A 288,358-nucleotide genomic window follows, 5' to 3' on the forward strand; every position below is an offset into this window, starting at 1 on the left:
CCAATCAGTGCCAGTATGGGGTTGGTTTTGTGATCCATGGGACAGAGGACTGGGACGGCCATTTTTTCTCCTCACTTCAGCTGCCAAATGCCATTGGTTCCCAGCCACCATCTTCAGTGCTGCTTTCTCTTTAGTTGTCTCTGGGCCCTTCAAATTCAGCCTTTTGTTTGGGTTCCCAGATAAGCCCTGTCCCCTTCTTGGGGTTTATGCCACGCTACCTGCGGCCAGTCAGGGAACCTAGCTCACCCACTGCTCCAGGTTCCAGCCCAGGGACCCTACCCACAGCAGCCACATACTGCTCACTCCAGTCCTCTGCTGCTATTTCCCTGGGCTCATTGACAGCCAGTGAGACAGATTCCCAAGGGCCAGATTTACAAAGGCATTTAGGCACCTAAAGATGCAGAGAGGTGCCTAGTGGGATTTTTAGAAGTGTCTAGGCACCTACCTCCCATTGGCTAGCAGAGCTGGGCTGTAGTCAGACCTGTGACCTAGAAGTGAAAAGCTCTTTGGTTTCAGAGGGTGAAGTTCTGCAGGTGTGCAAGGTTCAGAATGCAGAAGAAATATTGTGTATTCACCATGCTGTGCTGAGACCAGTCCAGGCGACACATCGCAGAGCCCATCTCTCTCTGCAAGAGTTGTGGAACTAAGGACTTTCCACTTCTGAGGATATGGCCTCATCCAGCTAACTGAGCAATCACTGCAAGGCGGCTTTGCAAAGGGTGAAATTCAGTCAGTCCACTTCCACCTCCACCACATGAATTCCATTGGAAGCACTACTTTGAGGTCTTCGGTGGGATTAAGCGATGCATAGATGTCGTGCCCCTCTGCATGCAGGGCGAGGAGGGGAAATGTCACCCATACGGGATATAAGTAAAGTCTCTTGCATTAAGTTTTTATACTGCACTCATCTTGCTGTACACAGTGTGGGTACATCAGCACTGGAGCTGGAGGTGTAACTTCCAGCTCAGGTGAACACACCCATGCTAACTCTGAGCAAGCCAAAGCATTAAAAATAGAACTATAACTGCAGTGGTGCAAGTGGCAGGACAGGCTAGCTGCCTTGAGTATGTACTTACTGTCTCAGATGGGATTGTATTTGAACGAGTAGCCTGTCCCACTGTCTGTGCCACCACAGCCACACTGCTTTTTTAGCACACTAGCTGGATCAGAGCTAGCTCAGGAATGTCTGCCTGAGCTGGAGATGACATCTGCAGCTCCAGTGTAGACATACCCTGTTACTGAAAAAACATGGCTCTCCTTAAAGTCTCTTCCACTCAAACAAGCAGAGTCAGATCAACAGCTGGGGTAAATTTGCATAGGTCCATTGGCTTCATGGAGCTAGATTCTCAGCTGGTGTAAATAAGTGTAGCTCTTAGATTTGAATGTCCCTTTTCACCTCTTTCTCTAGGCCACGCTGGAGCTCCATGTCTTCTGAGATTACTACCACTCTTGCTTAAGGCAGCTCATCACCTTTCACATTTATGTTTCTCTCTGTAGCTAAATAGTGTCTAACACAAGAAAGACAATTGCTTGTTAGCTTTTATTAGCTGATATTTCCATAGCACGTATCTTGGAGCAACATTCTCTCTTGCCCTTTGAAGCAACCTCCATAGATACAATGTCAGTTCTTTTCTGCATTGAATGATCAAAGCTGGGATTATCCTGAACCTTGAACATCTACAATGCCAAAAATCCTGTGGCAGCAACTCTGAGCCTGGGTTGCGCGCTGGGCTTGTGCTACAGGGCTAAACATAGCAGTGTACACATTGCGGCTTGGACTCCAGGACCCACCCCCTCACCGGGCTTCAGAGCTCAGGCTCCAGTTGGAGTGGGAATGTCTTCACTATGATATTTAGCCCCTACCATGAGCCCAAGTCAATTTACCCGGGCTCGTTGCCACGGGAGGGGATGAGGGAGAAGGGGTTTGGCTGCGTGTGGATGTACAAGACAGCTATTGAGGGACTGTGGTCAATAGGCACAGGCAAGAAGTTGCCTAGAAAGGAGACCCAGCTTCTGGCTTTAGTATTATTATTTACTGTTTGTATTGCTGTATCACCAAGGGGCCTCCGTTAGTTCTCAGAGAGGGACTCCCTTGTGGCAGACTGTACACACTCAGCAAAATGTTGGTCAGGGCCTCAAGGACCTTCCCTTTTACATATTTAATGGAATACAACAAAGATGACAGACGGGAAGCATAAGGTAACATGGAGTCGGTTCTGATTAGCATAATAAGCAGATGAGCACTCTAGGCAGATTTCAAAGTGGTAGCCATGTTAGTCTGTATCAGCCATAGGTGCCGACTCCAAGGGTGCTCTGGAGCCTGGGGCTGGATCACACACAAGGAAAAATTAATGGGTGCTCTGTACCCACCAGCAGCCAAGCTCCCCACCTCAGCCCCCTCGCCTCACCTCACCCCCTCGTCCCCTGAGTGTGCTGTGTCTCCGCTCCTCCCTCCCTCCCAGTGCTTGCCTCGGCCAAACAGCTGTAGCAAGCTCTGGGAGGGAGGAGGTAGGAGTGGGAACATGGTGCACTCAGAGGAGAAGGCAGGACTGGGGCAGGGATTTGGGGAAGGAGTCGGAAATGGGGCACGGAGGGAGCAGAGTTGGGGCGAGGACTTTGGGGAAGGGGTTGGAATAGGGGCAGGAGAGGGCAGGACAGGGGTGGAATCAGGGCAGGGCCGGGGGCAGAGAGGCGTCAAACACCCACCAGTGCCAGAAGAAGTCGGCGCCTATGGTATCGGGAAAAACAACGAGGAGTCCTTGTGGCACCTTAGAGACTAACAAATTTATTTGGGCATAAGCGTTCATGGGCTAAAACCCACTTCATCAGATGCATGGAGTGAAAAATACAGTATGCAGTATATATTACAGAACATGAAAAGATGGGAGTTGCCTTACCAAGTAGGGGGTCAGTGCTAACGAGGCCAATTCAATTAAGGTGAAAGTGTCCTATTCTTAACAGTTGACAGAAGGGATGAAATATCAAGGGAGAGGAAATTACATTTGTAGTGCTAATGAGGCCAATACAATCAAGGTGGACACTGGCCATTTCCAACAGTTGACAAGAAGGTGTGAGTATCAGCAGAGGGAAAATTACTTTTTGTAGTGACCTATCCACTCTCAGTCTTTATTCAGGCCTAATTTGATGGTGTCTAATTTGCAAATTAATTCCAGTTCTGCAGGTTTTCACTGAAGTCTGTTTTTGAAGTTTTTTGTTGAAGAATGGCCACTGTCAAGTCTGTTATTGAGTGTCCATGGAGAAGGGACCAATTCTGGCAACTGCAATAGCCGTAGAGTGAAAGACACTACAAAAGCTCTTATGGCCTGTGCTTCATAGCTCATTACCACTCCTCTGAGTTATCCAGGCCCCACAGGTTAAAACTGCTTACAGAAAGGAAGTAGGAAAAGGAATCATATTCTGGAGGCCACATGTGAGGAACAGTAGAGGATTTCCATACAGACTCTGAGAAGTTCTTTCAAACCACACATTTTTCCATACTAGTAGGTTGACATTGAGTGCTGTGATTCAATTACTACAGTGACATTTCTGGTGGAAATTCTTAATTAAAGGCAGCATCTAGTCACACAGTCTGCTCACTAATTATTCCTGACATTTGTCCCTTCTTTGAGGACATCTTAAAAGAAAAGAAAAACCTCTTGACTGCAATACATATTCCTAAGGGTCTATAAATAACAACAAGGCCGGAGTCAGGAAATCATGGAAGCATGTGCTTAACTCTAAGCGTGTTAGTACTCACATCCCTATTCAGTACAATACTTAAATGTGTGCTTAACTTTATGCACATATTTAAATCCAATTGAAGTAAATGGGAACGGAACATCTCACATACTTAAAGTTAAGCACCTGCTTACGTGCTTTTGCTGAATCAGGGCCTCATACTTTGGAAGTCATAGGTATCAGGAACAGAATCTCCACTAACATTCACAGCTAAACCCCCAGAGCTAAATCCTGGTTTGGGAAGTACATTGTTTCCCCTTTGAGTTGGGAAACACCAATTCTAGGCGTTGCATTACCCTGCTTTCTTGCATTACTTCTGTTCTTTTTGCGGATACAGACTAACACAGCTGCTACTCTGAAACCTGCTCTCTTGGGTGTCAGTAGCTCCTCTGAATCCTGCGGACAGACTGGGGTCATTGCTATCAGTGATAACGCCAATTTAGGGTAGAGTTTGTTTTCAAGGAGGATTCACAAATCAGTTACTGAACCACAAAATATATTGTAAGAGTCTAGTGTAACAGGGTATGCTACTCACTGATACTGCGCCTCTCTGTGGCTCACCTGGGGATTATTCTTCACTGGTCTCACACCCCCTCCTTGGGTTGTTTGACCTGTTGTATGTGTATGTGTGTCTCTCTCTCTGGACTCAGGTTATCCCCTCCTCATGGCTTGGCCTTCTGCCCAGGTCTCTATAGTTTCCGCCTTCCTGGGTATCAAAGTCAGAATCATAGATTAGGGTTGGAAGAGACCTCAGGAAGTCATTTAGTCCAACCCCTGCTCAAAGCAGGACCAACACCAACTAAATTATCCCAACCAGGGCTTTGTCAAGCCGGGCCTTAAACACCTCTAAGAATGGAGATTCAACGACCTCCTAAGTAACCCATTCCAGTGCTTCACCACCCTCCTAGTGAAATAGTGTTTTCTAATATCCAACCTAGACCTCCCCCACTGTAATTTGAGACCATTGCTCCTTGTTCAGTCATCTGCCACCACTGAGAACAGCCGAGCTCCATCCTCTTTGGAACCCCCCTTCAAATAGTTGAAGGCTGCTATTAAATCCCCCCTCACTCTTCTCTTCTGCAGACTAAACAAGCCTGTGCCCCAGCCCCCTTATCATTTTCGTTGCCCTCCACTGGACTTTCTCCAATTTGTCCACATCCTTTCTCTTGTGGGGGGTGTGTTTGTGCAAAACTGGCACAGTACTCCAGATGTGGCCTCACCAGTGCTGAATAGAGTGGAATGAGATTCTTCCTTCCTAAGTGCACTTGTTTATTTTGCCCTAATTGACCTCCAGGATGAGTCCCACAATGCCCATCATGACCACTCTGATCAGCAGTTTGAACTCCACTGCCCTGCGGTACACAAGCATTTGCCCCTCCCCATTTTAAAGGCCTGCAAAGTTTTGAAATGCCTCTTTCTGTTTGCTGGTGTGGACTGTTCACACAGCATCTTCCCAGCAGACCATGCCAGCTTTCTGCAACTGATGTGCTCCTGCATGGAGTACACTGGAGCTGCTGGAGCTGCTGGGTCTGCAGGAAGAGGAGGCTGTGCAGTCACACATGGGCAGCGGGTATCAAAGGCGGGGAGGCTCAGCCTCATCCAAACTGCCTGCATGGCCCTGCCCACACTCAACCCCCAGGTCCCCTCCTGCTTTCCACTGTGCTCTGCTGCGGGCACAGATCTTCCTTCCCATGTAGCTGGGGCCCCGGGCCAGTAGCGCTGCAAGGTGGTCCAGGGGACCATAGCACTCACACTGTTTGAAAGTGGACAGGCCTGTCCCATCCACTTTTCATAGGGGCAGACCCTGCCCCCTTCCCCTCTTCTTCCTCCCAAGACCTCACCCCCCCAGCCAGGCCAATGCGGATCTGGACATGGAGCCTGAGCAGCTGTGTGGAGCCAAGGTGGACCCTCCACCTGCCCGGGGTGCAGGGGGGGCTGAGAGCAGCCCTCGGCCTGTGTCCCCATGGTCCAAGACTCCATGCCGGTTCCCTAAAGCTACCCATGTGGCTCTCCCCAACCCGGCTCTGGCCCAGCGGTAGGGCCTCAGAGCCACAACCTGGCCATGGTAAGAGCCACACGGGCAGCTGTGAGGAGGCCTGGAGTCGTGGACCCTCCACTTGCCCCAGACAGGCAGGGAGCCCAGGGGGCAGGGACAAGGGCCAGAGGCTGCTCAGGCCCCCTGCACTGCGGGTAGGTAGAGGGTCTGCCGCAGCTCCCCCCGGGCCAGATTATGGTTATGAGGGGCCTAAGACTAATGGGAGGGAAAAGCCTATGTATGAATTGCAAAAAATATTATGAAGTCATCAAACATTTCTCTACATACATATTTAAATATCATCATTTAGTTATGTAAAATTAACAAGTTTAGTCTACTCTCAGGACACTCAAATCTTCAAATAGATACTTCTGAATAAGAGGTAGCAGGAGGGATGCTACACTGTCCTTCTCTTAGTCTGCCTTCCTCCTAGGTAGTGGAGTGCTCATCTGCATGCGGGTGAACACTGCAACATTCCCCATCCTCTCACCTCTTTCAAGCTGGTGCTTCTTCCCTCAGCTCTCCCCTGGCACAGTGCAAAGTGGAGCCCTGCAGGTGTTTCCCCCAAGCTATGGCCTCTACACCACACACCCTATCTCGCTCTGACTGCAGTCTGGGAGGCAGCCAGCTTTTATTATGTAAAAGAAAACCACTCAGGTGTAAAATCCACTGAAGCAGAGGAAGTAGTAGTGGGAAAATGACATTGGGTGGCATTGTATTGTAGGCTGTCTTGCTCTGAAAACTGCCGCCCAGTGTTGCACTGGCTGAGGACAATGAATTACTGTTTTCAAATTAAACCCAAATATTATTTGTGGGATGATACGCAGTTTGTGTAGTTAAATCTCCAGTGATTGAGTCACATCAGGCCCTTCTGTCACCAAGCTCTTCCACAATTAGAATCATAGAATAGAATCATAGGACTGGAAGGGACCTCAAGTGGTCATCTAGTCCGATCCCCTGGACTTATGGCAGGACTAAGTATTATCTGTTCTAGAATGTGTGATCAGCAGCTCCGACATGAGTGTTTTTAAGCATGAGTTCTGTGTGGACCAGCCCCCTATGGATTGCATTTGTTTGTTTTAAGTTTTCTGTAAGAAAAAGGTAACAGCTAGAAGTGACACAGATCTTTAGATGAAGTTGCCCAGTCATAATATTTAGCACTTCTGTACTACATTAGCTCTTCAAAATCACTGTGCAAACATTAAACAAACTTAATCTAAATCCTTTCAGCTTTTGAATGAATAGAAGTTGACAAAACAGAGCTATTCCCTGTTGTGTTCTCTGCCCCCCTGAACAAAAAGACTTCCCTGAAAATCAGCATCTTAAAAGAACCATTAAGGATCTTTCAAAAGAACAGTCCAACCAAGGCTGCTGTAGTGACACCCTTGTTATATCAGGTCTGGTGTTTGTTTAAGGCTGGTGTAGAATGAAAGGAGAGCTTCCTGTTTCATTTGCATGTGTAAATCAAGCAGACCTTGCTTATTTTTTCCCTTTAAAGTGCTCAGAGTTTAGGGGAGGAAAGTGAATGAGATTCTGCTTATACTAGGTGTGAAAAATTAGAAGGGACCAAAATCTATTCTCCCTGAAGTCAATAAGGCTACACAGGTGTAACTGTCAGCAGGAACTGGCCTGTGTTCTCTCTCTCTTCTCGAATCACATTCCTTGCTTACCCAACATTTTCCACTTGGGAAAGAAGTTAGTTTGAGTTGGGGCAGAAAAATGAGGACTAACTTCAGGTTTATTTAGCTTTAAGTTTTTGGAATGAAACTCAAAAGAAATCAAATTTGAGGTACTTTTATGATGGATTGAAAGGCTTGAGAACCAGCAAATGGACAGGACCTGCCTTTAGCCTATTCAGCCAGTCTTTCTATCATAGCCTGCTAAGAAGTGGATTTAAAATCCTTGAGGGAGAGGGGAGGGAGAAACCTCCAACCTTGTGTGTTGAGCTTCCTCCAGTGCTTTTGCAACCCCTTAGAAGTACAAAGATGTGATGGCCTGTGGAACTAGGCTGAGCATAAGGAAAGAACTTGGTTGCCTGTGCATCCCAGTACAGAAAAATACATCAAAGAAAAAAATTGGATTTCTTTGATTTTTAGTACAGTTCAATACAGTATTGAACACAGTGCATCATACGTCTGAAGCCCCTTGAGGGAAGGTTCTGTAAAAGATAAAGTACTGGTATCCACAATGAGATGTTTTGCTTTGGTTTTCCTACAAATGTGTGGGAATTTGTTCCTTATACATGGGAGGGGCAATAGTTCTGGCTGGAGCTGGATAGAGTGTGTGCAGGTTTTGTGCAAGCTTCCCACTCTACTGCTCTGGTACTGCCTCTTCCCACGCCACTCCCACAGGCACTCACCAATTGTCCAGAAACAGGACCCAGCACACATAGAATATGATGGTAATTGGCACTAGGACCGAGGAGGTAGCATCTTGGAGCTGCCTGACAGCCTCAGCACAGGAGAGGGACAGAGGGAGCCTCCTCCTTTCCTGACAACTAAGCAGAGCTTTGGAGAAATTGGAGGTGGGGGGTAGGGTGACCAGATAGCAAATGTGAAAAATCAGGACGGAGTGGGAGATAATAGGAACCTATATAAGAAAAAGTCCCAAATATTGGGACTGTCCCTGTAAAATTGGGATATCTGGTCACCCTAGTGCATGTGTGTGTGTGTGTGTGTGGGAGACACAGATACAATACCTGCTCAGACTACACCCATGCCTGGCATGGGTTCCCGTGGTAACCTGATTTTTAGTGTCTGGTCACCAGTGTTAATTGGATCCCTGGCAGTGTGAGGTCTGGGAGATGCAGTTGTTTGCCAGATGAACTTCTTCCAACCCATAGGGGGCTGCTTTGCCTTTCCCCTCACCTGGCCCGACCGTACCCCCTGCCTGACCAGTAGAGCCTAAAAATAGGAGGGCCTATGGCTATAGCTTTATTAGCCTAATGGTTAATCCAGCCCTGGGCTCCCCACAACTTCCCGCCCAGCTCTTATCATGGCCAGGCTGTGGCTCCATGCCCCTCCGCCCCGTCAGCTGTAGCTGGGTCAGGGAGAGCCGAGTGGGCAGCTGTGGGGAGCCTGGGTCCCTCCACCTGCCCTGTGTGGTGGGCCTGGGACATGGCCAGAGGGCTGCTTTTGCCTCCACCTCCAGCAGGGGCCCCCACCCGCAAAGTTCCCTCTAATTTTTTCCATCCAAGCATGGAATAAATTTTATTATGTGCACCGAGAGATGTGTGGATGTGCACCACCAGTAGAAACAAAAAAACTAGATATAATATATATATACACATCTCTACCTCAATATAACGCTGTTCTTGGGAGCCAAAAAATCTTACTGCATTATAGGTGAAACCACATTATATCGAACTTGCTTTGATCCACCGGAGCACACAGCCCCGCCCCACTGGAGTACTGCTTTACCGTGTTATATCCGAATTCATGTTATATCAGATCGTGTTATATTGGGGTAGAGGTGTATTTAAAAGTTACCATAGGGATAATTACTCTAGCCAGGACGGGTTAGGCTTTTTAGAACTCACTACTCAAAGAATTAAATTTAAGTGTAAGAGAAATAAAAATTATGAAATGCATGGACCAGTCAAAACAGTAAAAGACACACTTAGAAAGAATAAAATTACAGAGAATATGTGTGTGCTGCAGGAAGTACCAAGAAGTAACAACAATAATACAAGTACGTGTTGGGAGGTGAATATGAAAGAGACAATGTGTGTGTGTGACCTAGAGACAATGTGCGTGTTTGTGAGAGACAGAGTGTGTGTGTGAGAGTGAAAGAGAGAGAGACACTGACAGTCTGTGCGTGTGTGTGTGTGTGTGCTGTCTGCTTGGGGAGTTTGTGAGAGATGCCTTGCGCTGTCTCTTTAAGGCACTCACTGAAAGCTCTCCTGCTCTGTCCTGACTCCTGAGCACTGTACCCCCTTCCCCACTCTGTGGAGATGGGGTACATCATGGGGGGGGCGGGGGGTGGACCAAGGATTCTGATCCAGCCCTTTTGTTGTACATCCAGTGATTTCATTATGGGTGTAAATGCAAAGCAAATATTGGGCCTAAAGAAGATAACTATGTTAAAATCCGGATAACTTATTCTTATTCCAGCCTGTGCTTCTCATATTACATTGTGTTCTATACCGTTCGTGTTAACTCCCACAAGGACGTTCCTCCTTTCTCTTTTACTGTGCCCTCACTGGACTTTCCTGATATCTCTATGGCTGTATATGTTATGCATCTGGTTGAGTATGAAATACAGTCCTTATGGAGATCTTCTCTTCTTGCCTTTTGTACCTTTTGCCTACTGCTATTGCTGAGAAATGCTGTAGTAAGATGTAAGAAAACTTGACTTCTCCACCCAAATTTGTGTTTACTTAGGCTAAAATATGACATACGATTAATTTTACCTTGAATTTTAATTTGCTCCCAAATGTACAATTAATCCTCCTGGATGACTGTCCACAGCTTTATCTTGTGCAAAGAGGTTATTTTAGAGTCCCAGTTATATACCAGCAGTCCAGGATTGCTACGCTGACTTAATTGAAGTTGGATCTCTTGAAAAAGTAATTTATAAAATACAGAATGAAAACAAGAGAACAGTGAAGGCTAGGAGAATTTTCTTGGTCCACATTAAAAGCAGCTCGAATATTAATCTTACGAATACATGACAACTTGCATCACCAAGCTGATGACAGCCCAGCTTAATAGAACATTCCACGTTATCATGTGAAAAGGATCATAGGACTCAGGTTCTCAGATTTATTTTATTTTGATGGTTTATTTGTTTGGTTTTTGCTTTTTCCTTCCTGTCTCACATCTCAGGCCATGTCTACATCTAAAATTTTGCAGCGCTGGTTGTTACAGCTGTATTAGTACAGCTGTATAGGGCCAGCGCTGCAGAGTGGCCACACTTACAGCAACCAGCGCTGCAAGTGGTGTTAGATGTGGCCACACTGCAGCGCTGTTGGGCGGCTTCAAGGGGGGTTCCGGGACCGAGAGAGCAAACCGGGAAAGGAAACCAGCTTCGCCGCGGTTTGCTCTCTCGGTCCCGGAGCCAGCCAGCAAACCGCGGGGAAGGAGACCTGCTTGCTCGGGGTTCCGGGACCGAGAGAGCAAACCGGGAACGCCGCGGTTTGCTCTCTCGGTCCCGGAGCCAGCCAGCAAACCGCGGGGAAGGAGACCTGCTTGCTCGGGGTTCCGGGACCGAGAGAGCAAACCGGGAACGCCGCGGTTTGCTCTCTCGGTCCCGGAGCCAGCCAGCAAACCGCGGGGAAGGAGACCTGCTTGCTCGGGGTTCCGGGACCGAGAGAGCAAACCGCGGCGAAGCTGGTTTCCTTTCCCGGTTTGCTCTCTCGGTCCCGGAACCCCGAGCAAGCAGGTCTCCTTCCCCGCGGTTTGCTGGCTGGCTCCGGGACCGAGAGAGCAAACCGCGGCGTTCCCGGTTTGCTCTCTCGGTCCCGGAACCCCGAGCAAGCAGGTCTCCTTCCCCGCGGTTTGCTGGCTGGCTCCGGGACCGAGAGAGCAAACCGCGGCGTTCCCGGTTTGCTCTCTCGGTCCCGGAACCCCGAGCAAGCAGGTCTCCTTCCCTGCGGTTTGCTGGCTGGCTCCGGGACCGAGAGAGCAAACCGGGAAAGGAAACCAGCTTGATTACCAGAGGCTTCCTCCTTCCACGGAGGTCAAGAAAAGCGCTGGTGAGTGTCTACATTGCATTACCAGCGCTGGATCACCAGCGCTGGATCCTCTACACCCGAGACAAAACGGGAGTACGGCCAGCGCTGCAAACAGGGAGTTGCAGCGCTGGTGATGCCCTGCAGATGTGGACACTCTCAAAGTTGCAGCGCTGTAACTCCCTCACCAGCGCTGCAACTTTCTGATGTAGACAAGCCCTCATTTAAAATAAAATAATAATAATAATAATAATAATAATAATAAAAAACCTGGGAAGATCCATAAAGCCACTACCTGATTCTGCTTCAGTTCCTTTCTTAAGACCACCTCTGCCATGATATCTACAAAGTGCTACCAGCTGACAGTGTGATGGGCTGAGATCTCATGAGGTGTGATCATAGGCTCATTTTATTGTTACCTCATTCTCCCATTCCTTCCATCCACTTTAATCATAACCTAAGCCCTTCCTGGTCCCGAAATCAGTGGCACTACACACATGCATAAAGTTACATACATTTATAAGTGTTTGCAGGATCAGGGCCCTAGAGTGTGAACTCTGGTGCAGTGACTGCATACTAGAATAATGCCAATTACAGAGAGGCTGTGTTCTTTGACAGGTTCTCCAGGCACTACTGCAATATAAATAAAGAATAATAAATCTAGTGTCTTACCATGTCTTATGTGCTGGTGAAAAATGGTCTTAATACATTTATGCCTTTGTGTATAGGTCTTATTATTGTTGGACTATTATTTGCACATTATGCGTATCAGTAATGAATACAATTTGTGAAACAAGACTGCACATTTTTTAATGCATGTTCTGTCTCTCTGGCACCATTGTGAAAAGCATATGTCTGTTCCCACTCCTGAGAATGTTTTAATGTTCATGATTAAAGAAGTCTAATATTATTTGTGTGCCTGTGTTTTTGGGTGGGGCAAGGTTGTTTTTTTTTTTTTGGGGGGGGGGATCTTTAGCTTCCTGGATTATGCAAGTTAAAAGGGATGCTAATTTCTTTGGCGTTTCCAGCAGTTAGAGAAAGAGGAGCCCGCTGCAGGAGCACCGAACAAAGACTTGCTGCCTGTTATTAGCGAGGCAGTTATTACAACAGCAGCTGACAGCTCTGTCTCTGTCTCTCTGGCATGAGAAACTGTTGTGGATTTCACCGCGTTATTTCTAGTGAATGACTCCGTTATTGTGGCTGATTAGCCTAGTGAACGGTGTTCACTGCGTTCTGATGTGTCCCCCACCCCAGCTCAATTGTTTGCCAAGCCCCGAACAGGGAACTTTTCCGTCTAAATCTTTGCTTTAAATAGCACGCGGGTTCAGGGGAGCCCTTCCCGACCCCTGCCAAACGGAAGCGGCGCGCTCTCAATGACAACTGGGTAGTGGAAGGGACGGGGAGGTCGTTGGGAGGAAAATAAAACCAGGGGCGCTTGTTGCGCACCAAGAAGGCACAGCTGGGCCGCGCCTGGCGCATTGAAAGGGGGAACTGGGGCTAGGGTGAGAGACCCTGTTAGGGCAACGTCCCAGTGCGCGCAGCAAACGCTTCCTCCGGTAGGTCTGTGCCAGGTGGGAGCGGGTGACAGGGTTGCCAACCCTCCGGGAGTGTCTCGGAGGCTCCAGGAATTAACACTTCATCTGTTAAGATGGTGTCATGTTCCTCCAGGAACGGTCCAACCCAAACTGAGGCCCCTAAGGGGGTGTGTGTGTGTGCGTGCGCTGAATGACAAAGGGCAGCCCCGCTGCACCAGCCGGCTGCAAGCTCCCTGCCAGGCACGCTCCCCTCGGCTGCAGCGTGCCCACTGGGGAAGCATTCCAGCTGGGGCTGGGGGCAGAGGGGGCTTGGGAAGTGTAGTCCCGGCTGGAGCGCGGCCGCGGGCACGGCAAGGCGGCTCCGCACTACAACTCCCAGCTGGCGTTGGGGGCCAACAGGGGCCGGCGCATGCGCAGTTCTGGCCGCCTTGTATCCTATCGGGCCGAGTGGGGATGATGTCACCTGCAGGCTGGCGAGCGCACGGGCGGCGGGGACGGGCGCTAGCGGAGCGGCTGCTCGGGTAGGCAGGGCGCCGGGGCTGGCTGCTAAGGATGCCCGGGGTCCGCAGGTAAGGGCGGGCGGCGGTGGCTCTCCCGCCGGGGAAGCGCAGGGGCGGGCTGGGCTGGGCGAGTCCCGGGCGCGGGGGGCTGCGCCGCGCCGGGCTCTCGCTCCCAGCCCGGGGAAGTGGCTCCGCGTTGAACCGGCCGCTCAGGTTGTGGGACCGCGAGAGGACAGCTCCGGCTCCGGGTCCGCGCCCGCGGGTGGCCGCCGGCGCGGAAAATGGCTAATCGCAGGCGGGTTTTGCAGGGATGCCCCTCGCCAGCGAGGCGAGCTTTAAACCTCCTGCTCCTGGGAAGCTGAGGACCGGGGGGGGGGGGTCTGCGGGAGCGACCCTCCTGCCGGGCTGGGCGAGCAGCTGGGGCCAATCAACCCCCCCCGCCTCCTCCGGGCGGCAGCTGCATCTCGCCGGGGGCCGGCTAACAAAGAGGGCAGATGCGAGGGACGTTCCCCTTGGCTCCTGCGTGGGCGCTGCCCCCGGAGCAGTGGCCTGTGGCCGGCCGGTCAAGGTGCAGTGCCGCGGCCAGCTGCACCTGGGCGTTAGGGGCGCCTGAGGCGGAGGGGCCAGGCTCGGGCGTCCGAGCTCCATGGGGGTGTGGCACCGGGGCGCCTCGGACCCCCACCGGGGGGGTGACACCCGCATGGAGGGGCAGGGGGGTGACTGCCTCTCGCTAGGATCCCACCCGCCGCCCCCACCCTGCCAAGCTCGCCGAGCCTAGGGCAGGGCTGGGGCATGGCAGCGTCTCGCTTCTGCAGCCAAGTGCCGGTGGCGGCTCCGGGGAAGCCGCTGGCTGGCTCAGGCTGGGCGGAAAAGAGGCGAATCAGGTTTCCCCAGTGGGTGACACTGAAACTGCGGCTGGGTTTCCGCTCCACGGGCGGAGGGCGAGGGCGCCGGGCTCCCGTGGGATCGAGCTCCTGGGGGCTCGCTTTGGAGCCCCGCCGGGGCAGGCGATCAGCAGTGAGCCGGGGGCGCGGAGAAGCACCTGGGCTTCTGGCTGCTCCGCATCCTGACTAGTTGTCGTCAAATCCGGAGCGAGCTGGGCTGCAGGAGAGTGTGTCTGCACGAGCAGGGGAGATCTGGGGGGTGGGGGGGCGGTATTATGAATCTGGTTGCTATGGTTACTCCTGCCACTGGAGCCTCTAGTATTTCCTCTGGTCTGTCTTTTAGACGGGGAGGGGGATTCTCTTGCTGATAGCTGGGGAGGGTGTGGCTAGTGGGTGTGCCCAGTGCTATGCTCATTAACCTGGAGTGTGTTTCCTACCGTGGGGGTTGACCCCCACTCCCAGAATAGGGGAGGAAGAACAGCAGGGCTGGAGTAGACCGCAGAGCCCTGGATCTGCCTCCCCATTGTACAGACTGTGGCTTGTGTGTAAAGCAGCCTTGGTAGCCAGCTGCCTTCTGCCCCCACTGTATCCCCATGAAACCGGCCAAACGATGGTATTGACATGGCTGCTGGCTCAAGCTCCTCACCTTGGCTTGTTTGGGCATCTGTGGTCTGGCCCCTATGGAGCCACCAATGAACCCCCTGCCCGTAGCTGGCAACCTTCTGCTGACTGGAGAGGGGAAGCCACTGAATGAGAGAATAAAAATGAACAGCCAGGAGAGGGGAGAACAGGAGCGGAGGAGGATGGGAGAGGGAAACTGAGCGTGGTTGCTGCACTTGGACAAGTCAGGAGTTGAGATGGGTTGGGGGAAGTACACAGCGTCCTCTGTCAGTGGGTTGGGAACCACTAGCCTAGCTTTTTCTCTTCCTCCCTCTACTTACTGCTCCTCCTTAGTTACTCTTGCTCCGTTGGGGGAGTGAGGATGCTGTGCCTACCTGTTTCTCTAATGGCGTCTGAACAGACATGTAGGGAACATGCATGATACCCCACAGGGTGTTTCTGTTTATCCTCCTGCTGACACAACCACTTACTGATGACTTGTGACAAGAGGAGTGTGAGTTGTAGGCTTTTAAACATGATTTTTACAGACACAAGGTCCAAAACTTGCTTTTCAAATACACTTTTCCTAAATCTCCAGTTGTCTGTCTGGTGGTTGGAACAGTCTGAGATACATACTGTTGCTAATAGAGTGCCAGCATTTATGGAGTATGAGGAAGAGTACCTGTCACCCTGCAAAATGAAAGAGATAAGGTTCCCTCCTCTGAGGACTTTACAGTCTAACTCAGCATTATGGTAGTGTGTGGTGGAGGGAATTAGTGTGCATACTAACTTGTTGTTTGTATTGCCATAACGAGGATATTGTATTGTCATAGACCAGGATCCCATTGTGGTAGGTGCTGCACAAACAGAACAAAAGAGGATCCCACCCCAAGGGACTTACAAACGAAATTATGAAACCCCAGTGTTAGAGGGAGACTGGATGTGTGGTTCATGCATAAGACTGGTGGTCTGGAATCTGCCGCAGATTTGCTCTGTGATCTAGGGTAGTCACTCAAACCATAGTTTTCAATAGTGTCCATTCATTTTGGATGCTCCCATTTTTCAGTGAATAGTTTGACATTGAGGACTTGATCTTTGTTGGCTTTTTTTAATGTTCTATTTTTTAGAGGTGCTGAGTGCCTGGACCCCCAACACCTCTGAAAAATCCTGATCCTATGGAAGTCAATGGCAAAACGCTTGCTTATTAGCCCCAATGAAGAAAAGATTTCATCCTTAGTGTCCAAAGATGAATGCCTAAAAGTAGTAACCACTTCTGAAAGTGCTGCTCGTACAGTGTTGGACATTACAGCTTATGTGATAGGGAATGTTGATAGGATGCTGGGGCATAAATAACAAAAACGTTAAAAAGTGGAACTTCTATTCCTTGCTTCCACGCTAATATTATATTAAACAACTCAGTGTACCAGAGGAAATCTCTCTCCCACTCACATCCCTCCTCAGTTTGAGCCTTGAGCATATCTCCTAGTAAAGCAAAATGCCAAAAGATCTCTGGAGGACGTTAAAGATAGAAGGTCCATTGGTTCCGACAAGTCCCACTCTCTCTTGTGTGGCTAGATACCAGACAGAGAGGAGAAAGAAGTGGTGTAGTTGTTGGGGCAATGACCCAGATGATGATAGTCAGAAGAGGGCAAAATTATAGTTGTTTCATTTTCTAACTCGAATCTCAAACCAGTCATGATCCATCCAGATGCCTCAGCTGTCCCATTCTGCCAATTTGTCCTTTAGAGGTTGGTTTTGATATTGCATGTTAAATCTCTTGATACTGATTGTTCCAGTTCTTTGTGAGCCATAAATATGTCTCCTTCCACTTTCTGTAAGTGAACCTTACAAACTACATTTCTTAATAGCAGTGAGTTTCTGTAAAGGGGATCAGTGAAACGTCTTCCTGCAAGCCCTGAGTTTATCAGTTTCATGATGATTAAATTAGTCCCATTGTGTCAGAATCTGTTACCTGAGTCAGACCAAGTTTGCTCCTCAAGCTGGCAGATTGAACTATGTATGGCATTTATTTTTAAGCCAAACAGACACATCCCATATTACTCTTGATTAATCAATTACAGAAGACTAGGAAAACTCCAAGAATAGTACAAAATATGCAGGTATTGTGTCTGCACTGAATATGTTCTGTTTGCAATTGCCTTATATTGGAACAAAACAGCAAAAGGAACTTCAGGCTTTTCAGTTCATTCTGTAACTATGGCCGTGGTCTTCCAAGGTGCGACTTCAGTGGCAGCCGAAGGCACCCAGTGCTTCATGGTTCTTTGCCCTGCTTGCTCCTGGGTTTATTTGTGGGTGGAGTCAGCCCCTTCCTCTGCTGTTGCGATAGGAAGTCCTTTAGATTCCATCAGCGAACCAGGCATGCATCCAGTTTTAGTATCTGATTTAGACCCTGTGCTGGCCCCAGTGAAGTAAACAGGATGGGTAGAGTGTAAAGTAGTGTGGAATTTGTTCCTTAATACTTTAAACCGAATAAAACCAGTCTTGATCTGAGGCTCCTTTTCCCCCCTCCTCCTTCAGTTCACTCTCTGCTAACACTTCTGTGGCACTCTAGACAGCCCTTAGATTCAGAAGATGGAAAAGAGGTGTGGACGAGACAGCAGGTCTGACTGGATTATGTTTATCTGCTATTGAAAACACTCAGAAGGTGCAAAGATATTCAGTACTCCGCTTCTTGCAAGTCTTGTTTACCTGCTGGTCGGGAGCAGAACCCCTGCAGTCTAGAGTCCTCCAAGTGCCAGGACTTCCTGGACTTTCCTCCCTTTACATGCTCTGTCTATCAGCTGCTGAAAAAACCAGTGGGAACCTGGAAGGGGAAGGAGGGCTATGGAGTGTCACAAGGACAAGTTTGGGGGGGGTTTGGGGAGAAAAGGAGCAGAATGTGTGTAGTTAAACTTATCTTATATTCCCTGATAAATCTGCAACTCTTGTTGGGCTTTTTAGTAGAAACACTTTTACCTCAAAGTTGGAAGCCTTGGAATTGAATAAAGATGCCACATTATTATATATTTTTTGTGAGGACTGACCCAGATTGATGTTGTAGACTTTTTCTGAGGTTCCAGTTATAAAGGGTTAATGCTTCAGAGCTGTTTTTAATAAACGGTTAGCATTCACTAGGTTGTTTATAACCCCTTCTGTTGATGTGCATATAATCATCTCTAACACAAGCTGAGATGTCTAACATGTTTATTATAACATCTATAAATTTACTAAGCCCATTATGTTAAGGCCCCTTTCATAAAGTGTGGTTCTTTTCCCTCCCTGGTATTCAAATATACACTCTAAATAGTTAGCATTGGTCATTCCTATTTCTCTTAAGTGTTTACAACATAAATTGTCAATCTTCATATCTTTCAAGAGAGTTCTGGGCTGACTTACAGTGTCAGAATGTCGTTTCCAGCAATGCTTCAAGTATTCATGGGTTTAATTCTTTCATTTGCTACCAGCAGATAAAGTCAAGGCTCCTAACTGTCATCTTGGGCGATTTCTGAAGCCTGCTTGACAAGATTTCTCCAGGCTTCTTTCACAAACGTGGATTTTGTTGGACACTTGGGTTCCTGGCTTGACTGTCATAATTAAATAAATGAACTTTTCCAGAAGTTGCAACTCCCATGAATCAACTCTTAGTGCCATGTTAAGCAAGGTGTGCTTCCTCTGTTGTAATTGAATATGACTTAACCAGAGCTATTAAGTATGCTGTTTAAAATGCACCCCAGATTAAAAAAAACAATACTATTGTACTTTTTAAAAAAGATCTGCATTTTATTGTTGAGCTAAAAAGCTCTAATGAATCTGTTTCCAGGTGCTGTTAATTTCATGCTTTAAAATTCAGTTCATATTGTTGCTGGATTTTTTAAAGTGTGTGTGGTTGCACTTCGTAACAAATAAACGATGGGCTATAGAAAGAGGCGTGATTTAATCCTGGGATTGGAGATGAAGCTAGGAATACTCAAAGTTTCCAGTTCTGATACTGATTCTGTCCGGGGCTTTGGGCAAGTCAATTAAACTTCTTGCTTTGGTTTCCCTATCTGTATAACTTAGATTATAGTACTTGTCTGCCACGTGGGGGGGATGTGAGGATTAATTAGTAAATGTTTGTAAAGCAGTTAAGTAGGTGAGTATTAGCTTGATTTAACAATTGCATTAGTCCCTCCTCCAGTTGCTCTATCTCTAACATTCCATTTAATGCAAGAAGTCCTACGGAGCAGATTACAAAACTGTTGGGCTTGATTTGCTCTCCTGCCCCTCCTTGGTATGTGTGGTTGCAATTTGTACAACATACTCTTTGCTAATAAGGAAGGGGGAGGGCGAAGAGAGAGGGAGGTTGCTCACCTTCAGCTGGCGACAGGTGGTATTATTTGTATTACCATACAAATATCTAAGAGCCCCAGTCATAGCATAGAATCCCCTTCTGCAAGGCACTGTATAAAGAGAACAAAAAGACAGTTCCCCACCCTGAAGAGCTTACTACTGAGGTATAAAACAAGAGACAGCAGATGGATGCAAATAGACTGACAGGAGAGTGGAAGGAAACGAGACAATATTGGTGAGCATGGTAGGCAGTCATCTTTGCACCAGCAGCCTAACAGTTGTCAAATTTTTTTTTTTTTTTTTTTGGATAGGCATCACAGCAAAGAAGAGAACAGGAGGGTTCTTGGAGGATGAGGTAGTTTTTTTGGGTGTTTATGGGGAGCTCTGCCCAAGCACAAGGGGCACCGTGGCAGAAAGATGCTTGTTTGAAAATGTCACAGAGCAGGGGATGGTGACTGGCATCATGAGACAATCCGAGGTAGGAGTTGACATCCTTGATAGTCAATGCGAGGGAAAGGCTTTGAAAGTGAAGATTAGCAGCTTGTGTTTGATGTAACTGAGAGAACCCCTGTAGCTGTGATAGGGGAGGAGGGAATGAAAGGCAAGTTGAGGGGAGGGGGAAGGTCAGGTTGTGTCCTGTCAGTTTTCACTGGGAAGAAATGGAGAACTTTTGCAGAGAGAGTGGGTGGAGGCAGGAGGAGGAGGTTGGGTGCGGGGGGGATGTGGAGGGGGGCATTTGAAGACTAAGTTGCTGCGGTGAAGAGGTATCTGGGATTCAGTTAAACTGGAGAGGCAGAGCTGTGTAGCGAGGGAGGTGACAGCACTGGGGGAGGAGAGGACGAATATGCCATGGAGGAAGTTAGCCTGGTCACAGGATTTCTGCCAGAGATGCTCTGCAGAGCATGAGCCAGAGTGAAGGAGGTGGGTGTTGAGGACAAATGAGGATTGGCAGGGTGGATCTTGTCATGGAAGAGAGGGGAAAAAGAATCAAGGATGGAGGAGGAGTGAAGCATGGACAGAATCAACAACCAGACTGGCAGAAGAAAGGGAGGAGAGGGCAGAGAGCAGACAAGAAGTCCTCAGTGTGGTGGACTGGAAGTCCCAGAATGGCCAAGGGACAGAGGGGTGTGATGTGGGGTGACGGGTGATGCAGAAAGAGGGACTGGTGATGCTCAGGGAGGGGAAATGCAGCAAGTGAGAGAGCTGTGTGTGGGGGTGACCAAGTCGAGTGAACAGTCCTGTTGGTGAGTGGGAGAGTCAAACAAAGAGGTGAGGAATGAGGGGATGTGCAGTTAAGATGGGTTATCCATATGAAAACTGAAGTCACTGAGGACGCATGTGGGAGATTCTGAGGAGAGAAAGAGAGAGCCCCAGGGATCTGAATCAGGCAGGAAGGCTGATGGGGAGGAGTTGGGTGGACAGTACGTGACCACAACATTTGCCCTGTTACCCTCCCCTAGGGATTCAGCCAGTAGAGCTGCCAACTCTCATGATTTTATTGTAGTCCAGTAATTTATTTTTTTAAGCTCCAGCTCCTGGAGTCCTGTGACTGTGAGAATTTCAGCTTTCCTTTTAAAAAAAAAATTAAACTTCTAGCCCTTATGGTTACAGAGAAAAACCTCAAGAAAGAACATAATGCCCTGTAAGCATTCTGCAACCTGAAGGTAATTGAAAAGAACTCAGATGTATTAGTGTTTTGTCTTAAAAGCCATGAGATTGTTAAAATCTCATGATTATTGGAATGCTTGAGGTTGGCAATACTGGGCTTTAAACTGCAGTCAGGCATTGATAGGTCGCTTTGCAGAAGCTGGGTTTGAGCAGGAGGGAGGGAGGAGATGCATCAAATGGACACAGCATTCCAGTGTCTTGGCCTTGCCCACTCCAAGTGCAGCACTTCCTCTTGGACTCTCCAGTGTTGCGGGGCTCTGGTGACCGTTGCACCTGGGGGCGTGGAGCTCATTTTTCTCATCTGAAAAAGAATAGCGAGAGTAACACAGTGGCGTGTGGATTTCCCTAATAACCTTTTCATACTCAGGGTTTGTGTACACTGGCATTCAAAACTTTTCACCAGCTTCCCTGGAAAACCGCTGCTGCTTTGCGCCCCCAAATCACTGCCCTGAAGGCTGTGACCGCAAGAAAACCCTGTGGCGGCTGCATGCAAGAAATGCTGCTCTAGAAGCAGTGTTTACACTCCCAGGCAGTTAATGCTTGGCAACCAGGTGTCAGGTATTGTGAACAGAAGGATGGTGCTTGGAAATGCAAGAGTCTATTTTAAACACCAAGCAGTGGAAGATTTTAGGGTATTAAAACATTCGGAGACTTTAAGACCAGAAGGGATAATTAATGATCAATTAGCCCGGCCTCCTGTATCAAACAGGCCAAACCATTTCACCCAACAATCCCTGCATCAAGCCCATATCGTGTGGTGGAGCTAGAGTGCTCTATTCAGAAAGGCATTCAGTCTTGATATAAAGACTTCAAGTGATGGCAAACCCACTACATCCCCTGGTAAGCTGTTACGTTGATTAGTTATCCAATGGCTTAAGGGGCAAATTTTTAATCTCTAGTTCAAATTTCTTCCTTTGGTTGCTAGCTGCTGGGTCTTGTTATGCCTTTGTATGCTAAATTGAGGAGTCCTCCGTTGTTGGAAATCTTCCCACTTATAGATGGTGGTCAAGTCACCTCTTAACCTTCTTGATAAGCTAAAGACATTGAACAGCTCAAGGCTCACTATAAGGCAGGTTTCCCAGACCTCAGTTCATTTTTGTAGCTCTTTTCTGAACCCTTTCCGAATATATACATATTTTTTCAATGTCTTTACAAGCCCCAGCAGGCATTACCTCTTGCTGGGTATGGGTGCTGTCATAGTGTGGCTAAAGGCCTTCGTTACAGGCCCTTCTGCATGGCCTTTTTGGAAGAAATGGCATCTTCCTCCAAGTATTTCTCAGCACACCTACTCCACTGAATGCTCTTGGAAGGAATCCTAATGGGAGAATTCCACTCCAGGGGAAACTGAGCTCCAGTGCATGAACGGGGCCTTACAAATTATTTAAGAGCAATTTGCCTTGTCAGACAAGTGGCTTCACGTCTTACTTATCAAAAGGAATGTAGATGGCAATACTTAACTATGCATATCTAGCTACTGGATGGTTAACTAAATCATGTATTCCGTGTTTGTACTGGTTAGTGAGCTTCCATTCAAGCTTGTTGATCCAAGTATTTCCTTGTCTCTCACAGGAGGTTTGAGGCTAATTAGGTAAAGTTAATTGATATCACAGACAAATCACTCTCTTTACAATGAAGTACGTTCTGTGAGGTCTAACCTCTAGCACCCATTGAAGTCAGTGACATATGTCCACCAGCATAAAGGGGCAGAAGATGGAGCCCGTTGTGTTTCGCTGATCATAGTGTGATGTGCTCCAATGAAAAATAAGGCTGTCTTTCTGCATCTATGCCCACTGAAATACCGAGACTGGCTAAATACTGCCCCTTCCCATGAAGAGAGACACTTGAGGTGAACAGGAGAAATGGGGCCACCTCTTCTAAACTCTACTGGAACCTTCTGGTATAGGGACTCTCAACCACTCCTTTCCCTGCTGCAGAGGTAGTAGTGAAAAAGACATGACTAGGACCTGGTGTCATGCTGACTTTCAGCTGAGGTTTTGTCCATTTAGAATTGTGTCTAGGAGACAATGTCATGCCCTGCCCCCAAGTCAGTGGAGTACAGAAGAGAGCTTTGATTGACCTTGTCACCATGTCCCTGTGTTCTACTCTGTGCAGATCAGCCGTGCTGCCTTCCCCTGGATCTGGCGCATATTTCCCCAGAAAGATGGTATCTAGCGTTTCCACTGAGCTCTCTGCTAAGATTGAATGGACAGGACAAAATATTACTACCCAGCATCCTCTTAAACTCAGCAGAACTTCCTAAGATATGTCAGGATTTTACATAAGGAGCTGCTGATGCTTATTAGAGAATACCACTAAAACATAATAGGGTATGTCTACACTGCACTTAGATACTTAGAGACTTGGGCTTTCAAGGCTCAGGCTAAAGGGCTATTTGTGGTGTAGACATTCAGGCTTGGGCTGCAGCCTGAGCTCTGGGACCCTCCCTACCTTATGGGGTCCTAGAGCCCAGGATCAAGCCCAAGCATCTATACCACAATTAAACAGCCTGTTAGCCTGAGCTCCGAGAGCCCACATCAGCTGGCAGGGTCCAGCCACAGATATCTAATTGCAGTGTAGACATACTCATAGCCTGCCTCTCTGCTATGCTCAGCTGGTTATTTTGCATCTCTTCCTGCTCTTCATACAAATGTTGCCTGCCATAAACGGGCTCTTCTGAGTTAATTTCCTTCTGCTGCTTATTTTTCACCTGCCATTTACGTTTGTCAGTGACAACATAATCATCTCCGTAGCAATTGAGTGGAAAGTCATAAAGCAGAGACTATGGCTTGAGATGGGGAATAAACCACAGTGGGAGGAAAGCACGTGAAAATAGGGCATATGAACTGCTTACGTTGTCGGGTGGCAGCTAAGTTTCCCGTCATGCATCAGCAGTCAGCCTTTATTATTATGCAATATTTGGACAGTGTCCCAAAGGCTGTAAAGGGCAGAGCTGCTTCAATATTATCCATAGAATTCTCTGGGCTCCTTCACTGGTCCATGCTAAAGCAACCCACAGTGGGAAGTTTCCGGACGTGGAAACATGAATTGCTATGGAAATGGAATGCATGAGAAAGTCAGGATGAAAATTACTATAGGGAAATATAAATTGCTTAGCCAACTCTCAGCCATCCTGAGGGGCATGTCGGGGGGAGGGGTGGCTGATGACAAGAGCCCAGAGCAATCTATGCTTGATGATCTTCTGATGTAATGGCATTCAGGTTTTCCATTACAAATCAGCATAGATTAGAGCAGCCTTTAGGCTGCTAGAGGCCAGTTTGGCTCCCAGTCAGTCCCAGGATTGGGAAGGCAGGTCGAAAGGCAATTTGGAGCTGCTTGCCCCCACCCGCATGGAGCTTTGCTGTGGCACAGCTGCCGACGTAGTCCTGCATTTTGAATGGATGGCTGCTTGTAATGTTGATCCTTTCTGGTCCAAACACATTTGGGTGATGCTACCTTCCATCATGGTCTCTATGCCATCTAACTTGCTGCTGTTCTCTAGCTGTCACCTATTGGCTTTTCTTTGCAAACATATAAGAACCTAAAAGAATTTAGTGCTGGTCTCAGGGGCTGTGGCGTAATCCATTTGTCTGTCTGGAAGGCTGTCTGAACAAGCATGTCTTGTTTGCCCCTCCCCACCTCCCAGTAAATGGGTGGGACTTAAAGGAGCTGTAAACTCTTGTGACCCTATGAAACATCTCTGCTAAAAGTAAGGGACATACAACTAAGGGACGTACAGCTGTTTCCTTCAAGGATGCTTGTGTGTATGTAAGTGGCTGTAAATCTGTTAATTTAAAGACATCTATTCCATGACTGGCAGGGACCCCTCATTTTAACATTCCTTCGTGTTTGCTGTTTTTGCTCTCTGGTCGGCACAGTGTTATCTCCTGATCTGGGATGAATGCAGGCTTGTGTGAGGAGCAAATGTGTCCATGAAAATTTGTGTACTTTTTTCAGGCCCACCTTGATGGAAACTCTGTGAATGCAGACACTTTAATCAGTGCAGTGCCCATGGAAGAGGGACTGTTTGAACTATACTAATTCCTGTTGTCTCCAGAACAACCTTGTTTACAAGAGATGGTATTTAAATGTGTATCCTGGTAAAATATCTTACGTAACTGATTTGCGTGCTAGACACCAGTGTGTGCAAGTGTTTGATTTTAAAACCAAACATGTTCTTGAACGCAGGAGGTTAGTCCACATACCTCTTTCCTTGTTCTGAAATATATCAAGACATTTTTTAGGAGGTTGAAGGCTCTTCTGGGCGTATTGTTCCATTTTTGAACTCCCAATTATTTTCTATGAAGATTGTCTGCCTGGCAAATTGCATGTGAAATAACTGTGGCTATGAAACCACCAAAAACTCAACTAATTGCATAGGACAAAAAAAAGGAAACATTTTTATAGCATATTAAATACTGTAATCTGTGCAGTCAACTTACTCTCTGATCCATAGATGGAAACCATTTTTTTTTAATATTCATAGTTTTCTGGAACTGACTTTTGTCGTAAATGCTATTCTTCCATTTGTGAGGCACAAACATTTCTTAACCCACAAATGGAGCAAAACTGCATGTAATTGTTTAAAATTACATGAGACACACAATATACCGAAAATCAAATTATATAATCTTTGAATTAATAAAGCATATAATTTCAGAGCAGGAAATGGGATGTCTCCTCAGATAACACATTATTCCCTTATGAGAATCCTGTAGAAAATGGTAACCTTTCTATAGTTTGAGATGGCCTATGGCTTTTTTTGGGGAAAAAAAAGCCTTCTCTAATAAATGTATAGGAATTGTATCCCAGCTATACAATTTCATAAGGTGACTGAAAAATCCCATAGAAAAGAGATCACTTTCTAAACTCTAGTTTTGTGGGTTTCCATAGAATCCTGCAAAGTTAAATCATTGTTAAATTCTATAGGACTCTTCCATATGGCTAGAGGCTCTAATAAATCATGGTACTGTTATTCTTTCTCTAATATTACATTAACTGGAGGCTAATATATTTCTTCTGTTTAAGTGATGTGCCAAGGTTGGTGCATATGTTATCCCAGTGCTTGTGAAGTGTTCTACAGAGAGCTGGTTTGGAAAATGGTGGTGGTTTTCTTTCCCTACAGAAAATGTTGACTCTCTTCCCCCACCTCCCCAGTGAAAAACTGAAATATTTCAACTGAAAACCACAAATAGTTTGATTTGGAAGTGCTTCTGCAGTGCATTATGGGAGTTGTGGTTCAGTTGTCTTATGACCCCATTCTGTATGGGCCAAGCTCCCTGGTTGGACTATGTGTCTGCCCTGTTGGTGAGGGGAAGTAGTGTGGAATGGACTCCCCAGCTGGATTGCAACCACCAACTAATAGAGGAGAATGGGGATACAAGACAACTGAACTACAACTCCCATGAGGCACCATGGTGGCATGTCTGATTCAGATATATTTCAGTTTTCATATGTTTGGCTTTTTGAGGAAAAAATAAAATTTTTTTGGCAGAAAACACACACTAACTTGTTGGCTGTGAAGAGCGTAACTCGGTTGAAATCCAATTTTCTATCTAACAGTTTCAGTAGAAAATTTTCAACAGCCCCATGTGCTATACTTAGCACTGCTAGCTTCATGTTGGGCCCTGGGAACCCTGCAAGGGGATGGGTCTCTGGGCTCGAACATCTACACAACAACTTTTAACCCACAAGCCCAAGTCAACTGACTTGGGTTTGGAGACTTGGTGCCTCATGGTGGTGGTGATAGTGGTGTAGATGTACCCAATGATTCTAGGCTATTTCACAGGGGAAAAGAAGTCATAATCCTCACCCAACACCCATTTCAACGTATTTGCATCTTCACTGCTTTTGCAACCCTGTCATTTACCTATTGTATAATTTCTAATAGGCAATTATGAGAATGGCTTTTATGTTCTTATATAAATTACTGTACAGCAATTTGTGTGGGTGTGGGTGCCGGGGGAACTGATAGTAAACCTCCCACTGTGTGTGTTTAAGACATTTTTATAACAAAACCAATACTTTTTGAATTATATAAAAACTAGGAGTATTTGCCTCCCAGGAGAGAGAGATTCCAGGGAGCTGGGGGTTTAGGTGGCATATTTGCATAGAAGCAGAGTGTTCTATCTATCTCTCTGCATTTATACTCACTCCCATCAACCATCATAGCATTTCATCACCTTACGGTCATTGATAAATGTAGCCTCTAAGCACCCCAATGTGGTAGGGAGAGAGTGCAGAGGGAACTGAGGCATGCATCGCTTAAGGGCCTGGTCCAAAGCCTATCAAAGTCAATCGGGTTCATTTCCCATTGGCTTTGAACAAGTCACGCAGGACCTGATCAAAAGGCACACAGGCTGAGAAGTGGACCCATATTTCCTGAGTGTCATTTGTTTGACATTACCAAGGGAAAACATGCATCTAGTTGAGGAAATGTCAATTTGCAGTGGAAAGTATGGGAGGCCATCTCTTATTAAAATGTAACTTTAAAGAATTCTCATTAGCTATTGTTTAAAGAAACTGAAATAGCTGTTCATTAGGTGTAGCCTTCATTAGGTATAGTGTATTTCAAATGTGAAGCAGAAGAGACCGAGCAGTTTTCTTTTCTAGCGAATCTGCTTTTTAAAACACACAGTTGTCTTGTTCCTAATTCACTATCTAGTAGCTGTTACTCGTTTTAAGGAGACACACACAAATGTGCTCCTGAAATATTACATTCCTTCTAGCATCTTTCTTCTTCAGTTGGATCTTACAGAGCACAATGGGCAGATTAACAGCTGTATGTGTGGAATAGCCCATCTTTGTGCAGATCTGGCTAAAAACCAATTAAGTTTATCCTGATCTCTAAATAAGATTTTTGTCAAATGTCTTTATCCAACTGCAGTGTCACAATCCACTAATAGTTAGAGGGATTAAAATAGCTGATGATGTAGACTGTATGCTGGATAAATATAGAAGCATTTAGTTCTGGGTGAGAGTTCCATAGGTGCATAAACTTGTGTCTCTTTAGTTGTTTTTGCAGCTTGATTTCCTAGGATTAAAATCTTTGGTTACTTACTTATGTGTGAAACCCAAGTATAGCACAGCAGATGTAGGGTCTTACCAAAAGCCTGTCGTACAAAATGAAAGTCTCCTAACTGATTTTAGTGGACTGTGGATCAGGATATTAATGCAGCCATCCACTTGAGAGATGGGGGGAATAGCTCAGTGGTTTGAGCATTGGCCTGCTAAACCCAGGGTTGTGAGCTCAATCTTTGAGGGGGCCAGTTAGGGAACTGGGGTAAAAACCTGTCTGGGGATTGGTCCTGCTTTGAGCAGCGGGTTGGACTAGGTGATCTCCTGAAGTCCCATCCAACCCTGATGTTCTATGATTTTGTGCTATCTGGTGTATGACTGTGTAATTCTATAATGCCAAATAGGAAGGCCAAGAATTTCAAAACTGACTGATTTTTTTTTTTTTAATTGCCTAACTTGAGGTACCATTTTTTAAAGGGTTTCTCTCTTTTTTCCCTAGAAAGTCCTGGAAAATCAGGTCCCATTAAGGTACTTCAAGTTGGGCAGAACCCTCGATCATTAATCACATTTGAAAATCTTTGTCTAAAAAGTGCATGTTTAAAGAGACTCAGCTTTTTATATCAGCTATGATAGAATGGTTTACCTGCGTAGTACTGATTATTGTGTGTAATAGTGCGGCATGCCTTGCATTTTGTGTCATAGCCTTGACTGGAAAGAAATCCAAACACAAACTGTCTAGATGTGAGCATTTGCTAAGAGTACACTAAATGTTTACTCCATGCACAAGAGAAACTAGTTCTGTGATCACTTTTAAAATTAAAAAAAGATGATGCATTTTATACTGTTTTCTGAAGGTACTGCTATATTTTTTCCCTTATATTTCTAGGTCATGATGTAGAATTGCAAAGTTGTATGGTTTTTAATCCAGGAAAACTGGTAAACAAGTGCCCCATCTTGGTTTGTTTTTTTTTTAAAGGTTGAAAACATTTATTTTACAAATTTAAAGTAAGAAACTAATGATATAGAGAACCACATGAAACATAATCACCTTATCTATTGCATTAATGCCCTATGTCTTATCTACCTGCCCAAGTAATAAGAGAAGGAGGGATATAAGAAACTATAATTCCCTCTTTTTAAAATGAGCAGAAGAACTGATCATCTGATCACTGTTGCATTTGGTGTCCTTTATGGTCTTATCTATAATGGGATGTGGCTCAGTCCAATGTGGACTGGACATGTACGATGCCAACACTTCACTGTGACACTCATAAAGGATCATGTCTCAAGTGTTGACATGTTTTGTACATGGTGGGTCAAATGCTAGATTTCAGATATCACTTATTTCATTGGCCACTAGGTCATACAATAATGCACCTTTATTGTAAAACACAGAGGAAAGAACCATTATTGCAATGGTTTATATTAGATCAGATATAGTAGACTTACGAGCCAATCTAACATTGCCATGTCTCTTTATTCTGCATGGGTCACTTCTCTATCAACCTGCTTCTCGAAGACTGGATCTTCTGCTCTTAAATTACTTGTGGAAATATTTGGCCTTTTTAAACATGTAAAAGCCAGGTGGGAGGTATGAAGACATGGATTTCAAGATTTGAGAGATCCCAGCTCATTAGGGCTGCTTTCAGGCCCCAATTCAGCGAAGCACTGAAGCATGTGCCGAACTTTAAGCATGTGTGTAGTCCCGTTCACTGCAATCCATACTTGTTCTCTGCAATGTGATACTTGGGTTGTACATCTGAGGGGAAAAATGAGAATAAATCTGAAGTGCTGTCAGCCCATTTCTAAAACAGACACGTTTATTTACTTGAACGCCTTCTGCTAACGAATGCAAAGTGAGTGACTGCCTTTACTGAGATCTTGTAATGTTTCATAATGCATGTGGCAGATGGCCAAACACTGTTTCGGTGATTTGTGTGGTTGTACGGGTAAGTCAACCCATGCTACTCCTGGCTCTGTTATCAACTTTGTCTTGTGAAGTCCATGACTGAAAAACCAAGATGTTTAACACTAGCAAGAGGTAAAAATGCTCAGTAGCAGACCACACCAGTGCTTATATTTATCCAGGGGGCAGGAGCTTGCGTCCTTTCCCAGACTCCTTTCTGTTGTTGTGGGTCTGAGCAAGAGCTGTGAGGTGATATGACATGGCTGTCACAGCCAGCGGAGACACTCTTTACTCAGCAGAAGAATCTAATAATACCCCAAGCGTTTGCTGTGTCTGAGTTGCCTGAGCTCAAACAAACCACATGGAAGGAATCAGATGTCACTGACGGCTTGAACATAGGAAGCATGCAGTGCAGATGTCCTCAGCCCATTGGGGGGGAAATATCCTGGCCTTTCTCTTTGTCAGAGAAGGAGAGGGTGTACAGCCCAAAAAGTGGTGAAACAGTGCTGGCTCTACTGCAGGGCGTGCGATACAGAGGGATAGACAGGATGCAGATAGCCCAGAAAAGGAAGTTCTGCTCTCTGGGTCTAGTGAAGTAGGGTAGTGGTTCTCAAACTTTTTTTTTTTTTCATGGACCATTTGAAAATTGTGAGGGTCTCGGCAGAGCACTTAATGATCTTTCCAAATGTTGTTTGCACCATTAGCTAACTATTGTAAAGTGCTTTGGATGAAAGCGCTATATTAAAAAAAAACCTTAGTAATAATTAACATGTTTTGTTCTACAAATAAAAGCACACAACTCATATTTTAATATTTGTAGTCTTACCTTTCTAATGCGATGGATGTGCCCTCTCTCCCCTGCTGCAGCAGCCCCCAAGCTGGGGCTGGGAAGGAGAAGAGGGATCTCCCTGGCAACTGCAGTCCTGGAGCAGGGGAAAGTTGCCTCTTTCTCTGGCTGCCCGCAGCCTTGCATGTCCCAAATTCTCCCCACCGCCTCTTCTCACTCCACTGCCCCCTTCCACCTACCTTCTATTCCCCAAGGCCACCACCTCACCTTACAAGTGTCTTCTCTATGGGCCAGGCACTTAATTAGTAGGGGAAAGGGTTCATTTATTAATTCCCTGAGCCACTGCAGAACCCTCTGGGCAAATCCCGGTCTTTGCTAAGTAGAGGACCTTAGCCTCTAGATGGGAGCCCTTCTAGAATAGCGTATATAAGGCAATGAGGAGCCTTCATGCCTATCCCATTGCCTAGCCAGGGTTGAACAGTCCTTTGCTATATACAAATATTTTCCCTTTAAAGCTGTCCAGGAGCAGAACTCTCCTTCTCATCTCCCACATGCTACCAGATTGTGGAGGACAAACGTGAGAGACTTGGGCAATGGGAAACGAATACCTGGGGGCAGCACGGATTAAAATGACTTTAGTGTGGTGGGTGAAAATCTCTTCAAGTTCTGTTTACTTACCACTGCCACCACCAAAAAAATAAATAAATAAAAAAGCCTGCCAGGCTGGGGCTACTTGGACTCAAACTATTGCCAGTCCAAACTGCAGTTGGTTAACTTCACAGTGACTCTGGAGGCAGAGCGCCCCATGTCGGAAAAGCACCTGATTGCTAAGAGCTGAGGTTTTTTTCTGGCTTGTCCTAACCCAGATTCAGAATGCAGTCTGTCTAGGCCGGAGGGTTTGCTCTGACAGAAGCAGACTGGTCAATCTATAACAGTGAGGAGTTATAGCTCTGGGTTTATGAGGGAAACTGACGTTTCAAAATGTGCTAATACAGATCACATTGGGCTGCAAAGGCAGTAACAGACTGTCAGGCTAGAGTAGAGGCTCTCAACCTTCTCAGACTACTGTACCTAGACTACTTGTCGTGTGTACCCTAAGTTTCACCTCACCTAAAACCTATTCACTTACAAAATCAGGCATAAAAAGACAAGTGTCACAGCACACTAGGGCTGAAAAACTGCTCACTTTCTCATTTTTTCCCATCGAATTATAAAATAAATCAATTTCAGTGCATAGTACATACAGCAGTATAAACAAGTCATTGTGTAAAATTTTAGTTTGTACTGACTTCGCTAGTGCTTTTTATGTAGCCTGTTGTAAAACTAGGCAAATATCTAGATCAGTTGGTGTACCCCCTGGAAGACCTCTGTGTCCCCCAGAGGTACAGTTTCCCTGGTTGAGAACCACTTGGCTAGAAAATCCTTCCTTTTTTCTTGCATATTTTAAAATACAGTGACCGGTGCAACCATCTAACCATAGCCAAAGATTTCATACAGGGAAACTAATTCTCTCTCTCTCTCTGGTAGATCTGCTAGAGTAGAATATATTTCCTGAATAAAAGGAAGGAAAACGTAACTACCCTGCCACCTGTTACCCAAGAACGGCCAGTCTAAGGTGAAGGACTAGGAACAGCAAACGTAGGGCCTGATCCTGCAGTTGGCTCTGTAGGAGTGAAACCTTGTGCCTGCGTAGTGCCCCATGTAAAAGCAATGGGCCTCCATGCAGATGCAAGGGTCTGCTCATACAAATCCAGCTGCAGGATTAGGGCCATGGATTAATCTCCTTGGGACAGGGAGCTGTCATGTTGGTCCATAAAGTGCAGTACGTGGCTATATTTCAAATGGTAATTTGAGCAGCTTAGTAGCCAGGCAAAGAATAGGATGTAGAAATGCACTAATGCAGTGGCAGTGCATGCACTCTGAAATGGCTTTTATATGTGTGTTTCAGGTATAATGCAGGTAGGAATGCTGGAAACGCAGGGGCAAGCAGCAGAAGCAACTATAGTTGCAGGGAGGCTGTCCAGTAGGTTGTGTGTACTTACCCAATTCCCTGCTCATTTGCAAGTCTGGGAACAGATGTGAACACTGCAGTTTTGCCAATCCCAAGCATTCAGAACTCATGAGAAAAAAACATGACATTTAAAAAAATCAATGTTAGATGCTTTTTATTTGCCATCCAGTTCTTGAGCCTACAGGTGCACTGGGTCACATTTTTCAAGAATTCCTCTGAAAACATGAGAGCTATAAATGTTTTTTTAAAACGATATCAGATATTCATCTGCAGTAACATGAATCCAGGAGCTGGGGCTTTAAGAAAAACACCAAGTATCACAAGAGTCATGGGAAAAAAATCACCAGAGTCAGCAACCCTGACAATGCCTTTTCTCTGATCACAGCCTTCAGGCCTTGTCTACGCTACAAAGTTGCAGCGCTGGTGAGGGGGTTACAGTGCTGCAACTTGGGATGTGTACACACCTGCAGGGCATTACCAGCGCTGCAACTCCCTGTTTGCAGCGCTGGCCGTACACCCGGTCGTGCCTCGGGTGTAGAGGATCCAGCGCTGGATCACCAGTGCTGGTCATCAGGTGTAGACACTCACCAGCGTTTTTGTTGACCTCTGTGGAATAAGCAGGTATCCCAGCATACCTGAGGAAGCCTCTCCGGTAATTAAGCAAACTCCACTGCCCTCCAAGCAGGTCTCCTTCCCCGCGGTGTGCTCTGGCGTTCCCCGACCCCCCCTCCAAGCAGGTCTCCTTCCCCGCGGTGTGCTCTGGCGTTCCCCGACCCCCCCTCCAAGCAGGTCTCCTTCCCCGCGGTGTGCAACAGCGCTGCAGCGTGGCCACATCTAACACCACTTGCAGCGCTGGTTGCTGCAAGTGTGGCCACTCTGCAGCGCTGGCCCTATACAGCTGTACTAATACAGCTGTAACAACCAGCGCTGCAAAATTGTAGATGTAGACATACCCATAGTGTAGAAGTTGGGATTTGCTCTTCTTTTCTAAAGCATCTTTGGTAAGGAATTCGAACCAGCAAAGACTAATCCTTCAGGATCATTTAAAGAAATGCACATTAAAATTCTCAGTGTATGCAGAATTCATGGTAAGCAAGAGTTGTGTGAATCTTATAATATTAATTGTACGTAAATGTACAGTATGTGTATAAGGGTTTCACTTGGTTACTATCTTGATTCTAATTGCTTAAGGAAAAGGCTGGATTGTACCGTGAATTGCTCGCATGCATGTCTTATTTAAAGTGCTCTTTGGTATGTGGACTCTCGTGATGTGACTTGAATTGGAATAGACAGCAGTAGAGGCTCCGCAGCCAGAGAGCTGATCTGACAGCTGGAAATCAGAGCTTGTCCTACTGGAAGTCAGTGTTTGCCCTTTTGGAAATGATTGGTTTAAAAGCCTTTTGGGAAGGAATAGTTTGGGGACAATTTAACTGTTGTTTGAGATAAAGGTTTAGAAGCACAGGAGAAGGTGGCATGAGAAACAAGTAAATATCGCACCTAGACAGTATGGTGATCTGCAGGTTTTAAACATAAGTGTGTGTGTGTGTGTGTGTGTGTGTGTGTGTGTGTGTGTGTGTGTGTGTGTAAATAAACAGCCCAGTGTGATCTCTTGCCCCTTGAATAGCCAGCTAGTCAGAGTTTTTTAGATAACTTGGTTGACTAAAATATCTGGTAAGACATTAGTATTGTTGCCTCTTTCCTATAATGCATCCAGCTATCTGAAACAGCAGCACTGAGGGATGGTACCTGATTTCAGACTATGGAAAGAAGTTGCCTGTTACTAGGTCCGGTCTTCCTGCCCTCGTGGTAGATTGCTCTGATAGCAACTATTCAAACTATGTTTGAATAAGACCAGACATGAAAATGTGTCACTTCAAAAGGTTTAAATTACAGGGCAAGATGTTAAGAATCTCTCTCTCCTTCCCCATCAACCTTTCTGAATCCTTGTTCTTCAGGGAAATTCCCGTTGGTATCTTCAGCCTCCCCCGTTCCTCCTGCTGAAATGGCTGATGCTCACTGGAAGTGCTGATGTGTTGGGAATAATCTATGCTGTATTATGTGACTTTTACATTGCTTCAAAATAAAGCCTTTAGATTGTCCTGTTAGTCTGGATGTTGATTGTGAATGGCAGCTAAATAAAATGCTCGCTGTTTAACGTCTTTAGGTTTGCACACATGCCCATAAGAAAAAATGCCGTCCAAGAGGTTCTAGCTGCCCTTGATTTAACTTTAAAATGCAGGAGTGAATGAATGCCCCAGCTTATCTAAAGGACAACAATATGATTCAATACAACCTACCCCAGAAAACCAAGCAACTCAGAAGATCAAATATGTGTCTTTCCTTATGTCTTCCTTCAGTGTGTTACACCTCTGTCTCTCTGCTTCCTCACACAACCTAAATACACAGTAATCAAGGGCAGGCATTGCATAATTTGATATCCTTCTCTCCTGGGTATATGTGACTGGGATGAGGCAAGGAATGGAAGTCTGATAGACTGAACTCCAAAAACGCACAGTATAAGGATATATAGAAAATAGAATACACGCTAACTTATGTTAATGGGGCAGAAGATCTCTAAAGGCTTTATTGGAATAGCTCATCATGCACTTGTTAACTATGTACTGTGTGGTAATATTTTGTGTGTGTGTGTGTGTGTATCTGCATGCACGCACATGTGCTGAAAGCTCTGAATTTTGACAACTCTCCACTTCAAATAGCTAGTGCCTTTCTGAAACTGGATTCGCTTCAAAATGGTCAGGCTGTGAGACTCTTACAGTCTGTGGATTGCAAACCCTCAATTGCTGTTTACAGGTATCACTGGCTGTGTATGCTAGCCAAGAAAAGTGGCTACTGTAATTATGGAATTAAATGTAAATCAATTCCCCCTTAAAGAGACACACACCCTTTTACTTGGTTTTGTCAGTAATCTCTTTTCCTTGCCTTCCTGTGGGACAGGTATGGCAATATGCTGAAGTTGGTCTGGTTACAATAACTCTTCCATGTGCAGAAAGAGAACAAATTCCTCTCTTAACTACACAGAGTGCTATGAAATTGTTGTGATAAGTCATTCTCTGTGGCCGCTGAAGGTAGGGCAAGAAGTAATTGGCTTAATCTGCAGCAAAGGAAAATTAGATTGAATATTAGCTTTCTAACTGTGATAGTTAAGCTTTGGACTAGGCTTTGAATGGACATTGTGGAATCTCCATCATGGAAAGTTCGTAAGAATTGATTAGACAAACACCTGTGAGGGATGGTCTAGGTTTACTTGGTCCTGCCTCAGTGCAGGGGGCTGGACTAGATGGCCTCTTGAGCTGCTTTCCTGCCCAACACTTCTCTGATATTGGTGCTGACTCTGACAGGATCAGCTATTTAAAGGCTAGGCACCTTGGTTTGAAAATTCTGCAGTTGGGCTCGTTAGTCCCTCTGTAGGTACCCAAGTAAAAATGGCCTGATTTTCATTTAGGTGCCTAAATAAGGACTTAAGAACCCGACTTTAGGCACCCCTGTTTGAAAACTCGATACATAATATTGTTGACTTTTTCAGAGCCAAAGAGCTCTTAACCGAAGCAATTCAGTGCCGCCTCCACATCCCCATAACCTCATGGAGGAAGTCGGTGGGCAGTGGTGAGGGAGGCCAGATCATCAGTGGTTACATGGATCCCAACTTGCTGCACAAGTGGTTCAGGTAGTTGCTGTTCTTACACTGGGCTGTAGCCAGGCTACCAGGATAAGTGGGGCGTGCACAGGAGCCTCGCCCCAGATTGGGGAGCTGGATTTTGCACACGCCCAACATCCTTCTGCATTTCACCCCCACAGAATCTGATTTGCTCACTTGGAAGCCAAATCCTGCAGCCCTTACTCAGGCTAAACTGCCTGTGACGTTCCTGAGGCTGTTTATGCACAACTTCCTTCTTAAGACTCCCCACTGTTGTTGCTATCTACACTGCAGTATTGGTGGTAGCAGTAGTGGTAGACCAGCCAGAGTAGGCCTACACAACATGGTGATCTGTCAGTGTTAACATAGCACCACTGTGACTGCTACTGGTGAGCTGCAGTGATGGGAAATAAGCCTAGTGCAGACAAGACCTTAGCCTGTCTAATCCCTGTCAGTTGTTCTCCCTATGGTGTATGTTGTTAAGCAGGTGACTGTCCCATTTTTTGCTTTCTCAGTTCTATACAAAGCAAACACATTTTATATGATGTCTATCTTGCATTCTTTCTGTACAGACCCTCTTAAAACTTCATAGCCCTGTTGAGTTATCTAATAATGGGGAAACAACTTGACTAGCATGAAGCAAAAGTAATGCAAACTGTCCCCTCATCTCAAAAAATACCTTGGTCTGTGTATATCTAGAATATAGCATGGCACATAAGCCATTACTTTCAGACACAAAGATCTGACAATGTGCTCTCTGGAGCTATGGCCGGTGGTTCCTTTTGGTAGTCAAAACTCTTCTGTAAAAAAACAAAACAGGAGCTCTAGTTACATCCACAGCGGTCAGATGTAATACCTTTATCACTGTGTAGAATTTAACTATACATTTGGAGTAGCTGGAGAAATACCTATTCTTTTTATCACAAGAGTTAACCAGAATACCAGCAGGAGGAACAATTTAACTTAAGCAGTTTCTGAGAGTTTAGGGGTAGGGAAATGTGCAAGTGAAAGGCTCTGATTAAGACAAGTCCAATGTGACTTAATCTTTAACTGTGCTGCCCTTAAAGGTGGAGGGCAGGGAATGTTGGCTCCGTCAACTGAGAACTCAAAGTTCATTGACATTTATTCTGTGAAGTTAGTTTGTGCAGAATAGCTTCTTGACCGTGGAGTAAGTGATAAAATATGACTAAGGCCATGTCTACATCTAAAATTTTGCAGCGCTGGTTGTTACAGCTGTATTAGTACAGCTGTATAGGGCCAGCGCTGCAGAGTGGCCACACTTACAGCAACCAGCGCTGCAAGTGGTGTTAGATATGGCCACACTGCAGCGCTGTTGGGCGGCTTCAAGGGGGGTTCGGGGAACGCGAGAGCAAACCGGGAAAGGAGACCAGCTTCGCCGCGGTTTGCTCTCGCGTTCCCCGAACCACCCTGCAAACCGCAGGGAAGGAGACCTGCTTGTTCGGGGAACGCGAGAGCAAACCGCGGCGAAGCTGGTCTCCTTTCCCGGTTTGCTCTCTCGTTCCCCGAACCCCCGAGCAAGCAGGTCTCCTTCCCTGCGGTTTGCAGGGTGGTTCGGGGAACGCGAGAGCAAACCGTGGCGAAGCTGGTCTCCTTTCCCGGTTTGCTCTCGCGTTCCCTGAACCACCCTGCAAACCGCAGGGAAGGAGACCTGCTTGCTCGGGGGTTCGGGGAACGAGAGAGCAAACCGGGAAAGGAGACCAGCTTCGCCGCGGTTTGCTCTCGCGTTCCCCGAACCACCCTGCAAACCGCAGGGAAGGAGACCTGCTTGCTCGGGGGTTCGGGGAACGAGAGAGCAAGCTGGGGAAGGAGACCAGCTTCGCCGCGGTTTGCTCTCGCGTTCCCCGAACCACCCTGCAAACCGTAGGGAAGGAGACCTGCTTGTTCGGGGAACGAGAGAGCAAACCGGGGAAGGAGACCAGCTTCGCCGCGGTTTGCTCTCGCGTTCCCGGAACCACCCAGCAAACCGCAGGGAAGGAGACCTGCTTGCTCGGGGTTCGGGGAACGCGAGAGCAAGCTGGGGAAGGAGACCAGTTTGATTACCAGAGGCTTCCTCAGGTATGCTGGGATACCTGCTTATTCCACAGAGGTCAAGAAAAGCGCTGGTAAGTGTCTATACTTGATTACCAGCGCTGGATCACCAGCGCTGGATCCTCTACACCCGAGACAAAACGGGAGTACGGCCAGCGCTGCAAACAGGGAGTTGCAGCGCTGGTGGTGCCCTGCAGATGTGTACACCTCCTAAGTTGCAGCGCTGTAACTCCCTCACCAGCGCTGCAACTTTCTGATGTAGACAAGCCTAAGTGTGTATGTTACTGTAAAAAATCTGTGTGCATGTAATGGGCCCATGTTAATGTGAACTAATAACGGCTGGGTGATCCCAGTACAGACGAATGAAGGATACTGCATCACTGAATGTAATCTCTTTGTTAAGAACTCGCCTAGTTTTGATATGATTGAATTAGGTGTTTCTAGTGGGGGGTCCATCGGGATTGGTACGAGGCCTATTGATTGTCATTAGTTTCATCAGTGATTTGGAAGGAAGTATAAAATCCCTGCTGATGAAATGTGTAGGTGTCCCAACGATTGGGGAAATGGTAAATAAAGTTCAGGAGAAGGCAGTCCTACAGAGTGATTTGGATCATTTGGTATGGTGGGCCGATTCCAACAAAATGAGTCTTAATACAACTAAATGCAAAGTCGTGCTTCTAGAAACCAGGAGTGTCTGCCATATCTACAAAATGGGGAGGGCTGTGACTTTAAAAGGATTTTGGGGTCATAGGGTACGTCAGCATAGAGATAAGACCTGTGGCACAGCTGCAGCTGGCTCAGGTTCAGGCTTTGGGGCTATAAAATGACATTGTAGATATTCGGCTTGAGCTGGAGCTTGGGCTCTAAGCTCTGAAAGGGGGTGGAGCTCAGAAGCCAGGCTCCAACCTGAGTACAGATGTCTGCAGCGCAGTTTTTAGCCTTGCAGCCTGAGTCAGCTGATCTGGGCTCTGAGATGCCAGGATGTTTTTTATCACAGTGCAGACATCCCTATAGTGGACAGGCAACGCCATATGAGCTCCCGGTGTGGTGCTGTGGCAAAAATGGCTAATGTGATCCTTGGATGTATAGACAGGGGACTAATGAGTAGGACTAAGGAGGTAATTTTTACCTCTGTATATGGCATAGTTGAGACTGAGACTAGAATACTGTGTACAAATCTGTTGTCCCTATTTTTAGAAGGAGGTTGGAAAAGGTGTAGAAAAGACACACACACACACACACACACACACACACACACACACACACACACACACACACACACACACACACACACACACACACACACACACACACACACACACACACACACACACACACACACACACACACACACTATTCAAGGACTGGAGAAAAATGCCTTACAGTGGACGATCTAAAGAGCTCAGTTTGTTCAGTTTATCAAACAGAAAATTCAGAGATGATTTTGTTAGTGTTTACGTTCCCTTCATGAGGAGAAAATACCAGGCTCTAACAGGCTCTTCAGTTACTGGCAAAAAGCATAACAATAACACCAGCTGGCAGCTGAAGCCAGACAAATTCAAACTGTTTAAAAAAAAAAAAAAGCCTAATTTCTAGTGAGGGTGAGTCACCATTTGAACAAATTGCAAAGGAAGTGGTTGGTTCTCCACCACTGTCTCCAGATGTCTCCAGATGAAGACTGGATACCTTTCTGGAAGATATGCTTTAGTCAAACACAAGTTACTGGGCTCAATACAGTTTAATGTCCTGTGATCTACAGGAGGGCAGACAAGATGATCTAATGGTCCCTCTGTCCTTAATCTATGAAAATGATTCTACCTAGTTTGCAAGTGATACATACATTTATCTTAGTACCTTTAGATTTCATTGCTGCTGAAGAGACTTCAGCGAGCGCTCTGCTGCTAAATCTTAATTTTAGAATTGGGGCAAGACGTTGGGGTATGTGAGAAAATGTCTGAATTAGTAGATCAGAAAGACAAAAGCTACTGGGATGATGTACATATTTTTAGTTATGCTGCAGGCCTGAAGTTTAGAAAGAGACATTTTTATTCCCAGGTTCAACTGTTTTTGGTAAGCAATGTCTTATTTGGAAAATCTGACCTTATTTTTATTGAGGTAGTACCTAGGACCCCAGTTATGGAACAGGACCTCCTCATGCTAGGTGTTGGGGATAGAAAGATGTGTTTTCACATCTGTAAGAATACCAGAAAGAGAACAATTTCAGCAGTTAGCACTGGGATGGGGATTTTCATTCTCTCAGGGGTTATCTCCTTTGACTTCTGTGGGACTGCTCGCATGCTTGAAAGCCAAGTGCTTTGCTGAATTGGGGTGTTAGTTTCCAGACTTCTCCAACTATGTGTGAGGATCACTTGACTATCCTCTCTCTAATGTGGAGGAAGGGGAAAGGGAGACTGGAAGGGCCGAATGTAAAAGAAACTTTGCTACATTATATGCACTGATGGTGTATGCATCTATTCAGTAGGCTGTTAAGCACTGAACACTTCCTGTTCTTCAGTCAGAAATGTGTTTCTTCCCGTACATGAATGCTTGCTATGTGCATCTCAAATCACCATGTAGAGTGGATCAGTTGTAGAAGATATAAGCTGAGACATTGCATACATCTACGAGAACAAAAAAACTTGGCACATAATGAACTCGCAATCCTGGACAAAGAAATAACTGCTAGCGCACTCTTCAGCAATTCTAGCTGCTGTTCAGAAATGACCGAGCCTGTGAAATAAATGGGACTAGGGCAGCGTGTGGGGCTTTGGTTTTGTTAAACAGCATTTGCAAGCATGCTGCTTTCATTATTTGTGGGACTCTGTAACTGAAAGCTTAGTTTCCCCTTGCATGGGAAGAAGGCGGTCACTTGAGAACTGCAAGTTGCCATAAGGAAACACCTGTGCCTGTTCCCACAGGCCGGCACTTCTGCACGCTTGCCACCAGCAGCACTTGTGGATTGGTTGTCTTGAAATTCTCTCACAAAATAGTCACTGTTTTAAAAAGTCTACATATGTCAACACATATGGCACAACTATCCACCCGCACTTATTTCCTGTTCCTGGCCTAAACACAGGGGAAATCTGTGGCATTGCAGATAGCCCTGTGTTGTAAAAATTGGCTGATTTCTTACTGTTTTTGCAGTGTCAAATTGCTGACTTCCGAACTGTGGCAACTGCATTTTGATACCCCATTGCATAAAAAAAATATAAGCAGATACCAGTACATGGGCACATTATTGTTTTTAGGATCTAAGCAGATTCCTGTGGGTTTTGCTGTATGGGTATGTGATCGTAGTTCTTAGGTCATCACCATTTGACCATGCATGTTCCTTGCCTTCTTGTGCACATAGATTATTGGTAAGAGGTTCTCCATGGTAACCAATGTGCTCCTAGGGATTAGGGAGTAAATGACACATTAACGGGAGGAAGTTTGCTTCAAAACTGAAATTTAAAAAGCATTCTATAAGCACAGCTGCTGGTTAAGGGGTTCCAGGGGTGTCCCCATTCTTCTCCTATTTGTGCTGAGCCCACTCAGTGGAAGCCGGCTTATGGAAAGTCTGTCTGCCTTTCAGTTGGAGGATTACTGCATTCAGATCCACAGACAGAGGAGGGAAGTATTAACCACACTGCAAGGGGAGGGGTGTATTTAGAATGAGACCTTTTATTTGTCATTTATACCTCTGCAATGCATGTGTCTCGGTTGCTCCCTGCCATGATCCACCTGATCTTGGGGATATGTCTTGATTTACTAGCGTAGCCCTGTACAGAACTTCTCCTGTAGTTTTAATAAGGCCAGGCAATGTTTTTGGCTTGGGTTGGTAGAGCATGAGAGAACTGGCTTGTCTCCTGCTTGCACCATGCAGAAGGTATTGAGGAGACAGAATAATAGAAATGTAGGTCCAGAAGGCATCTCAAGACTTCTCCTAGTCCATCCACCTGATGATGGTATAGCTCATTGTAAGCTCTCCGGCACCTGAATGCAAGAGTTCTTTTTTCTCCATTAAATTTTAAAGCAGTATTTGAATCATTGACTTGGATGCTGGAGACTCTTTTGGTACCAGAAAGACCACAGAGACTATCTGTTCTGCCACCAGAATTGGAGAGAGAGGGTTAGCCCCTATCTTGCATGGATACCCTTAATTCATTGTCCACAGGGGTAGAATAACGATTAAAACCATTCAACTCTTTGTTTGGGGTCACGCTTCCATTCTGTCTTGATTAGGCAGAGCCCCTGTCCCGGGCCATTCCCACACTTGTGGAATGGTAGAGAGAGATTTTTCCATGGGCTAATCAGGAGGAGGGCTCTGATAATCTGTGGCCTTGTCTGCCCTGAGGATTTCCACCAATGGTGGCCAGCAACAGGGTCTGCAGTATTAATGCAAAACCCCTGCATAGGCAGACAAAGCTGCTATAGGCTGCAACATGTGCTTGCACGGGTTTCAAGCTGAGATGAAAATGCACTGGTGCCAACTGGAATTTATAGAGGCTTTGCTGACCTTCGCAAGAGGTTTTCACTGATGGCACATCACCAATGGCCATAGCAGGCACAGATCCCTAGTGCAGACACAGCCTGGAGTTGACAGTCTGATTTATTCTTTGGGTAAGGCTGGGTGACTTCAAAAAGAGTGGTTTCCTTGCTCTGTCCCCAGTACAGGATGTTTCCTTGAGGCATAGCACCGTGCACCACAAAAGTGCCTCTTTCCATGGAAATGTAGGTCTGGAAGGGATCTCAAAAGGTCATCGAGGCTGGCCCCCTGCTCTGAGGTCCAAGTAAACCTAGACCATCCCTGACAGGTCTTTGTCCAGCCTGTTTTTAAAATCCTCCAATGATGGGGGTTCCACAGCCTCCCTCAGAAGCCTATTCCAGAGCTTAATTACCCTTAGAGTTAGAAAGTTTTCCCCAGTATCTAACTTAAATCTCACTTCTCCTTTCTTCATTGGTTTCCTCATGTTACATGGGGGCATTCAACTTGGAGAGAACAGAGGCAGCTGGGGTTATATAGAGAAACCCCTTGGGTCCTGTTATCACTCTTTTCTTGTTAAAGATTAAACATGGCGGCTGTGTCTGATTCCCATCTCTAGGAGGCATGGGCCATGAGCTGTGGTATGTAATTTGTGTCTGGTTATGTTCTCTTGACATTGTCAGAGGGTTCAGCTCTGCTGTTTGAAGCTTCACTTCCCTGAGGTGCTACAGAGAACATTGAGAGGTAGTTTAATCTGTTTAGTTTGTTTTCTCCAAAGCACATATGATGGGACCTCTTGTTCAGATGCTGCTGTGCCAATGGAGCCACTGAAGGTCCAGGTTTTTAGTCTTACTGATGTGGAAGCGTTTTCCACTAAGCTGAGTGAGCCAACAAAACCCATTGCAAAGGGAGTGTGATGTAAACACAAACTGTGCAGTTCTCTCTCCGCTTCCTAGCTTCTGCCTGAGTGAAAATGGAACTCTGGCTTTAGCCCATGTCCCCAGCTATGAGCTGAAAGTTGCTAAAGCTGGCAGAGAGGGTGATGGGTGGGATGGGAGAGGGTGAGGGGCAATGCTTGAGTAAGAGCCTGGGCTAACTCTGCAGGGAAGACCGACCTTTTAGTGTAGGGTTGCCAGGTGTCTGGTTTTCGACCAGAATGCCCCAGTTGAAAAGGGACCCTGGTGGTTCCGGTCAGCACCGCTGACCAGGCCGTTAAAAGTCTAGTTGGCGCCGCAGGCAGTCTCCCTACCCAGCTCCTTGCAACTCCCGGGAAGTTGGCAGCATCTCCCTCTGGCTTCTAGGTGGAGGGGCAGCCATGGGGGCTCTGTGCACTGCCCCCAGCTTCAGCTCAGCTGCTCCCATTGCCAGGAACTGTGGCCAGTGGGAGCTGCGGGGTGGGGGTGGGGGGAGTGCCTGTAGATGCGGGCAGTGCGGAGAGCCATGTGGTTGTGCCTCTGCTTAGGCGTTGGGGAGAGAGATGCTGGCAGCTTCCCGGGAGCCGTTTGATGTAAGCGCTGCCCGTAGCCTGCACCTCCTCCGGCACCCTAACCCCCTTCCCCAACCCAGAGCTCCCTCCTGCACCCCGAACACCTCATTTACAGCCCCACCTAGAGCTAGCACCTACAGTCAGAGCCCTCACCCCCATCCCCATACCCTAACCCCCTGCCCCATTCTGGATCCCCCTCCTGCAACCTGAACCCCTCATTTCTGGCCCCAGCCCACACCCTCAGTTCAGAGCCTGTATCCCCTCCCACACTCTAACTCCCTGCCCCAGCCTGGAGCCCTCTCCTGCATGAAACCTCTCATCTCAAGCCCCACCACAGAGCCCACACGCCCAGCTGGAGCTCTCATCCCCTCCTGCACCCCTGTCCCAGCCTGGAGCTCTTTCCTGCACCCCAATCCCCTCATCTGTGGCCCTACCCCAGAGCCCGTACCTGCAGCTGTAGCCCTCACCGCCACTGCCCCCCGCACCTCTGCCCCAGGCAAGTGAAAATGAACAAGTGAGCAAGCGACGGAGGGAGGGGGATGGAGTGAGTGGGACTGGGGCCTTGGAAAAGGGGCAGGGCAGGGAGCCGAACAAGGGTGTTCAGTTTTCTGCAAGTAGAAAGTTGGCATACCTACTTTAGCAGGGAGCAGTCACTCTGGGGGACAAAACGAGTAGATTAAGGCAAAAGCATGGGTTATATCTGAAAGCAACTGGGATTCTGTTTAGAACAACTGTCACAAGTGCCTCATCGTTCTTAAGAGCACTGGGAGTTGTCCTGTGTCAAGACTTGTGTAACTGCTGCTGTGAGAGGATCTCAGGGCATGGCTACACTGGAGAGTTGCAGCGCTGGTGATGGGGTTACAGCGCTGCAACTCACTCGTGTCCACACTTGCAAAGCACGGCCAGCGCTGCAACTTCCTGGTTGCAGCGCTGGCTGTACACCTGGTTTGCTTGGGGTGTAGCGATTCCAGCGCTGGTGATGCAGCGCTGGTCATCAAGTGTAGCCACCAAAAGCGCTGTTATTGGCCTCCAGGGTATTAGGAGGTATCCCAGAATTCCTGTCCACAACAAACCGGAAGAATGGCTGAACTCCAATCTTCCCGTAGCTACTTAGCTAAAAATACAAACACAGCTGCTCTTTGCTCCAGCGAGCGGAGGCAGGGGAATTGCTTTGGAATGTTCACAGCTGTTTGCTTGAGGAGAGAGGGGAGGGGTAGTGTTGAGCAGCTGCTTATATGGTCTAAAGACTATTTAGGAGTGCATAATTTGCATTTAGTGAATAAGAGAGGGGTGGGGGAAAGGTCAAAACTTTTAAAATGATTGAAGGTAGGCACTGTGTATCTTCCAGTCCTTAGAACTTGCAAGGCAGAGAGCTGAGAACAGCGTCAGCTCCAAAAATCCACTCTCATAGGGTATGTCTACATCTACAGTTTTGCAGCGCTGGTTGTTACAGCTGTATTAGTACAGCTGTATAGGGCCAGCACTGCAGAGTGGCCACACTTACAGCAGCCAGCGCTGCAAGTGGTGTTAGATGTGGCCACACTGCAGCGCTGTTGGGCGGCTTCAAGGGGGGTTCAGGGAACGCGAGAGCAAACCGGGGAAGGAGGCCTGCTTGCACGGGGGTTCGGGGAACGCGAGAGCAAACCGGGGAAGGAGACCTGCTTGCACGGGGGTTCGGGGAACGCAAGAGCAAACTGGGGAAGGAGACCTGCTTCCCCATGGTTTGCTCTCGCGTTCCCCGAACCCCCCTGCAAACCGCGGGGAAGGAGACCCGCTTGGGGGGGGGGATTCGGAGAACACCTGAGCAAACCGCGGGGAAGGAGACCTGCTTGATTACCAGAGAGGCTTCCTCAGGTATGCTGGGATACCTGCTTATTCCACGGAGGTCAAGAAAAGCGCTGGTAAGTGTCTACACTTGATTACCAGCGCTGGATCACCAGCGCTGGATCCTCTACACCCGAGACAAAACGGGAGTATGGCCAGCGCTGCAAACAGGGAGTTGCAGCGCTGGTGATGCCCTGCAGATGTGTACACCTCCTAAGTTGCAGCGCTGTAACCCCCTCACCAGCGCTGCAACTTTGTGATGTAGACAAGCCCTCTGTCTCCCCCACACTCCCTGTCACACTCCACCCCACCCCCCTCTTTTGAAAAGCACGTTGCAGCCACTTGAACGCTGGGATAGCTGCCCACAATGCACCACTCCCAACAGCGCTGCAAATGTGGCCACACTGCAGCGCTGGTAGCTGTCAGTGTGGCCACACTGCAGTGCTTTCCCTGCACAGCTGTACGAACACAGCTTTAACTCCCAGCGCTGCACATCTCCAAGTGTAGCCATACCCTCAGCAACAGGGTTGTGTAAGGTTTGCTTAGGAGCCACATGGAGTCAGTTGCCTGCAGTTACTAAACACTGCTACTTCAGCACAGGAGGGTGTCTAGCTTCATCAGAAGGGTTCTTCCTGAACTGTACATCATCCATCCCATGGTGGTTAGCTTTCTACTGTGCAGTGATTCTCTGTGCACTTTCAAATGGTTATTTGTAGCTGCAAAAGGGAAGTTGGGTGAACCAGCAAAAGGGCCACTCCTCTGTCAAGCAAACTGCTTTCCCATCCTGTTGTGGGCAAAGTCACCATCATCCTCACCTCACTCTTCCAGGTGGGGGAAAGCACTGTTGAGCTAAGGATGCAAATGGAAGTGTTTGAAGGGTCCTGTGTCTGTAAAATTGGGGAACCTTTATCCTAGATCTAGTCTGTCTACTCCTGACCTTGCTAGACATCTGTTCTTTAGCTGGGTGACTATTTCCTTAGGGAAGCAAACCCTAAACCATTTTCCCACCACCAAACGTGCTCGCTCGCTCTCTTTCTCAAAATGCAGCAGCACCACTGCTATTACAGCAACAACTACTACTAAATAAATAACATTCCTCCCAGGACAATAATTCTCTTACACTCTGGATCTCTGTCCCATTGTGCAACTCGTGTGGCAATGTGGATGGTTAGAACTGGGTCAACAGCAGAGCTCACGAGCCTCATTTTGTCTCACCCTGTTTATCTGAATGAAGTCATTTCTAATGTCATTTTCCATGAATCAATAAATCTATCCTGTTTTCATGCCTTGGAGGCTTCATTTGCTCTACATACTGCACAAAATGTCGCCCTGTCCTGTGGCATGCTGCAGAGATTCCCACATGTCCCCCAAAGGCAACATGTTCTGTAGATCTGACGTTTCTCTGTCCCTTTGGAAATTGCATTTCACAATTTGGGATAAAGGTAGGCGTGTGTGTAAAATAATCTCTCTCTCTAGGATGCATGTGGGACTTGGGGAATTTGTTAATATGCCAAACAGTTCCTGATTTTTATAGGACTGAAGAAACCGAACCCCCAAATGGGGTTGTTATGGCTTTTGAAGGATAACTCTGTTAGGAAATCTCGATTACAGGTACATATCCCTTTCATATTTCAGCATGGCATTTCCTGCTAAGTGGAATTGAAAAATTCCTCTTGCAGTGCACCACATTCTCTTCCTAACACTGCCTTTGCAAGTCAAAGAATATGCATCTTATACCAGCATGTGCATTTATTTAGGAGACTTAATACAGTAGCCTCCTATGAGAGGCACCCTCAGATACACAGCACTCAATCCACAGCTGTGGCATGCAGAGGGGACGGACAGGTGGCTTTCGGCCATCTTTGCACCACACTTGCTCCTGTGCTGACCAGAGTGAAACTGCTTCGTTAGACTTTTGTTCTCTTACTACTTCATGTCTGTCCCACCCCAGAGCTACTCTAACTCGTGCAGGCTAGAATGGTCCCTAAGGACTATTCCTCTAGCTTGGGATCTGCATGTTCCAGTTATGTACCCATTCCATCAGCTCTCCGATCTAAGTTCATTTGCCAAGAGAACCCTCAGGTACAGTTTTCAGATGACTTTGTGCTTCTCCAGGATCAGGCCCAGGGCTTGAGACTGGGATCTGGAAATATCCACAGACCCCAAATAATCAAAGGAAAGAGTGAGTTTGGTTCTGGATTCCTCTATTTCTGCTGTAAAAGCACAGAAGTTGTACACTATACTTCCAGCATTTACCTTCTCTCCTATCAAAAACCTTTCTTCCCTTTGTTTTAACACTTACCTGCTGTTAGCCCCTTTCTGCGCCATATGATGTCTAATTTTGGAGAGAGATCCCATATATCAGTGTTGATGGAATCCCTTTTCTCCTACACATGCCTTAAGCTAATTGGTGCCTGTATCTGGTCCTACATATCCAGCTCTGGCCTGGAAGAAAATAACTCTGCTGGGGCATGCTCCAAAGCCCTTTGAAATCCACTGAAAGATGGATCAGGCTCTTTGTGGCTGGCGGAGAAGCCGGGTGGTTTTCTGAAGGCTGGGTAGACCCTTTTTAAATCTGTGTTTGTATTTTAAGTGCATACACTTTTACTGTACTTCTTTATTTTTATGTGCACTCTGTGACATGCAGTTATAAAAATGATGCAGCACCCAAGCTTGTACTCTGAAGGCCGGATATAGGACTGCTTTTCGCAGGAGACAGCAGAATGGGACGAAATGCAAGGCCAAAGCACGGATGTGCTAAAGCAAATTGGAGTAGTGATATAATGATGTCATTTAAATAATCCCCAGACTGATTTAATCTCTAGTGTTCTTTCTCTGGTTTTCCTCTCTCCCCCTCCCCGGGAAGGGGCTCACCAAATTAGGATTCACACTTGGAAAGGGAGCTTGTCTATGTATCACTGGTATCTCTGGGTGTATATGGGATTGGATACTTGACGGTGGTGACTCTCTCTCATACACAAAGTCAAATTGATTACCAAGGTTGGGTTTGAGATTAAATATCCCCTGGGCCATACTGGTAGGTATCAGGGTGGGGGAGGAGCCAAGAGGGAGGAAATGGGCTGTCTTCCTCAGAGGGAGGAAAAGGAGTGTCCGTGTTTGATCAGGTGAGTGCACCCCTTGTGGTTTACTCTGTTTACAAGTCCTTAGTGTAATGTTCAGGCCCTACTCTAATACACAGAGTAAACAATGCATCTTGTTTTCTGCAGTTGCAATGTGGGGGGAGGTCGTTGATGGGCCTTCCAGGTCTCCCTGCATGGCCGTCAAGCCTTGCCTGTGCTGTACATAGCTAGGAAGCTGCAGTGCGCTTTTATCTCATGTGCTCCCCAGAGCTCTCTGTGGCCTGGTCTACACGGGGGTCGGGGGGATCGATGTAAGATATGCAACTTCAGCTACAAGAATAGCGTAGCTGAAGTTGACGTATCTTAGATCAATTTACCTCCCGTCCTCACGGCGAGGGATTGACGCCTGCGGCTCCTCCGTCAACTCCACTTCCACCTCTCACCCTGGTGGAGTTCTGGAGTCGACTGGAGCGCATTCGGGGATTGATTTATTGCATCTAGATGAGACATGATATATCGATGCCCAGTTGATTGATCGCTACCTACTGATCCAGTGAGTAGTCTAAACGTACCCTGTGTGAGTAGACTTCAGCCATTCTTGTTCTCAGTAGTTGAAGTCTGCATCAGAGGAGAGAGATTATACACCGTGCTCTCCGACACCGTGCTCTATTTCTTTTCTGTTCTTAACTTCCCTTCATGTAAAAATAGGTGGTTTTGAACCTGTCTGACAGCTCTTTGTGTTTGGAGGAAGAAACCTAGTATTTCCCATGAACACAGCTAAGAATTGGTAAGTATTGCAAGTTTAGAAATGTAGCCAGCCACTTGAGTCATGTGAATATCTGCTCAGAGCACTTGACTTTCATTGTGGTCTAATTTTAGCTAGTGTCGACAGAATCCCTTAAGGGTACGTTAGACTTTAAACCTCCCCCCCTTCCCTTTTTTTTGGGGGGGAGGGCAGGGTGTGATTCTTTTTTGGTTTCTCTTCTTTTGCAGACAGCACACACACAGATATCACCTTGGCTCCCAATTACAGTCTGGCTAGGTCAGGTTTTTGAATTCTTAGGAGATTTAATCAGGATAATTAGTTACTGTCTGTTTGTAACTTTGTTTTTGCTCCAGAGCTTCCAAAGGGCGTATTTGTCTTTCAGCGTTCTGTCAGAGCTTCACCTAATTGTTCAGGACAGCATTTCATTTCCTCAAGTTCTCTGTCACGCTTATGTAAGTTGAAAATATGGGCCAGATTCTGCTTGGCAGGTACAAAATTGGGAATCTAGATTAATGCCTATGACTTCAAAGAACCACTCCTGATTTACACTGGTGTAAATGAGAACAGGATTTGGCCCGATGTCATTATGTAGCAGTAAACACTAAAGATGAAGATTGTATTTTTGATTCATGCTTACTGACTGAACCAATATAATGTGACTGCTTTAAATCAAATTTTAATATAGCGTCCTGGACTGGATAGTCTTGATTTATATCACCTGAATGCTACTTTTTTAAACATCTTCTAAAATTCTGATAGGAAGAAAGGGATTTTGGTTGTAGTGTTTGAATTTATTTTTTGAATTTATGAATGGGAAAGGGTCACTGCCAACTTAAAAATCACTTCCGTCTGAAAACATGTTTCTCAACTGAGATCATAATAACTGAGAGGGGAGAGAGTGACCCTGTCATTGTTCAGTATATTGCACTTGATTTTCTATAGTCAGTTTCCCCTTTTTGTTTGTGTGGGGAACAGGGGGAAAGCACACTGGAAAACAGGAAAATGTGATTGTAAAACCACAGCAGGAGGCGGATGTGATACTGAAATGATTTTGGACTCATCCTAATCTAGCCAATTAGAAATTATATCTGATAATGTCCCTTCAACATTCAGAGGCCCAAAGAGCAGTTGAGTGGATCAGGTCCCGTATTATCGTACTGATGGGCGGGGAAACAATCTGAAAGGAAGTGTGACTAAATTGTGACTGGAAACTACACAGAATTCACTCATTGCCTTTGTTTTATAAATGGTGGTGAAACCACTCCTGTGATTGAGGCACCTGTAGCCTTTATGTTCTGTATCAATGACTGAAGGTTATTGTGTTGAATATCCTGTATGTAAATTTAGGGGCTGATAGTCAAAGTGCATACTATTTTTTTTCTTATGGTTTTCTGCATGTGTGAGAGAAATAATATCTTTAAGGCCAGAGGGGACCATTATGGTCATTTAGTCAGACCTCTACCATAATGCACATTTCTTCTAGTTACTCCTGTATTGCACCCAATAACTTGCATGTAATTAGCTTTCACTGTGGACTACTGCTGCGTACTGTAAAGGCTCAGTTCTCATGGGATGAAACTCACCTCTGTGTGGAGGGCCAACAGGGCCTAAATGGGACTTCAGTGATTTGCAGTCCTTGTGCTCGACCTCTGCAGCGGTGAATTTTGGCTGTAGATCCCAAGAGTGATCTCTTCTCTGCAAACTGAACAGTGCTTTGGTTATAAGTTGGAAAGCAGGCAGGGAGAGGAAGTATTGGGTGAGAACTGCATGTCAGAGCTCCCTGCTATCCTTGCACTGAAATTTGCAAATCTGATCTTAAATGTATTTGGAAGTATCTTCCTGCTTACCGATGCAGTGGTTATAATGTGAATTTTAGCAGAAAAATTGTGTCTACAAGAGGAATTTTAGGGTTTTTAAAATATTTGAATCCTAATACTGGCGCACATCATTCTTAGGATCTCTCTTGGGCTGGAATCTGACATTCAAGTATGGTACTATAGCATTTCACATAGTTTACCTTTTCCTCCTTTCTCCCATTAGAAGACATTTGTATTTTAAGCATGTTTTCTGTTATAACAGTTCCTGGCATTAAAAGTCATCCTTCTAATGCACAGTACATTCTCTTATGAGCTTGCCTTGGGTTAGGAATTGAAGTATGTAGTGCTGGTCTTGTGACTTTGCTGTAAAAGTGTGATCATTTTAGTGCATTCCTCTTTAGGAGTTTTGAAATGTGATAGCATATACTGTAACTGACTAATATCTGGAGGCAAAATGCTAGTTATCCACAGTTCTCTGAGCATACTAAACTGAAAAAATAAGAAAATAACTAGGAGGAGAGAGAATTCTAGCTTTTATTGATGTTTATCAGAGGGTAAAATGCCAGATTTACTGTGAGACTAAATTGGGAATGAGGTTGCCAGTGACTCTAATCCAGTTCTAGAGTTCACTTCCAAAACAAACTTTTTATGGTGTGTACATTTTATATTGGATTCCAGTGTTCTTGTCTGCTAGTGCTCAGAAATGTTAACTTACTATGATTAAAGTAATCTCGCTTTCCTTAGCCATCAGTCCAGCTCTTCTCATGAGCTGCTGTTGGTTTCCTTCATGTCCTATCCCCTGGTAGGGCACATGCTTACCTTTGAAATGCTTTACACTTATGTGTTCCGTGGGGTGGATGCTGTATGTTCCATTAGGAAGCTGTGGCTGGAAGGGAACTTGGAAAAAAGCTGAACTTGTTCCTTTGAGGTTTCTTGTAAATAGGCAGTTTTATCGTGTCTGGTTCACCATAGGCAATATGTATCGAATTGCTGGTGACTGATTATTGAGGAGTGACTCCCCACGACCAAGAAAAGATCAAAGGTCTAGAAACTTGCATTGCAAATTACTGCAGCCAGCAATCTTTTTTAATGAGGGGTGTATGTCTGTGTGTTGGTAAACAGATTCCTTTTTTAAGAAGTCAATTTAAGAGGCAAAACTTAAAAGGGATCCTGTCAGCGTGAATTTTTTGCAGTGTTGACGAAGTTTAAAAAGCCAGTTCCGTGACAGAGCACCTTTTAAATAATACATCCTCAAACTTTTAAAAAGAAATTTAAAGTTTCAAGGATCTTCCTGCCCTCTTGTTGATGTTCAGAATTTGGGGATTTTTCTTTGTTGATGAGCCTGACAGTGATAACAAACATGATTGGGTTTATTCTCTTCCTCCAACCCTTTCTCATCTCTGCATGTTCCTGCCTTCTGCCCTTTTGTTTGTTTCAGCTCTGCTGCGGCTACTGGGAAACTGAGAAGACTCTGTAGGGAGCTACCCCAAGAGGAATGCATCATGGTAGTACATGAAACAGGAGCTGTCCATCCGTAAAACAATGAAACTGACTAGGCCCACAACGCAAAGGCACAGAGTGACCAAAACAGATGCATCATTTTCTCTAATCTCTTCAGTTCTAATAAGCTTGGGAGTAACTGGTACCTTCTATTATTACAAGTGCTTGGGATGGAAATAGGATTTCTTTTAGTAATTGTCCTTCTTCCCCCCTGCCCCCGAAAAAAATTGATATGACTAGGCCTGATGATGGGTTATGAACAGGGCCAGCTCCAGATTTTTTGCCGCTACAAGCGGGAAAAAAAAAAGATAAATCCGCAATTGGCAGCACTTTGGCAGCAGATCTGCTGCACTACTTAATTCTTCAGTGGCAATTCGATGGCTGGTCCTTCGCTCCGAGGGGGACCGAGGGACCCACTGCCAGAGACCTGGACGTGCCGCCCCTTTCCATTGGCCGCCCCAAGCACTTGCGTCCTTTCTGGTGCCTGTAGCCAACCCTGGTTATGAAATTAATGTCAATGGACCACTTGTCCCTTGCACAGTATATTACTACTCTAGCTTCCCCTTAGAGCTTTAGAACCCGCATTAAAGCCCTGTTCAGTTAAATCAGATGTTTGTTAGGGAGTTAATGTTGGCTGGAATGTGTGCTGCCTTTTGAAATGACCTCTAACATGAATGGGGAATGATACTGAACTTAGCTTAAATTGCCACATAAGACTTGGTGCCTGGTATCTCCTACACCCCTGCTGTCCCACAGGTAGCTCTGTATTGTGAGGAGCATGAATCCCTCCCCCAAAATCTGGCGGCTGGAACCCTGTCCTCAGGCATCTGCTACAGAAACCGTTGGGTGGTCACATATTGTCGAAAACTTTGTTCCTGTCCCCATTCCAGCTCTTCTTGCTGGACCGAATTCTCTGTCCTAGGTCTTCCTACCTCTGCAGAGCCCAGATACAGGAAGTGGTGAGGGATTTCCTACCTCTGCAGAGCCTAGATGCAGGGAGTGGTGAGGGATTTCCTTCCTCTGTTCAATTCTGCTACCTGCCCTTCCAAACTGTCAAAATGTGCATATTTGCATCTGATAGCAAGCGGAGTGCATTTTCTAAGCTTGGTGTAGACATTAGCTCACTAATCCTCATAGTAGCTCTACTGCGTAGATAAGTGTCGTCCCTGATTACAGCTGGGAGATCCTTAACAGCTCTGTGCTGAAGGCTGTATCTTCGGTATGAGCTAGGGGTGCGATTTCCCCACCCCAGCTTGTGTACACATACTCGTGCTAGCTCTCATCAAGCTAATGAAAATATAAATAGATGTATAGTCATGGTAGCAGCAGTGGAGGCAGGCTGAGTACAAACCAGCCTGAAACTGGCGGGTAGGTACTCCATGCTAATAGTACCACTACCAGTGCTACTGCGGCTACGTGTACGTGAGCAGGGGACTCATGCCCCTAACTCATCGTCTAGACATGCACTCCTCACAGACACACGTGCAGGTAGAACAGAGACAGAATTGTGCCTTTTTGTGATCATCAGATGTGGGCCTCAGAAAGCAATAAATCCAGCTGACATCGTTTGGATACTGTTTGGGCTTCTCTCAGTCAAGTCTGATGTAAAGACTAAGGAACTGGTTAGCCATTGCTGACTAGAACTTTGGCCAAGTCATTTCTCAAGATGCTGAGAATAAAACTCTGGAGACCTAATTAAAAGGAGGAAATTTGTTGATGTTCGGATTCTAGTTCTGTCTCCCAGAAGGGCAGTACATTAAAGCCATGTTGGATATGAAATACCTCACTTAAAAACTAGTGGACAGTTTTTCTTGGAATATCCTGTTTTCCTCACATCATTCTTCAACATGTTAGTAAATGTTCCTTCTGAACCTCTGCTACCTACTACCTGATACAGCAAAGCCATAGCCTTAATGTTGATTAGTATATTACGAAGCATTTCCTCAGCTGAGCCATATATGCACCGCATACGGTATGTTACACTGAGTATATTGTGGACTACAAACTTAATGCTGGACTTCTGTGCAGGTCATGACTCGTGAGTAACACAGAGCTAATGGTCGGTCTCCTGATTAGACCACCCTCTGAGAGCTCACCATATAAATACGTGGACAGGCCATGGCCTGCTGTTAGAATCCAGGATAATGTACCTTTTTATGTAACGTCCTTCGGGGACTGCGTCCTCGCACGCTAGACAATCTGGCCTAAGTATGGCTTGCCAGGACTTTGTGGCTGCAGAGAAATTTGGAGTTTTGAGTCAATTTACAGGCTGTACGGTGTCACCGCCAAAGGGCCTTTTCAAGCCTTCTGGTGGGGAAGATGGTTTTCAGAGTGCAAACCGATGCACTGCTGCAGCTAGAAAGGCAAACGTGGACTGAAAACTGCAATGCCAAGGATACTGTACCTCAGCATTTGGGTCTGTTAGGTTTCTTAGCCTGTGTGAGGGGGTTCTTTAAAAAGCCCTGAAGGCCAAATTTTGCCCCCAGTTACTCCCTTTCAGCTGTTTTCATTTCCACAGGTGTAAATGAGGGGCAAAGTTTGGCCCACACATTCTAGTAGTGTAGAAGTGGCACATAGGGTTGCCAACCTTCCAGGATTGTCTTGGAGCAGTAATACTCAGACTGAGGCTCGCAAGCCATAAGTGGCTCTTTAATGTGTCTTCTGTAGATCTTTGCAGCACATGATATTACAACACAGTGTGATATAATTATTAACCAATCATGATGCTTTTACTATGTTATTAACCAGTTGTCATTGATAAAATAATAATACTTGGTCAGCCATTTTGCTGTGAGAATAACATATATAAACTAAATATTTCTCACTGTCCTGTTTAAATATGAATTTATAGTACCATTTGCAATCGTGAATTCACACAACTGTGGCTCTTTTAGGTAATGATGATTGGCTAATTTGGCTCGTGAACCACTGAGGTCAGAGTATCAGTTCTCCTGGAGTCTCCAGGAATTAGATTAATCTTTAATTAAAGACTGTCATGTGATGAAACTCCAGGAATACGTCCAACCAAAATTGGCAGTCCTAGTGGCACACAATAGTTGTAGGAGTTTCAGGGAAGTAACTTCTAATCTTATTCCTATGATGGTTCCTCCCACCCCCACTTCTTTCTGTTTGCTGATTGTTGACCAACATGTGTGTGAGCTTCCTTAAATGTATTCAATGTTATTTGCTGAACAGATATTGAAGATTAATCCTTGGCCTCTAGTAAATCCAAGTGCAGTTCGCTGCAGGCATTTGAAATTCCAGCTGCTTTGGACACACACAGTTCCCAGCGTATTTTCCAGTCACTGACTGGATGTTCTGAATTCCCAGCTGCACTCTAGAAATATTGTGCTGTATTAACTGAAAAGCTGCTGTTTACATGCACACGTCTGCTAGCAAATTCATGCTAAAATATTTGCAGAGTGGGCATCTGTGCTCTGGGAATATCTACATTAACTATCCAAACTAATACCCTGATTTTTTTTTTTCCTTCCAGCATTCACTCAGTGCTGTTGGTCTTGATTCATACCTTGTATTTACCCTGTAATCTCCTTCTGGCATGTAACATTGTAGACATTGTAACATGGTAGAGGGCCCTGTTAGTTTGGCTGATCCTGAGATGATCAGGGCATCAGAGACTCCATTGAAGTATGTGGAAGTTGCAGGCATTCAGCCCTTCTCATGATCAGGCTCACATAGAATTCAGGAAAACTGCCGCATTTTATAGACTCATAGACTCTAGGACTGGAAGGGACCTCGAGAGGTCGAGTCCAGTCCCTTGCCCTCATGGCAGGACCAAATACTGTCTTGACCATCCCTAATAGACATTTATCTAACCTACTCTTAAATATTTCCAGAGATGGAGATTCCACAACTTTAAAAATGATGGATGCAGTAATTGGCGTAGTAGCACTGGGGGAATGCCTCAATAAAAAGACTGATATTGTAATCAGTTGGGGGCTTTTAATATTTTGTAATTACTGTAGCTCCCATTTTGGGGTCTGAGCTAAACCCCATTGAAATCAGTGGGGTCTTTCCATTGACTTCGGGGTGGGACATGAATCAGCATTCACTTTGCACTCCCCATCAGTACCCAGCCGGGGCTGGGGAAGCTAATGATTCAATCAGCAGACTAAAATCAGTGGTGAATCCTGGTCACATGCCACCTGAGGCACACTGTGCGTACGCTAAGATGATTTACTTCAGTGAGCTTTAGATCAATCCCTTGGAGCGCAAACAGTGGTGGAAATGGACAGATAATGTCTCAATTCCTTGTCTGTCATAAGACTGGAAGCCATGTGATAACTTTCAGCTATTCAAGGCATGTGGTAACAACTTTGTTATATGTACCACTATCTTAGTGCTAATCCAGTGTGAATTTTTTTTAAAAGGGGTTTTAAAAAATGGAAAGCTACTCAACTGTGTTTGTCATGCAAGTCAAAAAAATGGCTAGGACATCGGAACCCCATACAACAAATGCCTTAACAGCCTTAACAACCAAACAGCCTTAAACAAATGGTGCTGCAGAGATGAAAACCATTAGGCAGCAATGCATTCTTTTTTCAGTAGCCCTTGCTTCTGTTGTTAGTTGTATTGTGGTCACACCTGGAGGCCCCAACCAGGCCAAGGTCCCATCCTCCTTACAATAGTACAAGCATTTAATAGGTGCGATAGAGATCTCCATGGGAAAGATGCCCAAACCTTGTCTAGTAGTACGGCTACTGCTGAGTGAGGAGTGTGGCCAATTAAGGGACCAATTTTTTGCCACTGTAGACATGGCCACAAAGGGAAGGTTTGAGTTCTGATGTCAGCATTAGGATTTCGAGAACCTCTAGCTTTAGGCTAAAATCCATCACTTGGCAGTCTTTCTGCCAACTCCAACCAATTTTGGATCAGGCTCATTTCTAAGAGAGTAATGGGTCAGACTAGGATTATTTGTCATGGGTTCATTCTTGTTGGTACCACACACGAACTATCCACTCAAACAGGTGAGTATCCATGAACTCTTTACATGCACAGACCTACATGGGAAGGGTGCTAAGCATCTCTTTTTTGGATCTTTATTTTGGGTTTTTTGACAATGCACATAGAACACTTGATTTGCTCATGGCAAATCCAAGATGCCAAAACATTAAAGATCCAAACCTATTTATTCAGTAAGACTCATTTTCATTCTAATGTATAACCCAATAGCAGCTTTTACAGCAGTGTCAATTACTTCTACTTTGATATAAAATTGGTTGGCGAATTGTCTGAGTCCATGTAAAATTCCAGTCTGTAACAAGTCTAAGACACGTTCGCTGTATATTTATATTTGGCTGAATGGTAGCATTTATTGGCAAGTCAACCATCTTGATTTTAACTGTATTGGTGTGCCAATCAATACTAACAACACCATTTCTTCTCAAAGCCAGCTGTGTGGGCAAAGAGTGCGTGAATAAACTGGCAAAGGAATTTTTATGCTGCAGGTAAGTAAAACAGACATAAAGGGTAAAGGGTAAAGGTCAGTGCCTATGCCTGTATGAACTCATGCCAGTGGTCGGCATTGTACGTGTGCTAGCCATGAAGCAAATGAGAATTGTTCATTTAGTCACCACTTAGGTTATGAGAGAGCTGCAAACTCTTCTTTTAAGATGGAACTTTCTTTTAATAAACATAGAACATCCATGTTTGATAGGGACATTATGCTTCATGTAGCTCGGTAATGTGCATCATTTAAAAGACCCTCAGTTGTGCAAGAGAAATGCATGGGCTCAGTGTTCCATTGACTTTCAGCTGGACTCGGAACAAATGTTTGCACTTCTGATTGGGCCCTTTGCAGAATTGGCACCTAAAATTGTATTTCTGTTCTTCGTCAAAAGCCTAACTTGCTGGTAAATTTTAAATAGCTACCATGAGAGCGTCGGTGTGGTGTTTAGTGTAGTACCAGGGAGGCAGCATGGCCTAGTAGTATGAGTAGGGAGCTGTGAGTTTTTGGGGCAAGACAGTTACCCTCTCTGTGCCTCCATGTCCCCGCCTGTGAAATGTGAAGATAGTACCTGTGCACTTCACCAGAGTGTTGAGACTTAGTCAACTTAATGCTTGTAAGGAGTTTTGCTGCCATGGCAGGGAAGTCACTGACAGAAATTCTAAGTACCGCTAGCAGTAATGTTACCCTGAGCTGTATAGCCTGTAGCTAGAGGAGTTCAAGGTTCACATTCAAGATCCCTAGCAGCCATATCCATAAGCTGATAGGAAACACGGGAGTCTCCAAATAGGTTCTAAGAACAGTACGCTAGTCTAAATCCAAGCACCCTCATACTTCCCTGGAGATGAATGTTGGGGAGAGAAGGTGGAAGATTGATTTCTCACCAGCTCACTTGGACCTCACTGGTGCGCTCCTAATTTTTTTCAGATCTACCACTTGGCTAGTAGGAGTCAGGTAAACTTTCCAAGCCCTTGTGTTCTCTCCAGTTTCTACTTGTCTCTTTATTCCTGTTAATTTTTTGCTTGTCTCTTTCGTCCTAGCCACATCTGCCTTCTGTTTTCCCTAGTAAGAACACAGCTGAAGGACTGGGAGCCACACTAATACTGTATAACATGCATTAGTTTATTAGGTACCATGGCCATGTGTGCTGAATAAACACTTAGATTAGTTTGAGAATAGCCATGCGATTGATTTGTGTAGTGTGCATTCCATTTTTTCATTATGCATCAGAAAACTACTGAAGGCCTAATTTATAAACCATATATGTATTTCAAGTGCTCCTGTCAGTCTGGTAATTTTAGATTTTTGAACACCCAGTGGAGTAAAGGTACAGGTGATTTTTTCAGAAAGTGTTCTTGTCCTGCAGCTCCCATTAAAGTTATTGGGAAGAGCAGGTGTTCAACATCTTTGAAAATCACAGCCAGGCAATATGAATGAAGGTGCCAAATTTTAGGCAAGCAACTTTGAATGTTTTGGCCTGTCTCTCTTGTCTTAAAGGATATTTTCAGATATTTTGTCCCTTGCAGCATATTCGTGGTCTTAGTGCAGTGGACCAATAGTTGGTAAGGTGAATAAATCCAGTGTTCATCTTTCCAAACAGCTATTTAAGGTGAAAATAGTTGTTGGAACTGGAATGTGCTATGAAACCATTAGAATCCAAGAGCACTTTCCTTGCTGTCCACTACAGATGATGATCACAGGACCACAAAAGAACTCAAGCTAATCCTTGTGGAGACATTTTCTTCACATCCATTTAGGGCATCCCATCCTGATTTGCAGACTTTTTCTCTAAAAGAGACAGCACTTGTGCTCATCTTTATACGCTATTCACCATAGAGAAACACTAATCTTTCATCTGTAGTGAAACTGATACACAGTGTGTTGGATTTCTTTCTAACCCTGCAATATCTCATTCTTTAGATGTAGAGTTCTCTGTGATATAGAACACCCACAATAGGAAAGTCATTCATGGAAACACTGAATAATGGCGTGGCAGTGGCTTCTGAAAAGCATCTAGTCTTTACTGCAACGATACTGCTCTAGTACGCGTATTGATCAGTGACTAGAGATCATAATTCCTGAGCAACAGTGCAGATAAAGGACCGTTCTGCACAGCTTTTTCACAACAGGCCACTGCCTTGTTTCAGTCAAAGTGAAATGCACTCTTCATGGAACATGGGCTCATTGAGTATCCCAGTCATAATAGGATTATCCCAATGTTGCAAATAGGGGATTCAGCCTCCCAAGACACAGGTTTTTGCATGTTTGCACTGGGAAATTCACAGAAAATTCATGCCTGGGTTTCTTCCTATCAGAAATTTAGTTTGTAATAAGACATTGGTCTTTTCCAGCCATTTCCTCCTTGCATGACTGAAGCTTACAAAACGCTACCTTTTGTATATTTTGAATTGTAGCATGTGATATAATTGCACCCCTTGAGCCAATAAGGAAAGCACAGCCTCTGTTTACCAGTGGGGTTTTTCCTCCTTACGGTACATGCTCATCCTGGAGAACTGAGGAAATACGCAGACTCTATCTCACTACTGATCTTCTGATTTGTGGATGTGACTAAACCATGAGTTGAAAAAGATACAAGATCAGTAAGACTGAACAAACTGTAACACACTGGCAGTATCAGAACATGGTCAGGGAACATATGATGGGCTGATAGACACAAAAAAGGCAGATAAAGACTACTCTAGGTTGCAGGCTTCCAGTGAGAAGCACAATGATGCACCTCAGCTTCTAGTACGGCTATCTGCTTCAGAGTCCATAAAGATGTTTCCAGGATTCCTTCTGCCATGTCCAGCAGTGTCCAGGAGATGCTCTCTCATTGGAGAGCAGGGCTGAATTGATGTCAGACAAATAAAACTGCTTGGAAATAAGTTAGAAACCTCTAAACAAGGACTCTAGAACCCAGAGTCAAAAGGGTGAAGGGTAGAGTCACTGCACAAATACTATGTAGAGAAATGGCAATGGTGGATGTGGGGGTGGGCAGCATTATATCAAAAACCTGGGTGATCTGAGTGTCCCTGAAAGTGCTTGTAGGTTGAGGTGAATGTACAGATTTCCAGAGCAGATACCTTGAAGGACCAGCTTCTGAACCCCTTAGCCCCAGTGAGGAGCATCTTATGCTGTAAGTAACTCTCGCTCACTTCAGTGGGAATGCGTCTCCTTGTTATAAAGGTATTGGGTTCCAGCTCCAAGTGGATCACCTAGGTCAGGCACAGTGATATTAAGAGAGGCTGGAAGCACTGAGCATTCTTACTCCTCCTGTTCTTTGTGGGTATCTCAGCTGAGGAAATTTCTTGACGGGAGGGGCTGGTATTTTCATCTTTTCACAGCATTGGTAAGAAGGAATGACTGAGTCACATGGGCAGGTACGAAGATGCTCTAAAGCTGGCCAAGTTAAAAGTCCAAACGCCTCACAGAGATGGGAAGAACACTTTTGTTCTTATCTAGTGACTCAGATCAAAATGCTGCAAATTTCCTCCAAGGTAAAATTACAGCCGCGTCTTGATTTCTCCTCTCACAGCTAGAATGTTGTTGTTGCACAAGAACTTTGTTTCTTGGCTTGGTTATTAGGAGAATCGTTAGGTTTTGTAAGCACTCTGTTTACACTAACTCTTCTGATGTATGTAACACAGTTCAATTTTGCATGTGCACTGATTTTGCATAGCAACTTTGCCAACTTAAATCTTGACATACTGGAGTTAGAGATGTACACCTTAAGCATTTGTTATTGGGGCGGCTCCAGGTCCCAGCATGCTAAGTGCGTGCTTGGTGCGGCATGCTGTGGGGGGCGCTCTGCCGATCGCCAGGAGGGAGGCAGGCAGAGTGTCTCTGGCGGCATGCCTGCGGAGGGTCCACTGGTCCTGCGGGAGGTCCACCGGAGCCACGGGACCGGCAAGTGGCAGAGTGCCCCCCGCGGCATGCCGCCGTGCTTGGGGCGGCGAAATGTCTGGAGCTGCTCCTATTTGTTATGGCAGCTTTTCCTGTATGAGCAAGCAAGCCTGTTCTCCAAGAGCCAATGAAAACATTGGATGACTGGTGGAGGAGCAGCTCCAAAGTCAGTCATGGCAGAGTACACAGGCACACCTGTAGTGTTGCAAACTCCTAATGTTCAAAAACCCCAAGTCTGGTCCTTAAAAATCATATACCAAAAAACAAACTTGGATTCTCAGACATTCGGTTGCCCTAAGGTCACCTTTTCAAGTTCTTTTCTGCAACCGTGAAGGCTAAAAACTTTTTAAAATGAAAACTGAGATTCTCATTTAATGACCTCAGGAGCAGGAAGGTTAAGTAAAACCGCAAATGTCCTAGAATTCACAAGGAAATCACAGGAGTTTGATGCCTCTGTGAAAATGTTCATGTCCATAATCAGAAACTCTAACAACGCACGTCTGTGTAAATGTGGAAAATGGCTGCTGCGAGAACTGAGGTAATGAACCTTTAGAAGGGAAGGTTTGGTACTAGAAGCAAAAACTTGTTGAATGGAGAAGGTATTCCTAAATTGTGAGCATTTCAGTGCTGGAACTTAGAGGTAGACACAGTGTCTAATGCTTGGCCTTTATTTAGAACTGCACTGGTTTATCTCTAAATTGGTTTAAAAACAGATTTAGTTAAACCGGTGTCAAAACCCGAGTGCATGGTCTTAAATTGATTTAAATTTGGTTTATATTGATTTTAGTTGAAGTCAATCCCTTACTCAGTTAAGCTAAATCTGTTTAAAAATGGCTCCAATCTGCTTGTGTGTGTCCATCTGGGGATTTATGCTGAACTAACTAAATCAGATTAAAGTCACGTATTAACTGATGCAAGTTTGAATATAGACCAGGCCCAGGCAAGATAAGGACTTCTGGGCACTGCAGTAATATACAAGGCAGAGTCTTGTGGCAAAATGGGAAGGGCCATAATTTCTCTGTGCGTTCCCATTTAAATAAGCTAAATAATCCTCAAGCAGTGTAAAGCCTTGATTAGTCTTCAGGGCAGGTAATTAAAACAATTATGGAAATTTCATGCTTTGTCTAATTTAAATTTCTCTCAGAATAATTAATATTCTCCTGTAGCTTAATGGCCATCTTTAATGATGATATTAAATAGAACACAGGCTCTTTAAAGTATTGGTTTGTGGTTAATATTATGATACTGCATTCACTTTCACTGGTCTGTGTGACTTTTTTCCCCTTTTGCCAGTTAAGTTGCCTGTTTGTTTTAAATGGGAACAGAAGTCTTTTAGTTTTATGTATTAGATCAGCGGTCCCCAACACGGTGCCCGCGGGGCATCTAAATGCGCCCACATCCTGGCTGGCGGTCGAGCATGTGGCATTTTGGCGGCGACGTTGCTTGTCGGTGGCAAGCAGTGTCGTCGAGAGGCGTTCGGCGGCATTTCGGCGGACGTTCGACCGCTGCCACGATCCTTCAGACGAAAAGGTTGAGGACTGCTGTGTTAGATTAAAATGTGCTGCTTTTACAGCCACTTTATTAACAGAATTAGCTTGGGTACATTAGGATATTTATAAAACTCTTTCTATGGAACTGTGAAAAATCAAATCTTGAGTAAAATGCAGTGTCTTTTACACCACTTTAATGCATATGTTTGATAAAGCACTGGGAAGAATTTTGTATTGCTGGGAAATGAAAATTTGCCAACAGTGCAGGTTTTGTTGTAAAATGAGCATTTTATTAAAGAATCTTGTAAGGTGAAAAAAATCACATTTAAGGAGGAAAAAAGTCCTTACTAATACATTTTAATGTAAAAGTCTAGAAATAAGTTAATTAAAAAAAATAATCTTAATGTATACTGTTAATTTATACTGATTGCTATTTGTGTTTTGCTACGTTTGGGCAAATGTACGGAATGTAGAATTAGATAGTTAGAAATGTATTAACGTTAGGTTTATTTTAAAAACCTCTTGCTTTCAAAAATGAAAATGTGGGCTGATGCTACTTGACTGTCACTTCAAAATAAAAATTGGCTGACTTAATGCCATAATATTCTGGAGTCTAAATGGTGGCCTCAGATGTGAGTTTAATTAATTGCATGTTTCTGCTTATTAATTAAAGGTAAAGGGGACACTCCAAGGGCAGTAGCCTGTATTTTAAGTGTATATAATTGCAAATCTCAATACCTGACCTCAAATTAGACAATTGGGACTAGCCTGGAAGCTGTCATTTGTTGCTATGGTGATAGGAATAGGTGGTGGTGCATTGGTGTCCCTTAAATGTTTGATAACTGAAAATTCTGTTTCTGATGCCAAATTAATTAGAGCCTTAACGGGGGTAAACTCCATTACTTACAGCTACACAGGTTGTCACACTTTGGGGATTAACAATGAAATGGGGAGCAGTGAAACGGAAATTTTAGCAACCAAGGCTTTCATTCAATCAGTCGAGGTCAGAGTACAAACGGTGACTGTCTCTCAGCAAGGAAGAAAAAGGAGAATTTAAATTAAAGCCAGGCATTTAATTAACTGTTTTAATCGTCCTGGAGGGAAAAGGTTAATTAGCAAACAACTGTAAGCGCAACTCCTGCCCAACTTGCTAGGAGAGTCAGTTGAATTGTTGCTATTTACAAAGCTTTCCATCATCAAAGTAAATACTTTTGAACCTGAATACATTTCATAAATGAAGCAGCTTGGAGTCACTTGTTAAAGCATGCAGGGGAATGCTAACAAAGGTGGTCTGTACATCTGCAGTATGGATGGCTGCCTAATTATCCAATACAGCAATTGCCATACATGGCTAATTATATGTAAAGTGAATGATACAATGGGAGGGATTAAATAGATAACATCGGCCTCCTTCAGGCTTCTTTTCTGAGGATGGCACGTGGCTGTTCTCTCTGGGGCTTGGTTAAACAAGGAATGAAACCCAGCAGAGATACCAGGCCACATCCCTAGCTGGGGCAAATTGGCATAGTTCACGCGAGCTAGGATGGCTGCTGGCACATCCTGAAAATACTGGACTTCTGGAATGGCGTGACTCGACCCTGCCGCTGTGACCTAGTGCGCATGGTGCTTGTGAGGTCACACCACATGGAGGATGCCATTTTGCAGAGCGTGCCAACCTGCCACAGCCTGACATGTGTGAGAGTTCACGCTGGCAGGGGTGGAGCAGGGCACTCTGCAAAATGGCATCCTCCCTGTGTCCACCGTGATTTCAGACAAAACCACATCCAGTTTTATATCCGTACCAGACAGGGACAAACCTTAGAAAAACAGGCCTGGCTGAGCTGTGACAGTTGTACCAGCTTCTGCCCCACTCTTCTCCTTTACTGAGTTGCACCCAAGTGGGGTGTGGCAGTCCTTTGTATATATACCGGGTTTGAAATGATGGGTAGCCCCATCCCACATGGACAAACTAATGATAATCTCCCTGCAAGCCCCTCTGCTAACCCTAGTCACCTTTCGGAAATAAGCTAGCTTAGTTAGAAACAGAAAGGGGTCTTGTGATTTCTAAGAGGTGGGGTCTTTGGTTGGCCAGTGCAGCTTTTGCTAGCCCAGCTACCCCTGTGACTCTCTTTGCTTTTTGTATATGTTTGAAATTAACAGCTGTTAGGCACATCCATCCTTATTGTCCTAGATGTTCTTAACAGATCATTTAGTAACATTTTATTGACCTGCTTTTGCTGCACTTTACTCAAAGCGTGGTGGTAGTATCTCACCAGTTTATCAGTAGCCCCCTTTTTCCTGCCTCCTGGAGGGACTCCAGCAAAATTTACTCTTCTGCTTAGATGCAGGCATGCTTGGGAAATTTCTTGAGCATCTTGTCTCCTAGCTTTCATATGTTCAGAGCACTTGTCGGCATCCAGTTTTGCTATTAATCCCTCCTTGAATGTTAACATGGTCCTGAAAAGGCTGTCTTACCCTTTGAGCTCCACTACAATGCATGTTTGTTCTCACAATAGCCTCTTCAACAGCTGCTTCCAAAAAAAAGGAGTGGGGGGGAGAGGAGGATTTAAATGGAAGGGCCCCTTGACAGGATTTTCATTGCAGAAGAATTCTTGAGTGCAAAAACTTTCTATGGCTCCTTTTGAAGCTGCTTTTTCAGCACTTTGGAGGAGACCTCCCCAGCACCTGCATACAGTGCCCTTCCTGGAGAGCAGTTTGCCTGTTTTTAAGCCTCACATCTTGACCTTCCTCTCAGATTCTTGGAGCGGATCTAGCAGTGGAGCAAAGCTGTGCATGAATGTTTAAAAGTGTAGTGACCTGATCTTGAGGAGTAAATTATGTGTGTTGTGGGAGTATAAGATTCAAAGTGGTTTTTGTGGTTTTCTTTAAAAAAAGGGAAAAAACTTTTGTTGGAAAGATGCAAGGACGAGACTTCTAATATTGGGTTGGTTAACACACCAGCACGCTCAAAAATCAGGGTTTGCCCATGATTAGGGGTTTTTCATTTTTCCTGAAGTATGTGGCAGTTATCTGCGTGGTGCTGATGGAGTGCAAGTAAGAAAAGGTGTGCAATGAATTACTGGAAACACACATTGAGCTCATAGGCAATTCAACTTCCTGTTTAAATAGGTAATTGTGGCCTCCTGGAAATCGTATATAATCTTCCGTCTGGCTGACCAGAAAACCTTTGTCAGCACAGTAAATGTAGTGCTTTCTATGCCCCAAACTCTTGATCCAGGAATGCCTTCTGCAGTTTTATATAGCCATGGCATAGGTAGTGCTGAAGTACACATTAGATATGACAAGGAGAAACTTTTCCATATCTTCATAGACTTTAAGGCCAGACAACAGCACTAAGAACGTCGTCTGGCCTCCTGTAATAATACAAGCCAAAGGACCTTACCCAATAATTCCTGCAACAAGCTCTTACTTCTGTTTTAGCAGTAAACATACTGTCCTCTGCCGCTTGGCAGCCGATGTTGAGGCTTTGCAGGTCAGATTTCTATTGGAGGAAAAATCAGTGATGTGGAGTCTGGGTGTATTCTAAGCGTGACATGTTTTGTTGTTTACATACACACCAGTCCTGGAACACAGATGCAGCAAACAGCATGCAGGCAATCTCTTTTGGGAATTTCAGCCCAGTTCCCAGGGAGCAACTCTGCCTCAAGAATTTACCTTAATTAGAGAGATGAAGGCAGAGACAACTTCCCTTGCTGCTTGCATAGCTCATCCAAAGAAGTGCATCAGAACAACAGAGCATACTTTCCACGACTAGAAAGTGTTCATGTGCCAAGAAAAAACTTGAGGCTGTAACAGCGCCACCTGGCGACCACTCCTTTCAGTAGCCAATACAACATAAATCACTGTTCTTGCTTCAGCATTTTAGCAGTGATGTGCTTAGACTATGCCTGGTTTTCATGTATTAGTAAGAAAACTGCTGATTTTTCCAGTACCAGGTATGGTGGTGTGAAATAGATTAATCTGTTAACCTTTGAGTATGAGCACTTGATTGTTTACTGGAACAGTGTATAGATTGATGAGTTCTTTGGATACCTCTGTGCATTTTTAATGACGAAATTCACAGCCTTGCTATAAACTTGTTTGGCCTTAAATGGAGTGAAATGTGTTCTTACAAGACAACAGGCCCAGATGTACATTTTAATTTTTGATGAACACTATAGTAACTTATAATAAAAATACAAGAGGTAGTAAACACTCTTAATGTGAGAGCTTTTATGGTGCTAGCAGATGGGGCTTCCAGGGCTCTAGCTGACAGCCAGGACAGAGTTAGCATACAAATTTGAGCATTTTCCAGTTTCAGCTACAGGAAATTAGTGAAACTGTGAATTTGGAATTAATTTATATTTTATCAAAAAGTATAGGGTGTAAAACCTGTTTTAGTTTGAGGCAAAGGAGACTATAAATTCAGAAAAAGAACCCCAGGATGTATGTAGGGCTTGTTTATAATCTCCCAGCTTGTAGGGCTGTGTGATTTGAAATATTCTTAGAACAGGTGCCTGGAAGAATAACCTCTAGGGATGAAGGGACAGGTCAGTCTAACTGTTAATTCAGCTGTTTCCTCTGCTGATAGTGACAGTAATGCATTGTGGAGGGTGTGGGTGGCGGAGAAAGAGAGAGAAAGATGAATACATGTTGCCAGAATGTCTGTCTGGAAAAATATTGAACTATAAACTCTACAAATGTAGTACAGCTGACATTCAGGTTTCAACATCAACCTGAACTCTGCCTCTGCATTTCTGTCCACCTTCCACATACAGGATGGGGGCTACCCCTTTTGGCACATGCAAATTAAGTCTGCCCTGATGAGTATTTATAGTTGAGTATATGGAGCACCTGCTCTTGGGATGCAGTGATATAATGATATGTCACTCTTGTAGCTTGGAGTACGTCAGTGAGGGAGGTGAACACCCACTCTACGTTGGGAGTATGAAGGATAGATGCTTATCTACAGGGGATTTTGCTACTGATGCTGGAAATATCCCTACATTTGTCATGAGCTGTGCAGCTGCTTGGTGCCAGTGCAGTGTGTAGGATCTCAGCGGGAGCTGGTGACTTTGTGATTGATCTGAGGGAAGAGGAGCAAGGGGCTGGCAGTACCCGGAGGCTCGCGTCCATGCCAGGCAATTCTCTTCTCGGGTGCATGTAGTACTGCCATATCTGTGGTGGTTTCTATTGACTGGCCAGGGTAAAAATGGATATTTGGGCTGTGACATCCCCACAAGAAAGGGGGTGGGTGCGTGTGATGGGTTTTTTTTAATGTGGGGGTTGGGGTGAAATGCTGAAGCTGAGATCAGGGATTCAAGGAGCATGCACAACGGTGAGGAGTCTCTTGGTGTAGGGGTGAGAGCTGGTGGGCATGGTAAGGGTGCTGGTCACTTAGCCTAGAGCACTGGTTTTCAGCGTCTTTACCATTGTGAGCTGCATATGCAGCTCTCTCTTATGAGCTGCATCCACACAATATATATGCTACCTGTATGGCCATGAGGATGTCACATGGGGCTGCAAGCTCTGTGCTGATTGGGCCGTGGCTGTGGGTTGAGAACCACTGGACTAGAGCAAGAACTTTAGCTAAGCTTTAGCAGAGAAGTTACCTCAAGAGCTGGTTCCAGTCCACCATGGGAGTGTATAGAATGTCTCTAAGCTATACTCTAATTGCTAATTGCTGCTACGTTTCACCTTGGTAAAAACAGCCCTGGGCGTGAGTCTCCTCTGCAAAGTGTGGAAACCATTGCAGTTTATGTATAAAGCTGTTTTATGAGTGGGTCAAGAAAACACTAATTTTCAAACAGTGAAAATTGGCTATTTCTGTCAAAGTCTCATCTCAAAAACAACTCCTCCAGTTGCACACGCATTTTAAAACCAACACAAAAATTCTCCTCCTGTGCAGTCCAGGCCCAGAGAGATTTTTATGCAAGAAAGAGTTTTTTGGGAATCTGGTGACAGTTTCCATTAATATAATAAATATCAATGTCTATCTTGCTCCCTTGAGTAAGGGCTCACAATTGTGACTCCCGACTACTCATGCAAGCTGCTATTGTTGGCTGGTGCTGGGTTTTAAGTACTCCAAGCTCCTGATCCTAAGGAGAAATGAGCTATTAGCTGTCACTTGGGCACGATCAGTTTTGCTCTAATGCTTCATCTAGTCAAAGTTTTCACTCCAAGAGGGCCCCGTTGCGCTAGGCACCATCCTCGCACAATTGGAAGACTGTCTCTGAACCAAAGAGCCTACAGTTGAAGTCTGATGAGGAGACAAGTAGGTACGGCAGACAAACACGTAGAGCCCAACGTAACTTGGAGACTAAAATGGTAAAAGGAAACGGCATACCATGAATTGCCTGACTCTTCTCCATGGATCTCATAAATCTTAGTGTGTGGTTCTATTAAAAAATCCGGAGGGAGCTTCTAGCTTGTGCCGCCATGGGAGGCTGCACTGGGGTTAGTGCTGGAGAAAAAGATCTGGAATATTAATCACCAACATAAAGCCTGCTGGAGTGATTTATTTTTATTTGTTTTGCAGTAGCACTCCCAATGTGCTAGGTATTATGCACACATAGGAAGACTGATCCCTTCTTAAAGAGTGTCCCCATTAAGACCTTAAGGGAAGACAAAACCAAAGGTTTTGGGGTAGAGTGGAGCCTGTATTCCCTTGTGGGTAGCTCATCACACCCCAACTTCAATGAACAGCTACAGTTACCATGTGACTACTAGATTATCAGCCTTGAATACGAGCCACCGTGCCAGTGATGAGTGCATAGAAATTCAAAGTGTTTCTAATATTACAGGAATGGGTTTGTGCTGTGTTTGTAGGATGGGGCTGCGTGAGAGAATACGTTTCTGGGTGCCATACATTTCTAGTGATCCATGGTCTAGTCAGTGGCATTTGTGAGAATCTCACAAGTTTTCCGTGCAGGCAGAATGCCTCCCCACCCAAATAACTGGATGAGGTCACTGATTCAGTGACCTGAGAAAAATATCAAAGAGTTTACATCAGCTTTGATAGCTAAAACTTCATAGGCTTCAATGCAACTGTGTGCGCTGAGGAAGAGTTTAAATATGGTAGGAAATATTTAACTCCTTAAGTGTTAGGCAGAGGAGCACATTGTGTGTTACTGCACTTATGGAAAACAAGCTGCCCCTCACACGTGGTTAAACAAAATGAGCGGTGGTCTCTCTCTCCCCCTCCCCCCATTGTATTCGGGAGCAGGGAACTGGAAGGATCCATGCTCGCTGAACACTTGATGACAAGACCAGTATCTGTCCTCTCAAATTTGGACCAATGCCATAGCATGTTACTGTCAGTCCAAAGGAATTTAGATGGTATTTCTGTTACAAACACCATTGGTAACAAAAGTAAAAAGCACTGTCTCTGTATTCCCCAGTCCTTCGTCTTCTCCCCCGTCTCACGCCCCATCTAATCTACATGGAGGCCATGACTTTAAAAAACAGGAGTCTCAAGTTTGCCTCCTGAAATCCATCTTGAGGCACCTAAATAGTCGGCCATGTTTTTAAAAGCGGGGTGTGTGACAGTTGCCATTTTGGCCAGTCCCAGGGATTGATGTGGGGACCTCCAGAGCAAAAAGCAGGAATTGCTTGAGCTCAAGAGCCAGGTTCTGTAGCTGGCCTGTAACAGCCTCTCATCTTCTGGCTCAGGTATGGTGTGGGTGTGCGCGAGTGGTACAACATACACTTACCCGGGGGCTACTGTAGGGTTGCCACCTTTCTAATGGCTGGTAACTGGACCTCTGAGACCCAGCCCCATCCTGCCTCTCCCCCCCACCCAAAGGCTCTGTCCTCTTGCCCCCTAAGGTCCAACCCCTGCACACCACGTACCGCCGCGAGCCGCAGGAGCAGCTGCCTCTTTCCTTCCACTTAGGGTTGCCACAAATAAAAAACCAAACCGACATGAGGCTGAAACCCGGACTGTCCAGGTGAAAACCGGGTGGGTGGCAACCCTAGGCTACCATGAGCACTCGTGGCTCCTGCTGAACTCAGCGGGAGTTGCTGTATGCTCATCGCCTCTGAAAAATCAGGCCACTTACGTAGCCACCTAAAAATGGATTGAAGAATATAACGTTAGGCTCCTATCTTGGTGAGTGTGTCTGATTTGGGTCTGTAAGTCCTTCTTTCTGTTAAAGCCTAACCCGTATCTTCTGACTGGGGGGTGGCTGGAAAAGTAACTCTGATTAACTTTGAACTAATGCTGTTTCATTTTTCATGGTTGTATTAAAAGAACTTTGCATAAAAGCAGGCCAAATAACGTGAAAGGGAGGGAAGGTGGTTTGATTAAAAAACCTCCCTGCTGCGTTGTATTTCCAGGCGGCCACAGGAGAGGAATCTGGGGGTGTAGCATTGTTGTGTAGAACAGTATGCAAGGTCATGACAGACCAGACAGAGCAAATTAGATTCTGTTGAATGAGGGGAAAAACTAGAGGAAGGACAAAGGAGTCCTACTTCTAATAGGGAGCCTGGAATACAGGTGCCTCTGTAGCTCATAACTTTCTCCTTCTCTTCCCCTGCCATTAATCTTTTTGGTTGTCTTTTGCCTGTGACATATTCTGTGCAGCGATCACCTGTTAATACTAAAATCCCTGTAAGATGAATGTATCCACTCCTTTGTCACTAGCTTTGATGGAACCTAAAATGTATGCCCCTGTCTCAGTTATCCCAGAGACTGTGCCTGTCTTATTTGCCCTATTGAAATTCTATATTGAAATTTATAGGCTTCTTATATGTTGTCACTACTTAAATTTTTGTTCAGTACACGATCTATATTAGGTACTTATCTGGCTCCCATCACCATAGTGTTTGAGCAATCCACAAACTTTCATGTATTTATCCTCACATCACCCCTGTAAAGTAGGGATGCTCTACCTCCATTTTACTGATGAGGAACTGAGGCCCTGAGAAGCTGTGACTTGCTCAAGGCCACAGAGGAAGTTTGCTGCAGAGCAGAGAATTGAATCTAGCCTAGTACCCTAACCACTGAACCATCCTTTCTCAAAGGAATCTGGATTAAATGTTGTACCACCACTTCCCATTGGTAGTGACCTCAGGTGGAGGTCAGAGCAAGGCAGGTATCTGTAAGGATATTTAATGGTCTCTTTCAAAGAAACATGGTTCTTTAGGAGTTCACTGGAGCTGTCTGTAGTTGGAGCCTTTTTCAGGTTTAAGGCGGAGATACCTCATTTTGTAGGGGAATTAATAAGCATGTGAAATGAAAGAGAAAAGTCATCTGAAAGCAAATTTATTGTTTGTAGGACAGGGTAGCACTTAGGAGAGCTGGTTAGGGACCAGGACCCTACTGTGGTAGCTGCTGTACAGACACAGAACGAAAAATGGTCCCTGCCCCAAAGAGCTTAAGAAGAATATTTCAAAATATTTTAAGTTTCTTCGAGGGAATGTTGCTTGGTCACTTAGGCCTTGTCTACACTGCCGCTTACACCGCTGAAACTTTCTTTGCTCAGGGATGTGAACCCCCCCCCCCCCCGAGCGATGCAAGTTTCAGCATGCTAAGTGTAAACAGTGCTACTGCGCTGGGAGCTGCTCCTCCTGTTGAGGGTAGGGTGTTTTGTTTTTTTACAGAGCTGCTGGAGCTGTGACTACACAGCCATGTTAAAGCGCTGCCGTGTAGACATACCCTTAGTAACTTTCCTTTTTGTCCAATATCATGGACAAATCCAGTACGGTATGTGTGCAACTGGCAACATCCTGCCAGGTCATTTAAGAGTTCATGAAATTGTATGGAAATAGCTCTTGCAAAGTTTTTACTAAAAGGGTTTTGACCCCAAAAGTGTGATGCTCCTCACGGATCATCGTTTTCTGGCCTGAAAAACTGGCTGTCTCATCCCTGTCTACAAATCCAGTAATAACTACCTTTCCTGACTCCAGTCTGTCCTTTCTAGCCTCTCTGTGGTTCCTGACTCACTCCCGTCCACTTACGCTGATTCTAGGATCGCTGTCTGAAGGTGACTCAGTGTTTTGATACCTTCACTCCCCTCCACCTTGCTATCCCCAGTCCTTGCTCTGTCTGTAATCACAGCAACTGAAGCTGCTCCACAAAGCATCTCTGGGCAAAGTCCTATTCTCATGATGTCATTTTATGCCTTAACCCTCTCTTCTCTCAGCTCCCTCTTGCTCACTGTAGTGGCTGCACTTCTCCTCCCTCACTGATGTGATTCCCTTTGGTTCCATCATTGGCCCACCACTCCTTTCCCCCCTCCCTTCTAATTTCTCTGGTTGGTGACATTCACTGCCTTTGGACTGGGAGCCTGGAACTTCTCAAGTCTAATCCCAGCCTTGATGTTTGCCTTGAGGCCTTGGACAAGCCACGCAGGGCAGAATTTTCAGAAGTATCCTCTCATTTTTGATGTCTCAGGCTTTGAATAGTCATCTTGACTCACAGGGCCTGATCTTCAGAGGTGATGAGCTCCAACTGAGTTTGGCTGGAGTTGAGTGCTCAGCACTTCTGAAAATCAGGCCTGCAGTGTCCTGGACTGGGCACCCAAAAATTAGTGGGCATGCTTGGAAATTGTTTCCCTTCAGATCTCTGCCTCTGTTTCTCCATCTATGCAGTGTGTCTAAGAATTACTCATCTACCTCACCAGAGTGTGCTGAGGGTTAAAGTTAGTAAAGCCCTCTTGGAAATGAAAAGTGCTTTGTGAATGCTGAGTGGTGGTGGTGTCATATGAGTATCCTGTAATGAGAATGAGAAAAAGCGTCTATTGCTAGTGTGTAGTGACTGAGAATTCCCTTGCATAGCTGCCTGAATGACTGGTTATCTAAGCTTGGAGAAAACAAATTCTCGTCGTCTTTCCCACTCGCCAAAAGTACATCTCTATAATTAATTATATATTCTATCATTACAGTTCCTCGTCTGACACTCCCTAGGGAATAAAACCAGACACGAATGCAGGAGGAAGGGAGACAGCCAAAAAAAACCCCCTACTGCTTCAGAATATACTTGCATACTAGTGCCTTGTGGAAAACCAGGTTTACTTGCAAGTCATAACCCCATTGCTGCCCAACACATGAGCAGTCTTGGCAAAAGCCAATATTGTGTCCACCTGACAGACAGAGTGATTCTTTTTTAATAGAGAGATTTCTGTATGTTCTCCAGGCTGTGGCGTAACAGCAAAAGGAAACGATAATGGTATTTCAGTGGCATAGCTGTTGCTTGCCCCATTCATGTGGGTTCAAGGAAGTGTGAGATCTCTGAGAAACAATTATAATTTAAGGCGAGGATCCTGCAAACAGTTGAGCAAATGAATAGCTTCACTCATGAGTAGCCTTACTGACTTCAGTGAGATTACTTGTGTGTAAGTTTGTTCAGGATCAAAGCCTAACTCTTGCCTTAGTCGTCCAGGGCTGCATAATATTCTGGTACTTCTCTGGGTATTTCTTCCTTGCCTTTCCGGCTGCATTTTCTACAGGGAATGCTAGATACAAATAATTCTTACATGACCTGCAGGATGGTGGTTGTATTGGGGGAGAGCCTAAGAGCCCTCATCATGACCCAGGATCCCATTATGCTAGATGCTGTACACAAACAGAAGAAAAAGACCGAGTCCCTGACTCAAGGAGTTTACAATCTGATCAGGTACTTTTAGATTGTATTAACTTAATCTCAACTGGGAGGGTGATTAAACCGAACAGGAGCTGAAGAATCCACCCTCTCCCTTGAAGTCTGCCAATCCAAGACTAGGTGCTTTCTGGAAAGGATGGTTGAGCTAAAAAGACAAGTTATTGTGTGGCCTGTGTTATACAGGAGGTCAGACTTGATGGCATAATAGTCCCTTCTGACCTTGAAATCCTGTGAACCTAATTAGGGTTGTACCTTATGTATGTATGTCCTGCTCACGCTTATGTCTAAAGTGTAACTTTGGGAAGTCTAAGGACTTTTGCAGAAAGCTAAGCTGAATGATTTGTTCTCAAGCTGACATTGTCCCTGCCCAATGTCTAACAAATTCTGCGTAAACGATCAAGTGGAATGAAAAGGCCTTGAACCCCAGACTTTGTACTGTAGATGCAATAGGCCTGTTTTGAAGTGTTCTGACTGAAGAACATGTCAGGAAGCAGAGTTTTGTCTTTTATCCTTCACACTAATGAATATTTAGCAGCATTTGTGCGGTTTGCCTGCTAGCTAAGGTTCTTCTCTCCTTTTCAAGTTTTTTTAGTGCTTCTTGTTAGTAACTGCAATTTGCTGGGCTTGTATCTGCCTTGCAAATGATACATAAACATAAAGACTGCAGGTGTATGATAATTATGAATCCCAATAGCTCTAGAGCTGCAGCCATCTCAAAAATACCTTGTCTGAGTGGCCACGTGTCTTTTAAATACTAAAATAGAAATAAATCTTTACCTAGTCTCATCCTTGTTCTTTCATTCAGACTTAAATCTGTTGATGTTTTGATGTAAGCTAGGCTCTTTGAAAACACCAGACATGTTCTGAGTATAGCGTGTATATATTTATAGCTCAGTTTGAATATCTGAAATGGAAGAAGAGAACTAAAGTTCTGGTCCTGTGGTGAGAGTACAAGATTTGCATAAGAGGGGAGCATCAGGAAATAGGTTTCTCTTCCTAGCTCTGCCGCTGATTCACTGCATTGCTTTAGGCCAGTGGTTCTCAAATTGTGGGTCGGGGCCCCAAAATGGGTCACAAACCCATTTTAATGGGGTCACCAGGGCTGGCATTAGACTTTCTAGGGCCGAAGCTGAAGCCTGAGCCTCCCATCCAGGGCCAAAGCCCTCAGGTAACAGTCTCCGTGCCCGGGGCTGAAACCCTTGGGCTTCGGCTTTGGTCCCCCCCAGCCTGGGGCAGCAAGGCTCAGCTAGGCTCAGGCTTGGTCCACCCTCCTGGGGTCGTGTAGTAATTTTTGTTGTCAACAGGGCGTCGCGGTGCAATGAAAGTTGAGAACCCCTGCTTTAGGCAAATTACTTCCCTTCCCCCTGCTCTATTTCCCCATCTGTAGAGTAGGGAAAAATGGTACTTGAGGCCTTTTAAAAATTTATGAATTTGCCTTTCGTATTGAGAAGACAGGTTTGTTTTTGGGAAACTTTCGGTTGAGGGGCAGCAAAACTTCCTTGCCAGGTGTGGGATACCTTTTTAAAAACTCATTGGTTCCAGCATACTGCAGATGAATTCAGCTTATTAACTCTCAGATAGCAAGTGACAATAAGAGATTTCATGGCTGTGCGAGCTCATTAAATGGTTACCTTTGTGTGAACCCTAAAGTGCGTGATGTGAAATGAGATTTCAGGCTGAGCTGTTGAGAAGGGACGCTTTTAGCTTGGATGCCGGGGAGGATTGCGCAAACCTAGGACTTGCACTTCCTTTAAAAATATTACTTAAATTTGAATTTAAAAAATGGCTTCCAACTGTCCCTTAAATATAAATAACATTTCCAGAGCTAGATCCTCAGCTGGTGTAAAATGGGCCAAGTTCTCTTGACTGCCCTGCTGTGTTACTGGCTCACAGTAGCGGAGGGTCTGCCCCTGGAATCATAAAGGTTGTCCTCTAGTGCTGAAAACTTTAGCTGACAGTGTAGAACAGACAGAACTGTTTGCAGCACCAACACACTAAGTGTCTCAAACGTTCTGTAATAATGCTGCAAGAGGTCCACACGAGCTAAAAAAGAGTGGTATAGCATGGGACTAATTGGCATCAGAGTGACTTCTGAGGAATCAGAGGGCTTGGGTCAGTTCTTGCAGCTCTCAGCGCTGGAACAAAACGGTGGTGTATCACACTGTCTTTCATCTACAGCAATTGCTCACTGGCAACTTCTTGATTCAGCTACAGCTGAGGGCGGGGGGAGGGGAAGATTATGCCCATAAGAGACCAAAGGTATTTTTTAATTAGCACAGTCGTCAAGGTTGCTGTAACTGTAAATGTCAAACTGGAACAGAAATCTTTAGCATGTAAACGTCACTTTTTTTTGCAAGTTGTGTATGTTGGGTGCCTTTGATTCTGGGTCTCTTCTCGGTAGATCTCAACACACTTGGACAAAATGGATACTCAAGCGTTTGCTGTACTCTCTCTTTCTGTAGGATTTACTAGCTAGAAGGAAGGGACACAGAGGACTTTGGCCATGGCCCCAAGAAAAAGAAGTGGACGGGGGATTTCATTCATCTTCTGCTGCTTCCGAAGCAACGACCATCCGGAGATCACCTACCGGCTTCGCAATGACAGCAACTTCGCTCTACAGACCATGGAGCCGGCCTTGCCAATGCCCCCGGTGGAAGAACTGGATGTCATGTTCAGTGAGCTTGTGGTGAGTGTTGCATGTTTCTCACTGCAGTGGGGTAGCTGTTTTTGGGCGGGCACCACAGAAAACCATTGCCCACCCCCCCCGTCCTGCTCACGATGTCCATGGCAAATCTCCCACTGATTTTAATAGGTGCGAGGTCAGGAGGAGTGATTTTTTTCAAATGAGCTTTTACCTGAAAGGAACTTCAGGGTTTGCTGCTGGCGGTGATTGTACAGTCCTCTGAGCCTTGAATTCCCATTGGATGCACTGGTGACTTCCAGCCGTTGTGGGGAATTCCACTGGTTGATACAGAGCTCCTGTAAAAGAGCATTACTCTCTCCCCACAGAACATATAGCCTTTTGAAGCTCTAGGGATTTCCATCTGCCACTCCTGGAAGAAAACTCCCTCTAGCGTCAGTCTTTTCCCCAGACCCCATTCTATTCATGGTTATTTCCTTCACGGTACATTGCTTTATTTAGGTCGGACAGTGTGCCTGAGAGGTAGATATTCCCTGCCTGTGGAGCCTGGGCTCTAGTTCAGGCACAGATAATGCCATGAGCAACCGTAGTGCTTGTGAAAGAGAGAGTCTAACAGTGCCGGAGCCAGGAGGCCATAAGCATCTAGTGTAGGCTGGCATGGCGGGTAACTTTCCATGCATGGCACTGCCAGTGCAACCTAGTCAGTCCTCACCTGTACCCCATTCTTGGACCTCTCTCAAGAGCAGGCAGGCTGCCAGCTGAGTTGAATTTACTTTGATGGGTTTAAACAGGGCTAGGGATGGGACCAATCTCCTTGTCAGTTGTGATTCCCAGGGTGGTAGGGCAGTCTGGGGTGCAGAACCACTGGTAACCTGAAAAGGGGCCAGAATGATTGGGTGGGAAGCAGCTAGGTAGATGGAGCTTAGGCATCTTGGAGATGTAGTGCTCGAAGTAGAAAGGTAGGTAGCTGGCCCAACTGAGAGTGGTTTCCCATTGCTCCATGGCTGCTGTTACATGGCATGACTGGCCAAGGGAGGACTGAGAGCATTGGCTGATCAGAAGGACAGATAGATCCATCCCAGTATTGTGGCAATGCAGGTGGCCATAAGGCCTAAGCAGTAAATATGGGCATGTCCTCTACTCTATCACTAATAGTGTTCCAGCTGCTGCAGTCTCCTCCTTCTCTGCAGCCCATGGGGATGTGGTAATCTCCCAAGTGGCATGTGGCTTCTTAAACTGTAATTTTGGGCAGCATGAGGCTGAGGGCAAAATGGTGGTATTTTGGTTCCTGTTCTGGTGTGACAGTGCCTATGCCAGGCTGCCTCTTGACAGAGCCCCACAGTATACCCAAAGCATCAATGATTCTTGTGCCCTGTACACTCTGATAGGGAAGGGGAAGGAAATAAAGTGCATGTAAAACCCAAGTGTTATTACACCTGAGTGAAATTTGGAATTTCTGTCCCACAGGCAATGCTGACCTTTCAGCATTTGATTTTTGTCCCAAATCAAAATGAAAACTCAAAATGTTGAAATTTTTCATGGAACAGAATTTTGCCCCAATTCTGACATTCCTGAAAGCAAAATGTTTTGGTTTTTCAGTTTGTTGAACTGACTCAAAACTAAGCATTTTGGGTCAGTTCAACGTTAATGGATTTTCCCATTGTGGTTTGTTGCCTCATAGGAGTTGTATTTTGGGAGCTTGATGCACCCATTCTCCCATATGGGCCAGGCTTCCTGGCTAGAATGCATCTCCTGTCTTGCAGCTTGGTCAGATGGGAAATCCACATTGCACTATGGGAGATGTAGTCTTTCAGGGAATTTGGCCCATAGGAGATACTGGGGCCTGTACAACAACTCCAATAAGGAAATACAATTTATTATTTTGTTGAACTGATTAGAAACATTTCAGGTTGGTTCAATAAAACAAAATATTTCCATTTGATTTTCCTGATGGAAAGTTGAAAAATTTCAGCTAAATCAAAATCTTCGCATGGAGCATCTTGATTTTGTGGAAAATGAGTTTTTCACTGGAAAGCCTTTCACTGGAAAATTCCTGGCCAGCTCTGGTTAGCATAGCCAAACTGAACGTAAGAGCATGCTATGAGCCAGCACCGGCATAACGCAAAGCCTACAGATCCATCTAGCGATTGGGGAGCCAACCTCGAGAACTGGGGTTTGGAGGCTTATCAGAACCCATTAAACAGCAGGCCTGGGGTTGAGACAGAATCCCTGTCTACCCAAGAGTCCCTGAGAGCTCTCCTTCCCACAAGCCCTGAAGGATATGATGGTTTCTTTTTGCAGGGAAAGACTGTGTCCATGGCCGGCTTTAGCAAGTGCGGGGCCCGATTCGTGGGGCTTGTACTTACTGGGCGGCGCTCCGAGTCTTCAGCGGTACTTTGGCTTGCTGCGCTCCGGCCGGGGGAGCGGGGCTGGCTGCGGGGCTTGCCGTGCTCTGGCTAGGCATGGGGCCCAATTCAGGGGAATCAGCCTAAAGCTGGCCCTGACTGTGTCCTGCTACCTCTTACAATGCCTTACTGGTGTATGAACCACTCTCTCCACCATGATTTTTAGGAAGGCACTTACACTCCTCCTGACTGGCCTCAGGTGATTGGGTGGTGTGACTATAAGTGACTCTTCTCCCTCTGCCCACACAAGCTACAAGGGAGCAGCCACTCCCTGCTGTAAAGTTTTTGTTTTTCCCCTAACAGGGTGGGACAATGAGCCCAAAACTCAACCACTCCCTGTGAGAGGAGTCAGCTGTGGCTCACTGCTAGCCTCCCGATTACATGAGGGCAGACTAATCTGATCGGAGGAAACAGGGCCCATACCATATAATTGTGTGTGACCAGTTGCAATACACCATCCCTGCCTGAAATTCAAAGAAACCATGTGGAAACCCAGCAGCCAAGCTCCCACTTTTTGCTACCCCTTCTCCCCATTACAAATATTAATGAGAAACTCTCAGGGATTTTCCCAGTGTTTGCAGGGTTGTTCCGATTTTTCTAACATTTTGCAAACTCTGAAATAGGCAAATTTTCACCAGGGAGAGTTTTTAAAAAATGTTGCTGCAAATCCTTTTGTCTCGGTTCGTCTTGCTACACCTAGCCCCTTCTTCTTACTGCTCACAGTAACCTGTCAGTGTTGAGTATTAGATTTCAGCATTAGTTAAATGATTTGGAAAATGTCCCACTGTTTCTGTATAAGCCCACTGTGTAACATTTGGAACTGCGACAGGAAAAACAGCTAGGGGTGTTGGGCTGATTTTCCGCTTGCTGAAGCCTGATGGGGGCTGAAAGGTGTCTCTCTAAAACCCTGGCAGCCCTGATGCTGCCACACAGTTCGCACTCGACAACTTGGAACTGCTCTGTGAGCGGCTTCTTCCCTCTCTTTATTTGAAAGACTTTTTGAATCCACTTAATTATCTTGGCAAACAGGGATGAGGTGATTTGAAATATGCGGAAGTTGAAGTTGATGTTAGGCCAGGCCTAGAGTTATAGGGTGTTTTTCTAGGTTGTACTTGTTAATGGATTTGTGCTATGTATCAGCGATGTGATACGATTTGTTTTACAGTAGCACCCAGTGTCCCCGGCTGAGATCACGGCCCTGTTGGGCTAAGCAGCGTGCAAACACTGATTCTACAAATCAGCAAACATTAGTGTGAGAGGCTAGTTTCAAATGTACATTGCTTTACAGATTAAAAGCTAAAGCACTGGCATTCTCCATGGGAGTTGGGAGAGGGTTTTTTAAGAAGATTACCCATGTTCAGCCCCCAGTTTGACTTATGGAATCCTATTGTTATTGACGAGAGTGGCACCGCGGTCCCCCGCCAAGATCAAAGCCCCAGTGAGGTTCAAGCTGCAGGTGTAAATTCCAGCTCAAGGAGCCCATCCCCATGCTAGCTCTGATCACTCTGCTTTGTGAGCTAGCTCGTAGCCATGCAGGCACAGGCAGCGGGAGTGGCTAGCGTCTCAGGTGTGCCAGTACTCAGGGCAGAGAGTCCCTCCTGCTGCGTGTACCGCTGGTGGCTAGGCTCTACTTTTAGCATGCTAGCTACAGCAGGTATGTCTACTTGAGCTGGGATCTGTGCCTCTGGCTCAAAGGGTAGAGCTGCCCACAAAGAGGTGAAGTGACTTGCCGAAGATCACACAGGAAGTTGATGGCACAGCTTTAACACAGATTTCCTGAGTCCCAGTCCACTACATCGAACCATAAGGCCATCTGTCTTTGCTGGCTCTTTCTGGCCATATTCCTCTGCTTTTTATTGTTCTAGACTTTGGGACCTCATGATGAATTGCTTCTTCCCCCCGGCTCCCCAAAAAATTAAAATAGAATTGGGATTTAAGCCATATATATCTGATATTTTCGTCTGGAGACTTGGCAGTACCATCTGGGAGCCCTGATAAGTAAATAAGACTAGCCGTTCGTTGTCGGGTGAATCATACAGCGAGCACCGGTAGTTGCAACTTCAGCAAACTCGACGTTGCAAATCCCATTTAATCTCCTCCCTAATGTGGCAAGTCCGCTTCCTTTGGGTCAGTCCTGGAAAATTTATCTGGGTTGGATGTTTTGGATGTGACTGATGTGAAAACCTGTCACATTCTTAACATGTGAGCAATCAGCGATTGTTCCAGAGCAAAGACTGAAGACCAGAGATTGTACACTGAATGCGTGATGGCGTCAGTTGCACTGGACGTTGGCCTACCCTGAACTCGGGTTTGCCAAAGACTTACCTTCTGCTACCCACTGCACTTGCGGTCTTTAGTGATCTTGGGTGCAATGCAGCTGACTTTAGCTCAATAGTTGGCAACCTTTCAGAAGTGGTGTGCTGAGTCTTCATTTATTCACTCTAATTTAAGGTTTTGTGTGCCAGTCATACATTTTAATGTTTTTTAGAAGGTTATCTTTCTATAAGTCTATAATATATAACTAAACTATTGTATGTAAAGTAAATAAGGTTTTAAAAATGTTTAAGAAGCTTCATTTAAAATTAAATTAAAATGCAGAGTCCCTTGGACCGGTGGCCAGGACCTGGGCAGTGTGAGTGCCACTGAAAATCAGCTTATGTGCCACCTTCGGCACACGTGCCATAGGTTGCCTACCCCTGTTTTAGCTGGTGCACCGAGACTTCCACAGTGATGTTTGCTTTTAATCTAGTAATAACCTGAACTGTCTCTAGACCTGTGGATATGCGGGCATTTCTCTGGAGGAACAGCAACAAAATGGGGAGCCAAATTCTTTAGGTACTTTAAGCTGATCAGGCCAGTGTCTAAACTTCTGCTCCTAATCAGGGGTGAAAGTAGAAATAGGGACTTACTTGTACAGGGCTGGGTTGGGGATGGCTCTAGCCCCTGGAAGGGGCAGGGCATCGGGTGAAAGGGGAGGTGATGAGTGGGTCAGAGCCAGCCTCGGCCCACCCTGTACTGGTAAGTGCCCTTCCCTCCCCTGCCAGGGTAGCAGTGGCAGCCGGGGGCTCCGGCAGCAGTTTAAAGTACTCAGGGCTTGGCTGCCGCTACTGTACCCGGCACTTTAAACTGCTGCTGGAGCCCCCAGCTGCCGCTGCTACTCCAGGGCTCTGGCAGCAGGTCTCTGGGGGCTATTTAAAGGACCCGGAACTCTCCTGCCTCTACCTCTCTGGGCCCTTTAAATAACCCCTGGAGCCCCGCCGTTACTCCAGGGCTCTTGGGGGCTATTTAAAGGGCCCAGGACTCCCCTGCTTCTACTGCCCCGACCCTTTAAGTAGCCCCCGGAGCCTTGGGGTAGCAGCGGCAGGGCTCCAGCAGCTATTTAAATGGCTCAGGGCAGTAGAGGCAGCGGGAACTGTGGCCCTTTAAATAACCCCCAGAGCCCCGCTGCCGCTATCCTAGGGCTCCAGCAGCAGAGCTCTGGTGGCAATTTAAAGGGCCTGGGGCTCCAACCACTGCTCTTGCCAGTACGCCGTACTGGGGCGTACCGGCTTACTTTCACCTCTGCTCCTAGTGATCCTGACAGGAAGAGGACAATTCATACTGGCTACAAAGGAAACTCTAGCAGACTGTGGCCTTCTCTGGCTTAGAGAACCTGAAAATATTGCCTTTTTTGCTGGCAGACATTCACCCTTCCCTCTCTTCCTTCCACACAGCTTCAATGAGTTTTAAGCTGGGAGTTGTGGGAATGCAGCTGCAGTGGGCACTAGGCCCCATCTGAAAGAGTTCATTGTCTCTTATTCTGTCAGGGCTTCGGCGACCCAGAGCCACCCAAGGAAGAGCAACTGTATGGACATCGGCCTCCACAAAAGCAAAGTGTTTCACTACGAGTTAGCTGCTGTGTGCTTCACAGTTCTTTGGGAATGGTTCAGGTTGCTGGGATAACCTGCAGGGCTTTCCATGAATGCAGAGCTGGGTGATGCCACCAGCTTTGACTTTCAAATTTTGCTGAAAAATTCTTTCATACTATAACCAAAACAGCCCATTGTGTTCTATGAGCTCTAAATAGGAAGAGTTCACTTTCACTTGGACCTACTGTTGAGATGTAGCCCCAGTAGGCAACATTGGTTTGTTTTATACTGTTGCCCCTTTTTCAGATGCCTGAGTCCCACTCCTTACACTAGCATTGCCCCTCTGCCAAATGGTAGCAGAATTCTCGGGCCTTCCAGGTTGGCTTCCCGTTGGAGGAGAAACCGGTGACGTGGATTCTTGGTGTATTCACAATGTAACTTTCTTTATTTCCACATATACACTAGACCTGGAAAAGAGGCAGACATCTCAGCTCACACACCAATGCATGGCTTCCAGAAGTCTCATCTTTCTCAAGAATTGCCTTCAAATTTGGCGAATAAAGCAGAGAGCAAATTCTCTGCCATCTTCCACAGCTTCTCTTAAAATACTATTGCATATTGAGGCTAACAACAATATAGCATTTCTTCAAAGACTAAAATCTTGTTTGCATGCTAAGCGAAAGAATTTTCAACTCTATGTGTAATAGCACCATCTGGTAACTGCTACCAAAACAATACTTCACATTTCATGCCTACAACTAGTCTTTCCATCGACTTGGTGAATGATTGATTCCCTCATGGCTCCTTGGTACCTCCTGTTGTGCTGAAGTTGTACAAAACGTGGAGTGTGTTGTGTTACACAACATCCCTGGGGGTTAGATAAGTATTCTGTGCACTTCACAGGTGGATAGAGGGAAGCACAGAGAAGTTAAATTCCTTGCCCAAGGAAGGTCAAAATGAGCTGGTGGCAATAGATTGGCACTCAGGAGACCTGACTCCCATTCCGCTGCCCCAATCACTAGATTAGTTCTCCAAAATATTCTCTGACGCAGAGGCATTTTATTGTGACTTGTGCTGAAGACAGTGACGAGGGCAGGGGGGATAATTTAGTGTAAATTTAATTACTGAATTTCCTTACGGCTGGATGAAGATACTTTTCCCAAGGCACGAGAGAAACAGCTACCATTTGGCTTGTGGCTGCTGCAGGATGCTGTCCTTCCTGCACACAGTTGTCTTAATAAAATCGTAAGAATGACTCCAGTCAGGCTGGGGTAGGAGGACTGGATGTCGTGGGTGTTATGTCCTTGCCCCTCATTGGGAATCGGATGATGCTGTCTGAGCTGCTGCTAAATGTGGGCTGTTAAGTTGCCTGAAGAACAACTTTTTGTTTGTTGTTTTCTTTTGGGGTTGCACCACAAAGCCTTGGCTAAGGCAGGGCCCCATTGTGCTAGGCTCTGTACGTATGGTTAGCAAGAGACTGTCCCTGCACTGATGGGCTTGCCATCAGGAAAATGTGCAAGTCTTGGTGCTGTTCTGCAGATGTCACTTTGGCTTCCCCCTCAGAGCAGCAGGGAGGTCGCTGGTGTGTGAAGAATGGTAGGCTGGGGAGGAAGCCCAGCTGATGGGACACACAGTTACCAGCACAGGTTGCCAGATACCCAGAGTGTCTGCTGATAAAGGTTTTACCCTCCCCCTTTAGATAGCAGAATTCATCCTCTGTCTTCTCCTCACTCACTGAGCTTTTTAAGTGGTGTCAGATGTGTTCGCTGCAGAATTGGTTACAGCAACACCATTGTCCCATAAATAAAATACTGTAGCAACATGCGAGAAAACTGACTCATTTTAACCACCTGAATCTTTCAAGCAAGCCGGTGATCTAGGATTGCTTTGTTTCCCAGTGGAGTACCTCATGCCTGGAGCAGGCTGTGTGAAACCAATTGTATTCGTTCAGCATCTTCTCCATCGTTTTGGTTGCCAAGGTACTTGGGCCCAGATCCTCAAGGATATGTGATACCACCTTTGAGGATCTGGGCCTCTGTCCCTTCTGCTCGCATGTCCAGTGAGCTGCCTCGTAAAGAGGTTCCAAGCAGAGATACCGTAGCTTCTGATGTAAGGCATTTTGTCCCCCACCTTTGTTAAAGGGGTATGGGGGAGAAGAGAACTTGCCTACTTCCAAGAACAGGTGATTCTAAAGGTGCAATTGTGGTGAAATGTCCCAGAGCCTCACTCCCTGCCAGGCCCTGTATCATGCTGACTCATCTTTCCAGCTGATGAAATCCAAACACTCAGAGGGATTTTCCAAAGTGCCTCAGTGACTCAGGAGGAGTCACATTTGAAGGTTGATGAGACACTTGCTTCTAAATCACTTTGATTCTTTTGAAAATCCCACTCACCGCTCCCTGTAGGGCCAGCCGCTGCCACTCCTTGGTGAACCAGAAATTCATCTAGAGCAGTGTTTTTCTTTTCTCCCGCACTTCTACAGCTCAAAAGCTGTGGAGCACTGGGCAGGGAGTCCTACCTCCCTAGCATCTCTAGCTCCAGTTGGCCTGGGTGGAACAGACCTTAAGTGCAAAGAATCGTTGATATTCCCAGCTATTTGTGACTGCATGAAGCGGGAATCTACTGGAAGGGAAGATGTGTTCTCTGAAGTGGTGCAATTTGTAGCTTCCCCCTCTGTAACACTGAGCTCTGCTACTTCATTCAGATGCGTGATGGATCAATTGGAATTAGAGATGCTTTTTATTAATAAAAAGTTGTTTGTGGTTCTAATACATATGCATTTGTTTTGATATACTTGTAACATTTCTGTTCTTCAGTGTGTAGTGTGTTAGAGATTTGATTTTCAATTATCCTACTACGTGTAGGAAAGAACATTCTCAAATCATTGAGATTAACGCTGCATTACCTTTTAAACTGCCCATCGTGTTTATATTGCGCCATTGGTACTACTTTGCTCCTACCATATGTGAGGGTCGTAAAATGTATAATCACAATTTTTAATCCTCGGATTTCATATAACCTTGCGAACACTGCATGGCTAAGCCTATGTGCCATCATTGAACAGCAGCCAACAACGAGGTGGAACACCCCATGCATTTTAATAAGCCAATCACGTAAAGGCTTCTGTTTTGTGCGACCCCATTTTAATTACTACAATTTTATGTGCATCGACGACTTTGAGCACTTTTAAAGGATTTCCACTCTCCGTGTTTCACAGCATTGTGCAATGAGGCATCTGCTGAGGCTTCACATTCTGCATGTACAGATGATTTCATAATGAGGATGAGAGAGAGAGAACAAACCCCCTGGGATAGATGTTAGTCATGTCACTTAATGAGTGACTTGAAGGCACTCAGATGCTATCACGGTGAGGGTGGTCTTATGTAGAATAGAATCGAGTCTCTGAATCCAAGGGCCTGGTTGTATGCTGGTTCATGGTATCTTTAAACTCTGATCCCAGGGCAACTAACTATTCATGGGGAAACTGTTGAAGCTTCGCTTTTTGAAGTGGTACGCTAGCTGCGACATTACTGTGTATGTAAAACTCTTTTAGCAGATTAATAGTTCATGACTTTCCTCTGTGGACTCTGAGAACAGCAGCCCTCCCTCCCTCCCAGCCATTAGCCCCTTAAGCACTTAGTTATTTGGTGTTTATCTTTTAATGTTTATTAACGTCTGTACAGCAGTGGGCATGCTAATGCTTGTAAATTAATAGTTTTTTGAAAGCTGCATTAGCAATCCATTATCTTCACTATGCGTTCAAAATGCTGTTTAGAACTCAGGATTGTTAGCAGAAGTAACATAGTAATTAGAAGAAGATGATGTATCAAACACTGTATGTGTTAATGAGAATGGCAACTGGGAAATTAATTATTACTTGAGATTGTAAGTAAAATTGATCCAGCTAGTAAATGATTTGGCTCTTTGTGGTTACTGATGTTTTTACTTTTTAGTTTCTGGTTAGAAGAGAGGGTGAATTTTTGCCCATGCAGAAGACATGGCATTCAGGCAATAGCTGATGTATTAGATGCAAGGCAAAGCTTTCGTATTTAAAGCTTACATGCAAACGAATGCTGTGGGCATAAATGCTATTCCTAGCCACGTGGTCACTGCACTGCCAGGAATTTCATGATGTTGAGATCCCCTTAGCCTGAGAAGAGCGCATGTAAAACACAATTTTATTCTAATATTATTTAAAATGTCAGTACAAAAATGGAGATGTATTTATTGCACAAATCAAATGCAGCTATGAGAAGTTTAATATTTGCCCCGTTGGACTGGATTCTGTGGACCTCATGGGCCCAACTCCCTTTTGTGTACAGTGGATCCTTGGTTGGGTCTGCTGCATACTTATTCCTGAGAAAAGTCACATGGGGGTTAGGAGACACAACAGAGGTCAGAGGATTCTGTGACGCTGCTTCTTTGCAGAACGAGAGTTCTAAATGGGAAACTGAGGCATGGAGAGAGTAAGTGATTTGCCCAGCACCACATAGAGGTTCTGTAGCAGCACCAGGAACGGAACCTAGATCTCTTGAGTCCTTAAGCAGAAGACCAGCCTTCCTTTCAAATGTAAATTCACCTCTTGTGGGGAAAAAAAAATGGTTGGGACTTGTTTTCTTAAAATCACTCCAGGAAGACACTGCAATGCAAAGACTACTTCAATGGGAGGCCCAATTCCCGCTTATTAGATACCAACCACTTGGACAGCTGGGTTTTGCTTGTTCTCCTTCCAAAACCTAGTGATTGTTCTGTATTCATGATCTATATATTTGTTTGTCTTTCTCTGCTCCTCGTGTCACTCACTAGGTAATAACCCCACACTTGTTTCTACCACCTCTATGTTTTAGTCATTCGCGAGTAATCCCTAAAACATATGTTTTGATTGGTAACTGTCGGATCTAGAAGTCACACACCTACTCATCTAGGAAATAAGAAATTTCTGCCCACACATGTTCTACAGGCTGGAATAAAATAATCCAGTGCTAAACTGTATCTCAGCTGAACGGCTTGTAAAATTGCACTATCTGTTACACCAAGGAATGCCTGCATGCTGTTTTGGTAGTTGTAAGGGCCTCACTCTTCCAAACCTGTAATTTTGTGACGTGACTGTATTATAACATGGTGTGAACACCGGTCGCAGGCAGAAGGCAAGCAAGGAAAATTTTTGCTTCAGAGGAAAACCGCTCTCAGGTGGAAAAATGACACCTTCTACCCGTGAAGAGCCTTCCATGGTGCGCACAACAGAAGAGTGCAAGCAGTGTGTGTCTGGATAGCTTGGTCACTAGTGCATCAGACTCGTAGGCTGCATGTACACAGCAGCTGGGAGGTGTGACTCCATCTTGGGGAGATGGACACGTGCTAGCTCCTCTTCAGCTAATACGGTAAAAGTAGCAGTGTGGCCTCAGTGGAACACGGGGTAACTTGGGTTTGCTGCCTGGAAACGTACCTGGGATGTCTGATGGAGTTGTAGTCACAGGGCTAGCCTGACCTATGCCGCCGCAACCATGTTGCTGCTTTCCACACGCTAGCTCAAGTTGAACTAGTGCATTTATGTCTTCCCAAGCTGGGAATTGCACCTCCCAGCTGCAGTGTAGATGTCCCTTGTTTCTTAATTAGTTCAGATCCCTCTTTGAGCACAAATGCTTCTGTGCTGGCCATTGTTGGAGACAAGAGATTAAACTGGGTGGACCCTGGGTCTGATCTAGCCTGGCTATTCCTGTTCCTACCTGCTCTGGTTTTGTACTGCGTTTCTCATGCATTAGTAAGGATTACAGGCAAGAGTGAATGGAGATAGGTATTGCTTTGCTGGTAATATGGTTAAGCAATAGCCTGAGCAGGGAGGAGTTTTGCTAGAAATCATGCTTGGTTTTCCTCCAAATTGTTTGTTTTGTTTTTTGCAGATTCATAGGAAATACCACGATGCAGTTGTGATACCAATTTCTGTCAAGGTTCCTTCCCCACTCTGAACTTTAGGGTACAGATGTGGGGACCTGCATGAATACCTCTAAGCTTAACTTCCAACTTAGATCTGGTTTTTCTGCCACAACTCCCAAATACTAACTCCCTTCTCTGGATAGTCTTGAGAGACTTCTTCACCAAGTCCCTGGTGAACACCGATCCAACTCCTTGGATCTTAACACAAAGAGAATTTAACTATCCTCCCTCCTTTCCCCCATCAATTCCTGGTAGGTCCAGATCCAATCCCCTTGGATCTTAATACAAAGAGAATTTAACTATCCTCTCTCCTTTCCCCCATCAATTCCTGGTAGGTCCAGATCCAATCCCCTTGGATCTTAATACAAAGAGAATTTAACTATCCTCTCTCCTTTCCCCCATCAATTCCTGGTAGGTCCAGATCCAATCCCCTTGGATCTTAATACAAAGAGAATTTAACTATCCTCTCTCCTTTCCCCCATCAATTCCTGGTAGGTCCAGATCCAATCCCCTTGGATCTTAACACAAGGAAAAATCAATCAGGTTCTTAAAAAGAAGGCTTTTAATTAAAGAAGAGAGGTACAAATGATCTCTGTAAAATCAGGATGGAAAATAACTTTACAGGGTAATCAGATTGAAAGAGCCCAGAGGAACCCCCTCTAGCCTTAGGTTCAAAGCTACAGCAAACAGAGGTAAATCCTCTTAGCAAAAAGGAACATTTACAAGTTGAGAAAACAAAGTTAAACCTGACACGCCTTGCCAGGTTGTTACAAGTTTGAAATATGAGACTTGTTCAGAAAGATTTGGAGAGCATGGATTGATGTCCAGTCGCTCATAGTCTCAAGAGTGAACCACCCCCAAAACAAAGAGCACAAACCAAAGCCTTCCCCCCACCAAGATTTGAACGTATCTTGTCCTCTTATTGGTCCTTTGGATCAGGTGTCAGCCAGGTTATCTGAGCTTCTTAACCCTTTACAGGTAAAAGGATTTTGGTGTCTCTGGCCAGGAAGGATTTTTATAGTATTGTACGTAGGAGGGCTGTTACCTTCCCTTTATATCAGAGGGTAGCCGTGTTAGTCTGGATCTGTAAAAGCAGCAAAGAATCCTGTGGCACCTTATAGACTAACAGACGTTATGGAGCATGAGCTTTCGTGGGTGAATACCCACTTCCTCAGATGCATGTAATGGAAATATCCAGGGGCAGGTATATATATGTGTGCTAGCAAGCAAGCTAGAGATAACGAGGTCAATTCAATCAGGGAGGATGAGGCCCTGTTCTAGCAGTTGAGGTGTGAAAACCAAGAGAGGAGAAACTGGTTCTGTAATTGGCAAGCCATTCACAGTCTTTGTTCAATCCTGAGCTGATGGTGTCAAATTTGCAGATGAACTGAAGCTCAGCAGTTTCTCTTTGAAGTCTGGTCCTGAAGTTTTTTTGCTGCAGGATGGCCACCTTAAGGTCTGCTATAGTGTGGCCAGGGAGGTTGAAGTGCTCTCCTACAAGTTTTTGTATATTGCCATTCCTAATGTCTGATTTGTGTCCATTTATCCTTTTCCGTAGAGACTGTCCAGTTTGGCCGATGTACATAGCAGAGGGGCATTGCTGGCATATGATGGCATATATTACATTGGTGGATGTACAGGTGAATGAACCAGTGATGGTGTGGCTGATCTGGTTAGGTCCTGTGATGGTGTCGCTGGTGTAGATATGTGGGCAGAGTTGGCATCGAGGTTTGTTGCATGGATTGGTTCCTGAGTTAGAGTTATTATGGTGTGGTGTGTAGTTACTGGTGAGAATATGTTTCAGGTTGGCAGGTTGTCTGTGGGCAAGGATTGGCCTGCCACCCAAGGCCTGTGAAAGTGTGGGATCATTGTCCAGGATGGGTTGTAGATCCTTGATGATGCGTTGGAGGGGTTTTAGCTGGGGGCTGTATGTGATGGCCAGTGGAGTCCTGTTGGTTTCTCTCTTGGGTTTGTCTTGTAGTAGGAGGCTTCTGGGTACACGTCTGGCTCTGTTGATCTGTTTCCTTATTTCCTCATGCGGGTATTGTAGTTTTGAGAATGCTTGGTGGAGATTTTGTAGGTGTTGGTCTCTGTCTGAGGGGTTAGAGCAGATGCGGTTGTACCTCAGTGCTTGGCTGTAGACAATGGATCGTGTGATGTGCCCGGGATGGAAGCTGGAGGCATGAAGGTAGGCATAGCGGTCGGTGGGCTTTCGATATAGGGTGGTGTTAATGTGACCATCACTTATCTGCACCGTGGTGTCAAGAAAGTGGACCTCCCGTGTAGATTGGTCCAGGCTGAGGTTGATGGTGGGGTGGAAGCTGTTGAAATCATGGTGGAATTTTTCCAGAGTCTCCTTCCCATGGGTCCAGATGATGAAGATGTCATCAATGTAGCGTAGATAGAGAAGGGGTGTGAGTGGACGAGAGCTGAGGAAGCGTTGTTCCAGGTCGGCCATGAAGATATTGGCATATTGTGGGGCCATGCGGGTGCCCATAGCAGTGCCACTGATCTGGAGATATATATTGTCATCAAATTTGAAATAGTTGTGTGTAAGTATAAAGGCACAGAGCTCAGCAGCCAGTTGTGCTGTGGCATCATCAGGGATAGTGTTCCTGACAGCTTGTATTCCATCTGTGTGTGGGATGTTCGTGTAGAGAGCCTCTACATCCATGGTGGCTAGGATGGTGTTTTCTGGGAGGTCACCAATGCATTGTAGTTTCCTCAGGAAATCAGTGGTGTCGCGGAGATAGCTGGGAGTGCTGGTGGCATAGGGTCTGAGTAGAGAGTCCATATATCCAGACAGTCCTTCAGTGAGAGTGCCAATGCCCGAGATGATGGGGCGTCCAGGATTTCCGGGTTTGTGGATCTTGGGTAGTAGATAGAATAACCCTGGTCGGGGCTCTAGGGGTATGTTGATTTCTTCTGGTGTTAGTGTAGGGAGTGTCCTGAGTAGATGCTGTAGTTTCTTAGTGTATTCCTCAGTGGGATCTGAGGGAAGTGGCCTGTAGAATTTGGTATTGGAGAGTTGTCTGGCTGCCTCCTTTTGATAGTCAGACCTGTTCATGATGACAACGGCACCTCCTTTATCAGCCTCTTTGATGATAATGTCAGGGTGGTTTCTGAGGCTGTGGATGGCATTGCGTTCTGCACAACTTAGGTTGTGAGGCAAGCGATGTTGTTGTTCCACGATTTCTGCCTGTGCACGCCTGTGCAACCTGCCAACCTGAAACATATTCTCACCAGTAACTACACACCACACCATAATAACTCTAACTCAGGAACCAATCCATGCAACAAACCTCGATGCCAACTCTGCCCACATATCTACACCAGCGACACCATCACAGGACCTAACCAGATCAGCCACACCATCACTGGTTCATTCACCTGTACATCCACCAATGTAATATACGCCATCATATGCCAGCAATGCCCCTCTGCTATGTACATCGGCCAAACTGGACAGTCTCTACGGAAAAGGATAAATGGACACAAATCAGACATTAGGAATGGCAATATACAAAAACCTGTAGGAGAGCACTTCAACCTCCCTGGCCACACTATAGCAGACCTTAAGGTGGCCATCCTGCAGCAAAAAAACTTCAGGACCAGACTTCAAAGAGAAACTGCTGAGCTTCAGTTCATCTGCAAATTTGACACCATCAGCTCAGGATTGAACAAAGACTGTAAATGGCTTGCCAATTACAGAACCAGTTTCTCCTCTCTTGGTTTTCACACCTCAACTGCTAGAACAGGGCCTCATCCTCCCTGATTGAATTGACCTCGTTATCTCTAGCTTGCTTGCTAGCACACATATATATACCTGCCCCTGGATATTTCCATTACATGCATCTGAGGAAGTGGGTATTCACCCACGAAAGCTCATGCTCCAAAACGTCTGTTAGTCTATAAGGTGCCACAGGATTCTTTGCTGCTCTTCCCTTTATAGTTATGACAACTTCATTTCCAGTTTTCTGTGTGTAAGTATATCCAATATCAGTGCCATTCCGTCCACTGTCACTGACCCCAAAGGTAGTCTTCGTCAGAGCACCATGCTAAGAAAGGGAATCATAATTCCCCTGTCCCTGAGGCCTTGTCTATGCTAGATAATTAGATTGCTTTAACTACATCTGTCAGGGGCATGAAAAATCCACACTCCTGAGTTGCGGCATTAAGCTGACCTAAGTCCCTGTGTAGACAGAGCTAGATCAACAAAAGAATTCTTCCATTGACCTAGCTACCATCTCTTGGGGAGATGGATTACCTATGCCGATGGGCGAATCCCTCCCATCTGTATAGATTGTGTCTATGCTGAAGTACTACAGTGGTGCAGCTGTGCCACAGTAGCATTTTAAGTGTGGATAGACCTTAAAGACCCCTACGCCACTGCTTTCCTCAAGATTGGAGCAAAAAACTTCCCCCTCCACAGAGCACCCCAAAATGGAATTCCCTATCTTTATTAGCTTTACAAATTGGGTTGCCTTAAAGAGAGAGAGGTTAGCTCAAGAGTATATCCTAGACATTAAGCAGAATGTGAGCACAGCTACAAAGAATATTAGTTGAGCAAGAGGGAACTTGCATATTATAATGCCAGCTGCTGCCAGCTTGTGCTAAACATCTCACTAAGGAGCTGAATCACAAGATCCAGAAATTCCATCCTCCAGGGATATCTCTTTGCTTTGTACAGTCTGAGAGTGAAAATCACACTTGTTCTACTGGGTGGGAGTGTCAAAAACAACAGAACCAGGAGCTCTGGGCTCTTTCAGTGGAAATCTCTCCATAGCAGAGGTCGACATTTAGGAGTCCAGGGCTGTAAGAAAACCAAGCTCTACTGTTCTCCCCAGAATAGGCATCTCTTGTATCCAGGGAGCCCAGTTTCACATTATATCAATGTCCAAAATCGATTAGGAGCTGCCTCTTCCTCTCGCATAGCCCCAGTAGGTGCACATAATAAGCAAAGTCCAGTCCTGCGTGCATAGCTGTTCATCTCAGTGATGTTTCAATAACACTTTTTGTATTCCCTGTTGGATCCTCCAGTGTATCTTTGGTGGTACACAGCTGGGCAATTTTTGAGCAGTTTGCTGCAAAACCAATCATTCATGAGTACAAAATCAGTTGAACATGGGTGCCTCCTATTAGGCATCTAAATCCGTATCTATATACCTAATAAACTGACCTGTTTTTTTTTTTCTTTTTAGAGGTGCGGAGTCCTTGCTGCTCTCTTGACTTCTGCAGCACTTGGGGTTCTTGGCACCTTGTAAAAACCTGGCCACTTATTAGGTATATAAATACAGACTTAGGTGCCTGAATTCAGGCACCTCTGACTGAAACCTTCAGTTAAGTGCCAACTAGAGTGACCAGATGTCCTGATTTTATAGGGACAGTCCTGATATTTGGGGCTTTTTCTTATATAGGTGCCAATTACCCCCACCCCTTGTCCCCATTTTTCACACTTGCCATCTGGTCACTCTAGTGCCAACTCTACTTATTGCAGTACAGGATAGACGCATCAGGTGCAGTCATTGCCCAGAGACACTTACGGTCTATTTGATTTATGCTTTGTATTAATCTCCAGAACTAGCTGTCTTTCACAGTAACAGATCATCAATAAGACAAGAGTGACTATTTATTTTGTTTTCAAAGTGAGCCTGTAACTGTAAATATTAGGAGGATTTAAAGTGAGGAGCTCGTGTTCCCATAATAGTGCCACAGTCCAGCTAGGATGTTTTGACTCTTGGGTGCAGTGGCTTGCAGTGAAACACTGTTTTCAGAGTGGTCGGTCCAGTAATCCGCGCTCCGCAGGTACCATGTGTTTTAATTAAACAGCAAGAAAAAAGTTTCCATTTGACATCAACAAAGAGGTCACAAGAGGCAACGCATTTTCTTAAAGGAAGGACAGGATTAGGTGGGGTCCAGAGGAAAAAATGCTGATGGCAACTTTCCTTCATACTGCAGCATACTTGAGTATATCAAATTGATTACCTCTGAGAAGAACGACTGGAAAGAAACAGAAACATGGGTGTGACCTCCAAGAAAAGAAATAGATGCGGACTTCAACCAGTGTGTTTTAAATTGCCATATTGCACCAGTTAATGTAAAATGTTTTCAAAATCGCCACCTATTTTTAAAAGTGAGGCTCAGTTTAAAGAAGAAAAGTTCTAGTTTCTGATCAGCTAGTATTCTTGACATCCTTCTAATCCATCTGCTTGCATAGGCGGTGAGTTATATGGGCTCGAGGTGCCCGGGCTCCAGGAATATTCAGGGCCGGGTGCCCTGCTCCAGCAATATTTGGAGCTGGGTCTCTCCCCCGGCCCTGCCTGGATCGGGCCCTGGCCCCCGCGGGTCTCCCCCCACCGCCCCACCCCTCTGTGGCCATGCCTGGAGCGGGTCCCGGCCTCCGCCTTCCACCCCTCCCCCTGCGTCCCCCCTCCGCCGTGTCCCTGCCTGCTTGCAGATTGGCTCCCAGCAGAACTGCTGTCTGCTGCCCCAGGGTCCTAGCGCCTGCAATCCACTAATGGCAAGGCAGGCTGCCCATACCCTGCTCTTCTGCCCTAGCCCTGAGCCTCTCCAATGCCCCAAACCCTCATCCTCAGCCCCAACCCTCATCCCCCTGCACCCTGAGCCTCTGCCCCAGCTCTGAGCCCCCCTGCATCATGAACCCCTCAGCCCCAACCCTCATTCCCCTGCAGCCTGATCCTCTGCCTCAGCGTGCACCACCTCCCCCTTCCTACATCGCCCCAGCCGAGCCTGCACCCAAACTCCGTCCCAAAGCCTGCACCCCTCACCCCCTCCTTCACACTCACTCTGTGCCCCAGCTCAGAGCCTGCACCCAGCACCCAAACTCCTTCCCAAAGCCTGCACCCCTCCTGCACCCTAATCCCCAGCCCAGGACCTGCACCGCAGACCTCTCCCCTGAAACCCCGCCCAGAGCCATAGGCAAGTGGAGGCGGAGTTTGAGGGGGTGGGTTCTGGGCATCACCAAAATTTCTACAAACTTTCCTCCCATGTCTGCTTGAGTTTCTCATCCCTGTGGACTCATCACAGTCCTTGAAATGTTTAGCGATAGCCATGTAATTACATCCTGCAATCATATGTTGACCTGCTTTTTATACTACTACTCATTCACTGGTCCGGTGGTTGCTGCTTACTGTTAAATGTGGAGGAAAAACCACAATGTAAACATCTGATTTTTAAAGACGTTTATAAAAAATACCAACAACTGAGCCCTGCTACATTTTGCATAAATTCATTTTCCCCCTCCTTATAACAGTCTCCTCAACATGCTGTGTTTGAAAACTACACAGTTACCCAAGTGTTTGTCCAGCATCATAGGACAGACTAGGCTACGGCCATGTATGCACTGCAAAATTAAGTTGACCTAACGTACATTACCATACAGCCGCCACAGTAATTACATCACTTGTGCATGTCTACACTTTGCTGCTTGTGTCGGTGGAGCTTGTCCTAACAGGAACACTTGTATTGGTTGTACAGTACTGTCAGTGTGGAGCATTGTAGGATGCCTCCTGAAAGCCAGTGACAGTTGGCATAAGCAATGCAGTGTCTTTACGACCACACAGCGTCGACCTCGGCTCTACACCACTGGTGGAATTAAGTCAGCGTAGCAGGGGAGTTGCATCTGTGGCAGCGAAATTTAAATGTAGACTCTTCCATAGGTCGACATAATCTTCCTTGCACCAACCTAACTCTGCAGTGACAAAGAGCAGTGCACGCACCATCCCAACCTGCAATTCATTTCTTTATCTCGTCAAGCTAACGGGTTTTAGTTCATTCAGAGATTCTTTCTACAAAAGCGTTTAATGTCCATTCACAAGTATTTGCCCAGCAGTCCTAAGAAAGTGGTGCTGTTGCTTGCACTTCAAAAAGCTGCTTTGCAACCATCCAACTGTTCTTAATTCCAGTTAAGACAGGCAGAGGAAGGAGCCTGAGTTTGGTTGCATAAACCTGGTAATCGTTTAATGAACGTAGGCTGTGCTCATCATTGTGTAAAAGAAATTCCGTGAGATAAATAGGCCACTTGAAACTTGACACCATATACACTGTGACAAAGTTCCTCTTCTACCTTGGTGGGTCCTGCACTTATTGGCAGATTTGCTCACTTCAGTGATCTTCCTCTACAGTCTAGATAAACTCCTCCTGTGTCTGATCGGGAGTTGGGAGGTTTGGGGGGAACCCAGGGCCGCCCTCTGCTCTGGGTTCCAGCCCAGGGCCCTGTGGATTGCAGCTGTCTATAGTGCCTCCTGTAACAGCTGCATGACAGCTACAACTCCCTGGGCTCCTTCCCCATGGCCTCCTCCAAACACCTTCTTTATCCTCACCACAGGACCTTCGTCCTTGTGTCTGATAACGCTTGTACTCCTTAGTCCTCCAGCAGCACAGCCTCTCACTCTCAGCTCCTTGTGCCTCTTGCTCCCAGCTCCTCACACGCACTTCCTCTCCTCTGGCTCCTCCCCATCTGACTGGAGAGAGCTCCTTTTTAAACCCAGGTGCCCTGATTAGCCTGCCTTGATTGGCTGCAGGTGTTCTTATCAGCTTATGTATCAGAGGGCTGGGCAGATATATATATGCAAGCAAGCTAGAGCTAATGAGGTTAGTTCAATCAGGGAGGATGAGGCCCTGTTCTAGCAGTTGAGGTGTGAAAACCAAGAGAGGAGAAACTGGTTCTGTAATTGGCAAGCCATTCACAGTCTTTGTTTAATCCTGAGCTGATGGTGTCAAATTTGCAGATGAACTGAAGCTCAGCAGTTTCTCTTTGATCAGCTTGTCTGCCTGAATTGGTTCTAGCAGGTTCCTGATTACTCTAGTGCAGCCCCTGCTCTGTTCACTCAGGGAACAGAAAACTACTCAGCCATTGACCAGTATATTTGCCCTCTACCAGACTCCTGTACCCCAATGGCCTGGGTCTGTCACAACACTGACTGGCAGATTGTTTGTTTGTATTGTAGTTGCACCTAGGAGCCCCAGTCACAGACCAGGCCCCTATAGTGCTAGGCACTGTACAAAACAGAACAGGACTGTGGTGTTGCCATGGAGATATGCACATATACTGACTCTTTATGATGCAATAACTGGAGCTGCCAGCTTTGATTAGTTTGATTTGCATGGACATAGCCCAGTTTTTTCCAGCTGACACTGTGACAGATTGGGAATAGGTCTGCGCCAAGTTATGCGTTCCATGTTGTCTTTTGAATGCTACTTTGAGGATAACCGTCACTGTTTATTCAGAGCATCTGTCTTGTAGCCGGGACTAGACATCGACTGGAGAGGCCACATTTGGGAAGCAGTGACAGAGGAATCAAAGGAAATCAACACAGAGTGGCTCTGCCCTAGTGGAACAATGGGTTTGCTGCTCGCAGGGGCTATTTAATTTGACTACATATACCCCAAAGCCAACCAGAGTTGGGGATGGGTGGGCAGGGAAGGGGAGCTGGAGCTTGGAAATTCCCCAAAGAAATGGATGAGAAAGATGACAGATTGTTTTCAAAGGAGGCTGCTTTTCTAAGCAAGAGGTCATTCCACTGCCAGAGGCATGACACGTGACCAAGAAGGTTGGAAGAACCTCCTAGCATAAGAAGTCTGGTCAGACCCAGGACTTCTGGGGGCGGTAAGGTCACACCAAGGGGAATGCAGCCAGGAGTTTGTTTTTTTCCGATCTGGCTCTAGTGCTGTTTACAGGGAAAAAGGAAACCAGAAATTCCGTTGCTAAGCCCATGTGTACTTGTTTTACTGCCATGTGGTCCCTGAATGGTGAAACTAGAAAACTAGAGTGCTCCTAGCCAGGCGGACCCTGGGGAACTTGGCTAAGCTACTGGGAGGCCTGTGGCACTTGTTCCAGGGTCCAGGCAGTCAGACTGCAAAGTCCCATTGCCCAAGAAGAGCATTGGATGTGCAGTCTGCACCCTGGGAGTGCGCTTGAGAGACCTAGAATGAGGAACCGTGATTGGTCATTCTCCAGACCCAGGAGCTTAGAAACATGATAGATTCAGGAGCTGGATCTAATGACAACAGCCTGGTGTCCATCCAAAGGATTGGTAGGATCATGTTGTGACATGTACTTTGATGCTATTAAATATCAGCGAATATAAAATAAGGGGGAGATTTTCCAAGGCACCCAACTCCCAGAAATATTCAAGACCAAATAGGCGCCTAGCTGCCCTTTTTGCCTTTGAAAATCTCCCCTTGAGTATTTGGATGCTCCTCGGTGCTGTCATTCCTGTATTCCCATGTGATAAACTTATTTTTGCCAAGTGACTTCACTTTAAAACTTCCTCTGGATGAATTGGTGATGGCTGAACTTTGTTACTGAGTTTTTTGTAAAAGCCCAGCACTTCCTCCCTTCCTGCCACTTTCACTGATTGATTGGGATTTGTTGGTTTACTGAATACACAAGCTTTCCACTGTGACATACATGACACTCAGGAAAGGGTTAAATTACTAGATTAGCAGATCTTCCCGGGACGGAAGGACACTGAGTTAGGCTAAAATAGTACAAAAGGAGGAGGGATAGTAAAGGGAAGAGGTATAGCTCAGTGGTTTGAGCATTGCCCTGCTAAACCTAGGGTTGAGTTCAATCCTTGCGGCAGCCATTTAGAGATCTGGGCAAAAATCTGTCTGGGAATTGGTCCTGCTTTGAGCAGGGGGATGGACTAGATGATCTCCTGAGGTCTCTTCCAACCCTGATATTCTGTGATTCTATGATACTCCGTGCCCTACTGCAGAGCCTTGGTGAGTGGAGTTTTACACCAACTAGTCAGGGTTGGAATTTGGATCTCTTACTGTTCGAGTTGTTGAATGTTTCTTTCATTGACGATGTCTCATTTTTCCAATGTATCCCAGCTCTGCTAAGTCCTGTGTCTTTTCCTGGAATGATACAGATAATATATTAACAAAAATAGTTAAGAATAAAAATGCTCTGAAATTCCTTGGTCATGCCCATGTCATCTCTCATCTCAACTTCTACTGTGATCACCGCTATGACTCCCCACCTCTTCTGTCCCTCTCCCCTCCAGGTTCATAAAAAACATCTCCTACCACATCAGTCATGTCTTCCCTTTTTAGGTCCCTCCAGTAGCTTATGCTCCAGTCTGCATCAAGATCAAAGTCCTTCAAACCTTTTGGTAGATTTTAAAGGACCATTGTGATTGTCTAGTCTGGCCTTCTGCATAACACAGCCCATAGGATTTCCCTGCATTAATTCCTGCTTCAGATCCAATAGTTGTGGTTGAACTAGAGCATCTTTTTTTAAGCAAAACATCCTATTTTGATTTTAAAATGTCCCGTGATGGAGAATCCACCCCAACCCTTGGTAAATTGTTCCATTGGTTAATTATCCTCACTGTTCAAAAATGCATCTTATTCCTAGTCTGAATTTGTCTAGACTGAATTTCCAGCGATTGTATCTCGTTATATCTTTGTGTGCTAGATTGAGAGGTCTCTCTTATCTAATTTCTGTTGCCCATGTAGGTTCTTGCACAACCTAACTTCTGCACAAGTCTTTCCATTCCCACCTCCTGCTTCCTAGGTCTGATTTTTGCTTGCATAGCCCAGTTTTTGTGCCTTGTTAGAACAACCTGTCATGGATGTCTGGCAAGCTCCCTTCCAAAAACACCGGTTCTGTGGAGCATTCCAGCTTGGAGCCCTCTTTCTTATGGCTGCACTTTTATACTGTAAGCACTTTCAAGGCAGGGACTCTTGTTTGTCATGGCTTACCCTCCTTGCTCACTCTAGCTCTTACATTCTCCTTTGCTTCTGAACCCTTCAATGCTATTACTCCAGACACAGCATTCACCCCACGCTTTACATTTTGCTGCTTTCTCTCCCGGAAAGGAAACTACACTAAACACACAGTAGTGCTTCCCAATGCTCTTTGCTACACAGTTCACCATTCAAAGTAATGAGCTTAAAACCCTCCTGGTTTAAAAACGAACTTTGAAAGAAAAACTGAATATTAGCAGCTGGCACTACTTGTGCTTAGGGGCGAGAGACTTCAGAGCCGCCACAGTTGCTTCCAGTGAAATGCCTTGAAATGTTAGCAAAGCAAATCGTTACGTTGCTATGTTGTATCTACCAGAAGCAACCTATAAAGCCATTTGAATTAAATCCCCAATGTGTTTTCAAACTCATCTTCAAATAGAGTTTGGACGTGCAAGTGGGTTTCCTCATCTAAAGGTTAATAGTTTAACTGTATGGGATAAATATTTGAAAGTAGCATATCAGTTTCCAGTAAAAACATTCTGGGTAGAGACTTCCTTTTAGTAGCAGATTGTGTTCATTATTTTACGTGCCTTAGTTGTAATGGAAATGGAATATTTAAAATGGCAAATCTTTCTGCGGGAGTGTGCCAAGAGTGGAGTGGCAAGGCTGGTGGAGGACAGGGCTGAAGTGCAATGGAAGGAGGTAGAGAGGTGTGTGTGTGTGTGTGTGTGTGTGTGTGTGTGTGTGTGTGTGTGTGTGTGTGTGTGTGTGTGTGTGAAGAATCCAGCCTCTACTATGCCAGACTAGCCTGTGTTCTCCTTCTATCACTGAGACGGGGACTAGATTCACCCGATTTAAGAATGAGAGCGCAAATGGGCTACAAAGTCGCTTGTTGGCGGGACTCTTCCAGTGTCTGATTAGTGCATGCTTGTTAATTGGATCTACGCAGGAATTTGAGGTTTCACACTGCAACTATGCACTTTTCTGGCTCTGCGGCAGAGTTGCAAGTGAACCTTGTAAATCGAGTGAACTGTTGGCTTCAAAAACTTGAAATAGAATTTCTCTTCCTTTCCCCAGTTTCAAAGAGATTGTGAGGTTGAAGGACAATCCGTGGCTGCTTCATTTTGAGTGTCCATGGAGAGAGAAATCCTCTGGGAGGATTTAATGGGATAGAAATCCTCTGTGATAGTACATAAAATCCCAAAAGCCAGAAATGCCTTAAACACACAGTACAGCCTAGTTTCCATGGATCTAAACTACTGTGAAGAATCAGGCCTTCACTTTTCTGTTTCTGTTTTTGCTGACAATAACACTCATTAGTCACTGATTATGGGGAATTTCATGTTCATTTGTTGCCACGTTATTGACTTAAACATGCCTCTTTCAAGTATAATGTAGGATGTCATTGCGTAGGTGTTTCTGAGTAATGCAGTGCTGTGTTCTACAGTTAAACCCTGGAAGTTGAATGCAGTGAAACATACTGTGTTAAGGATAAATAAATTTTTACAACTTGAAAATGTATAAAAAAATCTATAGTCTACGCATCTACCGTGTGTTCTACTCTCAACACCACGACCACCTTCTTTTCCTCTGGCCGTTTTGTCAGACTAATCCTCCTTTGTTTTTGTCAACATGCCTAAACTCAAAACAAATTTTTTCAAGTCAGCTCAAAATGAACAGTTTCAACCACACTTGACATTTTTTGATTACTGAAAAGTTTTGGAAAAGTTTGGTTCAGCCCCCTGAAACAAAACTTTTTATTTCCTTCAAATTTTCAGAATTGCTCAGGAGCCCAAAACATCCATTCTTCACCCAGTTCTATCTTTGCCTAGATCTCTATTTCCACTTAGGTCAATAAATCTTGACTTCTGCACAAGTTGTTTACAATGCAGTAAATATTATTGAGAGTCTAACTTTAAAATATAAAGCAATGGCAGTCTATAAATCATACCCCATGGGAGTTTGTTTTTAAAGTTACATCTCCCATGTTTAGCCATTAGACTTGTGCAACCATTTTCATAACATTTATTATCAGTGTATAGAGGCCCCATCTGAAATCAATGCCCCGTTGTGCTGGGCACTACACACACACACATAGTGAGAGACTGTCACTTTTTCCAAAGAGCTTTACAGTCTAAATAAACAAGGATGAGAGAGAGGAAGTACAGTATTAACTCCATTTTACAGATGAGGAGCTGAGGCATCAAGATTGTGACGTGACGCAGGTTATAGAGGAAGCCTGTTGTGGAGTCAAATATTGAGCCTTGATTTCTCAAGTCCTCATCCTTTCCTTAGCCATAACATCATCACAGATTTCAGTGGATGCTGGATCATGCCCTAATGCAGGGCTTGTTGATTGTGTGTGGCTGAAAAAAGATGGGAGGTTCTTTTGCCCTTTTTTGCTTGGATTTTTATTCCTTTTTCTTATCAACTTATTTTGCTTAGTAGAATTTTTTTTAACTGTAATGATTGCTGTAGTAATCGGTGCTTCGAGAAATCCAGAACTTTGTTGTAAATCTTCTTGCACGTACTAGCAAAGTCAGTTTGCGCATTGATTTGAACATATAATCAATAAATATAGGACTTAAAGCTCCTTAATTTGTGTGTAATTGAAAATGTTCCAAGATACCTGTTCCGAGCTGGGCTAATGTCTTTGGGGAAGTGAAATCAAATATGTGCAATGGGTTTTTAGATAAATTTGTATCCAGCTCACTTCTGACTATATGTTTTCCCCCTTCTACACACTAGAAATGTACTGTAAGTGAATAGCATTGTGGTGCACAATAGCTTCTACCAAAGGAGGTGTTCAATGATAAAGCATCAGTTTTTTAAACTACTTAGTTTCCTTTTTACTGTAATCAAGAAAACCCCAGGATACATGCCTCTGTACAGGGTGACTTGTACTATGAACTGGTTTGCTTTGTGCATGCATGGCCATAATTTTTAGGTTTTGTTTTACAAGACGTGGACTTACTTTCGTATATCCTGGATTATACTGAATGGAATGTGTGCCTGGATTATACCAGCTGCCAGCCCTCCAGGTTTGTCCTGGAGTCTCTAGGAATTAAAGGTTAATCTTTAATTAAAGATTGTCATGTGATGAAAGCTCCAGGAATACGTCCAACCAAAATTGGCAACCCTAGCTGCATGCCTTGTACATTTTTTGAGGCGGGGACCATTATTCTTGTTCTGTGTTTGCACTGTGCACAGGACAGTGGGGCCTCGGATCCCTGAATGGGCCCCTGGAGGCTGCCACCTTACAAAAAAAAACAAATAATTTTATTAATAAAAATTCAGCTAGACAAACTCATGTACGCTAAAAAAGCCGCAGAGCTTGTGTCTCAGATCCTGAGGTTGATGAACGCACTGGTCTGTTCCTAGGGCCATTTGTATGATGGATGGTCAAAATGTCTGTCTACAGCACCAAAACATCCATCAGACAACATGCTTTTAGGCTGGTGAAAATCCACATCCCTAGGATCAGTGTTCACTTGGAAAAACACCTTTCTCTCTGCCTAGATATGGATTTATTTAATTTCCTGATTAAAAGCCTTGATGTACGTCTAGCTGCCGGAGACCTTGATGTTGTGAGAATGTTCTAGTCTCCTGATGACTGGCATGTTTCTTAACGAGACTTGAAAGTAAAAATAGATGGTTTCTCCATACGCAAAAAATGTGGCCAACCTAATGGCTGTCTTAAACAAAACACCCTAGCACAGCGGAAACCCTAGGGCAGTGGAGCGTCTCTTCATGAATTTCTTAATTATAAAAATACAGCTTATATTTCTAGCTCTTGCCAATGGAGTTGGACATGAGGGAGGACTCTCTGTGGCACACTGAACTCAGGTACTAGTTTCAGGATGATACTGTGTTTTTTCAAGTCACAACCATGGTCTGCCTTGAGCTCCATAGGTCTTCCAGTTGCAAAGGAGAGTAGACAGAGTGTTGAGATACAGGAGACTTCTGCAGCAAATCTGGTAGATTCATAGAAGATTAGGGTTGGAAGGGACCGCAGAAGGTCATCTAGTCCATCCCCTTGCTCAAAGCAGGACCAATCCCCAATCCAGACAGATTTTTACCCTAGTTCCCTAAATGGCCCCCTCAAGGATTGAACTCACAACCCTAGGTTTAGCAGGCCAATGCTCAAACCACTGAACTATCGCTCCTTCCCTCCCTCCGTCCCTTATTGAAGTGAGTTCTTGCATCCCTTGTACAGCCATGCTCATACAAACTCTGGGCATTGGAATGAACTCCGGAGTTTTGGGTTCAATTCCTGCCCCTACCGCAGCCTTTCTGTGTGACCTTGGGTAAGTCACTTACATTTGCTGTGCATCAGTTCCCCATCTGTAAAATGAGGATATCACCAGTTCCTTTCTCCAGCAATTTGCTGGTCCTGTGTGTTAAGACTGTAAAGTCTTTGGGATTGTTGCCGGCTCTTGCTAAGTGTTTATACCACACCTAAGACAGTGGGATAGCAATCTTGGTTGCACCTTCTAGGTACTGCTGTCATACAAATAATAAGAATGTGGATGATTGGAGTAGTCTTGCTTCCATGAGGATATGCAGACTAGAACTGATTATTCCAGTTGGTTGGGAAGGTCCTAGTTATCCATTCTGCATCATGCTTGTCTTAGACATACTACTCCATATGAAGCTTTAACTCTCTGTTCTCTACAGTTACTTTCAGCCTTCTGTAATATATAAGAAGTTTGGGTCCAGCTCTTGCTTGGATGAGTGTACTTGGTAAAGTGCATGTCTTTCTAAATGTAATAAAGGGGGTTTCCAGATGGAACGGTGCAAAGAGATTTACATCCTACTTGCTCCTGGAATCCAGCTGTGATGCCAAAGTCAAACAGAAGTCATAATAATAAAGATAATTTATCATTATTGATCCTGACAAATCAATAGTCTTTTTGGGAGGGAGGTTATGTGGTGGTCATTATGCTATGGTGTATCTCTTCGTTGACTTATGTTACCTACCTGATTTTTATTTATTTGTGATTAAAATTCTGTGTGTTTGTGTTTTTCCCCCCCAGGATGAACTTGACCTCACAGACAAACACCGAGAAGCCATGTTTGCACTTCCAGCAGAAAAGAAATGGCAGATCTACTGCAGTAAGAAAAAAGTAAGAGACTTTAAGTGTGTGCATGTGTGCGTGTGAGAGAGAGAGAGAAATGGACATGGGTTTGTCTTTTTTGTATTCCTTATTTTCTGGAAAAGTTCTCTAAAATTTATTAGAAAGCAGTAACCTTTCTATAGGGCTTGGTAAATCATCCCGTAGGGTTGAATAAGAACGCATCTGTACTGTGGAGTACTAGAGAATGTCTCAGGAAAAAAAATATAGAAAGCATCTTCCTGCCTGCTAAATTCTTTAGTATTTTAAAGTAACTGCTGCAAAACTCTGATCTATTTCTGTAGGACTCTAATGGTTTTATCCCTTTTAAGTTCTAGAAGACTTCAGTGTAAAGGATGTTTGACACCCCCCCCCCGCCGTCCCTTAATTAAATATAGATCTCACTCTCCCCCCTCCCTCACTCCTCCCCCCTCCCACTGATGAGGATCAGACTGTTTCCTCCCTTCCCCAGAATACATCCCTCCAAGGCCTTGAAATTGCCACAAACATCTTTCTAGCCAGGCGGGAGTGGGGAGGAATCTCTGCAGTGCTGAAGTCTCTTGCTCCTGGCTAGAAGAGTTTCTGCTGAATTATGCACACAAAAGTTATACTCCCCACACCTCCCCCCCCCACACCCTTTGCACTGCTGTTGTGATCTGCAGCTCCACCAGCCATCAGAAGGTGGTCCCAAGAATCCAGTCTTGATTTTTCACAATGGCAGGCTCTGTTGAAATAGCTTTCTGTTTTCATTCTGAAAACCTGCAGACTTGAATATGAATTTGAGATTTAGTATTGCAAAAATGTAAGAATTCCAGACTGGATCAGACCTGAGGTTCATCTAGTCTAGTATCTGGTCTCTGGCAGTGGCCATCACTGGATGCTTTGGAGGGCAGTGTAGGAACCCCACAGTAAGCAAATGTGGTTAATCTGCCCCTGACGCTAGGTCTCTTTTGGGTTTCTTGTTAACGACTGGCTTAACTCTCAAAGTCTGAGGTTTAATATTCCTTTCAAAGTTTTGCCGTCATTGGCTATTCATATGGCTATCAAGAATAATTAAGTCTCTTTTTATAATCTTGTTCTTGGACTCCATGGCTTCCAGTGCCAGTGAGTTCCACAATCTAATTACACATTGTGTGAAAGTGTTTTTTCCATCAGTTTTGAATTTGCCATCTTTTAATTTAATTGAATGTCCCCTTGGTCTTGTGTTACGAGACAGAGAGAATGATCTCCCTTTCTCCAGAAAATGTTGAAGTAAACATTGGCTGCATTATGGAAGACCTGGACGATAGGTGGGTGGGAAGTTTTATAGGGCATAAAGGCAGAGATGGTAAAGTATAGTCCAAACAAGCTGAATATAAATTGTATACTTGGCTGCTTTCAATATGGAGTTTGTCATCTTCCAGGTGATTATTGGTGCCTACATCTCTTACACTGAAATCTTCTAGAACTAAAAAGGGATAAAGCCAGTAGTGTTCTACAGAATTAAAATCAAGTGCTTCTGATAAAAGACCAAGACTATCATTAGATCACCAATTCATTAATAAAGAAATTGGCTGAAACCATGTTAATTGGCCTGTAGGCACAATAGAATCCAGGTACGATACAGCAGTGGCTGCATTTTCCATGTCTGATGGATTGAAATCTCGATGCCCTCCTAATGGGCACACAAATGCAAAATTCAAATTTACGTACTAGGGGCATGAGCACATCTGCTAGTGCTATTAAATTTCCTGTTAGAAAATGGAGTATAAGAGAGAGACAGCCATATTTCTAACATAGCTTCTTCAGGTAACCAGTATTACATGGTAAGGGCAGTCAAAGAGCTGTTTTGTTTTAAATAATAATATTGTGTCTTCTAACAACTTATAAAACTGGGAAGGGAGGAGGCTGGCTTTGAAGTGATGTTACAAAATATAGTGCCATCACTTAAATAGCTCCTCTATTGACCTGATCACTCCCCACCAGAGGTGCCGTTAATCGTGGCATTGGGAGGGAAGGGAAAAGACAAATCTGTGTACTTGAAATGATGCCACTAAAACTATTAACATCGACTAAGACATTTAAAAAAAAACAACACCTTTTTCCCCTTCCCCATCAGCCATCTTCTCGTCCTGTTCATTTTTGTTAGCCTAATGTTCTGGTGGCCCATGATTTATTCAGTGCATTAACTCATTCCTCACACTGGTTAGATCAGAGGTGGGCAAACTACGGCCTGTGGAACCGTCCTGCCTGGCCCTTCAGCTCCTGGCTGAGGCGGCTCCCCCCCAGTCCCTCCCCTACTGTCCCCCTTTCCCCGTAGTTACACCGCCGCACAGGCAGCACTCTGGGCCGCGGGGCTGCAAGCTCCTGCAGAGCAACGCAGCAGCATGTCTGGCTCCGGCCGGGTGGTGCATCCGCCAGACAATGCTGCTCTGAGCTTCATGGTAAGTGGGCCGGGGGGTTGGATAAGGGGCGAGGGATTCCAGAAGACAGGGAGCAGGGGGTGGTTAGATGGGCGGAGGTTCTGGGGGGATGGGACAGGGTCAGGGGAGGAGGAACGGGGGTGGGGGCTGGATAAGTATGGGAGTCCCGGGGGGGCCCCGTCAGGGTGTGGGGGTGTGGATAGAAGTTGGGGCAGTCAGGGGACAAGGAGCAGGGTGGGGTCGGATGAGGGGGACAGGCTGTTTGGGGAGGCACAGCCTTCCCTACCTGGCCCTCCATACAGTTTTGCAATGCCAATGTGACCCTTGGGCCAAAAAATTTGCCCACCCCTTTGTTAGGTGGTGAATCTCTCTTCTTCTCTCCAAGCCCTCCTCCCCAGTTATCCTCTTGTACTTTGTACTGACAGGGCTTTAAAGTGCTAGCTCAGTAATGGGTGTGGCAAGTCAAATTTAGGGATGGGTTGACCCTGGGGAGTTTTGGATTCACAACAGAGCTCACTAACCTTTTCCTCTCTCCCCCCACGTACTCTCCCCTCCCTGTAATTTTAAACTGAGGAGAGCTGCCAGATTTCAGATGTGCTGAGAGAGAGACAGGTCTGATCAGATATAAGATAGTGGTCTGTCTTGCAGCTCATACCATGTGTCTGGTGTTTCTAAGGCACCTCGGATTTAAACTGTCTGGGCAGGAATTCTGCTGCACCCCTTTGTTGTGGGTGGGCTCCTCAGCAGAGGACAATCTTAGACGTTTTTGAGCCCATCTTGCTAGTGGGTTCAAAATTAGTGTTCATGCATCGCTAATAACTTTTTTGTTAGGGAGACGGATTCTTCTACTTGTTACATAAAACTCATCTCCAGGAAGGGGTGGGGTCTCGGGGAAGGGGCGAGGTAGATCCTAAATTGATCTTAAGTTCAAAAAGTGATCTTGTGGATAAAAAAGGTGGAGACCACTGTTTTGGAAGGAAGAAATTGCACGTTTTAAAATAATTCAGTAGAGACTGTATTATATCTGGCATTGAGATTTCATGGTGAGGATTGCAGGTGAACAATCTAAACAGAATTGTTGATTCTGATCAGTCACTTTTTTAGAAATCTCGCTTGTGTATTTTAAAAAAATAAATGCAAACCCTCTACGTGCTAGTCTCGAATATCTGGCTCCTCAGCAAAAAGTTGAAAGGTCTCTTTGATGTTCTCTAGCTAGAAACACATTCTATTTTTCAGCTGGGGAAGGGATACTCCGTGGATTAGGACTGGGGCTTACCTAGGTCGGCTTAAATTGCTAAGCGCAATCAGAGTGGCCAAGGTAGTCGCATGACTTTAAAAACTCAGAATATGTTGAATTTTATGATTGCCTGGCCCTGATTTAATAGCAAGTCGTTGTCTGAAACAACTAAAATGTAATTTAACACTGTCTCCTGCCTGGCCAGCCCAATGAGATTGGCTCCAGCACTGTCTGTCTGAATTAAGCTGACACCTTTCTTGGCCAGATAAGTTCATGATTGTCAACTATGGCAGCTCTTGCACCTCTCTTTGGTGCTGGCTACTGTCCGAGACCAGATACTAGACTAGATGTTTTTGGGGGCTGACCTAGCATGGCAATTCCTAAGTACGGGGTCCCCATTTCTGGGGTCCCCCATCTTCCTTTTATTCGGTGCTGCTTCTCTGCTCTGACTTGAAGTAGAGTTAGATGTTCACAGTTGCAGATCAGGACCAAAACAGGGCTTGCTCGCAATCAACCCTCCGCAGAGAGAGCAGCGAGGCAGTGCAGAGTCTCAGAGTAGCCGTCTATGACCTCTTCCCCTTTGGGGTTTACTTCCAAATTGCCTGTCTTTTCAGGGTCCAAAACCCAGAAGTCCATGCTCAAGACATGGTCACATATATTCTCAGATTGGAGATCATTCTCATGGATTTACTGTGGCGCATTCTCTTGTCCCTGGACATTGTAATTTTAAACATGCTGTCTGAGTCCTAAAGCTTAACTGGGCCGTACTTTAAGCCCTCACTCCACTCCACCTTCTAAGGGTATGTGTACGCTGCAGCAGGATCTGTAAATCCCTCTTTGGGTAGATGTACCCACACTAGCTCTGATGAAGCTAGCATTCTAAAAATATCAGTGTACCTGTGGTGGCCTGGGTGGTGCCTTTATACAACCCCTGGTGAGACTTTTGTTATCTATTCAGGTGGCTAGCCTGTGCCACCAGCTGGGCCACTGCAGCTACTCTGCTATTGTTAGCACAGTGGCGCAATCAAAGCTAGCACAGATGCATCTACCCAAGCTGGAAATCGCACTCCAGCTGCAACGTAGCAGTATCTTCAGTTGTAGCTGGAATCTGTTTTGGTCAGAAAGGCACTGGCCTGTGGAGGACTCTGCTACGCTATGGGACTCTTGATGTGGACTGTGGCAGCTGTTGAGGCGGTATTGGGTTGCACTAGAGTCACACAGGCATGTGATACCCCCTTCAAAGCCACATGTACACAAAACAATGAAGCACCAACAGATGTGCCAAGAGTTTTGTCAAAGACCACAGCATTAAAAAAAAAAAAAGTCTGGAGCATTTCAGAGCCCTGAGAACGCTGGCTTCTGTGAGAGGAATGTGACACCCATTCCCAACTTCTGGCAAACAGAGGCTCAGGACACTCAGACACTCACGACACCCTTAACTTTTTTATATTTGAAGGGTGGGGAAGGGAGAGTTAGCAGATGTAGACTGGCATTGATAGCCTAATTTTCCGAGGGGTTGTCTTCAACCTACAGACTTCGGCTTCAGATCAATCGCTGTGTAGCATATACGTGACTGGCTCATCCAAATGACATCATGTGAGACTGCGCCGCGCCCTCACTGGAAGGCTGAGATGTAACCCTTGGGGTGGGAGCAAGGCTTTGCATGATCTTATTGGTACCCACACAACCTTGCCACATGACAGTCCCAGTGCGGCAGATGCTCCTCCTGACCTGCAGCAGCTATAGCCACCATCTTGGATTCACAGGGTTTTCTGGCTCTCTCACAACTGACTGCTTTGATTCTTAAACTGATGGTACTGAAAGTATCACAAGATGGCAGCTGATGAGAAACAAAGCAACCTGACTTACAGGGATTTGAATTGATTATTTAATAGGACCATGTAGGTGAGGGGGAGGGAAACCCCATGTTATGTACAATAGCAAGTCTGTGGGCAGTGACCCAAAAAGGGAGTGGAGCATGCATTAAATAGAACAGTCGTGCAGCACTCGGATCAGGAAAGGGATTTACGGATTATTGTAGAAAGATCCTTTAAAGTTGTCAGTCCAATGTATGGCTACAATAAAGAAGGGAAAAGAAGTTACGGAGGTGCATCAACAGAAGGATAAAATACAAATTTAAAAGTAATATTATCGGACAAAGACTTGTTTTATAACTAATCTAAACCACTTTCTTCTCTGCTGTTCCCTTACTCCTAGAAAGGACATTGTTAGAAAGTGTGGGGAGGGAGGGGAGCGAGTCCAGCTTTTAAGTTTTTTGGCAAAACCTCATGGCTCATTTCAGCTGAAGTACAAACTTCAGACCATTGAAGAGCTCCCAAGTCAGATGGAGAAATGCAGGGTTCATGCAGAACCTGATCTCTCTCTCACAGCCATGTGCTATAGGATGCTAGCTAGAATCTGCTGTCACAAATACAGTAGCGCTATGACTTTTTAAAGCTAGCTCTCTGGTCACAGACAACATTTGTAAAAGCAGAGTGGGGGTTGGGAAGGAATGAAGCATAAGCTGAAGAGACAGTACAACTCAGAGCAATATTAGTAATGTGATTTTTTGAAAGTGCGAAGCCATCTTAGTGCAATTAATATCAAGTGCAAGTAAGTGAAATATTGAACAGTGTGCCTTTAAAGCCTACATTTGAAATCTATAAAAGCAGCAAAGAATCCTGTGGCACCTTATAGACTAACAGACGTTTTGGAGCATGAGCTTTCGTGGGTGAATACCCACTTCCTCAGATGCATGTAATGGAAATATCCAGGGGCAGGTATATATATGTGTGCTAGCAAGCAAGCTAGAGATAACGAGGTCAGTTCAATCAGGGAGGATGATCTCTCGTTATCTCTAGCTTGCTTGCTAGCACACATATATATACTTGCCCCTGGATATTTCCATTACATGCATCTGAGGAAGTGGGTATTCACCCACGAAAGCTCATGCTCCAAAACGTCTGTTAGTCTATAAGGTGCCACAGGATTCTTTGCTGCTTTTACAGATCCAGACTAACACGGCTACCCTCTGATATTTGAAATCTAAAATCTCAAGTCAGGATTCTACTGTAGTATAAACTGGAAACAACAAAGTGCAGAGAGGATTTTGAAGAAGAATGGGGTAAATAGAAAAGGGATGATTCTCAAATGGTTCCTCCCCCTCCCCCTTCCCCCCCCAGCCAAATGGCCTTTTTTCTGTCTCAGTGCCTTTCATCTGTATCTCTGGGGATCTTCATTCTGGTTAACAGTTGTGTTCGTATCTTTATCTGGTGGCTCATTTAGGTAGTTTGGTGAGAAATCTGTATCTCCTTCACTTGAAAACCATTTTCACTGTGGTACTAGAGACTGACAAAGATGATATTTAAAAAAAAAAAAATCACTCGGAATTTTGCCCTGTTTGGTCATCTGGGTTGAATGAAAAACATTTCACGGCCTGTTTGCATCCTGAATATGCCTACAATTGTTGTTGTTACAACAGGTTGAAATATTATGCCAGATGCAGCATTCGGCAGATGATATTTTAACTTTTCTCACTGCTAGTTACAGAAAATGGCTGTTTACATGGCTGGGGGTGTTTTACAATAGGAAATGTTTGTAGTTCTTATCTTTAAAGGTAATTCCCTTTTTAGTTCCAATCACAACACACTCTTTTGTTTAAGAGAGGTTTTCCCAGTCTCCAGCCAAAAACTGCATCTATTAGCAATCTTTTGAATTTTAAACTGAAGCTTTTTAAACAATGAACCATCTGACCATGAAGGCATCTGGTCATGCTGTATTTGCTTATTGTTAGCATAATTTTTAAACCTCTGGAAAAGCAAGGCGTGTATGTTTGGGGGGGTGTTCGCGTTAGAGAAAATAGTCTGGTGTATAACGCAATGTGCTGATCTGGATGCTGAGGTTATCAGATCAAGGAGCAATCCTATTAAATTTCAGCACTTCTCAGCACTTGTGCTAGCAGTATCATTTTAAAAGCATTTGGCATTGTAGCGGAGAACATCATTAGTTGCATGTTGATTAAATGGACACCTTCTGAAACTAAATGGCTGGGGTGAAGCTAAATATTTAGAGGGCCAATGTGGGCAAAATTCTCTGCTAGTGCAAACCTGGCACAGTTCCACGAACTTCAGTGGAGCAGTGCCAGTTTTAAACCGCTAGAGGATTTGGTCCTGTCAGTTTAAAAATCATACATGCTGCTGTCTGAACACTTTTTTCCAAATGTATTTTTGTTACAAATCTGAGTTGGCAACACTGAATGGTGATGGAGGAAAGGGGAGAATGTATCTCAATTTTAGTTTGCTTTGTGAATTTGTCAGCATTGGGTATGTAGTCAGTTTCACTCTCTGCTCTCTTGTTTTGTTTGAGTCTTTCAGAAGCAACAAGGGAGAGGGAAATTATTTGGCAAAAAAAATGTGACTGCAAAGCCAAAAGCGATTTGCAGAGAAACTCAGAGGCAGGTGATGTACCTGAAGCTACTTTTAATTCATTTTTGAAAATATTGGCTGTTTTTCTTAAACTTCAAGAAGATCTTTCAAGATTTCTGTGGCTGAATCGCTACATAGTGCTTGCATAGCACCGTGAAGGGATCCATATAAGTACACAGATATTTGACTGTATGTCGAGGGGTGCCACTGTCACAATTGAAGGGCTGGCTGCATCTCTGTCCCCTTCCTGAGCAGAGACCCAGTGTCTCGGATCTGTTGACCTCATTATTCCAACAAAGGAAATTTTCAGGTAAGGCACAGATCCATTTTCCCTTTCTGGTCTCTCCCCATGCATCTCCTCCGGCCTTTAGCTCTTCTGCGGTGGAATTTTGTAATTCCCTCATTCCTGGATCTGGCCCGGGTCTGCTGTACCAGCTGTTCTTATCCTGCAAGTCTGACTGAGTTTGTGCATGCAGTTTTTTCCTTTGGGAATCACTGTGGCCAGTGGTGTATAGTGACCAGACAGCCTTCTAAAAACAAAGCATTGTTTGTTTTAGAAGTAGGAACAAATCACTTAGAGAAGAAATGGTGTGTCTTAATTAAAGGCTTACCGTCCTCTGATGGCAACATGCACAGGCCTGACTGTCCCAGACACCCCAGCAGGTGCCTGCGTCTCAGTCTGATGCCCCCTTTCTCAGAGTCCCTTTTTAAACCCTGCTATCGTACTTTTCTTCTTCTTGTTCCTGGGCTTTGAACCCTTCCTGATCTAAGCCAGTTTGGCAGGTTGGCTGGAAAGGGAGGTGAAATCATCAAAGTTAGTAGTTCTGGCATTATCCTGTAGCATCTCTCAAGTATTTGCTCAGAGGTGGCTATATTCTTTTCCTTCCTGCCTGTTTCTCCAGACAGCTGTCTATCGAGTTAACCCAATGAATTCAGTAAATGTCCCAATAAACAGGGCAATACATGGTGTTCATAAATTATTACAGAGCAGCTCCAAATCCACCACGCCCACAATGCAGGCTGTCTGCGCTGTACTTGTCAGGCAAAGGGTATTATGGGCAGACATGGCAGTTAGTTCAGAGCAGCCCAGCTGCTTCTCCTCCCTTCTCCAGGCCTTGCTTTTGTTCATTTTTCAGAGGCTAATTTAGCACTTGCCAAAAACGAAGCCTCTTGGGTTCTCTGCTGGATGGAAGTACTGTGGCCAAAGGGCAACAAAACGCTTTTCAGTGGTGTTGAGATCTGGGTGTTGGAAGGGAGTTGTCTAAAGCTTTGATCTGAGGATGAGGGTGCTAGTTACAAAACGTAAGGGAATTTCAGGGTAGTCTTTATTCTTGCCATGATGCTGCTGGTGTAGTTGTCTAGATTCTTTGCGGGTTGGGGTGAGCTGTTTGTTGTAGAGCTGCTGCGAATGTCAGAATGAAAGACTGCTTTAGGAAGAGCCCGGACCATGGCCCAAGTTTTGCGTGTGCGCATGTCATGGCGAACGAGACTCTACAGGTTCTGACAGGGCGGTTGAACACGCTGTTTTGTGCTTGTCACTAAGCTGCTGTGGTGATGGGCGCTTTAGGAATGCCTAGAGAACTAGCAGCTAGCGAGCCGTTGATGCAGAGTGGTAAGAAAGGCCATGTCTACATCTAAAATTTTGCAGCGCTGGTTGTTACAGCTGTATTAGTACAGCTGTATAGGGCCAGCGCTGCAGAGTGGCCACACTTACAGCAACCAGCGCTGCAAGTGGTGTTAGATGTGGCCACACTGCAGCGCTGTTGGGCGGCTTCAAGGGGGGTTCGGGGAACGAGAGAGCAAACCGGGAAAGGAGACCAGCTTCGCTGCGGTTTGCTCTCGCGTTCCCCGAACCACCCTGCAAACCGCAGGGAAGGAGACCTGCTTGCTCGGGGGTTCGGGGAACGAGAGAGCAAACCGGGAAAGGAGACCAGCTTCGCCGTGGTTTGCTCTCGTGTTCCCGGAACCACCCAGCAAACCTCAGGGAAGGAGACCTGCTTGTTCGGGGAACGCGAGAGCAAGCCGGGGAAGGAGACCAGCTTGATTACCAGAGGCTTCCTCAGGTATGCTGGGATACCTGCTTATTCCCCGGAGGTCAAGAAAAGCGCCGGTAAGTGTCTATACTTGGTTACAGATCCTCTACACCCGAGACAAAACGGGAGTACGGCCAGCGCTGCAAACAGGGAGTTGCAGCGCTGCAAACAGGGAGTTGCAGCGCTGCTGGTGCCCTGCAGATGTGTACACCTCCTAAGTTGCAGCGCTGTAACTCCCTCACCAGCGCTGCAACTTTCTGATGTAGACAAGCCCAAAGTGAGCGGCGGAGACTTCCTGGAAGACAGGTTTCAGAGGGGTCGGCATGTTAGTCTGTATCAGCAAAAACAACTGGGAGTCCTTGTGACACCTTAGAGACGAACACATTTATTTGGGTATAAGCTTTCGTGGGCTAAAACCCACTTCATCAGATGCATGGAACGAAAAATACAGTAAGCAGTATATATAATTACAGCACATGAAAAGGTGGGAGTTGCCTTACCAAGTGGGGGCTGGAACGAGGCCAATTCAATTAAGGTGGAAGTGGAAATTAATTATCTCTAAGGTGCCACAAGGTCTCCTCGTTGTTTTTGCTGGGAGAGTGTTCTTCTCTCCTGCAGCAGAATGAGCAAAAAGGATACAAATGCCTCAGGAGCTAAGTAGATGGGAGATGTGAACGGGGTGTACAGAGTAGATTAAAATTCAAATCACATTTGTAGCAAAGCTTCACCTCATTTATAAGATGTGGCATATGATGAAAACAAAACTGTCACCCACTGCCCTGCCAGTGCACATCCACCGGGGCATACTATTGACTATTGACCTTCCCCTGAAAGTGGTAATGAGGCACCTCATCTCGTTGTTTCCCCTGAGGGGGTGAGATTGACTGACTACATTTGTTAATTAGGCTTGTACAGTAGCAGTTTCCAATGACTTTAGCAATGGTGTGAAACGAGCACTCACAGTATCTGTCAATTTCCCACTGCAAAGAGAAGCAAGCAGAGAGCAACCGCACTGTGCAAGAGCTCATTTGGGTCATAGTCCATTTCATCTTCATTTGCCAGATCGCTGGAAGCCTGGATGGAAAGAAATCTAACGAGATAGAGGAGATAGAGAGCAACAAGCTTGTTGACCGGATAGTTTTGGTAGAGTTTGATGCATTAAGCTGTGCCCTATCAGTGCGAGAGGACTGCATGAGCTCGGAAAACATGTCATGGCGAGTGCGAGTTTTTTTTCACCTTCTAATGTGTGATAACCTTTGGGACAGAGATGATAGGGGGAGCGTAGAAACATTCTGGGGGGACTGCATGGTGACCTGTGCTGCTGAGTTCACCACGCTAACCAAACAGGAAATGAAATTCAAAAGTTCCTGGGGCTTTTCCTTCTACCGGACTAGTGCATCAGAGTTCAAAGTGCTCCCGGAGGCCAATACCGTCTACTTGCATCCACAGTACCCCAAATTCAACCCAGCAAGGTCGATTTTAGCGTTACTCCCTTTGTCGGGGAGGAGTACAGAAGTTGATTTTAAGAGCCCTTTAGGTCAACGGAACAGGGTTGATTGTGTGGACACATTCATTTTTAAATCGACCTAACGCAGCTAAATTCAACTTAACGCCATAGTGTAGACCAGGGCTTAGTGAATTTAAAAGGACACCTACAAATATCCTTGCTCCATCCATCTAAGAAAGGGAGAGCGAAGGCATTGTCCAAAGAGGCTATTAAAGAAAATGAACACGTTGTGAGAACCTGAAGGAATTCAGGAGCTGACCAGCTGGACCCGTTTAGACAGCAGACTCATAGTATATCCTTTGCATTCACAAGAGCATATGTACAACCTACCTATTGAGATCACACAGTGAATAGAATCACTGGCAGAGTGGCTTTCTATACCCTGAATTTCTTCTGTTCCTCCATCTGTTTTTTATAATTATACGGACAATTAGCACCAGGGTGGTTCATGTCTGTTATTCTTTCCTTACGTTAATCAGCAGTGACAGAAAGGTTGTTATTGCAGCCCAGGGGAAAGACTAGGCAGCCCCTCCTTTATCAGCTGTTGCTACTTCTATCAGAGAAGATCATGGATTCCAGTTCTGGCCTCCTGCTGCTGCAGAACTTAGAGGTGCTGTACAGTGAGAAGTTTCCACATGTATCTAAACCAAAGGTCCCATGGTTCCTGTGTCCTGCCCAGCATTTCTCTTCTTAGTAAGATGGTACTGATGGGTGGAAAGCTGACCATAGCATTTTTAGGAGGCCTCCAAAAACCCCTTTTTGCCTTGTTTCTAGCCCCAGCATAATTGATTCCTCCCTCTCTGCTGTTTCTACCCTGCATTGTACAAGTGAGGCCTGAAGACTTATAAGGAGGTTAAGTTGTAGGGTACATCCAGATGCGAGGAGGGATAGCTCAGTGGTTTGAGGATTGGCCTGCTAAACCTGGGGTTGTAAGTTTAATCCTTGAGGGAGCCATTTAGGGATCTGGGGCAAAAAATCAGTACTTGGTCCTGCTAGTGAAGGCAGGAGGCTGAGCTCAATGACCTTTCAGGGTCCCTTCTAGTTCTATGAGATAGGTATATCTCCATATATTATTATGTCACTGTCTCATTTTCTATAGGGGTATGTGATGGAAGGATATATAAGTGGCCCTCAGCCATCTCTTGCAGGTGTGGCGTCCAGCTGCTGGTTATTTTCAGCAACTGGCTTTCCATTGTTCATATCCCTTCCATTTCCAAGGTGATCTTCCCAGGGAAAAGGGCTAGGAACTTATTTAATGAAAGCTGAAATGCACCTTCCGATGTCCAGTTCCTCTCAGTCTGGGTGTGGGTGGGGGATCTGTGGGCTCTGCAAAGCAGAGCTGCAAAGCTGAACACATGCTTTGCTTTCATCCGAGTCACTGCACTGTCGTTAATCTATCCCATTACTCCTGAGTAGCATTATGTGAAACCTATTGCCTGGAAACCAAACTCTGCTCCTCAGGAAGATCTCACTCGTATGCGCTCTGCTAATTTTCACACCCAACAATTCACCTGCAGTGAACACTATGCTCAATGAAGACTTATGAGCTGGCTCTGCTCTTTACTGGGGGACTTCTTCACTGTTACAGAGTACACTAAAACACAGCCACTGGAGTACTGCAGGCTTTTGCCCTGAATCATTACAGCTCAGCGACTTTCTCCAAATATCTGAAGGAAGTCCATGTTGTGCTGCATTGGCTTTGTTCTTCTACTGTACCATGCTCACCACTTGGCAGTGTTAAGTGATCTGCCATGAGTCTGCCTGGTTGTTAGCATGAATTAATGAGGTTCTGCTGCACTTAATTGAGAGGGGTCTTTAAACTGGGAGGCGGCAGAAGGGGGCCCACGGGGGAGCTGAGAAAAGGGAAATCTTTATAATTCGGCAAGTTAATTGTAAGTGAAAAGTTGTGCCTATTGTGGTGTTCAGCTTTCCTCTCTAAAGACCTTTTTGCCCCATCGCTTCCTTTCAGTCCGACACAAACAGCGCTTCCATCTCCCTTTCAGCCTGGGGTGCAGGCATGTGTCCTGTCTTGTATGCACATCAGCAGAAGACAGGAAGCTGTGCTGAGCCCTTCCGACACTTCCCACAGCTGTGAGGAGCCACAGGTGCAGAGGGGAAGTTGTAACATCTGTCCAAACAGTGGCTGGCCACTGGAAGAGGCGCTGCAGTGAGGATCACCTGCACCCTCCCCTTTTTATTTCTGCCTTTATCTCCAGCTTGCTACTGTTGCCCTGTATACGATTCCCCGTCCCTCCTGCGAGGAAGCCCAGGACGTAGTAGGGAGGGAGGAATCTAGTGGTTACATTAGGCTAGCCCATCTCAACGCTGAGGCTTGTGAGGCTAAGCAGCTCTGGCATCTTTCCTGTGGCCCTCCTCTCGGGAGTGTTGAATTAGTGCTAGGAACCAAATGATGTATCTGTAAAGGAATTTTAAGTGCTTGTTGCAAGGGGCAATGATCATGGGGGTGACAAGCCAGGTGTCAGATATCTCTGTGGGGCTGTACGATATTTCTATGCTGTACATCCTCAGGGCCAAATAATACAGCTCATGCTATGTCTTTCTAGATGTCATTGCTTTGCTACGCTACAGGACAAACCCCCTGGTTGTGTTTCAGGTTCTGGATCCTCTGAGCCTCCCAGGAAACCATCTCATTTAACTTCTGCTTTTTTTCCCTCCACGCCTAAAATGCCAGAGGGGGAATGGGATCACGTGAAGGGTAATTGCTCATTGCCATTCAGCAGGGGAGGAGCCCCATTAAAATCAAATGACTCCAGATAGAAAGTGAAATGAGGCAACCACAATGGGGATTGTGATAATATCTGAGGTCTGTATTCCCTGTCCCCAATCCCTGAGGATCCCCTGGAGTATGTGTGTGGGAATACAGATACACATGCCTGCACTGGGCTCTCTTCATGTGATCCTGAAATACAGCCATGTAAGGGGTTGGAACGTGGAGTCCAGCTGCGAGACCGGGTAGGGTGGGAAGCGAAGGAGGGTGCCAGGTCCAAGTGAAAGTTTAGTTGGCAGGATTTAGTTATGGACTCTCTTGTTGGGATGGGATTCTATCAGGATTCCAGGAGTGCTCCCCTCCTGGCATGCAGGGAGGAAGCCATGGTATCTTGAATGACTACAAGTGATCTGTACCTCAGTTAAATGCCGGGTCACCTTTGTTCTTGCTATGGGTTCCAGTAGTGTAGAAGTGCCCCCTAACACGATGCAGGGCATTGAATTTATTTTCGCTCCTAAGCTAGGAGAATGCCAAGTACTGACTTGTCGGTATCACGTCTCGAAGATTACAGTGAAAACATCCCTACGATCACTGATCAGGCCTCTGCCTTTCTTGGGTTGTGATGTCCTACGTGACTGGAACTCAAGATGATGTGGCTCTGGGTGCATCTGTGTACATCATATGGGATACTTCTAACATCACTCTCTAAATGGGAATTACTGTCGAAGCCTCTGGACTTCCATGTCCGGTGACTGTAGGAACATGACTGAAACTGCCTCTGGGATTAGCCTGAAGCATTGGTTCGCAGCCTTTGCCATACCATGATTCTATGTGGCCACAGAAAGTTTCAGGGTCCCCTGGAAAGGGATGGGTTTGACCCTCACATTGATAACCCGCGGTCTGCAGTTCCCGACCCTTCTTAACAAATCGTGCCCTCTTGTAGTGGTCTGTGCAAAGTCACACTGTGTATGACTCGGCATTTTGCTTATGTTCTGAGAGCAAGTGGAAGCACTTTAGAAAATGGCTTTTGATCGTCCTAAAAGTTACCCAATCAGTTAGTGAGATGTGAGGACTGAGCTAAAAGGACCCAACAGTAGAAATACCCTCAATTTTAGGTGTGTGTGTGTGTGTGTGTGTGTGTGTGTGTGTGTGTGTGTGTGTATCCAAATGTTAATATACAGACCAGCAGGACTTGAATTGAGACCGGGGCCATTGATTGTGACAAAGACTTGTTTTGAAGAAGAAATCATTTGTGTGTTGGTTTTATAGACACCCTTGCTTGTGAGCGTGGAGGAGATGGACTGGCCTTCAAGCAGGAGATATCAGTCGCTCCTGAATAAACATAGTGCAACTTGGCATGGAGAAACCTTTTACTTCCAGTGAAAGTGATGGTCTCTCAGAGTAGCCTGGCATCAGGCACTGCTTGAATCTCCTTGGCTTTTGTCAGCCACTTGTGATTTACTAGTATTCTACTCCTAAATTCCTCCTTCTGCCCAGTTCAGCTTCCAAACTATGGTAAGTGGGACTGCTCTAACAGCAGTGGCAAAAAGTAGCCCATGTTTCCTTCAGTAGTGTAACTTTTTTTGTAAATAATTAGGACTGTCAATCACAGTTAACTCAAGCGATTAAAAACAAATTGACTGGGTTAAAAAATTAATCATTAATTGCAGTTTTAATCGCATTGTAAAACAGTAATAGACTACTCATTTAAATTTATTATAAATATTTTTGGATATGTGTTAGATTTTCAAATATATTGATTTCAGTTACAACACAGGATACGAAGTGCACAGTGCTCACTTTATATTGTTTTTTATTAAATATTTGCTCTGTAAAGAGGATAAAGAAATAGTATTTTTCAGTTCACCTGCTACAAGTACTGTAGTGCAATCTTTGTCATGAAAGTGCAACTTACAATTTTTTTGTTACATTGTTTTGTTTTTGAGTGCGGGTGTGTAAAACTTTAGAGCCTACAAGTCCACTCAGTCCTACTTCTTGTTCAGCCATTCGCTGAGACAAACAAGTTTGTTTACATTTATGGAAGATAATGCTGCCCACTTATTTACAGTGTCACCTGAAAGTAAGAACAGGCGTTCGCATGGAACTTTTATACCTGGCATTGCAAGATACAAGGATATGCTTCTATTTTGATGATGCTTGTTAAAAACATGTGTTAATTAAATTTGACTCAACTCCTTGGGGGAGAATTGTATGTCTCATGCGCCATGGTTTTACAATTCTCCCCCAAGGAGTTAACCTAGTCCCAGATTTGGACCTTAGCGTCCAAAATATGGGGGTTAGCATGAAAACCTCCAAGCTTAGTTACCAGCTTGGACCTGATAAGGCTGCCACCACCCAAAAAATTAGAGTGCTTTGGGGCACTCTGGTCCCCCCAAAAACCTTCCCTGGGGACCCCAAGACCCAAATCCCTTGAGTCTCACAACAAAGGGAAATAAACCTTTTCCCTTCCCCCCCTCCAGGTGTTCCTGGAGAGATACACAGAAGCAAGCTCCGTGAATCTAAACAGAGGGATTCCACCCTCTCTGTTTCCAGTCCTGGAAACAGAAGTACTTCCCTCTTCACCCAGAGGGTATGCAAAGTCAGGCTAGTAAATCTAACACACACAGATTTTCCCCCCTGACTCCTTCCTCCCATCAATTCCCTGGTGAGTACAGACTCAATTCCCTGGAGTTCCCCCCCCAAAGAAAAACTCCTCCAACAGGTCTTAAAAGAAAGCTTTATGTAAAAAGAAAGAAAAATACATAAAAATGGTCTCTCTGTATTAAGGTGACAAATACAGGGTCAATTGCTTAAAAGAAATATGAATAAACAGCCTTATTCAAAAAGAATACAATTCAAAGCACTCCAGCAACTACACACATGTAAATACAAAAAAAACATATAAATCACTATCTGATCTTTTGTACTTACAACTGGGAAACAGAAGATTAAAAAGGCAGGAAACAGAGATCCTCTCATAGCCGAGAGAGAGATAGGCACAAGAGCAAGAACAAAGGATTCTCACACAAACTTCCCTCCACCCAGATTTGAAAAAGTCTTGTTTCCTGATTGGTCCTCTGGTCAGGTGTTTCAGGTTACTTCTTTTCAGGTGTAAGAGACATTAACCCTTAGCTATCTGTTTATGACACCAGTTACAACGGAGCCATGCGAATGCCTGTTCTCACTTACAGGTGACATTGTAAATAAGAAGCCAGCAGCATTCTCTCCCATAAATGTAAAGAAACTTGTTTGTCTTAGCGAATGGCTGAACAAGAAGTAGGACAGAGTGGACTTGTAGGCTCTAGTTTTACATTGTTTTTGGTTTTGAGTGCTGTTATGTAAAAAAAAAAATTCTACATTTGTAAGTTGCACTTTTACAATAAAGAGACTGCACTACAGTGCATGTATGAGGTGAATTGAAAAATACTATTTTTTTACAAATATTTGCACTGTAAAGAAGATAACAATAATATAAAGTGAGCATTGTACATTTGTATTCTGTGTTGTAATTGAAATCAATGTTTGAAAATTGTAGAAAACCTCTAAAATATTTAAATAAATGGTATTCTATTGTTTAACAGTGCAATCAAAACTGCAATTAATCACCATTATATTTTTCTCTTGGGATTAATCATGGTTAATTCTTTTGTTTGACAGCCCTACAAATAATTTTTGATTATCAGATTTAATAATCTTATGAGTGAGCAATAAAGCATTCATTCTCCTCCGTGAAAAGTTGCTGTATGTTTGGTTCTTCTTGCTTAAATTCATAAATATATATTATCCCTGATATTTGTTTTTTAGAGAAGTGATTGTTCTTGCTGATTAGCACCCAAATATTTTCTTCATGAATCACAGCAGCTACACAGCTCAAGACAGGATTACGTTTTTGCAAACAACCTGCATTTCCATCCTAAGGATGTGGGAGAGAATGGATGTGCTTATTATAGGGATTATCATTGGCATAGCAAGTATTTGTCTGTGTAAAATTCTAAACTGAAGGCATGAATGACAGTGCAACCAGATGCAGAAGCATTTAGCATATGCCGAACGGGGTGTGATTTCCTTAATATTTAAACAATGATTTTTCTCATGAACAGGACATAGCTGTGTAGCTCACTTACATTTTGCGCTCCCTTGAAATGCTAATGTCACTTAGCTTGTGCAGATAAGAGGAGGCAGCTCTTTTATTATAGCAAACATTTTATTTTTGCTCTATATTAAGCAAATTCCGGTGGCTCCCCATAGGAATGCTGTGCTTGATGTGTCATTGAAGTGAACACTGAAGCGTATTGCTCAGTGAGTCAGCAACAAGATTCTAACTTTACCTCCAAGAAATTCATGGCTTTTTGACTTTAGTTGTGAGATTCAAAAGTATCTTGGCAAGAGGCACTTGCTGTCAACTGACCTGTTAGACACATGGTCTCTGGAAGAAGAACTTTTTGTGCATAGGCCTGAACCCACTTACAAGGCATTGAGGGCGCACCCAGTCCCTCCAAAGGCAGAAGGACTTCTTGCTCCACCACACTTCGCAAAAGGCTCTGGAAGTAGCCTGTTTGTCAGCCCTCCATCCATCATGCAAAGCAGGGTCTGCGTGTATCTGAACGCCAGGGGTTGTGGTATGTCGCCAAACAAGGATGCTACAGCTAACGTGGCCTGTGCAAATACATACTAGTGATCACGTGCCCTACCGTAGGGTGGGTTTGTTTAGATATTTTTCTGTGGCCTTCATCATTGTTTTAACTGAGCGTCTCACTAACAGTTCTGAATTTAACCTCACAACATCTCTGTGAGCTTGGGAAGTACTGACCCCCTTTTACAGATGATGGAGGGCGGAGGGAGTCAGAGAGCTCAAGTGATTTGCTCAAGTCATGCAGCAAGTCTGTAGCTAATAACGGAACCCAGATCTTCTGAATTCAAGTCGTTGAACGTGAAGCCAGGGTCTCATTCTGATCTTGTCTGATGCTGATGTAAAGTAGTTGCAGCTCTACTGACTTAACTGGAATTACACCAGCATAGGGGAGAGCATCGTTCTTCATGCAGTAATGAAGCGTGCCTGGAAATTCAGAAGGTTGTGGACTAAAGGAGGCGGGGGGCATGAGGGCAAATTCCACAGTCCCAGAACCCTCACCGAGATTCCCCTGCCAGATACCACTCTCTCTTTTACAATGACAGGGGTCCAGCTTTTGGGCACCACAGCTGGCTGCAGCAGTATGGCTAGGGGAGAGAGGTCATTCCCCCAGGCAGGCCAGTCCCAGGCCATTTAGGGCATTTAAAGTGTTGGTTACAACCTATAACTCCACGTGCAGAGCAACAGGCAGCCAGTGCAGATCCCGGTGCACCAGTGTCACAAGCTCCCAGTGAGACTGCTACAGCTGCTGTCTCCAAATGATTGTGCGGAGCTGCCCCCTGTGGAGCACATTGCAGCAGTCTAATCTCGAGGTAAGACAAGCCTGGAGAACAGGCGCTCAGTCTGAGGCTGAAAGGGAAGGCTGCATCCACCTAGCCAGATGCAGATGGTAAGTTGCTGTGTGGGTCGCTGCTGTCATGTGATCGTCCAACAGCAGCCGGGCACCTGAAGTTGCGTTGCCTAGTAACTGGCAGATGTACTCCCTCAGTCAAAAGGATCGATGTTCCCTCCAGTTGCTCCCCCCAGCACAGCCGGCATCCTCTCAGTCTCATTTGGGTTGAGTTTCAGATAGCTTGGTCTTATCCATGCCCCCTATCAGCCCCCGGCGTGGCCTCAGTGCTGCACTGCTTTGTCCAAGGGTTGGATGAGCTGGAAACCTCCGACTGGGTGCCATCGGCGTGCTGAAAACCCACGACTCCTTACGAGCCCCCACCTACCCGTTAAATGGGGGGATGGTGGGGAGGGTGGCAGAATGGTGCCCTTCAGGACCCCATGCCTGACAGCTCATCAGGAAGAGGCACAGGCATCCACAACTCTCCACTGAGGTCTCTGTGAGAGGAGGACGGAGATGCCGAAGAGCAATCCTGTCCACTCCCACCAGGTAGGTAAGACCAGCCTTAGGGCAGGCGTTCAGAGTGCCAGCTTCTAGAGGGCACCAAATAGCATCCAGGGGATGCCAAGTTGGAGGGGGTGGAGCACCAAAAATATTTTCTGCCCTGGGGCAGGAAAACACCTAGGGCAGGCCCTACACACAGGGCCTTAGTTGCCCCTGACAACAGCCAATCCAGCCAGCCCTGAAGGAGTCATTTGTTTGTTTATTCCTTTCATTTTCCTTTTCTCTCTTCCCCTTGTGTCTGTTTGGGTTTGAAAGCGCCTCAGCTGACCACCATGCTGGGTGAATAACTCACACTTCTGCTTCAGCCCAGTCATATCACCAGGGATAAACTCAGGGCTAAGATTTTTCCAAAGTGACAAGCGATTCTCAATGCGTCGATCTTTTAGGGGTCCAGCTTGTGACACCTTCTGAGGATCTGGCTCCCTGAGGCTGAAGGATGAGCGCCTTCTGAAAAAACAAACTTCTTTAAAGTGTCCAGGTTGGGCCTCAAAAAATTGATGCCCCAGTTTCACTAGTTATCTGTGTTGATGTCTTGCAGTTTTCTTGCATACGTAAGTTACTGCTAATAAGTTCAGAACATTGTGTACTACAGATGAGTTAACTTCCAAACACTAACCTCTGGGTGCTGCCCAGTGCCATCTAAACAATCAGTTCTTTTCATGGATGCTAAATTTGGGGGTCTAAATAGGCCTGTTTTAGTGGACGAGCTAATTTAGTGATCCAGGGAAAGTGTGTAAACTCTGTGCTTTCAGTGAATATTAGAAGTTCTAAGTTGCCTCACTTTAAACTCTCGATAAAATGGTCAGTAAATAGCCCTCATAGCAGTACAACCTTGCTTGGATCCCACTGGGAGATGAATAACATTCCTGGGCTAAAACAGTAGGTGTTAAATTTCCTTGACAGTCGTGGAAACCTCTCCTCTGCCGTGATCATTTCAGTCGGTCAAACCAGTTTTTGGCAGCCGTCAGTTTTAATGCTTAGTCATGAATGCGGCCAAAGATGTACCGAAGACTGGCAGCTCTAAGAACCCCAGGATTATTTTGATATATTACAGCACTGCGTTTGTTTGCCAAAAGAGACGTTTTCTGTCTCTGGGGGGGTTTCCCCCACAATTTGCCGCCGTCACTCAAGATGAGTTTTTACAGTAAGTTCATTGTAAAGGCAGGAGGTAAAAGGGAGAGGGATTCAGAAAAGCTCAGTGTAAGGCAATGTGGCCTAGAGGATATGGCATTAAACTGGGACTTGCCACTGACCTGCTTGGTGACCTTTGGCAAGTCACTTCTCTTTGGGCTTCTGTTTTTTTCCCCACCTTTGGTCTATCTTGTCTGAGCTTGTAAATTCTTTGGGGACAGGGACTGTCTCTCACCATCTGTCTGTACAGCACCAAGCACAATCTTGGTTAGGACCTCTCTGTGCTACTGCAATACAAGTAAATTGTAGTAATAAATATATAAATGCTGTATTTAATGGAGAGGAAGAACAGCGAGAAAAGCTTGAATTTATCCTCTGCAATGCTTCTTGGTTAATAGCATTTTTTAACAGCAATGTGTGGTTCTCAGTAGCATTTCAAAAGATTGCACTTCTTGTATTTTGCTTACACTGCACAGACACTTGAGTTTTACAGGCCTTACTGTTGTAGCTGTGTTGTAAAGTTAGATTGTACTCTGTGTATCTGTCTTTATTTTTGTATTACATTCTGTGGCAAACGCAGCTGAGCGATTAACATTTCCTTTAAAGCCGTATTGGTATAAGACCAAATCAGTCCAGTTTTGCATGAAGGCTGATAGGTTCTTGCATGTTACAGGGGAATTTAAAAAAAAAAAAAGTTGATCTAAGCAAAGCGTTCCTGCTTTCTCTTCCTGGAATTGAACATGCATGTCCTGAATGGAGCAGTGACATGGAGCTTAGCATTTCTGAGCTTTGGCAGCCAAGGTAAGCTTATTGAGATGGCATAAATATCAGTGACTTTAGAGTATCAGAGGGGTAGCCGTGTTAGTCTGGATCTGTAAAAGCAGCAAAGAATCCTGTGGCACCTTATAGACTAACAGACGTTTTGGAGCATGAGCTTTCGTGGGTGAATACCCACTTCTTCAGATGCATGTCATTCACCCACGAAAGCTCATGCTACAAAACGTCTGTTAGTCTATAAGGTGCCACAGGATTCTTTAGTGACTTTAGAGCCATCCACATAGACGCAGGCTCTATAAAACAACACAAGTTGCTTGAGGTTCATTAGATTTTGCACTAGTCTTGCCATGACACACATTTTTCTTCTAACTTCATAAAAAGTCTCCAGTCTGTTTATTCCCTAATGGGTGTAAAATGTCAGGCGGACATGGAATAAAAAACCCCTGGTACTCATGGGTGAGGAGGTAGGAAAACACCCTAACTAAAGCAGAAGATGGGGAGGGTCCACATAAGGTTTCCTCAGTCAGAAAAGTGGCTCTTTCTCTTAAACTTCCTGATGTCTATGGGAGCTGAGGCTTGCAGACTGGTTTATATCAATGGCAGGGTTTCCCTAGGGTAGAGATTTAGTTAATGCAGCCACTGAATAGAAAAATCAACTTGACCTCGTTACCACCAAGCCAGCTCAACACTCATAGAAAGGAGTGGTGAGGGGAGATTCTCTCTGTGAGCACGTCCCCGTGAAGATCTCTCTCTCTCCAGCTGGAGATTGTGGTTTGTCTCCTTCCACCCCAAAAAAGAAAGGGCACAGGGTGTGCCTGCAAAGGTGGCAGATCCCAAAGCTCTGGCTTTTAGTGGTGTCCTCTTCTTCCACCCTTTCAGCAGGTGCAGAGTCACACTCAGCAGCATGTCCTGGCTGCGTTTGTCCCCCAAACCTTAGGTCACTGGAGAAGTAAATACAGCCACAGAGGAACAATATATACCCCAGGCCCAGCCACTCTCCCCCAGTAAAGACACTCAAGCAGATGGGGGTGCAGATTTGTGGAAGTGATTAAACTCTTTATTTGCACCTCAGTCTTGGCGGTATGAAGGTGTCTGGGCTGTTGATTCTAAATCCATCTAGTTAAATGTTTTAAACTAAGCTGTGGAAGCTAGAGGCACTGGAAATGTCCTAAGGGTTAATGACTGGGTGGGAAGAGTTGATGGCCTGTGCAGAAATTTGCCAGGACACCTTTTATAGGAAAGAAGCTGCTACAATTCTGCACAGGAAGCGATTTGTATTATTGTGGGAGCATCTCTGGTCAATGGCTTTGAAAGTGCTGAGAGTTAAATTGCCTAGAAAACCAGGGCAAGTTCTGGAACTCATTGAAAGCACTCAGCCTGGAGGCCGATCCTATCGCTTCAGGAATCAGAACTGCATTTGCTAATGTATCGTTACCTGCCATTAAATTGCTTTGTGCATGTGGATGGAGGAAAAACACATATACTCTTGTCATTAGGGGCATCTTCTCATTGGGCGTCGACTCTGGAAAGTGTAGCCAGAGGAGCTAGCCTGAAAACCACATTCCATTTCCGTCTGTAACTCTCTCATTGCAAGGAATGGGTTGGTCTCAAGTCTTTTCGTCACTGAGATCAGCTGGAAAGCTGTTGCTAATGGTCGTTGGATGTAAATCATTGGTGGGGCTGGAGAATTTGGGCTGCTGGAGGCAAAGCCTTTTTGATGGAGAACTCTTGAGTCTAGAATTTGCCCTCCTCATGGATCTGACCAGTTTTGTGTTAGCAGCATTTCAGTATGAAAACACTATGTGCCTCATGGGATTTGTAGTTTGGATGCCTTGTGCTCCCTTTCTCTTCAATGGGATGGGATCCCCAGTGGGACTACATCTCCCATGATGCACAGTCTTCCCTCACTGACCTGAGACTGTGGTTGTGTTGCTTTTTGACTTCACCCAGAAAATTTTGAGTTTTCAGAAGAGAGGGTGGGATGTGGAAATGCTCTAACGAGCTCTAATCAGAACCCTGAAGTCAGTGAGGTAGTGAAGAGATTCTTATGTCAGAACACCCAAGATGTCCTGATGCTGCCAGTCCTTTAAAAACTTGTTGGATGATTTCTTGAGAAGCTGAACCCCCAGCTCCTTGACTTCAGTGTGAATCGAGAGTACTGAGCACCTCAGGGAAAATCAGGTCATTGTTCCATAGCAAGTATGTCTGACTTATCACTAACAAAATAGGAACAACAATTGTTCTGAAGAGGCTGCTGCTACCTTAGCTGTCCAGGGCCCAACAGTTCAGAGGCTTTTAAGCCAGTGGGGTCAGATCTGGAGTGCTTGTGCTAGTTATTGGCATGCTGTGTTGTTGGCATTAGGGAATCCCATCAGAATCAGCGTGTTGACCAAGATGGCGAAATGTATCTGATGCAGATGTTACTTATTAACACATGGGAAAATTTAGGGAGTTTCTTTATAAAATGCTCAGGTCCATGGAGCAGAGAAGCCAATAGATTATTTTTCATGTTATAAAAGTCCTAAAAGAGTTGCTCTAGCTCAAACAAAGTTATAGGGTTGAAACAAGAATAACTGGATGAACTTGTATGGCCTGTGTATTATGCAGAAGGTCTCACTAGATGATCACAATGGTCTCTTCTTGCCTTAAACTCAATCAACCTATGAATACAAACTTTGGTTTTCTCTTACTTTTCAAAGCAGAACATAAACTGCAAGTCTTTTAAAAAAAAATGTACTATGGGACTTTTATCATTGTATTTAGTTGTAACTTTGTGGGGTAGGGAGGGAGGGATGGGGGTTATACAAAGTGTAATTGTTTCTCTGTGGATTCTAATACTGATTCTTGGCTGAGAGCCATTAGCGCAAGCTAACGGTTTTCTCTGGGACTGACCTAATTTTACTGTTGGATCGTTTGGTAATATACACTCCTGGCGTGAGACAGCTGGTGCTCCCTTCCCTCCCCAGGGGAGCTGGGGAACTGACCGTGAATTCACCAGCCTTGTAAGTGAGGTAAACAGGTTCGTTTACAGATTTAGCTCTCTTACAAAGTAATCTGATGTTTCTTATGCACCAGCAGCAGACTCGCTGCATGCTGGATGTTTCTACAGGGAAACGTGCAATTAAAGCTTGCATCCACCTACTCATGTCAGGAGTCACTTGAACTGGCAAGAATTTTTTCTTCTTGTCTGTGTGATCCTAGACACTAACTCTTGGACAGATAATCTCTGTGCCATCCCTGCTTTCACTCCTCCATCCTCCCAAAAAAACCTCACTCCAAACTATGTTGACAATATGACTGCCCTGCATTTCTGTTATCAGTGCAGTTCTCAAGGCTAGAATTAAAGCTGAACCAAGATTTCTGTTACAAATTCTTATATTTTTTTAGGTCCAAATAGCTCAGCTATGGGGAAAAAAGTTTGATTTTTTGTTTGGTTTGTTTTGTTTTAAAGAAACATCTAGATTTAAGCCTAGGAGCAAAAATACTAATTTTGTCCCTTTAAATCTGTCTGGCTATGTGGGAAACCGCCTATAGAATTGAACAGTAGTTCTGTCTTGGCAGGGGAAACAAAGCATTTCTGAAGCCAGCCTCAAACAAAATGTTATCTTTGCAGTCCCACATCAGTGAGCAAAACACCCTGGTATTTTCAAGGATGGATGTGTATGGGCTGGGGAAGGGTCTTGTAGGAGGACAGTATAGGTCTTTGTCCCCCTCTAGTGGCAGGCCCACATAAGAGGGTAACAAATATATTGCCCCTGCCAGGTACATGGGCTAGTGTTTTAGCACAAGGGCTAGAGCCTCGTGCTTTGAATGTGAGAGGTCTTGGGTTCAAATCCCTGCCGGCAGCCAAAGCGGGGTTGCTTATCTAGGGATTGGCCTTGTGTGTTGTAGTAACTGGTTGTACCAGGATGAGTCAACAAAACTTCAGAGAGCCACAGCTTGAATTGCTTTTGTAATTCCAAGCCACAGCCTAACGACAGCAAAACATGGGTTTTTGTGTTAGGAACGTTGCTGTAACCATTCCCAGAAATACATGCTCTGTCTAGCCTTGTCAGTCAGTCAGTCCAGCATAACCCTGTTGCTATAAGGGACTGGTTTCATGGAATCTGGTGTGTTGCAAATACTGTGATAACAGTTTGTTCTTCTAGTAGTGTCCCTGTGGCTGCACTTCAGGTGTACATGTCTCTCTCGAGCCCTTGATCGGAGATTTTCAGTTAGCAGCGTCTGTTTGGCCTGCGTGTGCATACTATGCCTCCTCATGCCGTATAACTTCTATAACGGGAGACTATCTAGATTGTTGCTTTGAGAGTCAAGAGTGAACTTTCAGATGTGTGGAGAGCGTTTTGCGGGTCTCGAAAGAGGGGAAAAAAATCTGGAAGCGTCTGTCACTGAGAAACTGTTAGCGTGAGAGCATGTTACTGAACCTGTAAATAGCTTTATTTTCCTGCCTCGCATTCTTCCTTGCTATGCCATGTCACCAGTGTAAATTTGATCTCTTCAGGTCACTCATGTACAAGGACACCGGAGAGCCTGAAAAGCTATCTGGTGTATTCCACCCAGCAGCATGTCGTAATCTCCAGCCTAGAGAGCTGGACTCTAAATCATGCAGCGTAGCGCAATGGTTTCCAGCCTCTCAAGACTGAACCCAAAGGCAGGAGTCAGCAGTTGTTTAAATGAGGAATGTTATGAGCCTTTTTCTACACACTCATTACTTCTGGCTAAGCCTGGTGTGCCCCCTACACCATCCTCCACACCAGGGGACTAAGATGCCTGCAGCACATCTGAGGATGACCTCTTGCAACTGATGGAGTATGGAACTGTGGTGTGAAAAAAGTCAAAAGCCCCTGAAAGAGTGTAATTTGAATTGTCATTGCCTCTAATATCTGTGGAGAAGTCAAGTATCAGAGGGTAGCCGTGTTAGTCTGGATCTGTAAAAGCAGCAAAGAATCCTGTGGCACCTTATAGACTAACAGACGTTTTGGAGCATGAGCTTTCGTGGGTGAATACCCACTTCCCATGCATCTGAGGAAGTGGGTATTCACCCACGAAAGCTCATGCTCCAAAACGTCTGTTAGTCTATAAGGTGCCACAGGATTCTTTGCTGCTTGTGGAGAAATCATAACCCCCCAGGTTGAGATGGTTTATATCCAGTTTATTTATTCTGTGTCAGTTATAGCAAACTACGTCAAACAGGGCTGCCTGGGGTGGGGGGACAAGTGGGGCAATTTGTCCCTTTTTTTTTAATGGAAGGGGCCCCCGAAATTGCTTTGCCCTAGGCCCCCTGAATCCTCTGGGCAGCCCTAACGTCAAAAGCAGCCTCACTGCATTCAGCAAAGCTATGTAGTCAAAAACTTTCAACGGAGGAAATTTTAAAGTGCTAGTACTGGGAGATCTGGGTTTAGAGTTTGAGTTGTTCTCTAAGGACCTTGGAACCGGGAGATTGCCACGCTTAAATCGGGAAGTGTTTAGTTAAAATCAGACATTGTAACACGGATTGCATATAAAGACATTACCCAAAAGAGCTTTTGGTTAAAAAGACCAAATAATATACCTAGATCAGAATGCTTGGGATGGTGGGCTCAGAATGTAGGAAATCTCATAGACTTTAAGGCCAGAAAGGACCATCATGATCTAGTCTGACAGAAATCAAACTTTGACTGGTATAGTGGAAGTATTGTGTGCTGTGTGTTCAGTCTTCATACATGGCTATTGTAAAAGGATGGGGAAAGTAAACCTTGTTTCTCCTGATGAGTTTCTTTTTGTTTTCAGGACCAGGAAGAAAATAAAGGAGCCACTAGCTGGCCTGAGTTTTACATTGATCAGCTAAATTCAATGGCTGCTGTAAGTATTTTTCCAATTATTTTGCTGGCATATGTAGAATAAACAAAAGTGTTTTTTAGCAATATAGTTTATGATGTAATCAACTGTTACACTTCAGAATATTACTGCCCTCAAATCCATGCTAAATTCTGCCTCCTTTCCCTCTCAATAAACTTACTGTCTCCAGTGTGTGCTTTACATAAGGTGTATATATATGTGCACACATGCACAGAGTAAGTCACTGAAATGTCATGGCAGGATGCATAATTTGCAGTTTGACTTGCGTTCACCCTTATGTCAGGTTACTCATAGAAATGTAAGGCTGGAATGAACTTCAAGATGTCAGGTCCTGCCCCCAGGGGTGCTGAGGCAGGACCAAGTAAACTTACACCGTCCCTGACAGGTGTTTGTCAAACCTGTTCTTCTAAACCTCCAACGATGGGAATTCCACTGCCTCTCTTGGAAGTTTATTCCAGAGTTTAGCTACCCTTTATAGTTAGATTTCCTAATCGAAATCTCCTTTGCTGCAGATTAAGCCCATTACTACTTGTTCTGTGTTCAGTGGAAACGGAGAACAATTGATCACCAACCTCTTTATAACAGCTCTTAACTTATTTGAAGACTGTTATCAGGTCTCCCCTCAGTCTTCTTTTCTCACAACTAAACATGCCTAGATGTATTTTGTAAACCTTTCATCATAAATCAGGGTTTCTAAACCTTATATCGTTTTTGTTGCTCTCCTCTGGACTCTCTCCAGTGCATCTTTCCTAGCATGTAGCACCCAGAAGTGGACACACTGCTCCTGCTGAAACCTCACAATTGCCAAGTAGAGCAGAACAGTTAGCTCCCTTCTCTTACAAATGACACTCCTTTTAATTCACCTCAGAATGATTTTAGCCTTTTTCCCAATTGCCTCACGTTGTCACCTACTCAATTTGTGATCCACTCCAACCCCCAGATCCTTTTCAGTAGTACTACCACCTAGCCAGCTTTCCCATTTTACAATTGCTATTGTATCAGGCTGCACTGTGAGTCAGCTACAATAACTAGACTGAAGATGAACAGTGTTGCTGTGCAGTTCTGCTGCATTTTTCAAAAGAACCTGAGTGAATTCCAGTGGGAGCTGGATACCAGACTCCTTTATTTTCCTTTGAAAATTCCAGACCCAGTGCCTCTTCAATGTCTACTGTTTGCAACAAATCTGGATCCCTGCTAATCTTGTTACTGACACCTCCTGTGTTTGGCCCTGACAGGGACACTGTATTACACTGTGGGCTTCTTGATATGTGAATCCTGGAGACTGTAAGTGGAAACATTTTTCAAGGGCTACGGACTTTGGATTGTGATGCAACTAAGCATTCTATGCAAACACCATAACTTCATCTCTCTGATGTGCGTGCAGGCAGGAGTCTATTTCTGGATACAAAAAGATTATTTTTACAGTCACTTAGCACAAATACAGACACGGTCCTTGCCATGAGAACTTGCAAGCTGAAAGACACAGATCAAGCAAGAATGCTTTGGGAGGCTGTAGTGCACTTGCTTTAATAGCTGCTTTTCAAACCACAGTTGCTTGGCATTTTACAGTCTCTTGCCTTTTTTCCATCTCTCTTCAAATATCAAAATCTCTCTTCAAGCACTGATTGCCACTATAAGTGGGTAGGCAGTTAGACTATCCTGAGAGGCAACACTTAATTGCACGCTGCTCAGCAAATCACTTCACCTGAAAATTAGTATGAACGGCAGAAGCAAAAATTTTAACGAATTCAAAATGTTCAAGACAATTAGTAGTGAAGGGCCTGATTTGACACCGTTTGAAATCCTACATGTCTCAGTGTTGTAGCTCTTCCTGCATAATGACATCAAAAGCTCTAGGGCTTGTCTAACTTACCAGAAGATCGATGCTGCGGTGATTGATGCATCAGTGGTCGATTTAGCGGGTCTAGTGAAGACCCGCTAAATCGACCGCCGATTGCTCTCCTGAGAAGAGTAAGGGGAGTCGATGGGAGAGCGTCTCCCATCGACATTGCATAGTGAGGACCCTGTAATAAGTCAATCTAAGCCACGTCGATTTGAGTTACACTATTCACGTAACTCAAATTGAGTAGTTTAGGTCAACACTTCCCTTTAGTGTAGACAAGGTCCTAGTTAAAAGGCCCTCTTTAACTTTACATCCAGACTTCCATAATAATCCTGGTGTTTTCTCATCCTCAAAAACTTTCTCTTTTTTTTGAGCTGAAACTTCCCGTGTTTGGTGTCAGCTCAGAGGCAATATATTTTTTTCTGGTCAGTTGCTGTTTAGTTACGGGAGAGTTGGTAAGATCAGTCTCTGCTCTAGTAACAGAATGAATGAAAATCCTCAGACTTGGTATATAGCTATGGGCCAGGCGCTCAGCACCACCGCATTAGAGCCTTAGCAATACCGTGGATAGGGAGAGACAAATGGAGCAGCATGAGGGAAGATAAGTTAACCCAGATTGGGGGAAGCTGGAGAGGTGGGCGGGAGAAGGTGAAGAGAAACTTGGGGTGCAGTTTAGGAAGATCTTCGTGCATGTGCTCAGAGAAGGGCAAGGGAGAGCTGGCTGGGCTGGGAATAGCCATGTGTAGGAGCTGAGTTTTTGTGATCAAGGCTTTTCAGCACTTCAGGAGCTCTGCAGTGCCTTTGATCTCCTGGCAGTGCGGACGCATCATTAAAGGGGCATGCCTGAAGAAAGGGGCGAACATCGCTTTTTGCTTTTATTGGCATCTCAAAGCCCTGAACTTGTCTTTTCTTCTTTGGCTTCACCTCTGCTGTGTTGTCCAGGCCATTAGGCAAGCCTCCCAGGCAGCTTTCATGAAGAGCAGCTAGCTGCCCTGTGATGCCATAGGCAAAGACGCATGTCAGAGACACTTAGATCTGCGAGGGCCCGATTCTGCTGCACACACTGACCTCAAGTGCTGGCTCCCTGCATGAGTAGCACCACTGATCCAAGGGGCAGCTCAGAGTGCAATGTTTACCTCCTGGAAGGATGGCAGAGCTGGGTTTGTAGTGATTACAATGGAGGAAGTGTCTGTTGAAGCAACAGCCCATTCGGATGCCCCAGCTGTCTGAGCAACTGCAATGGAGCAGTGCCACATGTGTGCTGTGTATACAGAATATTTGTTTCTGGTCACTGTAATGGCTCTAACAAGAGGCCCTCGATCAAAGAGAAGAGACACAGTAACTACACATACCCTGTTTTCTGGGCAGTCAGCATCTTACCTAGTTACGCTGGCAGGAGTGAGTGCCGGGTAGAGGCAGCTGCAGTTAGTCCATCCTGTAAAAATACCCAGTGGGTAAGGGTGATGCTCACTCCCATCTCCACCACACTCTGTGTCATCAGGCTTGTGTGGGGAGCTCTGCAGGGAGCACAGCCTCAGCCCCTTGTAGGGCTGTCTTGTGACCCCTCCATGGTCCCTGCACAGTCACAGGGTCTGAGCCCACTGAATCATAGTGAGTGCAGATCCTCCTCTAAAACGACCTACCACCATGCTGCAGCGTCCTCTTGCGTTCCCCTGCCCTTCTGTGTAGGGACGGATGTGATGTCATTCCTGTACAGGCTCCCTGGGCATCTGGATTACTGTACTCCTAAATGTTTAAAGAATTACAGTACTCCTAGTCCTGCACAGGCAGTATGGTGCATATAAATCTGTCTGCAGAGATCATCGGGGGTGTTTTGTTACAAGATACTGTGATTCTATTGTATTGTATTTTTATTTCTGCCTCTTGGAAAGCTGCCGTCTCCCAAGGACCAAGCTGCTGATTGGACCCTAAACTTTCATTTAGTTTCTTCTAGCCTGACAGTTGCAGAGCAAACATTCCAAGTGTGACTCAGCACTGGGTGGTCTGTGTGAGTTTGCAGATAGGCAGCCTGAAACAATAGATCTGAGCTGCACAAACTGCTCCATTCATCTCTATGGTGTGTTGACTCTGGAACCTAATGGTAACCCAGAGGACAGCATGCACTACTTTGCTGCTGGTCATTCAGCTAACATGTTGTTCCATTGCTGTTGGATACAGTGGAGCAGATGCTGCTGTCAATGCTTGCTGCAGTGAAGTAAGAGATCAGTTAACTATGTACCTGTTCACACAGGGAAGAGGGTAAAAGCTGTAATCCTTATGTACTAGTAAAAGTCTCAACTGCTTCCCATACATTCCCAACATGTGCTCTGCCCTGTTGTCTAACATTCTGGCTTCTGCTTGGCACTTTTCTAGCACAACTATGTACTGTCAGTTCAAACACCTGTGGCTTGCTGAAATGGGACAATGCACTGGCTGTATTAAACTTCCCAAAAGTCTGGATTTTGGCTGTTTTTTTCCCCCTAAGTGAACTTGCTTCAGAATTCAGCATTAGCTCATCACAGCAAAACTGGAAGCCTTTTCCTGGACTTGAGCTTGCTGCAGAGCACCCAGGGCCTTGAGTTGTAGCAAAATCTGATTATCTAACACACAAACATCCTGCTGCATCAGCATTTCCTCCCCTCCAGCTTCATGAGCGTCCTCAGAAATGTTGAAAAATAAGTCTTCATAACTGCTCAGTGTGGGACCAACTCTGATTCTGTTGTTGTAATCATGGGAGTTTTCCCACTGACTCGAATGGGAGCAGGGTAATGGCTGAGTACACCTTCCTAGGGCCATGGCTACACTGGCACTTTACAGCGCTGCAACTTTCGCGCTCAGGGGTGTGAAAAAACACCCCCCTGAGCGCTGCAAGATACAGCGCTGTAAAGCCTCAGTGTAATCAGTGCCACAACACTGGGAGCGTGGCAGCCAGCGCTGCAAGCTACTCCCCTAAGGGATGTGGTTTACATGCAGCGCTGGGAGAGCTCTCTCCCAGCGCTGGCGCTCCGACCACACTCACACTTCAAAGCGCTGCCGCGGCAGCTCTTTGAAATGTCAAGTGTAGCCATACCCCTAGATCAGAGAGAGAGACCCCTCTCTGGGTGGGCTTTCTTTATTTGATCACCTTAAAGCTACATTAAGATGGTATAATAGGCCTGGTCTACACTGGGTGGGGATCGATTTAAGATACGCTACGAGAATAGCATAGCTGAAGTCAACGTATCTTAGATCGACTTAGATGACTGACTTCGCGTCCTCGCAGCGCGGGATTGACGGCCGCCACTCCCCCATCAACTCCGCTTCCACCTCTTGCCCTGGTGGAATTCTGGAGTCGATGGGGAGCGCGTTCGGGGATCGATGTGTTGCGTCTAGACGAGAAGCGATACATCGATCCCCGATAGATCGATCACCACCTGCTGATCCGGCGGGTAGTATAGACATACCCTAAGTTGTCTCTCTTGCTATCTCTGAGGGAGTCTTTGATGAGCCCTGTTTTGTGACAGCCTGGCTGACCAGTGGGAGGTTTCAGAGCTACTCAGAGTAGGCCAGGGCTGCTCTTATCAATATGTGACCCTCTTCCCCCCTTTCCTTGGGTAAATGAGAATTCTGCAAGCCACTGTCTCCCCTTCTCTCTTTGCTGAAAGGAACAAATACAGGCATTTGCCTACTTGCTACCAGTCAGAGACGCTCTAGTCCTTTGGCCTGTGTGTTTGCAATTTTCCCATGGTACGGTAAGCCTAGTGTGGATAAACTGCATAATGGTGTTCCTCAGATGTGGGCACTGGGTTATGGGGTCATAAATGCCTCAACTATTCATTGTCCTGGTGTATATAAAACACTTCAGCTGTGCTGGAGGAGATTGAATGTACCCCCACTGGATTTCAGTTGAATTTTACAGTGGATTGCTCTCATGGAGCGGTGACATCATCCATCAGACATTTCTGCAGGGCAGCTTCCTCCCTTGTAACATGGTGGTGACAGCTGTCCAATTGCATCACCAGGCAGCTTGAGCGGAAGCAGTAACCATTTTAAAAAAACCAACCTTCCCCCCCCCCCCTTTTTTTTTCTTTGTTCACTTTTGCTTGTAGTCTCATTGGTCTCCATTTCCCTCTGTTTTGAAACAAAATCCAGGGGTCTATGAGGGGATAAGCCGATGAGTAATGTGCTGGACCAAGCTGATGCCTTTGTGGGCATCCCTGATGTATAAGTCCAGAATATTTACTGTTAACAGTAACATGTGCAAGAGAGAGACAAGCTAAATTTAACACGTGTTTAAAACCCAATTTGTAGGGGGAAAGATAGCTCAGGGCCTGCTAAACTGAGGGTTGTGAGTTCAATCCTTGAGGGGGCCATTTAGGGATCTGGGGCAAAAATCTGTCAGGTATGATACTTGGTCCTGCTGTGAAGGCAGGGGACTGGACTCAATAATCTTTCAAGGTCCCTTCCAGTTCTATGAGATAGGTATAGCTCCATATTAAAAATAAAAATAAAAAAATATGCAGGCTCAGGCCTGTTATGTTCAAACTCGCATACTCCTTCCTGGTGTTACCTGCTCATGATTTTTATCGTGAGTCTTATGATAATTTAGTGTCTGTCTTAATGCCCCGGTTCCTGACATTCTGTGACTTGTGACAAGCTCAGCTTTGATTTTAAAAAGTAAATGTCTGGCCTTCCTGCTTGAGGAGAGAGCTTGAAAAAGGGAACTCTACAGGCTGAAAAAATAGATTGAGTGGGACATCCAGTGTTTTATTATTATTATTTTTTAAATCTCATCATTTTGGGGAGGCCTGACTCATATTTTTTGGCTGGGTTTGGCTGTGGTCACCCACATTCCTGTCCCCCAGTAAAGCAGAAGGAGTTATTATTTTACAGAGAAAGATGGAAGGGAGCATCTTCTAGTGGTTAGAGCATAAGACTAGGAGTCAGGAGATTTGGTTTCTCTTTCTGGCTGTGGCCAATGTGCAAGTCATTTGGGCCCTAATCCTCAAAAGTATTTAGGCCCCTAGCTCCTGTTGAAACCAGTGGGAGCTGGGTTCCTGAATGCCTGAGGATCAGGGTCCTAGCCCCTCTCTACTTCAGTTTCCTTAGCTATTAAATGGGGATGATCCCCTCCCCTCAAGTCAGAGGCTTGCTGAGGGTCAAGGCATGAATATCTGGGAAGCGGGTAAGCCAGCTAGATGGCTGGGATCTGGTCACCCAGACTAGAAAGTCTGGACTGGCTTCCCAGTCAAGGTTCCTTGCCTCAGTGGGACCAGCAGGATCTGGGACAGACAGAAAAATAGCAACTGTTGAGTGGTTTATATGGAGCGAGTTTGGTAATTTCAGGCCAGTTCCTGGTGGACCGGCATTCACGTGCCCCAAGCCCTACCATGATCTACACCAGGGGTTGGCAACCTTTCAGAAGTGGTGTGCCGAGTCTTCATTTATTCACTCTAATTTAAGGTTTTGTGTGCCAGTAATACATCTGAATGTTATTGGAAGGTCTCTTTCTATAAGTCTATAATATAGAACTAAACTATTGTTGTATGTAAAGTAAATAAGGTTTTTAAAATGTTTAAGAAGCTTTATTTAAAATTAAATTAAAATGCAGAGCCCCCCGGACTGGTGGCCAGGACCTGGGCAGCGTGAGTGCCACTGAAAATCAGCTCGCGTGCCGCCTTCGACACCCGTGCCATAGGTTGCCTACCCCTGATCTACACTGATTTGATTGATTTGATTGCTTCCTTCTTGGCAACCTCAGCAGAGGCCAGGGCTGGAATCAGCTGTTGAGACTGAACTCCTCAGTCGCCTGTGCTGATATAAATGGCCTGTTCCAGTCCAGATTTGAGGCTCCATGACAGAGCTGGTGGGGGAAGCCTGGCAGTAGCAATGCCTCTAGCTGTGCCTGCACTCATAGACAAGACCATCACAAAGTTATCAGTCTGGCAATTTTCACAACTGCTAAGCTTCACACAAGCAAAACTAAAGCTAAATAGTGTATAGACATGTACACAGCATATCTTTAATCCAAGGTGGGCTACTTATGACTGGGGGATTATTGCCATGAGTATTTATTAGGACTTTTCTTCTTTTTTGGACCCAACATGAATGCGGAGCACCTGAAATTAAGGATGTGTCAGCTCCAGATGTTTAAGGGAATTCCACTCAGACACAAACTCTGCTACAGAGTCCTGTGGTCCATTCAGAGCTGCTGACAGGGTAGTGTAGAGTGATAGCCTTTATGCACATCCCTCACCCTTGCCCTGTGAAGGACTGGCTTGAACTTTTAATCTAGAGACAGCTTTGTTGTAAACGGAGCCCATTGACTATGCAGCATAACATCCACCCCTTATCTCATGATCAAGGAACTGCAGCTGAAGCTCCGGTGGTGAAATGGATTGGCCTTTACCCACGAGCAGAAAAGGCTGAGCGCTCCAATGGGGAGGGAATGGGACTTTTCAGATCTGGCTCCAATTCCTGGTTCTGCCTCTAGCCTGCTGTGTGGCACTTCCCCTCTCTGGGTCTCTGCTGCCACTCCCATCTTTAGTCTGGTCTGTTCAGGGTACATCTGGGCTTTGTGCTGGAGGGGTCATTCCCAGCTGGAGAAGATATAACCTGCGCTAGTTTGGCTCAAACTAGCATGCTAATAATAGAAGCATCACTGCAGTGGGGTGAGCAGCAGGAGGGGTTAGCTGCCCAAGTACAGGCCTAGCAACTCAGAATCCTCAGGGTGGCTAGACCCTCCTGTGGCTTGCACCTCCACGGCTACACTTCTATTTTCAGCATGCCCATTCAATCAGAGCTGGCGCGGGCATGTCTCCTCAAATTGGAAATTTCACTTCCAGCTCCAAGTGCAGACCTACCCTTAGATTAGATTTAAAGTCTATAAGATCAGAAGGGACCATCACAATCATCTAGTCTGACCTCCTGCACATTGCAGGCCACAGAACTTCACCCACCCACTCCTGGAATAGCCTCCTACCTCCGGCTGTTACACTGAAGTCCTCAAATCACAATTTAAAGAGTTCAAGTTACGGAGAATCCACCATTTGCACTGTTTAAACCTACGAGTGACCTGTACCTCAACAGAGTGTGGCCTTTTCATAGCAAGGGCAGATTCTTACAATGTGATCTCAGTTGGGGCCTCAAGGGGCTACTATAGTGCAAATTAGGAACTAGTTTTAGATATAAGATTCACTTCCCATTTATGTTAAATTACTGAGTTTGGAATGAAGTTCTTCCTGGCTACTAAACCGACAGAAAATCTGAGCTCTTTGGGGCAGGGGACTGTCTTTGTTCTGTGTCCGTGGAGCACCTGGTACAATGGGGCCCTGGTCTATCACTGGGACTCTCATTCCTACTGCAAATAGATATTTCCTCCTAGCACATTACTGTACACACAGTTTGACGATTAATAGGTACATCTGCTCAGTGACCAGTTTGATAGAAGTTGAATAGTACAGGGGAGTCACATCATAGGCACATTTAACTTGCACGATTTTAACTGTACTTACTCAGCAAAACAAAACAAAAAAGAGAAAAATAATTTAAATACTGTACCTGTAGTGCGGGCAATTCCGCTCGCCATTCCACTCAATGAGTGTTTGACTATATGCAAATTTTGCCTTACACGCTGACTTCAGAACCTATCTCCTGCGTAAGATGCGATTCCCTTGTACAACAAGTGTTGTTTTTGCTATTGCAGAACCCCTTACTGTAATTATGTATTTACGCTGCTGACAGAGAGCCGAACCTCGTTGTATAAATCTGCCTTTCTCCATTTACAGAGAAAATCACTGATAGCTTTGGAAAAAGAAGATGAGGAGGAGAGAAATAAAACAATAGAGAGTTTGAAGACGGCACTGAGGACAAAACCAATGAGGCAATTCTTTTCTCTTTCCTTGCTTTGGTGCCACTGTTTTCCAACACAGGCAGCTGCAGTTAGTCCATCCAGTAAAAATGCCCAGTTGCTGAGGGTGATGCTCACTCCCATCTCCACCACAGGAATCTTAAAATAGAAATATCTGTTTTATATTATTGATAGATGAGAGGCATAGTCAGTGCTGAACTTGCAACTTGAAGTTGCGGACTCCTGAACTGCAGTCTCAGCTCAGACCTTAGCTACTTTGTGGGACTACCAGCTCTCCTTCTGTCTCCTCGTCTGCAAGATGGGGCACGATGAGCTCTGCTAGGACTGTGTGGGAACCAGAATTCCTGTTTCGTAGGAAATTCTGTGCTTTTGAAATTTGCTTTCACTCCAGATTGGAATGGCACCCTGAACATTCAAATTTTCCTTGAAACATTTTTTTGGGAAAAAAATTGTTGTGTCAATCAAAACTTTTTGTTTTGGTTTTGACTCATTTTATATTTTGCTAAAATATAACAAAAACCCTGAAAATTATTTTGGAAAAAAAAATTGAAATGCTTCATATTGATTTTTTTTTCTTTCTAAATTGAATTTTGCTGAAATTAACCCGTGCCCGCTAACCCTTTAGATTTAATTGAATCGGTATTTGCTGGTGGAAGACTGTTTTGTTGGGAAGTTTTGAACCAACTTCAATATCTGGGGTGTCCCTCTGAGTATGGAAAGTGCTGTGTGGCTCCATAAAGTATTTCCACTTCACAGTGAAAAGAGTGGTTGTGAAACAAACAGCGCTGGATATATCACCAAAGGGGACTAAGGTATTAGGCATCCAACTCCCACTGAAATCCAAGGGATTTACTTCATTTCCTTAGGTGCCTTTGAAAATCCCAGCCTCTGATTTTGGGCAAAACTTTTCAAAGGTGCCCAAGTGGTTTAGGAGCCTAAATCCTCCATTGAGAGTCAATGGGATATAGGGGCTTTAAAAATGTTTACTCTTTGGGGCTGTTCTTTCTTCCACTGAAAGGAGTGTTACTTTTGCCACTGGCTTTGGCTGGAGAGCGAGGAGCCTGGGAGTATCAAATGACCTTCCCCTGAGGGCTGGTGTAAGGCAAGCTGGGGTGTATATCTGTAGCACACTAGCCTGCATGCGCTAACTGGCCATGTGGACTCTGCTACCACATGCTGAATGTTCCCTGATGTGTTTTGATCTGCTCCTCTTTAAAACAAGAGCGGATCAAATCGCACATGGGCATTTTTAGTGCGCTATAGCAGGATCCAAAGGACAGTTAGTGCACGGCAAACTAGTGTGTGTTGTAGATTTACCCCCAGCTTGCCAGGCACTTATTTTGCCATCTAGACAAGCCCTCAGATTGTGATTAACCCTTTTACTGCTGGGCATCCACCTCATCTGCTGTTGTCTGTCATCATACACTGGAATCAACAGCATGCTCTTTGGGTGTTCATCCACTCAGCATGTGCCTTCTGCCAGGAGAGAATGCACTTGCCATACATGGCATCAGCTGAGTGAGTTAACAAATGCAGTAGTGTCTAACATGTAGGTCAAGGGATTCTTTCTATTGATTTTAACGTGCTCTTCTTCGTGACAGGTTTGTAACCAGATTTATCGACTTGGATGGCTTGACGTGTATTCTGAACTTTCTGAAAAGCATGGACTACGAGACCTCGGAGTCTCGAATACATACCTCTCTCATTGGGTGTATAAAAGCACTAATGAACAACTCTCAAGGACGGGCTCATGTCCTGGCCCATCCAGAGAGTATTAATGTAATTGCTCAGAGTCTGAGCACCGAGAACATAAAGACAAAGGTGGCAGTGCTGGAAATCATGGGCGCTGTGTGCCTGGTTCCTGGGGGTCACAAAAAGGTATTGGAGGCCATGCTGCATTACCAGAAATACGCCAGTGAAAGGACTCGCTTTCAGGTACGTGGTCTTCGTTTTCTCCTCATGCTTCATAAACTCCTATACTCAGGTTTACGCAGCATTTGAGAGAGGAAGATTCTCTCCCCTGACCTGCTCTGGTCCCTTTATGCTACCTGACTGGAAACTGGATGCAAGCCCCAAGCTACTCAGAGACCCCTCCTACACCTCTTTCTCAGGAGGCACATGGAGAGTGGGCGAGGCCAGGGCACAATGCACTCTTGGGGACCATCGCCAGACAGTGCAAGTTCTGCTCTGGTATGAGCCAGGGCTGAGCAGAAAACCAGGGAACTGGAGCTGCAGCTTTCCCCTGAATCCCCTTGTCTTACCTGGCAGAGGATGGATGTAGTCTTGGAGCCTGAAAATTCCCACTGTCCTGCAAGCTGAATTCCATTGAATAACAGAGTTACTGGTTTATAAGGAAATAAAGCAAGCTAACTTGCTTTTGCAGCGCTATTGAAATCTGTAAAGCTCCAGGACTATAACAGCCATGGAAAATATGATGTACCAATTTGACATTAGCAGCTGTAGAAGTGTGTGTCTAGTCATTTAAACCCTGTAAATGGGTTACCATTATCAGAAGTATGTGGGGCTCATCGGGTTTCTGGGAGCCCACAAAGAAGTCATTCAAATCTTTGTGGTTTGTTTCTGCGGCACATTTTTTCACCCTGTGGCATATCTGTCATCTGATTGGCAGACGCTGATTAATGACTTGGATAAAAGCACGGGAAGGTATCGAGACGAAGTGAATCTAAAGACAGCCATCATGTCCTTCATTAACGCGGTCCTGAGCCAAGGGGCTGGAGTGGTAAGTTGTGTGTGGCTCTTTGAGGGGCTCTTTTAAATAGAGTTTCGGTAGAGCCACATCCTGCAACGTTCACTCTTTGCCTTTTCTTTTCAGGAAAGTCTGGATTTCAGACTCCACCTTAGATATGAATTTCTAATGCTAGGAATTCAACCAGTCATTGATAAACTAAGGGAGCATGAAAATTCAACGTTAGACAGGTAAGGAAAACTATTCAATAACTTTCAGCTCATCTGCTGTATTCATCCTTTTCTTGTGTGCCAGCTTCCTCTTTTTAAGGACTCCCTCGCTGGTGCTCAGAGTGACATTCACACGTTTCTAGATTCTTCGGCTCTAAGTAGAATCCATATAGTGTAACATTTGGCAAAAGTCTGCCTAACCCGCACTGAAGTTAATGGGGGTTTACTCAGCCCTGGCCCATTATGTACATTGAAAGCTTACATTTATCAGCCATCTGGGGTGAAATTCACCCCTGTGCAGAGGGCAGGCACAGGGCCTATTTTCACCCTAATTTTAAATTTGAAGTGGCATTATAGATCTTGGGAGTTTCACCACTAGTTTGTCAGAGCAGAATTTTTCCTTCTTCCAAAGGGCTATCAGAGAGAGAGAGAGAGAGAGAGAGAGAGAGAGAGACAGTGAGAGAGCATTATTATGATACTCTAAGATGTTAAGCATTTTAGAGTGTATAGCTGACAGGCCTTACTCTGATAACTGACATTTTGTTATTACTGTTTAACCATCCTATAAATTTGTAGATGTTTCTGATAGTCTCTAGAAAATCCTTGCTAATTATTGATTTTGAAACCCTTCAAATCAGTTGATTACTCGTCTCTATCTTAAGTGCTGTTTTAAATATCTGTTTTCTAAATGGTCTGTTTTTCTTCCCCACCAGGCATTTAGATTTTTTTGAAATGCTTAGAAATGAAGATGAACTGGAATTTGCCAAAAGATTTGAACTAGTATGTATGCTGCCTATAGCTGCACTTTTTGATGTTTGTTTGAAATCAGCATATTGTTTTGGTTAAAATTGGGAGATGGGTGGGGGGAGCCTGAATTCTGTATTGATGTTGGGTAAACCACTTACCCCTTTTCTGCCTCTGCGTCCTCTCTGTAAAATGGGAATAATACTCACATCAGAGAGGTTTGCAGTCTGTATGGACTGATGTTGGAAAGTGCTCTGGTATGGAAGAGGCAGCTAGTGCAATGGGATGGGATTCGGGAGGCCAGGATTCAGTTCCTAGCTCAGTTACAGGCTCCTGGTGCAACCTTCAGCAAGTCATTTAATCTGCCCTGTGCCCTGGTTTCTTCTTCCGTAATACAACTTGGAATGATAATGCTTTCTTACCTAGCCAGGGATGTTTTGAGGATAAATTCTTAAATGTTTGAGGCACTGAAATACTTTGATTGACCCATATAAGTACCTACATAGACTGATTCTAGGGTAGATTGTGCCCTTCGCATTTCATATTTTATTTTATTTATTTATTTTCTAGATTGTGTCCTTGGTCTTTCATGCAGTGCTCTAGCACTGAGATAGTTGGATCAGGTTCTCTTTGGCTTGTTGACCTACCATTGGGAGAGCTGTGAAAATGCTAAGTAGCAACACTGGGTCCATGTCTTTTCTTTTTACCTTTGTGTTCTATTTGTCCCCCAGGTTCACATAGACACGAAGAGTGCCACTCAGATGTTTGAACTGGCGAGGAAGAGGCTGACTCACACAGAAGCGTATCCGCACTTTATGTCTATCCTTCATCACTGTCTCCAAATGCCTTGTGAGTAGACAAATCCATTTTCAGCCCTTCTGGAGGGCATAAGGAATTGATGTTGCAAGTGGCTTCGTATTTCAGTCCTGCCAGAAAATCTCTGATTTCTCCTGGAGCTGAAGTAGAACAATTACTGTACACAATGCATAATACAATGTGGATGCCTTTTTAATTTCTTAATTTTTTGGCAGCAAACTAAAGTTAGCATGGGGAGAGGCAGATTGCTGTAATGGACAGAGCATTAGATTGGGAATTGGGAGACCTGACTTCTAATCCCAGATCTGCCTCTGATCTACTGTGTGATCTTGGCCAAGTCACTTTCCCTGTCTGTCTTCTCCGTTGAGGCCTTGGTTACATTTGTGGTGACATTTAGGGGCCAGTGTAGCTACACGCCACAGCAAAAGGCAGGCTGCATCCACACTGCGGTGTATAGCTACATGCGCCCTGGAAAGGTTCTGGTAGGGGGAGGCAGCAGGGAACTGCTAGAGCCTTTCCCCACTCCCAGAGGGCAGGGAAAGGCTCCCACAATGGGATACGACACTGCTAAAGATTGCAGAGTAGTCATTGGAGGCACTGCTTGGATGTGTAGAGAATAATGTAGGGTGGACACACATTGTAAGAGTCAGGCATGTCTCCACTCATCTAAGAAGTGCCTAACTCTACACTGCTATTTATATCCATGCTAGTTGGGTGTGCAGTGTCTTTACTCTGCACACCGACACAAGTGTGGACCTACCCTTAGATTTTAAGCTCTCTGTGTCAAAAACTCTGGGCATGTTATAATGCCTAACAGCAGCAGCCTGATCTCAGTTGGGGCCTCTTAGACACACCACAAATAAACTTTTATTTTTACAAATGCGTGGTTGTGTGGTTCTGTTCGATGCTGTGGAAAAGCAGCTTCCAAAAACCCTTCCTCTTTTATTTCTTTCCCTCCCACTATTACGTATTCTCTTTCTCTTTTTAGTTAAAAGAAATGGCAACACGGTCCAGTACTGGCTACTGCTTGATAGGATTGTACAGCAAATAGTCATACAAAATGACAAAGGGCAGGACCCTGACTCCACTCCCTTGGAAAACTTTAATATTAAAAACGTCGTCCGGATGTAAGTGCATGCCCTCCTTTGGGAACTGTACGCGCAAGGGACAAGTAGTTGTCCTAATGCTGTGTTTTGACATGGCTGTGATCTGTTAAAGCTGTCACGTTAATTCACATACTCAAGGCAGCTTTAATGATCTGCTCTTAGTTTTCTTTTAAACAGCTTAGTATTTAATAACTTGAAAGTGGACTTTGCTTTTCCGCCTTCTGTTCTTGAACCTCTGAAGTAGAGCAGGATGAACCATTTGCAGGGAATGAAATTTAATATGTTCCCTCTTCCCGTTTGTGAATTCTCTGTGGTAGACTTTAGGAATTTGTTTATTTGAACTTACTCAATAAAATGTCCCTGTGAACCAAGTTCAGCCTATGGATTGCCCATGAACTGTTTCCCAGAGCTATTCTTTCCTGTACTCCTTATTCATAATTTTATTTGTACGGTGATTGGCCACCTAAATTGAAGGTCATTTCTGCCTCCTGATTGAGTGACTCCAAAACCCACAGAGCTTTCAAGATGCCCATGCAAAGACTTGGCAAACAAAAACTTGCCAATGTTAATGTTCATGAAAACAGATAGATGTTCTCAACACCAGAGAAGTCAGTTTGGGATTTGCATTCAACAAATATTTGCAAATGCTATTTTGCAATCTACACCTAACTTGAATCTTGTTTATTGCTTCTTGTATTATTTTCTTTGTTAGATTATTTCGTAAACTTACTTTTCTATTCTTTTTAGGTTAGTTAATGAAAATGAAGTTAAACAGTGGAAAGAACAAGCAGAAAAAATGCGAAAAGGTGAATGACAAAAAATATAAAATATTAAATCTAATACTTACTTACATAAATACTTTAAGATAAAGCGTGTGCATGTATATGCACACTTACACACCCAGACTGGAATCTTCACTGATTTTTATCTATAGGAGTTGTGCATCTAACTAGGTGAAAACTATCCTATATCCAGAATGCCAATGGCTAGAGATGGTCAAAAAATGCCAATTTATTTTTTACAAGTAATTTTGAGGAAGAAAGTCTGTTTCCAGTGAAAATGTATTGGTTTTATTATGAAAAACGGAAACCCAATGCTTTTACCTTTTTTGTAAAAAAATAAATAAATGGAATATTTAGACCAAAATACGAATTCTCTGAAGAATTTTTAGTTTTGGTTGAAATGCTGTTTTTTTGTGAGGGGAAATGTTTCAGTGGAAAAACTGAGTCTCATGTTTTAATGTGGCATGTAAATTAAATCCATTTTAAATGCTCTGCTGGCCAAGAGCAGGCCTGCTCTGTCTCTCCCTTGGTACATCAACGTAGGTCCCTGACTTTCTGGGCCCAACCATGCTGTTGTACTGCCCCGGGACCTCAGCTCTATCAGTCAATGCTCACTGCCTCCCATTCATTTATGTGCAGTTTAACCTTGGCTTGAACTTGGGCTACTCCAAAGCCTGGTCTTGTGAGCAAAAGAACTAGTTCTTGCTACATTGTGAATTAGATGTTTACAGCAAAATTAATAGGATGGGAACAGTGGGACACCTGAGCCCAGCAGGGAGGCTTGTCTTGATTCAGCAAAGTACTTAAGCATGTGCCTAAGTCCCAATGACTTTAATGGGCTTAGGTGGCTAAAGTTAAGTGCTTTGCTGAATTGGGGTCTGAGTTAAGGCAAGGCAGCCCAGACTACAGTATCAGGCACAAAAGCCTGAAATATCAGTGTTGATATCCACATCAACAGCTGAGAGAGTCCATGACATATGACCGCTCCAAAAGCTACTGTTCTCAGAAACACTAAGGATAAAATCCTGGCACCATTGAAATCAATGGGAGTTTTGTCATTGACTTCAGTAGGCTCAGGATTTCACTGTGCATTGGCCAGCTCCTTGTCACTATGTAGGATCTGTCTTAAGAGACACTAAATGCAGTGGCTAGTCCTGGCCATTATGTTTGAGAAGGGGTTAATGTCCTTTGCGCAAGGGGGGAAGTAAACGGTCCTGGTTTGTCCTGTTGACTCAACAATCGTTCCTTTTCCTTGTTATTGGCTTTACTTTTTCTTTAGAAATCCAGGATTTTATGTGTGCGCGCGTGTATGTGTATAGTTTGCCATCAGGAAGAAGGTATAGTTAAAAGTGACTTCATGGAATTTTTTGGGGGCTGGGGGGTTAGAACACAATGAGCTCCAGCAGAAATTGGAAAAGAAGGAGCGAGAGTGCGATGCCAAGACTCAGGAGAAAGAGGAGATGATGCAGACCTTAAGTAAGATGAAAGAGAAACTTGAAAAAGAATCTACCGAGCACAAGCACATCAAGCAACAGGTGGCAGATCTCACAGCACAGCTCCATGAGCTGAATAGGGTAAGGACATGCGGCAGGCTTCCCATTTATGGTGCAATTCCAGATTCTCTCTCACTGCAGTAAACAGAGAATGCAGATGAAGAATTCTGAGTACAAAACGGTCGAGTGTGGGAAAGGCCCAACTATGTTTGCAAGAAATCAGAGTTGTAATTAGCTGGGGAAGGGACAGCTTTAAACTAGCCATGGAAATAGCCTTGTTAGGTTGATGGCTATTGGCTTGTTCCTTGGTTGCCTTCCAGGTGGGCTATTAGATGCTCTTCTACATAGAAACCCATTTTGTTTCAACTGCAAGTTAAACAGGATGTGAATCTATTACAGCTGCCAGCTACTGGCCTAGCTTCTTAGCTGAAACTGTAGACCCGTGCTTTTGGCTGTGAAAGTACCTGGTTCAATCCCAGGTGTCCGTCAAGTAGGTGGATGTAAATAGGTGCCCTTTGGGGATTCAAACTGCTAGGGGCCTCCGGTGCTTAAGGCGAGCTTCTAGAGGAGGTACGTAATCCCTTGGCCACCCCAACACTCTGTATCCATCCTCTGAGGATGTGAGCTAGTTACAACACACAGCAATGAAGCCTGGCTCTTCAGCTCAAGCAGTAGAGACTCATGCCTTCCAGGAGGTCCCCAGTTCAATCTCCGATGTCTTCCAGGATGGCAGCTATCCCAGTACCTTTGCCGGGAAGTGCAGGACATCCTCAACTGGTTTCCTGATTCATTAAGAATGTGTCAGCCCTTGATGTCCATCTTAGCTAATGGAGCCCTCTGTGATCAGCATCTGGTCTAGGTTAATGTGCATAAAGGCTAAAAATGATTGACCATAGGCCCCTTTTGTAACTGTGCTTATTCTCTCTCTTTCAGAGGGCAATCTGTGCTACTGTTCCAGGAGGGCCTCCCTTGCCACCAGGAGCACCTGGTGGACCTTTACCTTCTCAGGCTCCAGGAGCCCTTCTTCTTCCTCCTCCTCCGCCCCCTCTACCTGGTGGAATCCTCCCTCCACCACCTCCACCTCCTGGTGGCCCACCCCCTCCACCTGGCCCTCCTCCCCTAGGCGGAATAACCCCGCCTCCTGGAGCACCAATGGGCTCAGCCCTCAAAAAGAAAAACATCCCGCAGCCGACGAATGCCCTCAAATCCTTCAACTGGTCTAAGCTGCCTGAGGTAAGCCCCATGTTCTCACTTGCTGTTTAATGTGCCACTTTCTTCTCTATAAAGACATCATGGACCAGACCATTAAAAGATTTTGTTTTCCTAGAAAGGAAAAAAGAGTCTCACTCCATCACTTGACCTTTGTGCAGGTATCTGGGACAAGTGATGCATGCCTGTGCAGCTTACTCGTATAACTGAGGGCACCATGTGATGCGCCACATGCCAGCAGTGTTTGAAACAGTCGATTTCACTGTGGTAAAGAAACCTAGCGTCTAATAATGTTGGTGTGTTTCAGAACAAGCTGGCAGGCACCGTGTGGACTGACATCGATGATGCAAAAGTGTTTAAAATCCTTGATCTCGAAGACCTTGAAAGAACATTCTCTGCTTACCAGAGGCAGCAGGTAATGGTGTGTGTGTGTTGCACAGATTCAATCACTTCATGTCAGATGTGATCTCAGAATATACATTTATCATTATTTTACACTGATCCCATTTTAACTTGTCACCTCAGCTCAGTCGGTTTACTCCCCCTGTGTGTGCCTGTGTTTTGCATTTAAATGTTGGTTAGCTGCCTGATACAGATCTACTCACACCGCATACACACCTGACAGCATGCTTTACAGTGTAAGCACAGGCACGTAATGAAGATGGATCACAAAAGAAATTATTGGGAATGGTTAAAAATAACACACAGATGTGGTTACAGTGCAGTCATGTTTTTGGATCACTTCTAAGAGCAAATGCTTCGACGTATTGGGTTGAAAATTCATGTCTGTCTCAAGCCAAAAAGATTTAGTTTTAACCACATCAGCCATGTATGGATCTTGTTCCTTATTTTTTTTAGCAAGCCCAGGGTGAAGTTTGAGTATTAAACAAAAAGTGACATAGCAAACAAATCTCAACTTTTAATTTCAATTTGTTATAAGCCTTATGGGACTGATTCAGCAAATAACTTCAGCACATAAGGATAGACACCTGCTTTCCTGAGTTGGGGCCATGGATGTGCAAGAGATTGAGATTTTTAACATGGTATGAGTGTCAACGGAGGCTGAGAGCTACCAAAAGAGATGGGACTGCAGGAGAATTCATAGTGCTGAGAATAGTGAACTCTGCCTAGTCAGTTGGCCAGAATGATCAGTGGATGTTCTGCTAGTTGCAGGTATAGAAGGACTTTGCAGAGAACAAATGGATTCAACAGATAAACGTGCACCTTCTGTAAGGAACTTAATTTCTTCCTGATGCTAATTAAGGTAGAGATCACCACCAGATTAGAACAGGGCAGATGTCGAGAGTTCCCTAAGAGAAGGAAACACAGCAAGAGTGTCTCTTACAAACAGGTCACTAAGCGTGATTCTTTCCCCCTTGCTTTGAGTTTGACGAAGCTGCAGTTGGGTTCCATTCTTGAATTTGTAGAATCGCATGCAAAGGGGTTTCCTGCCATGATGGAAGGTTGAGAGAGGAATAAGAAATGGGAGGGAAGCACAAACTAGAGAGCTAGTGGGTAGATTGTGTCTTTGTCCTCCTAGCCGTCAGCATGAGCCAGTTAATCCACAGGTAGATTAGATACGAGACTATTACAAGGCAGAGGGTTAAAAATAATTTGTCTCAGCTGACAGTACAGCTGGATGAACCCTCAAATAGGTGCATGGTACAATGGCTGTAGGGCCAATATGTAAGGAATATTTCAACTGCTCTGGAGGAGAGGGCTCAGGAGGGACAAAAACACCTTTTTGGGGCAGCTGTTGGTCTGTAACTAATGCCAATGGCCTGATTGGGAGAGCGGCCAATAGTAATGAAAGATAAATCAGAGCACAGACCAAAGATGTTTAAAAGGCTCTGAATACCTCCCAGCACCAGAGCTCGTAGAGGCTGGGAGACATGACCAGCAAAACACGTTCTCCAGCACTTCTGAACAACCATTGCTGCCAAGTCTTTGGCATAGAAATGTATGTACCTCTTGGAAGAACATCACAGGAAAACTGCTCTGCCTGAGTAGATGGGTACTAGTGACCGTTGAAATGTGTATAGTCCTAGCTGGAATCAAAAGGCGCTTTAAGAAAGTGAAAGAGAGAGAGGGTCAGGAATTCATCAAAGCCAAACTTTAGGTGAATGAGGAATTTGTCATAGTAAAGCAAAAGGCTGGGGAGGGGCTGGCAAAAGACATTTAAATAAGCAGCATTGGTGAGAGGTCAGGAAAGCAGAAAGGAGTGGTCCTTTCCTGAAGGGTGTATATCTGTAGCCTGTAACTCTCGGAAGTGCCTGGGTATATAAATGATCACCCATGACCTAGCATGGTGCGTCCTTTGCATATTTCAGTTAAATTGTGTTCTCAACTTTCTGTGTATGTGCTGTCAGTGTGTGTGTGTGTACACACCCCTGCACGCAGAACAATGTTGAGAATACCTATATATGTATTCATCTTAAAACATTTCAAAATACTCAGCAATATTTAGAGGCATTCTATCAAGATTAAGAACACAAATCCCTGTTACTGGTAACACACCATTGACTAATACAAGTAAAGAGTTATTTAACATCAATATTGCTTTTTTGCCATTAGTAGAGCATTTCAGCTGCTTCTGGCACATCACTCTGCTTGGGCAGTGGGACCTACATGGATCAGCAGAACTTTCTGGTCCGCATCCCCAGGGCTCTTATATCGGAGTCTCTGATCTCTTAAAGGAATGTTGCGAAATTGGAGGGGACAGATTTCAAGCCCCATCTCTGACTATATTTCCACCCTAGATGTCACATCCCCAAGTGAAGGCAGTTCAGTCATCCCGCCCTGTAAGTGGCACTGTCGTGCCGACAGGAAAGAGCTATTTGTGTACTTAGACTCCACTCCAGCAAAGCACTTCAGCGTGTGCTTAATTGTAAGCATGTGAGGAGTTTCAGTGAAGTTAATGGGACAGAGCTTTTTGGGAGGTTGGCCCAAGCCTGTGGAATGAATTCTTCCAGGAACTAAGGACCATCACAAACCTCCCCACCGTCCTCGCCAAGTGCAAGGTGCATTTCTTTGAGCTTGCTTTCTCTAACATTAACGTATAGCAACATGGGCATGTGATAGTTCCAAAAACAAGATGCTCTGCTGCACGTACTCTTCCCCCTGGGGAGAGGACGAGAGAACAAACACGTGACAGATGTTTAGCCACATTGCTTAGTGCTTTGCTAGAAGGCGCTCAGGAGCCGTGGAGTGCCATTTGAAGTGTGGAAGGGCATAGATTCCCCCTCCACCTGTCTAACCGCCCTCCTTCCCTCTGACACCCACCCTCATGCACATCAGGTTACAACACCACCCGCTCAAATTTGGTCTACTCACCCCTAAGTCATGATGGAGGAGTGGCCGAGGCCACATTTGAGTGAGTGGTGTTGTGGCCTGGCCAAACAGTGATCAGGTCCTGGCCTGATTTTTCCCCCCCCCTCCCCTGTCCCCCTATACACACACACCTCCCACAGCCTATGGTTACTACCATGATGAGAATGGTATAAGAACCTAGGTAGGGCAGAATAGAACAGGTCTTTCAATTCTTTTTTGGGCTGGGAGTTGAGCCCTGAAGCTAGGAAATAGTTCCTCTTTAATAAAGCAAAGTGGAGAAAAGGATCCCCGCCTCAGTGTACCAATGTAAGAAGGCAGGACCCATTCAAAAACTTTAAGATTAGAATTAAGGATTCGTGGGGACTGATTAGATGGCGGAAGAAATCAGTCTCTCTTTAACCCTCTCCTCCACCTTAATTAGCTCACCGGAGGACAGAGTGAAGGTTGGTTGGGAGCTGTAGCTGTATTTTCATACCTTTTAATGTCTTTGGACTGATTTAAAATGTCCCAGCAATGCAATGCTTCCTTGTAGATGATTTCAACATTCTTATAACTGCTTTGTCTTTGCTGAACTGTGCCCTCACTGAATGTTGGGGGTGGAGGGAGGGTAAATCTGGGAATGTTGAAAAAAAAAACGTAGTTTGGGGCATCCTTTCTGCCCAACTCATTAGGGAAACTGCTCAGGAACAGCTCGTTTTGTGTGAAATGCTGCTCCTGACAGCTCTTCCAGAATTGGGTAACCTGAGGAGTTAATCGTGGCTGTGCAAGGCAGAGCTGCATAGGCTCAGTCTGAATTGGCCCATGCAAGTTTTCTAAGAATACCCCCCCCCAAAAAAAACCCCAAAACCCCCACCCCACTTAAGGCAACTTGTATATTAATTTTGTGCCTATCACTTCCCCTTTCCTAAGTCCTAGACATTCCTTCAGACATGCATTCCAAGGGTCTAGATCTACAAAGGTTTATGCATGTCCCAGTGGTAAAGTTACTTACAGATTGGGACCCAACTCCCCATACCTCTTCTAGGGTGACCAGACAGCAAATGTGAAAAATCGGGACAGGGGATATCAAGCAGATTTCCTGAGAGATGCACTGAATCTTGAGGGAGGGGAAGGAATACTGACACCTCCCGCCAAGAAAGCTGAAAGCAAGATTCAGGGCACCACTTTTGCTTCTGCTGTTCAAATACTACAAAAATGTGAAATCTGCAAAAAGGGGGCTACTACCCAGGGAATGAAGAATCTGGAAACTAAGGCCCTGTCCCTAGTGGGAGCAGAAACTTGCTTAGTTCCAACGGTGTTTCAAGGTGGAGTTAGAGCATCATAGCCCTGCTCCAGCTAGTAACAACTCTAGGTCCTTGGCACCTCTCCCTTGTGAAGCTTGGTGTATTGCTGTTTGTGACCGAGAACTCTGGCACATCAGCTGAGCAGACAGTGACAGTGGAGTTCAGGGCAGTGTTTTGCTGATCTGCCTTTGTATTTTGGCTAGGTTTTTTTCCCCCCATTGGATTAAATTTATTTCAAAACTCTAGAAAGGTTTTCAAAATTCATCTTGAATCTTTATTGAAGCTAAAATCAGCACTGTGGAAAGAAAAGGCGAAAACTCGGATTCATTACTAGGTGTTAGTTTAATCAATGCCCAAAACTTCTGGCGTAATTTATATAAGCACTTCCCCTTTCTCCTCTCCCCACTGCCCCATTCATGAGCTAACAAACCGAGTGGCAGCTCGCCAGCCAGCAAGGACCTACACAAAAAAGGCTTCCTTTAAAATTGCTGTCATGATGGAAATCTGTTTAGGGATTAATAATAACTTAAAACAGCCATCCGGACTGTCAGTTGCTTTCTAGCGTAACGGCCAGGAAGGAAACATGATTGTGTAGTTACTTGATTTTCAATAAATCTAACACTGAGATATCTCATCTCAAGTCATTTTGATTCCAAAAGGTGTATTTCTGCACCTTTGAACATTGCTCCAGATTGCACATCTGTATAATGGGGTCTTTAGAGCTGTGCAGAAAGAGTGACCCCAGCATACAAACAGGGAAACCCGTGTTGGTGGTTTCATGATAAAAGTCCAGCTGCACAGATTTGCAGCCTAGTGGAATGGGATTGATGCTACATGGGGCATGCCCAAGCCCACCAGATATCTGGGGAACTGCACAATGGCATAGTTTAGTCTGGGTATGGGGAGAATATTTCTCCAGGCTTAGCAAGGTTGCCTCGCTCCCACGTAGCTTTTCACCTGTAAGACAGTTCCTGGGCAAACACATTGCCATGGCAAATGGTAAAGTTTTGCATTTCAAAATTTGCGCCGGAAGGAGAATCTCATTTTCATTTCAAACCCCAGTTTTTTCCTGGCAGATGTGTTGACATTTCACTCTTTGAAATTCCCACAAACTCATCGAAAAAGCAATTTCCTCCCCAATGTTTGCTTAACGAGTGCTGGTGCTGTTGTACAGCTCTTTTTGATGCTTGCATGAAGGGATCTCAGAATTTCAGAAAGTTTGGAGGGATTCTCTATCTTCCATGTTTTGCTTTAACACCCTGTTTTAGCGTGCTGTTGCATGGTTCATTGAAACAAGCAGATACCAGTGCTTTCCCTGCCTGTCACTGATTTGTGTGCTTTTCCCATTCGATGCTCTTTCACTTATATTCTTCTACGGCTCAGTGCATTTTCATTTGCATTATCCATTGTCAGAATTCGTATGCCCCAGGTGCTTTTCTTGCAGTAGATACCTCTGTATTGTATGTTCTTCCTGACTATGCTTTGACTCTTTTTTCTTTTGCTGTGACCACTGAATTGCACATGTTTTTACTGCTTTTCCATGCTTCTGCTATGGCTGTAGGACTTCTTTGTGAGCAATAACTCCAAACAGGTAAGTGAGCTTCTGCTGAAATCTTATGTTTTTATTTAACATGATGATTTTGCTTATGTTTAGCTGGATCATTAACACAGGTTTAGCACACTTATCTAAAAGTAGAATAGTGCTATATGCAGTACTACTGGATAGTATATTTTAATAATTGTAAAAGATTAATATTTTAATTAGAATTTTTTAAAAAAGCCACACAGCATAACCTGAGGAAGTATAGCAATAACGTAAAATTTAAAAATGGGTCTTAGGTGCTTTTGAAAAAGGAGGCTTAGTTTATCCTAAAGGCCACTGACTTGTAATGAGAGTTGGACTCCTAAGTGCTTACAATTCTTTTGAAAATGGGACTTAAGTTTCCAAGTCACTAAGATGCTTTTGAAAATTTGTTTTATTCCTAGGGATAAGATATTTCAAAAGCACTCAACGTTGGCCCATTGAAGTTCCTGGAAGCAGAATCGGGCCAACACTGAGTACTTTTGAAAATCTCATTCTTAGATAATAAAAGGATCAAAAGATACTTAGTTATTTTGGACTGCAAATGTCTTGCGTAACAGAAATTCATGTCTTTGCTCACTTTAAGCCTTGGAAGTATGAAGTGGACAGATGTCCTAGCTAAATGGCTATGCATTTTGATACACATCTGCTAGCATTAGGACCTTTCTTCCTAATGTTCTGTTCCTTGGGGAATCAATGGAATAGGCAGATATTCACCTATTAACATTAAACAAGATTATTGCAACAATGTAAATAAAATCAGAGGAAACGTGACCACTTGTGTAGCTCAGTAATATTCATTACGTTTGTTACTATGTATTTTATACCACTGATAGAATCAGCAATGTAGAAGGGCCCTCAAGAGGTAATCTAGTCCATACCACCCTGCGCTGATGTAGGACCAAGTAAACGTAGACCATCCCTGACAGGTGTTTGTTTAACCTGTTCTTAAAAACCTTTAATGGCAGGGATTCCACAACCTCCTTTGGTAACCTGTTCCAGTACTTAATTATCCTTGTTGTTAGAAAGTTATGTTAGATATTAGGAAAAATCTCCCTTGTTGCAAATTAAGCTGCTTACCCTTTGTCCCACCTTCAGTGGACATAGAGAACAATTGATCACCATCCTCTTTATAAGAGCCCTTAATATATTTGAAGACTGTTCTCACATCCCATCTCAGTCATCTTTTCTCTAGACTACCCATGCCCAGATATTTTACCCTTTTCTCATAGGCCAGGTTTACTAAATCTCATACCATTTTTGTTCTGCTGCATGTGTAACTGCAATTTTGTATATTGTAAATCATTTGAGGACGATTTTCAAACCATCCAAGGGATTTAGCAACACAAGTCCCGTTGACTTGTGTTCTTGAATCCTGTATATGTTTTTGGACGTCTTCCCCTTAAAGGGTAATAAATGCTGCAGGTTGTGTTCATTAGCCTGTTAGGTTTTATTGTTTTAACCTTGTATCGAGTATTACTATGTGAGTGGATGCCACAGGTGTTTAGAGTGGTAGAAGAAGAACTAAAGTGATCTTGAGCCTGTGTGACAATCCATAACACAGCATTTCAAGTGAAGATCTAATGAAGTATCTCAAATACATATGCTAGGAAAGGCTTGATATATTTATTCATTAGTGTTTGTGAGTTTGTGGATTCTCAAACTTTCCTGTCTGAAAACCTATTTACATTTCTACCTAGTGGCTTTCAAAGCAAGCTCTGGTTTATAAAATGGCTTCTTATATTTCAGTTACAGGCTACAGGTTTTAGTGCTAAGCCTTAGTGACATTCATGATTAATGGCGACCTGTTATATACGATACTGGTGTATGCCGAGGGTTCCAAATGTTGATGTGCTGTGTTTCTTCATACTTTCTCATCATGCTTTTTGTAGAAAGAAGATGCCATCGATGACACACTGAGTTCCAGACATAAAGTCAAGGAGCTTTCGGTAATAGATGGCCGGAGAGCTCAGAACTGCAATATTCTTCTCTCCAGGTATTGTTAATGTCTTTTCCCTTTAAAGAAACTGGTTATTGGGTGCTACTTGTGTCCTGTGAGAGGACCTAAAGACTTTTTTTCTAATTGTGTCATTCTAAGTTCTGATATTTGTGAACTGTAAAGAATAATGTGCCGTGACCTGGAGATCATACTGTAGTTCCCTCTCGAGGGATTCTAATACAGAAACACTGGTAATTAAACCAGAAGAGTTTCACTGATTCCTGAACCCAGATATGGAATTACATCTTCCATTTATGTATAGTTTTGCAGAGGCAAATGCATTTAATAGGATACACCAGAATGCCTGTTGTCAGTGCGGGAATGCTACAGGAACCATTTTTTCTGTTCAGAAAGGTTTAATTTCTATATCCTTTTTATACCCTATATTTTCTTTACTTTTTTGTTGATACTTAAGAAGGAGTCTGCTAAAATCAGAAAAGGAAATAGATTCTAAATGCTCAGTTAGGCAGAACACCCATGGGTAACTGGTCTCTGAGAGGCGGTCATTATTATATTTAGGCTTCTGAATGGTGGGGAATGCTGTTTGGAAAGTGATATCAAATACTAGTAATGAGGGTTCAGTGCTCAACTTTAGATTTTTTGGAATGTGAATGATTTTCAAATTCAAGCTATCCTACTAGGATTAGGAGGCAACAAGGGAAGGTTTGGTAAGAGATACTAAGGAATAGAGAGAGAATTATAGGGTTATAGGTAATAAACCCCACTGCATTCCCAAAGATATTTACAATCATCAAGACTATAATTCATTTGAAGCAGTTCAGAGCTACAAGCAAAACCCCTCTGACTTTGCCCTGGATATGTCGTCATTGGACTCCCTTGATGAAATTAGTTTCACAGTCTGGAAAGGGTTACATTGTTACTTAATTACTGTGAGTAATTTAATCTAGTCTTTAAAACTAAATACTGTTTACATGCTAAAAGAAGCATTTTAGCAAAGTACATGGGTTAGATTAATTTTATGTGAAAATACAAGTCAGTCTAGTCTGGCGTGCAAATGTGAATGATTAAATAAATGATAAATACTTTATATAAAAAAAAACAACCTCTCCTGTCCCATTTAGAAAATGTCTCCTTCAGTACATGAAAATGTTTAAATTACGTATAAGCTAAGAATCACTTTATAAATGTACCATGTGGAATTTGGGTAGGTTCAGTTTTTTGACTTCTCAGTGCTTAAATTCCATGTTTCATAGAAATGTAGGGCTGTAAGTGACCTCGAGAGATCATAAAGTCCAGTCCCCTGTGCTGAAACAGGGCCATCCCTGACAGGTGTTTGTCCAACTTGTTCCTAAAATCTCCAGTGATGAGGTTTCCACAACCCCTTGGTAGCGTGTTCCAGTACTTAACTACCCTTATAATTAGGAAGCTTTTTCTAATGTCTAACCTAAATCTCCCTTGCTGCAGATTAAACCCATTGCTACTTGTCCTTTTTTAGCAGACATGAAGAACAGTTACTCAGAGTCCTTAAATTTGAAGAGTGTTATCAGGTTCCTCCCTCAATCAGCTTTTCTTAAAACTAAACACGGTCAAATTTTTAACCTTTCCTCATGCATCTGGTTTTCTAAACATTTTATCATTTTTGTTGCTTTCCTCTGGCTCTCTCCAATTTATCCCGAAGGGTGGTGCCCAGAATGGCCACAGGACTCCATGTGTGGCCTCACCAGTGCTGAGTGGGATAATTACCTCCTGTGTCTGTCTTCACTCCTGTTAATGCACCTCAGAATATGAGCTTTTTTCACAGCTGCATCACATTGTTGACTCTTATTCAGTTTGTGATCCGATATAAACCCCAGATCCTTTTCAGCTGTACTACTACTTAGCCAGCTAATCCGCATTTTGTAGTTGTGCATTTGATTTTTCCTTCCAAAGTAAACTATTTTGCCCTTGTCTTTTATTGAATTTTATCTTGTTTATTTCAGACCAATTCTCTAATTAGTCACCGTTGTTTTAAATTCTAATCCTGTCCTCCAAAGTGCTTGCAACCCCTCCTGTCATGGCCTACGGGTCTCGAACGGAGGCCTAAGGTTCATGGGAGCAGTTGTACCCCAACCCTCCACCTGGCAGCCTGCTGGCAATAACTTATCTGGGACCTTATCTGGGACCCAGCCCCGATGTGAGGTTCTGCCCTGAGGTCCTATTGGCAAAGTCCCAGAGCAGCTGATTGTTCTAGTATCTTTCCAAGTATCAAAGTTAGACTGACTGGTCTATAATTCTCTGAGTTCTCCTTTTTAAAGATAAGGACTGTGTTTGCCTTTTATCAGTCCTCTGTAATCTCACCCGTCCCCAGTGGCTTCTAGAAGATAATTACTGACAGTTCCAAGATTGCATCTGCTAGTTCCCCAAGTACCTTGGGATGAATGTCATCAGGGCCTGCCAGCTTGAATACATCTAACTTTACGTATTCTTTAACCTGTTCTTCCCTATAGTGGCCTGAGTTCTTTCCTCCTTACTGTTAATATTAATTGTGTTTGAGTATCTTGTCACCATTAACCTTTTAAGTGAAGACTGAAGCAAAATAGGCATTAAACACCTCAGTCTTCTTGATGTCATCAGTTACTAGGGCTGGTCTGCACTACAGGGGGAAATCGATCTAAGATACGGAACTTCAGCTACGTGAATAACGTAGCTGAAGTTGAAGTATCTTAGATCGAATTACTTACTGTCCTCACGGCGCGGGATCGATGTCCGCGGCTCCCCATGTCGACTCCGCTACCACCGTTTGGGTTGGTGGAGTTCCGGGATCGATAGGAGCTCGTATGGCGGGTAGTGAAGACATAGCCTAGCAATCCTTCCCCGCTAAGCAAAGGACCTACATTTTCCTTTGTCTTTCTCTTGCTCATAATGTAATTAAAGCTGACCACATTCCTATCAAGACCCAGGGCCTGGGTTGAAGCGTCCAGAATCAGAATGCCTGTCATGTGCAGGGCAGAGGGAGCGCTAGTAATGGAGTTGATGTGCCATTTTCCTCCCATTTTGGGATCTTCCTTGTATAATATCTGCAAGTTAAGGAGAAGAAAACACCCAACCCCAATCTCTCAGCTTTCCTTTGCTGGTGAGCTCCACTGGCTAGCTTCTTTAATCTCCCAGCCTCCTTCATCTCACCTACCCCATGTCTATAGATAAGAGTAAATAAAAATAATTCTTCAGAAAAAAGGAGGCTTATTTTCCTTTTAAAATTATGAAATGCCTCTTTAAAAATATACCTCTTTAAAAAAAGAAAAAAAAGAAAGTGTGGTTAATTTTCACTGGCATGCATTTCTTCAGTGTATCCTAGATGTCTCACTTTGTCCTGGGGACAGTTAATTCTCAGTACAGCAAGCTGTATGTAAATCTTTGCATTTTAAATGTCCTTTTTTTCCCATGGCTATTTGCTGCCTCATCTCCAAAGATTTGCTTAAAAAAAGGGGGACGCAGGAAAGAAATGTGAACTCAGAATAAGCTTGAAAAGGGATGGGAAAATTATAGAATAAAAAGTCTCCTCGTTGAGGAAATTTCCCTAAACAGGGCACTTTAAAGGAAAATAACGTAACATATAGAAAGTTGGGTGCACCACTCCCTGACAAGATAAGTTGGTTGTGTTTGCATTCTGAACTGGCTTTGGCCCCAGTTGTGCTTATTTTTAAGCAAATGAATGGTGCTTTTGACTTTGGTTGGGGCTACTCATGTATTTAATTTTAAAGCATGTTTTTAAGGGCCTTGTTCAATCAGGACCTCAGTTTGTTTTTCTAACAAGTCTTCCCCCTTCCATTATGGAGCTGGTGAGGAACCAGTAGCCCCTGTTCTTCATAACCTACCCACCCTCTCATTAGACTGGTAATGAGGGCAGTGCAGCAAGCCAGCTGATTCCCCTCTTCATGGGAGGTGACCTGAATCTGACTGGGGACTATGGTGTTTCTTCATGCCTCTGACACTGGCTTCCTCTGTGGCCTTGGACAGTCGCATAACTTTCCTGCCTCAGTTTCCCCTTCTGTAAGATTGGCTTAAATATTCTCATCTCCCTAATAGGATGTATTGAATATTAGTTAATAATTGTAAGTTGGTTTGACTGTGGAAAACACCGAATAGTCTTACTAACAGGGAAATGCTGTGGTCTTTTGTAGGAATTTTTAAACTACAGTATATTATTTTTTATGTTCTCCTTAATGTAAGAAGTGAAATAAGCCAAAAATAGACACTTGACAGATCCAAACAGACCTTATTTGCTAAAATGGGCTGTTTGATATTTCCTTAACCTTCAGCCTGCAGTTAAGTACAGCCTGGACTCTGTGTGCTGGACAATAGTAGTTCTGTAGCGGAGAGGTAATTTGACCTGGTGTGAGCTTTTACTGAGCTTGAGGGACAGGCCTGTCTTTGACTGACTGCATGAGTTTGGTGCCTGTTTTCAATTTAATGACACGGGACGACAAGCCCCTCTATCATGCCGACATTTTACTTCACAGCATGTTTGGAGAGGCTTGTGAGGTTTATGCAGCGGTAACTTTCAGAGCTTCAGTAGCAGCCCTAGGGTTGATCCTGCAAACCTTTGCTGCTGTAAGTAGTGAAGCTAGTAGATTTACAGTAGCAAGCGCTATGCTCAGCAGTAAGGCCCAGATCCTCAAAGTTATATTTAGGTGCCTAATTTCTGTTGAAATCAGTGCAAGTTAGGTGCCTCGATACCTTTGAGGATCTGGGCCCAAGTGTCTGCCGCATCAAGGTCCATGTTAAGTTATTTGTTCGGCACCATAAAGCTACATGACTCTTTACAAGCAGGGGAGAAATCGGGTCCCTGCCCCTTAAAGCTTGCAGACTGCTTACGCTCAACACAAAATGGGTGAGAGGAAGGAGGGCCTTGCAAAGAGGGATAGCCTTGCGGTGAAGGCACTGCACAGGATGTCCCAATGTTTAGTGCACTATCCTGAGACTTTGGAACTCTAGCTTCGAATCCCTGCTCTGCCACAGATTTCTTGGGTGATCTTGGGCAAGTCACTTAGGGAACTGAGGCACACAGAGGCTATCTGTAAAATGGGGATAATATTATTGCCCTGCCTCCTAGATATTATGAGGACAAATTCATGCACTTTGTTCTACGGTGTATTGTGTGAACCTGGAGAGAGTTACTTAGTTGTCTCACAGTGAGTGCTGTCCTATTTCTGTATCTGCGGAACACCGGTAGAAGTTTTTTTTGGAATTTTGCATGTGAAAAGACTGCGCGGTCAGCTCTTCATTTAGCCCAGATGTTTGTAAGCTGAACAGCCATTGTCTGGTTTGCAGCATGGAAAGATTATGGCTGGCTAGATACTTTATCTCTCTTTCTTGATGTTTGCTTGCTTTTCTTGTTTTGGGAGAAATTACTGCTTAGTGAGATCACTGGATTTTCCTCAAACTAGTAATGTAACATGGAAATATTTTTGACATTGCTTTTTTTAGTATAGCTCAAAGCATGCTGATGTCAATGACTTTTGGGTCTCTTTCAACAAACCACCACATCACAGCTTCTGCTCTGGTCAGGTTTTTTAGTGCAGGAGGCATGTAGTGTGTTTTGTAAGATGCAAATGAATACTTTAGTGTGTCTGTTTCTAAGTCTTGTGTAGGTGAATGTCTGGTTTTGTTTCTCTCATCTGCGAGCCCGTGTCAAGCATGTTTCTTAAATGAACATGGCTTTTCAAGAGGGTGCACCTCTTTCAATGTGGAATTTGTTTTTTCCTTTCACACTTATTAGGTTCTCCATTTGCCTCTGCAAAGCCGTCTCAAATACCATGCATTGGTCAAGCTTGTGAGCTGTCACTCTGCATCTCTCAGTTGTGGGGTTTAAATCCCCGTGACAGCAAATACTGTGACCCAGTTCCTCTTAGACGGTTTGCATTCGACAGCTGCTGCCAGCAGTGATCATTATTGTGGCTATAGATAAGCTTATAGCTTTCACTGGCCTCTTTCCCATCAAATTGTCTGAGAAATTTTTTAGTTCCAGCACTGAGTGATTTCTCTCTCAAGATATTAAGAAACACTCTAGTTCTAAAAAGCGTTGCAATTCTTGGCATTCATTGTGGGTCACTTCTGGGAAAAGTTTTTAAACTTGACATATAACGAACAGGCTTTATGGAAAGTCCGTAGTAGAACACTGGTTCAGATAGGGCCCAGGATGGTTGTGATGAAAATGTAATTATTGACTATTGGCTGAACAGTGACCTGCATGGCATCAGTGAGTGGTCTCTGCCCAGGCTCCCAATCATGGGTGTAAAACTAGCTCTATCTAGTTACCTAGAAAATGCACTATTACACCTGGCACTAATCATGATCCTTGTGGGTAGTCTGCACAGGAAAACCAGGGGCTTGTTGGGTAAGGAGTTTGAATTCAGTCTTCGGTGATCTTGGTACAGGCCAGACTGACCCAGTAACTGGCCAAGTCAGAGGGGTTGGATGTATTAGAACATGAAACCACTCAGAAGACCACTGTAGTTCCCTGGCTTCTGGTTCCGTCATCTGGTAGACTGTGGCCGTTCAGCGGAGCTAGTGCGTTTGTTTTTGGGAGCCGGTGCAAAGCTTTTTGATGTGACACCAGTCTGCCTGGGGGCCACTTAACCATCTACAAAGCCAGAGAGACAGGGCTGCTCCCTGGCATGAGTGAAGCTACGTAGTGGCCCTCAAGTTAAGCTTCAGGAGAGAAGAAGATCGACAGCTCCATTGGGACTGATCAAAGTAAGGGAGTGGTTGTATTTCTATGTCCGCCAGAGAAAACCATTCTGTAGTTTTGTCATATGAAACCAATGATTTCATGCCTGTTTCAGCCTTTGAATTGCTTGCAGACCACAAGCAGCGTAAGCCTTGTGCAACTGTTTGAGGCGATGTGGTGAGATTTCATTGGCGCAGCAAGCTGTGCAAGTGTGACTGAAGTGTGTAATCCTAAATAAACAAACCCAGTGGACCCTGCAGGTCTGATTGTCTCAGTCTCGGCCCTCATCGCCATAGCATCCGAGCATCCTGCAGGCATGGGTGTGTCTGTCCTCACTGCAGCCCTGGGATGACAGGGAAGTGCTATCCCCAATTGACAGATGGGGAGCGGAGGCCCAGGTGACTTTCCCAAGGTCACACAGGAAATCTGTATTTGAAATGGGAATTGGAGCCAATTTTCCTCAGTCCCAGCCAGGTCAGCTAGGCCGTCCTTCTTCCCCTGCTAGATGTCTGTCTGAGACAGGGAGGATACACACAGGATAAGGCTGCATGTTGCTGCAGCTGTGGCCCCCTGTGTCCATTTAACAGCAGTACCCGTGCCTTCTGTGGTGGCAGGTTTCGATGTGGGCACCACACAGTGCCATCACTGCTCTCTTCCCCCTCTTCTCCCCAGGGTCAGGCACTATTTTTCCTCCTCGTTTTTGGATGAGCTCTCTTATGATGCCCTTGTATTGTGGACATTGGTGTCGAAAGTACAGGAGATCGAAATAGTATAGAATAAAACAGAGCTTAAAATGAACTTTGAGCAAATACTTTCAGGACTTTTTTTTCCTGACTCCTCTTATGGTTACAACAAGAAAAAATATCTTGTGGAATCCCCATCAAACTGTTAGTCCTGTTCTACTGAGATGATAATATAAAAGACTGTTCTCCGTGCAGTAGACTCTAATGGTTAGTACTACTCTTGAGCCTACAATATTAAGCATTCATAGATTTTTAAGGTTGGAAGGGACTGTTGTGATCATCTTCTCTCTCCATCTGCATAACACAGGCCATAGGCTAGAGGAATTATTTGAAAAGAACATCAGTGTGAAAATCTGGCTCCATTGAAGTCAATGTCAAAAGTTCCTTGACTTCAGCGGGGGTAGGATTTCACCCCCAATCTTGAAATCTTAAAGATTCAAAGTAATAGCGAATCCTTCACATCCTGTGATAGATTATTCCAGTGGGCCATTGCTTTTACTGTTTAAATCAAAATGTGCCTTCCTTTTTGAATGTTTGTAGCTTCAACTTCCAGTGATCAAATTTTGTTATGTCGTTTGCTAAAGTAGGGGACTCTCTACTATCAGAAATCTTCTCCCAGTGTGGGTACTTATAAACCACTATCAAGCCACCTCTTGATCTTCTTTCTGATAAGCTTAAATAGACTGAACTTAAGTCTCTTTAAAGTAGTGATATTCAGACCTCAGTGGTTCAAATAGGCCTCTGAAGAAGTGGGTTTTTACTCATCAAGCTTAAGCCCAAACAAATCTGTTTGTCTTTAAGGTGCCACCGGACTCATTGTTATAGGCCTTGAATCATTCTTGTGGCTCTTTTCTGAAATCTGTCCAATACTGCAACATCCTTTTTCAAGCATGAACACCAGTTTCCAGTAATGGTCTCAAGAATGCCTTATAAAATCGCAACAAATAATAGTTCATGTTAATAGATCCGGTTAATGAAGCACAATTGGCTGTTTTCAAATGTTAACTTGATTGTTTGTTTGTCTGTATATATAGAAGTAGTTCTCTGCTTTTAACAGTGTTTTTTGAATCCTAAGAATTCAGACAATTTTCCCCCAAATGAGCAAATCCTATTTCTGAAAATGCATTGTAGTTATTTTTGCACAGGAATACCAAAATGATTGTTTGCTAAATTATTTCCTGTAACCGTTGTGTGGCTAAACCACTGCCATGCTTTGGTTAGGAGCTGATTTCATGTGCAGCTGAATGTGGTATTTATTCACTCGGTGTAATTCGCTCTGTGCACAGGGGACTAGCATGATGCCCATGCACCATTCAAATCCTGGCTAAGCCCATGGGGATGATGATTAGAGTAATTTTACAATTGGAAAACTGTGTTTTGGTCAGTCTCCCGTAACTTGTAAATAAACAGCTGAATGGATTGTGTTCAAACTTTGCCAAGGGCAGGGGTGGGAAATGACTTTCAGGCAGACAGAATGCATAGACAATACGTGCAAGAAAGTGAATTTTTCAGTAGATTGGCATGTGTGAAATCCGGGGAATTACAGTGCTGACTTTAACCATCACTACCAGCTCCTGATACTGTAACGTGCAAGTTCTGTTGTTTTTTTCTTGTGTGAGTTCACCCTACAACGCTGTCTCTTTTAGGCATACATTTAAAGAGAGAAAGAGCCTGTGCTCTTCAAACCCAGGCTAAATGAGGTGGAATCCAGACAAGGCCTCGGTGGATGCTAAGAGCACACAAATAGACAGTGTAGAAAACAAAACAGCCCTGGTGTTCCAATAACATGCACATGCCATGCTCACTCCCTAGAATGAACACTCTTTCATTAACTCTCGGGGGGTGGGGAGGTTCTATTTGCATCTAAATTATTCCATCCAACATAATGCAAAATAGGAAAAGAAGTGGGTGGGGAAGTCTGCAGAGGCATTTAGCCCTAATCAGTGGCTGGTGGAACAAGAAGGAGGAGCTGAATGTGGTGTAGGTTTTGTTTGTTTGTTTGTTTGTTTCTGTTCCCCTTCCCTTCTCCCCCCCCACCAATCCTTTGACTGAAGTGGGGCCAGGATTTCATCCAATGTGCCTAGATTCTGTGTTGATTGGTGCTAAATCAATACCTGATGTAGGGAGTATAGTAAATGATTTTTTTAGTTGTTCTGCATTTGCCTACATTTTCAGAAGGGATTAATGCAAGGGTCTGCAAACTCTGGCACACATCTCGCCAGGGTAAGCACCCTGATGGGCCGGGCAAGTATGTTTACCTGCTGCGTCGGCTCGTTCGGCTGATCGCGGCTCCCACTGGCTTCAGTTTGCCGCTCCAGGCCAGTGGGGGCTGCGGGAAGCACATCCCTCGGCCCGCACCGCTTCCCGTAGCCCTCATTGGCCTGGGACAGCAAACCACTGCCCGTGGGAGCCGAGATCGACCAAACTTACGTGGCCTGCCAGGGTAAGCACCCTGGCGAGCCGCGTGCCAGAGGTTGCCAACCCCTGGATTAATGGCTTGTCTATGTGGAGAGTTAGGCTGTGACTCTATGGCACACTAGCCTGCTGTGTGCTAACTGGCCATGTGGACCATGCTGCTGTGCACTAAACGGTCCATAGTGAGCTCTGACGTGCAGCTGTTTGGAAACAGGAGTGCTGTAGCAGGGTCCACGTGGAGGCTTAATGTGCAGTAAACTAGTACGGCAGAATCCCACCCTGATTTGCCGCACATGAACTCTCTGTGTAGACAAGCCCTAGTATCTTTGGATGCCTCCATTTTTTGGTTTCCAGCCTGAGACACAGCGAAAGGGGTTGATTTTCAAAAAGCGCTGAGCCCCTCTTCTCTGGAAATCAAGCAGTTGGGTGTCTCAAGTTGAGCACCCAAAAATTGAGACCCCCAAAATGACTAGTTACGGCTTAAAATTTCAGTTCTTGTTTTTTAGGTTGTTTTGTTTTTAATAGACTCCAACCTGAAGTGGTCTGGTGTCAGCGGAAGTGGAAAAAGTAAATTAAACCTTAAAAAGATGTTAGGGGGCAGCAAAAGATTGCTAATTTATGCACACAATTTGTCCAATAATCACATGAAAATAATAATAATGAGCCAAATCCAGAGGTCCTGACTTAGGGCTTGTCTACATCAGAAAGTTGCAGCGCTGGTGAGGGAGTTACAGCGCTGCAACTTTGAAGGTGTACACATCTGCAGGGCACCACCAGCGCTGCAACTCCCTGTTTGCAGCGCTGGCCGTACTCCCGTTTTGTCTCGGGTGTAGAGGATCCAGCGCTGGTGATCCAATGTAAACACTTACCAGCGCTTTTCTTGACCTCCGTGGAAGGAGGAAGCCTCTGGTAATCAAGCTGATCTCCTTTCCCGGTTTGCTCTCTCGTTCCCGGAACCCCGAGCAAGCAGGTCTCCTTCTCTGCGGTTTGCTGGGTGGCTCCGGGAACGCGAGAGCAAACCGCGGCGAAGCTGGTCTCCTTCCCCGGTTTGCTCTCTCGGTCCCGGAACCCCGAGCAAGCAGGTCTCCTTCCCTGCGGTTTGCTGGGTGGCTCCGGGAACGCGAGAGCAAACCGCGGCGAAGCTGGTCTCCTTCCCCGGTTTGCTGTCTCGGTCCCGGAACCCCGAGCAAGCAGGTCTCCTTCCCTGCTGTTTGCTGGGTGGCTCCGGGAACGGGAGAGCAAACCGCGGCGAAGCTGGTCGCCTTTCCCGGTTTGCTCTCGCGTTCCCGGAACCCCCCTTGAAGCCGCCCAACGGCGCTGCAGTGTGGCCACATCTAACACCACTTGCAGCGCTGGTTGCTGTAAGTGTGGCCACTCTGCAGTGCTGGCCCTATACAGCTGTACTAATACAGCTGTAACAACCAGCGCTGCAAAATTTTAGATGTAGACATGGCCTTAGTCAAACTCCCATTAAAGTCGATAGGGAAATTGCCTGAGTCAGTGTAACCAACTGGTGAGTTGCAGGTCTGTGCCCGATCCACAGAGCATGAGAGTATATTACAGCCCCATCTAGGAATCACTGACTCTTTAGCTCAAACTGTAGCAGCTCATGCTGTTGGTTCTAGAAGTCAATCCTCTGTGTGTTGGCCAAGATGGCAGCTGTCACATCAGGACCTTAACATTTGGCTCTGTAAAAAAGAGATGAATTACCGCGTTACGGATATAACAGACTGTGTAGTGTTTTTTTTTTTAAAAGGGTAGCTGACAAAAACACACAATTTCAGAGAACATTCCCAGGCCACTTTGCAGCAGAAGGAAGGGTAAATATCACCAGATCTCCTCTTGAGCTGTGAAGATCGATCTTCTACAGCTTTACATGGGCTTCCAAACTCTCTGGTCTTATAACCGAATGAGTCCTTGACTGAGCCATTTCATTGCCTCCACGGAGTCTAAGGTGGAGTACGTACAATGGAGTGATTCACCCAGGCCAGGGATGTGGAATGGATTGAAAGGGAGGATTTTAACTAGAAACACTTTCCTTAGCAATCTTACTCCTATCGAATTGCCAATTTTTAACATGGTAACTGGCCAAATAAGAAGTTCTGCTGAAAAACAACCAGATCATAATAAGCCAAAGGTAGGAAGGTATTATTCACCTCCACTCTCCTTTTGTGTCACTCATGTGCAATCATGTTATTCAGGTGTTACATTATATAATGAGGTGAAATTAACCTTTCTTTCCAACTTGCATTGCCCTCCCCTTGACCTTGTAATACGAGGAATTCGACAGCAGTGAGTAGAACAGAAGAGGGTCCTGCTTGGATTCCTTGAACTGATCTCTGACTCTTGCATAAAGCCCTGAGGGAAGTTCAGATCTGCAGAAAGGATCTGCCGTATTGTTGAGGAGTGCACTTGGGTTACTTGGATGAGTCTTGCCTAAATTGTCCAGGCAAAACAACATCATGAAGAACCAATGTTGATAACACGACAACTAGGCTGCATAACACACTTCTGAACATCCATTTATTTCATTTCCCAGGCTGAAATTATCAAATGATGAAATCAAACATGCAATTTTAACAATGGATGAACACGAGGACCTGCCGAAAGACATGTTAGAGCAGGTGGGTGATGGACACTTACTGTCATGCATATTGTTGTGCCTGGTTGTTAGTATTGGATGCCTTTTCAAAATAAGGCGAAGATTTGTGACAGATTCATGAACGATAGCTTTAAAATAACTCTGAATGAGTAGCTGGGATTTGCGACACAGAGATGAGCTTGTTCACGCAGGCTTTACAACACCTTTGCTCTCCAAAGCAGAGGATGTGCCACTCGGCAAACATGCAAAACGTGACCTAAACAGTATTTACTGATTGTGTTTTCATAACCACAAACCCTTGTGCTCGGATCCCAGTAATGCATTGACATCATAGGGGACGGCTCAGTCCAATCAATGGTTTGCTGTTGCTAGACAAATCCCAGTTTCTTGGACATACAGCAGATGAGGGGTCTCTTCCACCAGCGCTATTCTGGTTTTAGGCCTCTATCACTCCTTTTAAAATCAATGGAGTTACGCTGGTGCATAGCTGGAGCAGTGAATCTGTCGCCAGAGCCTTTCCTCGTAGTGCTGTTTTGCAGGTTCTTGGATCCAGGGCTCACGTTGGTATGCAGAGCATGAAGATGACATTCTGTTAAAGCTAGAACTGGCAAGTGTAGATTCATTGTGACATCTGTGCACGCCGTGTTACTTCCATAGGAATCTGATTAGTCACCTGGACTCCCAGCCCATGAATGCCGTCAGGCAATGTTGCCGTGATCCTGATTTCTTTATTGATTGAACTCCTGCAGGGTGTTTGGAGCCTTCGCAAACAAACCAGACACAAGGCTCCAGCTCCTTGGAGTAAGCGTGTTCATTCAGATCAGTGACACGCAGTACATGGGGTGTGGTGGAGGTAGGAGTTAGAAATTAATCAAAATGAAAGGCTTGTTGTTTCCTAATGGAGGCGGGGCAGATGCCCTTCCTTGGTGTGATTTTTACTGAAAGAGCCGTTTTATAAAAGCAGCAGGTACCAGAGTGCGGTGATGCTGCCTGACTAACATCACCACACCTAGGGCCAAGCTGTCCGTGTGGGAGGGCAGGTCTGCATGCCAGAGTGCCTCATTACTTGAGCAATGTTGTCTCCAGGGGACTCTAGCTCTGCCGGATCAATTCACTCCAGGCAGAAATGTGAAATTGTGGATTTATTTATCCATTTAAAAAGTAAGGACCATTGGTTTAGCCAAACGTGCAGCGTTCAAATGATGAGTCAAGAGCCTTGGTCTTGCTGTGAACCCTTTTGCATAGCAGCATTGGCTTAGTCAGCTGGCTGGGGACCTGCTGCTCTGGAGATATCCCCAGCTGGCAGCTCCCTGCCTTCCCAGGCAAAAGGGGGCACAGCTTTAGCACTCCTGGCCAATCCCTAGGGGCTGCAGGCAGCTGGGTGTAATTGAGAGCGGCTCTGTGTTGGTTTATTCTTGTTGGAATTTCCTGAGGGCTGAAGGTTTCGTGCCCAGGTGTCTGCACTGCTGGTGTTCATTTGGGAAGGCATGTCATCTGCCAGCCTGGCAGAGGGTCTCATAGCCAGCCAGAGATGGTAGCGAGTCACTTGGGGATGCTGGAATAGGAGAGCTCAGCATCAGTGAGAGGTTCAGGGCCGCCGGAGGCTGCAAGCTCCCCCGTGTGTTTTCCTCTGCCCACCAACATCGCCTCCCTCTCACTCCAGTTCAGCTTCAATCAGCTGTTCCTTATCCAGGAGCTGATTTCAGCCAAGCACTAGTGAAGGTAGTGGTGCATTGGCTGCCTTCCTGGCAGTACCGAAGAGGCACTGATCTACATTCTAGCCAACTCAACGTCTGAGCTAAAATATCGGAGTTCTAATCCCAGCTCTGACATTAAATTGTTGAGACACTTTGGGCATCTCAGGAAAATAAACCAAGAGCTCTCCACTGTCTGTAAAACAGAGATAATACTTCCACCTCCAGAGCAGAGTTGGGAGGATTAATTAGCTGGAATATAATTTGCAAGTAAAAACACCCTGATGGCAACCAGGGCTGGCAAGAAAAAAAGAATTCAATTTTCTGAAAAGTTTTGAGATTTGTTATCGTGGGGCTAAGACCTTTCGAAACTTTTCATGGAAAAAGCACACGAGAGAGAGATAGAGACCCCTGTATAGCTTGGTGGTGATGACACTCCCCTGCAAAGTGGGAGACCCAGAAATCTGTGCTCTGGATCAGGCAGAATCAAGACATGAACTTGAGTCATCCACATCCTGTTGTGGGCTCTTGAATAGTTTGGGGTGGTTCTCGCACTCTATTGCTTTCTGGACCTGAGAAACTTTCCCAGTGAAATGTTCATTGCCACCCCTATGTTTCCGTGAAACATTTTGGTTTCAACACAACTGCATTTTGGGGGGAGGGACAGGGGAATGTCTTGTCTTTTTTCTAAATTTTTTCAACCATTTTTAGTTCGTTCTTTTGATCTGACCACTAAGAAAGTTAAGAACCACTGTGCTACCATCTAAAATAATTGTATTATAACAGAGTAGGTGAAGATTCAGCTTAGCCCATGTAAAATCAAACCAGGGCATGGTGGAAAGTATTAACAGTAACATGTATGGGAAATGGCAGGCAATCTGTAATAGCGCCATATCACACCCTCTGTACGTGGAGTGAAAGTAGACACAGCAGTGTTTCATTTTCTATTCATTTGTTAATGAAGCCAAAGCCCCATTATAAGAAAGGGACTGCATAAAAACAAGTGTATGTCTCACGTCTAAATTGCGTTTCCTTTTAGCTCCTGAAATTTGTTCCTGAGAAAGCCGATATTGACCTTCTAGAGGAGCACAAACATGAATTAGATCGCATGGCCAAGGCTGACAGGTTCCTCTTTGAAATGAGCAGGTATGCTTGAATCTACCAGCTGCACAATGTCAGCAGTTACGCACTAGACCTGTTGGAATGGCAGCTGAGCAGATTAGTCACAGGGCTTCTATAAAATATTTAGATAAATGAGCTAGATAATCTTGTGTAATGCAGCTGGGGAGTCTAATGAGGCCTGGCTTGAAAATCCACTTGGATATTTTTATTTATTTTGCTGCTCACATATACATTTGTGAACCTGTTGCCTTGCTGCCCTGGGGATAAATTAGGAACTTCCATCTGCAATCTTCATCTCCCAGTGCTGAATGTTTAAAGCTAGAACTCTCTGCAGAGAGTGTGGTTAAGAGTAGAGAGTACTGTCCAAATTATGCAAGACAGGAACAATTTTCCTTTTTCTGTACTGTGGGCCAGATTCTCAGCAGGTATAAAACAGTGCTACTCTCACAGATTTAAACCAGCTGAAGATCTGGCCCTCTGTCTAGAAATTTTTACCATTAACTGTAGAGTTTGCATTACCCAGAGGAGAAAAAAAACTAGCAAATGTTGCTGCATTTTCAGGACCTATGAACATAAGCTTTGCCATGCTGGCAAAGATCTTCAAGCCAATATATCCCAAAGACTTGCCTCCAGCACAGACGTACCTTTAATGCTTCAGAGGAACTTTGCCCAGATGTAGAGGTCAGCTTTTTTGGTACTGAAGGTTGCAGGTTCCACATAGCTGGTAGCTGTGTTTGTCTGTCTGTCTGTCTATGCAGCTGTGGCCCATTACAAACGTACTGAGGACTCAGTTCAGGAGAGCATCTCTGTTCATGGCAGCTCATGAGCACATGCTTAAGGCCCAGTGAATTCAGTGGAACTGAAATCCGTGTCTGAAGTTAAGCAAGTGGTGATATAATGTCCTGAATGGGGTTGGATTTAAGCATGCGTTTACCTGGATTAGGGCCTGAGAGATGGCAGTTTAAGGCATCATCTGTTCTGTCCCACTGCAGTTCAAAGAGAAAGGTGCTCTCAAGGTCAAATTGGCCCTTCCTATCTGCAGCTGTGAATAGGGGAGTAGCAAATGAATTTCAATGTGTGCATCTTTTACTCTGACAGGATAAATCACTATCAGCAAAGGCTGCAGTCCCTTTACTTCAAAAAGAAGTTTGCGGAGAGAGTTGCAGAAGTTAAGCCCAAAATTGAATGTAAGTTAATGGGGATTTTATTGTTTTTATTGGTTTGCTAGAAAGCTTTTGCTGATGTGTCAAGTATTCCACAATTTTCACATCACTCATAAAGCCCAGAAAACTCAACGTATTCTTCACAATAAAACCAAATACGTTTGTGTCTAGCAAGGCCCTGGAATCCAGAAATGAAAATCTGTTTCTAAACAGAAATATTTTCCCTCCTGATGCACTGGAGTATTGATTTTTTTAATTGTAGCATTGCCCTTGTCAGTTTGGTTTTTTAAAGAGGGAGGGGGAGGACTGAGGTTTTTATCTCAATACTAAATATGCTAAATATGTGGAAGTAGCAAATATATACGAAGAGGGAGAGGTCGGATTTTGGGTGTATTGGTATCGACAGGATTGCTTTAAGGAAGACGTGATTATTAATACTTTCAAATGGTTTACACTGTTATTTAGAATAGCTTGAATTCATCAAACCCAACAAGTGGTTGTCAGTCTGGTTGGAGTGGCTCATGAAAGTGGGTGCCAACCTCGGGGCAGCCTGTTACAAGCCAGGGCTCAATTACCAAACTGGTTGTGTGATCTATACTTAGATTTCAGCCAAGTGTTGAGGGTGAACTCCTCAAGCATTGGAACAGCCTTAACATGGAGCCACAGTCAGTCCCGTTGGGCACTCTGGACCTCTCTTGACACTTAAGCAAGACTGCCTTTGTGATAGATGATCCCTTGCACCAAAAATCACAGCAATGCTCTTGTTACTCCCAAAGGACCAGTCACTTACCTCAGGTCAATTGTACCTTAGATCTCTCATAGAAGCCAACACTTGTAGCCTATTAACTAGGAAAAAGAGATGAGTTATTTACAAGGTTAAAGCAGGTAATGTACACGCAGAGATGAGTTACAGTCTTAGGTTTCAAAGGTAATAGAAACGACTCTAATGTGCGTGCTCTGTGTGGCCTTTAGGGCTAAGCCAAGCTAAGCAGTTTTGAGGTTCCTTGCTTTTGCTTAGAAAAGTTGCCCTCTCCAAATTTGAAACAGCGCAGTGATACAGATCCTTTGGTCTGGGATTTTTATTCCCTTCCACTAGAGTTCAGAGTGTGATGGGACAAGGGTTTGTGCAAGTCTCCTCTTCCTGGGTGTGGGGAGAGCGATCAACGAAGTCTTTTGTCCACTGATGTTCCACAATGGCTTGTCTGATGTCTATAGGCTGCCTTTGCTTGGGCAGGAGATGACACCTCTTGTATTAAACTAGTATTTCAGACTTGGTAATGCTTCTCTCCTGACTGTGGGGTTTCCAGTTTCAGAGCCAACACTTCTATAGTTACAAAGCAAACACTAAATATTACCTTATAACAGGTATTACGAGTACATACAGCAACTCACAAGCCTTTCATAAAGTCCAAACACTAAGACATGATCAACTTAACATGTCTTTTAACAATGCTAACGCGCAGGTGAGCCAGCATGCATTTGTCAGTGCTCATTAAGGCCGAGGGACCTTGGTATGAGCTGGCACCTGGTCTGCCAGCATCAATGCTAGTCTGCAGCATTTGGTCTGCAGTTCCAGATAGCTTTTGTTATGGTGGCTTGGTATTTAAAGTAACCATCAAACTAGTCTACGTGTCATGTATTGCCAGAACCTAACTACAGCAAAAACATTTTTTTCCCCCTTTTAGCAATCCGTGCTGGCTCAAAGGAGGTGCTTCAGAGTACCAGCCTGAAGCAGTTGTTGGAGGTGATTCTGGCCTTTGGAAACTACATGAATAAAGGCCAGAGAGGCAATGCCTTTGGGTTCAAAATTGTCAGCCTAAACAAGATTGCAGACACGAAGTCCAGCATTGACAAGTGAGTGGCTCAGCCTGTCGCATCGGTGAAAGCGTTTATGGATTCTGAATAGCACAGAGGTTCCATAAATTACTCCCTTCTTCATAGGTGTGGGGGGAAACAGTCAGTGCTACACAATGTCTAATTTGGTTTCAATGGGCTAGGGTTAGGTTTAGGGTCCCTTTGAATGGAGTATTTTTGCTGCAGGCCTGGGGTGACTTTTGGTCCCTTTCTGTAGAGTTATAGATCAATTTATAAAATGTGCCTGAATACATCGCAGGACACATCCCCCACTGGGACCAACACAAGGGATTTTGCTGCCCTGAACATCCCTCCAGTGCTGGGCCATGCAGCCAGGCCAGAGCTGTGTTGATGGGGCACCCAGGTATCCTGCTGGTGTTGTGGGCTGTTTGGGAAGCCCCAGCTTTTCTCTCTCACACCCCAACCTGTCCTGGGCTTGCAGGTTGGCCAGCCTGGAATTGAACTGGCTCCCAGCTCCAGTCACCTCCTGGTGAATGAGGGCTGCTGCAAAGTGCAGGGGCCCTCTCAGAGAGGCTGCAGCTGCAGCCAGCCCCCAGATGGTGCAGGGTGTGGTGAAAAGTGGCCAGGCTGGAGGCACCCATACAAAATAGCATCCTAAATGAGCAGAGGGGCAGTCTGTGTCTAATGCTGCTGGCACCATACAAAATGTAATAAAACATGCAGTGTTTCCTCTTTGCCAAGAAGCAGAAAGAGGGAGACGCTTCTCTGGACTGACTCGCTCCAGCCACCCTTTTCAGCAGGTGCTTGAGAGAAGCCATGGGCCCTTGCCCTGTGACCTAGCTGTTAACAGACTTGAAGTGTGTTGGACGAGGGGGGAATGATATTCTAGAGTCTAGTGCCCTCCATTGAGAATCCTTGGTCACCAGCCCCTAGATGTCTGATTGTGAGACTCCTGGCCTGACCTCGGCTTCTGCGGGGAGAGAGGCAGCCTCCATGATAGCCAGACCCCAAGCCTGGTAAGAAATTATAAACCAAAGTCAACACCTGGAATTTCAGAGGAAATGGATGCAGTTCCTGCAGCACCGAGGTAACACATCCACTGCAGCTAATGTTGGCTAACAGGCAAGCAGCCACTTTCTGCACCAGGCCTGGGTGGAGAGCATCAGCCACCTTGGGGGTTGAAGGCAGCTGTTGTTTGACAGTGTGCCCAATGCTACCCAGCCATCAGGATAGGAAGTGAAGAATGCCCTAACTAATTAGGACTTCCAGAAGAGTTTAGACACGTAGAATATGACGACCAAAGCAAGAATTTGGCCAGGACACTGGGGCTAATACCTAGCTTCTGAGGCTAGTGACAGTTTAATATCTGTAATGTCGTCTTTCTTTTATCATAGGAACATCACCCTTTTGCACTATCTCATAACTGTAGTTGAGAAGAAATATCCCAAAGTCCTCAGTCTTCATGAAGAGCTGCGAGACATCCCTCAAGCAGCCAAAGTAAAGTAGGTAGAAGTTAAGGTGACAACTTTAAGCCAACAGAATATTGTACATGGGATAATATTACTGCATTCTTCTTTGCTTGCGTTTCTTCAGATGAGCTCCCTCCCCCACCAGTGTCTGGAATCCACCATTTAGAGAGAAGCAAAAGGCTGTTGACAAAGCACACGTCAACTGTAGAGACTTTAAACCCCTGACTTTACAGAAAAGAATTGTAAATCTCTTAATTGTGACAAGGGGAGAGCCACTCGGAACAGCTGTGTCCTGTTATGCTTATCACAGAAGCCTTTATACTCCATTTATGAATAGACACAATTTTAAAATGAATGAATTTTGTACAAAGATGGGTTGCAGATATAGGTCAGATATTTAAATATGAATGCAATGGCAATGTCTGCACAAATATGTGTACTCCTTTTTCTGCATGTGACCCGACTTCAGGGCATGCAAAGCGGGGAGCTGTTCACCCAAGCATGTCTAAACCAATAATGCAAGCCTTGTGGCATCTGCTGCATTCTTTGAAAACGTGGCCCATTGCTTACTAAATTCTGCCCACTAGAATTTTAAACCAGTTGCAAGTGGATTGGATTTCTGTATAACCAGACTGAGGCCCTGGTTCAGTAAAGCCCTTAAGCACATGCTTAAGTCACACTAAAATGAATAAGGTTTCAAAATGTGTATGTTTTGCTGCTGTGGGGTTTGAGTGTGTATTAATAAGTCAAAGGTGCAGGCATGTCTAAGGCTGAACTGCATGTGACTGAGGATATATTGATACATATTTAAAGGGACAATGTTAGATCATTTAATCCTAAATTCTAGGGTGGTGAGGAGTATGTGTGGAACGTACAAAACCTTGTAATGGCTTGTGGTTCTTTTCATTTCAAAGGGCCCTTTTAATGCAAAGTCTAGATTCAATGTCCAAGACCAACAACATGCAAAATACCATAAACGGTGGCAAGTGTTTTAATGTTTACAACAGACTGAGTTTTAGTAATTTTATATAATTGTATATATTATAATTATGTGGCCAAATCCTCAGCAGTAAAGGGTATGACAATGATGCAGCAGGATGCTTGGGCCTGGTGTTGAATATGGGTGGAGACACCATGGGAGCAGAGAGCAGTGTTTGGGGTGGGAGAGGCCTTATATAAATGAGATTAATCTGCTAACTCTACAACCAGCTCCCTGCAGACCCTGGTCTCTATATCCTTCCACATCGGGGCGATGGTGGTTATTGCCACGCTGAGGGGAAAGACACTGACTGAGGAGAGTTCCCCTTATGATATTCATCTAAAAATTCCTGGGGCTGGAAGCTTGAGGGACTGTTAGTTGGGGAGCAGGAAGAGTCTAACTTGTGTCTCCTTCCCCAGCCCCTCAGGGAGAGGAGGAGAAATCTTTGCCCTGATTAAGCCTCAAGACCTCTCCACAGCCGACAGCTCTTTTAGAGATGCCTTCAGGCTGCTGGGCCTATTGAGCCTTCCTCTTCAACTACCACTCAGCCATGTCAATCTGTGTTGGGACATCATGGAGTCCCCGTTTGATCTGATGTCATTCCCCTGTGTCCCAATGGCTATATGTGGCAGTTGGGAGGTGGAAGGGAACAGGGAGTCGGGGGGAGACAAACAGTGCCCCTGAGGAAGAATTTGGTGGCCCCACCATTGCTACGTTGCTACCGGGAGGGTCACGGGTAAGGTTGCCTCCCTCAAACTTATGCAAGGCTCCACAAATGGGTTCTACGCCAAGATTTGGCCTGTAATTTTTAACTTGAGGCTGTTCCTTTTATAACACAGTGTGCATAGCTCAAAATAAACAGCCATCACCAGTTTCACATTCGTCAATCTCTTTGGCGACTGTGTGTCAACGTAACTTACCAGCTGAAAGCTGCTTATCTGAAAACAGGAAGCACTGTGAGGGATTATTTTAAAAGGGGAAAACACAGTTGACTCGAGCACAGAGTTATGCAATTCATTGGGAAAGGCTTAAAATTAAAACGTTGCCATTTTCAACAGCATGACTGAGCTGGAGAAAGAAATAAACACCTTGAGGAGTGGCCTGAGGGCTGTGGAAACTGTAAGTATTATTTACCCACTTAATAGTCCACTCTGATTCCAAGCTTCATAGCATCCATCTTTAGGGAGGCAGGACAGGAAGCCCTTAGCAAAGCTGCTTTTATCTTACTTCCTGGGGATCAGTTTCTTTCCTTCCTGCCCTGCATGTGTGCCTGTTCTCTCAAGGCTGCGTTGGGACGGGAGTTACTGTACGCTGGTTATAAATCAGCCAGACGCCTAATAGATTCCCAGGGAGTTGGGGTAAGTTTAGTTATTTGCTGTGTTTGACCAAAACCTTGAAGAGGTAATGAACGAGTACTTGGCTTGCACCTCTAAAACTGCCTATCATGAAGCCCCCGAATCAGACAGCAGCTCCTCTTGCTTGGTCTTGAGCTCGCGTGAGGCATGGGAAGGAAGTGGTGAACAAATGGACTGGAAGATATCTCCATGCACGTAGGAGAAGGGGCTTTATTGATAATTGGGTGGCTCTCTACAGTTCCATGTATAGATCTAGACAGAGGGAGCACCAAAATAATCCTGGCCTGGTGACCTGACAGTACATTGAGCCTAGAAGTGATGAGAGCGCACGTTTTACGTGCAATTTCTATGCATCTTGGTGTGCTCCCTAAAGTGTTGTGCACAGCTCCATTCGATGATAGCAACTCTGCCTTGAGTAGTACTGACTGTGTGTGAACATAATATGTATAAAAGTAATAGCAGTTTGGGGAACTAGCTACTACAAGAAAAGAACTAGGCTTTCTATAGTTTAAGTTTTCCTGTAACTCTTGCGTTTGACAGTATAAAGAGATGGTGGTGGAGTTAAAGATACAAGGAGATAGGTAAAGTGGGTATGTTTTGCCTCTTTTTTTTAGGGGAAAGCCCTGCGTAAATGATAAGACCAGGTTGTAGGTTTGTTATTGTTTGTTCATGTTTTATCTGATTTCTGCAGAAGTTTTGGGAGTGTTGTCAGCCTTAATGTGAAAATTGAAGAGGAACCACTAGAAAACAGCCAGCTAACTATGGAGAATGCTGGGTGCCCTTATGTAGCTACGCAGCAGCAAAATGCTAATTTGGGACGCTGCGTTTCCGCCAGCACCACTCCTTCGGCAGACAAATTCTGACCAGTTTCGCTGGTTTCAGAGGGGAAATAAAACAGAAAATTGTCTTGTTTCTGCACAGTCACACCCCCAAAGAATTGGGCAGAATAAGAAGAGATGAGAATTAATTATTGCTGTGGCAATGCTGTCCAGACAAGTAGTCCTAGAATGACGCCTGCCACCTGTGGGTGTGTTTTACCATGCATCACCTGCTCGGTGTATCTGTTCTGAGCAGAAAGGATATGTCCCTAGCCTCTGTTTGCCAGAAGCTGGGTATGGGCAACAACCTGGATCACTTGATGATTACCTGTTCTGTTCATTCCCTCTGAAGCACCTGGTATTGGCCACTGTCAGAAAACAGGATGTTGAGCTAGATGGCATGACCATCAGGTATCTTTGGTCTGACCCAGTATGGTCGTTCTTATGTTCTGATGTATTTCAACACCCTGCTTTCTCGCAAGAACAGAGAGTCAGTGTCACATCTTTGTGCCCATGATCAGACACCTAGGGTTTATTGTCAGACCATCTAGTAAAGTAATTGAAATCTTACCTGTGTTATAGCTTCTCCATGGGGAAAGAGACTGCTAAAGTGTTTTTTAAGATCAGGTATATTTGGGGTTTGTTAAATTTGCTAAATCCTATGTCCCTTTTTAAACAGACACTGACCAAAATTAAATTTGTTTCCTTAAGGAACTGGAATACCAGAAATCGCAGATCTCTCAGCCTGGAGACAAGTTTGTGTCAGTCGTCAGCCAGTTCATCACATTAGCCAGCTTTGGCTTCTCCGACGTTGAAGATCTTCTGATGGAAGCTAAAGAACTGGTAAGATCCCTGGTATAATCCATGATCTTCATAGGTAATTATTTTAGAGGTGAGTGGTTCGGTATTAAAGGACCTTCTCAGATTGAATGTCATATGTCAGTAGATCTACCCCAAAGAATAGAAACAATAGATCAACTATTTGCATTAGATTTTTATCAAAAAAACCTTCCCTCAAACCCAACGGATTTTTTTTATTTTTTTTGTTAAGAACTTAAACTTGAATGCTATTGCTGGACGCTGTGGTAAGGGTCTCCTACGGAGATAGGATAGTGAGCAGTCATGCTGTTGTATCTAGTGATTGATTGATTAGCAGAAAATACAACTAGTACATACACCAATACATGTGATCCATTGCAAACAGAAAGAATCACTCCCTGAAAGTTACTCAGGTGAAATAACAGTTCAGACATAACCTCAGTCTTCTATTCTGAGACCTGTGTGGCTGACCCTGCTATCTCCGGAGAAAGAGAGAACTAGCCCAGCGTTGACTGAAGCCTTTCTCAAATCCTGCAGTTTATGGGCTCATCTGCCCTTGAGCACTTTGTGTTTCAGTCAGGGCGTCGCTACCAGTGGAATGTGTGTGCACGACTGGTATAAGATCTGTCTGTGCTGGGCTGACCTAAGCCTGGTTAGAGTGTGAGCTGTCATCTAATCTCTGTTAAAGATGGTGAACATCTTTGGTCTCCTCTTCACCTCTCCCTTCAGCTTTCCACCTGCCTATAAAAGTCCTCCAGGCATGGCCATCAAGTATCTTCTCCCCAGCTCCAGCACCACAGGTCTTCAGTCCTCCTCCGCCCCATCACAGTCCTCTGACCATGTCTCCCCACTGTACCCCCCACCCTATGGAAATGCCACCTCCACTCCTGATCTGAAGAGTGGGGTTGTGAAATTCTCAGCCAGCAGGTCTCTGAAGTTTCCTGGCTGAGGGAACGATCAAAGATGGGAGCTGTTGGCAGTCACAGCCCCATGGGCCTCATCCATGCTGATGCTCAGCAGATTGAGCTGCAGTGGGCACTTATCTCGTACCAGCTATCGGGGTAACTTAATGCTGCCATTCAGCCAATCAGCTGGTACGCTCTGATGTATGGCCGCAAGATGCATTTCAATCAGTGGAGATGCTACAATTGACGGCTGGCTCTAGTGTAGACAAGTGCGAAGTGTCACTCAAGGCCTGCTCTAAAACGGCTGAGCTGCTACTTCAACAGCTATCGGACAGTGCAGTAGCCATGCACTGGGCCCCGCGTCATGCTCAGTTAATGTGATGCTCACTTTTAAAAGGCTCCTCTGGATTTCAGTCTCGTTATCGTTATTTTGGGGGATGCTGGGTCAATCTTCTGGAATGTTCCAGGTGGTAGGAGGGTAACGTTTTCAGAATCGCCTAAGACTATGCCTGCAGTTTGGACTAAGGGATGTGAATTGCAGGACGTGCTAGTGTGCTGCATTGTACCTTTCCTGTGTGCATGCTGAGGGTGCGAGGTACCTAGATCACATGAACATCGTCCTCTTTCCAACAGGACTATATTAGCGCAAGGTGGGTACCTTGTAGCTTGTGTCCTCCATGCCCACAGAGGGGCATTACACCCCTGTAAGCACTTCAGTTCCTAAGTCTCATTGAAAGTCGGTGGGACTTTACCTTTAGAAATCTGGCCCTTTATTGTTTTTGGGGGGCTGAAAGGTGAGGATAGGTGTCTAGTGGGATTTTCAAAAGCACTGCCTAGGTGCCATTGACTTCAATGGGAATCAGTCACATGGGTGCTTTGGAAAATTCCACCCGGCACCTATTTGTATCTTTAAGGTCCCTAAATACCTTTTAAAATCTGGTCCTTAATATTCTAAGTCCCACTGACTTTCAGTGAGACTTAGGAAGTGGCTAAGCCTCTTTTGAAAATAAGTGCACTTAGGCACTTCCAAAAATGTTACCTGTAATCTTTATCCTTCCTTATCAGCAGAGTGGAAACCAAAGTAACTAGTAATTTTTTTTTTAAAGCTCAATAATCTCAAAAATGTACAATCACAATTTTAACAAGGTTTACACTCATTCTCTCTCTCTCTGCCTCACCTTTCCTCCCCCCCGACCCCAGCTGCAAATAAGCACAAGGAACCTCAGGCCAAAGGACAACTTCTATCAGTTTTAAAGGGACCTAGAAGCAGGGGCATATAATGGAAGTCTTGCTTTGACCTTAGCTACCGCGTTGCTATAATCACATTAATTGTCCATGAATGGTACTATAGGTTTTGCAAACTTCGTACTCCTCTAACTGGTATAGTTTCTAACTGAATAATAAATGCCTTTTAAAAGCTTCACTGACACATTTGGTTTCAATATTGAACCATGTGGCAACAATAAATAATACCCACAAAAAATACTTCAAAGAAAACTTAAAAGTGCAAGTTTCCTGCCCCTGCCGTGTCTACTATTAGTTTTATGTCTTCAGTCTTTGGCACCACAGTACTTTGCTTCCTTGTTTTTACTACTGCTTAGTTAATAAAACTGAGTTAGGTAATAAAGGATGTTAAGCAGAAACAGGAGTGTAAAACTTCTTACATGATTTAAAGGAACAGCCCATTGGAAAATCTTCGCTTAAAAGCCATCGCTTAATGAGCAGAAGACTAAATATGATTTTTTTTTTAAACTGAGACTTGAATTAATAGATAATCATTTCCCCTTTAATTCCCTGCTCCATCAAATATCACCTTAAATATTACTCTGGCTATCTGTCAGGCAGATGGTTTTCAGGAAAGGATTTTATTGGTTCAGTGGGTTCTCACTAGCTTACTAAACTACTTCTTCCTGTTCTTTCCCCAGTTTACCAAGACAGTGAAGCACTTTGGGGAAGACGCGAGCAAAATGCAGCCGGATGAGTTCTTTGGGATCTTTGATCAGTTTCTTCAAGCTGTGACTGAGGCCAAGCAGGAGAACGAAAACCTGAGGAAAAGGAAGGAGGAGGAGGAGCGTCGGGCGCGCATGGAAGCACAGGTTTGAGGAGAACTTGCTCCCTATGATCTTCAGTGCTCGTACTGTAGGCATGGTTGAGTCAATGTCAGTGTGTGCTTCAGGATGCTAGACAGGGAGGAGACGCGAGGAGGAACTGAGAGGGTGACTTTTATTAGCATGTGCTCGGAAATGTAGGATTCATTTCAGTCCTCAGGGCTACTGTGGGGTGGGACTTCGGAAGTTCTACATCTTGATTTAATTCTCCTGCCATTGACATGGATGGTGGATCTTCCAGTGACTTCAATGGAAACAAATACACCTATGCTGAGAACTTTTGGAAATCCCACCTGGAACCGTCTAGGTCTGTCTCTTCCCCTTGAGAGGAAGGATGGTCTTGTGAATAGGGCACTGGATTGGGGTGCAAAAGACCTGGGTCCAGCCTATCCAGCTCTGCCCTGGACTTCCTGTGACCTCAGACAAGTCACTTCATCTCTCCGAGTCTGTTTCCAAGCTGTAAAATGGAGATTATACTGACTTGCTTTCTCCCACCCTAGCGTGCTTTGTCTGTTTAGACTGTGAGATCTCCAGGACAGGCCCCTCATCCTTGTCGATTTAGATGGTTAGCTTACTAGAGCAGGGAATCTCTCCACCTCTGTGTATGTGCAGCCACGGCACAATGGTGCCTCCATCTCAGGTGGGTCCTCTAACTGCAACTGTAATACAAATAGTACATACTGCCAGTTGCTTCTCTTCAAAGCATAATCAATTTTACTCCAGGGAGCTGAGTCAAAAGGGACCTGTGGCTTTAAGAGAACCATAGAGTGCAGTCCAGTACAGTCCCTAATGACTTCAGACCAGGCACAACAATTTTGCCTTTGGAAACTATGGAAGTGAAATCTTGCATTAAGCCAGATGTTTCATAGATTCCAAGGCTAGAAGGGACCATTGTGATCATCTACTCTGACCTCCTGTATAACACAGGCACCAGAACTTCCTCAAAATAATTCCTAGAGCAGAGCTTTTAGGAGAAACCTCCAAGCTTGATTTAAAAATTGTCAGTGATGGAGAGTCCAGCACAACCCTCAGTAAATTGTTCAATGGTTAATTACTCCCACTGTTAGAAAAGTATGCCTTATATCCAGTCTCAAATTGTCTAGCTTCAACTTCAAGCCATTGGATTGTGTTAGACTTTTCTCTGCCAAATGGAAGAATACATTAAATATTTGTTCCCCTTATAGGTCCTTATAGACTGTAATCAAGTCACCCCTTAGCTTTCTCTTCGTTGAGCTAAATAGATTGAGCTGTTTGAGTCTATCACCGTAAGGCATGTTTTCTGTTCCTTGAATCATTCTTGAGACTCTTCTCTGAGCCTTCTCCAGTGTATCAACATCATTCTTGAATTGTGGGTACCAGAGCTGGACACAATGTTCCAGCAGCAGTTGCACCAGTGTCAAATACAGACCCTCTGCTCCTACTCGAGATTCCCTTATTTATGCATCCCAGGATCTCATTAGCTCTTTTGGCCACAGTGTCACAGTGGGAGTTGATCAGCGTTCATGTCACACTCCCCATCAGTGACCAGGCCAGGGAAGCTAATGATCCAACCAGACGACCAACCGGTGATGAATCCTGGCCACGTGCCACCTGAGGCGTGTGGCACAGACGCTAAGAAGACGTGGGAGCTCATGTTCAGCTGATTATCCCCCACAACCTCCAATTTTTTTTTCAGAGTCGCCTTATGAGAGGCCTGGTGGCTTCAGTTCCTGCTGTGGACAGGTCACCATCTCAATAGGCAGGAGATGCTACAGACTCAGTTTCTCAGTACGTGAAAGTTAGGACTATAACAGCGTTTAAAAGAGAACTGGATAAATTCATGGAGGTTAAGTCCATTAATGGCTATTAGCCAGGATGGGTAAGGAATGGTGTCCCTAGCCTCTGTCTGTCAGAGGATGGAGATGGATGGCAGGAGAGAGATCACTTGATCATTACCTGTTAGGTTCACTCCCTCTGGGGCACCTGGCATTGGCCACTGTTGGTAGACAGGATACTGGGCTGGATGGACCTTTGGTCTGACCCAGTACGGCTGTTCTTATATGTCCTCTTGTGATCTGATGGGGAAAAAAGGAGCCGAGTTTACTGGAGTACTCAACTCCACAGACCTTATCGAGCTTGCCCCCAGGATAAATTTGGCCCCACAGTGTTCAGCTCTGATAACTGGTATAAAGGTTTTGATAAGTCACTATGGCATGCCGGAGCAGAGATGCCTGAGCCTCTTGCATAGGAGAGGGCAAAACCGGGATTGTTATCTCCAAAGCAATGCCAGCGGTGTGATGTTGCTGCACCATGCATAGGAAGCCTGCCATATTACTACAGTCACTGTACTGGAATTCCACCAATATACATAGCTGTTAAGCAGTGACAGAAATGGATAACGACGTCTGCTGGCCAGCTATCGAACGTGCAGTGGTTCCGCGGCACTTGTGTTCTGTTATTAAATCAAGGATGAGATCGCTGTGGAGTGGGGCTCCGTCATACAAAAGCTGCCCCCTGTTAGTGCCCCAAGGGGCTTAGATCACCCCAAATAGGCTCGGGGACAGAGAGGGCTGTGGCCTTTGTTGGCTGTCTCCACCCCTGCTCCTTGCATTCAGCCAGCATTGCCAGGCCTGGCTGAAAACACACAGAATTCCATCAGTTATTCTTTTTTTTTTCCTTCCTCCCATTGAAATATGTAAAAGTGTCTCTGACTAGCTCGATCACTGATCAGAAGATGAGGGAATGTTAGCTGAATTTTTTCTTTAATGGGATCTTTTTTCAATATTGAAATCCAGAACATTTCAATGTTTCGGCCAGGCCAGGCACGGGCAGGGGTGCGTGCTGCCACCTTCAAAGGGTGTGTTATGCAGAGGGCCCACTTCCCATGCACACTGTCTGGTTCTGGGAGGCGCAGCACACAGGCACTGCAGACCAGGGAGCTCCAAAAGGTGCTGCTAGAGCAACATAGCTCTAGTCACAGTGGTACCTGAAGGCTTATTACACTAGCAGGTTGTCCTGCTTTTAGCTGTATCGCCATAGTTAAAGCAATGCAGCCCCATACTCTGGATTCAGGTATACTGGGATGTATGTGCTTTATACTGCTGTAGCTTTCCGGTTTGAGAGGAAGTGAATAGCACACCACTCAGTCACCTCTATGCTATGCATCCATTCAAGTGGTTGTAGCAGTGTAACCATTTTGATTTTAAAAAAAAAAAAAATCACCCCCCCATCCACCGAGTGATGATAAATTACTTAAATGTAGACCTGGCCAAAAAACCAAAACGAGGCCTTAAATTGTATCCCTTTTAGGTCAATGTTTTACAGAAAACGAGCTGGATTATTTTTCTTCTTGGTTCCTCTCTAGCTGAAAGAACAGCGTGAGCGGGAACGCAAGGCCAGAAAGGCTAAAGAAAACAGCGAGGAAGGTGGGGAGTTTGATGACCTCGTTTCGGCTTTACGGTCAGGTGAAGTCTTTGACAAAGACCTTTCGAAACTGAAACGGAATCGCAAGCGCATCACCAACCAGCTGACGGACAGCAGCCGCGAGAGGCCTGTCACCAAACTCACCTTCTGATCCTTTTGGTTTTGTAAAGATTTTTTAGAAAACTGATTAGCAGTCTTTTTGAAGTGGCTAGGATTTTTCATTATACTGCCTTGTAATTCAAACTGAAACAGTGGCACACTGTGTGTGTGTGCGCGCGCGCATGTGTGTGTGTTGTGTATATAAAAAGTCTGGTTGTTGGTATGTATGGAGAATATAAGTGTCTGTCTGTCTCTGTCAAGCAGGACAGTGTATATATGTGTGCCACACAAACACGTATATAGACACTGGTCACTGAGTGCAAATTCCATTTTCTTTCCTTCAACCACGTTGTTCAAAAAGTAGTTATTCTGGTGCACAAGCACAACATTGTGTCTCCTGAGAAAGAGATGACAAAAACATTCCTTGTAGTAAACAAAGGCATTGAGAAATATTTTCTACTTGGTCTCCCTTTGGAATTCTTTACCTTGGTGTAACTGATGTCGGAGAGCATAGAGAGAAACACAAAAACGGCTCTGTTGTCCGAACCACTGGTGCTGGGGTCTCATCGCGGAGTGCTGAGGATCAGCCTGGAGACCGTAGTGGTGGTGTAAGAATACAGTATGTTTAAGTCTGCTAGGAATGCCTTGCACACAGTCTGAAGTGTGTTTTGGGGGGAAAAAGGAAAAAGTCAAGTGGAAACCATCCATTTTATTATTATTCAAAACTTGAACATCTGTGCTCTTGTGCGGGTTCCGATGAGTTCCGTACTGCGCACTCTCTTGATAATCCCTTTTCAGTTGTCTTTGGGAAGCACTGGACTTACTTCTCTTTCCGCAGCCCTTGCTCTTGCTCAAGACAGATGACTACAGTGTGCTTATTGCTATAACAATACATAGACATAGTTCTACCTTTATGACGTTTTCTTGCCCATGACAAATGGGAAGCGGGGGAGGGAGGGGTTCTGCTGAGACAAAGAGCATCAACTTTTTGTGTTGTCTTTTTTTTTTTCCATTTTCTATTCAGTGGGACAAACTGTATCCTCTGTAAGGCCAGGTCTGCACTAAGAGTTAAGTCAACCTAACTGTCGTTCAGGGGTGTGAAAATCTCCTGAGCGACGTAGTTAAGCCAACCTAACCCCTGATGCAGACAGCGCTAGGTCAATGAAAGAATTCTTCTGTTGGCCTAGCAACCTCCTCTTGAGGAGATGGACTACCTACAGTGATGGTAGTCGTAGCGGGTGTCTACACTGAAGCACTACAGTGGCACAGCACTGCAGTTATGCTGCTGTAGCTTTTCTGGTGTAGACGTAACCTAAATGTAGGTCCGAACTGAAGATCATGTAAACCAATGCACAAAGGACTTGATCCGAAACCCATTGTGTCAATGGACAGGCCCCCATCGACTTCAGTGGGCTTTGAACCGGGCCCCTTGTTTTTAACGGACATACAGTAGCAATGATGCCAAGAAATATTTCTCTTAATAATGTACTTTTTCAAGTGGTTTGCTGTTTTTATATTGTCATTACAATTTGTAAGCAAAACTACCTGTAAAATGTCAGTCCAAAAAAAACCCAAAGCTCTCAGGGAGTAAACTAGTAACAAGTAATAAATAAATTAAAAAAAAAAATAAAAAAATTGGAAAATAAAAAGTAAATGCCATTAACGTAGTAACACTTAATATTCTTAAATTATACAGAATATATGGAAGACTGTTACTTTTTGTTTTTATTTATTTGTGGTGGTTTTATTTTTTTTAAACCAACAAACTCTTTTATACCATCAATATTCTTATGCTCTTTTTGGTTTTTTCTTCTTTTTTCCTGTGGAGAGATTAGTTTGTCCCTGTTGCACTAGATATTAACACTATTCAAAATAAGTTTTTCATGCAATGGGTATTGGTGGGATTGGGATGTCATTTTTCCTATATGTACTGTATAGCAAATGTGCTGTTTAAAGTAACTTGTATAAAAATATGGTTCTTAGCACCTAGAGCCGGCCCAGGGTCTCTGTGCTTTCTGAAAACTGTGAAGTGTCACTTTAAAAAGAGTTGTCAAGAGCTGTGGTCTTAACGATTTTTGTTTTTCCTCATTGCAACGTTCGACACACTGTAAGTATAAAAAAGTGTATAAAGCAGTAATAAATACAAAGTTACGGCTCGGTAAAGTCCTGCACCTCCTATTATCAAAGCAACTGCAAAACCTGCAAATTTTCAAAGATTGGGAGTGAAGCACTTTGTTTTAAGAAGAAGAAGAAGGGGGTAAAAAAAGTTTAATGGTGATTCTTGTTCCTTAACTAAAGTGCCTCTATTTGTATTTTCTATTTATGAATTAAGAAATTTGGGCTGACACAATTTAGGGAACGGACTCTTTTTGGTGGGCGGGGGAGTCTCATGTCTGACGATCTGAGGAATGGTCAGTTAATTGTTTTGCTAGAATTATGCTTTTTGAATTTGAAAAGGTCTCCAGTCCTGCATTGGGATCCCGCTTCCGCAGTCTGTGTAGCCATGCGATGCTCTCGGGCTTCACCCTATGAGGTTCCAGTGGAGGCTCGGGGGCTTAGTTGCCCTTCCAGATCATTCTTGTTTTCCATCAGCCTGGTTATTGGGCTGCGTTTGCCATTTAGTTTTCTTTCCAAACAAAAGGCCGTGTGCAGGTAATTTCATGTGCCATTGTTGAAAGCTACTTTTAAACAGGTGCTGGTGTCAGTAGCCACTCTTTTCTCTTGGGTGTGTATTTTACAGATTTTTTTTTAATAATGCCAAAAAGGAAAAAATTACTTGTAAACTGAAGTATATGTCATGGACCTTCTTCGCTTAGTAGTCGATCAAGTTAGGTGCAAGAATGTTAGTAGTTTAGCTGCCAGGAAATGCTGTGTATGTTATGAGACTGTACATTTTTTAAGATGGCAATATGCAATAAAGCAAAAGACTTGCATTGAGTGTATGTCCCTGGAGCCCATGAGTTATTCTTCAAGCCGATTTGTAGAGCAGCTGCTCCTGTGTGTCCTCAGAAGAAAGTGAAGCTGCCTGTTTTGGATAGTTGCAAGGAGGCTGCTGATCCTAAGGACAAATGGGAAAAAAAAGTTTGTTTTTTTCAAATTAGTTCACAAAGGCCCAGTTTCTGCTCTGTCTGCTGCCGGTGTAACCTGGAGTATCAACCTGTGTGCTGGAAAAGTCTGCATACTGAGCCACCTCGCAGCCCGTGAATTCACTCTGGTGGCACCCCTGCAAGGGAAGGAATTGCTGTCTCCATTGCCCTGAGGAACAAAAGATTTAAAAGCCGAAGCTTTCCACAAGCACCCAATTGATTCAGGAGTCTGAAAATCAATGAGACTTAGGCCTCTGAGGCAGGTAAGCCCTTTTGCCCTAAGTGACTCGCCCCAGATCGCCCAGGAAGCCTGTGGCAGTCGGGAATGGAGCCTAGAGTGGAGGAGATGCTGTAGCTAAACAGAGCCTGACCCAGGGCAGAGCAGTAAAATGAGTAGGGCGAGATCTAGTCTTCGCTGTGGAGCAGAGGGGGTTTGAGGGAGGGGGAGAGTTGGGGGAGAGTTTAGTTGATGTTGGTCCTGCTTTGAGCAGGGGGTTGGACTAGATGAGCTCCTGAGGTCCCTTCCAACCCTGATATTCTCTGATTCCATGAGAGCCGGCAGAGCAATTAGGTTGGTATCCAAAGGGCACAGTGATGAAAACGGATGGAAGGGGAATAGCATACACATGGGTAGGGAACTAGGGGAGAACAGGGCTACCTAAACAGGGAACAGCTAAATGAGGGGCTAGGGAGAGAAGTATCTTTTGTCTAGTGCCCTTGTGTGATCGAAAGGGCACGTCAGCTGCTGGTTGCAGTCCACCTGGGTGCAGTCTGCGTGAAGTGTCTGCACCACTCACACCCAGCTGTTTGGGTTGACATGGGACATACGTGGTGCATCGGCCTCCTGCCATTGCTCTGCACAGGACTGAATAAGACCCAGATTCCAATGTGCAGAGGCCAAATTCAGACATTTCTGCTGGACAGATTGTGCATCCAGTCCCCACCCCTCCTGCTCAGAAGAGATTGGGGGCAGGGGGAGGGCTTGGGAGAGGAGCTTGCTGTATCGGCTCACTGAGCCCGTGGCGAAGGCATTACCACCAAAGAGGATGCAGCAGCCTGCGCTGTGCTCGGTTACTAGCACGTGCTGTGACTGTGAATGGAAAAGATTATTATTGTTGCTGAGGCATAATCATTTGCATGTATCCTCTTCCTAACCTTTGGAACTGTCTCTTGTGATTACTGCATTCCTTGCACTTGGATCAGGGAAACAGCGAGGCCCTGCAGATGCCCTTGGTTCTAGTGCGGCGAAGGAGACAGGGCTGGGCAATACCCAGGAGACGTTGCTGGCTGGATACAGATTGCAGCCAAGCAGAACAATGAGTCGTGGCACCTGCCCTGTTTCTGAACACGCTGGTGGAGCCCATCTACTGCTCCTAGTGCTTTTGTTCCTGGAAATTTTTTTAGATTAAAACATAAGAACAGCTGGACCGACGGTCCATCTAGCCCAGTATCCTGTCTTCTGCCAGCAGCCAGTGCCACGTGCTTCAGAGGGAATGAACAGAACAGCACAACTGTGTGTGATCCATCCCTGGTCATTCAGTCCCAGCTTCTGTCTGTCAGAGGTTTAGTGATACCTGGAGGGTCACTGACCACCTTGGCTAATAGCCATTGACAGATCTATCCTCCAGGAACTTCTTTAATTGTCTTTTTTCTCCAGAAGCCACCCTGTTACTTACTTCAGGCAAACGTCTCACTGGCTGTGTGGGACAGGGGAGGTGACAGGACTCAGGAATCCTAATCCCTCATCTACCCCGTCTCTGAAGTGCAGATACAAGACAGAATCCCAATGGAGCGGCTCCTTGAATAACAGCCCAGGCCCAGCGGTGCTCCGTAGCTCAGGTCCCAGCATGCTTACTGTCAGGCAGGAGCAGAGGCAGTGGTTCACAATGATCCTGTTTGGAGCAGGGGCAGCAGCTTCCTTAGATGGCCCCTGTGTAGGTAGAATGGCCTTGGAGTGTTCTGCTCAGCTGCTGCCACTCCACCCTGACCTTCCCCTGCTGCAAATGGCCCTGGGTGGCAAGTCAGCATGTGCTCCATGCCAAGAAGGAGCCCCCATAGGACTGCAGGTAGCAAGAGAGATCAGCCTCTCCTTTATTGCCTCTGCACGGAAGTTGGGGAGATCTGCATGTTGCACTTCAGCCGGCTTGTGAATAAATAGCCAGAACCTAGCCACTTAGGGTCTAATTTCCCAGTGAGCTAGACCTTTCCTCACCAGATGAGAGCAGGATGACAAACGTTTCAAAGAGATGTGAATAGCCAAACCCTGTCACTGGGGAAGTCACTGTGCTGGGCGCTACACGTGTCCGAGGAGTTTTCCCTTCCACAAACTCCAAATGGCTAAATAAAAATAGGTTCTTAAAAGAAGGATGGAAGTAGGGGACTTTCCCACCTTCTCCAGGCGGGGCTGGATTTGTATCGAGGGGCCAAGTACCTGAAGTCATGGGAGTGTCAGGTGCTCAGCTTTAAAAATAAATCAAAAGGAAATCTCTGGCCCTCATCTCTGTAAAGAAAAGCCTGGCACGGCTAGCGGAGTGTAACCAGCGCTGCTGCCTCTGTCTGCGTTTGAGGCCAGCCTGAAGCAATAGGTCCAAGAGGTGCGCACTGCCATTCATCTCTCCGAGGTGTGGGCCAAACCCCGCTGCTTTGGGAATGGGAGGGGGGCCTACCACACTACCCCAGCAGGGCGCACCCAGCAGCTGAGGTAAGTTTGGTGGGGGAGGGGGGCCTCTGGAAGTGGGGGTAGAGGTTCTGCTGCTGCTTCTTGGGATGGAAATGGGGCACGGTGTGGGAGTAGGGCCAACAGGTGTGGGAGGGAGGAGGGGGGATACAGCACAGCTAGGGCCCTGGCTTGCCTCCATGCAACTCTGGCTCCAAGATCTAGTCCTCATGCCTGGGCTCTGATTACACTAACAAATAAGATCAGTGAGACAAGTTAACCACCAGCTGGCTGGCTTCCAGGGGCTCCAGTTCCAGGCTGCTCAGCGTATCCACTTGCTCTTATCTGCCTTGGGCTATAGACCGGTGCTGTCAGCAAGTGGTGTGGGATGCGGCTGGCCTCTGCCTGCAGCCCCAACAGGGACCTTTAATCGCTTCCTGCCCTCCTCTAGTGGGGTTTGCCCACCCCACTGGGGAGGGAGTGGAAGCAACTCCTTACTACGCATTGAAAAATAGAATCAGGCTCTGAACAAGGGACTATCTCCATGGGGCCTGAATCCGAACATCACCTTCCTCACCCCACGCCACACACACAGTGGAAAGGCCAGTGGAGGAGGCGTTCACTGCTCAGCAGCACAAAGACCATGTGAAAAATGTCAGTCAGTGAGTTGCAGAGGAAAAGGTCCTACCTGCTCTTTGGCCACCTTCTCCCTGCTTTTTCATCTATTCAAAACCAAATTGTTACTGTGGCAGCAAGTGAGTGACATGAACCATCCTCCGGCGTTTTTACTTTTTCCCTTTTAACTCTGTTTTGTTGAGTCAATCGTCTTTTTATCCTTTCACGACTTACCGTCTCTTGGTGGTTTGTTTATAAACCAGTGCCTGACTGAATTTCTCCTTCCTCTGGTCGCCCTGAGTCGGGGCTTTGGTTAGGAAAAATTCCCAATAAGCATTAAAAGTGCGTGCGCTGAGAGGTGAAAGCTGTGTCCAGTGAGCCTGGGGGAGGCTGGTGCCCGAGAGAAGCTGTGTGTTTCACTGAAGTGAAGTCACAGCTTCTGTTTCAGGGCTATAAAGGGAGCTAAAATCCAGGGCAAAGCTTATTTCTACAGCACGTTTCCGCCAGAGGATAGCGAATTCCATATTCGAACACAGTGATTGTTTGCAGTATTAATGTTTAAATACATGTTTTATCAGATCCATTATTTAACTCCCTTGGGGTCAGGGAATTTTAAGTGCCACAGCCTGGCTTCAGGACAGCACTTAAGCATGTGCATAAAGTTGAACATATAGCTTGTCATCAGTAGATCTCCAAGCACTTTTCAAAGGAGAGCAGTATCATTATCCCCATTTTAGAGATGGGGAAACTGAGGCACAGGAAAGTTCAAGATTTTTCTCTTGGGTGAGTTAGGACTAGAGCCCAGGTCTCCTGAGCACCAGGCCAGTGTGCTATCCACTAGACCATGCTGGCAATCCTGGGTTTGAGTACGCTCACATGCTTTTCTGAATCAGGGTCTAAATAAGGGCTCCCCTTTATAATACACAACAGGTGGTCACCCTAAAGCAAAGTCGTTTGACCTCTGTTTCACCTAACACTGGGTAGGAGGTGCAGTAGCCACACTCTTCATATGGTTCCTTGGACAGAACCTGGTTCCCTGCCTTCTGCTAGATTAGCAATGCCATAGCATTTCTGGACATGATGGGGGATGGGGTTGGTGAAGAGCGTAAAGCAGAGGGCCAGCCTGGCTAGTCTAGACTATATCAAGTTCTAAGGCTTTCACTGTGATGTTTCCTATGGGGCCCGTGCAAAGCAGTTACAGCTGCAATGGCTGTGTCAGCTCTAGGAGAGCCACCAGCTATCTTACTAGCATATGAGACGTGCATGTTGAATCATGTCCCTGGGGAATCCTAGGTTTTCCTCTGATGCCAAGTGACTGTGCGGGTATTGATCTAGGGAGCTAGACGAAATACCTGCTTAATTAGGCTATACCAGGCATTCTCAAACTTCATTGCACCACAGTGGGTGACGGGATGGATCACTCGCTGATTCCCTGCTCTGTTCATTCCCTCTGGGGCACCTTGCATTGGCCACTGTCTGCAGACAGGATACTGGGCTAGATGGACCTTTGGTCTGACCCAGTATGGCTGTTCTTATGACCCCCTTCTGAAAACAAAAATTACTGCATGACCCCAGGAGCGGGGAACTGAAACCTGAGACAGTCCAAGCTCTGCCTCCCTAGGTGAGGGGCCAAACCCGAGCCCTGCCACCCGGACCTGAAGCCCTCAGGCTTTGGCCCCAGGCAGTGGGGCTCAGGCTTCAGCCTCAGGCCCCAGCAAGCCTACCGCCAGCCCTGGTGACCCCATTAACACAGGGTCCAAAGCCCCTTTGGGGTCCTGACCCACAGTTTGAGACTTGCTGGGCAATATAGTAACTTCACTCTTCCATTGGCTCTGCAAGTAAAAGGGAAAAAGTGCCCTGAGGCATGCAGAGGAGTGCGAGATCACCTGCTATGTATCTGGCTGACTCTGCGGGAGAGCACTGGCTGCCTGCTAGGAGTTTCTTGCCTCTTCCTCCTACGTAGCTAAATGCTCAGGTGAGGGGAGCACCACAGAGGGCAGCTGCTGCTGCTTGGATCCTTGGACGATCATTGTTGCTGCTTTGTGCTCGTGGCCATGGCTCCAAACGGCCTGTTTTGGGTACCCAGCTCGTCCCTTCCTAGGTTATGATGTCATGCACCAAGGACCTTTAGGGTTGTGCCTTTGATATGGTGGAAGGTCACCTTTGGGACACGGACCGTTTCATTACAGGGGAATGACACAGCTGGAAGTAGGCTTGGCAGGACTCGCGTTTGGTTGTCACTGAATGTCCATTTCTGCTGCCATTGACCAGCCTCCCCCAGCTGTGCCTGCAGGGATGGGTATCACCCTTTGAGGTCCCTTTTCCCCCATCACAGACCCGTTCTCTCCCTCCCGTGGCAGCAGGGGTGCAGAGGGCTCTCTGTACTGGCGCAGAGCCGATGACACCATGGCCCTGCAGGCTCAGGGCACGGGGAAGGCTGCAGTGGGACAGAGCAGAGACCAGCTGGCTGGGACCGAGAGGAGCCCCACCCCCAGCCATGGGGGAGGCCAACCCTCTGCTAAATGATTCTGTCCTCATGGCCAGGGCTCAACCTCTACCTCTTCCTTGCAGTCCTGGCTGGGGGGGGGGGTGTCTCTGCTCCACCAGGTCAGCACTGCAGCTTCCCAGGCACTTTGTGCCGCAGCATCTTGGGCCCTATTGGCTGTGTAGGGAGCCTCTTGCAGCCCCGCTGTCAGTGCTGATCTTACTCCCTCCCCTTCATTGCCAGCACCTGTAAAAATAAATAAATCTTTAAAATAAAAATTGAATCCTGCCCAACCTACCTATAAACAACATTTTCCAAAGTCCTGCTGACCACACTGCCTTCTTGTGTAGGAACCTGGCAGCTTGGCTTTGATTCCTGGATCTGCCACTGATGGACTGATTCACCCCTATGAACTTGGACAAGTTACTTAAGGCATCCTAACTCCCTTTGGCTCTGGGCCTTAGTCTCTCTGTGCCTCTGTTTCACCATTAGCGAGGGCTTTCCGATCTCTCAGCTGAAAGGCGCTAAGCATTACTTTGAAATAGTTCCATTCCTGAGCGATGAGGGTCAACTGTCCAGAACGCACCTTGACTCCAGCAGCAGAACCTGGCTGTACTGTGGTTTTATGCTCCCAGCACTTATTTTTCATTTCTAGAGCAGTCGCCTCAGCAACAGCATTAAGTTTTCATCTCAGATCGCATGTGGAAGAAAACCAGGGAGGACAAAACCATGTATGTGCTTCCTTTGTGGTAAACAAAGGATTTCCTGCATCCGAAATGACGGCAGAAGCAGATTTTCATGGAAGCCCTGTGCACAGCTCTCTGCCTGCCCACTCTTTCATGCTCTAGCATGGTTTCACTCGGGATGAAGATAAGAATGCTGATTACTGAATTCAAATGCCATTTGGTTTTCGCTAAGGAAAAGCAGGCAAGCTTGATAGACCCTTCAGCATGTACTCTAGGGTAACCAGACAGCAAGTGTGAAAAATCAGGACGGCGGGTGGGGGGTAATAGGAGCCTGTATAAGAAAAAGCCCCAAAAATCAGAACTGTCCCTATAAAATTAGGACATCTGGTCACCCTAATGTACTCGCTCTGAGTTATGCAGGCTCAAGGCACTGTTTTCTCGCTTCTGCAGCCGAGACCCATCCTGCCTTCCAGAGAGTAGAAGTTGAAGTGCTGCCTCTTCACTTTCTAATATTAATGTAGATAGGAAGGGAGAAGCGATCAGAAATCAGAATGTGTTTTGGTGCAGCAGGTAACCTGTTCATCCAATAGTGAGTACTGGGGAGAGGCACGGTGGTTGTTTTTTTTTGTTCTGTTTTGTTTTTTATCCAGGGCACACTCTGGCCAGGCTAGGAGACTTAAGAAACATGTTAGAATCAAGACAATCTCCTTTCCTCTGTCCTTGGTTCTAAGGAGTCCTTGTGCTAAGTTGAGGGCTTGTCTACACCCCCCCACCACCACCACCTTGCATTGCTCTAATTAAACTAATGCAAACTCCTGTGTAAAGACACACACCAGTTTAAAACGGGTTATACTGGTTGAACTTGCCTTTGTAAATGTATAAAGGCAAGCTAAGCTGCTAGAAACCATTTAAATTGATTTAAGAGTGTCCACACATGGGTGCTCCAATTTAACTACATGCCTTTAGATAAACTGGTGCAACTTTATGCAGGAGCCCACTCACACAGATCCGCTTGCAGGAGCGGTGACTTACTCAGTTGGGGCCAGATTTTGAAAGCTATTTAGGCACCTTGTGGGATTTTCAAAAGCATCTAGATGTGTTGGGTGCCTAGGTGCTTTTGGAAACCACTAGGCACCTAAATACCTTTACCAATGTGGCCCTTGGTACCTAGTAATCAGCTCCTGTTAAAGGCATCTGCTGCAAAGGGAGATTGACTGATTAGTCAGTTTCCTTGTAGGGCAAGCTGTTTATGCAGGGAGCTGGCCACAAAGGCTGATGGTGATCTTGGGATCCAAGAGCCTGATCCTGCAAACTCTACTGAGCCATCCATAAGATTGCTCGTTGTGGGGCATGTGCACCTGACAATAAGTGTTTCCAAGATCAGGCCCTTAGTCAGTTTCCTATCCTATGAAGTGCGAAAACCACAGAGGACTGGAGGGGAAAACTGACTAGCATCTTTGTCACTTTCCTTCCTTAGCTGGCCATGTGTGAAGTGTCATTTTAAAGTCATTTGAAGTGTCAGGGATAGCTCAGTAGTTTGAGCATTGACCTGCTAAACCCAGGGTTGTGAGTTCAATCCTTGAAGGGGCCACTTAGGGATCTGGGGCAAAAATCAGTACTTGGTCCTACTAGTGAAGGCAGGGGGCTGGACTCAATGACCTTTCAAGGTCCCTTGCAGTTCTGGGAGATAGGTATATCTCCAATTATTTATTTAAGTGCTACCCAAAAGGGACCAAAAAAAAAAAGACAGAGGAAAGTAAGCTCAGAAAAAATGTCATGAAAACCATGAAATCAGATATTTTACATTTATATACACTTAGAAGCAAATTTGCTTTATTTCACCACTGTACATCTGGAGTAACTCCAGTGAAAAGCATGGGTGTAACTCTGGATTTAATCAAGTGCAAATAAGAGCAGAATTTAGCTTCTAAACTAACCCTTTGAGGCAGGCTTGTCTCTTACAATGTGGTTTTACAGAGTCTCAGTCAAGACCTCTGGGAGGCTCTGTAGCACAAAGATTAGTCAATATCAGTGTTTCTCAGCCTTTCAGGTTCACAGCCCCTTAGTCATAGTCAAAAATGTTTGCAACCGCTTACGTTTACTATATGAATATGAGTAAAACATATCTCAGTGACAACACCGAAAGGCTGATAAAAGCAGTGTGTGTGTGTTCAGAGGTTAACAGAATACTTGGCCTTGAACAGTGAGGGCAGCGTGGGAGAGCTTTTCTGTGCTTAGAGCATAAAATGTTCAGTGTCTGGCTACCCTCTCCCCCGTGTGTCGTTCATGACCTCCTCGGGCGTTACATGACCCACTGGTTAAGAAACACTGCTCCAGCTGATAGCTCCTTAGTTTCAGCCCATCTGCAGTCCCTGGTCTGCACGTGGGGAGCTCTGTGATATTTTAAGTTCAATATCTCATCTGTTTTGTGGCTCAGTAAAGCAGCCAAAGGTGTCCCTGCCCCGCCCCCCACCACCACCATGCAAGGACAGCCAGCAGTTGTGTGGTACAGGGATCCAGCTCCAGCAGGGAGGGGCCTGTTCTGGAGAAGCTGAAGAGATGTTCTAGACTTTACTGTGGTGCTCATCTCGGCTGACCTCCTGCCTCTCACAGGCCAGAGAATCTCCCCCAGCGATTCCTGCATCGAGCCATAACTTCTGTTTGAGGTACAGCATTTCCTTTAGAAAGGCAGCTAGTTTTGATTATAAAGACTTCAAGTGATGGAGAAACCATCACATTGTTGTTCCAATGGCTAATTGCCCGTAGTGTTAAAAATTTGCATCGTATTCCTAATCTGAATTTGTTTAGAGTCAACTTCTGACCAGTGGATCTTGTTCTACATTTATCTGCTACGTTAATGAGCCGTCTGCTATCAGAAATCTCTTCTCCATATAGGTGCCCCTCTGGGACCCCACCCCCTATCCAACCACCCCTGCTCCCTGTCCCCTGACTGCCCTGATCCCTATCCATACCCCTGCCACTGACAGGCCCCCTGGGAATCCCTCCCCTCCAACCTCCCCCCCCCCGGTGCCTGACTCCGCCAGAAACTCTGCCCCATCCAAGTATCCCCTGCTTCCTGTCCTTTTAACTATCTTGACCCCTATCCACACTTCTGCCCCCGACAGGCTGCCCGGGACTCCCACACCTATCCAACCCACCCTGTTCCCTCTCCTTGACACCCCCCCACACCCTCCCAGAACCTCCACCCAATCCAACCACCCCTGTCCCCTGACTACCCTGATCCCTATTCACACCCCTGCCTCCGACAGGCCCCCCAGGACTCCCACCCCTCCAACCCACTCCTCCGCCCCATCTAAGTGCCCCCTGCTCCCTGTCCTCTGACTGCCCCGACCCCTATCCACACTCCTGCCCTGTGACAGCCCCTCCCCAGGGCTCCCACACCTATCCAACCCACCCTGTTGACTGCCCCCTGGAGCCCCTTGCTCCTTATCCAACACCCCCCGCTCCCCACCCCCTTACCATGCTGCTCAGAGCAGCACGTCTGGCAGCCGTGTCGCCCAGATGGAGCCAGCCACGTCACCGTGCTACCCAGGAGGAGCCAACAGCCCTGCCACCCAGAGTGCTGGCAGCACGGCGAGCTGAGGCTGCAGGGGAGATCGGACAGCAGGGCCAGGAGCTCAAGGGCTGGGCAGGTCGGTCCCTCGAGCCATAGTTTGCCCATCTCTGAAATAAGACAATAAGAATCTGTCTTAAGGAGCCAACATGGAACTTCCACCCCAGATACCAGTGTTATCTGCAAAGCCAAGCCTATGTGAACTGGGTGCAGTGAAAAGCTGTTGGTCAGTAGGACAGAGGGGAAGAGAAAGGAGGTGAACTGCCTTTAAATTCGCTCTTGGCTCCAGTGGTAATTGATAGTGACATTATTTGTTTGTGAAAGGGTATAAGGAGAGTTGGAATTGGTGAGTGTTTGGTCAGACCTTACCTGAACTGGCTGGAGCACGCCAGGATGAAACGGTTTTCCCCACTGGCTGCCTATTTGTAAGTATACCGATCACATGCTTATGAATACTATCTCACTGCCTTGGTCTTGGGGGTAGTGACAGCTAATTTTTAAGCCGGTAGGCAGGTTTAGAACAATTCTATAAAATACTATTTGGCTTTCAAACTTAACCATAAATTCCTTTATTAACTTGATGTCTGGGCAGGGGTCTCCCATATTAATATTTGTAATTTCTAATATTCCAACAATATCCTTTGTGAAATGTGGATATCAGAACTGGGCACAGTATACCAGTAATGGTCTCACTCATACCATATACAGAGGTGATTCCATAGCCTCACTCCTATTTGATATTCTCCTCCTTATGCATCCAAGGATCGTATTTGTCCTCTTAGTTACAGCATTACACTGGGAGGTTATGTTTAATAAGTTATCTATTGTTATATCTAAGTCCTTTTCTGTGTTACTGCATTCCAGGCTGCAGTCCCCTATCTTGTAGGTGTGATCTATATTCTTTGTTGCTAGATATTGCATTTGGGCATATTAAAGCACATGTTACTCAAACAAGCCAACCTTGCCAAGTGGTCTAGATTGACCTGAATAACCGACTTGTCTCTTTCATTACTTACCACTCAATTTTAAATTAATATAAATGTTTGATAGCCCCTTGGCCAATTCTTTTAATACTCTTGGGTGCAGATTATCCATTCCTGCAGTTATAAAAACATTTAATAGTTGCTGTCTAACATCCTTCCTAGTTACTGTCTGAGTAGAAAGGATTTTATCATCAGAGTAAGATATGAATATATCTTCTTTCTGAATACAGAATAGAAATATTTATTGTACACTTCTGCTTTTTCTACTCCATGATTTACAATTTCACCATCCTTATCTACTATCAGACCTATATCATTGCTAGGATTTTGTTTGTTACTGATATATTTAAAGAGTTTCTTATTTTCCTTACAGCTACTGGCCATAGAGGTTTCACTGATATCTTTAGCTTCCCTTATCAATTGTCTGCATGCCCTAAGTGCTAATTTGTGCTCATTGCTATCAGCTTCCACATTTTTCCATTTGCCATATAATTTTTTTTTTTTATTTTGCATTGCTGCTTTCATCTCTCCTCTTAATCAGGATTTTTTTACCCAAAGAAGCTCTTTCCAAATTGTAGTATTGTGTGGTTTGGGGATCTACAAAGCTTTCTTAAACAATTCGCAATTATCATTCACATTCTTTTTCTCCTACTTAATTTTGCTCACAATTGTTTTCAGCTTTGGGAAACCGCTTTTTTAAAAGCACCAAATATATTTATTGTTGGGGCTGTAGGCTGGTTGCACACAGCAAATGAGATTAGGTCATGATCATTTGCACGTAGGCAACCATCAATATTTAGGTCACTGATCAATTTATCTTTATCTGTCAAAATGAGGGCTAATATGGAATTACACTGAGTTATAATATTTTTTGTTAGGCCTTGTCTATACTACTGGGGGAGATCGATCTAAGTTGCACAACTTCAGCAACATGAATAATGTAGCTGAAGTCGACGTACTTAGATCTGCTTACTGCGGGGTCCACACTACGCTATGTCTACGGAAGTCACTCTCCTGTTGACTTCCCTTGCGCTTCTTGTTCAGATGGCGTACAGGAGGTGACGGGAGAGTGATCTGTGGTCAATTTAGTGGGTCTTCACTAGACCCACTAAATTGACTGCCGATGCATCGATTGCTGTGCATCAATCCCCTGGTAAGTGTAGATAAACCCTTAGATAGTTATCATCTATGATTTTTAGGAACTCCAGAGTTACTTTACTAGTTGCAGCATGAGACATCCAGCATATATCCTCCAGATTGAAATCCCCCATCATAATGCAATTCTTCTTTCTATACACTTTCCATCAAGATTCCTGGATTTTCAGTGCTTTCTTATTTTTCCAGGATTCTTGCTCAAATGAAGTGCCTGCATTTAAAAACTTTAATTTCAAACTGGTCACGAACACTGAAATTGCACCCGTTAAGCACAACACTGTACACTGATGATGTCTGTAATTCAGAACACCTCTGTCCAGCTCATTATTAGTCTTTATTCATTGTAGCTTCCTTTTGGTGTGGTCACACACAGGCAACGTCAGTCTTGGCAAATACAGGATGCTTTTCCTATTTATAGACCAGTGCTTCCCCCTGAAGAGAGCTTGTGTGACCTCATGTTTTGTCAAACGCCAGCTGCACTGGCATGTGTAATGGTGATTAACATCACAGCTGTTTGTTACAGAATTTCACAGTACGGTTTGATTTGTTAATATAACATGAAACCAGTGCAGGGCTTTATACCACGAAAAACCAAGGAGAAAGGAAGGTTTAAAGTAACATTTAACATGTAAAAATATATCACAGAAGAATACTTTCTCCTAGTGATTCCTATGTCTAATGGCTGGGGAGGTGGACAAGCTACAAGCATTCTTTGGAAGGATCCAAACCCTTTGGGAGAGGGTTCTTTTCTCTCTCCCGCCCCACTTCTTTCCATAATAATTAGAAACAGAAGTAAAAGCACACCTTCCTGATTTCATCCCTAGTAGGGGATAATCCTAATCCATCACTCTCACTACTCCGTGTCTCCCTGCTGGGAGCTTTGTCTCCAGTTTTGGTAAACAACCTGCTTTGTGCCATTGATCGTACAGTCTCCTTGTCTCAGACGTGGTACAGCGCCCCGCCTGCTTTGGTGAAGGTAAATAGACTCTCATGATCCCTTGAATGAATGCTGAGGGAGTGCAATAGCCTTTGCTTTTTCTGTCAAAATGTCTAGATTTGATTCAGCTTGAATTTCAGAATAACGTCACACAAAACACACCAGTCAGGAACAGCCAGCGGCAGTCTGTGCCCATACTAAGCAGACCTTTACTGTTCAGTTCATCACTGCATTTGTAATAGTTCCTATTTTAAGGATTAGGCATAGAGCAAACACCACAGGGCAGTAAACATCCATTATTCTAAATAGGCTGCAGGACTTCATGAAACCTTTACCACAGGCTCCTAGTTCCCGCCAAAAGGGCAGCCCTCCCCAGATTTTCGACAGTCATCCCCGGTATGGGTGGTTCATTATGCAGCACGGCTACAGATTGTGGCACCCTCCAAGCTCTGCATTTCAGCCACCTGACCCTAGAGGCTGGTGGTGCTGCTGCTACTGGTCCAGGCAGGTGACTGAGGGTTTTCCTTACCAGGCAGCTGCTGAGTGTACTCCAGTCTGGTGATGCACAATGCAGCCAGCCTGTATGGGGAAAGAAAGGACATAGAAACCTAAGCCAGCCCCCACCAAGCCAGGAGGACTGGTGCTCAACTGGCCCAGGCGGCACTGAGCAAAGCAGCACCAGCCATCCCCCTTTGGAGAGTATGGAAACCGGGGAGGGCCTCACAGACGCCTGGCTAGTCTGGAGAAGGTGGGATCAAGTGGATTTGAGAAGCTGGTGGGAGAGTTGAGCTTTAAGAGCAGCCCAAAAACTTAGTCAGCTGGTGTGTTGTCCTGAAGGGATTGATCCTTCGCCAGACTTCCTACACCCCGTTACTGCCCTGACTCTGAAATGACAGGTCTAGCACATTCAGCTCATGGAGGCCTTTGAAATGTGCAGGGGGAGTAGAGATACAGGTTTTGGACAGCACGTGGGGTTGATTTGTGTGGGCAAAGCCATCTGGTTGACGGTGTGAACACAGCTGCTTTGCTGGAGTTCCGAAGGGGGGTACTACAGCTGTGTGAGCTTTGCTCCTGTTTTAGCTGCTCATTCGTAAAAACAAGTGCACATTGTCAATAAAATCAGACTAGGCGTCGATCGACCTAGGTGTTTGTACTGACCCCATGCCTACATTGGGAAAAGAGACCTCTACCAGCAGACAGGCATTCTCTCCCACCAAGGAATTCACTTATTCTAGAAAACCTATGTTCTTCCTGACTACTCTGAAACTGGGACAGTGGGCAGCAAGGGAGCAAAAATATATGCAGAAGGGAAAGAAGGGGTGAAGGTAATGCTGTAAAAGCAGCAAAGAATCCTGTGGCACCTTATAGATTAACAGACTTTTTGGAGCATGAGCTTTCGTGGGTGAATACCCACTTCCTCAGATGTAATGCTGTAGTGGAGGAAGGCACAATGGTCTAGATCCTCAGCTGGTGTCAATCAGCATAGTTCCATTGATGTCAACAAAGCTATGCTGATTGACACCAGCCGAGGATCTGGTCCCGTGTGAATACTGAGCCCTGCAAAATGAAATAAACCACAGCTGAACTGGTCTTCGTTACATCCAACACACACGTTCAAAGGGAGCAGGAGTTCTGCTGGATGAGCTAGCACTTCAGCATTTGGCCCGTGAGCAGCGTGAACCTGGCAGTTCAGAAAGCCTCGGCAGGCTCAGGAAGTTCTCCCTAGCACCACCCAGCGGCGGCACTGTTTGTCCTTTGTACTGCTCAACGCTTCCTGGGCGATAATTGGCATGTGACATGATGTGATTCTTGCACACTAACTCCTTGGCTGTAAAGAGCTCTGAGCTGGGGGCGGGGGGAGGGATCTCTCAGTGGTTTGAGCATTGGCCTGCTAAACCCAGGGTTGTGAGTTCAATCCTTGAGGGGGCCACTTAGGGATCTGGGGCAAAATCAGTACTTGGTCCTGCTAGTGAAGGCAAGGGGCTGGCCTCACTGACCTTTCAGGGTCCCCTCCAGTTCTATGACATAGGTATAAAACTGAGCCAACTTTCATCAAACCCAGCAGGACAGCATTGTCCCCTCATCCCCAAATGCAGTGTAGGTACAGGGATAGTGGAGTGTGCCAGGACCCCCAGCCCCGGGTGTGATCATTTCCTGGTACATTGTGGGTAATAGGCCAGTGCCTTTGCTCCTGGTTTGCTGTACTCTGAATTCTGGACGTCTCAGCATTTATATTAGCTGCATCCGGCAGGGGGATGGCATGAGCTGTTTTGATGTAACAGTAAAAGGTTGCTGTACACTAGGTTATTTATCACAATAATGTATCGTTGTGCATGTTCTGTTTGATACAAATACGCCAACGGCATCATCTGCTCAGCCAAACCCTGCCACCCCGTGAGCTTTGGTGCTGAGGTTCAGATTCAGAGAGTGCAGTGTTCTGGCTGCCGGCTTGGAGACATGCACTCCTGTACAAATAATGGGCTGGAGCCTTAGTGCTCCTTCAGTGGTGCAAAGCAGCCGTAAAGCTGGCGCAATTGACAGGACAGAGTGTTCCCAGGTGGTGAAGAGCCATCCCCCCCATGACAGCCACTGGCAAAGGGAGAGCCGATCAGCTCTTTGGGGCAGGGACTATCTGCTACTCTGTGCTCACACAGCATCTAGCACAGTGAGCCTCCCTTCTTCTCTGGCCAGAGACACTACTGCAGGGTTCAGCAACCTTTCAGAAGTGGAGTACCGAGTCTTCATTTATTCACTCTCATTTAAGGTTTCACATGCCAGTGATCCATTTTAACATTTTTAGAAGGTCTCTTTCTATAAGTCTATAATATATAACTAAACTATTGTATGTAAAGTAAATAAGGTTTTTTAAAAGTTTAAGAAGCTTCATTTAAAATTAAATTAAAATGCAGAGCCCCCCAGACCAGTGGCCAGGATCCTAGCAGTGTGAGTGCCACTGAAAATCAGCTTGCGTGCCGCCTTCGGCACATGTGCCATAGGTTGCCTACCCCTGCGCTACTGTAATCACACACATGGGGTATGGCAGGGAGGCAGCGTGACTGGAGCGTGCTGCACGCAGGGTCCCACAATGGCAGCTGCAGGAACTTGTGCTGGAGACCAAACTGGCCCCTTCTGTCGGGGGCCCAGAGGTGATATAAAACCCTCTTGGGGTCCCCCCACCCCTGGTCCATTCCTCCTCCCTCTCACCCACCTTCTTCTTTCAATCTCTCTCCATGTTCTTTCTCTACACAACTGGCTGCTCCTGTGATGGGCAGACGGGATGCAGGGGTAGCAGGCCCCACTCCACTGGGTTCCGCTCTCCCCCACATCAAAGGAGCTAGGAGAGAGCAGGAAGTATTTACTTGGCCTGGGCCGTGCCAAGTGCTTGTGCTGGCCTCCTCCTAAAGCCAGTTCCTGTGTCATTGCTCAGCCTGCTGCTTCTGCCGACACTCACGCTTTGCAGGGGTCCACGTGCAGCATGGGCTGCTCCCTCCTGGCTGGGTGCTGCTGTACCATGGAAAGCCATAGCCCCCTAGGGCCCTTCGGGCCTTGGAATCGATGATGCTAATGTCCTGCTCTCACACGCACTTGTGCATGTGCTGTGCTTCCTGCCCATGAGCAGGCCCGGTGAAATGAATGGCATTACTCCGGTGCACGTGTGATTGCAGGATTGGGGCCTACGGGAGGCCTCTTTCTTTGTCTTCAATCAGGATATTGCGGCGAGGGAAGTGAGGGGTTTTTCATGCTGGGTATCTGTTTTGGAGTAAATTGCTATTTTGTCAGGTGAGATTGCAGGCGTACAATGGAAAACGGTTGCCCCTGCCTGGGAAAAGTGGCCTGTACTTGAATGGCCTGTCTGGAGTTGTAAAATACGGATACTGGTTTCCACTGGTGGTCACTTTCTCTTTTCCCTTTGAGCAGAAAACGCAACTCATTTTCCTCTCCCGTTAGTTTACAGGGATATAATTCCACTGACGGCAACAATGTTACTCCTGGTTTACCTCTGTGTGAGAGCAGCCTGGGGGACCTGTATGGTTTACGGGAGGCTGTGTGATCCTAGTGGTCAGAGCATAGCACCAGGCACCAGAGTTCAAATCCCAGCTGTGCCACTGACTCATGGGTTGGCCTTGTGCGCTTACCCTCTCTAGCTTTGTCTGACTCTGACCTGTGGAACAGCCTGTGGCTGACAAAGGGTGCAGCCAAACGGCTGAAGGATGTGGTTTAGCTGTAAGTGTACCTATTGGGTTTCTGCTGCTAAAGGATCCCCCCTAAGCCTAAGGGGAGGATCCACAGGACCTCAGAAACCAACTGATTTCAGGGGACAACTAATAAAAGAACAGGGACAGGAGTGCGGTCAAAGGGTCATAAAAGGGAGCCTGATGGGGACACTGAGCAGAGAACCCCGGACAGCGCCCACTGCTCCTCGAAGGCATCAAGGGAGCCAGTGGACGCCGCCCAGAGGAACTCTGCCCGGATGCGTGAACGGACAGAGCAGGTACCATGTTCAGAACCATTTCAGAAACTGGCTGGAACCTGTGGGGTGTGAACTCTATAGCCCAGATCCCACGGGGAACTCTACATGGGGACTGTAGATCGAGGAAGACCAGGCTCCCTGGGGGTAGGGATTCATATCATACCCCCAAGATATGCAGGGAATCTAGCACAGAGTTCATGTACCATAAACTGTGGTGTTTGGGGAGGGAAGCAGGGGGAGTCAGTGCCAGTGTGAAGGCACTGAACATCTGCAGAGCTACCCCTGGCTTCTGGTGCAGTCTCTGGGATCTGTGGAGTTTGGGGACAGAACTGTTGGTTGTTCTGCAGATGGAAAATGCCCTCTGCAAGAAAACTCCATCTGGGAAAACCCACAGGATTTCTTCTCCCTCCCCGTCCCCCCCCCATTCCCTCCCTTTTAACATTTCCGTTGGACGGGGGTCACACAATCTGGGTCATAATAGTCAGACTGGTGCTGGGTACTGCATATAACGAGGAGAGACTTGCCCCCCAAAAACAATGTCTATTCCTTAGTCAGGAGGTTCCACTGCTCTGATCAAAATGTCAGGATGGATTTTGGAACCTTCTCTATTTTTCAGCTTTAAACAAGATTCCGTGTGTGTGTTTGTGTGAGATTATACAGTTCAACAGCGAAGGACCATTAGAGAAAGCAATAGTACCATCTGGTGGCACTTTTGAGCTATTTAAACTTGAATAGACATCCGTCATGGAGAACTCCTGCATGCCCTTGGCTGTCTCTGCATTTAGCACTTTTCTGTTGCATACCTAAACGTGTGCAATTTTGCAGCGCCTGGGATAGCCAAAATGTCACGTGTTGTATCTAGACTCCCCTGCTACGCACGTTAATAAAAATTCATTTTAATCATGCCTGGGACAGTCAGGTTTAGTGACACTCAGTTGTGCAAATAACTGAACATAAAAATGTGGGGTAGCATTTCATTGTGAATGTCTTCAGTAGGGGGTGATGACCTATTTTAAGGGCCTACGGCTGACTCATGAACCAGACCGCCCATAAACTGTTGTGGTCATGCTAAGAAGGGAAAAAATACAAGCTTGCTAAACTTGTTAAGAAAGATCTAGTGATGTTTAGCACAAGTGCCACGCTCTTTAGGCTGAGCAAGTAATGTTCTAATCTCAACTGGCAGGATTATATATAAATACAGTGCACCAACAAGAGAAACAATGGGTAAGCAGCAGGTGTTAATTACACGGGTAGGAAATTTATGACATATGACAAAAGCTGGAACACGACTAAACTACCATATATTTAGAGGAGGAAAGAGGAACTCCTAGGAGCTGAAACTGTAACCTTCCCCCCCATCCCCAAGAATCTGGGGGTATAGCAAGCAGACCAAAGCAGGCTGATATCAATTGCTTGCAAGGGGTTGTAGTAATTGGTTCTAATGGGTTGAATTTGCTAATGTATATCTTTTCTGTCATGCACTAACAATTGCTTAATCAACTCAGGCCTGCTTGGTCATCTGAGCCCTTTCTAATTATTGAACAAATTTGTGTCCATAAACTGATTATTGTTTTTGATCAATTATTGGTTAGTGAACATGGATTACAGTGACATTCAAATCATGGGGGGAGGGGAAGAGAACCTCAAACGATCACTTTAGTTTGCATTTGACAGGTGATCTTAGCTCAGAAAACTGAACTCTTGATGAGCCTGGTGAATTCACTTTGCCCTGCAATACTTAGCCCTATAAAGGGGTCTAGATTTGTGTGCCTGTGCCTGGCTTCTGGGCCCCTGCTCCAGTAGGAAGGAGAGCTAGAAAATATAGCCAAGGCTCCACTCACCCTCTTTCAGCTCAGGTTTACTGTCACTCAAATGTTACGTTGCAAAAGAAAGCGGTAGGGGTTGCCATGCAGCTAGGCCCCAGCTTTCCAACCCTGAATATTCCAGTCTGCATATTACCTGAAATTGGCCTGTATTGCAATGTGTGTGGGGACCATGTGACTTCAGACCAGCTGTGGATTAATGTCAGTCAAATGAATAGAGCACGAAAGGATAAACGTGAGACGTGTCTGTGACATTGCTACCAGGCTGCACTAGGCCACAAATTAGCTATGGTACAGGGACGGGAAGAGCTAGACACCATGGGGCAGCCAAAATGTAGGTGGGTTCTTCTCCTTGCTGTTTACTGACATGCCTGCCATATTTTTCCAAACTATACACTGGCAGATCTGATTCTACTGGCATTCTGAAAATGGGCAGGTCAAGAGTATGAAGAAGTTTTCAATAAACCAGGGGTGGGCAAATGACGGCCCGCAGGCTGGTCGGATCCGGCCCGTGAACGCCCGCTGGGGAGTGGGGTCTGGGGCTTGCCTTTCTCCGTTGCTCCAGCCAGGGAGCAGGGTCGGGGGCTGTTCCAGGTGGCTCTCAGGAGCCACGGCATGGCCCCCCTCCAGCTCCTACCCACTCCAATGGCTCCCTCGGTGCTCCCATGGGAGCTGCAGGGGTGGTGCCTGAGGACAGGGCAATGTACAGAGGCCTGGCTGCGCCTCCTCTTAGGAGCCGAAGAAGGGACATGCCGCTGCTTCTGGGAGCCGCACTCCTGAGTCTCTCCCCCTGCCCCAGCCCTGATTCCCCTCCCGCCCTCCAACCCCCCCAATCCCAGAACAGAGCACTCTCTTGCACCCCAAACCCTTCATCTAGAGCCCACGCCCTCAGCAGGAGCCGTCACCCCCTCCTGCACCCCAACCCCAATTTCATGAGCATTCATGGCCTGCCATACAATTTCTATTCCCAGATGTGGCCCTCTGGCCAAAAAGTTTGCCCACCCCTGCAATAAACCAATACAAGGCCTGTGATTCCCAAGGCCAGTAGGCATTTGCTCTCTAACTGGTTAAAAATGCCATCATAGTGATTCAGCAACCAATGAACAGGGGAAAAACAACTGAGGAGAGTTGGCAGTTTTTCAAAGGGACGCTATTAAGGGCCCAAAAGCAAGCTATTCCGATGGTTAGGAAAGATAGAAAATGTGGCAAAAGACCACCTTGGCTTAACCACGAGATCTTGCATGACCTACAAAATAAAAAGGCGTCATATAAAAAATGGAAACTAGGTCAGATTACAAAGGATGAATATAGGCAAATAACACAGGAATGCAGAGGCAAGATTAGAAAGGCAAAGGCACAAAATGAGCTCAAACTAGCTACAGGAATAAAGGGAAACAAGAAGACTTTTTATCAATACATTAGAAGCAAGAGGAAGACCAAGGACAGGGTAGGCCCACTGCTCAGTGAGGAGGGGGAAACAATAACGGGAGACTTGGAAATGGCAGAGATGCTTAATGACTTCTTTGTTTCGGTCTTCACTGAGAATTCTGAAGGAATGTCTAGTATAGTGAATGCTTACGGGAAGAGGGTAGGTTTAGAAGATAAAATAAAAAAAGAGCAAGTAAAAAATCACTTAGAAAAGTTAGATGCCTGCAAGTCACCAGGGCCTGATGAAATGCATCCTAGAATACTCAAGGAGTTAATAGAGGAGGTATCTGAGCCTCTAGCTATTATCTTTGGGAAATCATGAGAGACAGGGGAGATCCAGAAGACTGGAAAAGGGCAAATATAGTGCCCATCTATAAAAAGGGAAATAAAAACAATCCAGGAAACTACAGACCAGTTAGTTTAACTTCTGTGCCAGGGAAGATAATGGAGCAAATAATTAAAGAAATCATCTGCAAACACTTGGAAGGTGGTAAGGTGATAGGGAATAGCCAGCATGGATTTGTAAAGAACAAATCGTGTCAAACTAATCTGATAGCATTCTTTGATAGGATAACGAGCCTTGTGGATAAGGGAGAAGCGATGGATGTGATATAACTAGACTTTAGTAAGGCATTTGATACGGTCTCGCATGATATCCTTCTCGATAAACTAGGCAAATACAATTTAGATGGGGCTACTATAAGGTGGGTGCATAACTGGTTGGATAACCGTTCTCAGAGAGAAGTTATTAATGGCTCCCAATCCTGCTGGAAAGGTATAACAAGTGGGGTTCCGCAGAGGTCTGTTTTGGGACCGGCTCTGTTCAATATCTTCATCAACGATTTAGATGTTGGCATAGAAAGTACGCTTATTAAGTTTGCGGACGATACCAAACTGGGAGGGATTGCAACTGCTTTGGAGGACAGGGTCAAAATTCAAAATGATCTGGACAAATTGGAGAAATGGTCTGAGGTAAACAGAATGAAGTTCAATAAAGATAAATGCAAAGTGCTCCACTTAGGAAGGAACAATCAGTTTCACACATACAGAATGGGAAGAGACTGTCTAGGAAGGAGTATGGCAGAAAGAGATCTAGGGGTCATAGTGGACCACAAGCTTAATATGAGTCAACAGTGTGATACTGTTGCAAAAAAAGCAAACGTGATTCTGGGATGCATTAACAGGTGTGTTGTAAACAAGACACGAGAAGTCATTCTTCCGCTTTACTCTGTGCTGGTTAGGCCTCAACTGGAGTATTGTGTCCAGTTCTGGGCACCGCATTTCAAGAAAGATGTGGGGAAATTGGAGAGGGTCCAGAGAAGAGCAACAAGAATGATTAAAGGTCTTGAGAACATGACCTATGAAGGAAGGCTGAAACAATTGGGTTTGTTTAGTTTGGAAAAGAGAAGACTGAGAGGGGACATGATAGCAGTTTTCAGGTATCTAAAAGGGTGTCATCAGGAGGAGGGAGAAAACTTGTTCACCTTAGCCTCCAATGATAGAACAAGAAGCAATGGGCTTAAACTGCAATAAGGGAGATTTAGGTTGGACATTAGGAAAAAGTTCCTAATTGTCAGGGTAGTTAAACACTGGAATAGATTGCCTAGGGAAGTTGTGGAATCTCCACCTCTGGAGATATTTAAGAGTAGGTTAGATAAATGTCTTTTAGGGATGGTCTAGACAGTATTTGGTCCTGCCATGAGGGCAGGGGACTGGACTCGATGACCTCTCGAGGTCCCTTCCAGTCCTAGAGTCTATGAGTCTTTGAACTATTGACCACCTTGGCTATGAAGTCTCAGCATTGAAACGTACTGCCACATCTGGAGCCTGGGAAGGCCTGTGAACAGGGTAGACCAATCTTTAATTTGGTGTCTCTCTCTCTCTCTGCATTTCAGGACACCAAAACGATTGTGCGGCGATCGCTTGCTGTGTAGTCAAGCCAAATTGTAACATCTGTTCAAAATAATTGTTTTGAAATGAAGTGTTCTATAATGGGTCATTACAGCCAAAGAGACGGGAGAGATTACAGCTTGAATCATTTTCTGGAAATGATCCACACTGAGATGCTTAATTCAAAACTTGACACAACCTCGGGGCTAATATATTATCAAATGTTCTGTAAAATGCACCAGATCAAACACAGCAGCTATGGGCATAGCCCAGTGAGGAGGAGAAATGCCTTGGTACATTACATTTCACAATAGAAACGAGTGACCTTTTTATTCAGAATGTTTTTCTGAACACTGAGACCGGGTCAGTGTATGTTACTGGGTTGGATAATCAAATTAAATGTATTCTGTTGTGAGGAAATTGCCGGTTCAGGGATTCAAAATAAATTTGTCTCACTGCTTTGTACATGTATATGACTCGGAGGTTCTTAGTCTACAGGAATCATTTGTTTTTGTTTTTCATGAAGCTGTAGCATGACCTTTTACACTGATCCCTTCAGCTACCCTCATATGGGGAAATACAAATACTTTGAGAGACAGAGAGAAACTAATCAGAACAAATCAAAAGTTCACTTGGATTTGAACAACATCCAAGTAAGTGTCTGACATGCAGCCACCTTCTGCTCTAGTACTGGGAAAGGATGAATGAGATTGTGCACATCAGCAAGGTGCCAAGGGACAAATCCTAAAAGGCGTTGCTCCAATGAGCAAAGTACATAGTTCTTCTTCGAGTGATTGCTCATATCCATTCCAATTAGGTGTGCGCGCCGTGCGTGCACGCTCGTCAGAAGATTTTTACCCTAGCAACTCCGGTGGGTCGGCAGGTCGCCCCCTGGAGTGGCGCCGCCATGGCGCTGGATATATACCCCTGCCGACCTGTCCGCTCCTCAGTTCCTTCTTACCACCCATGTCGGTCGTTGGAACAGTGGAGCGCGGCTTAGCTGTGTGTGATATTATATAGGATGAGTCTTGCATCTAAATTACAGAGGATCATCTAGTGCAAGTGGCTGTGTTTACAGATTGCCTGGCACAGATGGGATTTATGGAGATGCTTAAGATTATAAATACTTTAAAGAGGCCGTCATGTTTACTAATTGATAAGAAGGGCTAGGTTTACAAATCATTTATGTATAGGGTAGGATTAAAAATGTACATGAAGATCATGGATGGGAATTTATTCATTAATTTAGGGATTCCACCGTTTGGAAAACATTGCTCCACACACGCAAAGCTGAGTTCAATGGTCTTCTTTAATGGCCTACTTTTGCTGAAGTTGTAAGATTTGGTTGCCACCAAGAAAATAAGTACAGAACAAATTGGAACCACATATAATCTTAGGCTGGAAGGGACATTAGGAGGTCATCATGTCCAGTCCCCTGCACCGAGGCAGGACCAAGTTAACTGAGATCATCCTTGACAGCTGACTGTCTAACCCAGGGGTCTGCAACCTTTCAGAAGTGGTGTGCTGAGTCTTCATTTATTTACTCTAATTTAAGGTTTCGCATGTCAGTCATACATTTTAACGTTTTTAAAAGGTCTCTATAAGTCTATAAATATATAACTAAGTTATTGTTGTATGTAAAGTAAATTAGATTTTTAAAATGTTTAAGAAGCTTCATTTAAAATTAAAATGCAGAGCCTCCTGGACCGGTGGCCAGGACCTGGGAAGTGTGAGTGCCACTGAAAATCAGCTTGTGTGCCACCTTTGGCACGTGTGCCACAGGTTGCCTACCCCAGTCTAACCTGTTCGTAAAAACTTCCAATGATGGGGATTCCACAGCCTCTCTTGAAAGCCCATTTCAGTGCTTAACTACTACTATTGTTTTTCCGAATATCTAATCTAAATCTCTCTTGCTGCACATTAAGACCATTACTTCTTGTCCTACCATTAGGACAATCCCTGTTCTCTTTATAACAGCCCTTAACATATTTGACAACAGTTATCAGGGCCCCACTCAGTCTTCTTTTCTCAAGACTAAACCCTTTATCATTTTTGTTGCTCCACTCTGGACTCTCCAGATTGTCCACAACTTTCTTAAAGCATGGTGCCCAGAATGAGACACAATACTCCAGCTGAGGCCTCACTTGTGCTGAGCAGAGTGGGCCTATTACCTCAAGTGTCTTGTCTGTGACACTCCTGTTAATATCCCCTAGAACAGGGGTCTCAAACTCCCAGCCCGCGAGCCTCCCCAGTGTGGCCTGCAGAGCTCCAGACAGGAAGGTAAAGAATATTCTATCCAGTTGAAAGCTCAGAGGAAAAGTTATATCCAGCTGAAAGTTTTAGCAATGTGGAAGGTAATGTCTTTAGCTGGAATTTGACCAGGTTACTAGAGTTCACACCCCTATTCTGGCACAACCTTGCTAAGGGATGTTCAATGTCTCAAGAGTAGATGCAACTTAAGCCAGTACTGAACCAGCGCCTGAGCACAATGCTGGAGATGCTGGCTGTTGAAGGGGACACAAACTACACCGCTTGCATGTTTGCAATTATAATATACTAAATCATGGTGAAAAATTGATAAACAGCTTTCTGAAATCATGCATCTCACCCATTTCTATTATCTCTGTAGTTTTATAGCATGTAAGTACTTTTATAATACAGCAATGTAGCTAGAGCATATGGATAGGTGCCCATTTAGAGTGTATAAATGCAAATAAATAAAATTATAAAACAATACAAAAGTATAAAGTAAAATAAATAATGAAATCTTAGCAAAGCCTTAAAAAAAAGACACAACGCCCAGTTAATTCTGTAGCAATCTAAGAGGCTGGGCAGGCCAGAGAAGCAGAACTACAAGCAATAAAAAACTTTTCTATCCCTAAGTTCTTGTTATGCTCAGGTCTTTATTGACCTTGGTGAAATGAGGTGGTGGCCTCAGTCCAGTTCTAGGGGACAGACGTCCTTTATGTCACAAACACTAGACGTAGTATTAGTTGCAGGTTTCAAGCCATATATGTGCAAATGTTATGTATTGAGACTGTCTTTAAGGATCAAATCTTTCTCCCATTGATTTAAGAAGGGGCATGGTTATGAAAGCATGACAAATTATCAAGATTTTGAAATTTCGTCTACCATTAATCTCTCCCCATTATCATGGCAATTTTGTCACCCTTTTGTCCTTTCATATTTCTCTTTTTTTGGATGATAAAAGGCAGAAACATTTTAATCTCTTGCATAAAAGACAATTTATTTCTTGTCCCATTTACAAAATAATAATATACATCCACTTGAGTCACAAACAGTTGAAAAATCTGATAAAACATTATAATTTAAATACTGTACAAGAAAAATACTGGCTATTTTTTCACGTTTAAATTTAGTGAAGGTAATGGAAGGTCTGAATCCCATTTCTAATTAAAAGTATTAATTTAAGGCTTGAGATCCTGAACCTTTGAGGAAAAATAAATTCATAAATCCCAAGATGCGGATTACCTGTGCAGCAGCATTTCCTGTGAGTTGGTTTCAACATACTGATTTGTGCTCTTTTTGTTTTTATGTGATATCAGTACTGGCAATCAATGCTGATTTCCAAATATCATTAAATTCTAATAGGTCAACTGAGTTACGCAGTGAGCAGGATAATGTGCACCCTGAAATACAAACTAGACTCAGCACATTTCTGTTGAAGGAGAGAAAAAGTATACCTACCTCTCTAGTGCAGGGGTGGGCAAACTTTCTGGCCCAAGGGCAACATGGAAATTGTATGGTGGGCCAGGAATGCTCACAACATTGGCGACTGGAGTGTGGACTCTGAGGTGGGGCCAGAAATGAGGAGTTCAGGCTGTGCGAGGGGACTCCAGGCTGGGGCAGGGAGTTAGGGTGCGGGTGGGGAGGTGAGGGCTCCGGCTGGCGGTGTGGGCTCTGGCGTGCAGGAGTGTGGGACTGAGGGGTTCGGAGGGCGATCAGGGCAGGGGCTTGGGGGGCAGGAGGGGGTCAGGGGTGCAAGCTCCTGGCGGTGCTTACCTCAAGCAGCTCCCGGAAGCAGCGGCGTGTCCCCCCTCCTGCTCCTACACAGAGGTGCAGACAGGCGCCTCTGTGCACTGCCACATCTGCACGCAACTGTGACCAATGGGAGCTTTGCAGGCGGCGCTTCCTGGCTGTCCCTATGCGTAGGAGATGGAGGGGGGTCATGCTGCTGCTTCCAGGAGCCACACGGAGCCCCAGCATGCTTAGAGCCGGCCAAGCCTCGGACCCTGCTCCCTGGCAGGAGCTTCAGGACCGGATTAAAATGTCTGCAGGGCCAGATGCAGCCCCCAGGCCATAGTTTGCTCATCCCTGCCCTAGTGGCTCATATAAATATGTTCAAAGGCTGTTAGATGAAATTAGACATTTTTATCCATCTCAAAGAGGAAATTCACAAGTCTACAAACAGACTGATGCCACGTGTATTCCAAACACATATTTTATCTTTTCAATTTTGTCTGGATCAGAATACAGTACTAAGCTCCCATTTCTGGGAATGTTCCACATTTGAAATACTTCTCACATAATGTATGTACTGAAAGGAAAATATCACAAATTTCATGAGGCTTCAAGTTTCATTCTTCTCCCCCCCCAATCTTGTACATTTTCTTTAAATCTGCAGAGCTCTGAATGGGATTTTTCTTATGTTTGAGACTTAAAAATGAACCTCAAGGTGCTCTTAGTGATGTCAGATTTTCATCTGTCCTAGTCTGAGACTTGGTGTATTTCCAAATATAATACGTTAAAGCAACTGTCTCCTTCAAAGCTGCAGTTTTCACAGTGTGATATGTTTTGAGTGTCTTTGAGCTGGCAATATTCAGCTTTCAGTCCCTCTTTTTTTTTTTTTTTTTTTGGCACTTAACAGTTTCCAATGGTCAGGTGGCTTGTGGTGATGGTAACTTCCTACTGGCACTTTTTTGCTAAACCGAGATGAGCTCACAGGGTGATTCTGCCACCCTTTCTCTCATCAGCTGTGTGCTGGGCTCATTTCAGCTGCTCTCCCTGGCATTTTTGATCCCCTTTTGAAATGGGGAGAGCCAGTGCATCTGCCCCTGGGTGCTTCCTTTGTCTCCCACGCTGGCATTAAGAACTGAAGCACTGGAGCAGCCCCACTAGTTCATCCAGTGCAGCCCCCGGGTTACTGCACATTGCTCCCCAGTAACTTGCGCTTTGCTCAGCCTAGTTTCAAACGGCCCAAGCCATGGGTCTCCCAGTCCTTCCCGTGGGCACCTGTTCCACAGCCCGAGGCAGCCGGCGGTCAGGCAGCTTTTCCAGCAGGCCCCCCTGGCCGCTTCAGAGGCTGGTATCAGCGGTGTCGGATTTGGGCGGCAGGGCAGCCTGGGAGACCGTGTCGGGCTGCGCGTCGCGGCAGAAGAGCACGGCCGGGTTCTTGCAGGCCCACATGGCCACCTCGCCGCCGCTGGCCGGGCTGGAGGAGGAGAGGGCGCTGGCGGTGTGGCCCCAGGGCCGCTGCTGGGCATAGCGCTCCTGGCCTGGCTCGGCCTGGCCGCGGGCCTCCAGGCACTGGCCCCGGGCAGCCAAGTAAGCGGCCACGTTGTTCCTAGTCCGGTAGCCGCCCTCGCGGCTGCGGCCCAGCAGCATGGCGATGTTGGGGTTGCGGGCGGCGTAGATGAGCGGGTTGATGGCGCCATTGGCCCAGGCCATCCAGCTGGCCACGGCGTCCACGGTGGGCGAGAAGGGCAGGTGGCCAGCAGCGGCCACCAGCCCCAGGACACAGTAGGGCCCCCAGCAGCAGATGATGGAGACGATCATGATGAGCACGGTGGTGGCGGTGCGCATCTCCCCGTAGCAGCGCAGCAGGTGGCCGTAGGTGGTGAGCGGCCGCACCCGGCTCTCGGAGAGGCGCACGGCGCGGCAGATGTTGTAGTGGCAGAAGCACATGAGGGCGAAGGGCAGCAGGTAGCAGAGCACGATCAGCGCCGCGCTGTAGGGCGGGCCCAGCCGCGACGAGCCCCAGGGCAGCAGCACGTAGGTGCAGCGGCCCGAGCCGGCCCCGTGGCCCCTGCCCGCCGCCTGGGCCAGCAGGTACCAGGGCGCGGCGAAGCCGAGCGCCGCCAGCCAGACGGCGGCCAGCAGCTGGGCGGCGCGGCGGCGGCCCATCTTGCGGCGGGGCTGGCGCACGATGGCGCAGTAGCGGTCGAAGGAGAGCAGCGCCATGGTGAGGGTGGCGGCGATGCCCAGGCCGGCGTGCAGGGCGGCGCTGGCCAGGCACAGGCGCTGGCCGGAGAGCCAGGCGCCGCGCGGGCGGCTCAGCAGGCGCAGGAAGGCGAGGGGCAGGCAGAGCAGCGCGCCCAGCAGCTCGGAGAGCGACAGCGACAGCACGAAGGCGTTGGTGACGGTGCGCAGCTGCCGGTGCCGGGCGATGACCAGCACCACGGCCCCGTTGCCCAGCGCAGACAGGGCGAAGATCAGCACCAGCAGCAGCGCCTGCGAGGCCAGCGCCGCGCCTGACCAGCCCGCCTCCTCCGCCCCCGCGGCGGGGTCAGCCGTGGGCGCCTCCCCGCCGCTCTCATTGCTCCCGGCCCGGGACAGGGCGCTCAGCAGCCCCGGGCTCGCCGACGGCGGCTCCATGAGCCGCGAGCATCCCCTTCCCGTCGCCCCGGGGAGAGCGGCAGGCGGGGGAGGAGGCTCGGCCCGAGGCCGGCCCGGGGGTTGGGGTCCCGGCTGCAGCGGGGACGCAGAGCCGCAGCTGGGGCTGCTGCTCCCCGCCCGGCCTGGCGGGCTCTGGGATCTGCCAGCCGCGCGCCCGCGCCCCCTGCTGCGTGCGGGCTTCGGGGGCTCCGGGAGCCGCTGACGTCTCCAGCCCGTTGCCCAGGGAACCGAGTTCGGCCTGCCCGTTTGCGCACACGGGGCCCGGCGAGAGTCAGCGGCGACCCCCGCGATGCCGAGACCCCTGGTCGCCCGCAGGGCTGGGGCCATGCGCGCCCCCGACGCACACAGACCCTCCGATGGGCATCCCCCAACAGACTGACACACACCCCATAGGGCCCGAACAGACTGACACACATTCCCTACAGACACCCCCTGACAGACTGACACATATCCCCTAGAGACAGCCCCTGACAGACTGACACACATTCCCTACAGACACCCCCTGACAGACTGACACATATCCCCTAGAGACAGCCCCTGACAGACTGACACACATTCCCTACAGACAGCCCCCGACAGACTGACACATATCCCCTACAGACACCTCCGACAGACTGACACACATTCCCTACAGATAGCCCCTGACAGACTGACACACATTCCCTACAGACACCCCCTGACAGACTGACACATATCCCCTAGAGACAGCCCCTGACAGACTGACACACATTCCCTACAGACAGCCCCCGACAGACTGACACATATCCCCTACAGACACCTCCGACAGACTGACACACATTCCCTAGAGACAGTCCCTGACAGACTGACACATATCCCCTAGAGACACCCGCTGACAGACTGACACACATTCCCTACAGACAGCCCCCGACAGACTGACACACATTCCCTGCAGACACCCCCTGACAGACTGACACATATCCCCTAGAGACAGCCCCTGACAGACTGACACATATCCCCTAAAGACACCCCCTGACAGACTGACACACATTCCCTAGAGACAGCCCCTGACAGACTGACACATATCCCCTACAGACAGCCCCCGACAGACTGACACACATTCCCTGCAGACACCCCCTGACAGACTGACACACATTCCCTACAGATAGCCCCTGACAGACTGACACACATTCCCTACAGACAGCCCCCGACAGACTGACACACATTCCCTGCAGACACCCCCTGACAGACTGACACACATTCCCTGCAGACACCCCCTGACAGACTGACACATATCCCCTAGAGACAGCCCCTGACAGACTGACACATATCCCCTAGAGACAGCCCCTGACAGACTGACACACATTCCCTAGAGACAGCCCCTGACAGACTGACACACATTCCCTAGAGACGGCCCCCGACAGACTGACACACATCCCCTAGAGACACCCCCTGACAGACTGACACATATCCCCTAGAGACACCCCCTGACAGACTGACACACATTCTCTAGAGACGGCCCCCGACAGACTGACACACATCCCCTAGAGACACCCCCTGACAGACTGACACACATTCCCTACAGACGGCCCCCGACAGACTGACACATTCCCTACAGACAGCCCCTGACAGACTGACACATATCCCCTACAGACACCCCCGACAAACTGACACACATTCCCTACAGACAGCCCCTGACAGACTGACACATATCCCCTACAGACACCCCCGACAGACTGACACACATTCCCTACAGACAGCCCCCGACAGACTGACACACATTCCCTACAGACAGTCCCTGACAGACTGACACATATCCCCTACAGACAGCCCCTGACAGACTGACACACATTCCCTACAGACACCCCCCTGACAGACTGACACATATCCCCTAGAGACAGCCCCTGACAGACTGACACATATCCCCTAAAGACACCCCCTGACAGACTGACACACACTCCCTACAGACAGCCCGACAGACTGACACATATCCCCTACAGACAGCCCCTGACAGACTGACACACATTCCCTACAGACACCCCGACAGACTGACACATATCCCCTACAGACACCCTCTGACAGACTGACACATATCCCCTACAGACACCCCCTGATAGACTGACACACATTCCCTACAGACAGCCCCTGACAGACTGACACACATCCCCAACAGACACCCTCCCACATCTCAACAGACTGACATACCCAACTGATATCCCGACAGACATCTCTCAACAGACTGATGCACATCCCCAACACAGACACGCCCCCAAAAGACTGACACATCTATGCAACAGACACCCCCTCTCTCTCTCTCTCACACACACACACACACACACACATGCAACAGATTGACACATATACATACCCAACAGCAGGGCATGTGCAGAAATTTTACTTTGACCGCTTGGGGAGGAGCACATTCTGTGCTCCCCTGCTCTCCGGCAGGAGCTTGCTTTTCCCTCCCTCTCTGGTCCCCAGGCTCCAGCAGGATCTCCCTATCTCTGTCACTGCAGCCCCAGGGCTGGAGGAGTTCCCTCTCTGTCACCATAGCTCTGGTGCTGGAGGTGCTTCCTCTCTCTGTCACCGCAGCCCTGGGACTGGAGGAGTTCTGTGCCCCCAACGCTTATGGGGGATGGCCTTGCTTGCCTCTCCTTGTGCATGCCCCTCCCCAACAGACACCCCTTGACAAACACCCCCAAACAGAGATAGCTCCAATAGACTGACACACCCAACAGACTGATATACATACCCAATGTGGCCATCCCAAACACACACACACAGACACCACCTGACAACCCTCCCCCAAACAGACAGACACCCCCCCCCCGACAGACAGACACACACACCAGACACCTACTGGACCCCAGCACAACCACACCCCAACACACAGACATACTCCACAAGACATGGAGACATACACAACACCCCCAACAGCAGACCCCCCCCAACAAATGAAGAGACAGCATACCCACAACAAACACAGATCCCCAGCACACACACACACACACACACACACACACACACACACAGATATATCCACGAAAGACCACCCCCACAGATAGACACACCCCAACACACACAGACATCTCCAGCACAGACACACATCCACACATGAACACCCCAACACGGCCCCAATACACAATCACCCCCCGATAGACACTCCCAACACAGACAGACATAACCCAGACATCCACACACCCCAGTGCACACACCTCCAAGACACACCCAACAGATGCCTCCCAGTACATACAGGCATACATACCCCCATCACACAGACACCCCCCACCCCCAGACATGCACACCCAAATACTGCCAACACACAGATATACTTCGAGACAAACACACTCACACCCCACAGACACACCCAGCACACAGATCCCCCCCCCCCAGCAAATACTCCCGACACACATACAGCCATACCCCAAAGGCAGACACACAGAGACACCCATCCCAACATAGACACCTTCCAACCCACACAAACACTCAACACATCCCCCCCCTCCACACACACAGGAACCCCATATCCCCCCCCCACACAGAGGGGGGCTGGGACTAGCTACTACCCCCTAAACACAGACACACACACAAAGAGGCAGGACACTGGCGCAGCTATCCTGTTGTCACACATACATATACACAGAGGCTGGGACTGTTGGTCCCCTGCCCCATACACAGATACAGCCAGGGGAGTGGAACCACCCTGCTCACACACATGTGCACCCCCACCCTGTCTTCCCTCAGGGAGCTGGCCAAGTGGCTAAGGTGCTGGACTGCTAATCCATTGTGCTCTACATGCAGGGGTTTGAATCCTATCCTTATCAGATGCATTTTGTCTTTTCTGCAGAAAAGGACCTGGGGATTACAGTGGACAAGAAGCTGGATATGGGTCCGCAGTGTGCCCTCGTTGCCAAGAAGGCTAATGGCATATTGAGCTGTATTAGTAGGCGCATTGCCAGCAGATCGAGAGAAGTGATTATTCCCCTCTATTCAGCACTGATGAGGCCACACCTGGAGTATTGCATCCAGTTTTGGGCCCCCACTACAGAATGGATGTGGGCAAATTGGAGCAAATCAAGTGGAGGGCAATGAAAATGATTGGGGGCTGGGGCACATGGCTTAAGAGGAGAGGCTGAGGGAACTGGAGTTATTTAGTCTGTAGAAGAGAAGAGTGAGGAGGGCATTTGATAGCAACCTTCAACTACCTGAAGGGGGGCTCCAAAGGGGATGGAGCTAGGCTCTTCTCAGTGGTGCCAGATGACAGAACAAGGAGCCATGGTCTCAAGTTGCTGTGGAGGAAACACAGTTTCACTAGGATGGTGGTGAAGCACTGGACTGGGTTACCTAGGGAGGTGGTGGAATCTCCTTCCTTAGCAGGTTTTTAAGGTCAGGGTTGACAAAGCCCTGGCTGGGATGATTTAGTTGGTGTTGGTCCTGCTTTGAGCAGGGGATTGGACTAGATCACCCGCTGAGGTCTCTTCCAGCCCTGATCTTCTATGATTCTAATAGGAACTGAGATGCCTGCTCCCCCCACCCAACAGCCCCTCCTATTCCCCTCCAAGCAGACTGTGTGTATGTGAGGGTCCTAGCACCCCCTGACATGCATTTCAAAGCCCCTGCCCCAACACACAGATTGGGTGCTGCTTGGATCCCCTCTGCACCCACTCCCCTGCATCTCCCCACCCCCACACTGCAGGCTGTTGGGACCAGCTCACCTCTCCCCACAGACTTCCTGCCCACTCGCTTCACTTCCAGAGGTGGCCAGCACTTCCCTGTGGCCCCTGGGGAAGGTGTCTCTGTGCACTGCCAACTGTGGTTAATGGGAACTGCAGGGGCGGTGCCTGTGGGGGGCGGGGGCGGTGTGGGGAGAGCTTCCGGACCCCCGTCTAGGAGCTGCTGCCAGAGGTGGGCACGGGTCACTTTCAGGAGCCTCCCAAGGTAAGTGCTGCACCCCTCTTCTGCAACTCTGTCCCAGCCCAGACCCCACCCCCACACCTCCTCCTGCACCCCAACCCCCTGCCCCAGCCCAAACCTCCCACCCAACCTCCCTCCTAGAGCCCATCCCCCACACTTCCTCCTGCACCCCAACCCCCTGCCCCAGCCCAGACCCCAAAGCCAAACTCCCTCCCTGAGCCTGCTCCTGCACCCAATCCTGCAGCCCAACAGCCTGCCCCAGCCCAGAGCCTGCACCCCAACTCCCTCCCAGAGCCTGGGCCTTTCCCCCTCCTGCACCCAAACTCCCTCCCAGAGCCTTAGGCAGGTGTGTGTGTGTGGGGGGGGGGGTCTGGACTTGGGCCTATTCTTGGCACCACCAAAAATTATGCAAACCTGGCCACAGCAGAGGCACTGGGCCACTACATACCCACTGGTTTCCATCCAGTTTGTTTGGGGCATAGCTCAGCCACGCCCTCTGCTGCCACTACCCATGTGCTACCTTGGCTACGCTGCTGCTTGTACTCAGGCTAGCTCACTGCAAATACCTGTCGATGCAGCCACAGGCCTAGGGGATAGGAAAGGCAGAAATCAAATTGGCTCAAATCATTGTTAAGCTTTTTAAAGGACGATTCCAGCGTTGTCCTAGCGTGCATCCTGTGGGTGGATAAATATGCCCTGGAGCTAAATTCAAATTGACAAACATTAAGAAATATCTCAATGCCTAAACTCCTTTCAAACTATGGATATCGCCTAGCTTGGTCCATGGAAGCTGCCTTTGCCTGCTAGGAGCACCTCACTCACCAACAGAAGTTGGGCCAATAAACACTATTCCCTCAGCCACTTTGTCTCATCTCCTAGGATCAATATGGCTGCAACACCACTGCAAACAATAAGATACTCATTCGTCCTTGAAATGAATGGAGATACTGAGCTCAAATTGTGATATTAGATACTATTCAATATATATTCCGCATTTGAAAAAATGTAAATAGAGTTTCAATTTAACTCTATATTTTCCAGACAGCATCCAAGAATTTCCCTGGCTGAGAAATGGTATGATTGTGATGTTTTTTCCTCATTTGCTGCCTCTTTGTCCTGATTTACTGTAGTACGGACTGCAGGATTTGGCCCTACAAGCCTAGCAAAAGATGGGCACTCTGCTGCAATGTATGAGGCCACATCGGTACCTAGCAAGAGGAGCACGTGCTTACTTGGTCTAAATTGTCATTGCTCCATTGGCCTCAATTGACATTAGCTGAGGACCTGTCCCAGCAAACCATACATCATAGCATGCCACCAATTGTATCTACTCTGATGCTAAAATAGCCTGGTTCATTGCAGCTGGTTTTTTAAAAAAGCACCTGGGCTATTCTGATGGGGGAGGAGGAGAGGGCTGCTTTAGTCTCTCCCGTTGACGCTATTCAACTGTGGATAAATAACAAAAGTGGTTGTAACAGGGACTGGACTCAGGATCTCCCACATGGGGGCCCTGACCACTGGACTAGAAAGTCATTCCCATTCTCTCTCCCTGGCCCAATGAGTATTAGGCTTTTAAGCCCCCCGATTGCAGGTGCCCATTCATGGATCGCTAAGCAGAGCTAGACACCTCCAGGCAGCCCAGACTTAGACACTGATACAGCGTGATGGGGCTTAGCACAATCCCCCCTCTGATCAGCATCTCCAGTTGGCTAGATTAGGCAGTTCCCTGCCTACCACAATGGCTTTTGTGGATCACATTCTAAAGCTTTGCTCTCTCCCCATCCACTGTCTAGAGCCTGGTTGCCTAACTCGACTTTGAGGATCACAGTGTTGTTCCTAATTTTCTACACAACTAAATTAGACACTGTAATGCTCAGCATTGCAATGCCTAAGTCCCTTCAGGAGTTCCCCTCCTTTTACAAGGTGAGAAACTGAGGAACAAATTACCTCTCTTTCAAAGGTGCTGAACACCGGCAGCTCCGTGTGGCTTTAACAGGAGTTAGGGCTGCTCAGCACATCTCAACAAGGCCATAAGTGACTTGCCCAAAAGTCATAAAGAAAATGAGTAGCAAAGGTAGGCGCACAAGTACTCAGGCATCCTGCCTTAGCAAAATAAGTTCAACGAACACAAACTGTCAATCTAGCAACCATTTTTGTTCTTTCATTATGAGAATTATGGCTTTAAAATGTATTACAGCACTGGCAGATTAGAGCTGTGCTTTTTTGTCCCATCATTACTCTAATTTTACCTTTTCTTTTTGAAGCTCTCCAGTATCATTAGCTGCCAATTGGTACATTAGAGATTTGAAGAGAGCTTTGTCCTGGCCTTTAGAAGTTTTTAATAAGAGAAGAGAATTTTCCAGGATTTTTTGTGTGTGTGTAATGATCTAACACCACCAGGCAACAAGTATTAATTACACCAAAATGGTCTTGTTATACTCAAATTATAAAGTACTGCATATTATACTGAAAAAAGCCCTACTACAATTCAGGGAAATCTTAATGCTTTACTTGGTATATCTTAATCTATTTTTTACAACCTGGGCATGTATTTGTAGGGTGGCAGTATCCACCTGGTGTGCCAGACACTCTCTCACATAGACAGCCCCTAACTTGACAAGTTTACAGTCCGAGACTCCAATCCTGCGGAACACTTTTGTCCCAACTACTCATGCTTAAAGCGTGTGCATGTTTATGCCTAAGACAAGCAACAGGTGAAAACCTGGGGAAGAGCGATGGATTCTCACTACATACAATATGATCGCACATTGCAGTTGCTAAACATGGTCCAAACACATAGCACTTTGTCCAGTGACCTTTGACCTTAATGGGGAAAAAACTCCTATTGACTTCAATGGGCATTTGAGCAAGCCCACATTGAGACAATTCCTGCCTCACAAATTTCATAATTTGAGAAAATGGGACAAAAAGGAGAGGTAAATAAAACATTTATTTTAGAAATACCCATCAGCTATCCCTAGTTGGTCCCTGTGATAAAGGGGAGGGGGAGGCGGGGGGAAAGAAAACTCCTGTTTGTGGACACCCTGCCAGCCAGCTAGCTATAAAATCCCTGTTAGCAGCTGCTCTCTACTTGCTTTACCTGTAAAGGGTTAAAAACAGCCCATAGGTAAAAAGAAGGGAATGAGCACCTGAGCAAAAGAGCCAATGGGAGGGCTAGAACTTTTTAAAATTGGGAAAAAACTTCCCTTTTGTCTGTCGGTTGTTCTCTGGAGAGGGGGACCAAGCAGGGTCAGGGCTGAAACTATTCTGTAAAAGCTTTAAACCTGGTATAAAAAAATCATCAAATCATACCTAGAACTACTCATGAACCCCAGAGATGTAATTTCAGGAATGTCTATGGAGATGCGATTAGGGTTATTCCTTTTATTGCTTATTGGCTTGTGGACTCCTCTGTGCTAACCCCCACATCCTTTTGTTTTGCTTGTAACCTTTAAGCTGAACTCAAGAGAGCTAGCTGGATGCTTAATTTTTGTAACTGTTTCTTTTAAGACCTAGCAAAAACCCTACGTTCCAGATGTATTTTCTTTCTTTTTGTGTTTAATAAATTTTACCTGAAGAACAGGATTGGGTTTTTTGTGTCCTAAGAGGTTTGTGCATGTTTAATTAGCTGGTGGCAACAGCTGATTTCCTGCGTTTGCTTTCTGAGCTCTTCCCTAAGGGATGTGGTGTGTGAAAGGTCTTGAGGGTACCCCACAGGGAGGAATTCCCAAGGTTCTCAAAAGGGCAGGGGGTGGTGTTGCACTTGGGTGGTGGCAGCATCTACCCATCCAAGGTCAGAGAAAAGCTGTAATCTTGGGAGTTTAATACCAGCCTGGAGTGGCCAGTATTAATTTTTAGAATCCCTGTGGGCCCCAACCTTCTGCACTCAAAAGTGCCAGACTGGAGAATGAGCCTCGGCAGTCCCATACCAAGCAATTAACTGGTAAATTTCTTACAGGTGTCAGTGTACTTAACTGAATATGCATCCTTGCCCTGCACCTCTAAAAATCAATGTACATTTCAGACATATTAAGTAGCGTGAACTAAAGCTGTTTGAGGACCCTTAAGATTTGAGTACATGAGGTCATGGCAGAGGGTTAGAAGCAAGTGTTTTGCTGCATATGCTGCCCCTTGGGCTAATTCTAGGACCTAAGATCTTACTTTATCAGTAAAGGTATAATGGAAACAAGGCTGCAGATGGGCACAATGGAGACCATCGCAGATCCTCATTCCCTGAACTTGCCGACATGCTAATGATTTTAGTTCCCTCAACACTGGGGTAATCTCATTTGTTACTAAGGGCTTGTCGACATGGCGACATTTGTTACACTAGTATAATTTAAGCGGATGCAGATTCTGGAGTAGAGTATAGTTTAAATTCCTTCCTAAGCGATAAGCTAAACCACAAAAAAGGTTCCTCTTAAACCAGAATAAGAGCATCCACAAGGGGGTGATATTCATAACTATAGAAGTTTAAATTCACACCTTATGTTATATTGACTTGATTTCCCACAGACAAAGCCTCATTCTCTTAGTATTTTTTCCATGTATACACACACACACACACACACCACATATATCACATAGCAGCAATTAAAATATATAATCCCCCCTAAAGATGCTAACAAACAATCCTGCATATATTGAATGACTCAGACTTTGGTCTTATGAAAACTAAGTTTTATAACACTTTTGTGGTTTTAAAAGGCAAGACGAAATGGATGAGAAACATATCCAGTCCTTGCAGTTTTGCAGACAGCATTGAAACCACATCAGAGCAAAATGATGTTCGTGTTGCTTTCCTGAATCTGCAGGTGTCCTGAAAGAAAACTGAGGTAGTTCACCCTCCGAGTTTATCTCAGTGCGTGTTACACCTCTTATAATCACTTACAGATTTCAGCATCAGTTTAATAGGTAACAGTTTCAACATAAAGTTTAGTTAAAGTACTTATTCCAGGACTCCAAACTACCAAACTGTTTCATGTCTCAACTAGCTGCACAAGCCACCAGCTTCCCCAGCCAACTTCTCCAGTGCAGATGTGCATTGTCAATATAAAATCTGAATGTATGGGCCAGTATAAAATGAGTGCATCTGGCACTAGGGTACTGAGTGTACCAATTCATCATATTTACTAGCATTTTTAAGTCAAGCTGCCAACATTTTTTCCAGTCTGCAGGATCCAGGCTCACAATTTAGATTTAGCTTGCAGTAGACTATGACCAGTCTAGCTATGCAAGTGAAAGGCATTATTTACTATTTAGCACTTCATCCAACCACAACAATGGATTGCATATTGATTTATGTAGTGCTACAAACACACATAGCACTTCACAAACACAGGTCCCAATCTTGATGCTATTAAAGTCAGATTTTTACTGTTGACTTCTTTGGGATTAGGATTTAGCCCATATAGACACATTCTCTGCCCCAACTAATTTGTTATCTGAAACAAAGAGGACATTGGACTACCTATCTGGAGATAGCATGGGAATTATTGAGAAGGAGGGATTATATTTGAAGAAATGGAGGCTAAAGGGTTGGAAGGACGAAAGTATTTGTAAAGTATGACCCAGCCTACTCCAGGTGCAGAGGGCAGCATATCAAAAGGCACAATGTCAAGAATACGGAAAGGAGCAGAGGCATAGTAGCCCCTTGTTGGTCATGACCAGGAGCCTGGATACGAAGTGACCTGAGGCAGGATGTCAGTGGAAGTACCCGCTGATGAGTAATGTTTGTAGCACAGGAAAGACAACTTCAGCTCTGGTATTTTTTAAAGAGATCTGAGCCAGGAAGCAGCATGGCCAGACAGGTTTTCGTCATTTCACTTTAACTACCATGTCAGCAGATGAGCCAAAACAATGACTGCGAAATACTTAAGATCAGTGACTGAGGCCATGTTACAAGAATTAAAACAAGAAAAATGTGAGGTCAGAATACTGCATTTTAATAGAATTCTTGCACTGAAGCAAAGTTTAAAGTACATAATGTCTTTACAAGAGGCACTTACATTTGAAATTGCTCCTTCAAGCTAAGCTTTGTTTACTGTCTAGCATTTGAAATATAATTGTAAATGCAGTTTCAAACAGACCCAGACTTGTATAACACATGCTAATCACTACAGAATAATGTGGCCTGTGATCTTTATTTGTAACACTAGTAATCATGATACCAGGAAAGTTTTTTAGCTCTGCTCTCTGATATTTAAATGAATCTGTTTTTAACCATGCATAGATGCAGCAGTCTATTAGGAAAATATGAGCTAAGTAAGTATGGTGTATTTATATTTCCCCCCTACAGATTACAAAGATCATTGGTTACTATTTAAAAGCTGGCAATTGAATGATGGCAAAGGTCACTTTAGAGAAAATCCATATTTCAGTGGGTCCTCCTCTTCAACAACAAAGGTTGCTGTTCCAGTATAAAAGGCTTCTCCTGAGACTTCTACTACAACAGCGTTATAGTCACCACACTTTGCTTCCTGAGAAGAGAAAAGGTTTAGATTTTAAACTGAATTGGGGGGTGCGGGGAAGGAGGAGAGGGTGGGGGAGGGAAGAAGGGTGCTAATGTCAGGGTGCTCCCCTCCTCCTGCTCCTGAACCCCATTTCCATAGAACAGGGTGGAGAGGGAGGATGGGACACGACAGGGCTCAGGACAAGAGAGCTTGCTGGCAGCAGCAGCAGCTGCTCTCAACTTGCTGATCTACTTAAAAAGACAGTGTACTTAGAGTGGGGTCAGCATACTTAAAAGGGGCAATGCACATCTCTCTTGCACACAGTGTGCATCTCTCTCTCTGCCATGCTGTGTCTCCTTCCTCCATTCGTGCTGCCTTGAAGAGTGTGAGGCTACATTAACAGCAATGTGTTGACCCTTGAGGGCTCACTCAATTGCTAGTTCATCATTTAGCAGCAAGGCGTTCCCTGGGAAATATCCCCTCTTCCTCCACCACCCCAACCAAGCTTCACAATCATCATTGCTGTGTACAGTATTAAATTGTTTGTTTAAAACGTATACTCGGTGTGTGTATATACAGGTCTTTTGGCAAAAAAAAAAATTCACTAAAAGACTTAACCCCATCCCCATTATTTCCAGCAATTCTTATGAGGAAACTGGATTAGCTTAACACTGTTTTGCTTAAAGTTGCATTTTTCAGGAACATATCTACAACATTAAGCAAGGAGATACTGTAGGTAGCTAAGTACAATAAAATTGTGTCACTTATGGCATTGCTTCTCTGGGCGTCCCTCAGCTCTGACCAATTGCAGTTACAGTCACAGGGCTTTTGTTTACTTAGAGTTACTCGCAGATATAACCCACCTACATTGGAGGTCAGAGGTCAGCAGAGCTACATCAGTCAGGAGTATGTTTTTTCACACCTCTGACTGACTAGCTATGTCAACCTATCTTTTAAGAGTAGACCAGGCCTTACCAAGCCACACCTTGATAATGGCTTCTATTTGGCACAGGCCAAACTAGTTTGGCCTGAGCCATCAGCTAACAGGCAAGAAGGGTATAGCTGCTGTATAAAAGACTTGAAATAGTAGCCTATGACGACTTCTGCTGGGAGCTCCAGGAAGTCAAGGCAAGTGAAGGAAAGGCTCCACTATTGCCGCAGGAACAGAAATCACAGTTTAAGGCTGCGTTTACACCAGAGACCTTACAGCGGCACCCATGAAGCTGCGTCGCTGTAAGATCTCTTGTGTAACTGCTCTATGACGACGGGGAGAGCACTCCCGTTGACATAATTAAACCATCCCAATGAGTAGCGGTAGGAGAAGCTCTCCTGCCGACATATATATATATATATATATGGAGATATACCTATCTCCTAGAGCTGGAAGGGACCCTGAAAGGTCATCGAGTCCAGCCCCTTGCCTTCACTAGCAGGACAAGTACTGATTTTGCCCCAGATCCCAAGTGGCCCCCCTCAGGGACTGAACGCACAACCCTGGGTCTAGCAGGCCAATGCTCAAACCACTGAGCTATCCTGCCCCCAGTGCACAGCACCACTTATGCTGGCAAAACTTAGTCTCTCAGCCATGTGGTTTTTTTCAGCCCCCTGAACAACATAAGTTTTACCGACACAGGTGGTAGTGTAGACATGCCCTAAAACCGTGGGGTTTGCTTATTGGTTTTGTTAATCAATAGTTTTGCACTTGAAATGGAACAGCAGTTGTCTGGGGCAGGTCTGCCCCAGACATATGGCTCCTTCCTTTTCCTAGTCCAATAGCTGTTGGGAAAATGTCTCTCATATTCACAAGCTTTCCCATCCCAAGTTCATCCCATTTGCCTTCTTCCAATGTCTGCAGCCTCTTATGTCTCTCCTGAATTGTCATTCAGCTGAACCCAATCTTCTTTGTAAATCAGTCCCACCTGCCCACATTGCTGGTGCTCTTCACTCAACTCCTTCCAATTTGGAAATCTTTCAGCTGTAACTATATTAAAGCCATACAAATATTGCCCTGCTCTGATGAGAAGCCTTTGTATATACTGCACAAAACTGCACACCTTTTTTCCCCCTGATTTTCCCTTCAAGCTCATCTCTGATCTGGTGTTGGCTGTGACCCCCAAGTCTCTTTCAGCAGTACCACTTCTTTGGTTTGTCACACTTCATGTCTGTTTTGGATTATTTCCCACCCCCCATCTGTATTACTTTCTGCTAATGTTCCTAATTATTTTAGGTCTCTGAATTATTCATCCATCCTCAGCTCCTTCCAATTTTCTATCATCCATGAATTTAATCACCATACTGTTTATTCCTTTCTATACAGCCTGTGATCACAATGGAAAGATTACTGCATCAGGTGAATCTTCATCCCCATTTATCTAGAACACACTGCTCTCCTACACAATTTGTCAAGACTTGCAATCTCTGCTCCAAACAGGCCCAGGACTGAACCGATAGGGGATGCTACAGATCAAGTGACTACAGTGGCAGAACTGTTTGTAGATGCACTATGACTGGTTTAAGCCTGTGCTGTTAGTTCCCTCATTGGCACAAGTACAAAATTTACAAAAAACACCTGAAAAATACACAGAAAAGGAGAGGTTCGCTGCTTGCCTTCACAGCTTTCCCAGTGAATAAGGAACCAGTTGTGCTGCTTCTAAAGGTTCTGGTCTGGTTCAGCTGGATGAGACCCTTATGGTATTGTAAGGCAATGCGCGCAGTTACTCCTGAGCCTGTAGGACTTCTGTCGACCTAATTAAAAAAAAAAAAAAAAAAAACTAATGAACATTTTATCTTTTACCATAAAAGGAGACACACCCCCACCCCCACCCCACCCCACCCACTACAGTCCATATCATTACAGACATTTCCTAGCTCTGGGGTTCTGCAAATAGACAGGGTGAGAGAAGAACAAAAACGAAGTGGGTTCTGGTACTTTTAGACTGATTCTGCTTGGCAAAATACTAGGAGTGAGGGATCCTAGTTTGACAATATTCATAGTTACTACTCAAGTATTAAAACTTCATGTTACTTTCAGGTCTGTAACACTTGCAGATAATCACTAACAGAATCTAGAATTAAAACTCTCATCAGTGCTTCTCAAAGTCCGTCCGCAGCTTATTCAGGGAAAGCCCCTGGCAGGCCAGGCTCGTTTGTTTACCTGCCGCATCTGCAGGTTCGGCCGATCATGGCTCCCACTGGCCGCGGTTCGCTGCTCCAGGCCAATGGGAGCTGCGCGAAGTAGCAGCCAGCACATCTCTCGGCCCGTGCTGCTTCCTGCAGCCCCCATTGGCCTGGAGCAGCGAACGGCAGCCAGTGGGAGCTGTGATCGGGTGAATCTATGGACACAGCAGGTAAACAAACCAGCCTGGCCTGCCAGGGGCTTTCCCTGAACAAGCAGCAGCCCGACTTTGAGAAGCACTGCTCTGGATCATTCCCATGTGACAGCTGGGAGAGTCCTTCCTACTAAACTCATGTTTAATCCTTAGTGAAAGCCTCTCTCACGTTTGCAGAAGTATTTACCTGCTTTCATTCTATACTAAAATAGTTTACGGTTAAGGAACAGACGACACTTCAAAGACAATGCCTTTGCAGCATAGCGAGAGAAGCAGCAGCTCAATTTAACTCATTCTTAATAGATACCCAGACCAGGGATTACGTATCTTGTATCCCTTAAAGTAGCATGTTTTCATACCTGTGCATCTGCAAACACACAGATGTTGGTTGTTGGTTCATCACTAAATGCATCTTTTCCATCTGTTAATATAGTACCATAGAGGAAAGCAAGCTCTTCGTTGTCAGGGTGATGAAGTTTAAACTAGGAACAACACAGAATGGATACACAGACACATACAACAATCAGATATTTTCAACTAAATTGCAGTAAGATTTTTACAAGATGACAAAAAGCTGGGCACACACAAGTATGAATGTACCAGCCTAACTACTCTTGGGCACATTTACTTCTACCCCACAGGTAACAAACTGATGCTTATTAGTGAGGACAGCAACTTCTTTATCTTGTGTTCACTTAAGACTACAGATATTGGGGAACTGTGGAATTTCCTGTGCGCAACTCAAACCCTCAGCTATTTCTTCAAGACTCGACTTCACTGATTTCCTAAGCTCTGTTCAAGATGCATTTTTCAGGTCTAACGTTTGCTTGACTACAAACCATCAGTGTGCTGTTGTTGCCTGGGGCTGTACAGGGATGTGTGCGGTGAGTGAGAGGTGGACACGCATAAACAAGACAGACATTTAAGCAGCCTACAGTAGACATTCTGGTGCTCCTGAAGTCATTAAGAATATATAAATACAAAATTCAAAACTAAAAATATGCTAATATTACACTTTTTAGTAAGATCAATCATGCAGAAGGTAGGACAGTATAGTAGACTGGCAACAGCAACCCCAGAGTCCTCAGCCGTGGCTCTGAATTTGGATTAGGGCTGGTCTACACTAGAATGGCTACAGTGGGGCAGCTGTACCGATACAGCTGTGCCATTGTAGCAGCTAATGAAGACACTCTATGCCAGCAGAAGACAGTTCCTCCTGTTGGCATAATTACTCCATCTTCCCCAGCAGTGGTAGCTGTGTCAGCAGCTTTTTCACACCCCTGAGCAACTTAAATTATACTGAAGTAAGCGCAAATGTGTACAAGCCCTAACTAAACTGTAGAACTACATAAACAGGGCAAGAATGGTCAAACCCACAAACACCTGAGAAAGTCTTATGATATTTACTCTTTGCTGGAATGCTGTACCTGGAATGTAAAACAATGTCGTGAATAGTCTCCTCCGTAAGAAAAACCCTGCAGTACTACTGCTTTGTTAGAAAAGTATTTGGGGTATGTTGGCATCCTGCTATACCTGTCTCTTTACTGCTTCTGTTACTGCACTTGCTGCATCTACAAGATCCTGAGTCTTTGAAGAACAAACATCTAATCCCAACCTCTCAGCACTGAGAAAGGCATAGAAAGCACCGCCATATCCAATATCGACCACCACCTTCCCATGCCCAGGAACATCAACTGTCACATCTAAACAGAAAAGGAGAGGGAGGGAAAGCAAATAGAATGTGCATGAACATAGATGGGTAACATTATCTCCCCGGTCCACCCCTCAACCCCCCAACATGGGAAACCAAATAGTGTCCTAATTCACACCCCAGTGCAATGTTGCTCATTTTAATGCAACTGTTAGCAGAGTAACAAAGATAATTTTTTGTAGCACTTTGACATCAAAGGATAAAGAGAGGTAAGTGCTAAGTCTTATAAGAGCCTGATCCAACTTCCGTTAAAGTCAATGGAAAAAAATCTCCTGCTAAAATCCACAGGTCAGATTGGGTTCTAAATCAAGGAACAATTTGTCCAACTATACAGACTGTACTTTCTAAACTAGAAGTATCAGATTTTTTTTTTTAGACCATTTCTCTCATGCTTATTAGTGCAAAACAATGCAATCAGATTCTATCAATTCAGCAGGATTCTAACACACACAGTAGGGTAAGTCAGCTTAATTATAGTGTCAGATTTACTTTGAAGTGAGATATAAAGCTAGGTGCTAAAGCAAGAGTGGCACAGAACTCTACAGGAAAGTCAAGGAACACGATGCTAGAAATCATGTCATGAGTTTCAATCATTAGAAAAATTAAAATACCCAAACCAAAAAAATAAATGACAGTGAGTAGACTAGATTATTAGATGCAGCTATAAAATGGGTACAAGGAGTCTTGGAAAGGAAAGGATGCTGGAGGGCAGAAAGCGGAACAGCTAAAGGAATTAATGCAGTAGCAAAATGAAAAGGCAAAATGCAGGAAACCATCAGACTGAAGAGTGTGGGTGACTCCTAGTGTACTTACAGAAACGGAATATGGTTATGCAATAGTGAAGACACAAATTTGGGATAGCATATCATCCTAAAATATCGCAGGTATTGTGAAGTCTCTAATCTATCCGAAGTTCTGCTCTTTTGTTACTTAATAAAGGTTCTCAGAAACATTAGGTAGCCCATCTGCACAGAGCCCTACAAAGCAGTTCTTCATCCTCTCGACCTGGGCACCAATTTCAACATCGGGCAGATCCACAGTTAGGTCTATTCTTCTGTGGAGTCAAAAAGTAAGTACAGACTTCATTAAAACCCCCCTCTTTAGACCAAAATATTCACCTGCCTGTCCCCTTCCCACCCTTAATGAGTGGAGTGTACAAAGTTAAAAACAAATCATTCCTTTGTTTTCTGGAGTGATCTCAGTAAGTGGCAGAGAGTCCTGTGGCACCTTATAGACTAACAGACGTATTGGAGCATGAGCTTTTGTGGGAGAATACTCACTTCGTCGGATGCATGCAAAATGGGTATTCTCCCACGAAAGCTCATGCTGCAATACGTCTGTTAGTCTATAAGGTGCCACAGGACTCTTTGCTGCTTTTATAGATCCAGCCACTAACATGGCTACCCCTCTGATAGTAAGTGGTACTTCTTAACTACCCTCAGTTCAAGAGGCTGCAATCTTGGACAAGCATCCTCCTTCAAACTACTATGTTTACACAGTCTTAAACTACCCAATCTGATTCCCACAAATAAGGATGCACTGTGTTTTGCAGAATTGAAGGCTGCCAGCCCAATATGGTCCCAGGGGCAGCAACATGCAGGGCACAAACTACAATCCTTTGTGCAGAAAGCCTGTTGGCTGCCAGAGCTGTGCCACGCCCTTTGACACTGAAACTTGCTTCCGAAGTCAAGGGGCCGGCACACATGCTTGAAACTGGTTGCATCAGAACCAAAGCACCTGAAACATCCCTCCGTAGGTGCTGGAACTAAGGGTGCAGCAGCACTCCCAGCTTCAAATGGTTTCCCTCATATACAGGGTTTACCATTGGGTTCAGTAGCTTTCAGCACCCCCATTGTTCCTGACCCCTCTGCAGTGTGTGGAAAGGCACTAGGTGAAGGCACGTGGGCCCTACATCCCTCACTGACCAAGGTGTGGAGCTACATCACACATCCACACCCAGAGCCTGGGGGAGACATGGGGAAAGCCAGAGCAGGCTGAGCGGTGTAAGTCATGCACACAGCCATCACTCTCAGCCGTGGGGGCCGTACAGTCGAGGGGGGTGAGAACAGGGGCACCCTTCCTCACGGGATGGGGGTCCCACAGAAGGGGGCTCGGGGATCACACGGACAAGGGGCATCCGCACCATTACTGGGGGCTCACAGACAGGGGGCCAGGCTCTCGGGGTCGCCCCCGGGGGTCACACAGAGAGGGGCGTCCCGCCCCCCGGGACAGGCGCCAGGGATCTCCTCCCAGGCAGGCGGGCGCCGGCCGGTACCTGCGGCGGCGGCGAAGGCGGGCACGCTGTGGAAGCGGACGCGGCTGCCGCTGCGCTGCCCGTCCCAGGGCACGAAGGCGGTGACGGGCCCGCAGGGGCAGTGGATGGTGACCGCGGTCTCAGGGCGGCGCGGCGCCGGCACCAGGCCGCCGTCCAGCGCGAAGCGGCCCAGCGCCAGCACGGCGTGGCCGCACATGGTGCTGTAGCCCTGGCCGTGCAGGAAGAGCGCGCCCAGCTGGGCGGCCGGCAGCTCGCTGGGCACCAGCACCGCCGCGTACATGTCGCGGTGCCCGCGCGGCTCGCGCACCAGCAGCCGCCGCACGTGGTCCAGCTCCGCGCCCATGTGGCGCCGCCGGGCCAGCAGCGTGGGGCCCGCGGGGCCCGGCTCCAGCCCGCCCGGCACGATGCGCAGCGGCTCCCCGCCCGTGTGCATGTCCACCACGCGCACCACCGGCCGCGCGCCCGGCGGCAGCCAGCCGGGCGCCGCCATCACAGCCAGGCGCCCGCGCCCGCGCCCGCGCCCGCGCCCACGCGGGGCGGAACCAATGGAGCCTGGCGGGTCGAGGCTGGCCTCGCCCAAATAAGCGGTGTCCCGTGACGTCATCAACGAAAGGGGTGGGGCTTGCGCGGTAACCACGCCCATCAGGGTGGGAGTGCGACAAAGCGGGCCCCCACTGGGGAGCGCCAGGGAAACCCCGCCCAACCGGGCGAGAGTTCGCAAGGGGCTCCGCCTTCAGGTAGGTGGGGCTATCCTGGCCGCACCCACACGCGAGAAGGGGGGTGTGAAACCCCGCCCCCAATAGGGGCGGAATCAGCTAGCTAATGCCACATTGAGGAGACGGAAGGAGGAAGTGACGCAGACAGTCGGAATGAAGTCCCGCCTTCCCCCGCCCCGGGAACCCGGAAGCGGTTGTTGGTGCGCTAGGGGAGCGATCCTGGGGTTGGCCCCTGCTGCGGCAAGATGAGTGAGCGCAGCCCCCCGGGGTGACCGTGACTGGGCCGGGGCCCCTCCCCCGCGTTGGGAGGGTCTGTTCCGTCCCGTTCCTCTCCGGGCAGCCCATCTGGGGGCGGGGATCCCTGTCCCGGGGTCAAGGCAGCTTCCCCTCGGAGCTGGGGGGGGAAGGGGTGTGTGTGTGGAGGGGGATGTCTCGGAGCTGGAGGGGGGAAGGGGTGTGTGTGTGGAGGGGGATGTCTCGGAGCTGGAGGGGGGAAGAGGTGTGTGTGGAGGGGGATGTCTCGGAGCTGGAGGGGGGAAGAGGTGTGTGTGGAGGGGGATGCCTCGGAGCTGGAGGGGGGAAGAGGTGTGTGTGGAGGGGGATGTCTCGGAGCTGGAGGGGGGAAGAGGTGTGTGTGGAGGGGGATGTCTCGGAGCTGGAGGGGGGGAAGGGGTGTGTGTGTGGAGGGGGATGCCTCGGAGCTGGAGGGGGGAAGGGGTGTGTGTGTGTGGAGGGGGATGTCTCGGAGCTGGAGGGGGAAGGGGTGTGTGTGTGTGGAGGGGGATGCCTCGGAGCTGGAGGGGGGAAGGGGTGTGTGTGTGTGGAGGGGGATGCCTCGGAGCTGGGGGAGGGAAGGGGTGTGTGTGTGTGGAGGGGGATGCCTCGGAGCTGGGGGGGAAGGGGTGTGTGTGTGTGGAGGGGGATGCCTCGGAGCTGGGGGGGAAGGGGTGTGTGTGTGTGGAGGGGGATGCCTCGGAGCTGGAGGGGGGAAGGGGTGTGTGTGTGTGGAGGGGGATGTCTCGGAGCTGGAGGGGGGGAAGGGGTGTGTGTGTGTGGAGGGGGATGTCTCGGAGCTGGAGGGGGGAAGAGGTGTGTGTGGAGGGGGATGTCTCGGAGCTGGAGGGGGGGAAGGGGTGTGTGTGTGGAGGGGGATGCCTCGGAGCTGGAGGGGGGAAGGGGTGTGTGTGTGTGGAGGGGGATGTCTCGGAGCTGGAGGGGGAAGGGGTGTGTGTGTGTGGAGGGGGATGCCTCGGAGCTGGAGGGGGGAAGGGGTGTGTGTGTGTGGAGGGGGATGCCTCGGAGCTGGGGGAGGGAAGGGGTGTGTGTGTGTGGAGGGGGATGCCTCGGAGCTGGGGGGGAAGGGGTGTGTGTGTGTGGAGGGGGATGCCTCGGAGCTGGGGGGGAAGGGGTGTGTGTGTGTGGAGGGGGATGCCTCGGAGCTGGGGGGGAAGGGGTGTGTGTGTGTGGAGGGGGATGTCTCGGAGCTGGAGGGGGGGAAGGGGTGTGTGTGTGTGGAGGGGGATGTCTCGGAGCTGGGGGGGGAAGGGGTGTGTGTGTGGAGGGGGATGCCTCGGAGCTGGGAGGGAAGGGGTGTGTGTGTGTGGAGGGGGATGCCTAGGAGCTGGGGGGGAAGGGGTGTGTGTGTGGAGGGGGATGTCTCGGAGCTGGGGGGGGAAGGGTGGAGATGCACAGTTTGCTGCTGACTCCCAGTCCAGCACCCTCTGCTACATCCCACTCTGCAACACGTTCCCTGCATCAGAGAAGCAGCCGAAGGGGCCCCGCTCCTGCCCAGGGGACCACGAATATGGACACCTGTGCAGAGCCCCACCTGAATCAGGGTCTGACTCTGGTCATGGGTCCAGCTGTGTGATTCTCCTTCCAGAATTGGGACCACAGAGATTAGTTTAAGCCTGGAACTCCATTTCTTAAGTAGAGTGCAACAAATTGTTTCACCTGCTTTGTTGTTGCATCTCTAGTAACGTGATGTACTACAGTGTTGCAACTCTTGTATTTTTAAAAGCTGTAGATATCCAGCCAGCCTGCATTGGATTGTATTGTGGGAGAACGGTACAATATATAAATGCGTCAGCTGAAATCTATGGAGAGTGTGGGGTAAGTGTTGAATTCCAACAAGACTCTTGAATTTGTGAAAGAGATCTAGGCCCTGATCTTGGCCTGTGATGTGTTTTCTTCTGTGTCACATACAAAGGAGGCATAAATTGTCTAAACCATCTGTATGGGAGTCCTATGATAGGGGAATTCCAAGGTGGCGTAGCAGGTAGTATGCCTTTCCCATGCCTTCCTTATTTCCCTTGAGATTGGAAGGTACTGAGGGAGGGAAGCTGGGGTGCATTGTGCTCTGGCAGTGCCTGGTTGGGAATTTCCAAGGCTGAAGCTGATGCTCTAAGTTGCATGAGGCTGGAATCTGGAGCACAAAGGTTGTGTACAATTCAGGCTGCATTAGATGGTGATGATTGTATTTCTGTGGTGCATAGGAGTCTTAGTCATGGCCTAGGACTTCATTGTGCTAGGCGCTGTACAAACCAGACCAAAAAGACAGTTACTGCCTCCAAGAGTTTGCCATCTAAGTATAAGTAAGGCTAAAATTTTATCACAGTTATTTTTAGTAAATGTCTCAAACAGGTCACTGGCAATAAAAATTTCACAGAGCCTGTGACCTCATAGACTTTAAGATCAGAAGGGACCATTATGATCATCTAGTTCGACCTCTTGCCCAATGCAGGCCGCAGAATCTCACCCCTCTACACACTCCTGTAACAGCCCCCTAACCTATATCTGAGCTATTGAAGTCCTCAAATTGTGGTTTAAAGACCTCAAGGTGCAGAGAATCCTTCAGCAAGTGACCCATGCCCCACGCTGCAGAGGAAGGCGAAAAACCTCCAGGGCCTCTGCCTTCTGTTCTCCGGATCAGCTCTAGTTATAGGCCTGTCTGTCCTTCTCAGTAAGGAGTCCACAATCACGATATCTGCCTTTTCCTAGTGATGGTGCAATTCTCCGGTCTGTCCCCTATTCCCTCTGGCTGCAAGTCCTCTTGATTCCTATTGTCCCTTGCAATCCTCCGCAGTCCATCCCATATCCTCTGGGGCTCATGTTTGGTGTTATCTCCATTGGCTCTTCCCTTCTTCCTATAGGACTAGCTGCTCTTCTCTTCTTCCCTGCTCTCCCACTTTCAGTGACCACCTGCTGTGCCCCTTCATTTTCCAACTCCGCAAACCTGTACCTGAGCTCTATTTCTCCTTCACTAGCCCGTCTTTTTCTCTCCCTGGTTCTCTTAGTCACATGCTTCCACTGTCCACTTTCCTCCCCCAGCAGTCTCCCCTCAGAATTCTTTGGTCCTGCTTCCATCTGCAAGTCTGAACTTTTCCCTTCAGCCTCCTCATGTCTTTGCTCCATCAGTCACATGAGCCCCCTTCTAAACTCAACCAGAGTTTCCACTTGCATCTCCAATCCTCAGATCTTTTCTTCCATCAGCTCTATCAGGCGGCACTTCATGCAGACAAAACTTTTTTCAGGTGCCATCTCCAGGATCATGTACCTGCCACAGCTTCCATATCCAGTCATCTTCATTGTGTCTTCCACTGCTGCCTCTGTATCAGTCATGGCCTTCCCACCTAAAACCTGTCAGTCCAGGAAACACAAACCAAACCACCACCACCCATAGCAAAACAAACCCCCAGTGGGTGCCAGAACATTGGCAGACCACCACCCACTCCCTTCACTAGCCTGTCTATTCCTCTTTCTAGCTCTCTTGGTCTTCCCTGCAAACTCCCACTGAAACTCCCATTTACAGCTCTGTTTTCTGGTTCCTGTACTGCTGCAGCTGTCCATTACATTACTAAAAATAACCAGGGGGCAGGGCTAGGTAGGGGGGAGGACTGGAATCCCATGGGGGGAGGACTGACAGGTAGAGTCCACCGCCATGGCAGGGAGCACAGCCCTGGCTCCAGCAGCCGCAGTGGGGGCGCAGCCATGGGGGGCCACATAGCCCCCACTCCAGAGCTGGCTGCAGCTGCAGGACAGTGGTGTGAGAACTGCAGCCCCCACTGCAGCCTCCGTTGAGCCTGGGATGCCGTGGGGCTGGGGCGCACAGCCCTGGCTGCAGCCCCTGCTAAGCCTGAGACGCTGCAGGGCTGGGGCATGCAGTCCCAGCTGTAGCCTCCATCGAGCCCAGGACGCCATGGGGCTAGGGCACATGGCCCTGGCAGAAGCCGCAGGGTTGGGGATGCAGGTTCCTGGTTTCAGCCAGCCCCAGTTGCAGGGCAGGGGCACACAGTCCTGCCTCCCCCTAAAGTCACAGAGGTCCGGTGAAGTAACGGAATCAGTGACCTCTGACTAAATCGTAGCCTTAAGTATAAGACAAGTGACAACAGATTGATACAGACAAACAGACGGGAGTGCAAGGAAACTGAGGCAGCATTGATCAGCATGCTAATCAATGGTCTTAGCATACCGAGTGGCCTGACTGTTAAGTTTTTTATAGATATCTCAGTAAAAAGGAGAGTTTTTAAGGAGAGATTTGAAGGAAGATGTTTACAGGGAGCTCCTAAGCATAAGGAGCAGCATGGGAGGAAGCACATAGGTGTTCTTTTAAGATTTCCCAAGGTGATGATGGAGGCTGACATCTTAGGCCCATCAGAGGAGGGAGCAGACATCTCGATAGCGAATAAGAGCTGGGGAAAGGCTGTGAGGGGCCTTGAAACACAAGTAGCTGATGTTTGGTGTGATAGAGAAGGGGGAGCCAAGGAAGAGATGCGAAAAGAGAGGGGTGACATAGTCAAACGACATGCTTGGGAAATAATCTTAATGGCAGCAGCAGCGTTTTGAATGGGTATAAGACATTGTGTCAAGACAAGAGAAAAAGATGTTGCAGGAGTCAAGACATGAGATGATGGGGACCTGGATACATGTTCTAATCATGTGAATTGACGGAAAGGGCCATATCTTAGAGATGTTATGTAGGAAAAAAAATCAGCAAACTTGGGGCACAGCCTCGCTGTGAAGACCTAGAGTGGTTCCCAAACTTTTTACTAAGGTGACCCACCAGATGCATTTTGCCTTTTTTTTGTTTTTGACTCATCCAGGGTCCAAATTCATGGAGGGGAGAAGCCAAAAATCATTCGCCAGTATTCTTCGCCGCCTCCTTGCCCTGCTGATGGGGCACCAACCACTTGTAGCATCACTTTCCACGCCACCACTGCAACCCTAACAGTGGTGCAGAGGGGAGTCCCCAGAGTGGGGAACGGAGGGACAGTGGAGAGAGAGCCTGCTCTGCACTCACCCTACAGTGGTGGCTCCTGTCCAGTGGAGCTGGGCCTGGGTCCCTGCAGCCTAGTGCCTGGGATTGCAACAGCACTCAAGTTTGGCTTGGCTGCTCCTTCAAGCCTGAGTGGTGCTGCAACCCCATGCACGAGGTTGCAATGCCTGGATCAGGCCCAGACTCTGCAGGACAGGAGCCACCACTGTGAGATGAGTGAGGTGTGGGCTCATTCTTCAACCCTCCTCGCTGCATGATGCCTGGAGGGGCAGCTCTGCTGAAGGTGGCAGAGCGCCCCCCGTGGCTTGCCGCCCCGAGCATGCACTTGGCGTGCTGGGGCCTGGAGCCGCCCCTAGGTGCCTGGGATCCACTGTTTGGGAAACATTTGACCTAGAGGGAGGTCTGAGTCAAAGAGGACATCTAGGTTATGGGGTTGAGTGCCAGGTGTGATGGTGGCATTTTCCCTAGTGATCGAGAAGGTAGGTAGGGGAAGCTTGGGGGAGAAGATTGAGCTCTGTTATAGCCATGTTGCGCTTGATGGCTAGACCTCTACAAGGAGATCTCAGAGACAGGCTGAGATTTTAGTTTGGACAGGAGTTTGATCTGGAATGGAGACATGGAGTTGAGAGGTAGATCTGAGAGTCATTGGTATAGAGATGGTAGTTGAATTTGTGTTTGCCTTACCTCTGGGTAATCTCAATAGCAAAGAGAGAGAAGAAAAGGGGACCAAGGACAGAGCTCTGCGGAACCACATCCCCCCTCCCAAAGCTGGAGGGAGAGGGAGGATACTCTGAAGGAGCCATTAGAAAGCTCGGAGGAGAACCAGGAGAGTAGAGAGTCATGGATGCCAGGGAAGGACAAGATTTCAAGAGGAGCACAGATGACTAAGTGACGGACAGGTCAAGGAGGATGAGTACTGGTTTTGAGCTTGAAGGAAGAAGTCATAAGAGACTTTGGCGAGAGCAGTTTCAGTGGCGTGCAAGGGGTGGTAGCTAGATTGGAGAGGGTCTAGAATGGAATTGGAGGAGGAGAACTCCAGGCAATGGTAAACAGTGCATGCAATGAGCTTAGAGATGAAAGGGAGATGGGGCAGTAGTTAATGAAACAAACAGGGTTAAAGATGGGTGGGATTTTATACCATGCGAGAGACTAAAGCACATTTGTACTTTGAGGGGAACAAGCCAGATGAAAGTGAGAGTAAGGGATGGAATGAGAGTGGGACGAGTTTGCTCAGGGGATGGGAACATTGGGGCAAGCAGAGGGCTGAGGGATTGAACCTCCTTTTAATTAGGTAAATTTGTCAGCTCACACGCTCCCTTTAACTGGACTCCCAACAAAACAATCAATCAGTTATTGGGTTTTCAGGCACTTGTAAATACAGTTTTGTGGTGCTGTTTTTGTAGGTTTGTCCGAGAGGACAGCGAACAGATGGTGATAAAATCTGTCGGGAGTGTACAGGATCTCCAGGGCATTATGACTGGCTATATCTTGGCTTTATGGCCATGCTTCCGTTGATTTTGCACTGGTTCTTCATTGAATGGTATTCAGGGAAAAAGAGGTAATAATCTTTTTATTTAATTTAAAAACAAAAAGGCCCATCATAAATGTGCATCATTCATACGAGAAGGCAAATTGAGTTGTGCTAAAGGAGTCATGCTATTGGGCAGGCAGATACACAGGCTGCTAATTTTCTGGGACCACCATGTGCTTGTGGAATTATTAATTTTCATCTTAGATCTGCAGTAATTACCGGGGCACAGTTCCTCCCAGATGGTCACAGTGCCCAGGAAATACCCTATACCCAACTACTTGTTTGAAATGCATTGAAGGAATCCTCACTGGTGTAGGAGGGAACGCTCACTTATGGCAGATTTTGGCCTAAACAGTATTACTACACCTTTCTAACCCCAGACAAGAAGATACTTAGGTGATAATGCTGACATAGCCATTACTATAGTATCATAGGTTTTGAATGCACTTCATAACAGCCTTATTAAAGAACATGGCTGTGTCCTGTAACTTCATGCTGTATAAATATTTTACAAATGCCTGTTCAAAGTGGTGTGAAAACTAAACACTTAGTGGTATACTAAACACTTAATGTTTCATACTATAAACTCTCAACCCACTAAAATATGTCATTTTAACATGAGCTTTCAGCTCCAGTCAGAGTTTCATGCGTCTAATTAAAATGTTTGCCCTTTTATTTAAAAAACATATGTGGCAAGTTACTATGAAAATGAAAACTACCATTTATAAAAAAAATAGGTAACTTGGAAATGAATGCCTTGGTGATATCAAGAATGGTGCTTCGTTCTCACTTTGCCAGTGAATAAGGCACAGGGCTTTATAATGTTGCAATACTTAATATATAGTTTTGCTGAACAAAAAATATTATTTCCGTGTTGTAGGAAGTTGTACTCTCACCTGCCTTGCATATTTTATCTAGACAAACATGGTATGAATGTTAGTTTCAGAAGTTTTGATGAAGTACAGCTGCACTTGTGCACTAAATAGTGTGACTCAGATAAATAAGAGAAGATTATTTTCAGTGTCATGCGTATTTCAGTCTTCATGTTGTAATAACTGTGGCTTTGGCCTATCTTTCATAGTGAATTTAAACACAATAGACAGTTTAGAATTGAAAGAGTCTTTATACTTAGCGTTTGATATTTTTTTCCCTGTCGATAATCAAGTGGTATTAAAGAACCTTTTTCTTCCTCCCTCTACAGTTCCAGTGCATTGTTTCAGCATCTTACTGCCTTATTCGAATGCAGTGTTGCAGCAATAGTTACACTGCTAGTGAGTGATCCAGTAGGTTTTCTGTATATCCGTTCTTGCAAGGTAGTGATGCTTTCTGACTGGTATACGATGCTTTACAACCCAAGTCCTGATTACATTACAGCTGTACACTGTACTCATGAAGCTGTCTATCCTCTGTGAGTATAAAGTCAGAGTATTTTTTATAAGTGCTATTTCACCATATGTATTTCAGGAATTTATAAGATGGGTTATGGTACTTTTAACTCTGAAATGTGGTCATATTCTGCTAAGTTAGTAATTCTTGTAAGAAAGGAAATCTGCTTGCCAAAATCTACTTCATGTGCCCTGGATTCAGGAGAGCATCCCTATCCAGAGAAGCACTTAAGCACATGCTTAAGTGTTGTCTTGAATTGGGGGCTGTGTTTATATGGCACTTTAAAAATGGAATGCTGTAAGTGCGTATTAATTCTTTTATTGGCCCTTGTGTGAGAAATGGAAGGTCCTAGTGGTAGTCTAGACTTCAGTTTATTTGTGAATTTGCTTGTCTAACAGCAGCTTATACTAATTATGGGTGAACAGTAGTAATTTTGCCAGGTATTGGTAGAAATACATACTTTAAATTCTAAAGTTTGTATAGCTTTCAGCCAGAGGTAGAGATAGAAAAGCTTTACACTGAGTGCTGTTCTAGATGAAAGGAGGATAGATCACGGAGGTCAGCTTAATCTAACCTTATTCTGAAATATAGCCATATGCCACTAATTGAAGAAAAAAATCAGAACATTCACAACCCTTCACAAACACTAAGTCAATCTTTCATCTAGTAGAGTGCGTCAATTTTCCTTTCTTCTGCTTATAACGTTAATTGTTCACAACTGTTTAAATGACTATGACTTCTTTAGAAATTCCTCTTTGAAGGTGCAGAATGCGAAAGGGCTTATCTAACCCAGACCAGTGGTCTGTCAAAACCCCTTTGAAGTCTTCTGACTCACTGAGCTTTCTCTTTTGTGCTGCTTCTTTAAAGCACCAGCATAGTGAATCATGATAATAAACCAGCAAGCCAACAATCTCTCTGACTAGCTTTACTGGCAGCGTTTTTGCACATTGCAGCATGCAGGCTCTTTGGGGGAAATTATACATATGTCCTAGGTAGTTTCACAAAGAACTCAAGTAATCTTACAATGGAGAGTAGCAACCTGTCCCTTTTAACATCTCCTAAATGAATGTCGCAACAAGCAGCCACGCAAGGGAGACTGTTCATGAGGGTTTAGGAGTACAGAGAATCTGTAACAGTGAACTTTGATGTATCTTCATTACACTTCAGGATAGAATTAAGGAACAGCTATAGATTTGGGTAACCTTTCAGAACTAACTTACATGTTGCTTCCACTTCCCTTGGGAGGCGGAGTGGTCTAGAGAGAGTGCTGTACTGTGAGTCAGGAAACCTGCAGTTTGCTCCCACCTCTGTCCCTGCCTTTTGGTGTGACCTGTGGCAAGTCAGCTGAGCTCTCTGCGACTTTTTTCCCTCTCACTCTCTGTATAGACTGTAAGCTTTGTGTGTTTGTGTGTGTGGGGGGGTGCCTAACATGAGGCATCCTAGGCCTGTTAAAGCCCGTAGTTACTACTGCAATGCAAATAGTAAGTATTTTTTCCTTTACAGATACACCATTGTATTTATATACTATGCCTTCTGTCTGGTGTTGATGATGCTGCTCCGACCTCTCCTGGTTAAGAAGATTGCCTGTGGGTTAGGAAAGTCAGATCGATTTAAAAGTATTTATGCAGCACTTTACTTCTTCCCTATTCTAACTGTACTTCAAGCAGTTGGAGGAGGCCTGCTCTGTAAGTGTCTGTGTGTATGTGTGTTGGGGGGGAGGGGGTGTTTAAATGTATGTCCTTAACAAAAACACCACCTTGCTCAGTGGACAAATATGTCCTTTTTTGCTTTGCTATACTAAAGCTTTTGCATTAAATGCATAAAGAAACATTCATCAAAATTACCTTTGTTTAAATATCCACCCCTGGTGCTATTATAAAATTAATTACTCCACACAGCCATCTATTACATGAATTAGCCCATCCCCCTCCCCTCTGCCCACACACACTTCTTAGGAAAACACTGACAAATCATGGAGCTAGTGTTGTAAATCAAAAGTAGGGTTCCTTAGCCAATCACCTCGGAGCTGCCTTAGCAGAGCATGGCAGTATGTTATGTGTACTGTCCGTCTAGCTAAGATACCTATTTGCCTGCATACATACTGGTTTAAAACCACAGATGACTTTCGGACCTCCCCAAAGCAGCATTGGCCTCGCTCCCTAGATAGTAGGAATGCTGTTCCAAGCTTCAGTGCAGTTCTGTACATCTAGCCTTCCAGAAGGAAATATTTTAAATAAAAGGCAAGAATTAGCAAATGCTGAGGAATGCATTTGGAAAGCAGTGACAATGGGAGTCTAGAGAACACTCAAACACAGTCAGCAGCTCAAGAGAAAATTATTGTTGTCCTAAATTATTCTAAAAGCTGCTTGCCTGTGCCAATAGAAGAATGCAGAGCCTGGTTGTCAGATGCACTCAATGTATCTGAAAATCAAGCCCTCATTCACTTACAGCCAAATTGAGCGCTCTTGTGAAACCTGTAGACCGCTGCAGGGGAAGAGATCAGGGAAGCTGAGGACTGCCTCAAACTTGCTTCCTGTCTTCCTCCTTTTTAAGGGGATGTGAAGAGGGGGTTTGTGGCTTCCAGACCTTGAGGAATCCATGAGGAGAGGCTGCCTCATGTGCTATTCCCTCCCTCCTGGGCACATGGTTCTGTGCCTTGCCTTGTACCCCTCAAAGGGGCGGGTGTGGACTGGAAGCTTATGCTGCATCTTAGTGGTATTAACTTAATCTATCTTTTCCAGGAGAAATACTCTGGTTTCAGAAGGGGTGGAAGCAAACTGGAAAATTTAGCTGTTCTTAGGCCCTTCCCCCTCCCCTGTCTTGAGTCCCAGCCTTATGCTATAAGCACAATGTATGGGCTCCTATGTGAAGGCAGCATGTCACCATGCTGTCACTCAGCATGCAAGCTCCCATTCCAGCGCTTATGGGTGCTCTTCTGTCCACTTTTCTATTCACATTTGTGCTTTAGCTGGGGAGGGGGGAGCTAAAGGGTTATTAAACTTCAGTGATGCGTGTTAAAATGTACAGTACCTAATTAGAAATAGTATGAGAGAGGTCTAGTAAAGCATGAATGATGTGGAGAAAGTGAATAAGGAATTATTTACCCCTTCACGTAACACAAGAACCAGAAGTCACCCAATGAAATTAATAGGCAGCACGTTTAAAACAAAAAAAAGGTAGCATTTCTTCACACAGTTCACAGGCAAGCTGTGGAACTTATTGCAGGGGATGGGGTGAAGGTCAAAACTATAACTAGGTTTAAAAAAGAATTAGATAAAGTCGGGAGGATAGGTCCATTGAGGGGTGTTAGCCAACATGGTCAGGGACATAATCCCACGCTCTGGGTGTCTGTAAACCTCTGACTGCCAGAAGCTGGGACTAGACAACATGAGATGTATCACACAATGAATTGCCCTGTTCTGATAGTGTCCAGTGCCAGATGCGTTAGAGAGAATGAACGGAAGGCAGGATACTGGGCTAGATGGATCATTAATCTGACCTAGTATGGCCATTCTTATGTAGAAATATGATCCTCTGGGCCTCGGAGATGGATTTTGAAACCTCTAGACCAGTGATGCTCAAACTGCACTGGTTCAGGACCCAAATTAGTGATCAGCATTCCCCAAAAGAGCCACAGTAGTGTGAATGACAGGGGAAATATTTAGTTTTTGGACATAAATTATTCTCACAGCAAATAAGTTGTTCACCTAGTAGAAGCATCCTGATTGGTTAATAATTAAACCGCACTGTGTTTTAATATCATGAGCTGCAGGATACACATTAAAGAGCCACTTGCGGCTCATGAGCCACAATCTAAGTATTACTGCTCTAAAGGTCAAAAAGTAAACTTCCATGCTTGTCTATCTCTCATTCGTACTGTAATGCACGATTGTTGAATTTCAAACCCAAGGGCTAAAGTAGGCTGGACTGATTCAGTGGGACAGTTACATCCATAGCAGTAGTTACTGTCTTCTGCTGAAATGTACTTAATGTGGTGGTGTGTTTCCCTCCCCCTAATACATGCAATGTTTGCCTTTAGATTATGCATTCCCATATATTATACTGGTGTTATCTTTGGTTACCCTGGCTGTGTACATGTCTGCTTCTGAAGTAGAGGTAGGTAGAAATGTCTCTTCTGTTCTAGATTTTAAAATTTAATTTTGTCAGCAGAGGCTCAAGGGCGGACTGAGAAGTAAGATGAGGAACACTTCTAGAATATCAGGGTTGGAAGGGACTTCAGGAGATCATCTAGTCCACCCCCCTACTCAAAGCAGGACCAATCCCCAGACAGATTTTTGCCCCAGATCCCTAAATGGCCCTCTCAAGGATTGAACTCACAACCCTGGACTATGCTCAAACCACTGAGTTATCTCTCCCCTCTTTGTCAATGCATTATCAGATATCTCTGGCCCATGCTAAAATATCTTCCGGAATACTGACTTGAGTGGAGACTGCTAGCTTGCCTTTCCTCATGTATTTGTCTGTACTCTTGTGCTTGTTCTAGGAATAAGCTTTTTTCATTTTTGGCATATGAGTCCAGCTCAAGGAAACTAGCATGAACTGAGGATCCTTGATGCAACTCCCTCTTCCAGGGAGGACTAGGGAAAGATCATATAGAGTGACTAGAGTCAAATCATCATTCTCAGGCCCAATAGATTTTATATATAGTGCCTCCCCTTGCACTGTACACAACCTCTCACTTAAGTGTCAGATACAATGTAGGTATGAAAACATTAACAACACTTTTTCTTTTACAAGTCTTTCAAAGATCTTCTTGTCAGGAAGAAAAGGCTTGTCGTGCTTTCTAGCCACTGGTTACTTCACGCCTATGGAATCATCTCTATTTCCAAACTGGAGAGACTTGGCCAGGATCTACCACTGTTGGCTTTGGTACCTGCACCTGCCCTCTTTTACTTACTTACTGCAAAGTACACTGAACCTTCGCGCATCCTTTCGGAAGGAGCAAATGGACATTAAATGTAACTTGTGCCAGCGCCCCAGTGAAACTGTCCCAGTAATATGGATTAAAGAATTTCAGTGCTTGTTATGCCCTTCAGCTCTTCTTAGACTAAAGTTGTCAATTCTGTACAAGACATTTTCTGGGTAAAACATCGCATAGAATCTAAGAGTAAGACTATGTAATCTTAGCTTCTCTAACTTCATGAAGGGCTTGTAAAAAATCAGTGGATAATGTCTTAATCTATATACATTTTTCACTATGTATAAATACTGGTGGCACATACCTTGTAATATGTTTTTTGTACCTTTATTTATTTATTTCATAATGCCGTATATTAGCATCTGTTTGAATAAAGTAGCAAAATAGAGCTGTGGTTTTCTGGTAAAGTGTCTGGCTTCTGTCACCCCCTCACTTGGAACTATCGTCTCCCTAAAAATAAGAAGTTTGTGGAGAACACTCAGTGTCTAAAATTGCAGATGTAATTTTGTACTAACATTTAACTCACTAGAACCCCCTCCCTTACTCCTGCTACAGCCTCTTATTAACCTGCAGACCAATACAATTTAGATCTTAAAACACAGGCGAGGAAATGTACAGAATGGTCAGAGTAGGATTGTTCTCTACTGTACACTTCTTACTGCATTTTTCAGTCTGGTTTGAGATGTGCTGATTGTACAATCTTCCATCTGGAGCCTATTTAAGAGTACTATCCCTTCCACTCAGGCAGTTTTCCCAATACTCTGCCTGCATACTGCTATGGTCCTCTTTCTAGCCAACAACTGTTAGCAAACTGTCTGCCATAAAACATGTGATTGCCAAGCAATGAAGGTGCCTGAATGGTGGAGACTTCTCCATGCCTTTCACCCTTGTTCAAAACTGTTGGGTTTTGGCACAATTAAATATTTGTGTCTGTTTGTTGGTTTTGCTTTGGTGTACACTCAATCAGGCTGAAAGCTTGGGCCACCACTAACATTGAAAAGGTGAGAAATATGCTGAGTGGCAGCCAACCAGCCACTGACCTGCAGTAGTTAGAGCAGGGGGACTGTAGGCTATGACACTAACATCAAGCTTTCTATGAGTCACACACGCAGAGAAAGAAATGAGGTTGCTGTCCCTGTCCTATTAAGTGGATATGTTCAACTCTTCTCTAGTGCTCTCCTAGTATTACTTTTACATGTAATATGTTAGAACAGATGTATTCACAAGAGGCGTGTTAGCATAAGAAAGGCTGAAAGTATGAAACAGACTGAGAACCATCATCCTACAACACTTAAATGATCATTAATCCACAAAGGGAAGTCACATGGTGACCAACATAGCCTCTAACTGCTTCAGATTTAAAAATAGGAGTAGCCATTTCCCAAGGAGATTTTGACCAGCCAACTCTTTTTGGGCAAGTTGACCAGTGACCTGGTTTTAAAGCTTGAGCCTATGGAAGTAATTACAAAGAGGGATAAAAATGTACTGATCATGGTATACCCTGGTATAACCGTCAGTGTGTTTGTTTAATTTAGAGTCACAATAGTATGTTGTGTGTTCTATTACCCAATTAGGCTGTGGGGAATTGGGGAGCAGCTTGAGAGCTTACCTCTCAAAGCAAAGCTGGGCTAGTTAAACTGTGGAACATGTGGATAACTCAGAGTATTTGTTTTGGACTCTGCACCAGCTTACCTGCCTCCAGATGTCACTGTTCCTTATTCAGAAGCAAACTATGTAATATTCTCTCTTACTACAAGATTTAGGATTTTTGTCCTAATAACATTATTGTCTAACTGGAAAATTAGATCCACTATTTCAAAAAGGACTTCTACGATGGTACACACGAAAACACATTTGGGTGTGAAAATAGGCATTTGCTTAATGAGATTCGGTACACCTATCTGTTTGCATTCAAACGTTCCTATTTTTTATGTACCCAAATCCATAAGGTACTTCTGAAAATATGGCCCTGATAGATATATGCATTAAAATACCAACTCCCATGGCTAGTATTGGAACAGACTTTTATTTAAAAAAAAAGTGTTCTGTGCACAGTCTTGTACCTGTATTTTCAGACTCAGTTACTGGGATTGCACATGCACTTTGGGTGACTGGTTTCTGGACCAACTGCAATAGACATTTGCACTCACAGCTATGGTAATGACAACAGAGCAATTGCATATGCATTTCTGTTCATGGACAGCGTGGCTCCAGGCTTAAAAGTTTGGCCCTAAGTTGTCAAAAAGAAATGTGAAAACAAAACGCAAGTAGCACTAATGATAAGCATGTCATTGGATAAGACTGGGGAATCATATCTTAATCCTAAAATTTCTCTTAGTCAGTAGACTGTTAAAAGCATAGCTTATTGCAAGTAAATGTAGCATAGGGATCAATATAGAGATACTTACCTTTTCCTTTTTACTCCAATATTCTATCCTTCAGAAACATCTGGAATTTAAATAGAAAGTACATATTTTAGCAAGCTTTTCTCAGGATCTGCTCTCATTTGCACAAAAAAGTTAACTGCAGATACTTAGTTTAAGATGGATGTAATTAGAGACCCACTTTTTTCCTGATCCTTGCGGTCCTTTTATGCAATGACTTTCCATTGACCTCAGTGAACGTTCCATACATGAAATAATTGCAGCATCAGGCCTTAAGCTGAAGCAGAAATGTTCTTTTCCTTATAGAATTAACCCATCCCTTTCTCTAGTTTGCTGTCCAAGTATCAACATTCCAATCACCTCAAAGCTGTATGAATGTAATAACCTTTCCCCTTTAAAATCCTATTGTTGGTGTCACTAAGCATAACCCTACGTAACTCGAGAGGGTGGAAGGCCACAAGAGTATGGCGCCTTCCTGGTTTTAGGCCTCAGCAGACAAGAGTCCCTCCATGTTTGAACTTTAATCGACCTAAAAGGCCAGGTGTAACAGCCGTTATCAGTTGCAACAGTTCTAACTGGTCTAAAGCAGAAATAATGAGGCCTGTGCACCTTCAGCAGAAGGACAAGATAACTTGCAGAAGGAAAACTTACTAACGAGCTGCCGGGGCCAAGATTACTTAATGCACCTGCGCTTACGTAATTGCTACAGGGGGAGGAAGGAGGAGGAGGGAGGGGAAACGGGGGATTGCTAGTCAGTGAGAAAAGTTCTCATGGATATAAAGGAACAGACTGCTTGTTTTAGGTGTGCTTGATCTGAGTCAATCTCCCTGCACCGCTTTGAGATCTCAAATAAACTTGGTTTGCTTCTCCACCCTGGTGTGTTTATTGGCGCGGCACACCAGGCGACGGACCTCCCCGCTGTTGCTTGGCCTCAGGCAGTTATCTGCCGGCAACAGTTCTTGGCGCCCAACGTGGGGCATTGAGGCTAAAATTAGCCTTGCCTGGATCCCTTCTGGTGGTCGACGGATTGTGGCGACGACCGACGCCCAGCGCGCACCGGTGACTTCACCGGGGGCCTCGGCGGAGACGCAGTTCGACTGACCCCAGAGGGCACAACGGTGCAACGCGCTCGAGTAGTGGAGAAGCAGTTGAGGGCGACGGTGAGGAACCGGTCCCTTGGATAAGGTAGGAACAGTCCAGTGGTCTGGATTTTTGCCTGTTATGACCTGGGGACGCCCAGTGTCACCCTAGGATATGGGGCAGGGACAGAGTACAGGCAGGACACGGTGTACACCCTTAGAATGCATTCTAGCGAATTGGGAAGTGCTTGGATCAGATCCACTAACTAAAAGCAAACTAAAAAGTTTCGTATAGTAGACTGGCCTCAATATCAACTAGAGGACCAGAAAGGTGGCCACCGGAAGGATCACTTAATTATAACATGATCCTCCAATTACTCCTGTTTTGTCAGTAAATGGGTAGCTTCTGAAGCTGTTTGTATGGAGAGCTCTCGTAAAAATACCCCACTGTAGCTCCAGTTCTTCCCTCTGTCTGGCAGAGTGCAAGGATCCAAAAAGCAGGTTAGGGATAGTGCAGGGACAAAGGAGGGACCTGTCTAGAAAAGGGAGACCCTATGTCCTAGTGCACTCTCTCCCTGTTGTAGCTAAAAAGCAAGATCAGATGCAGAATGGTACTGGGGGCCAGTGTGAGTGACTGTTACCGGAAGACGCCCAGAGTACCCTGTGAAGCAAAAGCTCGTGACCAGGACTACTCTAACGCAAGCCCGGTAACTAGTGGATCTTTAGGAGGTCCGACCCATGGTGGGCTGACTTGGCCTGGCATCGTCCGGTGAGGAAGCTGCCTGGGTCTAGGAGTGTGTGTACCCATCTTCCCTTCCCCTTTCCTTTCCGTGTGGGCTACTGACAGTCTGATCATCTCACTGGATGCAATCAGAGTAAGCGGCGCCGTCTCCGAGAGACTAGCCTACGCTCTTTGCTGAAGGGAGGTGTAGGAGGGTCGTGGGCATCCTCGTTAGCCTCTCCTGTGTGAGTACCCTGTAGGGAAAAATCCTTAGTTTATGAGCCGCTAGCGCGGACAGGGCACCCTCCCTGTGTGTGTAAGTGGAAAATGGGTGGGGGGGGGGCAGTCTAAACATTCCACCTCACCCCCTAGGGTACCCCAGCATATTATATGTACGTACATTATGGTTCAACAACCTGCAGGTATTTAGAGAAATGGAATATTTACACGCGTGAAAATCCATCTAAACAATGCCCACTAGAAGGTACTTCAATCTAGATAAGATCATACATCTAAGAGGAGCGTTTAATCACCAAAAAGCCCTGACACAGAGTGAGCAAATTTGTCTATTGAGGAAAGGAACGGGTTAATTTAAAAATCATCTTGGCCCAGGGATGGAAGGGGGGGATTGCTCTGCGTTCAAGGTCCAGAATCAAAGCAGACTATGCTAAGTACAAAGAAAAACTGCTTTCGGCCCCAGCTGGCTGTGAAGGAAAAAAATATAGACAGAGGCGAACCAAAGGCAATACAAGTTACAGAACTAAGATTACATTTGCAAAGCTTAACTGTCCAGTAAGATCCAACAGTGTGCCTTTGTGACCCCGGAGCCGGTGTGGCTTGGTGACACTGAAGAAGCCGCAGGCAGCTGACCTGGACTGGAATCTCTGAAAGAGACGCTGCAGAAGATTCCAGGGTGCAAGAGAACAGCCCTCCAAAGAGCGGAAGCATGTTAGAAATTCTGGACAAGCTGTATACAGGATAATCTCCAGTCCACCTCTCCCCCCTTCTCTGAACATTATACACAGAAGTGGCCAGTCTGGACGTACGTATGTGGGTATGAAAGGGGCTTGGGGCATTAATGTTTTCCTGAGTGATGAGGGAGCGTTCCCAACACTCTCCGTTGTTGTTTTATTATTTTATTAATGAAGCTTTAAAATTCAGTTATATGGTGTGTTTTCTTTATCTTCCCCCAACGATCCTGTAGTGTCAGCCTGATCACCTGACATGAGGGATAGATTGGTAACAGAAATTTGTCACAGTTTGGTGAGCAATTAAGAAGGGGGGAGCTCTGCAGAATTTACACCATCTATTTGTTTTACCCTTGTTATTTTGTGTTTGCTTTGCTTGGTACTGTTGGTGTTATATGTTGAGAACTGCATGAGTAAAAGTGAGTCCTAATAGGATAAGAAAACGCTATCTGGTTCTGTTCTGTTTAACCGGTTACTGTTGTTTTCCTGCTCTGTTCATTTGGACGTTAGGAGTGTGGGCGGAACTGAACCTCTCGTTCGTAATTCCTTGGAGTGGAAGCCATGCGTGCGAGGAAGCTCTGAGGTCGAATTGAGATCCTTCTGTCCCGTCCCCTGTAGCGGTCAGTGTATAGAAGTGGGAAAGTCTGGCTTAGACTGTAATTCCCTCTGCTCTCTGTGTAATTCTCTTTTCTGTTTAAGTGTCAAACAGATGAATGAGTCTCTGGGTAAACCCTCTAAAAATAGTCCTTTAAATTATATGTTAATTAAATGGCCTTTGCCCAATGGGCCATGTGTTTTTGTCCAGGTGGCAAGCCTCATGAAGGAGGACTCGGGGAGTCTTGTGAGTAAGAATGTTTAAGGGAAGAGACCAGGAGGGGTGGGGGCTAGATGAGAAGCCCACCCTCCTAGCTAAACTGGTAGTGGAACAAGTTGGTGCCCATGGAAGGGACGGTTCAGCAAGAAAAGCAGGATCGGGCCCAGGCAGGCAGGCAACAGAGAGAGAGAGAAAGAGATTGAAAAGCAGGTTGGAAAACTTTAAGGGTGTAGTGGAAGGAAGGAGTCAGTAAGTGTAAGCATGGAGATTTCAAATACCCAGGACTTACTTGGAATGGTGATTTAAGTTGATAAAAGTGGCTGTTGGGAGACAAGCAAGTGATTTAAGGGAGAGTGAGAAGTTAACTCTGTAGTTGCTGGAGAAAACGGCAGTTGAACTTTGTAAAAATGCTAAAGAAAAAAAAGTTTTTGGTGTCTGTGAAATGTTTGTAAATAAATTCAGGCAAAGAAGTTATTGGATTGCAATCATTTGGTGTGGCTATGAACAATTTAGTTGAATTAGCTGAAGAATGTATACAGTGTTATGTAATTAAAAACCTGGGCTGCCTATGAAACAAATACAAGAAACTATGGGGTAATTCCTCTGTTTTGCCTGAAGCCAACAAGAGTATTTGTATATTTCAAGTGATCATTGTCTGCCCAGAAAGGGTGGGTAGACCTCTTGTTTTTTTGTCTTTCAGATAATCAGAGAAAACTGATGCCAGCTGAACAGCATTCAATATACCATGCATTTACTGGCACAATAGAAATTATGTTTTGTGTTCTGTGTTCTGTCTTGTGGTGTTTGTCTTGTGGCCGGAATTTTTGTGTTTAATATTTTTATAAAATAGTCTAGTTTAAAATCAAACAAAAAGGTTAAATTAAAATGCAGATATTTGTTTTGTTCAACTTGGAATACAAAGTGTTTGGATAAATCAGGAGAATGTGGTATACTAAAGTCTAATGCATTTCCTCAAGAAAAAGAAATTTCATTGGCCAAACTGTTAATTGCAAAAATTGTTGTTAAAATTTGCATACCAACAGTCTTTGAAAGCAAAGACATGAAAAGTTAACCCACTCCCCATATTGTACATGGGATCTTTCTGGCTACCTCAGATTTCTAGCCAGAGGGCTGGGGATGGTGGAAGGCTATTGGACTAGAGGTTGTATTGAGTTAACTCCTCAAAGTGGGTGTGCTTGTCCTGGCTTGTTGCTCCAAAGCTCTGTAATAAGGTTATTTTAGTAAAAGGGTGTGTGTGTCATATATTAAATAATAAGACTAATTACTGTATAATGACAATGTTTATGTCTTCATTGTTGGGAAAAAGGTGTATAAGTAAAAAGTGGAAGTTTCCTTTGCAGGTTAAAAGAAGACAAGAAAGGAAGAAGAACAAAGCACAGAATGAGTTAACGGGAAAAAAAAAAATTAGCTAGCAAGCTCAGGCTATAGATAAGACACTGACTCCATTCAAGGACACTGCTCACAGTTAAGACTTGGCTAACAACTAGGAAAAGGAGGGCTTGAATTTGCCCACACAGCTATGAGATCTGAAAAACATTGCCAGGCACTAATGAAATGTGTTAAGTTTCTTTTCTCACGGGTAAAGAAGGGCTACCCAAAGACCCTAGCAGCCCTGCCACTCCTTGGAACCAGGAGACGGGATTGATGTAAAGGTCCACCGACAAAAGACTGCCTTGGCTCCATGCTGGAAAGGCCCTTATTAAGTCCTGCTACCTACCAACACCGCTGTGAAGTGCCAAAGGCTGACTGCTTGGTCCCAAGATTCTCACTGCAAAAAGACCCCTCCACCTCGGGAGAATTCTCCTACTGATGATTAGCCTATTTCACCTTCTAGCTCCACTGTGCCTTCTGGACAGTAGGGAAAAAGTACAAGGATGCTGCACCATGACTGTTTTGGGAAAGAAGAAGGAACACTCGCTCCACTGAAATTGCCAAAGTCCAGGAATTCCTGACTAGAAAGGACATTAAGAACTGACCCTGGTGAAGAAACAAAGAATTATACACTGGTGGGAGGACATTTGTGGGACCCATGTTTGGGAATGTGGTATTAATTGGATTTTGGGGTTTATTCTACAGGCTGCGCCCTGTGTTTTGGATAAATCCTTCAGCATATATATCTCTCTCTAATTGGATTTTAAATAACAAGTACCCAAAGAGTTTGTTCTGCTACTAGAAATTTTACCCGTATTGAAACCATTCCAGTGACTAATAATGTATGCTATTAATGGAAATGCCTTTTGACAGTACCTGAGAATAGTTAAATAACAGGTGTATTATAGTACTACACCAAGAAAAGATGGTATTAAATATAACTGAGGCTGGGAAGGCATTGCAGTGGGATCTAGTATGTTTAGGAATTCGCAGTTTCCTAAATGACCAGCTGATGGCCATTCGGAGTGATCTTGAGTACCAGACTTGGCCCACTGCCCTTACAGACGCATCAGGAATACCATCTGATCTGTGATCATGGAGACATACTTAGCCGCTTCCTGGGTGGAAGTGTGGCTTCCCAGGGCTGGGTGTGCGCCCTTATAGGGGATGAATGCTGTACTTATGTCCCAGAAAGTGCACAGGATATTAACAAGCACATCCTGTCAGCCAAACAGGCTTTTGAACAGTGGAAGGCCCAGGAAAGGAAACCTACTCTTTCTGATTCCCTCTGGGGCTGGTTACTCAACCTGGGAGAACTAGGGGAAGGCATTGTTCACCTCCTGCTCACTGGTGTGGTGTTGTGTATTGTTACTCTTCTCTTGCTTGCCTGCTGTAAAGCACTCCAGCTCCCTAGAGCTTAATCACATGTTATCCTTTACATGTGAGAACACTCAGCCAAAAGTTTGTTGAGTATTCTCAAAGGAGGGAGTTGTTGGTGTCACTAAGCATAACCCTACGTAACTCGAGAGGGTGGAAGGCCACAAGAGTATGGCGCCTTCCTGGTTTTAGGCCTCAGCAGACAAGAGTCCCTCCATGTTTGAACTTTAATCGACCTAAAAGGCCAGGTGTAACAGCCGTTATCAGTTGCAACAGTTCTAACTGGTCTAAAGCAGAAATAATGAGGCCTGTGCACCTTTAGCAGAAGGACAAGATAACTTGCAGAAGGAAAACTTACTAACGAGCTGCCGGGGCCAAGATTACTTAATGCACCTGCGCTTACGTAATTGCTACAGGGGGAGGAAGGAGGAGGAGGGAGGGGAAACGGGGGATTGCTAGTCAGTGAGAAAAGTTCTCATGGATATAAAGGAACAGACTGCTTGTTTTAGGTGTGCTTGATCTGAGTCAATCTCCCTGCACCGCTTTGAGATCTCAAATAAACTTGGTTTGCTTCTCCACCCTGGTGTGTTTATTGGCGCGGCACACCAGGCGACGGACCTCCCCGCTGTTGCTTGGCCTCAGGCAGTTATCTGCCGGCAACACTATCATCAAAAAAACAATGTACTTCTGTTACAAGAATATAGCAACATGCATGCACATATCACGAACATTCCCAAGGAGAGAACGTTAGTATCAAAAGCACAAGCCTGTACTACTGGAGCTAAAATGAGCAGGTAGCAAGGTATCATGGGAGGTGGAGGGAACGGCCCGAAGAGGAGACATGTTCATCCTCAGCTCCAGTGTATTATTATTTAAAATGTAAACAACAGAAGTTGCCCATTCAAAAAATTCTAGACATCCTAATCATCAATTAAACTTACAGCACCATAATGCTAATCATACAGCACCAGGCCAGGCAGCAGCTCTGATTTGTTAGCATTCACATGTCCATTGTGGAAAAGCTAAAATGTGGTTCTGAAGAGAACAGTGAAGCTCTAAATATTTTCCACAGCTTCCTTAATGAATTAGCCTTTAGGAACAGGAAATTAAATGTACCATCATCATCCAGGCTGTGCCATAAAATATGCATACTTTTCCTAATGAATGCAATAGCTTTTCCACTGTGAATGTAAGTCCAGATCCTCGCTGGTGGAAACTGACGTAGCTCCCTGGAGCTCATCAGTTTCTACCAGCTGAGGATCTGATGGAGTTTACTTCTGAAGTGTTATCACCGTCTATTCCTAATGAACAAATTCACCATAATTCCATCAGGATACAAGAAAAGAAAAAGGATTGGTGTATCTTACTGGGTTCCATGCTGGATTTACTTTCTAATAAAGAATCCAGTCCATCAAAGTTATTTTGTAGCCCTTTGTTAATACAATCAATCTTTTTCTCTCTCTGATGAAGTTTCATTACAAGATCTGCTATTGCAGCCAGGATTTCCTTCTCATTCTCCACAAATTCCTATAATGAGACAAAGTGGAAAAATCATTTTCTTGTAAAGACAAAGAAATCACAAAATATTAGGATGCTTTTGTTTTGCATTTCCTGACTGTTCATAGATTGTCCAAACACCAATTGTACAGCTCTGCTGTGTTGGCATACCCAGAGCCAGCTCTTATGCAGATTTTTCATGAGTTTCCTATTGCAGGTTGAGTTTTAAAAACATTTAAAGAAAGATGACAACCTTTAGGTATGTTTGAACCTAGGATGAGGGAAATGGAATCAGAACCAACGTAAGACAAAGAAATTTACAATAATTATTTTTATGCAGAGCTAGAAAATTTCTAATTTCCTGTATTCTATCCTGTGGCAGAGTAATGGTAGCAGAGTATTTACAGTGCCAAATCTTCTATTATTCTTTTTTTGCATGGTAGCCAAATTATTTTCAATGCTAAAAAATACCTTGTCAAAAAATGTTGAAACCTACCTTTTGAATGCTACTGTCCTCTGACCATCCCTTCAGGAAAAGCTCTAAAATAAATTCAGTTTTAGAATGTTAGCAGACTGTCAGAGAAACATAAACCTTCTAAAATAGTCTTCCTTTTCCAATACTGAGAATATGATAATTTTTGTTTTTAAATAGCTGAACATTTTCTTTGATGACGTTACTCACGATGAAGGACTGTAAGATCACTCAGAATTTTTATTGTTGCTGATTTGTGGTTTTCGGCTTCATGGCTCATTGTCAAAATATCCGCTTTCATCTGTGAATTGCACTGCAGAGAAAAACATTGCAGCTTGGTAAATATTTGGGTTTGGTCTCTCCTTCCTGATCTCTTTAGCAATTTTTGTGACCACAGATATACAGAGGGTGGTGTATTCCCCAGGACAAAACTCTTTCCATTGTTACACTTTTTCTCAACATCAGGCATCCATTTCACTTTCCAGAACAGCCACATTAATGATAACCAAAATAAGTGAAATCTCAGGATTAGATCCTCAGCTCTAAACCATTCAGTCAATGCAGCTGTGCTGATTTACACCTGCTGAGGCTCTGGCACTCACTCTTCATTCACGGTTTAGTTGCCCTGTGTATCTTTACTATAGCTAACTGTCACAAGGCAATAGTGAAGTACAAAAGCAAGTTCCAAGCTAGTATCTTTGTTGTACTTCAGGTACCAATAGCTCTGACTTTTGGAGTTGAAACTGATTTTCTTCTTTCTGTAGTTCCTTTGCTACATCATCAGCAGCAGAGGACGTAGAACAAGGATAGGCAAACGACAGCCCATGGGCCACATCCGGCCTGCCACCTGATTTAATCTAGCCCTCGATCTCCCACTGGGGAGTGGGGCCTGAGGCTTGCATGCACATGCCGCAGCTCCCAGAAACAGCAGCACGTCTTCTCTCCGGCTCCTATGTGTAGGGACTGCCAGGGGGCTCTGCAAGCTACCCCTACCCTAAGAGCCACCCTCGCAACTCCCATTGGCTGGGAACTGCAGCCAACAGGAGCTGCAGGGGTGGCGTGTGCGGATGGGGCAGCGTGCAGAGCTGCCTGGTCATGCCTCTGCGTAGAAGCCAGAGGAGGAACATGCTGCTGCTTCCGGGAGCTGCTAGAGGTAAGTGCCACCCAAACCCTGCACACCTGAAAGCCCTTCCTGTGCCCCAACTCCCTGTCCCAGCCCTGATCCCCTTCCTGCCCTCCAAACCCCTTTTCCCAGCCCGGAGCACCCTCCTGCACTCCAACCCCCTCATCCCCAGCCCCACCCCAAAGCCTGCACCCCCAGCCGGAGCCCTCACACCTCCTCGTGCCCCAATCTCCTGCCCCAGCCCAGAACCCCCTCCCACACTCTGAACCCCTTGGTCCCACCCCAGAGCCCCCTCCCGCACCCTGAACTCATTTCTGGCCCCAGCCAGAGCCCTCACCACCTCCTGCACCCCAACCCCAATTCTGTGAACATTCATGGCCCGCCATACGATTTCCATACCCTGATGTCATGGGCCACCCACGACATAGAGCAACCTGCATTTGGGTGTCAGAATGAAGAGACCATCTTGAAATTGTTCCTATCCTGAGCATTAAGGAGAGGGATAACTGTACTACAGTAAAAGGGCTTTCTTTCTGAAGGCAGCTTATGTTGATATCAGGGAAAATAAATTATACGGTCACATTTTCAAAGTGCCTCCTAAGTAGCATCTGTAATGTTAGTGCATGCAAATACAGGCAACTGCACTTGTAAAACCAGGTTTCTGTGCATTCAAACAGGAGCACATACAAATACTACACACAATTCAGAAAGCCCTTTGGAAATTAAGCTCACCGTGTCTAATGAAGGTGTGGCTTCAGCTTTGAGTTGCAGCCTGAGATAGATCAGCTATCAAGACATTGTTTTTAGACTTGTTTAATGTGCTCAGATCTTTTGTGGAAAAGGAATTCCTCCATTCTTGTAGGCTAGTTTGACACCTAGCAGTGGAAGACTTAGGGTAACCTTTCAAAAATATCTAAGAGCCTTAGAAGTCTAAGTCCCATTTTCGGAAACGACTCAGGCACTTAGGAGCCTAAGTCTATTGACTTTCAGTAAAAATGGAGCTCTTAAATGCCTAAAGGTATGTCTAGAGCTGGAAGATGTAAATTCGAGCTTGAGGAAAAGTAAGTGGCGCTCTGATAGAGCTAGTGCAGTAAAAACAGAAGTGTAGCCACGGCGGCGTGCAGCGTAGTCACCCCAAGTACAATCCCATCTGAGACCATAGGTATGCATGCAGGATGGCTAGCTCCTCCTACTGCTTGCACCACTGGAGCTACACTTCTGTTTTTAGTGTGCTAGCTTGGTCACAGCTAGTGTGGCCATGTCTCCTCAAGCTGGAATTCACACCTCCAGTTTGAAGTCGCTTCTGCCATGGAATGAGGCACTTTTGAAAACTACCCTAATCCTGAAAAGCAATAAGGCGGCAACAAATGCTTAGCCAGGATAGAAATGACTAATCATGTCATCACCCGAGTCCAGCGCTGGATCCATCATGGAAAATGTAGGGATTCCTACAGTCCCAGAAAGGAAATATACCTGGAAAGCTGAACATCAGCATGCTGTATGCAAACCTTCTGTAAAGTCCAACCAAGTCAGCTTTCCTGTGATCTTTGTTTTAGAGTGGCGAGAGGACTGTTAACCCTCTCTGGGCAGTAACCACAATGAATCCCAATGTTTCTCACCTCTCAGCACAAAAGTGCACCATTCTAAGAGGGGATAACCTACCATCTAGTTTCAGCTTGAGACCATTACCTATTACTTAGTGGGTTTGGGTTTTCTGACACACAGTGCTCCAGCCATTGCTCCAGAATAAAAGAATGAGCTAAAATGGCTGTGTAAGTCAACAGGGAGGTATGTGGGACTGTCTCCCTTGCTGCAATACCAAACAGCACAGGCCTCTTCTTTGTCTCAGCTTTCACCCAGTCTTTCACAGCTAGCAGGGAAGCCTTTCCCTATATACCTGACGAGATGCACCAGAGTGCTTTTTCTACTCAACTAAGGGCAGGATTTGTCCCTTCACTGACAAAATGCCAAAGGGACAAATCCTGCCCTTAGATATTCCTATGTGTCTCTCAATGAAGTTACCAGGAGACCCAGAGGTGCATCAGAAGACAAAATTTGGCTCCTATACTGTATGCTGAAGCATTTATAGAGTTTATTGTTTCCTCATGCTCCATTTCTATTTTTCCCTGTGAAAAGAAAACTGAAGAGAGACCTGCATGCTGACAAGCTGTCTGTAAACCATCCGTATACTCACTAATTTCAGTCTGCAGTTTTCTGTCTTCACAATGTCGAGCTTCCTGTCGACCTCATAGATGTCCCTCTCTAGCAACTTCAGAACTTCTGTATGATCTTTCAACTGGTCAAATGCCAAGTCACGCTTTATTCTTAATTCATTCTTTAGCTCAGCCTATTAATAAATAAACCCTTCATTATTTTGCTTCATTGTAATGGATCTTGTGTTTGGACTATAATTGTTGTAACCTAATAAATTCACAATAATAATAATAATACTTTTCACATATGTGGCACCTTTCACTGAAAGTTTTCAAAGTGCTTTACGAAATGAATCTTGTCATCTCCATCTTACACATTAGGGAGAAGAGGCACAGAGGAGTGAAGTGGAATTGCTCAAGGTCAACAAGCCAGTGGCACCGTTGTGAATAGAACCCAGGTCTCCTGACTCTGTATCATACACTAACCATTGAATCTTACTTCCTGTCTATTTATATCAACCATGGGGTCACACTGGGGAGCTTAGTGACACACACACACACACACACATTTCTGTTGAAGGCTTTGGTGGTACACAAATGTTTTGACCACAGATTCTGGGTAAGTTACTGCCTATTTAAAGATGCTTGGAGAAGGAGCACTTCCTTCTCAAATAAGGAATAGCATCTGTGCCTGTGGGCTTTTGTGGCCAGCAAAAGACAGTTACTCACCTTTGTAACTGTTGTTCTTCGAGATGTGTTGCTCATATTTATTCCAATTAGGTGTGCATGCGCCGCGTGCACGCTTGTCAGAAGATTTTTACCCTAGCAACACTGGGTTGATTGGCTGGGCGCCCCCTGGAGTGGCGCCGCTATGGCACTGGATATAACCCCCTGCCGACCCAACGGCTCTTCAGTTCCTTCTTGCTGGCTACTCCGACAGAGGGGAAGAAGGGCGGGTTTGGAATGGATATGAGCAACACATCTTGAAGAACAACAGTTATAAAAGTGAGTAACTGTCTTTTCTTCTTCAAGTGCTTGCTCATATCGATTCCAATTAGGTGATTCCCAAGCCTTACCTAGGTGGTGGGGTCGGAGTGAAATGTTGCAGAGTGCAAAACTGCTGGGCCAAAGGCTGCATCATCTCTGGACTGTTGAACCAGAGCATAATGAGAGGCAAAGGTGTGGACCGAGGACCAGGTAGCTGCGCGACATGTCTCCTGGATGGGTATATGAGCCAGGAAGGCGGCAGATGAAGCCTGAGCTCTGGCAGAGTGAGCAGTGAGGTGGCTCGAGGGAATACAAGCCAAGTCATAACAGGTACGGATGCACGCCATCACCCAAGATGAGATCCTCTGGGAGGAGACAGATAGGCTCTTCATTCGGTCTGCCACCGCGACGAAAAGTTGGGGCATTTTAGGAAAGGGTTTTGTGTGCTCGATATAAAATGCGAGCGCTCTACGGACGTCTAGGGAGTGCAATTGTTGCTCCCATCGTGATGAATGTGGCTTCAGGAAGAAGACTGGAAGGAAGATGTCCTGGTTTACATGAAAGGCCGAAACCACTTTAGGAAGGAACGCTGGGTGTGGTCGCAACTGCATCTTGTCCTTGTGAAACACAGTATATGGTGGGTCCACCGTGAGAGCCCGAAGCTCAGAGACTCGTCTGGCTGATGTAATGGCTACAAGGAAAGCTGTCTTCCAGGACAAGTACAGTAGCAAGCAGGTTGCTAACGGCTCAAATGGGGCAGACATGAGTCTGGTTAGAACCAGGTTGAGGTCCCAGGTTGGGGCGGGGCGTCGTACTTGGGGGTATAGGCACTCCGAGCCCTTGAGGAACCTAGAAACCATAGGGTGCGAGAACACGGAGCAGCCACTCTCCCTTGGGTGGAAGGTAGAGATGGCCGCCAAATGCACCCTCGATGATATCGCTAGGCCCTGCTGTTTGAGATACCAGAAGTAGTCCAAGATGGTGGGGATTGAGGCCTCGGTGGGAGTGACATTCTGCGTTTCGCACCAGCAGGAGAAATGCTTCCACTTGGCCAGACACGATGACTGAGTGGAAGGTTTCCTGCTACCCAGGAGTACTTGTTGTACTGAGGCAGAGCAAAGTAACTTGGACTGGTTTAACCACGCAGCAGCCATGCTGTGAGGTGAAGGGACTGCAGGTCTGGGTGGCGAAGTCTGTCGTGGTCCTGAGTTATGAGGTCTGGGCGAAGAGGCAGGGTAACTGGGTTGGCTATCGACAGGTCGAGCAGCATGGTGTACCAATGCTGCCTGGGCCACGCTGGAGCGATCATGATCAAGTGAGCTCTGTCCCTGTGGAGCTTTATCAGGACCCTGTGAACCAGCAGGAACGGTGGAAAGGTGTACAGCAGTTGGCTCGTCCACGGCATCAGGAAAGCGTCCGAGATCGAGCCTGGGGAGAGGTGTTGGAAGGAGCAGAACATCTGGCATTTCCTGTTCTTGCGGGAAGCGAAGAGGTCTATACGGGGAAAGCCTCACTTCCGGAAAATGGAATAAATAATGTCCGGACGAATCGACCACTCGTGAGACAGGAAGGATCTGCTGAGTTGATCCACCAGTGTGTTCTGAACGCCTGTGAGAAAAGACGCTACCAGGTCTATCAACTGGGCTATACAGAAGTCCCAGAGCTGGATGGCTTCCTGACAAAGGGGAAGGACCATGCCCCTCCCTGCTTGTTTATGTAATACATGGCCGTTGTGTTGTCTGTGAACACTGAGACACAGTGGCCTTGTAAGTGCTGTTGAAATGCTTGGCACGCGAGGCAGACTGCTCTCAGCTCTCGGACATTGATGTGCAAGGCCGGCTCCTGAGATTACCAAAGGCCTTGAGTGCGAAGATGTCTGACGTGGGCACCCCAGCCGAGATGAGGCGTCCGTCGTCAGGGCCATGGAAGGCTAGGGTGGATGGAACGACATCCCTGCACACACCAGGGAGGGCGTCAGCCACCAGTCGAGGGAGCCTAGGATGCTCAGGGGAATGGTGACTATCATGTCTATGGTGTCTCTGCCCGGGTGGTATACCGAGTTGAGCCAAGATTGGAGGGGACGGAGACGTAGCCTGGCGTGTTTGGTCACGAACGTGCAGGCAGCCTTGTGACCCAATAGACCGAGACAAGTGTGAACCGAAGTCGTTGGGAAGTTTTGTAGGGTTTGGATAATTGTTACCATCGCCTGAAACCAAGTCAATGGTAAGCAGGCTCTGGCGAGACTGGAGTCCAGGCTAGCCCCAATGAAGTTTATCCTCTGTGTGGGAACTAGAGTGGATTTGTCTGTATTGATCATCAGGCCTAGATGTCTGAATAGGTCCTTGACGATGCCTACATGATGGGTGACTTGTGTCTCGGAGGTCCCTCTGATGAGCCAATCGTCAAGATACGGAAAGACGTGTATCCAGCGGCGGCGGCGGGAGGCAGCGACTACAGCCATGCACTTTGTGAATACTCTCGGTGCTGTAGAGAGGCCAAATGGTAGGACCGTAAACTGGAAATGCTGACAGTTGGCTACAAATCGGAGGTACTGCTTGTGTGGAGGATAAATGGCGATATGAAAATATGCGTCCTTCATATCGAGGGCGGCATACCAGTCTCCAGGATCCAAGGATGGGATGATGGTCCCCAGGGATACCATGTGGAACTTCAACTTTATCATGAACTTGTTGAGTTCTCACAGGTCCAGGATAGGTCTGAGACCTCCCTTCGCCTTGGGGATTAGGAAATAGTGGGCGTAGAACCCATTCCCCCTTTCGTCTTCTGGTACTTCCTCTATGGCTCCCATGGTAAGGAGCATGCGCACCTCTTGTAAGAGGAATTGCTCGTGAGAGGGGTCCTTGAAGAGGGACGAGGGTGGGGAGTGGAAGGGAGGGGGCAAAATAAACTGGAGGTGGTACCCAAGTTCCACTGTGCGTAGGACCCAATGATCTGAAGTTAGCTGGGACCACGCAGGGAGGAAAAAGGAGAGGCAGTTGAAAAAGACAGGTAAAGGATCCTGGAAAGGAACTGGTACGCCGTCCTCGGGTGCACCTTCAAAAGTTTGGCTTTGGCCCCATAGGTGGTTTGGAGGGACCTTGATTCTGGCCCCCTTGGGGTCCAGACCGGCGTCTACGATTGCCTCGGCCGCGTCCTCTGCCGAAGTCCTGTCTCGGTCTAGGCCGGGGATAAGGGCGATGAGGCTGGGGACAAAAGGACCGGCGCTGAGTCACCGGGGTGTGCATCCCGAAGGAGCGCATGATGACCCTGTTGTCCTTAAGGCTCTGCAGCCTGGGGTCAGTCTTTTCAGAGAATATACCTTGACCGTCAAAGGGCAGGTCCTGTATGGTGGCTTGTAACTCAGGTGGAAGGCCTGAGACCCGAAGCCATGATATCCGCCTCATGGCAACACCTGAAGCCAGGGTCCTGGCTGCGGAGTCAGCTGCGTCTAGGGAGGCCTGGAGAGAAGTTCTCGCCACCTTCTTCCCTTCCTCCAAAAGGGCAGCGAACTCTGGGCGGGAGTCTTATGGAATGAACTCCTTGAATTTCTCCACTGCCGTCCAGGTGTTATAATTGTACCGGCTGAACAGGGCTTGCTGGTTTGCCACCCTGAGTTGGAGGCCCCCAGTAGAGTATACCTTGCGGCCCAATAAGTCCATGCGCCTAGCCTCCTTCGATTTTGGGGCAGGAGCTTGCTGGCGATGGTGTTCCCTTTCATTGACTGATTGCACGACAAGGGAGCAGGGAGGAGGGTGCACGTACAGGTACTCATAACTTCCGCTCAACTACTCTGGCCGTGGGCGTAATAGATGCTGGAGATTGCCAGATGGTATTGGCGTTTGCTTGTATCGTGCGGATAAACGGCAAGGCCACTCTTGTGGAGGTGTCAGCTGACAGGATATCCACCACCGGGTCCTCTATCTCCGGGACCTCCTCCACCTGAAGATTCCTATTCAGGGCCACCCGCCTCAGGAGGTCCTGATGTGCCCACAGGTCAATTGGAGGAGGGCCCAAGGAGGATGTCCCTGCCACTGCTTCATCTGGAGAGGAGGAAGAGGAAAGGCCAGGGACAAGAGGGTCCTGTGTGGGCTCCTGTTCTTGAGCAATGTCAGTCTCAGGTGGAACTTGAGACACTGTCGGCTGAATGAGAGCCTCCTCTGTACCCACGAGAGGGGGGTGGCTGACCATTGCCTCCGGTACCCGGTGTTCCGATGGTGCGGAGCAGGATGGCATTGGAGGCGCACCTTGGGCTTGATGGTATGCCTAAGGTGTCCAGAATGACCACCGGTGGGGTCCCTGTTCCTGGGTCTGGGTCTCATGAAAGACACGGTATGGCACATCTGAGTCACAGTCCTGTGCATAGGAAGCACTGTCCATGTGAGAAGACACAGATGTGTGATGAGATGGCCAAGGAGGTGCTGAAAACCCCTGGGAAGGGTCACGATCTCTAAACGACCTTTCCCTGTGTGGCACCGGAGAGCGGTACTGGTTATCATACCGGTACCGGGAACGAGACCGGGACCTGCAACCGAAGCGGTGCTGGGAGGTCAACCAGGATCTGGAGGCTCGATGTCAAGAGCAGCTGCCAAGAGGCGCAGTGCCGGGAATGGTACCGGGAGCTGAATCGGTGCCGAGAGTAGTGGGCCGGCGAACGGGACGCTGAGTGGTGCCGCGAGTGTGACCGGTACTGAGATGGAGAGCAGTGCCGGGACTGCAAGTGGCGTCGGGACCGGGATTGGCGACGAGAACGAGAGCGCAGGTGGAATCGTGATCAGTGCCTCTCGACGGTGCCAACAGAGGGTGGCCTCAGCAGGGCAGGCTTGCCTATCGATTGAATGACCCTCACCGGCGGTGCCGGGGGCTGAGGCAGCGCGGACTCCGTCAAGGCGATCAGCTCTCTCGCCGTAGAAAAGGTCTCTGGCGTGGAGGGAATTGTGAGCTCAACCACGGCGTGCGCCGGGGAGCTTTCAGGCACCGGACTAGACGGCCCTTGCAGGACCGGAATCGACGGTGCCGAAAATGTCGCTGCCGCGGCAGGTGTCGGTGCCGGGTGGTCCAACTTAGGTGGGTGCTCCAACTGCGGTGCACGTGGCATGGAAGCCGCAGGAGTCTTATGCTTCTTAACCTGGGGAGAGAGGGAATGGTGCCAAGCAGACGACGGTGCCGACGACGGTTGGTGCCGAGGGCCCTTAGCGGTACCGGCTCGATCCAGTGCCAAGGAGAAGCTTCTGCTTGATACGGACTGTCCAGCGCTTGATGCTGAGGGCGGAGGAGTAAGAGCTGCCTCCATCAGGAGCTGTTTCAGACGAAAGTCCCGCTCCTTCTTTGTCCTGGGCTTAAAGGCCTTACAGATCCAGCACTTATCCGAGAGGTGGAATTCCCCGAGGCACTTAAGGCAAGAGTCGTGGGGATCTCCCGTTGGCATCAGCCTGTGGCAGGTTGAGCACGGTTTGAAGCCCAGTGAACCGGGCATAGGGCTCGGCACCGGGTGCGAGAAAGGGGCTAATCCCCGAACCCCTGTCAACTATATACACTAACTATAACAAAGAATGAATAAAACTAACTACAACTATAGAATTTACAACTATACACACGAGAATTAATAAAAGAACTACAAGTAGCTAGGGAGGTGAAGATCAGCTAAGCCGCGCTCCACTGTTCCAACGACTGACATGGGTGGTAAGAAGGAACTGAAGGGCTGTTGGGTCGGCAGGGGTATATATCCAGCGCCATAGCGACGCCACTCCAGGGGGAGCCCAGCCGACCCACCGAGTGTTGCTAGGGTAAAAATCTTCCAACGAGTGTGCATGTGGCGCACGCACACCTAATTGGAATCGATATGAGCAAGCACTCGAAGAAGAACCACAGAGCTTCATCCTTGCAGTATCAGACCAGCCAGGCACAAACCTTTCGGTTTTGTTTGTGACTCATACACCTTTCTTTAATCTTTCACACAAAGCATCTGTGACTCTTAATTTCTCTCTCCTTATGCTGTTATCTATTGATATAGTCAAGATATGCAATGAGCTGGAGAGATCATGAGAAAAGGATACAGGAAGGTTTTACCAAGAAGCAGCAAAGGCTCTTGCACAAGCAGTGGTCAGCTTCTGTACAAGGACAGAGCTCACACAGGGCCCAATACTGCAGCCCCTTCCTCACTCAAGTCATCCTTTTAATTCCATTGGGACGACTCATATGACTAAGGGGTTACAAGATCAAGGTCAGTTTTTTGCATGACAAATGGCAGTGCTGCTCTGTGGTCTGAATCAAGCTATGCAAGCATCCTCCAGCCAGAATCTCTGTGCATGACCAGTTCCACAGCAGCTATAGGGAGATGGGTACTGGAAGGGCGGAGGGAGATCATTAAAAAGCACAAGAACAGAGAGAAAGAAAACTGATTTAGGAAACTTTAACAAATAATGTTAAGCAAGGTTTGAACCATTACCATGATCTTCTTGAGTTTACCAATCATCCTGACGGACTGATCAATGGATTTTGTCAGTCTTGTCTCGTCATCTTTTAGTTCTACAAATCAGGAAAAGGTTTTTTTAGACAACAGAACTAGATGTTCCATTAACAAGTGATCAACTGTATAAGGATGTTATTATTCATTCTTAATGTTCCAGTAGTGTCCAGATGTCATAATCCAGCTGGTGCACAAAGCACTCAGAGCTTCACTGTACTTTACAGTTCATCTGAACTATGGTAGACAGCTCTGGTACAGTCAGACCTCTTATATATATAATTTTAAACTATTTTTTCCAAATACAACAAATATATCAAAATACCAGGTTCACCATAATACACAAAGTAAGTAAAGAGGATTAGGATAAAGATCGGGGAGAGGAAGCGAAATATCTATCTTCAGGGTCTATATTAATCTTAGTCTATATTAACCTCTACAAAGTCAACTCAAATTACTTCGAATTTTTCAGGCATTCCCCTTCTGTCTTCAAGGTCACCCATATCAACCAAGTCTCTTTCTGAGACAGAAGCAGAAAGCTTCAAAGTGCCTCGGAGTCCTTTAATACCTACCTGAGACTATTTTTTTCAAATCTTCATATTTTTCATGCTTCTCTTCCAACTCTTTCCGTCTTTCTTCTCTGAGAGGGATGCTCAGAATTAGTTGTTGTTCTTTTTCATATATAGCTTCAGTTTTAGCTTGGACATCATCCTTTAGTGAAAATAAATGTTAATTAATAATCAAAGTATGCATAACTGTTGTAGCAAAGGAAGACAAAATGAATAGATTACCTGGAAACTGCAAAGCTGAGAGAGACAGATTTGAAAATGAAGAGTGGCAAAATGAAGGCAATTTGAATATCCAGAATGAGGAGACAGCCTAAGTAATTCTTTTGACATTACACATTGTGAATCTCCAGCCATATTACAAAGTTATTTAAATAGAAGCAGTGAATTCAGGTGCATGTACTGCAGGGCTGGCTCTAGGCACCAGCGAAGGAAGCAGATGCTTGGGGCGGCCAATGGAAAGGGGTGGCATGTCTGGGTCTTCAGTGGCAATTTGGCGGCGGGTCCTTCAGTCCCTCTCGGAGCGAAGGACCCACCGCCAAATTGCCGCTGAAGAATGAAGTGGAGCGGAAGAGCTGCCACTGAAGTGCCGCCAATGGTGGCTTTTTTTTTTTTTTTTTTGCTTCGCCACTTGGGGTGGCAAAAAAGCTGGAGCTGGCCCTGCTGTACTGGCAATACTTGTATGGTCAGAGGAATATATTCTGGGTGCATAGAGCACTGCAATAGGAGAGACGGTAGGTAGAGCCATGGGTATTCACATTGCTTTATGAACAAAGAAGACTATAATAAGATAAATAAGTGAGCAGAGACTGCAGAATGACTGAAATGACTAGGGTGTGCACAACCGGAGAAGAGTATGAAAGAGTAGAAGCTCCAGGAAGAGGCACAAGTTGTTGTAACACCAACATGATAAAAAGTGAAGACACAGGAAGAAACGGAGACAGTTAAAGAAGAGAAAAACCAGAGAGAACCACTGAAGGAGGATATCATTATCTTTGACTTGATTTAGTCTAGTCCACATGCAAAGGGTAATCCTCATATGTCACATTCGTTGTGTGATGTTAGAGCAACCCTATTAAAGACATTAGGGTAGGAGTTAAAGAGCATTTATCATATGCTATGTATGTTTTTGAACAGCACAGCTGCCGGGAAATGCACATAAGGAGAGATCCAGTGTGTAATTATTTTAGATCCATACACACATTGAAAGAGGCATTGAAAGAGAGAGAGAAGAGGCTTGGGATATTTCATACATTAAGGATGTCTGATTTATCCTATTCTGAACCATTAGACTGATGGCTGAGAATCATACAACCATGAAAGGTTACCTAGAGACAGAGGAAATGCTATATACACCGGATGGGAGAAGTGCCTGATGTTTCTGGAAGCTCCAGTCAGTTTTCATTCAGAGTCTCACATTGTTCTCCTTTCTCTCTGAAGGAGGGCTTCTGGATGCTATAATAGAGCACTCAGAGGATTAGCGCACATAGGACCAAACTGCCCTGCATTACGCCTCACACAACACCAGTGATTTCAATGGATTTACAGCTCTGTAACTCAGAACAGAGTTTGGTCCATCATGTCAGCAGCGAGACTAATATTTTCAGAAAACTTGTACTGTTTATCTAAATATCGTGGGACAAATTTCACACTGATCAACTCCAAGCAGCTGCTTCAAAGTTAAGGTGCTATATATTTGCTTTTACATTTTTTATTTCACTTTTTATTGGCACTTTCTCTGCATGGAATTCAGTTTGCTAGATATGAGTACATACATATGGATAAGTACACACATGTGGAGGGCACGCCACAATTTAGTAGCAGTATGATTTGTTCAATCAACTTCCTGCACTAGACGATATATCAGCCACAAGATTCAGACTTATGCCTTCATTGTTGGTTTGTCTGGAAGACTAGTGAGAAGGAAACAGTTTTATTTTATTTCTCACTTAGGTCTCATCTAAAAGTTCAGACAATGGGTGGGATTAAGGCAGTTTAAACCAAACAATGATCAGAGTTCTTTGCCTTTGGCATCTAGCAATCAAGTAACCGTGGGAAAGCACCCTGCATGGAATCCACCACTTCATTGCTCTTATGTTCAGTGCACATAAAGCTTTGCACCAGTTGCAAAGGAAGACTTTATCCACTGCTAGTAGGTGCTAAGGGCCTGATTCAAAGCCCAGAGACATCAGTGGGCTTTGGATCAGGTCATAATTGCTTAGCAAGAAAAAGAAAACCCAAAAAACCCAACCCAAAACCAAAACTCTCTTGTTCTAGGGGAGTCAGTACAGCATTCAAAGAGGTAATATGGCACTGAATCACTTTTTCTTGAAACTATTAGTAATCATGGGACAAATTACACTGGTCTACAATTTTTGAGAAGTCGTCTGCTTCAGAGATAAAATGTGATATTTATTATGTATTTTGATGTGCTGAATTCAAATATGACAATTAAAACAACTGATTGGCTACTGTTTCTAAGATATTTAAGTTTTTACATTTTATGTCTATGTATATCATGTAGATAGTAGAATTTTAATCATAAATTGTAAACCTAGGTCTTTTCATGTGTTTATGGTTGCTTTACATGATAATATTTCACCTGTCCTGTTTATGTAACACTTTAAAAATCAGCAAAAGGGTTATATAAATAAAATTTATTATGAAACAAAAGGCAAAAAACTATTATGTACATAGTTTAGTCCTATTCAGTGTCTACTCGGCGCTTCTTGGCTTGTCTCTTGTATTCATTAAATGGAGCCTCTCTTGTCACTGTCCAGCAATAGTCTGCAAGCATTGATGGGCTCCATTTGCCCTGATAGCCTGCCAGGAGATTCCACTGCTGTAGTCTGGAGCCCAACAGCTCTGCCTTACTCTTGGGTAGTTCCAAATCCCTGACAAGATCATTCAGTTCACCTTGTGTTATGAGGTATGGTTCAGAGGAGGAGGATGGGAGAAAATGTGGGTCCTGTGACACTGATGGTTCAGAACCAGAAGTTTCATCCTCTTCCTCTTCCTCATCTGACTCAAGTGAGAATGATTCTGGTGCATCAGAAACCGGCAGTCCTTCTCCGTGGGTTACTGGGCGTATAGCTGATGGAATGTTTGGATAATGCACAGTCCACTTTTTCTTCTTTGACACACCTTTCCCAACTGGAGGCACCATGCAGAAGTAACAATTGCTGGTATGATCTGTTGGCTCTCTCCAAATCATTGGCACTGCAAAAGGCATAGATTTCCTTTTCCTGTTCAACGACTGGCCAAGATTTGTTGCACAAGTGTTGCAGCATATGCGTGGGGCCCACCTCTTGTCCTGATCTCCAATTTTGCAGCCAAAATAAAGGTGATAGCCTTTCTTAACCATAGTGGTTACATTGCGCTTTTGTGATGCAAAAGTCACTTCACCACAAACATAGCAGAAGTTATCTGCACTGTTCACACAAGTACGAGGCATCTCTGCTCACTTTGGCTAAACAGAAATGTGTCCCTTTGCAAAATCAAATACTGACAAATAAAAGAGCATGACATGGTATGATTTCTAGAGCTGATATAGGGCAATTTGTTCAGCAGAGTGATGTAAGCTTCGTTATGATTGCATCATCCATAATTTCTAGGAATAACATGATGCAATTCATATAATGTATGACTCAATACCAGCTTCAGATTGCATCATTCATTGTTTTGCCTAAAAAGCAAGTACTGTCCAAACCCAGTCATAGATTTATTCATAGATCCAGTCAAAGATGTATTTTAGTCATTTCTGGTTTAAATTGAGATCCCTTCCCTTTATGACTCACTTATCCTCCACCATTCCCAAGTCAAGGGTCGTATATACTGACCCAATAGCATATCTTGAAAACTAGAGCCAATCAACAATTTTAAGCATCATTTTCGTTCTCAGTGACTCAGAATTTAGTAAAGTTGGACTACATTTATTTCAGAAGCATTTTGGCTGTAGAGCAGTGTTATCTGCTAGTGTCAATTGGTGTAGTACCATTGAAGTCAATAGAGTGGTGCCAATTTACAACAGCAAAGAAGGTCTCTTCATTTAAACTACTCTTTTCAAGAATTTTTTTAAAATGACATTTACCTCAAGCCATTGTATGTCTTCTGTTAAGCTGTTTTCATACTTCTCACATTCAGCTTCCCTTTTATTTACATCATCACTAAGGTGTTTGACCTGTTCTTCAGCCTGCAAAATTTCTTTCTGGAAATGCTCATTCTGGTTGCAGAAAGCACAATTAACAGGGACAATCATTTCTGCAGTACACACAGGCTCACTTCAATATTAAACAATAACTGGGCTGAGTACAATGGGTGCAGCTGTCATTTGAAACACAGTGCTGTGCGATCATAACTTCTTTACAATTTCGTTAATCATCTGTTAAAGCCAGATTCTCAGAGGCATAAACTGACACAGCGCCTTCAAAATCATAATTGACACCAACTGAGGATCTGGCCCTTAAAGCTTAACCACTTTGCCAAGAACAGCATGAAAGGTAGGGGCTTTGTTGTAATGTCAGCTGGTTAACATACCTCTGCAATTAGCGCAGCATGACGTTTTTTACCAGTCTCAAGTCGTACATTCATGTCATTCATGAATGTCTCCTCTGTTATCCACAAGACTTCCTTCTTCTTTGCTAGGTGAAGTTGTTTCCACTGAAGCAAAGCTCTAGTGGTAAATAAACAAACAGTATCACCCATTACATGACATTGCACTGTAATTGATTAGGAAATCAGAGCTACATAGCATGTGTAAAGTAACAAAGCAGACTTAGTATCAGAGGGGTAGCTATGTTAGTCTGGATCTGTAAAAGCAGCCAAGAGTGCCACAGGACTTTTTGCTGCTAAAGCAGACTTGATTCTGAGAGGCTCCCACAAACAGCATAAATTCACAGGTTTCAAGGTCAGAAGGGACCACTGTGATCATCTAGTCTAACTCCTGCATAACACAGGCTGTAGAGTTTCCCAAAAATAATTCCTAGAGCAGATCTAGCCATGCAATGGGGCAATGATGTGGATAATAAAGAGGATGGAACAATATGGCCCGAGAGGTTCAGTTCTTACCTCTGTAAGGAAAACAGAGTCGCAAACAGTTGGGAGGCACTCATGGAGAAAAAGCCCTAAGAGAAGTATATAGAACAGGGATTGGTAACCTTTGGCACACAGCCCACGAGGGTAAGCCCCCCTGACAGGCCGGGCCAGTTTGTTTACCTGCCGCGTCCACAGGTTTGGACGATCACGGCTCCCACTGGCCATGGTTCGCCGCTACAGGCCAATGGGAGTGGCGGGAAGCTGTGGCAAGCACATGCCTTGGCCCCCGCCACTTCCCGCAGCCCCCATTGGCCTGGGATGGTGAACCGCAGCCAGTGGGAGCCGCGATCAGCTGAACCTCCAGACACAGCAGATAAACAAACCGGCCCAGGCCACGTGCCAAAGGTTGCCGATCCCTCATATAGAACTTGCTTCTCTAAAAACAAGCCATGTCCCTTTTCATTTGGAAGAGTAGCACATTTTGAGCACAGCTGAGAGAAACTGGGATTTAGACCAGAATCTGAAGATGGTCCAGCTTTGAGTATTCCCTCCCTCCCCCACCTCTTAGGTTCACTTGGAGTTCTGAGTTTGCTGAATAAACTTCAAAGCAAACTGGAAATTTTTTATCATCCTCTCCCACCTAACTCCAGTTACAATAATTAATTCAGATTTATCAAACTTGGGGCCACTTCCATAGCTAGCTCCCCCCTGCCCATACACACTAAAAGAGAGACATGAAAGGGCCTCCTGGCATCTCATAGACTTTAAGGTCAGAAGGAACCATTATGATCATCTAGTCTGACCTCCTGCACAATGCAGGCCACAGAATCTCACCCATCCATTTCAATAACAAACCCCTAACCTATGTCTGAGTTACTGAAGTCCTCAAAATGTGGGTTGAAGACCTCAAGCTACAGAGAATCCCCCAGCAAGTGACCCATGCCCCATGCTGCAGAGGAAGGCGAAAACTCTCCAGGGCCTCTGCCAATCTGCCCTGGAGGAAAATTTCCTCCTGACCCCAAATATGGCGATCACTTAAACCCTGAGCATGTGCGCAAGTCTCACCAGCCAGCACTCAGGAAAGAATTCTCTGTAGTAACTCAGATCCCATCCCATCTAACATCCCATCACAGACCACTGGGCATACTTACCTGCTGATAATCAAAGATCAATTGCCAAATTAATTGCCAAAATTAGGCTATACCATCATACCATCCCCCCAACATTAATATGTTGATTTGTTCCTTATGAAGATGGTGACTTGTAATTTTACCTCATCTCACTTTCTCTTTTTAAACATTGCTCTAGATTCTCTAGTTCTCTTGCATAGGCATCCTTAGCGTTTCTGAAACCATCCCCTCCATAAACTTATCAAGCTTAGTCTTAAAGCCAGATATGTCTTTTGACCCCACTACTCTACTTGGAAGGCTGTTCCAGAACTTCATTCCTCTAATGGTTAGAAACCTTCATCTAAATCCAAGCATCACTGCTTAAACAGAGTATGCACAGTGATGCAAGGTACATCTTGACAGATCTCATCAATAGGGATGCATTTAGCACAACTCTTATTATAATGTGCTTTCAGTGGTCTTTGTAGAACATGCTTCCCCCCATCCCACAAGGTTTACTAAACAAAACAAACTCCATGGGAGGCTCTACTTAAAGGCTGAAAAATATGCAGTCCCAAGAAAGCAGCTGACATAATCCAAGATGCTAAATCAGTTTAAAACAGACCATCCTCTTTTCCAGTCCACTGTGCTCCTGACAGCTGGAGCCCTAAATGTCTACCAGACTGGTGGTATGATTTTCAAAGGTGCTGAGCATTCTAAGTACTCACTGACTTTAACAGGAGTTGCGGGCACTTGGCACTTGAGAAATTCAGGCCACACAGACTCAAGGTCTGATCCTGCTCCCAGTGAAATCAATGGCAAAACTCCCATTGACCTCAATTGTGCAAGATCAACCCTAAACTGGAAAACAGCAGCAATAGCTTACATGTATACAGTGTTTTTCCTTTGGGACGGATCCCAAAGTGCTTTATAAAATTAAATTGGTACCCAAACCAGAACAATTGAATGCATTGCTGATACAGAGAGACCTACTTTGTAAAGTTTAGCAGCTGTTACCACACAACACTACAGGACAGGAAATGAGACAGTGGGGGAACTAAGAAGACAGAATACAATTACCCCAGATGTAATTTGGCCATGCCATTGAGATGAATCACTCCTTGTCCAGCAAAAAGGACCACTGGAGCTTTGGGCGGTTAGGACCTTGGTTTTAGGTCTTATTTGAAAAATATAAACAAAGTCACCATAAATCATTAATATGTTGATTTGTTCCTTATGAAAATGGTGACTTGTAATTTTACCTCATCTCACTTTCTCTTTTTAAACATTGCTCTAGATTCTCTAGTTCTCTTGCATAGGCATCCTTAGCGTTTCTGAAACAAGAATAAAGGTTCAGAATAATGCTAACCTTTGCATACCATTTCATTTTATAAGTCATTTCTTGAATATACAATTTTTAAAGCTTTTTCCAAGGCAGCAAGCTAAGCACTCCTACCAGCTGGGGACTCAGAAATATACCTATTTTGGTGTGAAATCATGGTTCTGTGCTTCATATGTTGTCTCTTAGGTAGGGGACATGACTGCAAAGTTAAACAGGCACCTGGTGGAGGCTATGGCAAAGCCAAGAGTCCTGACTTACGCCAGAATTAGTAACACTGCGAGAGAAAGCAACCAGAGGTCCTATTAATCAAGCCCAAAACACCAGGGCAAAAGTTTAAGAACAGAGATGTTACATTAGTATGATTTAGGTGCAGTAACTAATACAGAAGAACATGCACAGACGTGGAGCCTCAAGGAAGATGGATGCATACATTCATTGCACACATTATATGTATCTGCTAATGTAGAAGTCCCAAGGCAAACATTAGCATGCAACAATTTTTTGTGGACTCAACACATTCTAGAGGATTTTAGTTTAATAAAATAAAAAGGCTGGTAGTTGGAGGCAGATGTAATCCTGCTCCCATATGTTTGACTGCATTTTCAGGAGACATTGTTACCAGTGACCCGCTCTCCTTTGAGATACAAGAGGGAGATGGAGAAGTGGCTACTCAAAGTCCCATGAAGATTTGGTAGTAGGTGGTAGTGGACATTTTCCCGTGCTTAAAAGGTTACACCAACCCTCAGGCTGCCACCTCAGGAGACAGCTGAACATGTCCTGATATTCTGGCCACATTTGGTTAGCAAAAAAATACTAGTATTTTTGCTATTCAGCAACTTATAAAATTCTGTTCACTCATCCCTCATCAGCAGATTTATTTTTCCTGGTTTTTTAGACCTATTCTCTGAGAGAACCCTTACAGACAATATTATTGTGTACAGGTGGCTATTTAAAAAACAAACCAAAACAAAGACTTTATCCTTCTTTTCCTTTGTGTGTTCCCATGCTCCTTGTAATATACATTCCTACGGAATTGTTAATAATAATACATTACATAGCAGTTTTCATAGTAGATTTCAAAGTGCTTTAAAAAGGAGATCAGTGTCATTATTCCCATTTTACAGATGGGGAAATTAAGGCATAGGGAGATACAGTGACTTGCTATGGGTCACCCAGCACTCCAGGACTAAGAACAGAACCAAGGTCTCCTGAATCCCCATCCAGTGCTCTATCCACTATATCATGTTGCCTTCCTGTAACACTGCACAGAACATTGGGGCTGATCTTGAGA

General features: G+C 45.7%; 5 protein-coding genes across 13 annotated transcripts in view; 2 read left to right on the forward strand and 3 right to left on the reverse strand.

The window, feature by feature from the left end:
- The first annotated feature begins 13,430 nt into the window (after window positions 1–13,430).
- On the forward strand, window positions 13,431–195,617 carry DAAM1 (dishevelled associated activator of morphogenesis 1). Of its 3 annotated transcripts, none has more exons than XM_030558480.1 (26): window positions 13,431–13,500; window positions 78,245–78,468; window positions 107,365–107,454; window positions 135,477–135,548; window positions 145,155–145,249; window positions 146,839–147,172; window positions 147,867–147,977; window positions 148,071–148,174; window positions 148,867–148,933; window positions 149,629–149,746; window positions 150,702–150,840; window positions 151,567–151,625; window positions 152,988–153,175; window positions 154,028–154,327; window positions 154,611–154,718; window positions 160,478–160,507; window positions 162,391–162,494; window positions 174,865–174,949; window positions 177,661–177,767; window positions 178,842–178,930; window positions 180,592–180,760; window positions 182,116–182,223; window positions 184,228–184,288; window positions 186,054–186,185; window positions 188,992–189,162; window positions 192,518–195,617. In XM_030558480.1, exons 2-26 carry the CDS (start codon window positions 78,286–78,288, stop codon window positions 192,725–192,727), a joined length of 3,234 nt encoding a protein of 1,077 aa, XP_030414340.1. In that variant the 5' UTR covers window positions 13,431–13,500; window positions 78,245–78,285; the 3' UTR covers window positions 192,728–195,617. The 3 variants fall into 3 exon arrangements, with proteins under 3 accessions (XP_030414340.1, XP_030414338.1, XP_030414341.1); XM_030558478.1 differs by having other exon boundaries at window positions 13,459–13,548; XM_030558481.1 differs by lacking the exon at window positions 160,478–160,507 and having other exon boundaries at window positions 13,459–13,548.
- Window positions 195,618–222,466: 26,849 nt separating this feature from the next.
- GPR135 (G protein-coupled receptor 135) lies at window positions 222,467–227,823 on the reverse strand. Its single transcript, XM_030559253.1, has 3 exons — window positions 227,811–227,823; window positions 227,457–227,683; window positions 222,467–225,475 (listed from the first exon to the last, which is right to left on the reverse strand). The coding sequence occupies exons 1-3, from the start codon at window positions 227,821–227,823 to the stop codon at window positions 223,781–223,783; spliced, it is 1,935 nt and encodes a 644-aa protein (XP_030415113.1). The 3' UTR covers window positions 222,467–223,780.
- Window positions 227,824–235,896: 8,073 nt separating this feature from the next.
- L3HYPDH (trans-L-3-hydroxyproline dehydratase) lies at window positions 235,897–244,229 on the reverse strand. Its single transcript, XM_030558482.1, has 5 exons — window positions 243,740–244,229; window positions 241,287–241,456; window positions 240,113–240,235; window positions 239,032–239,169; window positions 235,897–236,451 (listed from the first exon to the last, which is right to left on the reverse strand). The coding sequence occupies exons 1-5, from the start codon at window positions 244,227–244,229 to the stop codon at window positions 236,326–236,328; spliced, it is 1,047 nt and encodes a 348-aa protein (XP_030414342.1). The 3' UTR covers window positions 235,897–236,325.
- Window positions 244,230–244,585: 356 nt separating this feature from the next.
- Window positions 244,586–257,973, forward strand: JKAMP (JNK1/MAPK8 associated membrane protein). Of its 3 annotated transcripts, none has more exons than XM_030558490.1 (7): window positions 244,586–244,704; window positions 246,476–246,567; window positions 251,134–251,288; window positions 252,463–252,669; window positions 254,151–254,332; window positions 256,687–256,763; window positions 257,406–257,973. In XM_030558490.1, the coding sequence occupies exons 1-7, from the start codon at window positions 244,701–244,703 to the stop codon at window positions 257,622–257,624; spliced, it is 936 nt and encodes a 311-aa protein (XP_030414350.1). In that variant the 5' UTR covers window positions 244,586–244,700; the 3' UTR covers window positions 257,625–257,973. The 3 variants fall into 3 exon arrangements, with proteins under 3 accessions (XP_030414350.1, XP_030414351.1, XP_030414349.1); XM_030558491.1 differs by having other exon boundaries at window positions 246,482–246,567; XM_030558489.1 differs by lacking the exon at window positions 244,586–244,704 and having other exon boundaries at window positions 246,119–246,567.
- The window catches only part of LOC115649683 (coiled-coil domain-containing protein 175-like), a 66,729-nt gene continuing 32,717 nt past the window's right edge, over window positions 254,347–288,358 (reverse strand). For 2 of the 5 annotated variants that reach the window (XM_030558483.1, XM_030558487.1), the window contains 10 exons: window positions 286,988–287,059; window positions 284,119–284,254; window positions 283,673–283,804; window positions 279,589–279,727; window positions 278,999–279,078; window positions 271,608–271,760; window positions 268,501–268,603; window positions 268,315–268,358; window positions 267,689–267,848; window positions 259,386–260,034 (listed from right to left, as the gene is read on the reverse strand). In XM_030558483.1, the coding sequence (XP_030414343.1) occupies window positions 260,018–260,034; window positions 267,689–267,848; window positions 268,315–268,358; window positions 268,501–268,603; window positions 271,608–271,760; window positions 278,999–279,078; window positions 279,589–279,727; window positions 283,673–283,804; window positions 284,119–284,254; window positions 286,988–287,059 (1,036 nt within the window). In that variant the 3' untranslated portion in view covers window positions 259,386–260,017. Of the gene's footprint in view, window positions 254,859–257,957; window positions 258,037–259,385; window positions 260,035–267,688; window positions 267,849–268,314; window positions 268,359–268,500; window positions 268,604–271,607; window positions 271,761–278,998; window positions 279,079–279,588; window positions 279,728–283,672; window positions 283,805–284,118; window positions 284,255–286,987; window positions 287,060–288,358 lie in introns of those variants that run through there. The other 3 variants (XM_030558486.1, XM_030558484.1, XM_030558485.1) reach the window with 3 other exon arrangements.

This window comes from Gopherus evgoodei, chromosome 4 (assembly GCF_007399415.2).
Source record: "Gopherus evgoodei ecotype Sinaloan lineage chromosome 4, rGopEvg1_v1.p, whole genome shotgun sequence".
Lineage (NCBI taxonomy): Eukaryota > Metazoa > Chordata > Testudines > Testudinidae > Gopherus > Gopherus evgoodei.

What these genes read in the sequence shown, in the direction of transcription:
- DAAM1 (XM_030558480.1), top strand. Translation starts at nt 78,286, where the DNA reads ATGGCCCCAAGAAAAAGAAGTGGACGGGGGATTTCATTCATCTTCTGC. An exon ending in GAAAATTCAACGTTAGACAG is followed by an intron (nt 148,175 to 148,866) that starts GTAAGGAAAACT and finishes CTTCCCCACCAG; the next exon opens with GCATTTAGATTTTTTTGAAA. An exon ending in TGAGCAATAACTCCAAACAG is followed by an intron (nt 160,508 to 162,390) that starts GTAAGTGAGCTT and finishes TGCTTTTTGTAG; the next exon opens with AAAGAAGATGCCATCGATGA.
- GPR135 (XM_030559253.1), bottom strand. An exon ending in CTCCTCCCCAAGCGGTCAAA is followed by an intron (nt 225,476 to 227,456) that starts GTAAAATTTCTG and finishes GGTGTGTGTCAG; the next exon opens with TCTGTTGGGGGATGCCCATC.
- L3HYPDH (XM_030558482.1), bottom strand. Translation starts at nt 244,229, where the DNA reads ATGGCGGCGCCCGGCTGGCTGCCGCCGGGCGCGCGGCCGGTGGTGCGC. An exon ending in CAGAAGCAGTAAAGAGACAG is followed by an intron (nt 240,236 to 241,286) that starts GTATAGCAGGAT and finishes TGTTGTTCCTAG; the next exon opens with TTTAAACTTCATCACCCTGA. An exon ending in GTGTGTTTGCAGATGCACAG is followed by an intron (nt 239,170 to 240,112) that starts GTATGAAAACAT and finishes TTTTTTAATTAG; the next exon opens with GTCGACAGAAGTCCTACAGG.
- JKAMP (XM_030558489.1), top strand. Translation starts at nt 246,439, where the DNA reads ATGTACTACAGTGTTGCAACTCTTGTATTTTTAAAAGCTGTAGATATC. An exon ending in AAATCTATGGAGAGTGTGGG is followed by an intron (nt 246,568 to 251,133) that starts GTAAGTGTTGAA and finishes CTGTTTTTGTAG; the next exon opens with GTTTGTCCGAGAGGACAGCG. An exon ending in CATGAAGCTGTCTATCCTCT is followed by an intron (nt 252,670 to 254,150) that starts GTGAGTATAAAG and finishes TTTCCTTTACAG; the next exon opens with ATACACCATTGTATTTATAT.